This window comes from Castor canadensis, chromosome 16, assembly GCF_047511655.1.
Source record: "Castor canadensis chromosome 16, mCasCan1.hap1v2, whole genome shotgun sequence".
Taxonomy (NCBI): Eukaryota; Metazoa; Chordata; class Mammalia; order Rodentia; family Castoridae; genus Castor; species Castor canadensis.
In genome coordinates this window covers 79,892,854-80,181,211 of record NC_133401.1, presented here as the reverse complement: position 1 = coordinate 80,181,211, position 288,358 = coordinate 79,892,854, and the positions used below count along the sequence as shown (strand labels likewise).

At 35.4% G+C, this 288,358-nt stretch overlaps 1 long non-coding RNA gene across 1 annotated transcript; it reads right to left on the bottom strand.

Moving 5' to 3' along the window:
* Positions 1 to 53,874: 53,874 nt before the first annotated feature.
* On the bottom strand, positions 53,875 to 185,338 carry LOC141418232 (uncharacterized). Its single transcript, XR_012442920.1, has 3 exons — positions 185,062 to 185,338; positions 68,853 to 68,885; positions 53,875 to 53,940 (listed from the first exon to the last, which is right to left on the bottom strand). It is a non-coding gene; the product is annotated as an uncharacterized lncRNA (long non-coding RNA).
* Between the last annotated feature and the right edge of the window lie 103,020 nt (positions 185,339 to 288,358).

Below are 288,358 nucleotides of genomic sequence, written 5' to 3'. Positions count from 1 at the left end.
GGCAGAGAAGTCAGCTGTCTGTGGTTTTCTCACTCATTAAAGAATTTGGTGTATATTCTAAATTTCCTTTATATGTTTGCAATTGATTTCATGGTTTTCCAAAACAGGTAGAAAAAGAATGTTTTACTCATGAAGAACTAATCTAAGATATTATGTGTAAACCATTCATAAAACTTGGAGCTAAATGGAACTTCAAAAGATTTTGCTCTTTGTTGGTTACCACTAACTCATCCTTACAAATCTTCCTCCATCAAAAAGAATTTTACTATGATTACAGGTCATCAAATCATTTTTATGTACTATGCATTTTTATATAGATTACGATTTTTTTCCTAAGCAAATGTGAGGAATTCTCCTTAATTTCCTATTTTCTATCCTGCTAACTATTTAGATAAAATGTCAAGAATTTTTTAATACTTAAAAATATCACAATTTGATGTTTGCCCAACTACCATGTTCTCTTAAACCTATTGTGAAATATTTTAAAAAATTGTTCCTTCAAGGCTTTATATTTAAAAATGTGCAGAGAAGCAGTGCAATGACTAAACACACAGACTGAATCCAGACTGTCTGATTTTGAATCTTTTCTCTGCTCCTTAGTAGAGCACTAAGCAAGGCACTTACTATCTCTGTTCCTTTATTTTCAGTTTAATAAAAGGGAATTCATAATAACATCTATTTTATGGCATGGTTAAGAAGAATATATTGATTAATCTCAGCTGAGCTTTCAAAAAATATAGGATAAAATAGCATTATGTAAGTGATGAAAAATTAAAGGACTTTTTAATTAATTTCATAAATATTAGTACCATGTAACAGATGTGTAAAATAATCTATTGTATCTTTATCTCACTGATATTTATGTGTAGCTTAATCTCAAAATCCAGAGGAAAGACATATGTCATTACTAGTGCTATTTAGTTATGACAGTGAGACACACGATTTATGATCAAATGTCATTTTTATAACTCTCTATGTATCTTTCTAACCAACAGTAGAGACTAGTGAATGAAATGTAATACATAAAATCTGGGTAAAATAAAAGATGAGCAAACATGTCAATTATTGGCTTTTTGAAAAAGAATAACCTAAAATGCTCCATTACAAACTAATTATTTCAAATTGATTATTTACACTACTGTACATGAAGATATTAAAGATTCTGTGTTTTAAATAATGAATTCTTTGAATAAATATCAATCCTGAAAGTTATATAAAGTTATAAAAAATAAAACTTTAATTTATTAAATATAACCACAAATTTTAAACGTTATGTAGGTATACAGGAATATGTATGCTTATAAATAAAGATGTGTATGTTTATAAATAAACACGTGTGCATAAATTACCATTCAGAGAGCATTTTAAAATTCGCATGTGGCTCCCAACTCAGAACTACAGAGTGTATGAGAGCTGTTGGGCCCACCACTTGCAACTCTGATGATGAGTCCAAGTCTCAAGTTTGAGAGCAGCTGTTCAGGCTGACATTACTGTCTATTCCTGCCATTAGTTTTATTCATTCTTGCCTTTAATATATGTTAGATAAAATTCCTGTGAAATGGCTGCTCTACTTATTAAAGGTGTGTTTTACTATATAATACAGTACCCCTCTACAAGAACTTTTAGAAGATATTTTCAAGAATAATGTATTATTTAACAGGAATTTATAGAGTGTGTGCTCTATTCCTGGTTCTGTGTAGAAACGCAAAAGTAAATGGAAAAGGTACCATCTCATGAAGATAATCCTGTAATAAGCAGCTTCTCAACCTTCATTTTATGGTTTATTTCATAACACAACCATTCTCAATTTTGAGCACGCAATCTGCTTACCTAGCAGTCTTGTTAGATTAGAGGCGGTAAGACCCCCACATCCAGAATTTCTGATTTAGTAGGTCTACAATGGGGCCTAGGAATTTGCATTTCTAACAAGTTCCCAAATTATGCTAAAACTGCTGTTGGGGAACCAAATTTAATGATGAAGCCTTGCTAAATCTCACTTGTATTTTTCTAATCGGCTGGTACAATGGTGAGACCCATTCGGGGGAATTTCATAATTGACACCTTTTAGTTTCCTATCCTGATATCTAAGTCATATTTTATCTAAATTGTATATATTTGTTTACATATCTAAAATACTTTTAGAAAGCTATTCATTTAGGCATGAGCAAAAATACAGTAAGACAAAGAGAAAGAATCTGAAGTTTAAAAGTTTATTTGTGAGAAGGCAGTTAAAGTGAGTTTGATTGTACTTTGCTTCCTTTGAGAATTATATCAATTCTTCCTAATAACCAGAGTGGTTGAGATGAGATGAGTTAATATAGTAGGAATCCCTCATCTATAGCAGATACCTTCTAAGACACCTAACCCCAGTGGATGTCTGTAACTCTGACAGTACTAAATCCCATTCATACTATGTTTTCTCTACATATTCATAATATATAAATTAGGTACAGTAAGAGAATGACAACAGTAACAATAAAATAGAATAATTACAACAATATATGTAATAATCTCATTTTAAACTCAAAAATTGTTTCTGAATATTACGTTTAACAGTTCAGACCTTGGTTGACTATGGTTAACTCAATATGTAGCAAATATGGCTGAGAAAAAGGGAGGAAATCTATATTTATAGAAACTGTAAATGTAAACAGCCATAAAATGTTGCTTTAGATGAGAATTCCTCACCTCGGCTCTGAATGCTAGAAGAAAAATGTTGAATATTTCTTCCTTGGCCAACCCAAAGAAAATGGCTCCCACTACAATTAATACATTGAGGATGACCTCTATTCTTCCTAATTGGTGCACACACCTGGCCTAGGACCTGCTATACATTACTTACTAAGTGCTACTGAGGTGAGTCACCCATTTTGAATACACCTGTCAGGCTCCATGCTGTGAAGAGAAGCCAGACACAGGCCTTCCATGCATTTCAAGATTCCTGAAAACATGTGCCATGTGTTTGTCATCTTTTCAGAAAAGCACGTCTGAAGAGCCCCTTAATGAGTTTCCTAGAGAAATCTGAAGGAATCGTAATGCAACTAATCATTTCCTACCTTCCCACTGAACCTCTTATTAATTAACATGTTAATGCTGTGTTTGATTTCTTAAATTTAGTTTGAGAGACAGTAAAACAGCTATTTTCAAATTAAATTAAATTGAGTTGTGAGAAGATTTTCAACCGATATAGGGCTTTTTGTACTCTACTAATTCCAGTACTCATTAAGGTAAAAAAAAAAAAATCAATGAGCTTGAAATGAAAGTGTTGATATTATTGTAGGCTAAATCTACTTGTGAATAACTTATTCCCTCCATGACAATGTTTTACTATGTATGTGACATTAGAAAATGCAAATTCCAGTGCTTAAAGAGAAGGAAAATTTTCCTCAGTTACCATAAATGTCGCCTAAGTATCTGTTTGGGGAATTAGCACAGTCATAAACTGCAAAAATTAAGGTGTTTTTTCTAGTACAGTAGACATTCTTACTGTTAAGAGGGTGCAATAATCCTTTGGTTTTCAATGGTGTATTTCTCTCAGTTCATTGTGCAGATTTCAGGTATAATTAGCCATCTTTTATCTTCCTCTAAGGCTTTTCTTTTTAGCAAGAGAGATTTCTTTAGACTTCTTCTTTAATGGAATTTATTGGGAACTATAGCATTAAGGACCAATGAGTTATCACTTACTCTTCTTCAATAAACAGTTTTGAAAAACCTTTATTTATGTTTATTTGTTTTCTAAATCTTTGCTCTGGCCGTTTTATGTAGAAATTCAGGCTATGTTCTCCTGTTGATCCTTTCAATTAATTTCAAATTGCATGCAGTAACAGCATGGGTTGCACCTAGAACTCTATCACGTATAGGAATGAATTATGACTGTGTCAGATAATAGTCCAGTCCATATTTTGCCCTTGGATGATGCAAGAATGCTTCTCAAATTTTAAGGGTGCATGAGTTACTTGCAAGACATGTTAACCTGCAGATTCTGATTCAGCATGACTGCAGGGGTCTCTGAGATTTCACAATTCTGATGAGCTCATATGCTTGTTAGATGCTACTTTGAGTAGCAAGGGTTTAGATGACATAGATAAGCCAAAAGTTTGACATGTTGTTCTTTTCACAATTGCAAGTCTCATAGATTTTCAGGAAACTAAAGTTTTCTACTCATAAATAGTAACTTTGGCAGGACCAAAGTACTTTAATAAAAACTGAACTATTTCCACCTCTTTATAACCTCCTAAAGCACAATAGATGAGCTAACATGAAATAACTTGAGCAGTTTCACTTTTTTCTCTGTTTGTAATTGCAAATGGCAAGATATTTGTAATATTTTTTGTCCATGTTGGCCTTTTGAGCTATGCGTTTTGGAGGCTGCCTTTATGACACAGTGGTGATTCCTTTTATTTTATTTAGACAAAGGCTTTTCAAGCATGTTGATTCTTTACTTTTTTGAGAATCTTATGAAAATAAGCATAAACAAAAAGACTACAGATGAGAGGCAAAAGCAAACCTACAGATGGAAATCATGATAATTTCTTCCTAAAGACCAATAGTATTTTGTAGCATACTTGTACAAGAAGTAAATGGAGCTTAAGATACCACCATGAGATGGCCATTAGATGTCTCAGAATCAATCTCTGGATATCAAGGAGTCGGTTTATATCTTTTAATTATTTTTGTTACTGAGAAAGGAACTTATTAAGAATAGCTCCTTGATTTCCTGGAACTCCCCTTATATTCTGAAGTGTGTGTTATCATTCTGAGAGGTGGTTCTCATACAGTAGTGTGCAACAGATCTCCAGGAGACCTTGCCAGGCTCACCTGCAGAATTTCAATCCAGTATGCATGTTGCAGGTACCAAGAACTTGAATTTCAATTTTCTAGGGAAGACTGATATTGATGGTTCAGGGCCCACACTATAAGTACTAGTAATGTGAGGAAACAGGCTATGCTTCTGTTGATTACCAAAGATGTTTTAACTAATTGTGAGGTGCCATGTTGATAAATAGAAATGTGAAGTCCCCACCTTTGCCCAAAACTTTAACACAAGATATATAGGCTCTTAAACACAAGATATATGTTGGCTCTTAAAACATTTCATATATTTAAAAGTGTATTGATGTTCTTATACCCCACTTACACACACATACACATACAGAGAGAGAGAGAGAGAGAGAGAGAGAGAGAAAGATCCTTCCAGTAGCAGCTTTAAGATCACGTGGGCCCAGCACATTTTCTCAGACACTCATGTCCAGACAGGTTCTTTGGACTTACAGGCTTTCAGGCACCCTGTAATTGACCTTCACAGTTGTAATTATATACTTATTTATGAAAATGTTTGTTACCGACTGGATTCCCCATGTGATTGTAATCTATGTGCCATCGGTGTCTTTCTTAGCTACTGCTATATATATTAAACATCTAAATTAGAATTATACGTATAAGTGATCCTCAGTATCTGACAAAATAAATGTTGAGAAAAATGTTATTATTCTCATATTTATATAGCCATGATAAGCTTCAAGAGCTTTAAATCAGAGATGGTGTTCTGCATCCATGGCAGCTATTTTTTTTTAAATATAAATTGGCTATGACTTTCTGACTTAGTACACTCAGGCTGGGCCCAGGAATTATTTTCAATATCTGTAGCCTCAACCCGTTGTCATATATGATGAGATAAAATCTAATTGCCAGTCTTACAATGAACTCTATTCAGAATGGCCTTCACATTGTTCACTTGATATTCTCTGAGATTTTGCCTCTACCTTTGTTCATGCTGTTTCATTTATCTGAAATAGCTACTCTGCTCCAAACACACTGCATTTGTTGAAAACCTATTAATTCCTTAAGTCCTATCTAGAGCACCATCTTTTCTGTGAAGCCTTTTCAAATCCCCTTAATTAGATGAAATCTCTTATGACTCTAACCTTACCCCACCTTACAACAAAGTAATTCATATGTTTGCCTTTAAATTCTTACTAAAGTGGTCCTCCTTAAAAACAGAGAAAACTTACTCAACTTCTTACCAGAATTTCAGTTACTAAATGAATATATACCGATTTCCTATTATATGCCAACACCTGAGCTAAAGAAAAAAAAGACATGACATCTATTTTCAAGGCGGTCACTGTTTTCTAGGACATAAGACAATTGTCTAAAGACATAATTCTAGGATAATGAAGCAGATGCTACATCAGAGCCATTTATAAGTTATTGACAGGATGAAGAAAGACATGATCGTCACTAAATGTGCTGGCAATGGTGAGCAAAGATGCTTCAGAGTTTAGAGATGAGTAGGTAAGAGACATTAGAGGTAAACAGAAGATTTTCCAGGCATGGAGGACCAGTCCCTTGTATTTAATCAACTTATTTAAAATGATCCCAACACAGCTTATAAAACTGAAGCCAGTAAAATAAGCTCTAATTTATTTTCTTACTTCTCTTTCATTTTCTGAATGTCAGCTGCATGAAATTTGCGTGGGTCCCATACCCTCATTCTTCTAAAATTGACTGCTTTTGTACAGTATAGTACACTTTACTGCAGCCCATGCGTTTCTTGGCCTTACCAATTAACTGTCCTGTGGACCGATCTCAATTGCCTCGTACCTCCTAGTGGCCATGGGATTTCCAAAAGGAAGTACTATGAAAAGCAATATCAAACAGACATTGGGATCCTGTTAAAGTAGATCCTTTTCTACTAATGCATGTAATTGCACAGGTTGAAGAAATTTACTAAGAAAAGAACACAAATTCAGTTGCTTGCTGGAGGAAGCAGGAACTATTAAAACCAATACTCTCTATGAAGACAGAGGCATTGCAGTATCAGGAAAGCTGTCATCTGTGGTTTAGGGCCAACCCTGCCTCCCTGTTTTATAAAAATACCATCTAATCATAATTAAAACCTACTCTTACTCAAGTATTAAATGATTTAGAAAGCCAAAGTATGCAGCTGGATACAATACTACTCCTAGGGATACACCCAAAGGAATATGTCAGTAACAATAAAAGCACCTGTATATCCATGTCAATTGCAGCATTATTCACAATAGCTAAGCTATGGAAACAGCCAAGATGCCCCACTACTGATAAATGGATTAAGAAAATGTGGCATTTATATAAAATGGAATTTTATTCAGCCATAAAGAAGGATAAAATTCATTTTAAGTGAAGTCAGCCAGGTTCAGAAAGCCAAAGGCCACATGTGTTCCTCTTATATGTGAAATATAGACCTATTACAAATACAGCAATATTACGAAAAACAGGTCACAGGAAGGAGAGGTCACATATGAGAGATGGAGGGTAAAAGAAGGAAATTAAGAAGGTGAATATGGTTGATATACTTCCCATACAAGAATGAATATAGAATTTTTAAACCTGTTGATAACCCCATAAGAAGGGGAGTAAGGCAGAATGAAGAAAAATATAAGAGATGAGCCGATTCAGATTATAATATATATATTTATGTGGAAAAATCACAAGGAAACCAATGTACTGCTATGACAAACAAACAAAAATCTCATTATTTTTTTTACAAAAAAGGAGAACAGGAGGACAGAACAGGCCCTGTCTGGGGGTTAGTACCAGTAGGAGGGGAGAGGAAGAAGGAAAAGGCTGTAGGAGGGTGAATATGGTGCAAATACCTTGTACGCATGTATGGAAATGGAAAAGTGAGACCTGTTGAAAGTATTCCAGGAATAGGGGGAGGGAGGATAAAGAATGATAGAGAAGTGCTATGCATACATATATTGATATATTGTAAGAACTTTTCTAAATGCTACAATGTATCCCCCGCACAACAATTAAAAAAAATTTGGGAACTATTTAATCTGAAAAAAAAAAAAAAAGAATATAGCTGGATAACCTTGCAGAATGAGTGGCACTGTAGTGGTCAGGGAAAGGTATGTGTCAGCCGATATGAAGCATTATAGGAAGCTTCCAAGAAAACCAAGGTGATTTTCATCAACTAGAAAATATTTGGCACATTAATCAAGCTAAAAAGAGATGGTGATTTCATGTAAACATGAAGATTGCTGAGCTAAAAGCGTCTCAAACTTTAAGGTATTCTAGACTTATCCAAGTACCTAGATAAAAACACTATACTACTGTGCCCCTGTCCTAGAGACATGCTTCAGAAAGGCTAGACATGACTCCTGAACTTTGATTATGAACAAGCACCATAAAGAGCAGAGCTTCAGGCATCCCACAAACCATACTTTATCCCATGTAAATTACTCCTGGTCTTAAGGGGGTGACTTTGAAATAAAGCCAACTACATAACATTCTTCCTACCACAACTTCTATATGCAAAAATGACATAAAAAGATTAAAACTTCTACATTTTGCCAACTTGTTTGCCCCAAACTCCCTTCTTTGTTGCCCAATTTGTACTTTTTAGGAAGAATAGGGGATATCTTCCTTTCCTTCACAAAAGCAATATAGAAGGAAATTCAGAACTCCAGTTCTCTTATTGAGTCCATACGATTTACTTAGGTAGTCTCTGCCATTCTCCCAACCAACTGTTAAGTCAGATTTCAGAATCTTTCATTCATTGTCAAGTAGGCACAAAGAAGTTTCCTTACGTCAGTCTTCACAGTAGCTATGAACAAGGTATCATTGATCTTTCTTTGTCTTTTCTTTACAGATAATTACACAAGATGAATAATTAGGAAATACACAAGATCAAAATGCATGTAGAAGCCAGTCTTCAAGTCTAGATGTCTGATTCCATAAGTCACTTTTTTACACCACACCAAAACAGTTGTATTTCACTTCATTTTATCCGAGTTATATATTTTGAGTGAATGATGAGTTTGTCCATGATGCAACTTATTAATTATACAAGGCAGACTATAAGCTTTCCATGTATCCTTCAGTCTCCTTCCCATCTGAGGATGAGAATCTGTAATTGCATTCACTGACAGTAGTCCTCTAGCTTCTATGGTCTTCTTTCCCTTTGACGGCCATTTTCTCTCTTCGTTAAAGATTCTATGTCATCTATCTTTGATCGAGGCACCTTTTCTTTCTTCTCCAGAGTGTTTCTTCCCAGCAGTCCCCCGGTTTTATTATTCGAGATTTTAGACCTTCCTTTCTTTTTTTGCTTTAAGCTCTGGGCTTTTCTTTCATTCTTCATCTGCAGTGGTCATATGCCCATGCTGTTTCTTTCATTTAGTTTTCTTTTTCATTTTCAATCATATATTCCTTTCTGTTCCCTATTATTCTAGATTTCATCATTCACCTAAATCCTTATGAAACTGCTGGAAAGACTTTTCCTCTCCAGTATTTCCAATGTCATCCTTTATCCATGAGGAGAAGGGAACATTGATACCCTCATCAATAACTGTATTGATCATATAGCTATTTTTCTAGGACCTTGTATTATCTTTTATTTACTCACTTGTTTGTCCTGTTCATGGTCTAACTAAAATGAATTGGTAAGTTTTGATTTAATTACCACCAAAGCTCAAAGTTAATAAGAAAATAAATTTGCAAGAGATAGGAAAATAGACTCAAACCTGGAACCATATGGGTTTCATTAGTATCAAAAAACAAACAAACAAACAAAAAACACTAGTATTTCCTGAAAAGAGCTTTTCAGAAGACAGACTAATTTCTAGCTAGTTCTAATCAATGGATTTTTCTTCTAATTTTAAGGAATGCTCATTATTGCCACTAAACCTGATTTTAAAAATCAAATGCTTCTCTTTCAGGCTCACAATCCATCCGAAGAACAGATGATTTACCTGTCAGCAACATGCAATTTTTAAATAACATACAGAACATGCTAAGGTTTTTTATACCACGGTTCTTATTTCTTATGTTATAATGATTTTAGTATATGCATTCTTTCTTTTCTTTTTAGTAAAGGACTTTAAATCAACAAAGCTTCTGTTATAGAGAACTAGAAAATGACAAGGAGAACTAGCAATGCAATGCAATGCATCAAAGCAACACAAGATGTCACTTTTACATAGGGCTGCTTTTCCGGGGAAAGATGACATCTGCATTGTGCATAAAATAACATGTGGAGGGGAAAAGCATCAAGGAGATTTACAAATGTCTCTGAGGCCTGAACAGAAGCCAAAATCCTGGGTTTTGTTATCAAGTTATAGCTACATCTTGAAAAACATCCGCAAACTAAAATTATTTTTTTCGACCTGTATAAACTTTTCTAATACATTTCCCTCACCATGTATCTCACACCCCAGTCAACCTTCCTCATCATTTTCTGAACTTTCTGGATTGCATCAAGTCTCTAAATGACCTAACCTCATTACTAGCGTTCATTCTACCTTTCTTTCTTCATTTCTGCTTCTTTAGGTAATTTCTATCATTTCACTTGATCTGTCAAAAATAGGACACTATGTTTCTTTTACTGGTTTCTCTCAATTAACCCATTTTTCACATTGCTTCCAGATTGACCTTCTTGGAGCAATTTGATACTATTTGCATATTTGTGCTCCAAGATCAAATTTAGCATGGAGTATTAGTTTTCTATTACTGCTGTTAACAAATAGCCATAAGCAAAGAAAGTAACAAAAAATGCATTTTCTACAGATGAAAAGTCTGAAGTGGATTTCACTGTGTTAAGAGGGCTGCATTACTTTCTGAAAGCTCTAGAAACAACTTATTCTTTGCCTTTTCCAGTTCCAGTTTCTAGTGGCCACCTGCTTCCTTGGTTCAAAGCCTCTGCCTCCATCAGCACCCTCGGACTAAGTCCTCTCATGGAGTCATCCCTTTGGCTTTTCAGAGTCATATCTTTGGCTAACATTTTTAAGGACCATTATTATAAGATATATTTGACTCACCCAGATAATCCAGCATAATCCCTCTATTTTGAGGACAGGTTATTAGCAGCCTTAATTTCTTCTGCAAATTTAGTTCCCCTTTCCCTCTTAACTTAGCATACTTAGAAATTCCGGGGATTAGAGCACACACATCTTTGGGGGATGGGGTCATTATTCTCCTTACCACACATGGTATCCAAATGTAATCTAATTATATAACTGGCAAAATCGTACTACCATAGGATTGGCAATGGATTTTGGTATAAAACTGTGATTTCTGTTAGAAAAAATAAAGATCCAAGTTCTCCATGACTCTTGATTCTCTTGGTGGGAGTTACGCCTTGCTCCCACACTTAGACTACTTGAATGCTTCTTGCTCAGACAAACTATAGCATTCCACTTATTCCCTAGTTCCTTAACAAGACATCACATTACAACTCTACCCTGGGAAATGCACCACATTAAATATATACAATAATTTTAGATACACTGTCATTTCAGAAATGTGACAATGTGAGCATGCAAGAAAATGTCTTAGGATAACCATTGACTAGAACAAGACTGGAAACTATAAACAGACATCAGTGTTATGCTGATGTCAAGGTATATTCATCTAACCCTTAAATTACATATCTCTGGACAAGAGTTTTAAATGAGGTAGATAAAATTTTCTTTTTAAATTTAACTGGCTGTTACCTTACATTAACTAAACTTATAAATGGGACACCCAAGAGTAACTTTCTTTAGGACTTTCACCCGAAGTCCTAAAGACTTTACCATACATATTAGTAATGGATGGAATGATATGAAGGAACCTTTGGGCAAGTGATTTAACCATTGAATGTCAATTTCCTCATCTATGAAACTACAATTGTAGAAAGATCACCAACCCGTTGCATGGGTTATATGGGATAACTAACTCAGCATATGGTACAGGCCCCTAATGTTGAAGACAATGTGACTGTTGGTGCTCCTGATGATATTGACTCTCAGCAACAGAAAATGATTTAGCAAAGTTAAATAGCTCAGAGAAATGGGTGAACCAAATTGAACATGTTTAAAATGAATTTCATTGTAACTTGAGCAAAAACAAAACATGTTTCTATACATGGATAGAATAAAAAAGACAGATTATCAAAGGCAAATACAAGTGTTTGAGCCACTTAAATATTATGTCCAATATGAATCAATGATAAAAATGTAAGTTAACAGAAACATGGTACTAACAAATTGTCTACCACCTTTTTAGGTTACATCTATGAAAATATAGAAAGTAATACAACGCAGAGATTAGCTGTACTGTATTTTGCATTATCTAACAGGACTGAAAATCTCATAATGGATTCAGGGTTCTTTCTGAATGGAATACAGACAAATTGACACATCTTCAGAGGGAATAACCAAAGCAAGTGTGAGAGAGCATGACATCTGAACAATGGTTTGGAAATTAGCAAAGGGGGTTATGTCTATTTGGGGCTATTATGCACAAAAAAAGCTATTGAGTATTTTTCATCTAAATCTTTTTCACAGACATATGTTTTCATTTCTTAAAGTAAAAATCTAGAAGTGAAGTTGATATACGGTGGGTGTGCCTTTAACTTTCGTAGCAACTGAGAGTTTTCCAAAGTGGTTTTAGCATTTTATACTACTATGAAATTCAGTCTCATGAATTGATGGATTTATGTCAGACTTAAAAATTGAGATTTCATTCTTTCCTGGAAAAAACACCTGAAGGATCTGAACACGTTTTATCCATTTTGTCAAAAATAACTGGAATTGAATATTCACTAATCCTTTTAGATGGTGCATGAGCAATCAAGTTCTCCTTAGATTTTACTCATTGCTCCTACTTAACTCACCCAAAATGCCCTCCCTAATGTAATGGGAGGCTGCTAAGATCCCTATGACATTAACTTGCTGAGACTGGACCACTATGGCTATTTGCATTTGAATAAGAACAAGTGCTTCAAGATGCATGCAATGTGCTTTGTTTTGAGTGAGTACCATCTTAGAGATACTTCTGTTTTTCCTCTTGGCTGCTTCCACCTTCAGTTGAACCCAGAGAGAGGTGATGTAAGTAACCATAGAAGGTTTTAGTGACAATAATGGAGATACCAAATTATGATAGTACAACCTTGGGATATAACATCCTTTTAATTTTCTGTTATTTACTTAATTTAAACCTAATGATATGAAACACTATTGTAATGCCAAACTCTTCTACCTTTCAAGGTGCTTCAAGTCCCTGAGGACAGAACCAAGCAGATGGTACCTTGCAGGATTCAAGCATAGAAGAGCTGGCTGAAAGAATATTCTCTTTCCTTGAGATAAAGATTCTGTCACATTGAATTCTCCAGCTTGTTTACTTTTCTACTTCATAAGAACTGGAGCTTGTTTTTAGCAGCATTGATTAAGTTGTCATTGATTTTTTTAACATAGGAAATAGAACTTTCAAATTTCCCACATGAATTTAAAATAGTCAGATATTAACATTGAGATAAAACCTTTACCAATAACAGATCAGACAAGAATCATTCAGAACTGTTGAAGGCTTTCAAATAATATGTAAAATGCAAACATATAGGCATTAATTTTGCTATTTAACCTAAATAAATATATCAACATGCTTCTAGATTAAAGAATGGATAACTTTTGTTTTCATTCATTCAAAATTTATTTTCTACCAGTCAATAGATATTATTCTTATTTTTAACAGTTAAGATTTATTAAGCCTGGTATTCTATGAAAGATTTATAGCACTGTGTGAATTGATACTTACAAAAATCTTTAGAAGAGAGTTACTCAAACTTGACATACTCTGGGATGGATAATTCTTTGGGGGGTTGGACTTGTCTGATAGAATATAGGATACTGAGCAGCATGTTTTGCCTCTACCCCAGTAGCAAACTACCTCTACCTAAGCTAAGCTGTAAGACTCAAAAATGTCCTCAAACTGAAAAATGCCCCCTCAACTGTTATTTCAGGGAAAATGTTACTGTATTTTGTCCTATTACAGAACATACCTAAAATACACCTTGAATACACCTACAAGAAGAATATCTGGAACAGAGAGGTAGGCTTGTTTGTATTGAAAATACAGAAATTTTGAATTGACAATGTCTCCACTTGCCTTTTAAGACCTGTGTGCAAGATTGTCTAGTTAGACATGAAGTTTTTATTAATTTTTACTGTTCGTATATATGAACTGAACATCTGTGATTTGTGATAAATTTGATGTAGCCACAGTCATTGAAGAACATAAACCTTGTTCATGTTTTGGTAAATCCCAAATGTGCATTTGAGGTATGGTATGTATTCAAATGCGCAAAAGGTTAAAATACACATATCGCTTAAAAGTTAAATCTTTTACCTATTCCTAGTTCATTAAAATTTTGCCATCATTTCATAAATATATTATACAAATATGAAATTATCTGTGGTAGAATTATCCAGTGACACATAAGTGCATCCATATAGTACAAGGATTGGGAAGTCTGGCCAACTCACTCTGGTGAATAAGGTTTTATTGGGACACAGTCATGCTCATTTATTTAAGCATTGTCTAGGTTTATTTCATACTGTGATGTCAGAGATGAGTAGTTGTTGTGTAACTCACAAAGCAAAAAGATTTACTAGTTGGCCTTTGTAAACCCTTGGTATGGTATTTCAATGTGGTTAGATTTTTATAGATGTGTAATAGAAGATATTCTACTTGTCTGTATTCATGCTTTATATACATTATATTTTTAAGTGTATATTGTTTTTACATCTGAAAAATTTACCCACTTAACAAAATTTTACTCAGCCACAAGAAGGAATGATATTTTGTCATTCACAGATAAATGGATGGAACTGAAGAACATCATCTATAAGTGAAGTTAGCCAGGCTCAGAAGGCCAAAACTCACATGTTCTCTATCATATGTGGAATACAGACCTAATACAAATGCAGCAATAATATGAAACACTGGGCACACTAAGGGGAGGTCATGCACAAGAGGGGTAGGGTAAAAGAAGGAAACTAAGAACTTGAATATGGTTGATATACTCAATATACAAGGATTAATATAGAAATCTTTAACCAGCTGAAACAACCCTAAGAAAGGAACTAAGGTAGAATGAAGAAAATTAGAGGAGATAAAGCAACTGGGGTTATAATACATATATACATGGAAATATCACAAGGCAACTCCCCATGTAGCTACTTTTATCTCAAACAAACAAAAAAAATTTCTTTTTCTTTATTTCTTTTTTTCAGAGAACAGTAGGGCAGAATAGGTCCTGTGGTGTGTGTGGGAGGGGGGAGTTGGTAGCAGTTGGAGGAGGGAGATGGTGGGGAAAGGGGATAGGAGGATGAATAGAGTGCAAAAGTGTGTACACATGTATGTAAATGCAAAAATGAAATCTGTTAAAACTGCTCCATGAATCAGGGGAGGGGAGATAAAGGAGAACCATGGAGGGGGGAATTCAAGTGTGATATAGTTGGTACATTGTAAGAACCTTTGTAAATGCCACAATGTACCCCCACCCAGAACAACAATAAAGGTAAAAAAAATTTAAGAAGTGATTAAAAAAAAGAATAATTTATTCAAATGTAATAAAATCTTTTTTTGTGCTAGCAAATTTGTCCAGAGTTTAACATGCATCCTACTCCTTCAGCATTACAACAACCCCGTGAGGTAATTGTTCACAGTCTCACTCCTTATGAGGTTACTGAGACTTCAGGAAGCTATGTGACTTCTTGAATGTCACACAGAATTGGACTCAGCCATACCTAATTCAATGTTCAAATCTGTAACCAATATACTCTGTGCCTGAAATAAGTCTTAATCAAAAATTTACTTGGTTTTGTGTTTGCTTTCAAAATCTAAGCACATGAAACATTTCACAGTATATCCAGATTTTCTTAATGTTCTGAAAAACTAAGATCTGATGTCTGCACAAATGAAAGGAGGACATACTCATTGATTTATTCATTTAGTAAATACAAAATGAGCCCACACCCTCCAGAAGACATTGTGTAAGTCATTAAGAATATAGTTGGAGAAAAGAGATGATCCCTGATCCCCTATTCTCCTAACCAGGAGAGAAAAGAAGAAAAGGATGACAAGAGAAAGTGAAAAAGCCAAAATGCAGGTTACAGCAGGTATTAAGGGAGAATGGTGACTTCACAAAAGCATTTAGTGACAAGAGTTGATGAATGAGTAGCAATTGACCTGGATGGGGATGTAGACTCTTGCAATGATGTGCTTACAACTGCCTTAGGATATAGAAACGTTTTTGCACAATTCCTGAATCTGCAAGCTTGTGCTTTAGTGGGGAATATAGGACAGAACATGCAAATAGCCACTAACAATAGATGACATTATATAAATAAGTGCTAAATTGTGTGGAACCGCATGAAAGTACAAAAGACAATGCAAATAGAAGAGAATAAACAGTGAATGGGGGAGTCAGCCAGAGGGTGGGAAGAAGGTTGAAAGTTTAAGAATAACAGAATCTCACTCAGAGGGTAAGGTAGAGATATTAAGTATATTCACTGACCGCTTGAGGCAGAGACAGTGTCCACAAGCTATGGAAATCTAAAGAGACAGGCCTCAGCAAAAGCAGAGAGGTTAAGAATAGCAGAGGAGAAAGTCCTACTGGTCTCCTGGAGAAAAAATACAGTTTTTCCAAGTGTGATGGGGTAAGCCTGTAATTCCAGGACTTGGGAGAATGAGGCAAGTGAATTGCTAGTTTGAAGCCACCGTAAGCTACCAAGTGAGACCCTGTCTCTCTCTCACACACACATACTCACACAAATACATGCCCATGCTCAAACATGTTTTGAGTGCAAAAAATTAGCAATATAATGAACCAGTTAATAGGCAGTCTGTGAAGAGCACAGTCGCACATCACATAGCAATGCTGTAGTCAACAACAGGTCACATGTATAACAGTGGTGCCGTGAGATTATAGCAGAGGTGAAAATTCCTGTTGTCTAGAGCTGTTGAAACCATACCTTGTAATGCAATGTGTTGTTTACCTGTGGGTGGAGATGTTGACAAAAGCGAACCTACTATGGAAGTACAGCACCTACAGTGCAGTGATGTGCAGTGCATAACACTTGAGAGTGACAATAACTACGTTACTAGTTTACGCATTTACTATAGGACACTTTTTATCATTCCTAAGAAGAAAATTACTGTAAAAGAGCATTCAAGGGGCAGCATTCACAGACATCTAGTTTACCTGTCTCTTGATTATACCAAGAGGCCACCTCCAATGATTGACCTGGACAGTCTGGACTTGTTTAAGTACTTTCTATGCTGTTTGTTTAAGGACAAAATCACCTAATAACACATTTCTCAGAACTTGTTCCCATTGTTAGGCAATAATCTAACTTAAGTAAGTGAAGAAAAGACCAACTCTATTAATATATTGTTACTCTAAACAAATTTTAAAAACATCACTCAACACTGAATTAGATACCAAAATAATTGGGAAATTTCATGAAATGTATGCCACATTGAAAATGAAGAGGCAACCTTACTTTAAAAATGAGCTTATATCTTAAGATTAATTTATTTAATAAAGACACTGTTACCATGTATCTGACATTGTGCAAATAAAAACAACTATGACTCATCATTATCTCCTTAGTTTCCAGTCTAATGGCAGAGGCAAGATATCAATCAAATTTCCACAGAGATGACCCCGTCTTTAACAATTGAATAAAAACTCCAAATGAGACCATCCGTCTAGTAGAGCTGATCATAACAGCAGCTGGCTCAGGCTTAGAGGAAATGAAAGGGTCTGTCTGCAGCAGAGGCATTTGAAAAGCAAGCCGAAAAATAAATGTGTTTCTTTAGGTCAGAAGAAGGTAACATAAACTGAGCCAGGAAGGAGGACATTGAGCTGAATATTCGGGAGTTGAATGTGAGTTTATTGGAAGTGTAAAGATATATTTGGAGTAGTTAGTAATGGTTTCAATTTTCCAGTGCTGAAGTAAAATTTCATCATTACAAATGAAGAGCACATGGTTTTCTTTACTATTCAGATGTAAAACCTGAACATCTGGCATAGGTAGGGTATAAATAATCTGAAATGCATAGTCCATTTCTTTAAAAATGTATGTTTCTTTGCCTGAAAATAGCACTTACATAACTTTTTCCTTTCCACCTAGAGACGAAAGGAAAGATAACTTATAAATCCAGTGTCATGGGCTGAGATAGAATGGCTCTTAAAATTTAATGCACATAGGTCTTTGATCAAATAACTACTTCCATATAGATTAATATAGCTTTTAAGTCAGATATTTTCCTTCTCTTTCCTTTTTCATTTTTTACATTTTCATTTTTCTGAACTTGTTTATTTTAGGGTGTCATTTAAATACCAATTTTAATAATCATAATTTTTGAAACTGCTTTTGATTCAAAAATCAACATTTTCTTTGCCTCCCTTAAATTTATGAGGTCAATGTTTTAATCTTCTCTCTTAAACATAAAGAGCTATCTCTATCAATTTTGAAATCTAGTATTTATTGAATACAAATTTTGTACTAGGCATTATGCCAGGCAACACTGTGAAAAATATTCATACCTTTAGATCAACTGACTTATCATCTAGTAGGGAAAACTACACCTAAATTAAATATATATACATGTACACACATATATATCTTATGAAGATCAAAGCCATATATTAAATAAAAATAAGCTGAGAAAAGGTACTTAGTTTGGGAAGACAGTGGTTTATGGGGTTCAGTGTAGAGGCCTTTACAGATAAAGAAATATTGCAGTTGGACCTTGAATTTGCTTGGACAGAGAGAAAAGACCTATTAAATGAGTAATCAGGATCTGATGCCATGTCTGCTAGGTGGAAGACTCCATATTTCAGTAGATCATGGTGTATTTTTTCCCTAATACCACTTTCAGTATTTTTTTTAGGGAATTTTACTTTAAACCAAAAATGGGGGTGACAGATTGAACACTAAGGCGTTAATGAGACATCTGGTAACTGCAAGTTAATATATGCTCAATGCTCTCTTACTTTGGCTATTTTCATTCTTCCATGTCTTATCTTCGTAAGAACATCTCTTCCAAGGAACATTAAGATTTGACTCTCATAAGGAGATCATGATACAGCTTGCTTGCTTTTATATAAGGTTTGTAGAGCAAAGTGACTTAAAAAATCATAGAACACACTTGTGCTTGAAATTATGAGTGATTTAGTGTTTATCCTAGCCAAGATTATTTTACAGGAGAAAACAGTGATTTTAGAACACTGATTATTACATACTTCAGCAAAAGTGAGCAGATTACAGTTTCTCTCAAATTGTCCCCTCTTGTGAAGACAGCTACAAATATATAGTCTGGTTTTGTTTCACAGAGAGTTCAATTTAGTAATAGTGAGAGATAAATTGATTCAGATAAGTAAATTGAGGCCATAATATATGTATTTTATGGAAAAAGAAAATAGAGACAGAAAGGGAGAGCATGGGGGAAGGAAAAAGGATGGGTACATTTTAATAATGAACTGGCTATTGTTTTAGGGATTTGTGAAAGGACATTTGGAAAGTGATGTTTTATCACACAAATATAATGAAGGGCAGCAACAAAAATATGATGGAAAAAATAATTTCTTCATACAGTGACAATGGTCATCAGGAGAACAGGACATACTTGTAATCCAGTAAATTATTAGAATGGTATATTTTTTAAGAATGTTATTTTCTTCTTCATTACGTATTAAATATGGACCATTGGAAAACAACTTCCCTAAACTTTCATGAAGTATCTCTCCTCAATAAAGGTGAAGTTCTAATATGAGGTCCGGTAAGTAGGATGAGATAAGGATGGAAAGGAAAAATTACATAAAAATTAAGTCTTTACTCTAGCACTGTGGAGTTTTAAATAGAACACCAAAAATAATTTGAATCATGAACCAAATGCAGTTGTTCATAAGAACTAGTGACAGTTATAACAATCAAATTTAATCTATGCTTCATACTAGAATATTTCAATACTTAGATTTTTAATATGATCTTTTTAATCTGCTGAATGTTTTATGCGTGTACTCATCCCAAACCATGACAAAATGATTCATGACAGAATTATATGAGAAGGGAGCCTCCTAGTTTGTACCTGTTCTTTAGCTGATTCAACTAATTTTCCATCTGAAATTGACCATTTTCTTATTTACCTGATAATAACTTTTTAAAATATGTGACAATTGAGGATCGAACAAATGTTCATGAGACTTTTTATGCCTATTCACTGCCTCTTCACTTCTCACAATATCCTTATGCCATTTCTAATGTAGTTAGTGTAATCATAATTTCATAAATAAAACCATGAGTCCTAGAGAATTCAACATTTTAAATGACTCTGATTAAAAATTTACAATTAACTGCCAAGTGATAGTGCCATCCACGAATGCCCTCCCTATAACTGTAGAAGCTCCAGAACTAAATTACAGAAATTTAAAGAATCATTCATTAGCTGACCAATTCATATATTCTCTCTAACATGCATGTTATTTATCTGTAAGAGGATGCTCATATTAGGACCAGCAATCTCTTTGAGTTGGACTAATAATTCAATAATATAATACATATAGATTAGTATCTTAATTTATATTAAACCTTCAGTAATGTGAATTAAAAAATAATTTTCAGGGCTTGGGATGTGCCTCAGGGGCAGAATTCTCGCCTATCTTGTATGAGGCCCTGAGTTGGATCCCAAAACAGCAAGAGAGTAGTTTTCATTATTGTTCCTGCAGTCATATATGTAAACTTTTAAAACTGTCCATCTCAGATTTGTATAGCATGGCCTAGCTTTCAAAGTGTTTTTATAAGGATATGTTCATATTGGTTATTTAATATTTGATTTTCTATTTTTCTTTTTAATTCAATAAGCTTAGCATTCATGATTAAAGAATGACATAAATTTCAGATGCTGTAACTCAACTTTCTTTTGGGGAAAAATCACAGAATACTGTTTGATAAAAATTTATTTATTCATTTATTTATTTTTTATTTGCTAGACTAACTAGGTTTGAGATTCAGTTCTAAGCATTTTCACAGAATTTACTCATTTGCAATACTTGGCTTTCTCTATATGATTCTGTGGAATCACCAGTCTCTCTATTTTTTTTTCTAACAACTGAATGCATTGCTGACTTAATGTCATAGGCACTTTTCTTCCCACCTCCCATTAAGAGTTTCTCAAAATCAGAATAAATACTTATCTCTCATACTTTGCCTTTTCTCTTCTTTATCTCATTTGAGGTAGATCTCTATGTTATTCAAAGCAAGAAACATGACTTAGTTCTATTTTCTGAGGCTAGAATCATGCTCTATGAGTGTATTAGTCACAATTTTTGTTATAGTGACAAAATACCTAGAGAAATACTAAATAGAGAACAGATTTATTTTGACTCATGCTTTCAGTGGGTTCAGTCCATGGTTGCTTGGCTCTTGCCCTTACACAGAACATCATGGTGGCAGGAGCAAGTGGTAGAGGAAGTTCTTTACCTCATGGAACCTCACAGACAAATAGGGACCTGGGACAAACTAGAGCTCCCTTCCCCCCTCAGGGACATACCCCCAGTGACCTACTTCCTCCAGTGAGGCCTGGCCTTTTAAAATTTCTAGAACCTCCCAAAATAGAATCACCAGCTGGAAAGTAAGCCTTCAGCATGGGTCTGTGGGGGATAATCACATTAAAGGTATATAAATGTGCATTCTGTTGATGTGTGCAGTATTACCTTGACCATGTTAGGTTCTCAAAGAATTTTTGGCAGAAGTGTTGAACAGAATTTGAATATAAAAAAGCTTGAGAAGAACTTTGTAGAAAATGATAGACTTGTCATTCAACAATTAGCAATTTTGTTGTTAAAAATGATTTTTAAACAGCTTTGTTTGCCTCATCCTTTGATAAATTTAAGGAAGAGTTTGGAAAATACAAAGAAATACAAAATATGATAGCAGACACCTATGAAACAATTTCCATTGTCTTACTAGTCTTTATTTTCAAAACTCTATCACCTTGATGAAGTTGTAGACATTGTCCCAATTCAAATTATTTTATATTTCCTAAAAATACACATATTTGACTCAGTATACAATGTGGAATTGCAGATTTTATTATTTGCATAAAGAGTACATCTCACACTTACTAATTTTATTTTTTCACTCAACTTCATTTTTGAGATCAGAAATGCTAATTCACATAGATATAGTTCACTTTAATTTTTGAATAGTATTATTTAAAGAAATCACCTATTTATTTATTACCCTGGTGTTAGAAATGAAATAAAGAATAAAAAAATTTTTTTAATCATGTAGTTTTTTTCCTTGTCCTTTTCGGTAAGAATATTTCTAAGATATACAACCTCAAGTGCAATTCTTAAGTTGAAATGCAACAGTTTTTATGTCAGAGATGACTTTTTCTCACACCCCTTATTCATACATTTAGAATTTCCAAACTGTTGTTCCTATAAAAGATCTCTAGGTATGACCACTTTCTAACCTTCCACTGATGTCACCATGGTCTAGACTTCGTCTTGATATGTTACTGCACCAACTAACTGACCTCTTGCATTCATCCTTTTCCTACAAATGGTCTTCCTGCACAGCAGCTTCAGGAATCCTTTTAAAACTGAACTTAGATCCTGTGTCTTCTGCCTCAACTCTTAAAAGAGTTGAGGGGTCCCAATGTGTGCAATGTAAAAGACAAAGACCTTAAAAGACAAAGACAGAGATACTCAGGACAGTGGTTTGTTTTCTTTTCTATTATCCTGGCTCTAATTAGAGATTTCCCCTGCACCTCCTTCCTTATTCCTAAGGATGGTGCTTTGATTGTGGTATTTTGTGGTCCAGATTTGATGTGGTTTTGGTTTCCCATTGGGAACCTCTGCCCCAGAATGCAGGCATTGTCTGTCTTTCCTCCCTCTAACCAGCAGGGCAACTAAACCTCAAGGTTAGTTTGCTTAGATTAGCAGATGCCACAAGGAAAATGTCCTTATATGCTCCTGTGATTTATTTCCTCTTCTGGGTCCCTGATCCTTTACTTAGTGTTATTGTTGCTAAGCTTGTCAACACGTGCTCTCTTGATCGTGTGTTTGTGCAGGTGTGTGTATGTGTGTATATGTGTGTGTACATTTAATCCAGCAGCCTTTGTGTCCTTGGTGATTGAACTTGCTTTTAAAGATAGGAAAATTGCTATAAACATCTCCTTTATCAGGAATATGATATATTCACAATATTTTCAAACACCAGGAAATCAATGGCTCTTTGTCTCCTTTTGAGAGAGAGCGAAAGAAAGACTACTTCATTTGAACACAATTGCTGAATGTGATGTCCTGCTTATTAGATAATTATCCTTTTAATTGTGATTTTATTAATTTCTAGCCTTTCAGAAGCTTGTCAGACATGAAAATGCTATGTAGTTATCATATTATTCAGTATACGGTTTGAATAAATGGAAAACATGTAGAAGAAATTCTTACAATACATGGACTGTCTGAATAGGCTGAAACAGTCACAGCATCTGCTTGAATTTCTGAGAGCCCTAGAAACACAAGACAAAGCAACAAAAGGACAAAATGTAGAATAGTAATATAAATTAATAAAATGAGTGTTGAAAATATCTTATCTACTTTGGAAGTTTTTCTTTGAAATTTTATTTAATTTGAAAGATACTGGAACAAAAATATAAAAACCATCAGTAATTGTCTCACTACAAAACATTTAAAAAAACATAAGAAAAGTTGTATTTCCTTGCTTGCATTTCAAATCACAATACCAAGGGGATATTAACTAGTAACTTGGTGCATATTTCTGGAATCCTTTATGTGTACTTATAAAACTGTGATCATGTTACATAACTTTCCTTCATATTACCTTTTCTTCTACCCTACGTGGCTATCATAATAAATGCATAAATTTAAACAACTTTTGAAATTATGAATAGAAGAGCAATATATTTTTATTAGAGAATTAGAATAAGACATATGTCAGCTCAAAGGAAAATTAACACCCATGGGTGGAATTATAATTTAAAAGCTGTTTTATAACTTCTTTTAAGATGAAATTGTTTTTGTTTTCTTCTCAGCAACATTAACTGTGAAAAAGTGAAGATGTCACTTTTTTTTAATTAATAACACAAAGGCTATATTTATACAGTGTTTATTAAAAATGTCATTTTATAAAAGGGTATTATCTTATGTCTATATCTCCACTTAAATCTTCTATTGTCAAGGTTTGAGGTTCCTTATAATGCTTTATTAATGTACTTTCATTTAGCTAAAGATTTACATATATCTTATGGAAAAGTTCAAGTACAGAGTGAAATGATCCTGGGAAGTCTTTGCTATAATGTCATAACTGATCACAACAAAAATCATCCCAACTCTCTCGCCTTAGAAATAACTAAAAGTGAGAAATTATACCTGCTCTGCCCAATGTGATAGCCTCATGTCAGTTGTGGTATTTGAAGACTTGTGATGGGCTCCTTCAAACTACCTTCCACAAAACTGAAAAGCCTATTTGCAAGTCACATTACCTTAGTTTCGGACAGTACTAGTATAACCTCGTTTAGGTTTGCTTTATTTGTTTCTTTGCTCTGTTTTGTTGTAGTCAGTTCTTAATTCAGAATGGTAACAAGGACACATGGCATACTGTCCGGTGATGCACTCAGCAGAGGGCCTGGTAGAGTCCACTGTCCAGGCCATGTGGCCTCACCATGCTCCATGCTTTGGCCTTCTCCCTCCTTCCAGCCACACTAGTCTTGCAAGATGTCAAAAGAGCAGTCACACATTCTGTTCTCTCTCTTTGAAACCCTCTTCTCCCCACTCTCTCTCTTTTTTTTAAGATAGGGTCTCATTATGTAGCCCAGGCTGGCCTAGAACTCATGATCCTCCTGCCTCAGTCTTCCAACGGCTGGGATTTCTGGCATCCTCTACCATACCTAGCCAAAAGATTCCCTCTTAGAAAAATAACCTTTCCTTCTCACCACTCAGTCCAAAGGGATTCTTTCATTGACATTTCCCCTTGATTATAAGCTTAATGAAAGCATAAATGGTGACTGGTTTTTACCACTACTGTTGTCCTACAGAGTTTGACATATGCTAAGGCTTCAGTAGTATTTGTTGAATGAATGAATGAATGATCATTACTACAAACAGTGATTTTACTCAGGCTTTCACTGATTTCAAATTTAATGTGAGCCTTCCTTCTTTTTCTCCTTCTTCTCCTACTCCCACTGTCTCTGCTTCTGGATCCTCCCCTTCCCTTCCATCCTCTTCTTCCTTCCCTTCTTTCATCATTGTCATCATCATCACCATCATCATTGTCATGACAATACTATTCTTTATGGAACGTTTACTTGATGCTTTGCAAGGGGTTTTTCATAAGTTAGCCCAATGAATCTTCACAAACTCTCATAACACAATACCATTTCCATTTTTCTGAGGAGGAAAACTGAATTATGGGGAAGCTATTAACTTGTCCAAGGTTTGTTTCATTTCTTTGCATTAATATACCTCTTTTGTTTTAGAAGTGAACAAAGAAGGGAATGACACTGCAACCTGTAGACCTGGATGCCACATAGGCCACTTTTCCAAGTGCCCATGGAACTTACTATGGCTCACAGAATCAGGAAAGTAGAAGCATGCATGGCTGATGGAACAAACTGCAATATCCCTTTATTTTCTTCCCTATTTAATGTCTGTATGATCCCTGGGTAAACTTGCGGACACACCTTGGAGAACCCACATACAGAGGCTATGCTAGAGGGGAATTCTATAATTTACTTTTATGCAAAAAGGATGAATGACAAGTAACAAAATTTAAGTATTCATTAAAACTCAAACTGAGTCTAGGTCATACATAGATTGAATCCAAGTTTCTGTGTGGATATGAAGGTTGTCTCAGTCTATTCAAGATGATATAACAAGATACCTTAGACTAGGTTATGTATTAAAAATAGAAATGTATTGCTTACACTGTAGACTTGGACTTGTAGAAGTCCAAGATCAAGACACCAGCTTATTCAGTGTCTGCTAAAGGCCAGATTCTCATAGAGGACCTCTTAATATGTCATATGACAGAAACATAAAATGTTTCCCTTAAGCCTGTTGATAAGGGCCCTAATCCTATGAGGGCAGAGCCTCTAAGGCCCCACATTGGGGATTAGGTTTCAACATTTGCATTCAAGGGGGGACAAACATTCAGATCACAACATTCCACCTCTGCCCCCATTCAAGTATTCCTCACACAAAATAAATTCACTCGTTCTATCTCAATGTCTCAACTTGTCCCAGAATCAACTTTAAATTCAAAGAGTCTCATCTAAATATTTTATCAGATAAGAGCAAGACTCAAGATGTGATTTATATTAAGGCAAATTTCTTTCCAGCTATGAGCCTTGGAAATCAAATAAAGTATATGTTTCCAAAATACAGAGGTGGGACACGCATAAGATAAACATTCTCCTTAGTCAAAGAAGAAATAATAAGGAAGAAAAGTATAACAGGTCTCAAGTAAATCCCAAACTCAACAACGCAACCAAAATTAAATCTTAGAGCTTGAAAATATTCTTCTTGGTTCAGTGTTCATCAGGAATACAACGGGGTGGGGGCTGCACCTCAAGTCAACAGCATAGCAGCCATCATGCATTAGCGGGGTCCTATACCCATGGCTCTTCCATGTTGGAGTTATATGTTGGTGTTTTTGCCACTCTGTGATCCTGGGGTCACCCCACTTCTGCAGCTCTGTATGAAAGGAGGGCTTTGCCTTAGTGGATATCCTTCCACAGGGGACCTGCCCCTGTGACAGTTCTCTGTTGGGCCCCAACTCTCTGGAACAAGTCCCCTCCACAGCTTGTACACTTAGCATGTAAGCAGAGAAGACGTCACTTGAATGATACCAAGGTTTCTTCCCTATTTGAGTCAGAGGGACAGCATGAGCTGTTCTTTGGCCTGCTTGAGCCACAGCGGGGGTGAATAGGTAGTGCCACACTAGTATGTGGAGAAAGTGGATTTGAGGTTACAGGACTCCCAAGGCCCTGACAGTCTGGCTTCTCCCTAGGAGACCTGATGGCCTCTGAAATGCTTGAAGTCATTCTTCTATTGTTTGGATGAATGTCACATATCTTCCTTCTATCTGCTTATCCAAAGATGTTTGTGCCATGCCCTTGTTAGCTCACCAAGATATTTTTTCACTCTTTAAACCATGACCAGGTTAAGAATTTCCAAGTCTTTAAGCACAACTTCCTTTACATTTATATACTTTATCAATAATTTCCCTCTTTTTACATTTTACAGGAAGCAGTCAAACAGAGCCAGGCTGCATTCTCAACACTTTGCTCAAGTGTTTCTCCTGCCGGATATCCTAGTTTGGTATTCACGAGTTCCTCCACAAAACACCTCATGGCAAACACAGTTCATCCAGTTCTTTGCCAGTATACAACAAGGATGATCTCGTTTCCAGGTTTCGATAGCACGCTTCTCATTTCCATGTGAGGTCGCATGAGAACAGCCCTCACTGCCTGTATTTCTACTTGCATTATGATCATGACCACTTGGGTAATCTCTGAGACTGAAGCTTACTCTACAGTTCTCGTCACCGGGCTCTCTGAGAATAACCCTTAATGTTGCATTTATCATGATAACTTTTTCTGCAATGCACCTCTAAACTCCTAGAGCCTCTACTCATGACCTTCTTCCAAAGCCATTTCCACATTTTTAGGAATTTATTACAACAAATATTGTCACCTGCACCTACCAGTTTCCACCTTTGCTTGTTTGGGATATATAACAAAAAATCTTAGACTAAGTAGCTATAAACAAAATAAATGTATTGTTCACTGAAGCTTGGAAGGTCAAGGTCAAGGTGTCAGCCTACATGCTATTGGATAAGAGCCCTTTCTTCATGGACAGAATATTATAGCTAGGTGCTCATATGACAAAAGGGAAAAGGAGGTCCTTAAACCTCTTTTTATAAGTGTACTCATCTCATCTCAGTCACTAATCATCTCCTAAAAGCCCTACCTCTTATTTATTTATTTATTTATTTATTTAGCAGTTCTGGGGTTTGAACTTAGGTCTTTGTTCTTCCTAGGCAGCCACTCTACCACATAAACCACACCTCTAGTCCAAGATTTGCCTCTTAATTCTATCACATTGGAGCTAAAGTTTCAGTTTATGAATTTCAGGGGATAAACATTCAAAACACAGTGAAGGTGTTCACAAAGGTGTCAGTGGAATGTCTTCTCTATCAAAGGAAGATTACAGATCAGTTTTACTGCTTTATATATATTGAAAGTTAACTATCCAAACAATAGATGTATAAAATCTCTTCCGAAAAAAATCAGTTATTTTAATTTATCTCATTTCCAAATATATTAGTTACAGTCATATTACTTAGAATATCTTAAAACCTAGCTTTGAGCAGAAGCAGCATGGTTTAAGGAAAGCTAAGAGACCTGTTAACCCAGTTTTTGGCTCTTACTGTTTAGATGACTTTTTTAAGTTGATCACTTTCCAGGCTCCCTACTCTTCAGCTGCAAAAGTCAGGTTTGTACTAGGAGAGCAAAAATGCCGTGGCTCTACTTTAAAGTGTTCTCTAGTACAAATTCTTAAAGAAAGTCAACTAAGAATATAAATTGTAGAGACTGAAGAAGGCTTAGGTAGCAGTCAAGTATCCTCATCTAGAGATGCTCCTGGGGAATTTTCAAGGATTACAAAGGATTCCATTCTGAGATATTTTTTTTGTACTGAGCTTATCTGAGTGCAAGCTCTTAGTTTCAAATCAAAGTTAAGTACTCAAAAAAACATATGCCATTTGCCATTCCTAGCAGCAAAATATCTTTCAGTGCAGTTTATCATTGTTAAATATAACATCCCTGACTATTTCAAAATTTATCATTAAAAATATCAAGGTAAACATACACCCTTTATGTGCTCATCTCCCCTTCTTATCCACTGCTAATTTCAGATGTCTACAATTATTCCACAGTTACGGCAAGAAGGAATAATTTTTAGGCAGCAAACTCTGGCCTCTGATCCTTCATATTTAGCCAAAGTCAACTGGACCCAGAAGCGATGTGACTCAAAGTCAATCAAATAATAGGTCAATCAGTGGCTAATTTCTGACATCACTCCAAAATATGAATTGTGTGTATCAACTTTCTTCAGTTTGGAGCCTGAACTAAGAGTTAATAAAAGAGGGAAAAGATTTCAAGTGGGCAATGTACCGGAAAAACAAGTGTACCTGAAAAGGAACCCTGTTGGGATTGAGCATGGGGAATATTTGTTAAAAGGTGACTAGGGCAGATGAAAAGAGAGGGGAAGATCTAAAAAAAGAAACATTGAGCTGAGGTCAATTTTTTACTAACATTTTTCTTCTACGACATTTCAAAACAACAATGGCTGAACTAAGTTACACGTGATTGATTATATTGTTTATTAATTATTATAAGACAAACATCATTTGATTTGGCCCTGACTTTTAACAGCTATGACTTTGTCTGCATTTCTGTAAAATCCTACCTGTTGCAGGATTCCACAGGTAATTAAATGAAATAATATAAGCAGAAATATTTTGACTAGTGGGCAAAAGGTTTTCAGAATATATTAATACTCAATTCTCAACCAGCAATCTTGTTAAATATCTTTCTTTTTCACTTAACACATTTTGGTGCGGTTAAGGATGATACTGTACAAATACTCAAAGGTCTAAAACAGTTTAGATGTGGCTGTGGAAGATGACGTTCGTAATGATCACAAATTCAGCACAGAAATTATACCTCCTCCATGTGAAGTCCTATAGAGACTGTTTTAGTTGGCACTGAAAATGCTAGGTGAGATCAGAATTGGTGCAGCAGGCGATGAAGGAGAGAGATTAGATTTTCACTCTCTCCTACCTTATCCTGGACTGGGAATGGAGCTTATTCTTCCTCTTGAGACATCCATTGTCTTAAAGAAAATGAAAATGGACTAAATGTAAAGCTTTGTCAGCGAATGATACTGAAATTAGAATGATCCTTGCTCCTTTTATTAATTCCAAGGTGCTAAGTAATCTAGATAGATGGGAGAACAAAGGCAAATTATTTTTCTCTGACGTACATTATCAGAGAAACTTGCAATGAATTTGACTAAACACAAACACAGACAAACATGAGGGTGACATACATGAACACATTGAGGATCCCATTTGAACATCAACTTAAATATTAATAATAAAAAACAGGACTAGAAAATAGGTACAGTGCATATGGGTGGAACTTGTAGGAGGGGGAGGTGAATGAAGGAGATTAAGGTGAGGGTATATGGTTGATGGACTTCATATACTTATATGCAACAGAACAAAGAAACCTTTTGCAATTGCTTTAAGTGGGGTGGGTCGAGGGGGAGAGACAGTGGGGGTGATCTAATCAATGTACAATATAAGCCTACTTGGAATTGTCACAGTGAATCCCCCCATGTACAATGAATATATCATAATAAAAAAAGAAGAAAAAATCCTCCGATTCTGAAAAGATTCGCCAATGAGGAATACATCCAACTGCCTACTGGTGCATGTGCATTTTGCTTATTCTGTATGACCACACATTTCAATATATAAGGCAAACATGCCTTTTCCATACCACTGTGTGTCTAGTAAGTAGTGATCTGTCCTAGTCACTTTAAAAATCTAGTTTACCACACTGGATTCTGGTTTTCCAAATGTTCACAATCAGAGGAAAATATGCTTGGGTCCTACCTTCACAATGATGTCCTGTGCAGACAGTCTGTGAAGAAGGACAGATATTCTTCTGAGGTATTTACATGGCAAGTCATTCACAGGAGTGTTCATACATATCTACTCAATACAATTTATGTCTGGTTTACATTTCAAATGTTCTTTTAATTAGAAAACAAAAATACCAGTGAGAATTACATATCCAAATCTTTGTAAGGCATAATTAAAAACTGAAATTACCTCAGGAGAAACAGTAAAGGTAACAATAGCATGTGTGATTTACTGAACTTGTTTTTTACTTTCTGGCATCCAGCCCACATTTAAGCCTGATCTTCTGAATAGTTTTCTACAGCTGTCTAAGAGCTCAGGACCGATGGTGAAGGAGTTAAATTCATTATTCCAGCATTCTGACTATTTAAGTGAAAGTCACTTGAAAAACAGCAGGTGCAAAAAAGATCACTTTGACCTTTGTGCTGTTTATTAAAAACAGAAGATGAAATTCCCATGGGAAAGATGCCTGCCTTAAACTCAAAAGTTGTAATATCATTACACTGAAGGATGAGAAGTTGAAATCAATAGAATTCCATACAGACCTTGCTAAAATAACTCTCCCAAGTCTCCACACAAACTTAATTGCTCCTTCATAACTACTACTTGTTTTTCTAATTCAGTATATAAGTAATATACTCTGCCTGTCTGGGTGTCCACATCTTTGTGAGGGCTCCTATGCAGGCAAAACTTGTGTTATGCTTTTCTCTTATTATCTAAAGTCAATTTGGACCTACACAGGACCCTAAGAGTATAGAGGTGTACCTTTCTCTACCCTTACCAATCTTGTTAAGATGTGACACCACTAAGTATTGGAATTCATGTCTCCATAACTTTAAGAGTGGCTTCTTTCTCATTTTAAAGAATATCTCTCTGCTACTGAGTATGGTGGCTCATCCTAGCTACTCAGGAGGCAGAGATCATGACCAGTCTGGGCAAAAGTTAGTGAGTGCTCATCTCAACACAAAAGGTTGAGTGTGGTGGCACAATCTGCTATCCCAGCTGCGAAGGTGGCATAAATAGGAGTATTTCAGTCCAGACAAGCCTAGGAAAAAATGTGAGACTCTACTTGAACAACATGTAAAGCAGAAAGGGTTGGCAACATGGCTCAAGTGGTCAACCACCTGCCTCGCAAATGCAAAGCCCTGAATTCAAATCCCAATACCATCACCACAAAGAAAAAAAATCAGAATATTTTCCTGCATTTATTAGACCTTGTACACTAAAAATAAAAAAAAGAAAACAACGTCTAAGGATATGAATATTAGATTGTAATATTGAATATTATTATAGTATTTCGATTCCCTATTAACATGACGCCTTTAGGGTGAAGAAAGTAATTTTCTTTTTCTTTGTGAAAGTCCTGGAAAGAGACTTACAGAAATTGAGGCAAAACCTTAATATTGTGGTTAATGCTAACATAAAAATGCTTGGAGTTTATGTTTTTTTGAAACACTGACTCCAAATGTTAACTAGAGTCCATTCTCAGATTAGCTTCTCTGGTAAATGCGCTATCAGCAGCGAGACATCTAATTGTTAGACTGGAGTTCTAAGGTACTGATTCCTTTCTTTACAGCATGCTTTTTGTGTTCAGTTTCAATGCATTATGGAGAAAAATTAAAGCCTTGTGCAATAAAATCTTTAATCTGGGAGAATTTATATTACTTTATATCATACTTGAGTTCTCAAACAAATTACTACATCCCTTCAAAAAGAACTTTGAAAAGGCACCATAGTAGACGTGTCTTTCAGTGTTCTTTATTTTAGATTTTGGCAATAAAAAAATTACTTAATGTCATTTTAAGACCATCCCATTCCATGTACACATGTACACAGAGCTAGGCTAATTCACTTATGGAGTTCAACATCTTCCCTTTTTATAGATGGCAAACATGCAGATTTCTCCCTCAAGGAAAGAAGCTTGTCCGAAAAATAATTGCATATTCTTCTTGGTTTTTTTTTCTCTCTTCAGTGATGTTTTTGTATTGTTATTATTCTCTGTCAGATTAGTAATTAGCATGAAGCCTTCATACAACATAAACGCATTTCTTCTGATTTCCTAAAAGCTCTTTATAGCAACTCAAAGTATATAATAACTCTGGCTGGCAAAGAAAAAAAGAAACAAAAAATAGAGGGGACTAGGTACAAGAACAAGAATAGCATTCCCTTGGTGCATTTCATTTGTTCAAGAGGTCAAATTGTAACTGGTCACAGAAAGGTATGCTGAAAGCTAGAAAGGGTCATGGTGGATGACTTGTGCAACAATTTTTTCCATTTCTATTTGAATAAATAACTGAATTAACAGTCTTATAATATGAAGGAGGAAATTGGCTGAGGAAGAATGCCTTGTAATTCATCTTCTGAGTAAGAACAAAATAACCAAAGCTTAATCCACAGGTTGACCTTAATTGGGACTGAAGACACCAAAGAATCGACAAACCTAAAAGCAGGAGGCCACAGAGCCATTGCTCCGTATTCTGGTTGAGGTTATGCCCATTGTAAGTGTGACTATATGGGAAGGGGTGACTAACACATATCAGTCTTCGGGAGAAAATTTAATTCAGATTGCATATCTTTTCCAAAAGGAAAATAATTCCAAAAAGCAATGAATAAGTGAAATTTTTCTGTGCAATTCCCGTACTGAAACTGCTGAATAAGATTGTTGTTTTAATTTATAAAGCCCAGTTCAAATTGAAAATGCTGGGCTGCTTGTTCAAAATTATGAGTAATTTCAAACTAGAGAGTTAAACTAAGTGGGAGAAAGAACTGGAGGAGGACATTTTTCTAAATTTGGGGATCTATGAAACTAACAGAAGTCTGATGTCTGGGAATCTGGCCTTATTCCTGAAGGCAGCCCTGGGGTGGCCAGAGGCTGCTCTCAAATTAAACTTGGAAGTAAGAGAGGAAGAACTCTAAGGCAGAATAGAGGTACGTCTTGTTTCTAATCTTGGTTCTACTGCTGACTATGTGCTCTTGGATAAACTCTTCTCTTTCTAAGTGTCAGGCTCCTCATCCATAAAGCAGAGATCATGACGGCTAGACAGCACCGTTCACATTGGTACCATATGGTAAGCAGTGAGCAAATTCTATGCTTACCACCTAACATCACAACTCACTGAGTTGAAGGCAAGTCAGAAAATAATTTGTACCTGGACCTTTCTGTTTCTTTTATTACCTCATTTATGTTGCACTTAAATTTACTGTGATAACAGAGAAGAAAAAATACTGCTGTTTGTATGCTTTCAATTTTTTTTTTTTTTTAACATGGCTAACTGATTTTTATTTTTTTTTTTTTCATTTTTCTTTTATTATTCATATGTGCATACAAGGCTTGGTTTATTTCTCCCCCCTGCCCCCACCCCCTCCCTTACCACCCACTCCACCCCCTCCCGCTCCACCCCTCAATACCCAGCAGAAACTATTTTGCCCTTATCTCTAATTTTGTTGTAGAGAGAGTATAAGCAATAATAGGAAGGAACAAGGGGTTTTGCTGGTTGAGATAAGGATAGCTATACAGGGCATTGACTCACATTGATTTCCTGTGCGTGGGTGTTACCTTCTAGGTTAATTCTTTTTAATCTAACCTTTTCTCTAGTTCCTGGTCTCCTTTTCCTATTGGCCTCAATTGCTTTAAGGTATCTGCTTTAGTTTCTCTGCATTAAGGGCAACAAATGCTAGCTAGTTTTTTAGGTGTCTTACCTATCCTCACCCCTCCCTTGTGTGCTCTCGCTTTTATCATGTGCTCATAGTCCAATCCCCTTGTTGTGTTTGCCCTTGATCTAATGTCCACATATGAGGGAGAACATACGATTTTTGGTCTTTTGAGCCAGGCTAACCTCACTCAGAATGATGTTCTCCAATTCCATCCATTTACCAGCGAATGATAACATTTCGTTCTTCTTCATGGCTGCATAAAATTCCATTGTGTATAGATACCACATTTTCTTAATCCATTCGTCAGTGCTGGGGCATCTTGGCTGTTTCCATAACTTGGCTATTGTGAATAGTGCCGCAATAAACATGGATGTGCAGGTGCCTCTGGAGTAACAGTCTTTTGGGTATATCCCCAAGAGTGGTATTGCTGGATCAAATGGTAGATCGATGTCCAGCTTTTTAAGTAGCCTCCAAATTTTTTTCCAGAGTGGTTGTACTAGTCTACATTCCCACCAACAGTGTAAGAGGGTTCCTTTTTCCCCGCATCCTCGCCAACACCTGTTGGTGGTGGTGTTGCTGATGATGGCTATTCTAACAGGGGTGAGGTGGAATCTTAGTGTGGTTTTAATTTGCATTTCCTTTATTGCTAGAGATGGTGAGCATTTTTTCATGTGTTTTCTGGCCATTTGAATTTCTTCTTTTGAGAAAGTTCTGTTTAGTTCACCTGCCCATTTCTTTATTGGTTCATTAGTTTTGGGAGAATTTAGTTTTTTAAGTTCCCTGTATATTCTGGTTATCAGTCCTTTGTCTGATGTATAGTTGGCAAATATTTTCTCCCACTCTGTGGGTGTTCTCTTCAGTTTAGAGACCATTTCTTTTGATGAACAGAAGCTTTTTAGTTTTATGAGGTCCCATTTATCTATGCTATCTCTTAGTTGCTGTGCTGCTGGGGTTTCATTGAGAAAGTTCTTACCTATACCTACTAACTCCAGAGTATTTCCTACTCTTTCTTGTATCAACTTAAGAGTTTGGGGTCTGATATGAAGATCCTTGATCCATTTTGAGTTAATCTTGGTATAGGGTGATATACATGGATCTAGTTTCAGTTTTTTGCAGACTGCTAACCAGTTTTCCCAGCAGTTTTTGTTGAAGAGGCTGCTATTTCTCCATCGTATATTTTTAGCTCCTTTGTCAAAGATAAGTTGCTTATAGTTGTGTGGCTTCATATCTGGATCCTCTATTCTGTTCCACTGGTCTTCATGTCTGTTTTTGTGCCAGTACCATGCTGTTAATGGCAAATCGAATTCAGCAACACATCAAAAAGATTATTCACCACGACCAGGTAGGCTTCATCCCAGGGATGCAGGGGTGGTTCAACATACGAAAATCAATAAACGTAATAAACCACATTAACAGAAGCAAAGACAAAAACCACTTGATCATCTCAATAGATGCAGAAAAAGCCTTTGATAAGATCCAACATCATTTCATGATAAAAGCTCTAAGAAAACTAGGAATAGAAGGAAAGTTCCTCAACATTATAAAAGCTATATATGACAAACCTACAGCCAGCATTATACTTAACGGAGAAAAATTAAAACCATTCCCTCTAAAATCAGGAACCAGACAAGGATGCCCACTATCTCCACTCCTATTCAACATAGTACTGGAATTCCTAGCCAGAGCAATTAGGCAAGAAGAAGGAATAAAAGGAATACAAATAGGTAAAGAAACTGTCAAAATATCCCTATTTGCAGACGACATGATCCTATACCTTAAAGACCCAAAAAACTCTACTCAGAAGCTTTTAGACATCATCAATAGCTATAGCAAGGTAGCAGGATATAAAATCAACATAGAAAAATCATTTGCATTTCTATACACTAACAATGAGCAAACGGAAAAAGAATGTATGAAAACAATTCCATTTACAATAGCCTCAAAAAAAATCAAATACCTAGGTGTAAACCTAACAAAAGATGTGAAAGACCTCTACAAGGAAAACTATACACTTCTGAAGAAAGAGATTGAGGAAGACTATAGAAAGTGGAGAGATCTCCCATGCTCATGGATTGGTAGAATCAACATAGTAAAAATGTCTATACTCCCAAAAGTAATCTACATGTTTAATGCAATTCCCATCAAAATTCCAATGACATTCATCAAAGAGATTGAAAAATCTACTGTTAAATTTATATGGAAACACAAGAGGCCACGAATAGCCAAGGCAATACTCAGTCAAAAGAACAATGCAGGAGGTATCACAATACCTGACTTCAAATTTTTTAAATAAAGGTTGAGACAAAGTAAATAAATTCTCAGTTCATTTTTTGTTCTATTTACATAGTATGGTCTAAAAATAACTGCATCCCAAGTCTGTGTTACATAACAATAGTCAGCTAGCTGAACTGAGAAGAAAGTGCTTGAGAGTAAGTGCCCTCCCTTAGGTAGCAGACCTACTTCTCATTACCCATGTTAGTGATGCTGACCATCAGAACAGCAATAACCATGGTTACAGCTAGAATTAAGACCTGATACCCATCATCAATATACAGCAAATGACCACACTCTTTCAATTCTAATAAGACATCAATTGTAACACAAGGCTATAAATGGATTAACAGCCTTTTTATGGAGAGAAAAATAATTAAAACACTATTACATTATATACAGATAAATTTTAAGATGCAGCTTGACTTGCAAAATATTCAAATATTTTACATGCATGCTAGTTCTGAGGAAGTATATTGGAACACTTTTTTGACCTTATGATCTTATCACATTACTTTCTCACTTATGGAAATATATGTTTACATATACATGTTTATATCTCATATATTTCCTATATATAGTGTACAATGCTCTGATAAAATTTTTTTTTGATCATTACAATGATCCCTTCTTTTCTTCAATGTAAAAATAGTTATTGCATACCCTTTATGTAACAGGCATTGTTTCAGAAGAAACAAATGAACAAATAAAAAGAATGCTTGCCCCAAATGGAATTTGTTCTATTGGGGATAATTTTCAACACATGAAATGAATAAGATGAAAATAAAACTAATTGATGATAAGCTACATGGAGAAATATATTTGTTTAAAGGAAGGGAGCATTCAAATTCAGAAATTTGTAACTTTAAATAGGTAGTTACCGATTTTAAACAGGTAGTTAGAGAGCTTAGATTCCTTCCCCTGATGTTCTAATATAAAGGATGATTCACTTATTCTATGACCTAGATCAAACATAACCAAGACTTTTGTTTGTTTGATTAGTGTTTACTGGGAGTTCTTCATGATGCCATGGTTTCTGAATGAGTAAAAAACACAAAGAAACCCCAACTCCCCATTGCAAACTTTGGATTATCTGGTTTGAGAATAAAGAACAATGCTTCTGAAGACATTGGAGAATATGTTTCATTATGATCTAAATTAAATGGTACAGACATAAGTGTAAATCAAATTAGAGAAGAAGAAAGGCAATTTCTAGCAGGTCCTGGAAGCCTTGTCTCTTCTGAATGTCACAGAAGGAAACACGCTCTGCGAGGTGTGTGTGTGTCTAGCTCACCCCATAAACACCTAGAACCTCAAGGGATTGCTTATCCTTGATTCCCAAGACTGTTTCTGGGACACGGGGACATACAAGCTGATATATAAAGTATTATAGGATAAAGGTATGACTCATTCCTTCCATCCATTTCTCACAGGGCAGGTGGAGCTTTTATAAGGAAGTGGATCTTATTTTTAAGTAGATTATAATTATTTCTGAAAATTTTGTCATTTCTATAAGAACCTGTTCATATAGTGACAAATCTACATGTATATTCTCCCAGATTACTGGGGATATTATTAAAATTCTTCTTTAATAAAAAGAGCTTCTTCTTTCAAGTGTTGCTAGAAATTGTATGTTTTTGTTCAAATGTGCTATGATGAGTATATTATAAAGGGACAGGCCTATAATTTAAACTTGGAGGAAAATAACTGCTAGACAGAATACTGAGTTGTTCTATGTTTAGTACTAATTACATAAGCAGGACAGTGGAGCCTAATTTCTCTAATATTCACAGCTTAAGGTCACAAGTTTAGTAAAAATTTAATTTTGTTTCACTGGCTTGTTATGAAAACCTATTATAAGTTAACTTACGTTGAATTTCCACATTTGGGTACTGTAATCTAATTATTTGTACCATAGATGACAATGTCAAAATAAGATATAAATTATATTTTTATGATGTGTAAGTCCAAATTCAGATTAAAGGTCAGTCAAACTAATTAAGATAACATAGCCAAAATAGTTCACATTCTCTCGTATTTAAAAATATAAACATCAGGTAGAGTAAAAATACTGGTTAAGTTAAGAGGAATATTGACTCTTACTGAATTGTAGGTCAGACTTTTTGTTGTTTATACTTGAGTATCATAACACTGGGAAAACATAAATGAATCATGGCTACTAATATTTCACTTATCAGCTTTTAAAGTATTGCATGACAAAATACATATTTTATAATAATTGGCATATTCATTAAACAAGATTTGTATGATTGAATAGGATATTAGGATAAATAGTATAGACAGCATTTTCATGAAAATAAAAGCAAAGTTAAGTACATGACAAAAATTGTTTTCTAATTGTTTTATTATTTGAAATAATAAATATTAGATTTACTTTTTCTCTGAGTTTAAATGTCTTTAATTTTGATTTTGTGTGGGTGTGTGTGATACTAGGGTTTGAACTGAGGGCTTTGTACTTGCTAGGCAGGTGTTCTACCACTTAAGCTGCTTCTAGTCCTTTTCCCCTGGTAATTTTTGAGATAAGGTCCAGGCCAGCCAGGACAACAATCCTATTTATTCTTCCCATTACATATGGGATGACTGGCATATGCCACCATGTTCAGATTATTCTATTGAAATAGGGTTTGGGGTCTTGAGGACTTTTTGCCTGGGCTGGCTTTTAACTGAAATCTTCGTGATCTCTGACTCCCAAATAGCTAGGATTAGAGGCATGAATCACCAGCACCTGTCAATGCCTATATCTTATTAATCCATGGTAGACTCCATTTTATTTCATTCGTACCTTGACTATGTACTTTCTAGTCACTGTTTGCCATAGTTCAGATCATAACTATCCCTTAAGGTCAGCGTGGTAAAGGCTTAGTGTCCAGAATGGTGCTGTGGGGAAGTGGTGGAATCTTTAAGAAGTGGGACCGAATGGGAAGTCTTTGGGTCACTGAAGATGCACTCTTCATAGCAAATATGGACTGTGGGACCCTCATCTTTTTCTTGTCCTGTATTTTGCTCCCTGGCTATGAGGTGAGCAGTTTTGTTCTGCCATATATTTCTCCATGATATACTGCCTCGCCACAGGCCCCAAAACAGTGAGGTCAACTGATCATGGTCTGAAAATTCCAAAACTGTGAGCCAAAATAAACTTTTTTGCTGTATAATTAACTATATCAGTTATGTTATAGTAATAGAAAACTGATTAGCGTACTGTACTAGGCTCTGAGCTTTGGGGATACAGCCATAAAAAATACTGAAACTCCTTGCCTTTCTATAGCTTATGTTCCAGTGGCAAAAACAGAGCATAGATAAACATGTAAATTATTAAAAAGTAAATAATAGTGATAAGTGGCATGAGGGTAAGGAAGTTGGAATGAAAGAGTAGAGAAAGGCAATGTAACAGACAGGATTTCGGCAGAGACCTAGAGAGCCTGACTTTACAAGGTATTTGAAGAACTGAGAAAAGCTTTGTAGGAGAAGGAAAAAACACTGAATTTCTAGGTCCTAAGTTAGGTCAGGAAAGAACTTACTGGTTTAAAAAAGCATGATCATGATGACTAACATCTTAGTGTTTAGGAAAGAACAAGAAACAAGGGCAAAGAGAAAGGCAGATGTTTACTTTGTGGAAGACCAGGCAGGTAGGCTGCGAAAAGGAGCTGAGGTTTTAATCCATGTGTGATAGAGAGCTATTGATGAGTGCTCAGTAAGATAATGATATTGATTCATTTATAGTTTAAAAGGTGAACACCCTGGTCTTCAGGGCAAAGAATGAAGAAAGAAAACAAAGAAACGGGTTGTTTACAAATCACAGGCAAGTGAACTTGTGTGCACTGTGGTGGTAACGGCCAGGTGGTTTACAATGTGTTATGATTTGCATCGTGTATATTTCCCAATGTTTGTTTCAGTATGAGGGAGGGGGAAAAAGAAGGGAGAGAGAGAGAGAGAGAGAGAGAGAGCGTAAGAGCGCTCTTTGGTTATACTGCTTATTTTCAAATGAAAGGGAAGAAATAACCATATTCCAGAGTTAATCTCTATTGTACTTTTAGCTGCTGTGAAACAATGGTTTGAACGTGGTCTTGACATCAGTTCCTGGGAAGGAAAAATTGATCAAGAAGTATTTTGACTGGTGGTCATTTCTGCATTCTGATGAAATGAAATTTATCTCCTATAAAAACATGAGCACAGATTAAGCTCCTAGATATATCACTAAAAAGATAGAGAATGAGAAATGCTTGCATGTGTCACTGTGCAGACTGTGTATTTATGAGCTCCCTGAAGAGCTGCACTGTGCAATAACAATAGCACAGAAATGATGGCTACATCTTTGAGTATCAGTCACCAGTCTGTTAGAAGGTTTAAGTTACCTGCCCAACTTAACTCACAGACCAACAACTAATAAAGGTGGGACTCAAGCCTAGACATGTTTGCTCTTAATCACTGTGCACTAGTGGTTAATTTTAGTGAAGAACAGACTGGCTTAGTTTCTATTAAAGAGTTAAAAAAAAATCCATGTGATGAAGGCTGTTCCTGTTCCACTGGTTGTCCTGAAATACAGACATAACACCTGTTCAGTTGCAATATGCAGCAGTGAAGCAGCTTATAAAACAAATATGTCCTGCTACAGGATGCACACTGGCCATTTTAAAGTCAGCAAGCCAATACAACCACCGAGGACGTAAATACACTAAGTGACAGCATAATTAATCCTCTGTTACACAATCAATGAGGAGTAGTAATGTTTCTTGGGAAATGGGGTATAGTAGAATGAGCCTGAGATTTCCCTGAGCAAAGATGTTGAGTTGTCATTGGATGAATCCTCCCTGGAGGGGACTGTAACAAATACTTGAGCCTCTCAAGGACAGCCAGGGTTGTAAATTGTAGGCTATAAAAATAATAATATAAGTATTGTGCCAACATTTATAATTTATTTGTTGGACACACTATTGAGAAATAGAGGCTAGCTGGCAGGTCTAATTTGAACTAGTATTGGCAAATCCATGCTGCATACTAAATCATTGATTTCTATATTTCATTTAGCTTAGAAATATATAATAAGGCTCAAACAGAGACACAAATACGTTATGGACCCAGACTTCTGTAATGTGACATTATGAACTTATTGGAGTGTTTGTAAATTCACAGCTTTTCTCAATTTGTAATGGGGTAAATTTAGCATATTGAAAATTTGGTGAAGTTATGAAATTAAATGACAATTATTTTTAAAACATGCAAAATTGCACAGGTTGTTTGGTGTGTACTGAAAGGCACCATTGGAAAGTCAAAATAACTAAGCAAAGAAGTGCTTCTAGATTAGTTGGCTTTCTGTTACTACCACAAATACCTACAATAAATCAACTCGTTAGCACAAATGCTTGTTTTGGCTCACAGTTTTGGAGGGTTCAGCCCATTGTTGATCAGCCCCATTGCTTTGGGACCATGGTGAAGTCACACATCAAGACTGAAGCAGAAGAAGATCAAATACAAATCCCCTTATGGCTAGAAAGTGAAAGAGGAGAAAAGAAAAAGACCAGGGTCCCCCAGCCCCCTCTGAAAGCATGCCTCCTTAATGACTTAAAATCTCCAATATCACCCCACCTCTTAAAGGTACCACCAACTTCCAGAAGTCTCATGATGGGAATGAAGCCTTTGACACTTGGGCTTTGGGGAAACACTCTAGATCCAAACAATAGCAGTGTCTTGGTGAGACAATCAGGGGCTGTGAAAAGATTATACTGGTGGAGTCTCAAAAGTTGGTACCTGATCTCATCTGTGCTTTAAATCCCAGTGATCTTGGGCAGGTTCATAGTTCCCAGGCCAGGAAATGGTTCCCATAATCCTTGCTACTGCAGACTCATGAATATGAAGTAAGGTTCATATAAGAGAAGATAGAGAGGTGTGTTTAAGGGTGCCTGTCATCCTTACTGGCTAACAGTGGCAAACTTTTTAGTCTTTAATACCTCAGTTTCCCTATCTTGTGAACAGGTTTAATGACATTTTTGGGGTGTTCTTTTGAGGATTAAAGGAAAGGTTGTGATGCACGCCAAGTTCCGAGTATGTTCATTAGAGGAAAAAAGAGCTTGTTATAGTTCCTCAAAGACATAAAACCTTTGGCAAATTTTTTGAATAAAAGGAATAAGTCTGGCCAGAAACTTCACTGCATCTTTTTTGCTTTCATATTTAGAATATAGCTTGCTACGGTTTCTGGATGTATAAAGCCTGATGGTATGATGAGTTAGGTACACAGATGCCTATCTGCCTGACACTAAGCAAACATACATGGAAATATTTCTAAGCTTCCCTCCTTGCCTTGTACCCAAAGCAGAAAACATGTGGCAACAGCACTCCATAAGCAAAGGGACAAAGAAGAGAAAGCGTGATGCTTATTTGCAGGAGCACAGACTCGATGAATGGTTAAATGAAAAGAAGGGTTAGTGATCAGAGAGAGGAGTGGAAAAGCACAAGAGCTAAGAAGTAAGCATATATTTTTCTTTTCTAAGCAATAAAAGGTTTTTGGAGGGATGGGTGTGACGGCTCGTGCCTGTAATCCAAGGAACATGGGATCCGGAGATAAGGAGGATAGCAATAGTTAGAAAGCCATAGGTAGGAGGTTCACAGTCCAGGCCAGTGTAGGCAAAAATATGAGATACAATCTAAAATAAATAAATAAAGAACCAAATAAACAAATAACCTAAACCAAAAAGGTATGAAGGCATAACTCAATTGGAGGAGTGCTTCCTAGTACAATACCCTGAATTCCAATCCCAGTACTGCCAAAAAGCAAAAAAAAAAAAAGCTTTTGAATATGGTGCTAAATAAACTACATTTATCTTTCAGGGCTGGGGACATAACTCATTGATAGGACACATGTCTAGCATGCATGAAGGCCTGGATTTGACACCAACATTTCAAAAAATAATATTTTTCATTTTGGGAGGAAGAGTTCAGTAAGTTTGAATATAAAAGAAAAGATCACAAAGGAAGCATATTTCCCCATAGATCATCAATAATTAACCCTAAAGTGGCAAAGTGATGGGCTGATTTGGCTCCTTATCTCTACCTTAGAATGTATAATTATGACCCCTAAATTCTAGAGAAAGCTCATGGAAGGCAGACCAACCACCTTGTAGAGAAAAGTGACATGGAGTGATGGAGAGAAAGGGACAGGAGAGACCAATGAGGAAGGTAAGTCACCAGATTTGTGCTTGGGTTGGAAAGGTCTCAGCAAATATTAGGACCCCACTGGTAATAAAACAAAACAGATAGTGTGTGTGCATGTGTGTTGGGGGAATAGCTACATAGTATATAGTCTTAAAGAATGTGCTTCCTCATTGTCTTTTATTTTTACTGTAAATGGGAGCTTCTTTTTTCACTTTGATATTGCATTCTGTTCTTTTATTTTTTTATATATTTTTGTTATTTACTCATTTATTCATATGTGTATACATTGTTTGGGCCATCTGTCCCCACCTCCCCCCCACCTCCTTGCTTCCAGGCAGAACTTGTTCTTTCCTCTTGTTCTCTGATTTTGTTGAAGAGAAAACGTAAGAGATAATAAGAAAGACATAGCATTTTTGCTAGCTTGAGGTAAAGATAGCTATACAGAGAGATTCCTAGCATTGCTTCCATGCACTTGTGTATTACAACCAAAATTGACTCATCTCTACCAGACTTCTTCACTACTTCCCTGTCACCTTCCTATAGTGACCTCTGTCAGTTTAAGATTACATTATTCGCTCCTCTACAGTGGGCACATCAAACAAATATGAGCTCTTGAAGAGTGAAGTGTGTCACCATCTATGCTTATGATGTAATTATAGCTCATTTATTGAGTTACTAAACGGAAATCTTCAAAGTTGAACATCCAAAATTTTTCTTATGGTTTTAATATGCCAGAAGATTTTCTTTTGTTATTTATTTCTTTTTAAAAGTGTTTTTTATTAGTGTATGAGAGTTACACAGGAGTTTTTGTTGTGACATTTCCATATATACACATGATGCACCCTGGGTTGGCTCATCCCCTCCATTATTCTCTCTTCTCTCACTCCTCTTCTCCAAATGACTTCGACAGGTGTCATTGTTCCATATTCATACATGTATAGAAAGTACCTCAACCATATTCACCTACTTTACCCTCTTTGTTTTCCCTCTCCCTCCCCCAGTATTTCCCTTCTCTCCACATGACCTGTTTACACTCCTCTCCTTCTTTGGTTTAGTGTCTTTTCATTGTTCAATGGAGTTTTGCCTTGGCAGAAGACTTTCAATAACCAAATTGCAATAGGCTTGCTATTTGGGGGAAAATGCAATTATACTATTAAAATTAGTCCCAGAGATATAACAAATTTCCCTTTCATATTTGAAATCAACTTAATTCCTAAAATAGTTAACAGACTATAAAAAAAACAGAATCTTGCTTTTTTTGCATGACCAGAAATTATGTAAACTTTTAGCTTTAGGACACATGTATTAGGAATATTTGTCTCTAGATATTTTACACCCTGCTGACAAATTAACAATAGAATGTTCAAGAAGGTTATAAAAGTTTAAACATCAGTTTGTCTATGTTTATCCAAGTCTGCAATCTCTCTTGTGGGTATATTAGATTTGTTTGCATTTTTAAATCTCATTACAAGTTTTTGAAAACAGGAAATTGCTTCTACTGTGACAGATCAATGTGCTCTTGACTCCGGCATTTTCAACAATGGTTTATCTGTGCCGATGTGCGACAGAGATGGGGGAAGATGAGAATGAGCTGTGCAGAAAGAGAGTCACTCAGCAGAAAAATCACAATAATGATGAATTCTTAAAATTAATGATGCTTATCCAATTAGATTATTCAATTGCCCAAAGATGCAAAACTCTGAGGTTCATACCTACTTTTGTTATAAAATTGTTTTTTTGAAGGCCAAAAGGAGGGAAGAAAGTTTGACATATCAAGATTAATAGATTTAATTTGGAGGAAATTGTATTACACCACGCCCTATAATAAGAGACAGAGAAAGAAAAAACAAAAACAAAAACTCTTAGAGATTTGGTCCAAAATATAAACTAAACTACCTTAAACTGCAAATCTTTCGACAAACTTAATCCCAGCACTATTCATTTTATTTTATTTTAGGCAGAAACACATGAGATGAGTTGGGTAAAATTCTACCTCCCATTAAGCAAAACCATAGTTGATCTCTTCTAACAGAAATGTCTTCTGCCTGAGGGGTCACTTTTGTTCCCATTTTGTTATCTAGATTGCAATCTTTAATCTGGCCTCCCCCTCTTGGACAATTTCATTCATTTCCAAAATTCAATGCTAAGCTGCAAAGCTGTACTTTGAGCTATCTACTCCATTCTACATAAAAATTCCCAAGGTAGCTCACATGTCATGTTTAAAGCCTGACAAACCATACCCCTGCCTTCCAATAAGGATTCTCTTGCATTTTTTAAGTGTCATTTCTTGTACAATTTTTCATTAAGCATAATGTATTGGAATCTCCTCTCTAATTATTCATCTGAAAAGTAAAATGCTCAATAATAGTTCTCATTGTGCATTTGCTTCAGAACACTTTCCCAAGTTCAGACACCTGTACCTAACGATTTAGGATTTCATTGAATTTCAACTAAATTAAGTAACTTCTAAATGCTTAATTGCAGCTCCCTGCTCTAACCCCCCCACCTTCCTGCCATTTACTTCCTAAGGTCCTTCAGTGATCTTTTCATCATCAGGATAAAATACAAGCCCTTAGAACGACTACAGGCACGTTATGAACTGGGGAATTCATTTCAATCTGTCCAAGTGGTCTCCTTGTTTTGACCTCCTTCCCATCTTACAGAAGTATCTTAGCTTCAAGATACTTATCACTATCTGAGCCCTGGTGCAGGGGCTCTTGTCTGTAATCCTAGCTACTTGGGAGACAGAGATAAGGAGGATCATGGTTCAAGGCCAACCTGGACAAGAAGTTCACAGACCCCCATCTCAGTCAATGGCTGGGCACAGCGGCATGAGCCTGTCATCCCAACTTGGTAGGGAAGCACTAATAGAAGGAATGAAGACCAGGCCAATCAGAGCATAAAGCAAGACCCTATCCCCAAAATGCCAATGTGAAAAGTGCTGAAGTAGTGCCTCAAGGGAAGAGCACCTGTTAAGAAAGTTGGAGACCCTGAATTCAACTTCTAGTACTACCAAAAAAAAAGCAAAAGAAAGGGAGAGATACTTATCATTACCACAATGTAACAAAAACCTAAATTCTTAAAAATTTTCTTCTATCATGCAAGATATATTAAAGCAGTATCATAAAACCAATAAAGGAAGAAATCTGCCTAGTGGCTCAGGATTTAGCTTAGAAGTAGGGTGCAGCCTAGCATGCATGGGGTCCTGGGCTCAATCCTTAGCGATTGCCTGCCATAGACATATGCATTTGTGCACACGCACGCACGCACACACACACCTCACATACACACACATATTTCACATAAGTACCCCCACCTCATTTTTAAATCTTTTCTTTATGTATTTTTAAAAGATGGTGATAGTTAGAAAATGCTCAAATTTTGTAACTTAATAATGTACATGTATTTTACTCCAGAATTTCCTTACTGAAATTAACATTCTGTTGAATCCTTATTCACTTCTTGAAGGACCTGATTCTCATGTCTTGTGATGTAAGGGATTCCTTGCTTGGGAAAATCAGCAAGTATATGAAAGACTTAAACAACACTGTCAACCATCTAAAATAATCATTACCCCACTCCCAACAACAGAAGATAGATACTTTTCAAGTAGGAGCCAAATACTCACCACCATAAATCACATTCTGGCCTATCAGACAGATATTGATAAAAGAAAGAAAGCTGGGGTTGGGTGTGTGGCTCAAGAGGTAGAGCACTTGCTTAGCAAGTGCAAGGCCCCGAGTTCAAACTCTAGTGCCACAAAACTTAATTAATTAATTACAAAAAGAAAACTGAATGCATAGCAAATTTGTTATTTAAGCACAATGAAATTAAATTAGCATACAATGACTAAAGATGTTTGAGAAATCTTCAAAATGTTTGGAAATTCAACATTTACTAAAATAAATTATGGGTCAAAAACAAATTAAAAGAAAAATTTGAAATTTTTTAAATAAACAAAAATGAAGACATAGCTCATTAGAATTTGCAGAGTACAGCAAAAGCAGTGAATAGAAGGTAACGCATAGCATTAAATACTTGGAACAGATGAAAGGCTCAATGAATGATCTAAGATTCCCACTTAAATTTAAGACAAAAAGAAAATTGAAGTCAGGCAAAAAAGTAAGTTAAACTCAGAAATCAGAAGGATTATAGGGAGGGATAAGAAGGAAACCATAAGTATAAGCAGAAATAAATGAAATAGAAAACAGTGATGGACAACAAAGACAATAAATGCAACCCAAATCAGTAAAACCAAATGTCTCATTGAAAGGTCAATAAAATGGACAAACATGTCCAGCTGATAGAAGACTAAAGTGAGTGGTGAAATGATCAATACTAGGTGAATGTAAGTCAGTCAGAGGGACAAATTCCACAGATATTAAAAGAATAAATAAGGAGTATATAAACAATTTTATGCCAATGGTTTAATGACTTTAGATGAAGTAGACAAATTCTTTGCAAGAACATATTACAAAAATTCATGTAATAAATTAAATTTATGATTAAAAATCTCCTCACAAGACTGATAAAAATACCATTTGACCAAATTCTCTTCTTCTTAGTCTATACATATTCAAGTGGGAAATAAAAACATCTCGCTATTGTTTTGCTTCGATTTAAAATCTAGGGGCCAGAATTACATGATAATTTTAAAACCAAAGAAATTACAAGGAAGGACAATTATGAATATACTGCACAGGCAAATGTAAAAATCTTTAACAATATATCTGCAAGTCAAATTTAGGTAAATAAAAAGAATAAGAACTCAAAACTGAGGTATTTATTCCTGGAATGAATCTAATTCATCATCTCAAGATGATGAAGAAGAAAGACATAAAATCATATGAATAGATGCAGAAAAAAAATTATCAGAATGTAACACTTGTTCATGATGAAAACTCTCAGTACATGGAAATGGACTTTCTGCAGCTTAATAAAGGTCATCTAGGGACAGAGTGGCTTAAGTGACAGGAATACATGCCTAGCAAGCAAGAGTCCAAACCCCAGTGCCACCTAAACAAAAACAAACAAAAAAATGCAGGACATCTAAAACCCTGTGTCATACTTAGTTCACCATCAAAGCAGAAAGACCAACATTGCCATTGCCACATTCACTTAGCACAGATAGGAAAACATCCGGAATAACACTTAGAGCAAAACATAAAAGGAACAAACTTCTAACACATACACTGACATCATTAGTGCCATGTTACTTAAATGCAGCCAGGAACAAAAGGCTACATATGTGTAATTCTATTTATATATGATATTTCAGGAAATGAAAACTCTGGAAAGTAGGGAAAAAAATGGAAAGGTGAAGGAATGAGAGTAGTGATTGACTATTGTAAAATGAAAATTATAAGACAATACTGTTTTGGACTGAGTTCCTGCACTATCCCCCAACAGACCAGAACAAACCAAAGGAGAGTCACTGTCACTAATGCTACTAATCAAACTGCAACCTCAAAGAAGAAAATAAATCCCAATACACACCAGTTCTTTTCTGAAAACCAGTGATTCCAGTCTTCCAGAATCAGCATAATGTGGAAGTAGCTTCTGCTTTTATCCTTAAAAGATTAAAAAATAAATTTATAAAAAAGTGGCACTAACCAATCATGTTAGTATCTATTGTCTTCTTGTTCCCCCCTTATGAAACCCACTGCTCTGCCATTGACCAGTGGGAAATCTCATTTAATTTGAAGCATGGAGGTGACCCCAACTTATAAATTGTGAATCAAAGGGCTGGTGGAGTGGCTCAAGCAGTAGAGCACCTATCTAGCAAGCATGAGACCCTGAGTTCAAAACCCAGTACCACACCCCCCCAAAAAAAATCAGTGGATAAAATGGTAATTAGGTCTATAACTAAATTTGCAGTAATTTTGTCTATAATTTATAAAGACAAAGACTATGAAAGAGCATAAGAGAACTGCTTGGGGCAACAAAATTGTCCAGTGTCATAGTTTTGATGGAAGTTATAGCACTGAATTGAATTACACATTTATTAAAAGATATCAAATTGCACATTTAAAACTGATAAATTTACATGTAAAGTATATGTCAGAAATGTGATTTCAAAGATTAGAAATTTTCTGAAGGTAACAAATTGGATTTATTTATTAAATGACCAATATGCCACAGACTAATATCAATATAGTCTTGTGAGGGAGGCATCTTGCCTTTGATATTTCCCCATTCATATATTAGACAATGTGAATATAAAATATTTAGGTACATGATCATGATGTAGGTTAAAAAAGTGAAAGCATGCTTACGTTATAATGTAAATATTTATTTAATGAGTATTAGTCATGAGAATGCTGCTATGCTCCAACTTTTCTTGGCAGTCAAGCTGATAGACTTCATAAATTTATGCCATTCTACCATCTTCAAACACATGAACTTCAGCTGAGCAGATAAGAATCTGTTATTTTTCTATACAGGGTGTACACTTAGAATCAAATAGGCACCTCTGAGCAAAACTATGCTTAATAGTATTTCTGATTAGGTAGTAGGTATCCCCCAGACTGGTGAAATACTTTATTGGTTGGTTGTTAGTGCCAGTGCAATAGATCCTAACTTATCCTTCATCTGACCTTAAGTATAAATGAAAAACAATAAATATATTTCAAGGTTGCACTGAGAATAAACAAGGCCAATTGAAATAGAGGCTTTAATCTTTTCCAGTTTATATTCTGAGCCAAGCCATAGTAAGATAAGGAAGGAATTAGAGCTATCCTTTCTGTAGTTAAATGGCATTTAATATTGGAGGCCATTTGTATGTGTTTTATATTTTGCTTTTGTTAATTTTTGTTTGTGAGGCAAAAAAATATGGAATTCAGAATAAACATACCCATTATCAATTAATGTGTTAAAAAGTAGCAAACCCAAGCACATGGTAGGCTGTCTTAAAAGCACTAATTAATATTTCACATAAGGGCAAATTATTTCTTTACTGAAATATTTTCTAGACACCTTTTTTTATGGGGAGAATATGGAAAAAAATAGGTTTGTTATTTTCCCACCTATGATTTTAGGATGGTGAAATAAAAGTTAAACTATTAAGTTCTTAAAATTACAGACTAGAAATGATCAAGCTTGGAAGAAACCATACTTCTCAATAAGGTCAAGTGGATGACACTGATACAGAGGTATACAATTAGCTTGAAGAGCAAGTCATTGTGTAAAAAAGTCAGAGTGCCAGCCCAGGGGAATTAAGAGGTTGTTAGGTAATATACTGCCATGCCTGCTTATAGACAAGACTTGGAAAGAAAGCTCGTCTTGCATTTGCTCCCAGTGAAATTTGAATCCAAAAAGTCCACGCCACAAATGTTCCATTTCATTACTGTGTATTGATTACTCATGTGCAGCCTTCTAAGAAAGCCGAGAAAATGACTGTTACAAATCCTCTTACTTCAGACTGATATTCTAGTTTAAAACATGATGTGATGAAACACAATTAAAAGGACCGTTAAAAATCATCTGAATTCTAATTCTTATAATCAGTAAAGTAAATGTAAGGTAGTCAAGCAAGAAAACAGAATTATTTCTCTGCTTGTCATGGTTCTTGCCCACCCATCTCTCTCTAAAACACACACAACCTTTGAATGGTGAATAAATAGTAAGGGACTGAATGAAGACAAAATTGTTTGGGACTTATGTGAGGGCAAAGCCATGTTGAAGTGGGTCTACTTATCTATAGAAACAGAAGGCAAAGAATGGGACTGTTTGCCAAGATATTTTGCACACTGCTATTTACTTCCATGTTTTTCTCATCTAATTAGCTTAGCCTTTTTGCCCCAAGGTAACAACGAGCCTTTCAAATCTTTCTTCTGACACTAGGCAGAATATTTTAAGTCACAATTGGAACATTCCATGTGTTTTTGAAGCCTTCTTTCCTGGAAAATGCAAGCTTAGTATACCAAATACCGAATCAAGTTCTTGATACTCCACTTTCTCCCTTCTTTAACCAGCAGGTGCATTAGCTCCTGTTCAATAATGAAACTTTGCTTTAGAAAATGGGCTTATCTAACTTTCAATGAGTTTCCAGATTTAAATGGTCATTTTATTTAGTGCTTCTAGAAATATAGTATGTTATCACTTTAAACATTGGTTTGGTCTTGATATTTTACTCCTTAATCTGATGCCGTTTTACATATTTTTCAGAAAGTGTGAAATAAATAAGAAATATTATAAATTTAAAATGAATGTTTCATTACCATGGTTCAGTTGAACCAATATGTCCCTAGAATAGTGACATTACTTTCCCTTCCGGTCTATCTGCATCTGTTCTCTTCTATGCTTCTCTTTTATACCACCTCCAACTTAACCTTCAAAACTGTGTTTCGTGATTTTGCAAACAATATTTTACTCAGAAGACCACAACCAGTTGGTTTTCTAGTATACTTGAAGGCCAGGGAAATCTGAATTCAGGCTTCCAAAATTTCTCCCACCCTGCTTTGGATCTAGGAAATGTCAGTTGTGATCCCCACATTGCACTTTGACTTAAAATAAGATCTTTGCCTCAGAAACAAGTAAACTGAAGATATAGTAGCAACCTGTATAACTTTTATGTTAATTCTAAACTTTAAATTTCTGTAACAACACTGCCACTTGCTTGGCATTCACTGCAGTACTTAAAACAATTATATCTCTAAATAGCCATGTGTTATACATATACACAAACAGAGGATAAATTATCACATACAAAATGTAAATGATAAATACATTTGTTTATACATATACTCAAATAAACACAGAATGGCTGTCTATGGGACTGTTCGTCCTGTCTCCTTTCCCAGCAACTGTGGCCCATCAAAATCATCACCCTAAGACTGAGCTTTTCATACACTGACCCTCTCCACTGACCAAAGTTGACAGATGAGACCCATTCCTACATCTTACATGGCAATTTGAAAACTTTCAAGATCACTGAATCAATCTGTTTCTTATGGTTGAATCTCTCTGCTGTAAACTCAGGACTTCTCAGGCATATTTGATGACTGCCAAGTGTATTATTCATTAATTCATTGTCTTTTTTTCTTTCCGACAAGAAGGCATGCCTTCTTGTACTGCTACAAGTAATGGGCTAAATTAACTTTTTCCAGATCTTATTTCAGTTAATCTTAGGGAGGCTTTGGACTCTGCCCATCAAGTTCCACGTAGATGATAAAAGAATTCAGAACCGAATTTCTAGGGAAAGAGGTAGAAGTTTTACCAGTGGAGTGTGAGACAGAGGCTGGAGATTGTGTGACAAGCAGATTTTGTGCTGGCTTTCTGGTTTCAACAGCACTTTTCAGACAGGGCAGAGACAGTAATGCTCTTGGTGGTACACTTCGGAAATGTGACATTGGAGGTTGTTTGTGAAAGTTCAGCTTGACTTTATCATTCAGTCTCCCCAATAATTCATAAGCTATTTAGTAAGCACAATAATAATGAATATCTTTCTCATCAAACTAGCTAGAGTTTCTCTGTAATGAAAGAGGGGAGCAAAGGTAAGAGGTTGCAAAAATACCGATGCATTCTGGTTTCTTGCATTGAGTTCAGAGCAGTATACCTGCTTTTCTCTTGGGTTGGTTGTTTAACTTTTTACTGGGTTGGACCAATCTATAAATTCCACTTGCTGCTGAAGTCTCAGTGACCTTGCATCTGTATTAGTTGTTGTTTGGTTCCTATCATTGGAAACATATGGATCATACTGACACATGTTTTGCCAACCCCATATAACTCCCCAACAGAAAGGAACAGAAGTGTACCACAAGGCCTGATCTGTATGAGTATATAATTCATAATGAAAACACAGACTGAAGAAGTTTAAATTTGATACTTTATATATTTCAGCCTCTTTTTCCAGTTTGTGTGTGTGTGTGTGTGTGTTTATGTGTATGTGTGTATTAGTATATTGATCAATCATTGAGACTGGTCTTAACAAACATCTTAAATAAATTCTTTAAAAATTTCACTTTTTAAAGAACATCCCATTTTACAAACCTTGATTCCATTTAGCCACATCCAAAGCTAATCCTAATCACAACATTGATTATTTCACCAGAGGAAATGTCAATAATGAAGGTTTAAGAATTTTTACACAGGCCTGCAGAGATTCCATTTCTTTGATAAAGAAAATTAGTCACCAAAAATTGGTAAGAGCAGTCAAACAGATTCACACAGATACCTGAGAGACCTACTAAATATTTGAAGATAATTTAACTACTGGTTTATCCACTAACCTTTTTACCATGTCTCCCTCCTATTTCCTAAGGGAAAGTGCAGAAATTTCTCTAAAGGCAAGCACCTGAAAGAGAAAAAAAATTGCTTTAACATGGACAGGGACAAACTGAAATCTTGACCTCATTTAAGTAGATTGGACTTGGTGTGAAACAAAAAGCAATGTAATCAAAAAGCAAATAAGTAAATAAATAAATAATAAGCTAGTGATCCAGTGGCTTTAACTCACCATCAAGCAATGAATCACTTCTACTGGAATGGCAAGGTGGAGGTTTAGTCACACTACTTAAGTCTACTTCTAGTTTTTGGGCTAATTTTTACTTTGGTAATAAGACTTCACCTGTAAATACACATACGCGGGAAGCATGATTTCCAGTTTTAATTGCAACATGGAAAAAGTTAAAGTAAATAACAGATGGTTTATCTTCTCCAGCATGTGACAATAGCATTTATAATTTCATGCAATAGAAGTCTCTCCATTGGTGACTATCTGCCTGGAATAAATCAAATTTGTCATGTCCATTTTATATTTCATTTCTCTTGTTCTGTTACTAATGTGCCAGGTTTGAAATCTTAGTGACCTTGTATCTGAATCATAAATTCCTGGGAAAGATAGAAACATTGTTCCTCTTTTCACATTCTATGTGGTTCCTTTACTCCTTTTTCTTCTTTGCAATAATCTACAAAGACTTTACGATGTGAGTGACATCATCAAACAGGGGCAGTGATGCCTGAAGCAATTTGAGAATTGGTATAACAGATTCTTCTTCTTATAATGCATCTCTCTCCCAGGCCTCAAAAATTCCTATAATCATCATTCAATCTCTGATACTGTCTTAAGTCTTTTTTTAAAAACAAATACTGTCAGAGACAATTTTTAATAAGAAAAATGAGAAGACAAAATTCTAAGCTATTAATACATGAGCTAATTAATTAGAAATGCTATCACACATATTTTCTTGTGAGTTTTGTGGAAAAAGTAAAAAAGATAACTACATTTTTTCCCAAGCTTTGTCTTAATTGACAAATAATTGTACATATTTATGAGGTACAATGTAATGTTTTGATACATGTGCATTGTGCAATGATCAAATCAAGGTAATTAGACCATGCATGACCTCATACATATATCATTTTTTTGTAGTGAGCACATTCAAACTTCTTTTAGTTATTTTTAAATGCATGACATATTGTTAACTACAGGCACCTGTTGTACAAGAGAACGCCAAAACATATTCCTCCTACCAAATGTTAATTTTTACCATTGACCATCCCACTCCCTCCTTCTCTCCTGGTAAGCACTACCCTGTGTTCTACTGTTAGAAGATCAACTGGTAGAAGTTCATATGTAAGTAAGATTATGAGGGATTTTTCATTCTGTGTCTGACTTTTAACTTATCATAATTTCCTCCAGGTCCACCCATTGCAATGACAGGATTTCATCCTCTTTGTGGGTAAATAGTATTCTACTGTGCACATGGACCACATTTTGTTTATTTCTCCAGTAAAGAACAGTTACACTGAGTCCACCTTTCGGCAATTGGGAATAGCGCTGTAATAAACTCAAGAGTACAGATGTCATCTCAACATACTGACTTCATTTTCTTTGTCAATACTATACAGGATTGGAGTCTCAGATGATATTGTTTCTCTATCTTTCCATAATAGTTGCATGCAGTAGACATTTCTCAAAGGAATAAATACAAATGGTCAATAGGTACATGAAAAAGTGCTCAACATCAATAAACAAAACCACAATGAGATATCACTTCACACCAGTTATAATGGCTGTTATCAATGAAATGCCTAGGTTTTCAACAGGATAAAAGCTGTTTTAGATTACACTGTGAGGCACTACTGTTTGGGACCTACCAAACTTCAGGATCAATTTGGAATTGGAGGATCCCATTCAAGCAGTTCTATGTATTTATTCTACCTAAAAAAGCCTTTAGGAAAAATTTCAGTATTAACTATTAACTTACTGATTCCTACTTTGACCACTTTTGAGGCCTCTTTTTCTGAATGTACTAATATTCCAGGTGCATTTTTAATTCAAAGTTCAATATTTTTAAATGAAAATATTTAGTAGGCATAAAATAGGCTTCTTTAACTGGAGTTAATATATACAGTTATAAAATTGTTGATAAAAATGAATTATATGCATGTGTATTTAAAGAAAAGACTATTAGGTTAAAAACATCATCGTGATCCAAAATTATAAATAAAGCTCAGACTCATATTGTCCTCTCTTAATATTTCTTCTTCTTCTTTGTAGATAAACAAAGTTAGTATCACAGATTAAAAAGTATTCTTAGACTTTAAAATGTTTTGTGTTTAATAATAGAGGAAATTTATGGTGGCTCATGCCTATATTCCAACACTAGGGAAGCAGAAGCAAGAAGATCCTGAGTTTGAGTCCAGTCTGAGTTACATAGTGAGTCTGAAGCCAGCCTGAGCTATATAGCAAGACCTTGTCTCAAAAAAACCAAAACAAAACAAAAAGAAAATCTCATTTAAAATAAATTTATTTTAACAACCCTAGAAGTGAATATACCTATAAACGTTATGTAAATATGAATGAAAATATGTAAATTACACATGCAAACTGCCTCTGTATATGTAAATGTACACATAGATATGTACATTTCCACATATTTCTATATGTGTATATATATATTAAGAACAGAGTCTCTCTACATTGCCCTCTCAAACTTCTGGGTTTAAGAGACCCTTCTGTCTCTGTCTCAACCTCTCAAGGAGCCAGGACTAATGGTGCCTAGCTAAAGTAATGTTTCAAACAAACACTTACAAGTATTGTTACTGATTATTTGAAATCTCTACAAATGGGTCAGGAATGGTACCACACACTTTTAATCTCAGCTACACAGAAGGCAGAAATGGGAGGATCACAGTATGAGGTCAGGCACGGAGAAAAGCATGAGACCCTGTCTGGAAAAAGAAAGCAAAAAGGGCTGGAGACATGACTCAAGTGGGAGAGTGCTTACCCAGCAAGCAATGTGCCTTGAATTCAAAATCCCAAAACCACAAAGAAAGTACAAAGAAATACCTACAAATATTTAATAAAAATCATACGATAATTATTGAGTTATATAATATCAAAAAAGTATTGGGTAAAGCTCATTTATTTAAATATAAACATACTCTTTTTCCCATAGTTTGAAAAGGAAATAGACTTGTAAAAAATGTATCCCAAACTCAGTGCTACTTAGTTGAGATTTTGCTCCAGAGTGGATATGACTTTTCCTGGCTCTGAAGATGATGTCTGCCTGTAATATCTAGGGATGCTGAGTCCCCAGGAAGAGGTACCTGGAAGCAAAACTGTGAAATTCTCAGCCGCCCGACTTGTACTGCCTTGCAACCCAGCCTCTTCCCTTCTTGCCTCACTCAGGAGACTTCTTTCTCATGGCTGACTTGAACTGGTATATTAGAGGAATCCCAACTTGTTTTTAAGCTCTCTGAATTCCTGTCAAAGAGGAGGACCAAACACCTAGGAGTTCCTTCATGGGTAATAGTAACCTCACCATCTTCCACTTCATTTAATAAGTCATTTTTCAGGGTGTAAAGAGTTATACTTTAAAAGGATAATGGCACAAAAATGTATAGCAAAAATATGTTGTTTTAGATTTCAAATCATCCTTACCAGTTTACTAAGTGTTATTATGTATTCTCTCAATTTGGTGTTAAAACAGTTCTGCACCATATGCTATATCTGTTACAAAGTTTTTAGTTCCAAGTCATGAAAAATTCAATTAAAACTAATATAGGAGCAACAAATACAGGAACAAGAGGTGAAAAACCCACCTTCTTTCAGGTATGACTGAATCCAAATGTTCAGATGGAATTTAACACTCACTTTTCCCCATTGATTTCATTCTCAGACTCATTCTGTTCCCAGGTCCATTTTAAAATGGTCATTTTGCCCACCTTGTTGTAGCACTTTGGTGCTTGAGCCATGCATCTATCCAATGTAGTCAGGGCATTTAGGTGTATTTATTGATTCACATTTGACAGAGAATGAGTCAACACATTCTATCTCAATATTTGATTTGAATCCCACTTTAAAAAAGAAGGATTTCAAGAAAGAGTCACAGCATCTCAAATTCTAAATGTTCATTTCAAAGACAGAAGGAATAGTGGCCAAAATACTTTGGTCTGCAAAGTAGTACAGGCATATATTTGGTCCGTTGCTTGAAGACAAAAGGCATGGCATCACCGAAAACTTGGAAATAACCCTTCTTTTTTAAAATCAAAGGATAAAATTTAGTTAGTGTTTAGTTGATGTTAGAAACTGAGCTGTATGCGCTATAGAAAAATTTCATTCAATTTTTCTAACAACTAATATAAAATAGTCATTATTATTATGACCTTTTAATAGCAAAGAAACTGAGACTGTGACTATTCATCAAATTGATAAGGTTAGGAGAGCCAAGTGGTGGAGAAGTGGAGCCAAGCTTTGAAGCCAAGTAGTTAAATAAAGGGACATGGAGGTAAAACCTAACTCTATCAGCACAACATCTATTAGAGCCAAGATACACATGGGCTCCCTTTGAGAGATAGGCTTGTCTTCCAGATTGATGATACAGTCATCAATCTGAGAAATACGTTGATCAAAAGGACATTTGGAGGGCTGGAGGCATGGCTCAAGTGGTAGAGAGCTTGCCTAGTAACTGTGAACCTTTAGTTCGAACTCTAAAAAAAAGTCAGAACAAACCAAAACAAAAACAGGTTGGGAAATGTGGGATAATTACTGCAGAGAAAATATATACATGGCCATATAGCAGTAGAGAGGCCCCTTCAGCTAACGGGGCTTGAGCACCAATTCCATGGAAAGACATCCCTAATGAGAAGTGGAGGACTATGGCAGTATTTCCTCACACATACTCAGTTTTCAATTCCTTGAACTCTCTTTGGTTTGACTAAATGTATTTTTTCCAAGGAATTTTTTGATAAAGGCTTAATTTTCTGTAGGTCTACCTATACAGAGAAAGTGGATTGGCTTGAGGCTTTGAGTAGTCCATGTTCCAAGTGTTTTTTTTTTTTTTCTCCTTCCCTAAATGATAGAGTGGCTCTTTGCACATATACGTCACTCTCAGAGGAGATGTTGTCCACATGTTCACATTTCTGAACCGGAAAGGCAAGTTCTTAGACTGGACAAATTTACCATAAGGCTTCTCTCCCTCATCTAAAGCTGCCTGCTGGCCAGTTTCTCCTGAACAAACCTCTCTGTATGTGTACCTCTATAACACTATTAGTACCCTCAACATTATTTAATTTTAATGCATCTGGAAAGTGGAGCCCAGGGAGATAATGCAAAGGGTTAATAAGGTACAGAATAAGAGTCAAACACTCCAGCTTCTTGTATTTCTACTGCACCATAATGTCTAAGCTGTATCTTTCCTTCTTTATATATTTTCAATGGTTAAAAATATGTTTTAGAATTAAATATAATGCTATGCCCACTAAAATTCATGAGGTTCTGTGGAAATAATCCATCTGAATATGTAGTCTTTCTTAGAAGACTATACAACTAATTTTTTAATTAAATAAATGTTGGGAGAAATTTTAAGGTTCACAGAAAAACTGAGCAGAAAGCAGAGGGATTTCCCATGTATCCCACCTCCCTTCCACCTGCCCTGCACTTTCTTCTATCATTAGCATCTTAGATTATGACACTCAATTGCTGCACTCAACTTATCAATGGTGGTACATAGTTTTTAACTAAGGTCCCTGGTTTACATTAAGGTTCAATGTTGGTGACGCAGATTCTTCGGACTTTTCCAAATGCGTAATATCATGATTCCATAATTGCAGTATTATCCAAACTAGTCTCACTGACCTAAAAATGCTCTAGGCTGTACCTACCTACTGGACTTTCCCCCATTGCCCACTTGAATCCTGATAGCCACTGACCCTCACAGGCTCCACTGTCGTCTTCAGAACATTATGTAGTTAGGACCATACAACAGGTGACCCTTTCAGAAAGTCTTTCTCTTAGCAATACAAAAGGCTATTCCAAGTCTGTTTGTGACTTTATCAAGAAATTATGACTCATTTCTTTATTTTTTAAGTTGAAAGGAAATATATATATCTATTTTGTACAAAATGATGTTTTAAAATTTGTATATGTAGCTAAATAGAGCTAATTACCTTCAGTGTTACCTTATAGTTATCATTTTTATGGTGAAACACTTTAAATTATTTTCTCAGCAGGTTTCAAGAACATATTATTATTAAGCATAGCTACCATGTTGTACTAGAGATTTGTTGAACTTATTCAACCTAGCTAACTGGAATTGTGTATGCTTTGACCAACATCTCTTTACACACCTGTCCCCAGCACCTCCACCACCATTTCACTCTGTGCTTCTATAAGTTCGTTTGTTTTTAGAATTCACATATAAGTGAGATCATGTGGTATTTTCTATCTGTGTCTATCATTGAATAGTGTTGAAATGTATGAGTGGACTCATTTGTTAATCTGTTTGCCTAGTGAAAGGCATCTTTCTTGCTCTCAATTTGGGACAATTATGAATAAGGATATTGTAATCACTTATGCACAAGTTTTAACAATCATATAAGATTTCAGCTCTGTGGTTAAATAGCTAGGAGCATGATTATTTTGTCAGATGGTAAGACTATGTTTAGCTTTGTAAGAAACTGTAAAACTTTCTTCCAAGGTGGCTATACCCTTTTTTATTCTTATCAAAAATTCTTGTCAGTGTTTGGTGTCGCCAATGTTTCGAAATTTATCCATTGTAACAGGTATGTAGTGGCATTTCCTTGTTTTTTTTTATTGCAGTTTCCTAAAGACATGGTATCGATCAGTCTTTCCTATGCTTGTTTACCTTTTCCATATACTGTTTGGTAAGGTCTGTCATGAGATCGTTTACTCAATTTTAATTTAGTGGTTTGATTTCTTACTCATGAGATTTAAGAATCATTTTTTATTAAAGAGTTTTTTTATTATCCAACATGACTTGCAAATATTTTCTCCCCATCTATGGTTTCTTTAATAAAGCAGATTTAAATTTCAATGAAGTCCAATTCATCACTGTTTTTCTTCTTTGGTTGAGCTTTTAGTGGTATAGCTAAGCATTCTTATCAACCTAAGTTCATGTAGATTTTTCTCTTATGATACCTCAGTTGAGCTTTATATTTTTGTACTTTACATTTAGGTCTATGATCCTTTTGAGCTTTTTAAAAATAAAATTTATAATATTAAAACCTAAAATGTCTAAATTTCATTCTTTTTTGCATGTGGATGTCCAGTTATTCCAGTACTAAATGTTGACAAGGCTACCTTTTCTTTCCCAATTATTTTTTCTTTTGTCAAGTCAGTTGTCAAGGTGTGATTGCTTTTTTTTTTCTTTTGTGATAAAAAAATGGGCCAGTTGTTTTGTGTCATGCTGCTGTATGAATGATTATCAGAATGGACTATGCTGTGACACTATTGCTGAGAAAACTTATACAAATTTAATGTAAACAACCTGGAATCATTTAAATTTTAAAATGAGCTACAATTGAACTAGGGCTTCAACAAAACCAGACTGGTCAATTCTTATTAAAGTTAGCAATAGCTTTCCTATTCTGTGTAAGGAGAGCAAGCCACTGTTCCACAATTATGAAAGATATGTAATAGCAGAACACACCTTGACTGGACATTATTCACATAATGATAATTCTGAATGCTCATGAACACTCACTAATGAACACTTAGAAGTCTGGTTGGTAACATCAAAGGTATTGCGTTGGAGAATCAGGATGTCACAAAACTGGGTAAGGTATGACAGAAAAGGCCGCAGCGTGTAATCAGTGAAGGTAACTAAGACTTTGTTAGTGTTTCTTTTCCTCCTTTTCCCTCCTCAAGTCTTTTGATTTCATTTGCATAAGTAGCTCATGATGAAATGAATCTGTATTTCTCAAGAGATTACTATTGCAAAATTGATCAGGCTGTATAAATCAGAACCCAGTAATTAAAATGCATAGAGGAAGTCAGATGCAGATGCTAAAAATTGCAACTTTACCAATTCAGTATGACTTTGGAATTAATGGGTTAACACCTGAAAGGACAGGTGACAGATGAAAGTGAAGAGATGAGTTGCACCATGCTGCTGGGGTTCACATTTTGTACCATTTCTTTTCTTTTGAAGGGCAGTCCTTCTTCTCAATGAATCACTCCATAAAATTGAACTCACAACCCCCTAATAACCATTTCCTTGTTACTAACTTGCTTTCAGAGATCCTTCACAGTTTTCTGTCTTCCAGTCACATAGTGTACGAAACAAAAATGCAGGCATCCTCATTCAAGTATTGTTAAGAATTTTAAGATGACAAGACAGCATTAAACAAAGCATGGCATCTTTTAGGTGTAGTGCGCTATGCAATTATTCAACTCTATCTGTCTTAACCAAAGTTTAGATTGGTAATTCACCTTCTTTCCCACTCCTGTCAACCTTAATCTATTTTCTCCCATGCCTCCTGGCATTTTACTATATCTTGTGCTTGTACATATTCCTCTGCCTCTGTCTCCCACAGTACCCCTGGAATATTACTTCACCAAGAATCAAAATTGGGAATTACAGGAGTTTGTGATTTTCAACTTAAAACTGATGTGTTTTAACCTCTTAGATGAAGATTTTACCCCAGGATGATGCTGGTACCATTACTATCAGATTTACAAAATGAGTGACGCTTTAGTAAAGTCACAGGTCTAATTTTGAAACTATTTGTTTTTGACCTTTCACAAATAGTCATTTTAGAATGTGTAACAGTCTTGATTCTTCTCAGAAAAAATTATGTGGATTTTCCTTAGAAGGATGCTTACTAATAGCCTGTGTATAGGAAGTTTACACTTATTTCCTGACTTTTTTTATTTATAAAACAATCACTTTCCGTCATGTAACTACCAGTATCTCCCACTGGCAATTTACCCCAAAATAACATCATATTGCTATCACCAAAATATGGTTTATATGAATTTTATTTAGAAAAAAATAAGTCTTGAAAGAACTAAATGTATAAAAAAGAGTGGGCACCTTACTAGACACGTGTGGATTGCATACAAAGGGATGCACTGCTGTAACAGTATGTGAAATCTCAATATGTACTCTTTTGCTTGTTCAACAAATATTTGGTAAGTACTCTGTAGCTACAAAGGAACCTTAGAACTCAGCAACAAAGAAAACAGCCATGACTCAGGTCCTTGGGTATCTTGCATTCTAGAGCAAGAGGAAGACACTATGTTTAAGAGAGACTTGTAAGTTCTATGAAGAAAAATTTTGGGGGCAAAGAGAGCACATGATAGAGTGCATGACTGGGAGTCTAGAGAAGGTTTGTCTTTCTTAATAGATGTTAGCAGTGATGAGGTTTAGGTAGGTAAAATGGACAGCAGAGGACAAAGGCATCAAATTGAGGTTCTGGGTGTTCAGGAACTTTCAGCTTGCCAAAGGCCATCCCATTCCCAAGAGCCAGCCTGGACTGTGATCTTCCTGTTTATCCCTTCCACATAGTTGAGTTTCCAGGTACACACAACCATGTCCAGATTTTATTGGTTGAGATAAGGTCTCTTGAACTCTTTGCCAAGATCCTCTCAATCTCTTCCTCCCCAGTTGGATTACAGGTATGAATCACTGCACTCAGAGTCAGCATATTATTGATGGTCCATATTCATTTGTTTCTTTAGTGATTTCCAATGTCTCTCTCAATTTTGAAAATCAGTCCTCTCCTTGCAGAAGCAGAAAATATTTCATCTTGACACAATCTTTTTCCCTTTAAATTCCTCATAGTAATTAAAATGATTATCTTATAAAATGATTATCTTATTACAATATATTTGCCATTTAATCATGTACTTTTTTTGGTAAACGTCTCCTACTGAAGTCTTTTGCAGTTGTTAACAGAGTGAATTCTCTAGATGTGTACTTCTTAATATTTTACCAATGCCAATTAAAGTTTTCTAGAGGGAGAGGGGATTATTTGTTATTTGTATTTGAAAATGTGACTTTATAGCAAATACTGGACTTAACTAAAGGGAAGAGCAAAATAAATAAGTTAAATTTAACTACAAAACACTTTTCATAGGCTCAAATGGGATTTACTACTGGCATAAAATGTTAATAGCTTCCTGCCCCCATGTCCTCTTGGTAATATTTGTAAATTCAAGGAAAATTTGGATAGCTTTTGATAGCATCAAGTTTAGGTCAGATTTTATCTTCCTGCTCTCCACAAACACTCCTTTTTAAGATCATTAAAACTCATCACACTTTAAAAGACTATGCTAAACGACTGATGTCATCTTCCTTGACTTGTCATCAGCCGTCAGGATACCTTTCTCTCCAGCTACATCTCTGGTGCTTTACTGGAGCTTCTTCTCTCCAACCTTCAATGTCAAGTCACTTAAGATTTGATCCTTGTTTTCTGCTCTTCTGCACCCATGCCCACTGGTGACCTCATCAGTGTTCTGCATTTACCCAAGTCTCTACCACACTGATTCTCAGTTTTCCATGTAGCTGCTTCTCTCCCCTATGAGGGCTCATGCCCAAATGCCTGTTTCTCCATTTGGATGTCTAATAAATGACATTAAGTCAACATTGTCTGAAACTGAAATCTTGATCTCTTGACTAATAACCTGAATATTGCTCATCATACCCTTGCCCATCCCATTAAAAGCCATCTTTATCTTTCTAGTTGCTGAATACAAAGACCTTGGATTTGGACTTGATTTATCTGTTTCCTCGCACAGCACATCCAATGGGCTAGGAAGCCTACTTGGCTTTAATTTGAAAATACATCGTGAAAACCAATAAAAAAGGGGAGCAAAAGAAGAGACAGTTCACAGAAGCAGAAGAGCTAATGGCCCTTTGATGTATGAAAAGATGTTCAATTTCATTCATAAGAAGATAAATGAAAATTAAAACTACACTGAGATACTATTTCTCATATATCATGTTGGCAAAAGTTCAAAAGCTTGACAGAGCAGTCTGTTGGCAAGGCTATGGAAAAACTGGCATGCTCATATATTTGACATTGCGAGTGCTAAATTGAATAGCCAATGTGGAAAGGAATTTTGCAATATTGCACAGAATTGCAGACACATCTTTTCTTTGGCCCAATAACTCTACTTTTAGTAATATAGTCTGGACACAAACACACACACACACACACACACACACTCAGGTGGTTTTATACATGTCTATGTAAATAAATATCAGTAAGATTATAAACCAGGTTTATTCAGTGATTCGTAACAGCCAAAACTTGAAGACAAACCAATTGCCCATCAATAACAGATCGGCTGTATAAATGATAAACTATGGTACATCTACATAATGAGGCGCTACATAGCTGTAAAGAACTAGGAAGATATCACTCATAGAGATATTGCATTTGTGTGAATGTGCAGGGAGGATATGGTTTAAGTAAAGTGAACGAAGTGCAAGACAGTCCATTTATCATGCTATTTTTTTTTGTTTACAGAAGAAAAATAAATTCCAAAAGCACAGGAAAAACCATGCTGCCACTAATTTTTAAAGTGTTTATCTGTGCCAGGATTGAGCAAACTATGTCCCCTAGGCTCAATATGTCTGCTGCATGTTTTTACATATAGTTTTAGTGTAACACAGCCATACCTGTTTATTTATATATTGTCTATGACTGCTTTCTCATTATACTAGAGTGGAGTAGTTCCCACACAGACCATAGGTCCTGTTAAAGTCTTCTGTAGACATTTACAATTTTTTTCACCACCTCATCAGTATGAGAGAGAGATAAAGAGAGAATGAATCTATATATGGTAAAACAGATAGGGATCATTTCAAGACTTCTCTATGTATACTTATTAAAGCTTTGACTCTTGAACCATAAAATGTTGTATACATTCATAAAAACAAAAAGTAAAAACAAATTTAAAATTGTAGACAGATTGAAAACAAGATAATCTACCTATATATCAATTTTTTTTTCATTTTTCTTTTATTATTCATATGTGCATACAAGGCTTGGTTCATTTCTCCCCCCTGCCCCCACCCCCTCCCTTACCACCCACTCCGCCCCCTCCCTCTCCCCCCCCAATACCCAGCAGAAACTATTTTGCCCTTATCTCTAATTTTGTTGTAGAGAGAGTATAAGCAATAATAGGAAGGAACAAGGGTTTTTGCTGGTTGAGATAAGGATAGCTATACAGGGCATTGACTCACATTGATTTCCTGTGCGTGGGTGTTACCTTCTAGGTTAATTCTTTTTGATCTCACCTTTTCTCTAGTTCCTGGTCCCCTTTTCCTATTGGCCTCAGTTGCTTTAAGGTATCTGCTTTAGTTTCTCTGCGTTAAGGGCAACAAATGCTAGCTAGTTTTTTAGGTGTCTTACCTATCCTCACCCCTCCCTTGTGTGCTAAAGCTTTTATCATGTGCTCATAGTCCAATCCCCTTGTTGTGTTTGCCCTTGATCTAATATAACCACACAGAATAGAGGCATGAGTCAAGTGACCTCTGATGACTTATCAATCTGGCATCTTTAACAATTGAGTAACAATTAGACAGCATTATGTATCAAATGATATGTTACACTATTAAGTTGCATCAGTGATGTGTTCATACTAACAATATTTAACCTGAATCTATCAAGCCAATAGACCTATGTTTTAACTTATAGAAAATAGAGGAAAGTTAAATGATACTACAGTTAACATTCACATGAACAGGACGTGGTCAAAAGACACTTTAGAATTATTTATAAATCTTGGAAATGAGCTGGATATGAATTGATATGAAATTCATACTTCTTGGATACTGAAGTAAGGCAAGGAGAAGATATACAATGCCCAACAGTTTCAAATACTTCACAAACGCAAGTATTAAACACTGCTAGATTTAGGTGCTGGGCAATGAATGTTTATTGTACTATTGTAACTTTTCTTATACCTTAATTTCTTGTTAGGAAAAGTAGGAGACAAGATTGTTATGTGTTTTTGTCTTTGTATGGGTCTCTGGAATCTGACCTTTACTAGCAGTGTGTGACTATAATTAGACACTGTCATCTCACCCAGGGATTCCTGTAGTCACTTCCTTTCTAGTTTATACTCCTTATCAACTAACGTCTAGTTTTCTAAGAACTTATCCACTCCCCATTATACCCTCCAAAAAAAGAAAAACTGGTAATATAAGACGCAGGATCATGTTTGTTAGTTACCCTTCATTGCTATGACAAAATACCTGATGGAAACAATCCAAGGGAAGAAAGATTTCTTTCGGCTCATAGTGTTAGAAGTTTAAGTTCATCATGGTGAGAAGAGTGTGGTGGAACAGATCCATGCGGCTGGTGGTAGCCAGGAAGCAGAGCAGAGAAACTCATATCATAGTGGCCAGGAAGCAGAACAAAGCAGGAAGGGGCCAGGACAAGAGATAGACTCAAGGACATGCTCCCTGTCCCCACCGTGATCTACTTCCTTCGAGTAGGCCCCATCTCCTTCCTACTTTTCACCACCTCCCAATCCTATTATGAAACCATCAATGGATTAATCCATTCCATAGGGCATAGCCCTCATAATATTCTCTCTGGAACTGCCTCACAGATATACCCAGAGGTGACTTTGTTAATCACCAAGGTGTTTTTCAATCCAGTCAAATTCACAGTCAAGATTAACCATCACAGTCATGTTACTCTTTATCTTAACATTCTGCAAAGCACCAACAATTTCTCTTTGATTCAAAATCCAAATTGTTATAGGGTATTTCAATGCCCTACATGGTTTACCTTTCCCAACCACATCCCATTACCAATCTGAATTATCATCATCCCTCCATAAGCACAGCTTCCGTATCCTCAGGTAATTCAGCCAACTGAGGACTGAAAATATATTTTTAAAAAGTGATATGTACAGACTTTTTCCCTTGTCATTATTCTCTGAACAATGCAGTGTAGCAATTATTTATACAACATTTGCATAATATTAGACATCTTAAGTAATCAACAGAGATATACAATATTCAAGATGATATACATAGGTTACATGGAAATACTACACCGTCCTATATGAGGAATTTTAGCATCCAGAGATTGGAATCTGAGGGAGGTCCTGGAACCAATCCCCTGGGGATATTGATGAAGTATTGTATTTTCCCACCACTGACTCTTGGCTCAACTCACTGTAGGCAAACATTTATTTGGCTTCTTCCCATCAGTCATCTTTACATTTACTGTTTCCTCTGCCTGAAATACCTAACCTCTTTGCTTCAAGTGTTTTTTTCAGTGTTGAGGATAGAACCCAGGGCCTTGCATATGCTAGACAAACATTCTCACTACTGAGCTATACCTCCAGGCTTTTGCTTTGAGTTCTTACTCAAATATCACTTCACCAGGGCCTACCTCAATCATTTTAGTAATCAAAAGAAGATGATTTTTTAAAAAGCCATTGAGTTGTTTTGTATTGAACAATTTTCTGATCTTCAAAGAGTAAAAGTCAATTATTGCACATATAAAGTGTATGAACAAAATTTACATTAATGGAATGATTTTGTCATCTCCAAAAGTTAACAAGACCACGTTTGGGTTAAGAGTATACCATTTTTAAGAGATGAAAAAATATGGAATGTAAAAGCAAAATCATGTTCTGTTGAAGGGATACTTAAAGAAGTAGCTATATTTTTCTAGAATAATCTATATCCAATAAATCTTTTTAAGAATACAGAATGAAACATTTCAGCAAGTGGGTACTTAATAAGTGATGACTGAAGACCCCAAATAGGAAAGGAACTTGTGTGACGTGATTAGAACCTCATGAAAATGGAAAGAGTAGCTATGAAACTCAGGAAAACCAGTAGAAAATGGCGTTATGGAAAAGAGAAACCAACTAAATGAACATATAGTGTAACCAACTTCAAGAAACTTGGGACCTACTATAGATGCACTAGGGAAAGGGTAGAAAATTGAACTTTTGAGCTAATGAATATACCAAAGACTTACCAGAATCAGGCAGGAAGGGCGTAGAAATACAACCTAAAAAAATAAAGAATGCCATATATTTATCATTTCTGCTAAATATAATTTATAGAAGAAAAACTTCATTAGGTGTTATTTCAGTCATCTAGGGTGACCAGGTCTAGATTTTACAATATGTTGTTCTTAAGGTTGCAAAGGGTATATGACTCATGGTAGATCTTAAGTCTGTACAAATGAGTTGTTTCAACTGATTTCTAAAAAAATTTAAATAGATGACATTTAACTTCAGTCAATAAAACATAAAAGATATGTGTTTTGGCTGCAGAATATAGTTATTTATGTCCAAATCCTGGCATATAATCACACAGTATAAGTATGTTATGTAATTTTCTGTGCCCAAATACCTTCCCTAAGAAATGGGGTTGCAAATGGTACCTACCTGGTTATCAGTGTCATACATATGATAGGTATAAGACATGTTAGTTATTAATGCTTTATAATTATCTTAATTGTAATTGTGTCTTCAAAATAGCCAAATAATTTTAGAAAAGTGATGAAAAACAATTTCTGTAAATTATATTTTAAAATATTAAATCTAAGTTTGTTTCTGGGCAAAGAAACAGGGTTCTTTTTTTAATGTTGAGTCTCTTTCTTTGATTCCAAACTCAAGGTTCTGCTTTCATATACCAGTGACTATTTTTTCTAAAGAAAACCTAAACATAGACCTGCCATATGATCCAGCAGTCCCACTCCTGGGGATATATCCAAAGGAATGCAACACAGGTTACTCCAGAGGCACCTGCACACCCATGTTTATTGCAGCGCTATTCACAATAGCCAAGTTACGGAAACAACCAAGATGTCCCACTATTGATGAATGGATCAAGAAAATGCGGTGCCTATACACAATGGAATTTTACTCAGTCATGAAGAAGAATGAAATCTTATCATTTGCAGATAAATGGATGGAACTAGAGAACATCATTCTGAGCGAGGTCAGCCAAGCTCAGAAGACCAAAACTCGTTCTCCCTCATATGCGGACTTTAGATCTAGGGCAAATGCAGCAATGTGGTTGAACTTGGATCACAAGAAAAGGGGAGAGCACAGACGAGAGATATAGGAATAGGTAGAAAACCCAAAACATGAAAGTGTTTGATGTCCCCACTCCAGAGGATCTAATACAGAAACCTTAAAGCAACAGAGATTGTCATGAGAAGGGGATCAATAACCAGGGTAAAGATCAGTTAGAGATAAATCAACTTGGGTCATAACACGTGTACATGAAAGCAATGCTAGGAATATTTCTGTATAGCTGCCCTCAACTCAACTAGCAAAAACACTTTGTCTTCCTTATTAGACTTGTCTCTTTTCTTCAATAAAACTAGTGAGTGATAAAGGCAGAACAGGACCTGCCTGGAACTGAGGGGGGAAGGAGAGAGAAAGTGGGGGAGGGGAGTAAGGGGGAGAAATGACCCAAACAATGTATGCACATGTGAATAAATGAATAATAATAATAATAAAAAAGCCAGGAGAGTCTTTTGTTTCTGTCTTGTTTCTTTGTCATAGGGAATCATACAAATTGTATTGTCACTAAATCAAGTCTGATCTGGCTCTCTGAGGCTGTTACATTTGAAAAAAAAAAAGAAAACCTAAGTTTGAGTATACATATACTTCTCAATTTCAATGCTTCATTGCATCGCAATCTTCCCTGTTATAGTAAGGATGTATAGATGGGTAGAAAATTTACTGAAATTATGCAGTTTAAATCAACTTCAAAGCAAATATTTGAAAATTGAAGGCAAATACAGGCTCTCACTTTTAACTGGGTATATGAGAAACCATTGTTTTAAGTTCTTACATACATATAGTTTGGTGTCAGAATCATAATACACAGAAATTTCCGATGTATTATTTACTATACACTGGTAATAGAGTATTTTTTCTAGATCTTTGTATTGGTTAGTTAGAACTACTGTAACAAAATATCAGTCTGTGTGGACAGATGACAGAAGTTTATTTTTTCATAGTTCTCAAGGCAGATAGTTCAAGGTAAGGTGCTAATAGGTTTGGTTGCCCCTGAGCCCTCTCTCAACTTGGCTATAATTTCTGTAAATTATGTGTGATAATATGAAATATAAGTTTATTTAGTTTTTCATTTGTAGGTGGAGGAATTTTCTTTATATATTGAGTCTATGTCTTCTGTTCCTAGTCCAGGACACATAGCGATCCTATTTCTGCCTCTTCACATGATCCTTCTGGTGTCTGTATGGTCTAATTTCATATACCAGTTGGATTGGATGAGGGCCTGTTCTAACAGCCTCATTTCAACTGAATTACCTCCTTCTTTAAAACCCTATCTCCATATAAGGTCACATTATTAGGTATAAAGGATTAGGGTTCCAATTTATGAATTTTAAAGGAATACAATTCAGCCCATAATAGTCTTCTTTAAAATTATTGTAAGTCATAAAATGTCACATCTCTTAATAATTTACTGTAAATGTAAAACTGGCGATTTGCTCCCTGTACCCCTTCAAGAAATATGACTTTGCTTAGAAAAATGGACTGGCAAAATCTGTTCCATCTAGGTAATTTAAATAACCCAGAAAGAGTCTTTGGAACAAGCCTATGAATCATGTTCTCAACTTTACTTATGTCAAAATCCATTTGGGGACCCTTTCTTCCTGAAAATGGTTAATAATACATTGTACTATCTGACAATTCACAATTTCTTCAACTTCAAGGCCGCATCTGTGGCCACATTTCAGGGGTGTAACATTTTAATACTACTATGGAAACTGGATAAATTGTCATACTGTTAAAAAGTAAGGGTGGGGAAGATGTCAAAGCTATAGAAAGACTGTGTGTAATTTAATCTGAGTTTCAGATTTCTGAATTTTAGTGATTTAATTTCTTCTGTGTCTCACATATCTCTTTTTCAAACATCTTTCTTTATAATTTTCTTTCACCAACTCCCTACTTCATTTCTCAAAACTGGTCATGAATACTGTACGAGAGAATAGGGTGGGGGGAGAACACAGTGAGTGAGAATAGAGTTAGATACTTAGCTTTGATGCATCTTTCCAAAGAATCCTCTATTATTTTTCTGTGTTTTCTGTCTTCACATATGAAATTAACTTACATCTGTAGATATAAGATTAACTTATATCTTTGCCTGAGAAATACCTCATCTATATAAGATGGAAAAAATATACATTAGAGAAAACAAAAGCCTGTTGAGAATTTAATTATTTTGATTTCTGAGTAAATGGAGTAAGAGTTCAGAGAAGCAAGAAACTAAGCAGTAAGTCTCTGAAGGTTCCCTGGTGGAAGAGACTAGGTGAAGTCTTTTAAAGAGAGGTGTGATTTGGTCAGGGGTGATTCTGAAGAGTGGCCTCTCTCAGGACTTATGTCACACACTAAGATTTGGGATATGGATGTAGGGTGTATTCTAGGTGATGTAGGTGATGGTTTGGAAAAAGTTGGATGTTGGCTCTGTTTTCTGTACATGGTGGCATTGGCATGTGTCCATGACATTGGGAAAACTGGGAGGTGTGTGGCTGGGTGCTTGTTGAGCCTCATTGCGGGAGTGGTCTGCACAATGACTTTGGGGATAGGGAAAGAACTAGCGCAAATTTTGAAGAACCGTGTGTCCGTGTTCAGTCTTTCCACCATATCCATTCCAACATTCTAACTCTTCAACCATACTCTGCAGCTAGAATGCGGGGGTTCTTGTTCTATTTTCACTGCTTACGAGCTGTGGGATCTCAGCTTACTTAACGAGTCCCTTGCTTCTGTGTGCTTTAGAATCCTCATTCGTCAGATGGGGAAAACGATAGTTTGTCCTTCACAGGTTATTATGTTGGGAGAATTAAATGAGGCACCATGGGGATGGGTAAGATAATACTAGTGTTCAACGCTATTGTTATTCCTTTCCTACAGCTGTGCTTCAGAAGGGACCAGCATCCTGGGAAATGGGGAGGCAGAGGGTGGAACAATAATTATAAGCACTGTGATTGTTATAAGGGCTGAGAAATCTGAAGTTAAATGAAAACTCTGCTTCCCAATTGTATGACTATGGACGAGATTATAACCCTGCATGAGTATAACAAAAGTATTTGCAATGACAATGAAATAAAATGATGCCAAATTTATGAAGTTCTAGTAAAATGTTGAGATCATTTATTACAATCTTCCTTACTCTACAGCAATACTTTATTTTATCCCTGAGAAATAGTGTGGTAAACTTCTCTTCGATCCTCCAAACTTCTGTGTTCTTCTCTGTCAATCAGGTTAAGAATAAAAGTGAGTTTATCATGGTGCCTGACTAAGGTCAGCCTGTGATATGCAATTCTAGTGCTTCAATTCTATTTACTAAATAAGAAGCATGTTTTATTTTCTTCCTTTAAAAAAGACAATGTGTTTCCCTCAGGAATACAATGTGTTATAGCACTGTCTCTTTGTAAGATTTATATTCTTGAGGAGAAAATATAGATGGCTTTTGAGGTGAAGCGAGCTTCTCTAGGCACTGGGCCAATGAGGTTTCAAGGGGATGCATCATGGAAAGGAAACATATGGTCGGTGGTGGACCCCGCTCCCCTTGCCATGACTGATGGCCTTCCACAGCTCAATCCCCCAGCTCCGGGCTTCCCTTGCCTGAGTGCCTTGTAGAACTGCCATTAGGTTACAGCTCATCCTCCAGAAGCGCTGAAATGCTGAAAACAAACATGGAGGGTGACAGGGCCTTTCTGTCATTACCCTCAGCAAACTTCTTTATAGTCTCATGTCTTGTCCAGGTTTATGTGCCACAACTCAGGATTCAAACATAGATGATAAAGCACAGAATATTAAAAGTAAATTCATTGTTTTACTCCTATAGGCAGAATTTCTCAATCTATTCTTCATCACTGACACTCTAAGAAGTTTTTGTAGACATTTTTCCCAGTCACCATCTTCCCCCCTTACAACATAAACATCACAAATATGCCATATGTTTAAGTATATACTGTATGTATGTCAGAGCTTCATACATAAAAGAGCCAAGAGTCCAAGTGTGGTGGTTCATGATTGTAATCCTAACTATGCAGTATGCAGAGATGAAGAGGATTGTAGTTTGAGGTCAGTCTGGGCAAAATTTAGCCATGCATGGTTGTAAGCATCTCTAATTCAAGCTATGTAGGAGATGAAGGTAGTAGGATCATGGTCCAAGGACATCCCTGGGCAACAAATGTGAGATTCTATTCAAAATATAAAAAGGAAGGGCTGGCAGAGTGGCTCAAGTGGCAGAGTGGCTGTGCAGCAACAGTGAAGTCCTGAGTTCAAGCCCCAGTACCACCAAAATAAATAAATAAATAAATAGATAAAAAGCAAAAATGACTATGGTCATGGTTCAAGTGGTAAGGGAGGCCCTTATGCTCTAAAAGAAAAGAAAAAGGAGCAAGAATTAATTATTGACCCATCGTGGGTGACATTGTCCACGATGAGGATGCATTCCTTAGACATCTGATAAAATATTATTTTTGGCTATCCCACCAAAACAAAAAAAAATCTGAAGACAAATTCTCTTGATATCAACTTAACTATAAACTTCAAGGAAATTCTTCCCTAGGCTATTTTCTAAATCAGAATATGAATTGTCATATAAAAATATTTTTCTTGTTTAGGTGAGTTGAACAGCATGGTATCAAATATATAATGACTAATCAAAGCAAATTTAATGAATTTTTTTCCATAAACTAGATCATTTTCATAGGGTACTCCATGCTAAAATTAATGTTAAATTCTCATGTAATACAAGCATACATGCTTTAAAAAAATTAGAAAATTGCAAACAAAGCCAAAATATCCTTTGACCATTATTATCTATTTTGATCCCATTAAACTTCAAAATGAATGCCATTACTAGCTTATGTTTTTTTCCATACCTTTTCATTTTAACAATTTACATGTCTACATTCATACTTATAAGGCTCATTAATTTTTTTAAACATTCACTTTTATTCTGTGGAACTACCAATTTTTTACTTCGGTCTTTGAAAAGATTCAAATCTTCCAGTTTGTCAGAATCTCAATGTTTAATCTAGCTGTTGACTGATACATGAGTCAGGATGACTTCTGAGTTTCAAGGAAAGGGTGAAATCATACAAAATTTCATTTCCTAGTATAAGTAGTCTTTGTTAGGGTGAATGGAAGGATAGCCATGTTAGGGCCATACTTCCACCCCCTCACAGGCAGCTTACTGGAAACAACTCACCACTTACTGGAAAGATCACACCAGGCCCCCAGAGAATGATAGAAATATTGTAACAGGGTAGAGGAAATTAACAAGAATCATTTGAACAACAGACTGACCTAATCATCACTTACCTCTCTTACCTACCCCTAGCAATGAGCCAATCACAAATATTTTCTTGGCCTAACCGGTTTCTTAGCACTTTCCCATTATCCTCCTATATCTTCCCCCAGTCTGTAAGCAACAGTGAGCTCTAGCTCTCTTGCTGGGGACCTCTTCTGCAGGTTTCCTCTCCCCATTAAAGCCTGTGCTGATGTATTGAGCAATCTTTCACCTATCCTTCCATGCCTTTTTTCAGTCTGATGTTTGTCATTCCTGTTTTCTGAAAATCCTAGTTATGCTTGTATGATTTTTACTTAGCAACTGTTTATATGGTAATTATTATGTGCCAGGATCACTTTGCAAACATTAATCTTAATGACCATGCTGTTTTATCTCTTTTATAGAAATGAAGAAGGAAGACACTAACAGAACAAGAAATTGATTAGTCACTTTTCAGGGTGAGAAAGGGAAAATGTATTTACTAATTAAATAATTCCCTAAGAGAACAGAATGATGAAGGTAGAGCCAATAATGAAGATGTGGACAAGGCTGTTGATTACACATTCTATATAACTACTCTTATGTCATGTTACATTTGTTTTCCTGCCCTATAAATAAGTAATGTACATCTCTTTATGCTTATCTTTATTATGAAAGAAGTGAAAATCAAAGCAGCTGCCCAGAGAATTTTAGGTCCTAGTCTGTGAGGTTGGTGTATGGAGTGTGAAAGATTTCACAAAAAAATGGAATTGAGGCAGAAGCAAAGTTTTATTCACTTTACAAGGGAAGAAAGAAGCTCAAATGAAGAGATACCAGTTCAGAATGAGGTTAGGGCTGGGGTCCTTAAACATTTGAGATGTAAAAGGAATATACTGCACATGTTTTCCTTTTTGGTTTAGTTAGCTGTTCCAGGAAGTGGCTGGGTTAGTGTCTCAATATTTTGCCAAGGTGGTTGTTTGCTAGCTTGTACAATATTTTCTATGACATCGTGAAGTCTACGTATGTTGTCAAGCAGATGTAAGTGGGGATCTGCTTGAGTTCAGAAAAACAGAACCAAAGTACAACAGCCTTTCTGCCAGACAAGATGGAGTCCTTTACAAAATGGCATATGTTAGGCTAATATGAGTTGGGACTTTACAAAGAATACAATACATAATTAAACAAGCATACTACCTAATTTATGTTTCATCTTTTTTGAACTGTAGTTTCTTAGATGCTATGAAAGGCTCTAAACTGATAATACTGATTATTTTACTTCTTTCAAGCCTCATTCACATTTTACATTTCAGCTTGTGTGTAGCTTTCCTAAGCATAGCCAGTGAGTTAGAGTTTATGTAAATATTATGGATGTTGGTTTAAAAATACATCAAATAGAATTATTATCTGAAGTTTATAGTAATTAATATATCAATCTACAATGTTCAAGCAAGTAAGACATGGTGGGAAGGAAATCTTAGAGTGAATCCTAGCACAGGTAATATCTGGGCTGATCGGTATTCTTATATTTTAAAAAATCCTCTTTATTATAGAACAGGAATAGAGAATGGGAACTTGAATAGCCACCTTCACTGGGTGAAATGGAAAATGTATTTACTAATTTAACATGCAATAATTTAGCTTTGATTTCAAAAAAGCAGACAGCCTGTTTGGTTTTACCAAAGTTACGTTTGCATTTCTCTGAGCGGAGATTTATTTTATCACCTTACTAATGGCAACTATTTTTTTCTCAGAAAAGGGAAAAAACTTTCAGCTATGTTTTGGAATACTTTAACTTTATGGTAGAATATCATGAACGCTCCATATTATCATTAATTGAAACATATATATTAGTTGTAAAATTCATAAATCATAAGTACAGGAAAACAGAACATGGGATCATAAATTTGACACATTTTGCATTAAAATAGATACATCAACTATTAAAATAAATGTGTCTCTTACTGAGAAAATAGATCAAAGTCAAATCTAATAGTTCACTTACCAAATCAGACATCCACTATTGAATCATTACTTATTGAATACTGAAGAAGATACAGCATCCATCAAATCAAATGCCTTCTCTAGTAAATCAACCCCACCATCTGATTCAAAACTGCCTTGTACTAAATCAAAAGACTACCCAATAAATCAAAGCAATATTGCATCAAAAAATTTCATTTAAAGTAAATATTGTGCACCACCAGGCAGCATATATCATAGCAAAGGTATCATTTATTAAGAGAAAGATATGCCATTTGCCACCTAATTCTTTCAAATCTGTTCTTTCAATACAGTAAAAAATTATTCTAATTTTACTATGGATTTTCAAAACATACTTTCTAGAAAAATAATACATAAAGATGAAGGATGTTTTTGAGATATTTAAAACAAATCTATACTCTTAATAACATCTTAACAGTGGGTTAATTGCATTTTAATTTTTCTATTCATTTTAAATGTTTTAATTCAGACTATTTTTATTTTACTTTTGATGAATAATAATTGGACATATTTATGGGTATGACAGAATGACTGATACATGTTCATTGTGCAATGATCAAATTGAGCTAATTGGCATAACTATCATACCTCTAACATTCATCTTTTCTTTGTGGTGAGAACATCCAAAATCCTCTCTTTCAGTTATTTTGAAATATACAATATTGGTAATTATAGTCTCTTTATTGTGGACTAGAACTACAGAATTTTTTTTCTCTTATTTAACTGTAATTTTGTACCTATTGACTAGCCTGTACCCCTTCCGCCCCACTCCCTTACCCAGCCTCTGGTAAGCACCAGTCTATTTCTGTTGCTACATAAGCTCTTGTAGATTGCACATGACTGAGCTCATGCAGTATTTGTCTTTTTGTTCCTGGTTTATTTCACTTAATGTAATCCTCCGGGTCTACCTATGTCATCACATGTCAGGTCTTCCTTCTTGCTATGGCTGCAAAGTATTTCATGATGTAAATGCACCACAATTTCTATATCCATTTATGGATATTGATGGACAATTTGGTGAATTCCATATTTTAGCTATTGTGACCTGCTGAAATAAATAATGTAATGAAAATGTCTTTGGACATATGGATTTCATCTCCTTTAGGTACTGTTGGATCACGTGGTAAATCTATTTTCTTTCTTTCCTTTTTTTCTAATTTTTGAGCACTCATCATACTTTCTATAAGAACAATACTAATTTACATTTTTAACCAACCATGTGCAAGTGTTCTTTTTTCTCCATGTACTTGTAAATGCTTATTAGCTCTCGACTTTTTGATAACATTGGAGTAAGCTTTCACTACTGGTGGTATAATTATTTGGTGAAACAGCATTGAGAAGAGAAGCCACTTTCTGTCTTTATATTCTCTTCCCCCTTAATTTTTAAATAAACACAGACAGTTTTAATCTCGACTCTTGTTTTATCTCAGTCCCTTCAGCCAGTTAGGCTGGGGCAGTGTTCAAAGTCTGAAAGTAGGATAATTGAAAAATATTGCAAGAACATCTTTATAATTTCAGTTGCCTAAAGAATTTAATGGGAAACATTTTCTCTAATTTTTGTATTTTAAAATATTTGTATTTCCTCAAATGCACTTTAAGTACAAATATTTTAATTTAGAATGATCTTCTCAATAAGAAAGATATTCTATATTAAAGTTTATGGAATATTTTAACCTAAATTATCATTCTAACTAAAATTATTTTTACTTCTCATTGTAAAAATTGAAAGTACAGAGATTGATTTGTTTTCACCTAAGAAATGAAGATATTTAGTCATGGACTATCAAATATATAGTCATAAAAACTCAGCAATTTAACTTCACTAATATTATCAATATATTGGAACCAATTTCCTATAGAGCTGGGGTTCATAACTGGTATAGATGTAGACAGAGGTACTCTACAAATTATGGAATTTTCATTTATTCTTACAGTGGATTAAAATTGAAGCAATTACAATTTAAAATTATGAAGCCCTGGTAGAATTTTGACAGTGGTTTCTCTGGAAAAAGTATAATATGTGACAGCCCGTGCTTTCTTTAGCAATAGGAGAGCTAGAGTTAAACAGTGGCCAAGGTTTGGGGACAGTAATCATAACCTCATTTACTTGCAAAGCCTTTCCAACTGTGAAGTTGAGTTGCTTTCTTAAATCTTCCAGTTTTACTTGTTTATTTTAGCTACCTAGGCTTTGTAGGCCTGTGTTTCTAGCATCAGCTATAAAGCCTATTATTCAATAAGTAATTATGTAGTTAGTGTAGTTCTGAGATTATATGGACATAATCTCACATTTTTTTGTCTTGCTTAGGTTAATAAGATATTCAATAAGGTGTTTACAGAATAAGCAATCACATTATAATATACTAATTGCACAGTGTACATAGCAAATGCATTCAGCAAACAGAGACCACATATGGGTGAAATTTAATACTTCAGCCTGATTTGATGTGAGAAGAAGGGAGTACAAATCAGGTAGTATTTGCAGACTTAAAATTTTTGTAGCCTCAAAAGTAAGTCTTTGGAAGAGCAAGTAAATGTTAACCATTTAAAAATAATTATCTTTAGCATAGATGAGGACTAATTATTAGACAGAAAACTAAGGCTACCTGTGATTTTAAGATTCAATGTGATTTGCAAATCTTAGTAAAAATAACATTGTTTTACTATTGTAGAAATCTTACCTTATTCTTACATATGTCTTGTGTACCCATGTGCACCTTTACATAGTGATATACTCAATATTAATGAAAAGCTTTTTCTTTCTCACCAGAAATACAGCTTGTCAACTGTTTGTTTTGAGATGCCCTTGCCTGGTTAAGGTTTGAAAATAGATTGCAAGTCATTTATGAGTTAGTCAATAAGACCAGTCCTCCCTTATTGCCAGCTATTTATAAAATGTGGCCCAAACATATTTATTACTGATGAGCAGTTTCTCATTATTGCTCTGTCTCTGTCAATATGAACATTGATTAATTGTAATTGCAGTTTTGCCCAGCATGGACTGATTAGAAGGTAAAGTAACAAGAGTTGTACAAGCATGTCAAAAGGAAGGAACAATTCCACAAAACACTTGGAGGATGGGCTGATCCACTCAAGGTATAAGGCATATGCTACTTAAGCCAGCAGAACAGAGAAGACAATAATGCTATTATAATTCAATAAAAAAGATTATTAAAATGAATCTCTAATAAACATGTTCTTAATTTCTATTTTATGTAAGTTACCTAGAAAACCAAATACTTTGCAAAAAATTATCATTAGCTCTGATGTTAGCATTTTATTGCCTTTATTTGAATAGATTATTAAATAGCTAGGAAGAAGTATGTGTATCTGATTTCATATGTTTTTAGGATTTAAAAAAACATAGGCCTCTTGATTCTCCACAGTTATTTATAAGTTACTTGAAGAAAGAGCAGCATGCTGAAATATTTCTAGGCAATGAGTTTCTTGAAAAATATATGCTAATGTCTCAACATTCTTTTTATTATATATTAAGTCAATAAATTTGGTCTGTACTGCTGCTATGATTTGAATGTGTTTTCTGTAAAACATATGTTGGAAACTTAATCCCCAATGCAACACTGTGGGGTGATGGGGCCTAATGAGAGGTGATTAGGCTATGAGGGCTCTTCCCTCCTGAATGGATTAATGTCCTTATCATTTGTCAAACAGATTGGCTATCTTAGAAGCTGGGTCTCCCTTTTATCTCTCCCTCCCATGTGATGCTTTTCCCAGTGTTATGACATAAGAAGACCTCATCAGATGTCAGCACGTTGTTCTTGGACTTATCAGTCTCTAGAACTGTGGTCTAGTAAACTCCTTTTCTCCTTTGCTTGTGGTATTCTGTTCTAGCAGCACAAAATGGGCCAAGATAACTAGGCTCAAGATGACACCCTAAACTCACTAGGAGACTATGAACAGTAAAACTCTGACTTTGCTCTCAAAGAGCTCCTAATTCCTCTAAAAAGAAATCACACACACACACACACACACACACACACTCACACACACAATTTATAACACAAGGGAAAATGGGGATATAGCCAGTTCACAGAGTAAGGAAAATCTATAGTTCCCTGAGTAAAACCCCAGGAAGCATCTTGGAAAAGATATCACCTGAGTGAATTGACAGGATGCTAAACACCTCTTTTATGGCAGCACTGGACTGGAAAGGATTTTTAGGAGATGGTAAACAGATCTCACCAACACTGGGCAGGGAAGCAATGGCCATGGGTTTTGAAATGTTTAGCAGAAGTGGCCATTATGGCACAGCAATCTTTAAAATTTCAGTTCTGTAAAGGAAAGCTCTGATAATGGCTTAAACTGTCAGTGGGATGAATATAAAGTTCTTGAGGTGGAATCCAGGGTAAAGCCCCAGAACCCTGTTGACTACTGTTTACTTATCCCCACCTCTTTGTTTCCATATACTCCTGTGGCTGCTGAGGAGGATTTCTGGCACCATTTTAGCACTTTTTTGAGTATGTAGTGAACACACAGAATAAGTGAGAAAGAAGGCAGAAAAAGAAAAGCATGACATAATACTGGACTATAGATTGTACTAAATATCAATGCTTTTGACCATTATTGAGCAAAAAATAAACGGTGCTATCAGGAGTGATTTGTTTTCCATTTTGTTTAATCAAAGTAGCAATCTGATCAGAGATCCATCATAGGAAGATCTATTCAGCTATTCTTCCATGGGAATCATTTGAAGAAGTGTTTCTCCTGAGCAACTTTGTATTAATCCTCAGTTTGATTAGGATATGAAGAAAATGTTAGGGTAGGAAACAGACAAGAAAGAAAAAATGCCCCAACTACATTCTTTCCAGGAGGCAGAATCATAAAAGTCCCAAGGCCCACACCTAGACCAACATATGACATAATGCCCCTCTTTCCTCCTACCAGCCCTAAACAATGATTAACATCTTGGCCCCATATCCTCCCCAAAGAGCACACTTCCCATGTAAAGATAAAAACTGGGAAGGGCAAAGAAAAGCAAATGCTCAGGTACAGGATATGCCTTCTCACGCCATGTATAGCCATCACACCATTTGGAGGTAAGCTGTAAGGGGAGGGCCCTTAGTTTTTCACTTTTCAGTAATCCTATGCTATTGGATGAAAGCCAAAGCCGAGACTACTTCCGTGTATTTGACCCTATCCAACTACCAGCCTTACTCCTTGAGGTATACTGCCCTGTTTATGAGGCAGGTTAGGTTAGTCTGGGACTGTCCCCATCTTGACTCAAGAGCTCCTCCCCTTAGCCCACAGGTGAGAGGATCCAAGTGATGATGTATTCTCTCCCCGCCTCCAAGTTCAAGGTGATATAAAAATGACCTCCCAAAAGACCCTGGCCCTTTTTCTTCTCTTCCCTCACCTGGCAGACCTGGTGACTCCCCTTCCCTTAATAAAGCTATTCTACCTCATCCCATCCACATTTGGATTCTTCTACCTAGAACGCAAGGACAAAGATCTTCTGGAAACTCCATTTACCAATAACGATTAGACGGGACTCTCATTCAACTGCCCACTTCCTGCCTGGAGATGTTCATAGGCTTTGCTAATAAATCACTCTGGTGTCTTTCTCCTCTTGATGGTTCTTTTGGTTCATGGTTCTTCTGCTCCAGTAATATTATAATCTCAGATTCTGTACCCAAGAAGCAAAGAATATCTGGAATACCCTAAAGTCCAGTAATGAAATACGAAAACTATCACTGATTGGATGTGGGGATTTAGTGGAATTGTTATTGGTTGATGCTTTTGCTTTAATATGTCTAAAAGAACAGTATTGTTATTAACAGACAGTAAGGAGAGAAAGGAAGTATGAGAAGCAGAATGAGTTCAGTGTTTTCTGTGTTGAGTTTTTGGCACTAGGTAAAATATACAGAAAAAGGGATCATGTGAGAAAGCTCTGAATTCCCGAATTCGTTGTCATAAATGGAAGAATAGAAAATCATTAGTGGAAAACTTCATCAATGGGGTGTACAAAAAGTAGTAAGAAAAAACCCCAAGAACAAAAATCTTTGCAATGAAAAATTAATTTGAAGTTCAAAGGAGTTAATTTATTTTTTCTAAGTTCTGAATTAAGTTGTAAAATTTCCTGTGCAGTCTTCTAACTATAAAACAAAGCACTTCCAATAATAAAGTCTCATTTATAAAAGACATCCCTGGAAAAGTTAACTCTAATTCCTTTTTTACAAGTAACTGCTCTGGCTTTGCATTCAAATGCTTTGCCCTGTAAGACAAAGAAAGCCTTTTGCTATTCATTTTGTTCCCAGTGCATTGTCTTCTACAACCTTTGCAGGTCAGCTATGACTACAGACCTTAAATCAATTTAACACAGTCCATCAACTCAATTACAAACTCTAAAACATTACAACTCTCAAAGCCTTCTTTTGTTGTCCTTAATGAAAACAGAAAAAGACAAATTCCTGTGTCACAAATTTGAGTTGGAAAAAAAAGTTTTCTTGGATGTTAAATTCAATATAGGATACAGGCTTTTCTCCCTGAGAAACAAATCTGCAAGATTTGGAAATCATATCTGATAAGTAACCATGTTTTATATCAATGAGTTTAAAAAACATTGACTTAGATAAATGTGCATATAACAAAGTAAGAAGTATTCTGTATGTGAAATGAACTTCTATTTACTTCTGTTTCCATTCTTTAAAAATGATTCTTCAATAACCACGTCTGCAAGTACTACATATGACAGCAGCTTTGATTAAACACTTCCAAAATCTGCCCCCCTTCCAAAACTGCTCATTTTGAAGATATGATTTGACTTAAATGCATTTTCTTCTTTATTTTAGCCATCACATTTCCAGGTCACCTATTTTTTTTTTCATGTATATACTAATTGGTAATTATTTTTTGTTAAGTTGATTTACAAAAGCAAAGGAGAATCCTACCCCAGTTACTGGTGGGCAACAGTTGTGAAACATTTGTCACTTTAAAGACTTAGAAAAATAGAGAAGGCAAACATATTTCAGAGGTTAATGATGGTGATTTAAAAGAATATGGAGAGAGACAAAGCTGGTTTTGAGACCTCTTAACATTCATTAAGACATTTAACCTCTCTTGGTCTAAGAAGCTTCCTCATAGAGTAACTGCTCAGAGATTTATGGTTGATGAATAATGCAGCGTCCAGCAAAGAGAGTAAGCTCTGAAATAAATGGTGTTTATTGTTATCATTCACTTCTGACATCCATGTTGCTGGCAATCACAATTTTGCCAGAACTCTTTCATTTCTCTGCAGATAACTGCAACACACTTTCTTTTTTCTTCTGTATTAAGTGCTGTCACAGACTTTGTGTTCTCACCACAATCCTCTGTGACGGGAATTTAGCAGTGATGGTTTTCTCCATTTTAAGGATCAGTAAAATGAGACCACAAAAGATTCACTTTTTGGCTTTGGTATCCAGATAGAAAGTGGCTAAATTGAAACCTAAATCCAATTTGTAAAATGATTCTCATTTTTAATAAAGCATGTCATTTAAAGTAAGAAATAGGGAAAACTTTCTATCTCTTCCCATAAATTTTATTTTATCTCCTGACAAAACTATTACTAAGGTTGTATGTTTTATTTGCTAACAACAGAAATGCTTCAAAAAGCCTTAAGAATCAGGTAGAACTAAGACTGATCAGAAATTTATGCTCTTGTATAGTTACACAGTGCAGTTAAACCTGGTAAATTTGTCTTGTAAGTTATAACTTCATTCTTCTTTCCCATCACTAAGCAGAGAACAATTCACCACTTTAGAAAATAAGACACTGAAATAATGGGAGTTTAGCACCTTCTTCATTCTTTTGCAGAGCACCCAAGAACAGAAACAAGTCTTGATTTCCTGATCCTTCTTCCTCCCCAAACTACTGATATCATCTAAGTCCTATACACAGCCATACACAAGTTACTTAAAAAACAAAGTTCATTAAGTCATCTTTCAGGAAAAGCTTCCAGAATCCACTCAAGGACAGTTTGGAAGCTGCTTTTCAAGAATGCACACATGCAGAAGAAGCCAGCTTATCTGGACATTGACTTTTTGATGTCATAAGCTCAAAATTCCCAGGGTAAAATGTTATGACACTTCCTGAAAAGAAGGATGTGATCTGTGAAGAGGCATGGTGACCATTTGCATCTGCACAAAAGAACTCTAAAACACCCCTTCTCCCATCTCATCAACAAGCATTCTCTCCCCTTTTCCTTCCTAGAAATTCTTCCACTACCAACTTATCAGGGAGACAGATTTGAGCTTCCAGCTCCTGGCCACCTTACCAGTTAGCTGTGTAATAAATTCTCACCTTTTTGCAAAAACATGATGCCATAGTATTTGCTTACACGCATGTTGAGATGTGACTCTTGCTGAATAACATTAGGTCACTAAAAAGTAAGTTGAGGAAGAGAAGGCCTGGAGGACAAGTTGCATTAGAATTTCTTGTATAACTTTTTGAAAAGTTTGGATACTGTTGGTGGTTCTTGGAGCTACTGAATTGGTTGAAAAATGTAGGAAGATCCTGCTGTGTGAGTTGGAAGATTTGAACAAAGTGAATATGACTCATGAATACTGATTTATTGCTCCACACAATGGTGTCATAATTGACGAGCCACCTGTCTAGCAGAAGAAGGAGTTTGTTATTAGCTTTTTTCTTCGATGTAAGAACACGAAAAAATTTTTTAACATGGAAACGTTCCTCTTTAAAAAAAATAGACTTTTTTATTTTCTTCCACTTATAAAATGCATGAATATTATTTTTTTCATTTATCAAACCATAATTTTGAAGGAAAAATGTCCAGTATTCATAACTAAATCTTTAATCAAAAATCTAGAATTCCACTAGAACAGGAGAATTGGCAAATATGTATGAGTCCTAGTCCGGAACAATTTTGTTTGATTTACAAGGAGCCTCTTGTGCCTACGTATAAATGTAGTCATGTGCCCCACAGTCATCTGTCAGACTGGGAAAATTTCCAGATAATCAAAATGTCATAGAGTTAGTACTTTTAATTTTTATTTCATCTCCTGCAAGTATGAACTCTGATTATAATTATAGCTTCATCTACTCTTGAGTGATTTTGTTTTATCAGACAAAGAGTGCTCTAACCACCACACTGATAGAGTAAGAAAACTGCATAAGATAGCAAACAAAAAGAATGCTATATTTTGGGAAAGAGCAAACAACCTGAAACTATAGATTACACAACATGCATCTTGAAGTTATAATTAGCGGTTAAATATTTAACAACCACAGTTTATCTCTACACCAAAATATTGATTGGAAGGAAAGGAATCTAGAACCAAAAATTCCTCAGAGGAAAAAGCAAATTAACAGGGAGAAAAAAATTGAGTCCAATAGGACCGATGAGCTGAGGTAACCATTATTTAATAGGATGGATAAGGGAATCTTTAATATCTCCCTCTCTGGTCTCCTTCTACTATGCATACTAAATCACAGTAGATGAAACACGAAAGATCCTGGCCCTGGGAAGTCTGTGTGTGGTTGGGTGATGCTGTTATATAACATCAGCCAGAGTGCCAATTTCATTCAAAAAACATTAAGCATATTTTATTCCTTAATTAATAAGCATATATTATGCATTATTGAAAAATCATTTAAAATTAATATTCTAAATTACTTCTGTAATACAAAGTAGTGGTAACACCTGCCCTATCCTAATATGATGTAGAGTTATTTTGATGTGGAAATTAAATGATTTAATTTTAATAAATTTAAAGTATGAAAGTGAGTGTTACCAATTGCTAGCTCTTCTTTACATGGTATTTTTCTCAGAAGTTAGATTTTCTCAAGTGTACAGAGAGGACAAGCAGAAAACAAAAATTCCATAAGGAAAGGGCATGAGAAATGGACAGCAGTGAACATGGAAGAACATTTTATTTCATAATGGAATTTTAATGTCACTGAAAATTCTAAAGATTACATACTTCAGACCTCTATTGTTTAGATATGGAATCTTAGAAAAGTAAGGGAGATCCATGTCCTATGTCCCACAGTTGAGACTATATTTAAACTGTCCAGAGCTCAAGCTCAAGTTCTTTTCCTATTCCAATTAATCACATTGCCTTCCTATCTACTTGTGAAAAAGGAAAATACAAACCAAAAAATAAACTAAAAAGTAACCCTCAGGACCTGGTGTGTTAGTGCACAGCTATAATCCCAGCTCTGCAGGAGGCATAGGTAAGAAGGTTGCAGTCTGAGGCCAACCCTGGGCAAAAATGCAGTACCCTATCCAAAAAATAAAGCAGAAAATACAACTGGGGATGTGGTTCAAGTGACAGATTGCCTGGCTAGCCAGTGTGAAGCCCTGAGTTCAAACCCCAGTACCACCAAAAAAAGGCAAATCTCAGAGATGCATAGTGTGCATTTCACAGATTCATGTAATTTTAAGATGTTAGGTTAGGATACACCCACTGAGTCCATCTCACTCAGAAGTGTGTCATGCATCAACTTGGTGAGAAGTTGCATAGTCTCTGATTACCTCTAGAGAAAGAACAGCAGTTTTATTGCCATCTGCAATATCTCAAAGCAGATGATTCATCCCCAAGCACACAAATGATTATAGATATGAAACCTAGAATGATGTTAAAAACACTCAACTACTATGTATAACATTCACACTTAAATCCCAAGGCTTCACCATCGCCTTCAAGACCTACCAGGACTTTTCTTTTCTTCCCATGCAGTCACCTGACTACCCATCTTTACTCACTGTGCTCCAGCTATACTTCTCTCCCTTTGTGCTCTTCCTTCAGCACACTAAGCATTTTCCCATATAGACTACATTTTCTTGCTGTTGAGTCTGTCTACAAAGTGCCTTTCCAAACATGTATATGGCTTCCTTCTGTTTTATGCAGGTCTCTCCTAAAACATCTCTTGATTGTGGTTCAAAGTCAGCCCAGGCAAAAAGTTAAAGAGAACCAATGAAGTAACACATAACTGAACTTTCAGCTTAGGGAAGACAACAAAATAAAACATTTGACAGCCCTTCCAAAAACAAGACCCTACTCCACCTCATCACTGTGTGCCCTTATGCTACTTTGCTCAAGGCTTATTGTGTGCTGTTCATTGTGTTTTCTGTTTGCCTCCAACCTCATGTAAACTCTTCAAATGAGGACTCTGTTTTATGCAGTGTTTGTTTATTCTCAGCACCTAGAACAGAGCTTAGCACATGGAAGGGAAAGGAAAAACACCAAAATCTTAATGACCTTTGACAGAGTCCTTTAATACAACTTGAGGTGTTTATGAAACCGTCAAAAAGAAATTCAATCAGGAGAGCTCCATAAAGCTTTCATATATTTAAAAAGAAATACCTTGATTTCCCTTACATGATAATTATTTCAATCATTTCAATTACTGCATAATAATTCCCAAGTGCATTTAGAATTCTTAATTAACATGGTGTACTTCAATAACTCTGTTAAGCAGAACACCTACATAAAACGATAAGTATTTAATCAATTCAAAGTGTTTTGAAACAACCAGATGTTTACAGATATGCAAAACTCTTCATGTGTTGACTAAATTGATTTTTCAGCTGTCTTCTTATCAGGAATATAAGATAGGTCTACCTACTTATGACTTGGGGATTTGAAATACTTCCTTATTGTGCACAGTGACGGGTAGAGATTCCCGGGTTAGTTTCTGCTGATAATGGTGGTGCTGAGGAATTGGCAATTGCAACATCAGTGTTCTATGATGAGAGAGAAAACAGGAGAGGAAGGGAAAAAAAAGAGCAAATGACACCCTCAGAATGCATTTCTTAATTTTGTCTGGCTAGAGAAAACAGGGAGCTGAAAAAATGTGAAAATCCCAAACACATAAACTAAAACATATTCAAGAAGCAGAAAATAAAATAGACCAATAACCATAGAGGAAATTGAAAAAAAAAAAAAGTAGTCAAAGACTTTCTTCCCAAAATAGCCTGAAGTCTAGGCAGTTCTATACCTAAATTTCTGTGAGTTTTCAAAAACAAATAATGTCCTTTTCTATACATAATCCCTTTAGAGCATTAAAGAAAAGAAAACTTCCAATCTGTTTTAAACCCTGAGAATAATACTGATAAGAAAATCTGAGAAAGCCCAAAGTCAGAAGACTTTGGACTAATAATAATTATAAACATGAAAGAAAAAATGCTAAAAAGAAGTTTAGCATATTGAATTAAGCAATATATTAAAAGATGAATATATCATGTCCATGAAAATTTGACTTAACAATGAAAGAATTTTAATATTAAGACTTTAATAAAATTGATCACCTTTGAACATATCGGTAAAATTCTACATCACCATTTGAGTTGATTTGAAGAGTACTTGATAAATTTTTTATTTAAAAATAATTCTTAGGACGTATACACTAATCATGATATGGAGTTCCTAACCTTAGTGAAACATTAGAAGCAATTCCATTCAAGTTCAGGAACAAAGATGTTCCCTTTCATCTTTATTGTTTAAAGTATTTCAAAATTTCCAGTCCATATTAGAGGGTAGAAACAGGGAGAAAAAAATCTTTACTATTTGAAAGAAGGAAACAAAACCTCAACTTGCACTGATTGAACACCTGAACTATACAAAAGAAATACTTAGAAAAGTTTAATAAGGTATCTGGTTATCAAAAAAATGATCAACAAAATTAACCTTCTTGCATACCTATAATAGTATATTAGAAAATACAATAAAAATTATCAACACGTTAAAAACAAAATACTTCACATGTCTGTTCCACATAAAAGAGGCGATATCTAAGACCTTCAGGTAATCAGCCAGAATTTTACTGAAGGATGTTGTATTAGTTAACTTTTCTCATTGCTGTGCCTGAACACCTGACAGAAACAACTTAAGGGAGGAACAGTTACATTTGTTGTATGGTTTCAGAGGTCCGTCATGGTAGTGAGGGTGTGAATGAGCACAGAGTCACACCACTGCAGCCAGGAAGCAGAGAATGTAATACAGGAAGGAGCCATGGCAAGATGTAGCTCCTAAGGATGTCCTGAGTGACCTGTTTCCTCCAGCCAGACCTTTCCTCCTACCTTTCATGTTCTCTCAATAATGCTACCATATTCTGACTCCACCAAGGGATTAATCCATTCGTTAGTTCAAGCCCTCATCATCTAACCATTTCTTAACCTAATCAAGTGGACAAACAAAATTAACCATCACAGATATTGAAATAAAATTAAAAACCTATGCAGATCCCTGTATATTCAAATTTGATATTATTAATTATCAGTCCTGCAAAACTCATTTCTATTTTTGGTATAATGTCAATAATGTGTACTTTACTGCAGTTATATGCCTCTTTACTTCCAAATGAACTTTATAATCATTTTATTAAATTCTCTAAAATCCCTTTGGAGATATTATTGGAATTTCATCTAATACTTCTGTTGATTGTTCCAGTTAATTTTCAGGGAAAAGAAAACCTAAGTAGTAAGTTATGGACAATATAATCAACATTCTTTTATCATTATTTCTCTAACTACAACTGGGAATGATATAATTTGCATATGTAACTGGAAGAAAGGCAAAAGCATGAGTCAAATATCAGCATGGTAGCTTTATTAAGGTCTATAGAGATTTACAGACAGGCTAATTAATTCATTTATTCACTTGAATAAGATTTATATAATACCAACTTCATAAATTATTTTCTTTCTAAGATAATTTTAGGGACAAAAGATGTCATAGTGAGAGAGACACAGGGAAAGTTATGCATAGGAGCTGATGTCTAAGGATGGGTCTGTAACAAAGATTCATCCATGTAATTCTGGAGGCTACTCTCTCAGCTCCAAGGAGAATAAAGAACAGGACATTTTTCAGTTTGGAATAATGCTGTTTAGCACATGTAACTGTGCTCTTGTCACTCTGTCCCATTTCACAACTGCCAACATTTCGACCACATTCTGTGGCTATTATGAAAAGACCTAAAGTAAAAGCAAATTAATAACAAGGTGATCCAATATGTTTTGGCCAGTGAAATCCACATCTTTTTTTTTTTTTTAACATCAGCCAACTGCTGATGCCTGAATTCAGATACCACCAAGCAATAGGAACATCTTACTATAGGAAGTGTACAGCTGAGTGAGTATTGTCCCTACTTAAGCTGTCAACTTCCAGACTGAAAACTTAAGTGGTTTTTTTTCTCTTAAGGGAATCAGAGCATCCTGCATTTTAATGCATGCATGTATGAATCCAAAGGGAAAACATTTTTCATTTCCCAGTAAAGCAAGTTAATTTTGAGAGAAAGGTTTAATTAAGATTAAACAAATTTAGATTGTTTACTAGCCCAAAGGCCTAAAGCTCTAAAAGAAGATTAGTTGTAGGATAATTGCCATTGCAAACAATATTTTCTTGTACATAAGTCTACAACTGTATATATTAAATTAACTTCACGTGTCTCTACCTTTACAATGAATGACTTGGATAACAAGGAAAGTTTGTAAATTCTAAATACCTTCCAGGCCATGACTAAGGTTATTTATTTTTTAAATGGAAAAAAATGCTTTGTTTAAAAAAATGAATGAATAAGATGACAACTTCAGGTTTATGAAAATACTGATTTAAATGTGAAATTGTTTCCCTTTTATAATGGAAATGTATGTCAGTAATTAAAAGTTAAGGTATCCACATAAATATTGGTGGAATGTGGTCAGATTGAATGACGAAAGAAGACAGGTAAGAACTAGAGTCATAACTGTGTTGGTGCAGTTATTTGGGTTTTTTAATTGGAAGGAGAAGAGGTGCAACTGATCATATCAGTAAGAGGTTCTTAGGAAACAGTCTGGTGAGAACATGTTTCTAGAGTAAAGGGTTAGGAGACCTAGGTTGTGCCTTTAAAAAAGAAACCTCCACACACTAACATTCCTCCAGATTGTAACTCCATAAGTTAATATGATGCAGTAGGTAACACCAGGGGCAAAATTCCATATTTTTAATTTCATGAGATGAGGACATGTCTCTGAACATCATCTCAGGAATTCTAAGTATTTCAAATGTTTCTGCTTTGGAATTGATAATAACATAACTTAGCTTTTTAATTGAGCAGAAATTTTACGTGACAGTGTCAGTCAAGCTGGCCTGTCAGTATATTTTATTATCACATTAAAAGTGAATTTTAGATTTTTGAGATACATTCATCCTAACGATCTGTATGAATCCTGGTTTAGATAAGGCTAGATGGGGTAATCATAGGAGATACAATTATAAAACAGGTGGCTGTTAACCTCTGCACATTTGAAAACAATTAGGGAATGCTAGGATTTTTGAAAAGCAAGTACCTGAAATGATATCCACTCTCCTCTGAGGGTCATATGTTTTATGCAAGGTGTCCTTTGTTCCTTTTGACTAATCTCACATGCAATATCTAAACAAATGTCAAAGCCATACTCTGATCATAAAATTAGAAAGCACCTTGAGAAGCTCAAAATTGTTGTGTTTATGTGTATATGTTACTTTTTAAAAGAAAGTTTCCAATGTTCTGGAAGTGGGTGGGCAACCCTCTGAGCTTTTATTTTTTTCTTATCTTTAAATGAGGATAAAAATACAATTAATTAGTCCAGGCACAGTAGCTCAAACTTATAATCCTAGGTAGTGAGAGGCAAAGAAAGAGGGTCATAGGCAGAAGCCAGCTGGGGCAAAAAAGTATGTAATATCCCATCTCAACTAATAAAAGTTGAATGTGGGGACAGGTGTCTGTCATCCCAGCTACCCAGAAACCATAAATAGGAGGATCTATGCCCAGGCTTACCTGGGCATAGATCAAGATCCTATCTCAAAAATAACCAAAGCAAAAAAGGGCTGGGGAATGGCTCAGGTGATAGGGCACATCCCATGAAGCACCAAACCCTGAGTTCAACCCCCAATATTGCTGAAAAAGTAAACAAGCAAAAAACAACTTAATAGCTTTAAAAACTATTAATATATTATAAGCTCTCTATGCTAGATATACGTAGAGAGAGAGATATGATGTGCACTTGATGTATATATAGCTATGCGTGTATATATGCGTGCATAGTTTGTATGTACAATTATCTGCTTGATATGCTTGATAGACTTCTGGATACTACATGGAAAATGATGCTGGAGAATGGGGTCTCCTGAGAAACCCAAGGACAGGCTGACCTGACACTTAAAAACAGGTCATTCTATAAGCTTCCTTTGGAATATGAGGCCATCTTCAGTTAATAGACCAGTTCCCTATTTCCCTACTAGAGAGACATGACATAAAGTTTAAGATTTCAGACTCATCCGACCTGGGTTTGAATCCAGACTTTCCATCCACTACTCATATGACCTAAAGAAAGGTATTTAAACTGTAGATTGAAAATAGACACTATGTTATGTTTCTCACAGATTTATTGAGGGGTATTGGTTATTGGTATAATCTATAAAAATAATTGACCAATTGTTAGTTAATAGTATTATTGTTATCATTGCTCCCTTATTACATGCCTCATACTGGCAGGTTATCAAATATTGGACTAAGCTGTAAACAAGAAGAAAAAGGAAAAACCTGGATATGGGACCTAGCAAATTTAATTCCACAAAATATCATATAGTGTTTCCCTGTTCTGATGCTGATAGAACAAATCAGGTGTTACTAAATATGTCATTAGCAGGACTATTAATTGAACTGGATACCTCTTTCCCCAGTTTATGAAAGATTTCCTTGGATGAACAGAATAAAATCACGGCTGAAATCTAGATGTACAAGTCTAATTTATGTTCAAGTTTTCTTCCAGTTTATTAAAATACATTAGAAGTTGCTGAGGCACAGGAGCCTCAAGCCTGTAATCCTAGCTTACTGGGGAGGCAGTGATCATGAGATGCATACCTCAAGGCCAATCCCAGGCAATAAGTGAGACCTTGTCTCAAAAATATCCAATGAAAAAAAGGACTAAAAAGCTCAGGTGGTAGAGGACCTGCTTAGCAAGCATGAGGCCCTGACTTCAAACCCCAGTAATGGTAATAAGTAAATAGATTTAAAAAAAAAAAAGGTGTATTAGAAGTTAACATTTCATAAATTTTAAACCTATCTCCAGTTTCAACACTATCCTTCATTTGCTAGATTGACCAGGTTTACTTTGACAGCTTAAGTAACAGAAAGCACAGCCAGGAGGGAGAAAGCAGAAACAGAAATAGCAATCTGTAGGTCCTTGGGTTGGTAGGTTTTTTTTTTTTTTTCCTTTTTTCCCTTAGGGCAAATGCACTTATGCCTGAAATTATATAAATGCAACAGAGCTCTATGCTCTTTTCCAAAGTAATACTTCATAAGACCACAGGATGGACATGTCACTCCTTGATAATGGAAATATGTGTGAGTGAGTGTGTACATGTGCAAGTGTGTGTACACTTAGCTATCATCTATATTTATTAACACAAAAGTCTTCATCTCTACCACAGACCCAATAATTATGCCTATGAGACTTACAATTTTCAACTCAGTTTTGCTTTTTAAAATTAACGTACTCCGTACTTTGAAAAAAATATTTACTTTTAATTTCTTCTCAACTCACCACACATTTTATTTTTCTTAGTTATTAGTTCACCCACATGCTGAAAAAATTTTATAGAAATTCAAATGTTTGCAAGATATCCTATGTTTTTAATCCCAGTGATTTTTTAAATTATATTGCTAAAGCACTAGGAGTTTTCTAAATCCTTCTGGGGGTATAAATTATAAGATATGAAGGTAATCCAACCTTCAGATAGATTTCAACACGCACCAGGCTCTCCGTTATCACACATACACACTGTAATTTTTTATTTCCTTAATTTTTTTGCCTTAGAAAAGTATTATATACATACATATGTATAACCTAAGTTTTTATAAAGTGTAACTCTGTTTGGATGAAATTTTTTTTTTTTGCAAGATAAAGCACTAAGTCCCAAAATGGCAAAGAGTTTACATACCACTTCTATAAATTTAAGATAATAGAAAATGAGACCTGGCTATACCATGTCTTGAACTATGAAAGAAATTTTGTCTAAGTTATTCTTACAAATAAGTTGCAGAAAACATATTTTGAACTTATTTTAGGTAATTTATAGTAACTATTTGAATGCATGTGATGTTTATTAAGCAAACTAACCCATTTTATTATTAATTGCTATTTTGATCTACTGGGTAAGTTTGAAAGAAACTTGTATCTTCTTTCTTGTCCTAAAACTCAGGGACATTTCTCTTCAGTCATTTAATTTAGTAAAATTTCCTTATAACTGAACCATCCCTGGTCATTTATGGAAATCTGAAATTTATATTCTACATAGATATATTTAAAGTACCTTCCAATAATATTACTTTTGAAGAAATTATAAGAAATTCTGCTGTAGCATTAACTCTCCAAGAAAAAAGCAAGAATTAAGAATTTTCTCAACTATGTTTCTTTTAAGAAAGTAGTATATTACTTAAAAATTGAAAAGGCTATTTCATTCTTCTTGAATTGAATAGGTGACTAAGAGGCTTAACAGGTTTTATTTCAAAAAGTAACTCACCATTGAAATGAAGAGCATACCAACACCACTGAAAATTATTTGGATAAGCTAGAAACCTGCCTTGAGAACCAAATTCTAAGGAGGGAAAAAGTGTAATCAATTCAGAAGTGAAATCTACAGATTTCTTAATTTGTGAGTTACCAATCCTGCATGGACTATGCAAAAGAGCCCCAAACTTAAATCTTTCTCCAAAGTGTCAACATAGCTACCAAATATAAATCCTTATCCATATTTCCAGTAGTGTATTTGGGTTCCTTTGCTCAGACTGAAGTTAGTCTTGTACTGGGACTGTGTTCATACACTGCTTACTTGGGCAGCCAAAGCTTGTTGAAGAGGCTTTATTGAGATCTATTACCCTTCAATGGGGTCAGGTAAAAGTAATTTCATCTTTTAGGAAAATGAAATTAAGGAGTGTAACTTAGATCCAACTCTAAAGTCACAGTCATAACGTGAAGAGTTATTGGTAGGGGATAAGGCTTCATTTGGGGCACCATTTCATTAAAGCCTCTCAGAATCTATGAGATTTGGGTGTTATTACTACCTCACATTTTATAAATGAGAAACACAATGCCCATAATAGGAAAACTGCCAACCTACCAAGACACTTGATTATTTGATAAACAGCCACTAATATTTAAAAATTTAAAACTTTTATTAGCAATAACTCAATATAAGTCTCCAGCAAGAGGGAATTAAATTATGTCTTCCCTCAAAGAGCTTTTAATCTGTCAAGACAAATGAAATAATGCAGATGAAGAAATTTGAGAAAATATAAAATTATTGTGCTCAAATTAAGCATGTAAGTATAGAAGCAATGCAGACTGAGGATTATTCAAACAACATCCTAATTGTGTAAAAGGCTTTCAAAATGAAAATTCTTCATAGTTTTCAAATATTTTCTTACAAATCTATCTGTAAAAACTGCTTGGTTGATAACCTTCTTCTCTTTTCTTAATCCAATTTTTGATGCTATGTGAACAATTTTAGTTAATGAACCTATCTTCTTAGAAGAAATCCAAGACATTATTTTTTTCAATACCATATTTGTGGCAAAAGAAACAAGTTTTGTCTTAAAGCAAGAACAATTTAAGTTTGCATTATATTGATCCAGCTTTACTTAGTATAGTTTAAACATTAAAAAAATCTGTACAATTTTTCTAACACACATAATATAATATTATCAAACACAGACAAGAAGTCTTGGCATAATGAGAGTGTTTTGCAAATGAGAAATTATAGATAATTGCTGTTTGTTCTTGTTTTCATAGAATGAAGTGTAATTATTATTAACAAGAGGCTTGCTTCAATAATTATTTCTGGTTATCCCAGGGCACAAATGCATTGAAGAAGAAAACAATGCATTTTCATTCTGAATTCATTTCTTATCACCACCAGAGGTTATGTATGAATAGTTGTTCTGAGTTTGTGCAAGTCAGAGTATGTATTTGCTGAGCTAAATATCACATTATTCTCAATATTATTTTCAATATTTGAAAAAAATTACCTAACCTCACACAGTATGTAGAATTGCTGTCTTCCTGGAAGAAAAACTATATTCAAAGTTCATATAGCGAAATGGGATTGGGATTTTAGATTACAAATTATTAAGGATTAATAGACTATTGAGTGTCACCCACTTGTGTTTCTGATTTTCATTCTGCATCAAGATATCCAGAGTTTATTTTGAAGTAGTGATGTACTCAACTGATATAACTTCAGAAATCATTTGGTCAAGGCAGCATGGATATTCTAGGTATGCCATGCTGGTTAGTAAACAGAAAACACTCTGAGTCTCACCTGGTCCTTGGATCTCTCTCCACACAGTAATTAACAATGCAGGGAGGAGCCTCTGGGTGCCAGCAGTACAGCCTGGGTCCATTTTGACTGGTAGGTACCTGTGCCACACAGTCCCCTTAATCTCTTGTCTTTGGTTTTCACCACTTTGCTCCTTTCCTACAAGGCTTATGTAGCCTCTATGGTCCACTAAGGTCCACACCAACCTGGTTGGCACTGCTATGGAGCCCTAGGACCTACCCTCTTACTATAATCTAGCATTTTGATCTGCATTCTAAGTTTCTCCCTTAATGAGTGGGAATTCAAAGGAGGAGATGGTGCCCTTGGCAGTGATCATGGCAAACTATCAAGCAAAAGTCTATCCATACCATTGGCAAAGATCTTGAATATCACTCCAGGAAAGAATAATAGCATTAAAAGTTATTTTGCTCTTATGAGTAGGTACTATGTAAAGTACATTTAGCTCTGTCCAGTGAGAATTACAACTATTTTATTATTATTATTATTATTATTGCTGTTGCTGCTTCTGGGGATTGAACTCAGGGCCTTGCACATGATAGTGACAAGCACAGGTTCTACCACTGAGCTACACTACCAGTGCCCAGGTAAGTATTATTATTGCTATTACCCATCTCTTTATTATAAAACTGAAATATAAAACATTTACATAGTGTTCCAAAAGCCACACAGCTAGGAGTGTTGATGCTAAGACTTCAACATAGCAGTCTGGCAATTTACCCCATTCTCAATAGCTCTCTATCATGTCTTTTCTTATGGAGGGGTTGTCTATACTGGGGTTGGGACTCAGGGCCTCACACTTGCTTGCTAGGCACTCTACCAGTTGAGGCACACCCCAACTCTATTTTGCTTTAGTTATTTTTTACATAAAGTCTTGCATTTTTGCCCAGGACCAGTCTTAGACCTCAATTCTCATACCTAAGCCTCCCAAGAAGGTGGAATTACAAGTGTGTACCATAATTCCTGGCATACTGGTTGAGATGGGATCTCATCAATTTTTTACCTGGGCAGGCCTTGAATTGCAAGTCTCCTGATCTCCACCTCCTAAGTAGTTGGAATGACAAGCAGGAGCCCCCGAACCCATACTCTTTCATTTTTCTTGTAGTGAAATTTTACTTTTTACTTTCAATTGCATCTAAATTGTTCATAAGCACCAATTTATGACAATAATTTTCAAAACCATGGGGTCAACTAAAGGTGAAACAGAAAGAACAAGGAGAAACAGGCACCTACCAATCAAAACGGACCCAGGCTGTACTGCTGGCAGCCAAAGGATCCTCCCTGTCTAGATGATCTAATATGCAGTTAGAAATGAGGATAGACAGGGTCTATACAGGGATCTGGAATGTCCTACTCCTGGCAACTGGGAAGAGACTTGCCATAGTGAATAATGGGAAAAATTTTAGCAAGTGTAGTCAGAGTTCTTACAAAGTAAGCAGAGAATGGTTGTGCTCATAGGGTGTTCATGTCCACTAATGGGTTGAAGTATATAAGGTCATTATTCTAGCCTATCCAATATGCAACCTCAAGCAAGTCAACTTTCTAACATTGTTTTCAGTAAAGCAATGTTTTTCTCCCAGAAGAAGAGGTGCATAAGTTGGGGGACCTTAACAAAGACACAGAAAGATTCAATGTCCAACTTTCCCATGTGAAAACTGAATATCAATCTTTGGATAATGAGTTTTTTTGTCTCATAGGAAAGACACTGTAACACAGGTGAGAAAAGTGGAGCCTTTGACTCCTTCCACAGTCTTTTAAGCACTGGATAAATACACAAATCTCTCACTGGCCTAAGTGTCCTGCCTTATTAGAGTTTGAGAGACTCTAGTACCTCTCTGATTGCTTATTGTCTGACTACTTTTCTTAGTTTTTTTTTTACTTATAGAATAGAATGTATTTTAAATTTAATATGTTAAGTGGTCCAATGTATTTGTGATTTGTGTAAGAAAAAGGTACATGAAAAATAAGCATATATCATATTAGTCCTGTTAACCATTATGAAGCCATCCCCCAAGGGTGAAATTCTTGTGTGTACACACAGACCTACCACACTGTGAATAGATGAACAAGTTAAAGAATGGAAACAGAAGTGCATTTTTAGCTTATCAAAAAGAGAGACCTATATACTAGCAAACTTGTGTATACATCTTTTTGAAAACACAAAATGTAATGCGAACCTGATAGAGAACATTAAAATGGAATTCTTGGGAAAATTACCAACTGCTTTGGAATCTGGTGATATTCTCAGAAGATCATTATACCTTTTTTAGAAACTTGTTAAAATTATAATGCATTTACAAAGGTGCTAATTTTTTATACTTACAAAATCAGAAAGAGAAAACTCTTCATTAGCAACATCTTAGGTCTGGTTTTCGGCAGTGACAAGAGGATTCCCGACTCTGTTACTAAACCTGAGTGCTTACTGTGCCAAGTGGTTGTATGTGCTTATACACAAATATGTATTCTGTGTGCTCATTTTTTTATTGTAATCACATCAATTAATTATGAATTATGCTTCTGTATCTTAATGACTTATTTATACTCATTACATAAGCATAATTATATTACGAAAAATATATGACATAGCTGGAGAGAAAAGAAAATCTAGGGAAAACAGCTTTTCTAAATAGATACTGATAAAATTAGCAATGCAGAGAAAACATCAGTGAAGATGAGGCTGTTGGTTGGGGTTTTGCCAAATGTTTCCAGCAGGGCTGCTTGACTGCTCCTCTAACACTATGAAAAGTTGTTTTTAAATGCTCATCAGATCTAAAAATATATAGAAGTAAATACTCTTGCCAAAAATAATCTGATTAGAACTTTCCTTTCCCCATCCCATCCTTTTAGAATATCTCAAAAGAAGCAATCAATTTGCATTTGTATTGCCACACACGATCCTTTCCATCACACACACACACACACACCACACACACTCACACTGAACCCTCACGCACTGCACACTCATAAGCCCTACCAGTGAGTAGGGGATTTCCCTAGGGAAGCATGAAAAGAATGCCATCTCAATGTGGCCTTTACAACTCATGTATCTCAGCCACAGGACAAAAGATGTGTGCTGTTCCGCATTGCTCCAGTAGGCATTCACTGGAAAGCCATCAGGCACCCAGCACTGCTTACTGCTGCGTGTGTAATATCTGTTTAACCCTCCCCATTAATACATGAGAAAGATGCTATTAGGTATTCACAGATGAAGAGAAGACATGGAGAGTTGCTGATGCTGCTTAACTGGAAAATGTCAGGTCAGTTGTCCTTATGCTGAAGTCAGCTCTCTTGACCATTAAGTCATAGAAATAAAGGTGAAGAAGGCTCAAGTCACTTATGCTGTTTCAGTTTTTTTTTTTTGTAATGAAATAAAGATCAGGCTCTTCTAGGAGCCATAGATCATCTGAAGGCCCTTGAGGAGGGCCAGGTTAAGGCACTGAGAAGAATACAGAAAAGTCACTCAGGTGTTTAAGCTTATTTAGACTCATTAATTACTATAGAACCAAAATGATTCTATTTATCATATATCTGGACTCACACAAACACTGTAGAGCTGGAACATTTCAGATATATACATGGAAAGTTTAATTCTGCACAAATTGAACAGCCCATTTGTGTTTGTTTCAAAGAAAAACTGAGAAAGCTTCTTTCAAAATGATGTCATGAAGATGATTCATTTTCAGCTTTAGAGTCTCCCAGCTTGAACCTAAAGAGGATTTAACAGCTGAATTATCTCATGATAAACCTATTAAAGATTCATAATTCCTGGAGTTTTAATTGGGTGTGATTGATCCCCATTAGAGTGTGTGTGGGAAGTAAAGTAACCTAAGTGGTTCTCCGTCCTTCTGATTAAAAATTGCCCAAGTTTATTGAACTCAATTACACAAGACAACATGAAATATTGTTTTCTGAAAATCATCTTGGTAATGAAAACTGTCAGACTTTTAGAGAAAGAATTTTGAGAGGCCTCCTTCCTGCAAAAAAATGAGCAATTTAAATTATTTTCTTAAATAACCCTTACTTATTATACTTTACTTAACATAGTACACAAAGTCAGATTTCTTTGATTTCTTCATGTGTCCCTATACTGTAGACAGAAATTATAATGAAGCTGCCTACACCCAAAACCTAGCCTCAGTAATTTTGAGCTTGTTTCATTATATTTCTACAACTCCTCTCACTATACATTATTTTGAGACATATTCAAAATATTTTATCTATAAATGTCAGTTTATATATGCAAACTATAGGGAGTCATGAAACCTATGCAATTTCATCCCAATGCTATGCCTAAAATAATTTGACAAAGATTATTAATGCCATCAAATAACTGCTCAACATTCACTTTACCCTAATTCTCTTACGAAGTAGTTAAATATCTTTCATCTGTTTGAATTAGGATCTGAATAAGGTCCATTTACCCATGAGTTTCTCATTTATTTCCTACTATATAAAGTACTACCTCTTTTCCTTGCATACATCAGTTGGAAAAAACAGAATATTTCTTGCAAACAGTTTCCCAAAGTTTAGACATTGCTGATAGATCCTGTGGAGGATTCTAAGCAGGTTAAGTCCTGTATTTTCTTTGTGTTGGTGGTTAAGTTCATATAGGTTGATGAGACATAGGTTTTATTTTGGAGGAGAAAAGAGTGGTATTGTCTTCCATGAAAAAAAATTCATCTATGTGTTTTTCCATCAGAAGTATGCAATGTGCATTTGTCTCTCTTTATCTTTTTAATGTTAACTATTAATGATTAAATAGTGATACTCTGATTCCATCATTTCTTCCTTATTTCCTACCTGAAATTAAAGAGCAGGAGGAATTTTCATCCCTCAACAACTGTGTTACTCTGAGGCTCAGCACCAACTGCAACAAAAGTACTTAATTATTTTTCACTGGTTTTCAAAATAATGAGACATTCTCCTTGGCTTGCAAGAAGGAACAAGATTTTTGTTTTTATTAATGTATAGATTTAGACATATTACAGTTCTTATTCCTACTGAGGTTTAAATTGCTGAATGTTTAGCAGTGCAACTTTTTAGCTGGCTTTCTGGCAGGACAGCATGCTCCAGGCTGATTTGGATGTTTCCTACACTAGACTTGAGGTGGCCATTTCTCCAAACACTTGTGATTTCTTTAAATAGGAAATGACATTTAAATTCTACAGTCCAGTGTAAAACATTCAACTGCTTTAAGAGCACATTAGAGGAGAGGGAAGAGATGTTTTCTCTGACTTTAACCAATTAAATGTAGTTTCAGATCAATCAGACTTTTGTTACCTTTATTTGAATTTGTTGTAGCATTTAACTGCTATAATTCCTCTTTAGTTAAACTAATTATTACTTCTTATATAATATAAATAACTGACTTGCTAAACTTATTTTTGTGATTTTTTTTTTTTTTTTTTTGAGATAGGGTTTCATGAACTGTTTGCCTGGGCTGGCTTTGAAACTTGATCCTCCTGATCTCTGCCTCCTGAGTAGCTAGGATTACAGGCACAAGCCACTGGTGCCCAACTTGTTAAATTTATTTTTAAAAGTAATAAATCTTTCGGCAAAATTATGTCAAACTCAAAAGAACAATTGATTTTTCTTTATAGTTTCAAAATGTAGGACCAATCATCTTATTTCAGCATTTAAAATGGTTTTGAAGGCCTAAAAATTGAAACTAGAAATTATCTCCTGATTTGAAACTTTCTTCTTTTCATCTCTTCCACAGAGATCAGGCTAAGTTAATAAAGGTGATAATAATCATCCTAGGACTGACAACAGTTAATATGGACAAAGTTTTTGTATTGTAAACATAATTCTGATGTTTATTTTCTCTTTCCCATTTTTTCCACTTTTTTAGCCTTCCTTCTATGGCATGACATGAAAATAGTTTTCATGAACCTACATCCTATTGAGCCATTGGAGAGATTTCTTTTCTGGATACTATGGATGTAGCTTGATTTGGGCCAGTACCTATCTATCAAGAATAAATATGAACTCTCAATTTTAATTTTCCTGTTCAGATTCATCAGATAGCAGCCAAGAGAGAAAACCTGAGGGCCATGATTTTAGAACGGCAGGAAGTTTCCTACAGGGAACCGTTCTTGCCTCCTTCAATTTGTGTGTTCTGCTGTGGGTAGTAGAGCTGAGTGTTGTTGATGTGCCTTGAAAACAAGCAGAAATGGTAGCTTGGAGCTTTTGAACATTTCCCAGAATTAATAGAGACAAAGCAGTGGTATTCTTATTGCTTTTATCTTGAATTACTTGCTGATTCCTAAGAGTTATGGAGTAAAGCCAAAGAAAAAGTGTTACTAAGAGAAGAGAAAACTGAAGAGCACCTGAAACAAAAGTAGAACTCAAAACCTTCCAAGAAGAAGGAGCTATGGGAAGAGCACTGGTATTTAATAAAGACCACTGATGGCTTATACTCTAGCAAAGAGGGCAAAATAGAAATAAACTAGACCTCACACAAAATGACCTCAACTTTGAGTACTCTGCAGCCATAATTGGGTGAAATATGTGTCTGCTTTAACCGCCTGTCAAAAACCTTTCTCTGGAAAAAACACAATCCTTAACTTCCATAATTTTATTATACATTCAATGAAAAATGATGAATAGGAACAAATAACTAAAAAAAAACCCACACAAGTGAAAGAATCAATAGAATCAGATGCCTCAAGATGTCAAGATATTAGCACAATCACAGATTTTAAAATGACAGTGATCAGTAACAAAATAAATGATAAGATCTTTACCACCAAACTAGGTATCTACAAAAAAGAGCCAAACCAAAATTCTAGGTAGGAAAAAGTATAACTGAAGCTATGAATCTGATAGATAGTTTGAACTGCAAAATTATAAAAAGCAGAAGAGATGGTTGATGAGCTGGAATATAGGGCAAGTTATGATGTCGGGATTGAAGAGAATAAAGATAGCAATTTGAACACTCAGAAAGGACATGAGACATTTGGGCATGCTGAAAGCCTGAAAGGCACTATGATGACAACTTTGTAAAAACTACAAGACCAAAGCAACATTTGCAGAATATTGGCCATAAAGAAAGTCCTCAACCCCATGATACTGAAAATCTATATAGTAAAGTGGAATAAATATAAAGAAACCCATGTTATTCCATCATAAAAGTTTATGAAATCTAAGGAATATCTAATGGATTCTTAAAAGTGAGCAAAGGAAATGTGACACAATATCCTTAAAAAGACAAGCAACAGGAGGGACAGACGCCTTTGCAGAAGAAATGAATATACTGCAGAAGACAAATGAGTGACATACGTAAAGTACTGGAAGAAAGGAATTGTTGTCATGTGACATTTCCTTTAAATTATTAAGGTAGAATGAAGACATTTCTACAAGAAGAAATGAAATGGGGAGAACATGAAAACAAAGAGAAAGCTGAGCACGGTGGCTCACACATGTTAACTCAGCTACTCAGGAGGGAGAGATGGGGAAGAGTGTGGTTCAAGGACAGATGGGGAGATTCGAAGATGGCTGCTAGAGGGAGGAAGCAGAAAGCATGTCTCCTAAATAAAATCTTGGAGAGATATTGGAGATACACCTTACAGGAAAAACCACCGAGAAGAGGCAAAATTTTGACTCCTCCACACCTCCACCCTGTGCATAGCATCTCCACCTCACGTTAAACGGAGAAACCAGGAGGGCTCCCACGCTGCCACCAGACGCCAGCTCCCAGATGGCTTGGGAAGACGCAGACCACAAGGTGAGCTAAGCGGTACCGCGGCACTTCCACAGACAAGCCTGGGCCAGATCAGCATAGCCCCCTGGACAGACCGACCCCCACCCAGGGAAAAAAGAAAAAAAAACGTAATAATAATCAATAACAACAAAAAAGACACATAGCAAAGAGGGCAGGGTGCCCTGAGCACTGAAGAGGTAGGGAGAGGAAATCCCTCACAACAAGCCAGCTGGAGAAGGCAGGAGTGGTGGCACACGCCCAGCAACCAGGAGCGGGAAAGCTTGTAAAAGTGAGGGTGGGAGGAAAACTCTACAGGAGAGGGGAAAGACCCATTTCCCATGTGAACTGTACATAAACACGCAGGCCTAAGAAAGCAGGTGCAGTGTCACCTCCCCCAGTGCTTGGAAAGTGGAAAGCCTGTAGCAGAGGCTTGCGCACAGGAGAACTCTGAGCAAACAAAGCCTGAGGGGCCAGGTGAGTGCTAAGCTCACCCCAGAGATCTGCATAAATAACGCCGCCAGCAACAGCAGGCTGACAGCAGCGGGCAGGCAAGCCACAGCCTCAGATAGACATTCACAGAACTGTCTGCAGGCTTTTTTTTTTTCTATTTTCCTTTGATGAGACAACAACCAAACTACACATGCATGATGAAAAATTTACTGAAACTGTATTGCATTTGAACTTTGGACACTTTGTGGTGTTTTTTTTGTTTTGTTTTGGTTGGTTTGATTTGGTTTTTTTCCCCTTTGAAGAGACAATGACAGAACTACTTCTGAAACACTATCTCCAGGATTGGAGGCTGAGGGATGAACAGCAAAATTATTAAGACTGAACTTTATTGCATTTGAACTTGGAGATTTTTTTTTCATTTAATTTTTTTTTATTTTTTATTTTTTTTCAATCCTCTCTCTGTCTCTCTAATGTCTGTTCAGTTTACTATTGATTAGTACACTATTTCTCCCTGTTTATATCTTTGAAACTTTTTTGTTTGTTTCTGTTTTGTTTTTTTCTACTTGTTTATTTGTTTTTCCTTTTTTCTTTAACTTCTTTGCTTTCCATCTCCTCTTACCCTTCAATTCTGACTATCACCATTGTTATTATTACAACCTAGAAAATACTTAATTGCACACAGTGCAGGGACAATAACAACACCAAGGGCAATGATGGGAAGACAGAAAAAACAGGGAAACCAGTTTCCCCACAGCAAAACATTTGTACAGGAACAAGAGGGAAATGAAGAAAACAGATACTCAGATCCAGACTCCAACAAAATGAAGATAAACTATGCCAAAGAACCCAATGAAGCCCACAAGAATAATTTAAAAGCAGACATACTACAAGTACTCAATGAGAATTTTATAGAGATGATACTGTATATGGTAAACCAAAATGTACAGGAGACACTCAAGAAACTCCAAGACAACAAAATTGAGAATTTGAAAAAGCACAAGAAGAAATAAAAGAAACCATAGAAGCACTGTATAAACAACAAAGTGAAACAAAGAACACGATTAATAAAGAGATAAATGAACTCAGGACAAAAATAGACAATATTAAAGAGGAAACAACTCAGGATATGGAAAACCTCAGAAAAAAGAACGAAAAAGAATTACAAAACAAAACAGAAGGCCAATCCAGCAATATAGAACAAACAGAAGACAGAATCTCAGAACTTGAAGATGAAATGCTAATTAAAGGAAAAACCAAAGAACTATTAGTTAAACAGCTCAAGACTTGTGAAAAGAAAGTGCAAGAACTGACTGACTCCATCATAAGACCAAACCTGAGAACCATGGGCAATGAAGAAGGAGAAGAGGAGCAAGCAAAGGGAATGTGTAATATATTCAACAAAATAAGAACAGAAAATTTCCCAAATCTAGAGAAATCAATTCCTATACAGATGCAAGAGGCCTCCAGAACACCAAATAGCCCAGACCAAAATAGACCTACCCCATGGCATATTATCATTAAAACAACAAATACAGAGACCTGAGAAAGAATACTAAAGGCTGTAAGAGAGAAAAATCAAATAACATACAAAGGTAAACCCATCAAAATCACAGCAGACTTCTCAACAGAAACATTAAAAGCGAGAAGAACATGGGGAGAGATCTTCCGGGCACTGAATGAAAATAACTTCAACCCCACGATACTCTACTCAGCAAAACTACCATTCAAAATAGATGGAGCAACAAAAGTCTTCCATGATAAGCAGAAAGTAAAACAATATGTGACCACAAAGCCACCACTACAAAAGATTCTTCAAGGGATTCTGCACACAGAAAGTGAAACCCAATTTAACCATGAAAGGACAGGCAGCACCAAACCACAGGAAAAGAAAAAGCAAGACAGTAGAGAGTAACCTCAACTTAGGTACACACAATCAATCAAACCTTCAAACAACTAAGAAAACTAAATGACAGGAATCACCACATATCTATCAATACTAACACTTAGTGTTAATGGACTTAATTCCCCATCAAAAGACACCATTTGACAAACTGGATTAAAAAGGAAGATCCAATAATATGTTGCTTACAGGAGACCCATCTCACTGACAGAAATATGCATAGGCTTAGGATGAATGGCTGGAAGAAGATTTACCAAGCCAATGGCCCCTGAAAACAGGCAGGGGTAGCAATACCTACCTCTGACAAAGTAGACTTCATACCTACATTGATCAAACGAGATAAAGAAGGACATTCCACACTAATAAAAGGGGAAATAGACCAAAAGGAAATAATAATCATCAATCTGTATGCACCCAATGTGAACACACCCAATTTCATCAAACATACTCTGAAGGACCTAAAAGCATATATTAACTCCAACACCCCATTATCATGAATAGATAGGTCATCAAAACAAAAAAATCAATAAAGAAATCCAAGATCTAAAATATACACTAGATCAAATGGACCGACTTGATGTCTACAGAACATTTCATCCAACTTCCACACAATATGAATTCTTCTCAGCAGCCCATGGAACCTTCTCCAAAATAGATCATATCCTAGGGCACAAAGCAAGCCTCAGCAAATATAAGAAAATAGAAATTATACCATCCATTCTATCTGATCACAATGCAATAAAACTAGAACTCAACAACAAAAGTAAAGACAAAAAACATGCAAACAGCTGGAAACTGAATAACTCATTGCTTAATGAACAATGGGTCATTGATGAAATAAAAGAGGAAATTAAGAAGTTCCTGGAAGTCAATGAAAATGAAAACACAACCTACTGGAACCTATAGGACACATCAAAGGCAGTCCTGAGAGGAAAGTTTATAGCCATGAGTGCATATATTAAAAAGACTGAAAGATCCCAAATCAATGACCTAATGATACATCTCAAACTCCTAGAAAAACAAGAACAAGCAAATCCAAAAACAAATAGAAGGAGAGAAATAATAAAAATAAGAGCTGAAATCAATGAAATAGAAACAAAAAAAAATGATACAAAGAACTAATGAAACAAAAAGTTGGTTCTTTGAAAAAATAAACAAGATAGACAGACCCCTGGCATACCTGACTAAAATGAGGAGAGAAAAAACCGAAATGAGTAGAATCAAGAATGCAAAAGGGGAGATAACAACAAACACTATGGAAACTTAGGAAATCATCAGAGACTACTTTGAGAACCTATATTCAAATAAATTCAAAAATCTTAAAGAAATGGCTAGATTTCTAGATACATATGATCATCCAAAACTGAACCAAGAGGAAATTAATCACCTGAATAGATCTATAACACAAAATGAAATTGAAGCAGCAATCAAGAGTCTCCCCAAAAAGAAAAATCCAGGACCTGATGGATTCTCTGCTGAATTTATCAGACCTTTAAAAAAGAACTGACACCAACACTTCTTAAACTGTTCCACAAAACAGAAAGGGAAGGAAAACTGCCTAACACATTTTATGAAGCCAGTATTACACTTATCCCAAAACCAGGCAAAGACACCTCCAAAAAAGAGAACTATGGGCCAATCTCCTTAATAAATATTCATGCAAAAATCCTCAATAAAATAATAGCAAACTGAATCCAACAACACATCAAAAAGATTATTCACCACAACCAAGTAGGCTTCATTCCAGGGATGGTTCAACATACGAAAATCAATAAATGTAATAAACCACATTAACAGAAGCAAAGACAAAAACCACTTGATCATCTCAATAGATGCAGAAAGAGCCTTTGATAAGATCCAACACCATTTCATATAAAAGCTCTAAGAAAACTAGGAATAGAAGGAAAGTTCCTCAACATTATAAAAGCTATATATGACAAACCTACAGCCAGCATTATACTTAACAGAGAAAAACTGAAACCATTCCTCTAAAATCAGGAACCAGACAAGGATGCCCACTATCTCCACTCCTATTCAACATAGTACTGGAATTCCTAGCCAGAGCAATTAGGCAAGAAGAAGGAATAAAAGGAATACAAATAGGTAAAGAAACTGTCAAAATATCCCTATTTGCAGACGACATGATCCTATACCTTAAAGACCCAAAAAACTCTACTCAGAAGCTTCTAGACATCATCAATAGCTACAGCAAGGTAGCAGGATATAAAATCAACTTAGAAAAATCATTAGCATTTCTATACACTAACAATGAGCAAACGGAAAAAGAATGTATGAAAACAATTCCATTTACAATAGCCTCAAAAATAATCAAATACCTAGGTATAAACCTAACAAAAGATATGAAAGACCCCTACAAGGAAAACTATACACTTCTGAATAAAGAGATTGAGGAAGAATATAGAAAGTGGAGAGATCTCCCATGCTCATGGATTGGTAGAATCAACATAGTAAAAATGTCTATACCCCCAAAAGTAATCTACATGTTTAATGCAATTCCCATCAAAATTCCAATGACATTCATTAAAGAGCTTGAAAAATCTACTGTGAAATTTATTTGGAAACACAAGAGGCCACGAATAGCCAAGGCAATACTCAGTCAAAAGAACAATGCAGGAGGTATCACAATACCTGACTTCAAACTATATTACAAAGCAATAATGATAAAAACAGCATGGTATTGGCACAAAAACAGACATGAAGACCAGTGGAACAGAATAGAGGACCCAGATATGAAGACACACAACTATAACTAACTTGTCTTTGACAAAGGCGCTAAAAATATACGATGGAGAAAAAGCAGCCTTTTCAACAAAAACTGCTGGGAAAACTGGTTAGCAGTCTGCAAAAAACTGAAACTAGGTCCTTTATATCACCCTATACCAATATTAACTCAAAATGGATCAATGATCTTAATATCAGACCACAAACTCTAATGTTGGTATAGGAAAGAATAGAAAGTACTCAGATTAGTAGGTATAGGCAAGAACTTTCTCTATGGAACCCCAGCAGCACAGCAACTAAGAGATAGCATAGGTAAACGGAACTTCATAAAACTAAGAAGCTTAGTTCAAAAAAAGAAATGGTCTCTAAACTGAAGAGAACACCCACAGAGTGGGAGAAAATATTTGCCAGCTACACATCAGACAAAGGACTGATAACCAGAATATATAGGGAACTTAAAAAACTAAATTCTCCCAAAACTAATGAACCAATAAAGAAATGGGCAAGTGAACTAAACAGAACTTTCTCAAAAGAAGAAATTCAAATGGCCAGAAAACACATGAAAAAATGCTCACCATCTCTAGCAATAAAGGAAATGCAAATTAAAACCACACTAAGATTCTACCTCACCCCTGTTAGAATAGCCATCATCAAAAACACCACCAACAACAGGTGTTGGCGAGGATGTGGGGAAAAAGGAACCCTCTTACACTGTTGGTGGGAATGTACACTAGTATAACCACTCTGGAAAAAAATTTGGAGGCTACTTAAAAAGCTGGACATCGATCTACCGTTTGATCCAGCAATACCACTCTTGGGGATATACCCAAAAGACCGTGACACAGGTTACTCCAGAGGCACCTGCACACCCATGTTTATTGCAGCACTATTCACAATAGCCAAGTTATGGAAACAGCCAAGATGCCCCACCACTGACGAATGGATCAAGAAAATGTGGTATTTATACACAATGGAATTTTATGCAGCCATGAAGAAGAACGAAATGTTACCATTTGTTGGTAAATGGATGGAATTATCATCATTCTGAGTGAGGTTAGCCTGGCCCAAAAGACCAAAAATCATATGTTCTCCCTCATATGTGGACATTAGATCAAGGGCAAACACAACAAGGTGATTGGACTTTGATCACAAGATAAAAGCGAGAGCACACAAGGGAGGGGTGAGGATAGGTAAGACACCTAAAAAATTAGCTAGCATTTGTTGCCCTTAACGCAGAGAAACTAAAGCAGATACCTTAAAAGCAACTGAGGCCAATAGGAAAAGGGGACCAGGAACTAGAGAAAAGGTTAGATCAAAAAGAATTAACCTAGAAGGTAACACCCACTCACAGGAAATTAATATATCTATCTTTATCTCAACTAGCAAAAACCCTTGCTCCTTCCTATTGTTTATACTCTCTCTTCAACAAAATTAGAGATAAGGGCAAAATAGTTTCTGCCGGGTAGCAAGGGGGTGGGGAGGATAGGGAGGGGGTGTGGGGTAAGGGAGCGGGTGTGGGAAGGGGGGAGAAATGACCCAAACATTGTATGCACATATGAATAAAAAAAAATAAAAGGACAGATGGGGGAAAACAAGTTAGTGAGATCCCATCTCAACACAAAAAGCTGAGTAAACTACAGTCCAAGCAATGCAGGAAGCATAGACAGGAGGATCACAGTTATGTCTAGCCTATGCCAAAAGTACAAGAGCACAAGAGCCTGTCTGAAAGATAACTAAAGCACAAAGGGCTGATGGTTTAGCTAAAGTTGTAGAGACCAGCAAGTGCAAGGCACTGAGTTCAGTCCCCAGTGCCATCAAAAAGGAGAGAGAGAGAATTTGTCAACTACAAACAAACATTAAAAGGGTATACAAAATTCTTTAGGCAGAAGAAAACAATGTCAGATTTAAGAAGAGAAACAATAGGAGTAACTTATATAAAAGGATAGCATAAACATACATAAATAAATACTGATTGCATAAAACAATAATACTGTGTTGTTGCCTTATAATACATACTAACATGAACAAAAAAGCCGGAGGTATGGAGGACAAAACACACAGTAAATGACATTAACACAACACACATCTGTTCTCGCAGAAAAGGATAACCGCAACAAAAGGTGCTAACATGTAGAAAACCTGAACAACATAACTAACAAAGTGAATCTAACTGACAAATACAGAACCCTGAAATTCATATTTGCCTGGTGCACTTTTTCTTTAAAATAGCATATGAAATATTTACCAAAAGTGTCCACATTTTGTGTAATCAAGAAACTCTTGGTCGGGCACCAGTGGCTCACACTTGTAATCCTAATTACTCAGAAGGCAGAGATCACAGTTCAAAGCCAGCCTTGGGCAAATAGATCATGAGACTCTACCTCAAAAAAACTATCACAGAAAAGGTCTGGTGGAGTGGCTCAAGGTGTAGGCCCTGAGTTCAAACCCCACTACTGCAATAAAAAAATTTTTTAAAAGCTCATCTAATTTCATAAGACAAAAGTCGTATTTGGCATTGCATCAATGAATAGCAAAACTGAGCTAGATATCAATAACAAGATAACGAAAGCCTTTTAAATGTCTATAATGAAGTAAGACAGAAAATGACATTTGAATCAAGTGAGAAATGACAACGAAAGTAGTTCTTAAACATTTTCGGGCCAGGCATGGTGGCTCATGCCTATAATTCTGTCTATAAGGGAAGTAGAGATCAGTAGGATTACAGTTTGAGGCTAGCTAGGACAAAAAGTTAGCAAGACTTCTTTTCAACAAAGTAGATATGCGGAGGAATGGCTAGGTAAGAGGATCATGGTTTCAGGCCAGCTCAGGCAAAAAGTGAGACCCTAATCTGAAAAATAACTGAAGCAAAAAGGACTAGGAGTATGGCTCAAGTGGTAGAGCACCTGCCTATCAGGTACAAAGCACTGAGGTCAAACCTTAGTACCACAAAAAAAAAAAAAGTAAATATATAGCTCTCAGATCAAAATTTAAAGTACTTAAAGGAATGACACAAGTATATCTTGAAAATGGTGTTTGTCTACATGACACACAAAGAAACAATAAATAATTTTCACCCTAATTAGTCACATTGGTGTCATGTTGGCAGAAGAGTCAATTGCCAGAGAATTCTGCATTTCATCTACTTCATTTAGTGTGGTATAAATTCAGTCTGTGTTGGGTTTAATAGAGGCAAGTACTACAGATGGAAGGTGATCTCAAAGTCCTAGAGCTATAAACTTTGAATCCTACTGAAAAGAAAGCCATTGCCACCATCAAATGCCTTCATGTACACCTCTTGAAAGACAAATTGCTCATCGAATGCTTCACACGAACTGGAAATGAAAACAATTAGCATGCTGATGCTTCTTTCAGGGAAGAATGTTTTCTTCACACAGCAGATGCAGGAACATAAGGCCAGCCGTGGGTATCAATGCTGAGCTGTTGGTGAATTACACAAAAACACCAGGCTCTAACCAAATAACTAATGTTTCCAAACTTGATAGATTAGCAAGGGGTCCTCTGCCAGTCTCCTTTAGAACAACATGAGGTTGTCTACACTAATTTACTTTGACATAGGTTGTCATTAGATGATAAATTTCAGGATCAAGTGGAGAGGCTAAGACTCGTATTAAGACTGTAATGTCAGTTGTTTTCCTTTTCTTTTTTAATTTTAAAGGCAGAGGCGATGCATTGCTTTTAAATTCTAGCATGCTTGGTGACATTGACCAGCTCTACAAAGGTGTCTGACCTGAAGGTTCTACTCTACGTTGGTATCACTGCAATCACATAAGGAAAGGTGAGTCTTTTTAAAAAATCAGTTAGCATTCATAGAATAGTGGAATTATTGTCTTAGAATCTCAAATACAAAATAGTCCATAACCTAAAAATCATCCTATAAGGTAAACATAAGATTCTTAGATATTATTTCTGAGCTCTTTTCAAAATCACATGAGAGAGGAAGCTCATTCCAGGTTGTTGTGTCAAGAAAGAGTGATGAAAACTCCTTACAGTCAAAATTATCCTTGAAAATTCCCTCAGTCTTTTATAAAATGTACAGAGCTTATGCATGCAATTTTCTATAGTAATTCTATGTGCTATAATATGTAAAAACCAATAAATTAGGCTAAGGGGAAAAAGCAAAGGAATGCCTAGGTGAAGAATTTCACTGTACCATAAAAACAAAAATAATCAAATAAACAAGAATAAAACAAACTCAAACTAAAAATCAGAATCTAAGCCAAAACAAGATTTTCAAATTCCTAGAAATAGAGATAGGGGGATGCTAAAGAAATTGTATTTTGAAATAAAGTTGATGTCTATGGTGTGATTCTTCCGTGTCTTGTCTTAAATTACTTTGCATAGTGTAAATGGATAAAACATAGCCATCTAAAAATTTTAACTAAAAGAGATATGAACCAAATCTACATTGTTAAAAAATTTAAATCTCAGTACGTTTAATTTCTAAGTGATTTTTTATAAACCAAAAAGTATTGATTTTTCAGTGATTATTACAAATGTTTGTATTTTTCCTTTGTTTATCTGGTGTGATTTAAATGTTTTTTCAAAGGCATCACAGTTGTGAACTTGGGCCTCAATATCATCTATTATTATAAATGCCCTTGCCTGCTTTCAGATTCTTATAGAATTCCTTCTTTTGTATTGTGACCTAAAATAATTTTTCCTGCTGTATCATCTTGATTTCTCCTATCTCCAGATCTTTTTTGGCATCCTTATATTTTGCTTCCCTCATTATATCCAAACCCTGTCCTTTATCTCTTACTTTCTCTGTAGCTTTCAGTCCCTACAGATTATTTGCCATTCTCCTATGTCTTAAAATTAACATTTCTGATTCAGGTGGATGAATTTTATCCTTTTGCTGATTTGCAATATTTTTCCTTCAATCTTTGTCTCTTACAATCATCAAGATTTCAGGTAAAGTGCCTTCTTCATGATAACTTACTCCCAAACAGTTCTGTACCTTTAAATCTCTGTAGTACACTGGGAAAATTGAGGAGGAAGAAGAAAAAGAAGAAAAAGAGGAAGTGGGGAGCAAAAGTGGAGGAGAAGGAGAAGGATGAAAAAGAAAAGCATCATATTGTTCCTGGGCATATTGATAGCTGAGGTTTATAGATAGAACTTCTTTTCCAAGTTCTCTCTTCTTCCTCCACTTCTTCATTTCTTCATTCCATACCTCATTTTTGGGTCTCTACTATTTGCCATGTAATTTATTAAACACCTCTTCCACATTCTTTCCAATGTTTTCAATAATTTTATAAAATATTATTAGCCCCACTTGAGTCATATATAGATAGATAGATAGATGGATAGATAGATATAGATGAATGTATGTATACCAAGGCTCAAAGTGACAGAGATGAGAATCAAATGAAAGTGATTTTATCATAATGTTAACTACTGTGTATGATACATTAATGTGATCTTCCAGAAAAAAGTTTTCTGTCCCCTGAGAGTCAACAGATGATTTATGCATAGCCCACTGCTACTGAAAAATCATTCTTTTTTTTATTATTCATTTATTCACATGTGCATACATTGTTTGGGTCATTTCTCCCTCTTGCCCCTGCCCCCACCCTCTACTCCCCCCACTTCCAGGCAGAACCTGTTCTGCACTTTTCCCCAGTTCCATTGAAGAGTAGAAATAAGCAATAATAAGAAAGACATAGAATTTTTGCTAGTTGAGATAAGGACAGCTATACAGAGAGATACCTAGCATTGCTTTCATGTACAAATGTGTTACAACCCAGGTTGATTCATCTCTAACTGATCTTCACACTGTTTCCTGATGCCCTTCTCATGTTGACCTCTGTCACTTTAAGGTTTCTGTATTGATTCCTCTGGAGTGGGGACATCAAATGCTTTCATGTTTTGGGTTTTCTACCTATCCCCATACCTCTCATATATGTTCTCCCCTTGTCATGTAACTCAAGTCCTACAACATTGCTGTATTTGCCCTAGATCTAAAGACCGCATATGAGGGAGAACATACGATTTTTGATCTGAGTCTGGCTAACCTTGCTCAGAATTATGTTCTCCAGTTCCATCCATTTACTTGCAAATGATATAAGATTTCATTTTTCTTCATGGCTGAGTAAAATTCCATTGTGTATAAATACCACTTTCTTGATCCATTCATCAGTAGTGGGGCATCTTGGTTGTTTCCATAACTTGGCTATTGTGAATAGCGCTGCAATAAACATGGGTGTGCAGGTGCCTCTGGAGTAACCTGTGTCGCAGTCCTTTGGTTAATATCCCCAGGAGTGGGATTGCTAGAACATATGGCAGGTCTATGTTTAGATTTTTAAAACGCCTCTAAATTTTTTTTCCAGAGTGGTTGGACTAGCTTGTATTCCCACCAACAGTGTAAGAGGTTTCTTTTTCCCCACATCCTCACCAACACATGTTGTTCATGGTTTTTTGATGATGGCTATTCTCACAGGGGTGAGGTGGAATCTTAGTGTGGTTTTGATTTGCATTTCCTTTATGGTCAGAGATGGTGAGCATTTTTTCATGTGTTTTTTGGCCATTTGAATTTCTTCTTTTGAGAAAGTTCTGTTTAGTTCAGTTGCCCATTTCTTTTTTTTTTTTTTTTTTCATTTTTCTTTTATTATTCATATGTGCATACAAGGCTTGGTTTATTTCTCCCCACTGCCCCCACCCCCTCCCTTACCACCCACTCCACCCCCTCCCGCTCCCCCCCTCAATACCCAGCAGAAACTATTTTGCCCTTATCTCTAATTTTGTTGTAGAGAGAGTATAAGCAATAATAGGAAGGATCAAGGGGTTTTGCTGGTTGAGATAAGGATAGCTATACAGGGCATTGACTCACATTGATTTCCTGTGCATGGGTGTTACCTTCTAGGTTAATTCTTTTTAATCTAACCTTTTCTCTAGTCCCTGGGCCCCTTTTCCTATTGGCCTCAGTTGCTTTAAGGTATCTGCAGTTGCCCATTTCTTAATTGGTTCATTGATTTTGGGAGAGTTTAATTTCTTAAGTTCTCTGTATATTCTGGTTATCAGTCTTTTGTCTGATGTACAGCTAGCAAATATTTTCTCCCACTCTGTGGGTGTTCTCTTCAGTTTAGAGACCATTTCTTTTGTTGTGCAGAAGCTTTTTAATTTTATGAAGTCCCATTTGTCCATTCTTTCTCTTAGTTGCTGGGCTGCTGGGGTTCTATTGAAGAAGTCCTTGCCTATATCTGTTAGTTCCAGAGTGTTTCCTGCTCCTTCCTGTACTAACTTCAGAGTTTCAGGTCTGATATTAAGGTCCTTGATCCATTTTGAGTTGGTACAGAGTGATAGACATGGATCTAGTTTTAGTTTCTTGCAGATGGATAACCACTTTTCCCAGCAACGTTTGTTGAAGAGGCCATCTTTTCTCCATTGTATATTTTTGGCACCTTTGTCAAAATAAGGTGGGTATAGTTGGGTGGATTCATATCCGGGTCCTCTGTTCTGTTCCACTGGTCTTCATGTCTGTTTTTGTGCCAGTACCATGCTGTTTTTATTGCTATTGGTTTGTAATATAGTTTGAAGTTGGGTATTGTGATACCTCCAGCATTGTTCTTTTGACTGAGTATTGCCTTGGCTATTCATGGTCTCTTGTGTTTCCAAATGAACTTTAGGGTAGATTTTTCAATCTCTATGATGAAAGTCATTGGGATTTTGATGGGAATTGCATTAAACATGTAGTTTGTTTTTGGTAGTATTGCCATTTTTACTATGTTGATTCTTCCAATCCATGAGCATGGGAGATCTTTCCATCTTCTCTAGTCTTCCTTGATCTCTTTCTTCACAGGTTTGTAATTGTCCTTGTAGAGGTCATTCACATCTTTTGTTAAGTTTACTCCTAGGTATTTGATTTTTTTTTGAGGCTATTGTAAGTGGAATTGTTTCCATGTATTCCTTCTCAGTTTGTTCATTGTTGGTGTATAGAAAAGCTAATGATTTTTGTAAGTTGAAAAAAATCATTCATTTTAAAGACTAACGTTTCTCTTTCTTATGCCAGTTGGGAATTCCACATGACAAAAAGTAATGAACATCACAAAGGGTGGCACAAACCAGTTTAAGAATTTTCAGTTTTTCCTTTCTATTTGTCATTCCCTCAACCCTTTCCCCAAGCACCAATCCATAGAAGATGAGGTTGTGAGTGACCATGCTGTAACTGGTAGTACCATTTCCAGAATTGCTCCACTGTGGTACAGCACTGGTCTCTGCTCAGCTGTTCTTCCCTGGTATCTGTAGTCTACAAAGTGCCAGTAGACATGACTCAGGACAGTAAGGGAGCTGCCTTTGCAACCTCACTTGCACCTGTGGTATACTCAATTCTCATCATTTAACTGCAGGGCTCAGAGTACAACCTGTATGAGGACTCAGCAAAAGCTAATTGTTAATGTAATCACAGCTTTGGACATATTCATAATATCATTTTCATCAAAATGTTTTCCAACTTTGATTTATCTCCTTGGTCAACATACTATACCCCTAATACAGCTGAAGTCAAGAAGTCAATTTAATGTACCGTTTTACAGTTCAAGTAACAATGTTAAATGTGGTAGTTTTGTTATAGATTACAAAGAGGTAAGTTCACTATTTATGACTTGGAAGCCTGCTCCACTTTTTTTTGTTTGATCAAGCAAAGGTCTCATTTAATAAGAGACAGGACTAGACTCAGTGCTTTTATAAAAGACAAGCTTCAGTAGTTATCTAGTCATTGGAGTTGGTTGCAGTCTCAACCCTACAGCTGTGTTTGATGTCAATTACAAAGAGTGTGTTAGGAAAACCCACGGCTTCTGGAAACTCTTCCACCTGCCATTACCATCCTCATCATTTCTGTTATTAGTTTCAGCCATTGTTTGCCATGATGAGTTACTTTCACCCTATATTCTTTCTGACAGAAAGGCAAGGACATTATATTAATCAGACTTTCTTCATTGTGATAAAATTCCTGACATAAACAGCCTAAAAAGAGGAAAGATTCATTTTGGCTCATGGTTTCAGATACTTCCAGCCATAGTGGGCTGGTTCTGTTGAATCTGTGCCATAATGAGTCAGAGCATTATAGCAGAGAGTATGTGGAGGAACAAAGGCATTCACCTCATGGTAACCAGGAAAGAGAGAAAGGGAGAAAGGTAGGGAGGGGGGCAGAGAATAACTCTAAACAAAACACAGTCCCCCAAGGACATGTCCTTAGTTACCAACTTTCTCCAGTTAGGCCCCACCTCTTAAAGTTTCCAGAACCTACAAAATAGTGCCACCAGCTGGAGATCTAGCCTTTAATACATAAGATATTTATGGGAACAGTTCATATCCACGTCATTGCATTCTGTTCTTGACCCCATAAAAGTCTCAAATTGCAAAATTCATTCAGTTGATCTCTAAGATCCCCAAAGTCTTAATAGTTCCAGTCTTGATCAAAAGTTCAAGTTCAACACCTATTCTGAAACTCAAGGCAAAGTCTTACCCATGATGCCCTGTAAAATGAAAATACAAGTCACTTACTCCCAAGATGCAATGGCACAGAGTGAACATTCCCATTTCAAAAGGGAGGGGTGGGGACATAGAATGGGGGCATGCAGGAATGAAACACAACAGGGAAGTCACTAAAGCCTGAAGCATCATATCTAGCATTTTGGGCATGCAGCAGTATAATGTGAACTCCAGAGGGCTTAGGCAGCTATGCCCCTATGGGCACCTGTAGTCTATATGACCTCTCTCTTGAGCTGGCTCTGCTCACTGATTGAAGCTCTCTCCCCTCAGCAGACATTCCATGTTCCTGGCTTCTCTAATTTTCTTTGCTCTCCACTTCATCTTATGCTTCACCCTTACAACCTCATTCATCATAGGAGTGCCTGCAGAAATCCTGACCTCGTCTCATTGTCTGGCCTCCCAGATTTCGTTTGAAATCTGGGTGGAAGCCTCCATGAATTTGTAACTCTTTCATTCTGTATACCTGCAATATCAGAATTGTGTGAATGAAAGCCAAGGTATGCCACCACCTCAAGAAATAGCTGAGTCCCCTTGGACCACAGCTGCAGCAGATTCTGAGTGCCTGTGTCTAAACATGGGGAAATACTTTCTTAGATATCCCTTTGCAAGCAGGGTATCCCAAAACTTTTCTCAAAATAAAGTTTGCATTCCTCTTTGTATTGTAATCTTTTGAACTACCACCAGATTCACCCTGTAATTTCTGTTTATAGTATTCCACACTTTTTCTAACCTGCTTCTCCAGATTTTTCAATTTTTTTCCTTCAAACCAGTTCCAAATATTTAATAAGCACATTGTCAAGTTTAGTTACAGCAATGACCTTACTTCTCTGATATCAATTATCATTGTTAGTCAGACTTTTCACTTCTGTGACAAAATACCTAACAGAAGAACTTAAAAGAAGGAAAAACTTTTTTTGGTTTATGATTTGGAGGATTTGGTCCATGGTTAACTGGCTCTGTTGTTTCTGGGTCAAGTTGAGGCAGACCCTCCTGGTGGCAAGGGCATGAAGAAGCAAAATTGCTCAACTTATGGTGGTCAGAAAATCGACAAAGAAGGGCCTGAGGCAAGATTCATCCCCCAAGACCATGATATAGTACTTAAGTACTTATCCTCAGTAACCTACCAGTGAGGCCCTGTATGTCCTCCAGCCATGCCCTACCTCCTAAAGTTTCCAGAACCTCCCAAAATAGCATCATCAGCTATTGAAGGAGACCAACCATTCAATACAATGAGCCTTTTGTGGGGGCATTTCATAACCAAATCTCAGCAGTCATTATTTGTGTTTGACCTATATTTAAAGAGTCTGTATTATACATATAAAGATCTATGCATTATTTGAAGGGGGAGAAAAGAAGTAACTTTCTAAATCCTGGAATGTAGATTCATGAGACCAGTACCATCCTACATCGCCAGCTCTAACTTGCAGATGTCCACATGATAGTCCTGTAAACTCTAAAACTGAGCTCTTTGAAACTTGAGCTTGTCTCAGAACCACAAGCCCATTTCTCTTCTATTCATTGTTGTATCAACATCTCTTCTCTCCATTTGTAAACCAAGATAGCTTTGACTGTTTTCCGTCTCTTTCTGTATCTGATCAGCCAGCAATCCAGTGGCTATCTTGAACCTATTTCCACTGCCACTATTTTAACCCAGGTACCCATTATCTCTCCTTATCCTAAACAGTCTATGATCAACCTTTCTCTACATCTTCCCAGTGTTTTGCAACTACTATGGGGAATAGGGACAATCCATTGCATTTTAGCAAGCTTCCAGATAGTGCTGGTGCAGGTTGAAGTTTTAACACCACTGATACAGAGTTATTTAAAAATCATTTGATCAAAATATTCAGTGGCATGCATGGACTCCTGATTACACCAGGAAGTAGCATTTCACCATTAATCTTTCTTTACTTCTACCACAGTCACAGCATTTAAACCACATAAATTTCCCTTCATTGTACAAAGCTAAAGTAACTTGTCCAAGAATAAACAAGAAGAAAATGACAGAGACATCCAATTCTCTTTTCACTGTCACAACAGATAACTATTTGTTGGTTGGTTGCTGATTTCTTTGCTTCTTTTCATTTGCTTTGTACATGGAGTAGATGAGTGAGATGGGGAATTAATGTAAGAATTACTAATCCAATCATAAAAACTCAGAAGAAACAATGATTGAATATTCTTCTACAGTTTTGAAAATTATATATTAAAAAGAATAAAAGAAAATGTGTATAGGATCACAATAACTTGCCGAAATACATTTGAATATGCATCCAAAAGTCTTTATTAATGCCAATATGTGGGAAATTCTCCATTGGTGTGCCTCTGATCCCTTTTCCTGACTTCTATCGCACATCTTAATGGAGAATTTGGATAAGGACAATGGCAGTAAACTGAACATATATTCTAAGACTACAAAGAATATCCAATATAAAGGATGTAAAAATTTATATCAAATATTCCATAAAAAACTTGAAAAGCAAATCTCAGTGATTCTAATATTAGGGAATTTAACAGAAATATATTCTCTTTCACAAAAGCATGAGTATTGCTACTTTATATTTTAAAGAAAGAGTCAGACTTTGGAATTAAGAGGATTTAGATTTACAGTCTGTATTCTACTTCTTATGTAAGTCATCTTCATAATTTAACTTAATTTCCCTGAATTCAACTTCCTCTTTTGTCCAAGAGACATTTCTGTAACTATTTCTTAGAATTAGTGTTGACTTACAGTGAATGTTGAATTCTTAACACAGAGGATAGATCATAGTAAGTATGAAACTGGTGATATCTATTAACTATTTTTATGTGTCATACCTGGAAAGAACAAATATTATCTGAGCATAATAACCATGTATTAATGTGAGTACCAAATGATAGGAGAAACATTAACAAACTGAGTCTTATTCATAGATAAGATCCATAAAAATTCAAGTAGGATGATGGGAAAGAAACAGGAAGAGTCCCTATGGGAATTATTCTTCTGAAGACTGACTTATAGAAAGAGATGAGAATACAGGATTTGTGTAATACATAGAAGTCACCAGGAAATAGATTTCTACCTAGTACAAGAAACAGTACATCAATAGTTAGATCTGCCTAGCTGAAATTCAGAAATGATATTTCATATGGGTACTGATATTTAGATAGAGGTTGGAAGTCATTTGCTGCAATTATGAGAGAAATCATGTACACATCTAATTAGAAGCCATTAGAGTAGAAAGTTTAAATTTAAGCATTTAACTTCAGTGATTAATTTAACTGTCATCTGCATTACTCATTACTTACTATCTTAGTGGTGCCTGAGGAATGAAAACATTATATCTTACCCTCTTCATTTTCAAGTGAATTGTTAAAATATTATTCTAAATTCCCTTTCCTTATGTGAAATTTATTTTTATGATCCTATGTCAATAGTACACGTATTCATTTAATCAGAGGCATTCAGTTGAATTTGGTTCTGTGTGGGTCTCTCCCTCTTATTTCTCTCATTTATGCTCCAAACCAAAAAGAGAATAATTTAGTTTGCAAAGTGAGGGAGATTTTTATATATTATTGTATATCATACATTCCAGAATAATTTTGAGAATGAAATGGAGCAATACCTAGATATATAGGACAACAGGCATAGAGCAGACCATTCTTGGAAGACCAGAATGTATGATCACTTTGAGTACAACTTACTAAAATCATCCCCGTTCAGGTTTATTAAAAAACTAATTACTGAGAAAACTCAGTGGGAAAACTGTTGAGACAACCATGGATGCGACAAACCTCCCTAAGTGCTCACTGTACTGAACTCTGATTTTTCAGATGAGAGTCATTCTTCTCTAAATACATCAATGTCAATATTTTGGTATTTTCTACTGTTCAGTGATGATGAGTCATTATACCAAGAAAGCAACAAAAGACAACCCTTTAAGTACCTATGTTTCAGTATAAATAGAAACATGCCAAAATGTCATGTAAAAATAAATTTTTATGTTTTTCATATTTCCATTTTTAATGATCTTTTCTTTAAAGTAACTTAATTGACAAAATTTCACTTCTTCCTCAAGTTCTTAACATTTTTTTCAAGAGGAAGACCATTCCTGCTTCCAATACGACTTTGTGAACTATGCACCTTTTTAAACACAGTTTTGAGATGAATGAAGTGTTGGAGAACATTTTCAGAACACATTTGGACTGATGGCAGGCTTGATTTATACTTTTCTTAGATGATGGAATAATGCAGAAAATTTCAATACCACAAATCATTTGAATGTGCAAAACTGGGCAGAGAGCCAGGAAGGTACAATGGATTAATAGGCTAAGCTGTCACTGCTAAAGATATGAGTTCAAATCTTGATGCCCAGAGTGGGGAAACTGAGGTAACAATGAGTCTTTCAGACACTGAAGGGCAGATCTCTAAAGAATGCAAAGAAGGTTGGATTTTAATCAAAGAGTAAGCTTCTAAGAAACTTAAGTTTGGAAAGAAAAAAAATGAGAAAATATGTAGCAAATTTGTGATTCCCCTTTATCCAACCAACATATTAATTATCAATTATAGTCCAAATAAAAACACAATAATAACAGAAGTTAATCATATACTGATTATTTATAGAGCATATTATACTAGGAGTAAATTTTGAGAACTAAAAGGCAAATAGAAAAAAGGCAAATGTCCAATTCTCCCAATTACAGTTTTTATTTTATTTTTTGGGTATTAAGTTCATAAGCAATCTGTATTTCAAACCAGAAATAGCATAAGACACATTTTCAGTGCATCTGAGGATCTTTTATGACAAGTGAATAAAATATTTTTCAATGATTTGTCCATAAAAAATGCATGAGTTTGAACCACCTGCAGTTGTCTATCTTCAAAGATAGTTAAACCTAGTAGATTTGTTTGTGAAAATTTGAAAGGACTGAGGGAATAGCTCTGTGGCAGAACTTATACTTTGCATAAACAAGGCCCTGGCACCAAAATATCTAAAAAAAAGTTAAGAGGAGACCTACATTGAGCATTGTTCTTAACTATAATCTTGTATGAAAATTTAGTTAGAGAATTATTGAAATAACTTTCCCAAGTCACATCACCGAAGAGTGGTATAGCTGATATCAAACCAAAACCTTTTTGACCCCATAAGTGAAGTGGCCATGTGTGATTATGAAGGTTTCTTATCCCATAATGGTGGCAGCCAATAAGCACAATGACAACTTAACTTTACCCTATATTCGATCCAAAATGGTAGGTAGGAGCCCTGGGGTGACAGACTGTATCTTCCAAAGATGGCTGACTTGGTATATATATCTTTACACATGCATTTCTTACAGTGTGATGCCAGCATTCCTCCACTGAAAGGTAAGATCAATTTTTTCTTCTCTTGAAGCTGAACAGAACTCCACAGATGACTTCAACTATAATATGAAGCATGACTTCTTAGGCTGAGTCATCAAAGAGCTTGTGGTTTAACCCTGGTACATTCTCTCTCAGAACAAGTACCTTGAAGGTCCTGAGCCAGTAAGTCTTTTATTAAGTTTAGGTTTGTTTACCAAAGCAGAATGCAATTTACACGGTATGTTGTATCTTTTGATTGTAGGGGGAAATACAGGGATGTTGATGGTGTGAACCAATTGGCAATATTGTAAGAAGTGATCTTTTTGAAAGATGTTTACAAGTATGAGGGGAAAGAGTTCAAACTGGATGGAATCCTTAGCACAACTCAGTTAAATAAAATCAAAATGAAGTTCAAATTCAGTAACTGAAGTTCTTTTTGTCCTGAGAAACGTACTATGTTGGTATAAAGTATTGATATAATAGTCAGACTACTTTCTTAAGTGATACCATTGACAAAATGTATGATAAACTCAGAAAATGTGTTTTTGGCAAACACAGTCGATATTTCCCAAAGGGCCTACATAAATTAAACATGTAGGAAAGCAGAGTACAAGGTAAAATGTGTAGGGATTTCATCTGTCATCTACCTCCTTGATTTATTTTAAGCTCTAGGTACAGTGACCAATGCATATTTTCATGGCTGTTATACATCCAAGAGAGTGTTTAAGATCCAGAACTTCAGATTCTAGCATGGAAATAATAGAATGTTAACCCCTATTACTTTATCAAGTTAGGCTATATACTTTTATAATGGATTATATCATTGTTGTAGAACAATAGTTACTTTATATTTAAAGAAACATTCATTTTTTTCTCTTGTAAAATTGTTTAAGCATACATTCTCTTCTCTTTTATTGGCCTACATTAACCCTCATTGCTAATCTAATTTTTACTTGAAACAATCCAGAGCTTTCTAAACCTGCTCTCTGTTCTAAATAACATGCAAATCAGATTAATTTGCTTGTGTTACAGACTTTGAGATAAGATTGTTGCTTCTGGGCATTTAGCAATAATAAAAAACAAATCCCTGCCTGTAAAGTTTACTGTTTTTTGTTCTTGGTTTAGCAGTGTATCTCCACAGGAATGCTGCTTTTCAGATGAGTTTTCTAAGGCAAAGATCTACTAAGAAGGCAGGAATTCAGTAAAGCCATTTTAGGAAATTAGAGAAAACATTTAAGGGCTAGACTCGATTACAACATAAGGGACCTAGATTAGCTATTCCAGAATACTGGAAAGAGGTTCATAAAGAAATTTGAAATCTTTTTTTTTAATTTTTTTTAAATCTTCAATAGATGTTCCTGACTGTAACAATTGAAACATGATCTTGATTTAAAGCAGGACGTACATAGTCTTCCAAATTTGAGTGTAATGGCTAGGTGCTTCTAATCTTATTTTTGCCAGAAAAGACACCCAAGATATGCATTTTGTCATAATTGTATGCCAGTTTCCAACACATATGTTTAGACAGGAAAAACAGAATAACATCGCCATGCAAGTGACTTTCCAGGTCAATACCCTAATTAAACAACTCCAGTGTGTCAATAAGTGGGAGGGGGAAGCAAATATCCCTTTATTTAGCCATTCTCAGTCCCTGAGTGCAGCAACCTAGGTAGGATGCTTCTTTAATCCCTGATTTCATGTATCTGCATATAAATTATGTAAACCAGCTGCTTTAGTAAGGATGTCCAGCTTTCAACCACCCAAGAGAGATAGTCACCCACCCAAGATCTGAAGAGATAATCAGCTTTGCACTTGCGAGCAGGCAGTGTGTCTGTCTTCAGTGATGTACCGTCCTAAGACATTTTTCCAAATGTGGCTTTGAATGGCACTCCATGTAGTTCACACACTCAGATTGAGTTGAGATGAAAATGTAAAAAATAACTAAACAATGCTGAAGGTGTGGCTCTATGTCCTGCCTAGCAAGCACAAAGCCCTCTCCCACAAAGGTGGGACAGGGAAGGTGGGGAGGGAAGGAAGGAAGGAGGGACACAGAGAACAGAGAGAAAGGGAAGGAAGGAAGGGAGGAAGGAAGGGAAGAAGGAAGGAAGGAAGGAAGGAAAGAAGGAAGGAAGGAAAGAAGGAAGGAAGGAAAGACTAAATAAAGTAGAAGTAATAATATAGCAATCCATAGCAAATCTTATAAAGTAATGTACTATATACTTTGTATTCATCTCCTCTAATTATCTCACTATTCTTGTATGTTAAAGATTATATTTCCAGAGAGAATTCCAAGATGGCGGCTAGAGGTAGGAAGCAGAAAGCGACCCTCCTATAGTGAAATCTTGGAGAGACGCTGGAGACACACTTTACAGGCATAATCACCGAGAAAAGGCATAACTTTGACTCCTCCACATCTCCAGCCGGCGCAGAGAATCTCCATTTCACGTTAAACGGAGAACCGAGGAGGCCCCCGGGCCGCCAGTGGCCGGCGCCCATACGGCTTGGGAAGACGCGGACCAGAGAGAACAACCGAATTACACCTGCAAGCCGAAAAACTTACTGAAACTGTATTGCATTTGAACTGGGGACACTTGGTGGGGCTTTTTTTTTTTTTTCTTCTGTGTGTGTGTGTGTGAGTGTAGTTTTGTTCTACTTTATGCATCCCCTTTGATGAGACAACTACAGAACAACATCTGAGGCACCAACTCCAGGACTGGAGATTGAGACAGACATCCAAATTATTAAGACTGAAATTGCATTGCATATAAACTTGGAAGTTTTTTGGTTTTTTGGGTTTTTTTGGTTTTTTTAATTTTCTATTTTCCATTTTATTTTAATTCATTTTTATAAATAGATATTACTTTCATATACTTATTTTTTATTTTTTTTATCTTTGATTTTCAATCCTCTCTCTGTCACTCTATTGTCTGTTCAGCTTACTGTCGATTAGTACACTAACACTCCCTGTTTATACCTTTGAAACTCTCTTGTCTGATACCTTGTTCTACTTTCTCCCTCTTGTCTGTATATTTGTTTTCCCCTTTTCTTTAACTTCTTGCTTTCCATCTCAGCTCACTCTTCCATTCTCAATATTACCATTGTTATTATTACAAGCTAGAAAATACTTAATTACACACAGTACAGGGACAGTAACAACACCAAGGACAATGACAGGAAGACAGAAAAAACAAGGAAACCAGTTTCCCCACAGCAAAAAATTAGTACAGGAACCAGAGGGGAATGAAGAGAACAGAAACTCAGAGCCAGACTCCAACAAAATGAAGATAAACTATGCCAAAGGACCCAATGAAGCCTACAAGAATAATTTAAAAGAAGACATACTACAAGTACTCAATGAGAATTTTATAGAGATGATACTGGATAGGGTCAACCAAAATGTACAGGAGACACTCAAGAAATTCCAAGACAATAAAAATAGAGAATTTGAAAAAGCAAAAGAAGAAATAAAGGAAACCATAGAAGCACTGTATAAACACCAAAATGAAAGAGAGAACACAATGAATAAATGGATAAATGAACTCAGGACAAAAATAGACAACAATAAAGAAGAAAACAGCCAGGATATGGAAAACCTCAGAAAAAAGAACGAAACAGAACTGCAAAACAAAACGGAAGGCCAATCCAGCAGAATAGAACAAACAGAAGACAGAATCTCAGAACTTGAAGATGAAATGGTAATTAAAGGAAAAACTGAAGAACTACTAATTAAACAACTCAAGACCTGTGAAAAGAAAATGCAAGAACTCACTGACTCCATCAAAAGACCAAACATGAGAATCATGGGCATCGAAGAAGGAGAAGAGGTGCAAGCGAAGGGAATGCGTAATATATTCAACAAAATAATAACGGAAAATTTCCCAAATCTAGAGAAAGATATTCCCATACAAATGCAAGAGGCCTCCAGGACACCAAACAGACCAGATCAAAATAGAACTACTCCACGACATATCATCATTAAAACAACAAGTTCAGAAACTAAGGAAAGAATATTGAAGGCTGTAAGAGAGAAAAAACAAGTAACATACAAAGGTAAACCCATCAAAATCACAGCAGACTTCTCAACAGAAACATTAAAAGCAAGAAGAGCATGGGGTGAGATCTTCCGGGCACTGAATGAAAATAACTTCAACCCCAGGATACTCTACCCAGCAAAGCTATCATTCAAAATAGATGGAGCAATAAAAGTCTTCCATGATAAGCAGAAACTAAAACAATATGTGACCACAAAGCCACCATTACAAAAGATTCTGCAAGGGATCCTGCACACAGAAAGTGACACCCAACTTAACCATGAAAAGGCAGGCAGCACCAAACCACAGGATAAGAAAAAGCAAGACAGTAGAGAGTAACATCAAGTTAGGTACACACAATCAAACCTTCAAACAACTAAGATAACTAAATGGCAGGAATCACCACATACCTATCAGTACTAACACTTAATGTTAATGGACTTAATTCACCCATCAAAAGACACCGTTTGACAAAATGGATTAAAAAAGAAGATCCAACAATTTGTTGCTTACAGGAGACTCATCTCACCGACAGAAATAAGCATATGCTTAGGATGAAAGGCTGGAAGAAGATTTACCAAGCCAATGGCCCCCAAAAACAAGCAGGAGTAGCAATACTTATCTCTGACAAAGTAGACTTCAAACCTACATTGATCAAACGAGATAAAGAAGGACATTCCATACTAATAAAAGGGGAAATAGACCAAAAGGAAATAATAATCATCAATCTGTACGCACCCAATGTCAACGCACCCAATTTCATCAAACATACCCTGAAAGACCTAAAAGCATATATAAACGCCAACACAGTGGTTGTGGGAGACTTTAACACTCCATTATCATCAATAGATAGGTCATCCAACAAAAACTCAATAAAGAAATCCAAGATCTAAAATATGCAATAGATCAAGTGGACCTAGTAGATGTCTACAGAACATTTCATCCAACCTCTACACAATATACATTCTTCTCAGCAGCCCATGGAACCTTCTCCAAAATAGATCATATCCTAGGGCACAAAGCAAGCCTCAGCAAATATAAGAAAATAGAAATAATACCATGCATACTATCTGACCACAATGCAGTAAAAGTAGAACTCAACAACAAAAGTAAAGACAAAAAACATGCAAACAGCTGGAAACTAAATAACTCATTACTTAATGAAGAATGGATCATCAATGCAATAAAAGAGGAAATTAAAAAGTTCCTAGAAGTCAATGAAAATGAAAACACAACCTACCAGAACCTATGGGACACAGCTAAGGCAGTCTTGAGAGGAAAGTTTATAGCCATGAGTGCATATATTAAAAAGATTGAAAGATCCCAAATCAATGACCTAATGATACATCTCAAACTCCTAGAAAAACAAGAACAAGCAAATCCCAAAACAAATAGAAGGAGAGAAATAATAAAAATAAGAGCTGAAATCAACGAAATAGAAACCAAAAAAACCATACAAAGAATTAATGAAACAAAAAGTTGGTTCTTTGAAAAAATAAACAAGATCGATAGACCCCTGGCAAACCTGACTAAAGTGAGGAGAGAAAAAACCCAAATTAGTAGAATCAGGAATGCAAAAGGGGAGATAACAACAAACACCATGGAAGTCCAGGAAATCATCAGAGACTACTTTGAGAACCTATATTCAAATAAATTTGAAAATCTAAAAGAAATGGACAGATTTCTAGATACATATGATCATCCAAAACTGAACCAAGAGAAAATTAATCACCTGAATAGACCTATAACACAAAATGAAATTGAAGCAGCAATCAAGAGTCTCCCAAAAAAAGAAAAGTCCAGGACCTGATGGATTCTCTGCTGAATTCTATCAGACCTTTAAAGAAGAACTGATACCAACCCTCCTTAAACTGTTCCATGAAATAGAAAGGGAAGAAAAACTGCCAAACACATTTTATGAAGCCACTATTACACTTATCCCAAAACCAGGCAAAGACACCTCCAAAAAGGAGAACTATAGGCCAATCTCCTTAATGAACATTGATGCAAAAATCCTCAACAAAATAATGGCAAATCGAATTCAGCAACACATCAAAAAGATTATTCACCACGACCAGGTAGGCTTCATCCCAGGGATGCAGGGGTGGTTCAACATACGAAAATCAATAAACGTAATAAACCACATTAACAGAAGCAAAGACAAAAACCACTTGATCATCTCAATAGATGCAGAAAAAGCCTTTGATAAGATCCAACATCATTTCATGATAAAAGCTCTAAGAAAACTAGGAATAGAAGGAAAGTTCCTCAACATTATAAAAGCTATATATGACAAACCTACAGCCAGCATTATACTTAACGGAGAAAAATTAAAACCGTTCCCTCTAAAATCAGGAAGCAGACAAGGATGCCCACTATCTCCACTCCTATTCAACATAGTACTGGAATTCCTAGCCAGAGCAATTAGGCAAGAAGAAGGAATAAAAGGAATACAAATAGGTAAAGAAACTGTCAAAATATCCCTATTTGCAGACGACATGATCCTATACCTTAAAGACCCAAAAAACTCTACTCAGAAGCTTCTAGACATCATCAATAGCTATAGCAAGGTAGCAGGATATAAAATCAACATAGAAAAATCATTAGCATTTCTATACACTAACAATGAGCAAACGGAAAAAGAATGTATGAAAACAATTCCATTTACAATAGCCTCAAAAAAAATCAAATACCTAGGTGTAAACCTAACAAAAGATGTGAAAGACCTCTACAAGGAAAACTATACACTTCTGAAGAAAGAGATTGAGGAAGAATATAGAAAGTGGAGAGATCTCCCATGCTCATGGATTGGTAGAATCAACATAGTAAAAATGTCGATACTCCCAAAAGTAATCTACATGTTTAATGCAATTCCCATCAAAATTCCAATGACATTCATCAAAGAGATTGAAAAATCTACTGTTAAATTTATATGGAAACACAAGAGGCCACGAATAGCCAAGGCAATACTCAGTCAAAAGAACAATGCAGGAGGTATCACAATACCTGACTTCAAACTATATTACAAAGCAATAATAATAAAAACAGCATGGTACTGGCACAAAAACAGACATGAAGACCAGTGGAACAGAATAGAGGATCCAGATATGAAGCCACACAACTATAAGCAACTTATCTTTGACAAAGGAGCTAAAAATATACGATGGAGAAATAGCAGCCTCTTCAACAAAAACTGCTGGGAAAACTGGTTAGCAGTCTGCAAAAAACTGAAACTAGATCCATGTATATCACCCTATACCAAGATTAACTCAAAATGGATCAAGGATCTTAATATCAGACCCCAAACTCTTAAGTTGATACAAGAAAGAGTAGGAAATACTCTGGAGTTAGTAGGTATAGGTAAGAACTTTCTCAATGAAACCCCAGCAGCACAGCAACTAAGAGATAGCATAGATAATGGGACCTCATAAAACTAAAATGCTTCTGTTCATCAAAAGAAATGGTCTCTAAACTGAAGAGAACACCCACAGAGTGGGAGAAAATATTTGCCAACTATACATCAGACAAAGGACTGATAACCAGAATATACAGGGAACTTAAAAAACTAAATTCTCCCAAAACTAATGAACCAATAAAGAAATGGGCATGTGAACTAAACAGAACTTTCTCAAAAGAAGAAATTCAAATGGCCAGAAAACACATGAAAAAATGCTCACCATCTCTAGCAATAAAGGAAATGCAAATTAAAACCACACTAAGATTCCACCTCACCCCTGTTAGAATAGCCATCATCAGCAACACCACCACCAACAGGTGTTGGCGAGGATGCGGGGAAAAAGGAACCCTCTTACACTGTTGGTGGGAATGTAGACTAGTACAACCACTCTGGAAAAAAATTTGGAGGCTACTTAAAAAGCTGGACATCGATCTACCATTTGATCCAGCAATACCACTCTTGGGGATATACCCAAAAGACTGTTACTCCAGAGGCACCTGCACACCCATGTTTATTGCGGCACTATTCACAATAGCCAAGTTATGGAAACAGCCAAGATGCCCCAGCACTGACGAATGGATTAAGAAAATGTGGTATCTATACACAATGGAATTTTATGCAGCCATGAAGAAGAACGAAATGTTATCATTCGCTGGTAAATGGATGGAATTGGAGAACATCATTCTGAGTGAGGTTAGCCTGGCTCAAAAGACCAAAAATCGTATGTTCTCCCTCATATGTGGACATTAGATCAAGGGCAAACACAACAAGGGGATTGGACTATTAGCACATGATAAAAGCGAGAGCACACAAGGGAGGGGTGAGGATAGGTAAGACACCTAAAAAACTAGCTAGCATTTGTTGCCCTTAATGCAGAGAAACTAAAGCAGATACCTTAAAGCAACTGAGGCCAATAGGAAAAGGAGACCAGGAACTAGAGAAAAGGTTAGATTAAAAAGAATTAACCTAGAAGGTAACACCCACGCACAGGAAATCAATGTGAGTCAATGCCCTGTATAGCTATCCTTATCTCAACCAGCAAAACCCCTTGTTCCTTCCTATTATTGCTTATACTCTCTCTACAACAAAATTAGAGATAAGGGCAAAATAGTTTCTGCTGGGTATTGAGGGGGGGAGCGGGAGGGGGTGGAGTGGGTGGTAAGGGAGGGGGTGGGGGCAGGGGGGAGAAATAAACCAAGCCTTGTATGCACATATGAATAATAAAAGAAAAATGAAAAAAAAAAAAAAAAAAAAAAAAGATTATATTTCCATCTCAACATGGAAAAACTGAGACTCAAAGAAAGAAAATTCCCCAGGGATGAACTAGAATTGTATCTATGATCTGATTCCAACAATCTCACATTTTTAGTTATATAAGACTATTTTAACTCTCCCAATATAACTACTGTAATTATGACTCTCTGGATATTGTTTGTGTTTGGTAGGTTTTCCTTGCTTCACTGAGCAGCTTATACAGTTTAATACAATTGTTATGATAGATTTGTTTTGACTCATCACAACAGCCTGAAAGAATGGACATATGCTTTCTAATGTATTTTATAATTGCTTTTAAAACAGGACTTTGACATGAAAGACAATGATAATCCAGGCCTCTCAAACTCTTTATAAAGACAAGAAAATGTTTCTGAAGAGTAAATGTGAGACTTATTATTCTAGGTCTGTACTGAAGCAGAAAAAAAAAAATTACTTCCCTATTGCCTAAATATGTCTACATTGGCATAAATAGCCATATTTGATACTTATCATACTTAGATCTTTCCTAGCAAAATCCTCAATGAGCACAGCAATGAAAGTTGCATTCCCTGTAGCAGAACATATGGGTCTGTACTTAAGACCATTTGTTGAAATGACAGCTAAACACAACTTAAGGTTCTACTACTTAATTCATTAATGCCACAGCTTGCTACAACCTTTAGCTGGGGCCATATAATTCTTTGTGTTCCTTTAGCTTTACATACAGTAGGAAGCTACTTTGTCTAGTTAGAAAATGCCCTTGATCCGGTGGTATATAAATCTGATGGTGCATTGCTCCCTTACAAGTGGGCCTCCTTTCCCTTTCACTCAAAGCTGTCATGGCATTAACCTACAGGCATCCTCAGACTCCCAAGCCTTGTGTGCTGTGTCACCCTGTCAGTCAAATGCTTTCTGGTTTCTAGCATAATTCCTTCCTTAAAAGAAAGAAAGCCTACTTGATCATTTTACCATCTTACTTTATTATTTTATTTTCACTCTCCAATATCTCAAGTGGATGAACTTCCTCAGCTCTATTGATTTCTGCTTCTATTGATTTCTCTATGGCAAGTATTTATTGCCTATTCACCTCCTTAATCTGCTGCCCTTTGCTTTCCTGCCTTTCTAGTTGGCGGAAGCTGCCCTTTTGAAAGTCACTTGGGACTTGCTAATGACTGAATCCAACAATTTTTCTTAGGTCCCTCCCCACATACTTTTTTAACTTCTCTCAGCCACCTTAATAGTTGTGGCTAGCATTTACATTTATTGAGCTTATACTATAAGGTACTTATGAAGTCTTATTGCACCTCGTAGAACACTACAAAGTGAGTACTCAGCTTACTGTTAACTGGCCAATGAAATAACTTATGACCTGAACTGAAATATAAGAACTTTTCTCCTTGGGTTACATTATCTATTGGTAGTCACTTATATTGCATGACATTTATATCTCAGCATATATAATTGTCATTTTCTGCAAAGGATTGCAAAGTTTTCCTTCAAATATCTCAACTTACTAACTATATATGATAATTTCCTAAATGGCTATGACTGCTTCCAAGTATGGTATTCTACAGTTCACCTACACAGCCTTGTGTTTATTGTAGTCATTGAACTGAAAGAAGGTGAGAGGTTCATTGTTTTTGACATGTAATAGTATGAGATAATCTATGCATTGAAAAGCAATTGAATTGACCCATTCCTCTTGAATGAAAGGTAGATTATACAATGATACCAATACAAGGAGATTGCAAAAATATCTTTCTTTAGAATTGGGAGGAGTGGCATTTTTAATATTCATATATATTAAGAGGTATTGAGTTTTCAGTGGGATATGGATGGAAAATATTATCATTTCAATTAAGAAATAAGTTTATCTTTTCCATTTCATGTTTACCACCAGTGGACCTAGGTGTGTTGGAGAGGGTAAAAGCAGCACCAAGGAAACACAGACAAGAAACTGATCATGAGAACAACAGTACAGTCTATCTATAAAATACAAGTATTAGACTCTAAGAATACATAGGACATATCTTGTTTTCAAATTCTATAACTCTAGAAAAGAGAGATAACTAAGAGGAAGAAAAAGGAAGGGAGATTGGATAATTTCACCCAGGGAATTTTGTTCTTCAAGCATGGAGGGGAGATTTGATAATGGTAACTTTTGTCTGTTGTCTGGTTACTAGACTTTAACTCTGAACTCCAGGTCCTTATTTCTCCTTTTATCCTATTTGAAAGGCTGGGAGAGGCACTGTCAGTTGAAAGTTTGGAGTCACTATACCTTCAAATGTACCTGCTTCCTCTCCTCTATTAAGCTCTTCTTTCCCAAAACTTGTGAACAATGTTTCAGACAGAAGATATGCAAATACCCCTTCACTGGTTAAACAGTTGCCCAAGGTCATTCCTAATAGGGAAAGCTATAGCCAATTAAACTTTCACTGAAGTAGCACTTCTGACCCATCAGATCTTCACATTTCTATTCCTTTGACAATATATGTCACTGGTAAAACTGCAGCTGGGAAAACACTTGTTCATACTTTGATGGTAGAAATGCAAAAGGAATCTGGAGACACCTAGCAAAATTGTATATAGACATACCATTTGACTCCACCACCCTCTTTCTGTAAATCCTACCTAAAATTACACTAGGAAAATAAAACCCTTCAAAATGATTTATGTACAACATTATTCATTGTAGCATTATTTGCTACAGTAAAAAAAAAAAAGAGTAATACCAAATGTTCATGGAGAGGGGATTGACAAATGGATTACAGCTTACTTCCATAGAAAAGAATACTAGCAAACTGCAGCAAGAAGTGCAGAAAAGCTCTATATATGGATAGGCAGTAATACCAGAGATTGGTTTTTAAGTGAAACAAAATGGGTTAGTGTACTGAATATAACAAGCTAATTTTATGTAAGACAGAAAATAACAACACATATGAATTTTTTTTATTTTTCAAGAAACTGCTAAATCAAAAGCTAATAACCTTTTTTCAAGTTTGCTTATAGACAACATCCAACACTTGAAAACAATAAAATCTCACTGTGCCTAGAAGGAGGTCTCAAAATATCTTTCTTCAATAAATAGAACCAGGGCTTCTTACCAAAAAAAAAAATGGCGGAACCCAGACTGGGGCAGGGAGTATAGAAATGAGCCTGGAATATCTTGAGAGACATAAAAGCAAAAACATTTCAAAGACTAAGAAGGTCGTGTTCACAGTGTGCAGGAACCAGCTGGAAAATGGCTTTCGATGGGACAATTTAAGCATTAAAATACTGACTGCAATTGAATGAAACATACTGAATACATAAAAATCTATGAGTTCATGATGCACTTAAAAACAGAAAGGGAGAGAGCAAAGGAGTAATTATAGGCTACAAACAACCCTATCAAATCACAAATTCATTGGTCTACCTTTGGACATAGCTAAAACATGTAATACTTTTCTAAAAAAAGAGCTGGTAATTAAAGAGAACAGTACATTTTTCTTAGCTGCTCTGTATGAATTTTTCAAAGTAATGACATAACTCTAGATGATGAAGAAAACCTTCCTATAAGAATTTTAGCTAGCAATTATAGAAGAAATAAGAAAAAAAGAAAAATTACTGTCTTAGTAAATGTAATATTAGTGCTGTGAGACTGATGGGAATTTGTCAATAGGACGGAGCGACAGCCATTTGAACCAAGGGTCAGTCTTTGCATCACTCTAAGAGACCATCAGATATTTACGCTTCCTGAGGAGAAAGTAGCACTACAAAGCAAACTGAGGAAAACAGTGATAAATGAAGAAAGGATAGCAAAATGTGGTCAGTTACTGAATCTAGAGAAAGATATACAGTTTCATTACATGAATCTCTCTCTCCTTGGTGTCCTAAGAAACCTTTAAAAATTAAGAATTTCAAATGCCAAAGCTCCAGTTCGGAATCTCATTTCTCTTAGACCTAAGTGGTGTACTTGGATTTCCTAGAGATGACTTCCTCCAAAAATTATTTGTTCTACCTTTATTTCATTGTAAATCTTCCCCTTGGAGTAGTTCCATATCTTTCTGTAGTAACAGCAGTAACTTTGTTTTATCTAGGTTTCTCACAGGTCATCTGCTACAGCACCTTTGTCTTTTGGTCTCCTGAAACCAGTTAGCTGGCAGAATGAACCACGTCTTCACGCAAGCATTGGAGTGGGACTGGCTGGAACTGCAGGAGTACCATGAAGAATGAAGTACAACATGGTCTTCACTTCTTGGAAGATAACCATAAATAGTGTGCTCCTCCCACACCGTCTCTCAGTGTGCTATCCCCAAGCTGAGCTGTGGATACCTTCAATTTATCGTTCTCACCCACTAGGGTAGAGTGTCTGTACCTTATTTTTTCTCTAATCTCAGAGTATAGCATATTTGCTCAAAATGATGGGAAGGGAAGACAGGAAGAGAATATTGATAATGGTATGAAAAGAGCTACAATGTTCAAAAGCCACAGTCCTTATAACCAGAAATATCTGCAAAAGAAATAGTGTATTTAAAAATTCAGAAGAAGGTACAAAGAAGGGATATGTGATTATTTCCAGAAAAGAGGCATATTTAATGAGAGGTGAAGACAGGGAGTAAGAGGGCAGTGTATTTCTGGGGAGAAAGGATGCAAGGGCACGGTCCTTCTTGTGGAGGGGGTAAAGATTAGCAAAATAGAAGACTATGGCTTATGAATGGAAGCATGGCGCAATCTCCAATTTTACCAAATTCTTATGCTAGGTAGAACCAGAGTCACTAGCGATAGCAGGGCAAAAAGAATGTTTTGCTGTTGGGGAGGAGAGGAGAGAAACAAACTACATAAGCCCCTCTCTTTCCAATTCCTTGTTATGAAATAGGGACCAAGTCCTTTTAAGTTTAACTTTATTTCCCAACCTTTTGTTAAAAGCTCAGCAAATGCAATTCCAAGAAAAGTCCTAAACCCCACTCCAGTCAGGTCGCTGCTCCTAAGCACAGCCTTAGAAGCCTAAAGACACCAGTCACAGACAAGCTGTGTCAACTTCCTACAAATGGAGTTTGTTTTCTGTGTATTTAATCATGATTTGCATTCTATGTCTACACAAATTCCTCAACTTAAACAAAGTACTTCATGTCAACTCATTTTTAAGTAGATATTTTGCATTTTGTATGGAGCAATTAAAGTAACATCCCTAATGTTGATCTTTTCCTTCCATTCCCAGGTCTGTGTCCCACTGGGTCCCTATTATCTTTGAAGAAAATTGCAAAATTGTGCATTGTCAGGGGGTGACTATTCCATCCATTTTTCTGCTCCCACTAATGTGGCATTTGTCATTTTCTCCCTCATGGCTGCCAACAAGCTTTTAGTTTCCTGAGTTGCATCAAAACACTCCAGGTGCTTTGGGCTTTTGCTTTCTCTTCTACAGATTGGGTTTATTTGCATTGATTCCAAATGTGACAGAAAGCAAACAAACAATTATCCACATGGTCCGCATAGTCACTTCTCTTGTAACTCAAATGAAAGCAGCCTGACAATGTCTCCCAGCCCCTGCACTCTGGCTCACTCCATAGGCTCAATGGAGTGCACTTGCCTGTCCTGGGATGCTGCCAGCTCAGATGATGACCCTTAATTGCAGGAATGCAGCTCACTGCCAGCAATTATGCAGGCATAGTTAAGTTAGATGCATTCCCTCTATCTTGGTCATCCTGCTACTTTTTCTACTGCTGCATACAGTTCAAGAAAAGCCCTGAGAAATAATATTTTTTGGTTGAGGGAGGTATAAATAATTTTCGTAATTTAACTATAACTCTTCTTTCTGGAGTTAGGTTGTAACAAAATTATAAGGAGACGTGATTCAGCTTTTTGTTTTTTCCAACCATTCTAATTCTTCTTTGGCTTTTTTTTGAGGAACATTGAATTGGATATTCTATATCCCTGTTCAGGAATGCCAGGCAGAGTTTTGACTTGTTATCCCAACTTTTTTGGGGGGTAATTTTCTGGAAGGTTGATTGAAAAGTATTTGGAGATTGCCAGGTGGCTCTCAGAGGGATTGGCATCTCTATCTTACTGTTTCTTCCAATCCCACTTTACAGAAGGTATTCTACAAAAGTAGCTCTTTTAAATAGTTTATTGAATAGTTACATTGACATAACTGCTCAGATAGGTAGACTGGCTTGCTTAACACCCCTTCCAGCTTCTCCTTCATGACTGTGGCTGTACCACAGCCACATCTTTCAGACACCCTTACATCAAGGGTTCTAGGTATGAAACTTGATTTCAGGACCTAATTAAATGCATAGAAAGGCAATGCTCAAGAAAGACTTTCTGGCTTGAGTAGGTTGTGGCTGGCAAGAACTGACTGCAGCCAACAAATCTGGGGGCAGTTTCCTGATTCCCAGATCACAGATAAGGGGGACAGCAGTTTCAAGTTTCCCCAAAGTCTTTGCTACAGCTGGGAAGGTGCTCCCTGGGCAGGTCTGACAGTTGCTTGTGCTGGAGTTTTGAGTTAATACTGAAGACCCACTCTGACTTGTGTTTGCAGCCTTTCAATTAAATTATAAACCCGTGATTGTTAAACTAATAAGAAAGGCTTCTGTTATCTGCTAATGTCTCTGATTCAGACTGAGAAACATTAAATCATTATTGAAACAAGTATACGAGATATAGAGAAGGAATGAAGCCACAGGCATTATTCCAGCCTTACCACTGGTTTAACCTCGTTCCTAAAGACTACCTGCTTATGGTAATATTTCCTCACATCACACAAAAATCTGTCTTTCAGGTCTCAATTCAAATTTCCCCTTCTCTAGGAAGCCTACCTGCCTCACCTCCATGCGCATCAACTCTCATCTCCAAGCCAACATGAGACTCCTCCTATTCAAATGGCAGCACAGGTTTCTTGTTTTGAGCACTTTTCCTCTTCGTTCATGTATACTGCTAACCTACATCCTTGTGAGGCTATGGAATCCTCAAAGACTGGGACTGTAAAGACATAATTTCATCCCTATGAGTGTTGTCTGGGACATCCAAGCTCCCATGCACACACAGATCTTAGCACAACATATTCTCAATGACAATGGTTCAACTGAGTTAAAATTAATCAAAATCAGTTTATCCTACATTGAAATGCACAATGTGTTGTTCCTATCACAGCTTAATATCCAGAATTAATCTCTAATGATAAAAGTTCAGTTTCAGTTCAAATGGAGTTTTTTAAAAATTACTATTATTGTGGATCTTTTTGAACTGGCAGAGAAACTGATGGTCAGAAGAGGGAAAGGGTACAGCGACTATCCTTTACCTTCTCAAATTCATTTCAATCTGCAGCCAGGATCTTATTAACTCCATATGCTGCTTCCTTCACTTCTATAGAGTTGGTCTCTTCATTTCATGTCATATTTACAGAGCCAACGTAAGGCAGTGATTGCTAATCTAGGCAGGGTAGCTTATTGCCTTGGTTTGAGATCACGTCACAACCATTTGCCACCCTTGTGTGATCTTTGTTACTTAACCATTTCTCTGTCTCAGGTTACTCATCTAGAAGACAGCAATGACAACTATAGTTCATAAACACATGCCAATTGAAAAACAAAACAATGGAACAAATATGTTACCTGATGTCAGTATTATTCTTAACCTAATGATGTTTTTCTTACCTTGAAGATGAATTCATCAAACCCTATTCATTCAGTTTTAAGACACTCGAAGGCACATAATTGTTTTCCACCAAACAACAGATAAAGAACTACCCTAATGTTTACTGGTCCTTTTGACATGGAACCTGGAAGTTAAAACTTTATTAGCTCCATTTTATTACAAGCAGAGATTTGTGTACAAATCTATCCATCCAAATTATCCCTGAAATCCTCTTTCCACAGGTGACTTTCTGACTCAAATATCATTGGAGTATGTAGGCTGCTACTCTTCAGCTTGAAGGGAAATATGACCACTGCTTGCCATATAAAAAATATCTGTTGATTGAACAAAAGAATAAACATCCCAATAGACAAATAAATGAATACATTAATTTTTAAAGTTATGTTCCTGAGAGTCTTGGGGTTCCTAGAATCCTGAAAGGGTTACTTTAGGGAATTGTAGGAGAATGGCAGAGAACTGTGAGTGAATGGATGTAAGCTGTTTTTAAAGTTCATATTTAGAGCATTTTGCAAAAGAAGGAAGTGTTATAAATTTATAAGTTTGCCAAGCATTGCTATAGAATCTGAAGCATTTCCTTGCCTCACTCCAATTCTTTAGTTTAGCCGACGGACACTCTCTTTTAATGTTTTAGAATTAATGTTAACTACTTTAATAGAAACATTCACATCCATTAATTGATTGGTAAACTGAGACTAATGGCCGCTTATAATGTCAGATTTGCCAGCCTGGGATCAGTAGCAGACAAGTTCCATGGCACCCAAAAGAAAGACAGATACTGGAGTCTAGTTTAGATTTGACAGCAGGATGGGATGCACCTCTAAGCCTAACCACTGAGTGGAAAGTCACCAGTTATACAGAATACAGATCAGGTTCCTTTTCAAACTCTATGCTCTAGGGATGACCACAGGTTGTCTAGCGCTCACGTTGAGCAGCTTCTCAGCTGAAGCCCATTTGTGTGTGTTTTTCCAATTGGCAATTCAAAAGGTCAGAAAAAAAGATTGGATCAACTTAAACTTTACAGCAGCAAGATTGCAATGGGCTCTTTGTGTCTGCCTTTATTATTATCTCAGTGGTTGAAAATGCTCCTCTGTGTTCACCTGCCCTTGGAAGGATGAGAGGAATAATAGTCTTTAATTTCAGATCTTGCTTTAAGTCCAACCCAGCTGTGATTCTTTTTCTCATGGAAAAAAATGTTAAGATGATTTTTGGCATTGCCCAACCAATACAGGGCTGCTACTTTTGATGTTAAGATAGATGTTCATCTTCTGGTACACCTACTCCAGGTAGATAAAACTGGGCTCTATCATCAGCTTGTTCTAAATAATTTCATAACCCACAAACTTTAAAAGGCTGCTCATTTGCCATTCACTTTTAAAAAGTAACAGGATTTTGACTAAATCAAAATAAACATTTGTCATAATATTGGTAGGTTTTTGTTTATTTTTAGTGAAACTTTTATGGACTCTTTTCTGAATAACTGGACCAGGCATTTCTTGAGGCCTGTTTCCTGCAAAATATATCTTATTGTCTCCTGGATCAGAAATGTAAGATGGAGAAGGCGCATGTTTGAGCAAGGACTTTAGGGTTTGGAAAGGGGCAACCTGAGTTGACAGCTCATGCTCAGGTTCAGATTTAGGGAAGTCTGCCATCTCTAACAGAACTTAGCTAAAAACTGTGAACAGGCCACATTAGGTTGTGTTTATCTGCAAGCTTGTTTATCATTCTGTATGCACAAGAATTTATTTGTTTTACTAAAAATCACAGGGAGAACTAACATCCTTTGCTTCATCTGTAATATAAAGTTATGGGGGGAAAGTTTATTTTTTTCCATTTAATTACTTCTTTACATGCATTTATAGTAATTAGACATCAGAAGCAGGAGCTAAAGCAATTACTGTATGTCATTTCAGAGAATTACAGTATAAACATACAGTAAATACTCAATAATCCATGACAGGCTACTTAAAAAGTAATAAGGAAATTTAATTTAAAATGTGGGAGCTCAGATGCATGATGTGCTTCCCAATGAAATGCCCACAATTACAAAAGAGAGATTTTTCAGCTTTGAAAATCTACTACCATTGAATTACTACCGTTCATGGGACGGGCCATTGGCTAGTACCCTTCCAAAATAACACTAACAATGAATGAAGTGCAATCCTCTTCCTCCTCTTTCTGTCCACTCCCTTCAGCTCCCCTGTCCTCCCTTTTCTCTCACACACTGCACATCTTCCCTGTGTATATATGGTATGTCTCAGAGCCCATACTGAAGACTGAAAGCCATACATACAAGAGCACAGAAGTTCAATTTATAATAACATTGCTGGGGTACTTCTTGGCTTTCATTTCTACTCCACCCATATTACAACGTATTATAGAAAAATGCACATGAGATTTATAACTTTATTGGAACTTAATTCAAACCTCCGCTTATTCATTGAGGAACCTTGGGCCCATTGCTCAATTTCTCTGCATCTCAGTTAACTTATCCATAAAGCAGATGCATAATTATTTATTAGGAAGATGTTCAGAACGCACTGACAGAGTGAGGTTAAAGTATCTGGTGTGGAGTCTATACTGGGAAAATGGTGGATACTGTCAAGTTATCCATTTATTCATCTAAATGCAACCATTGACTTCAGAATACTTACACTTTTTCTTTATTTAGACTTATCCAGCCTATTTCATTTCTTAGAATTGTAACATTTATCAACTAATGTGTGACAAAAATTTGTCCTCCACTCAGGCACCATTGGCTTACCCCTATAATCCTAGCTACTCAGGAGGCAGCGATCAGGAGGAAGTTAGTCCAGGCAAATACTTTGAGACCCTATCTCAAAAAAAAACAACAACAAAAAAAAAAAACTGTCTTCCATTCAGTAAAAAAAATTAAGGTGCCATATTCTCCTAAACAAGAAACTTCCAAATAACTACACATTCACCATTTTCAATCCATTATGACTTTGTAAAATCTTGTCCTAATAGTCTTAGAGAGTCACCCAGGACTGCAGAATCTATTTCTGTCTGTGTCTCCCACTGTCCTGATCTGACTTTCTTCTCCAGATAGCATAATGAGACACATACAAATGAGACAGAGGAAGCAGGCTTGTCTAATTTTGGAATGATGACTAAATCTCTGGAAACTTCCATTTTTAAAAATAGGACAATAATATATACTTCATAAGAGTGTTATGAAGATCAAATGGGACAATATGACTAATTCATTAATTTATTGTATCCTTATTAAATGTCATTGTTCTGTCTCTGTATATCTACGTGGGGGTCTAGCCTATAGAAACTATGTGAGTTTCTCTGTCTTATACACAAATTCTGTCTGCTCATTAAACCAAGTTTTCCCAGTATAAGTTCAATCAAGCAGTTATTACAGGAAATGTCTTGATAAAAGAAGTCTCCACGGTCAAATAGGTTTGGGAATGCCCAACCCAATCCCTTCTTGCTTCCTTCCATTGTAGTCAGGCACACTGAAGGATCCAAGGGGACCACTACTGGAGAAGTGGAACTGCTGCGTGAAGGATATTATGCAAGTCTCATTGTTACAATGGACAAATTATCTTCCAAGTCTCTTATATTCATTTAAATTGCCAGCAAGAGTATATGTGCAGGAATGTTATCCTTGCTGATATTACAAGTTCTTTTTTTCCTAACCCCTCATTTCTCAAATGAATAAAACTGGGGACTAGAGAGGGAACCACACTCAGGACAGTTTACAAAATGCATTTAAACAAATGGTCCTGTGAGGAACAAGTTTCTAAAGTGGGAAATATCAGCTGGTAAGATCCCACTAATGGCTAATTGTGATGCCAAATACTTATTTAAAGTATTTTCAGAAATATTTTTAGATGGTCAGAAATGCCATTTCAAATTTGGCAAAGCTGCCTCAGAGAAACTAAGATGTCACCTGGCCACCAGTGGTGATCTTACCTCTCGTGTCTCCTTTCCTTCATGGGAATTTGACTAGACACTTTTGTGCATGCTCTGTTGAACTTTGCAGCCATAGTAGGTAAGTCAGAATGGGGTCTTGGCTAGCCATTATTTATATAAATAGTCAAAAAAGCATTTTTACAAAGAGAAATAAAAGAACAAAAGGAGACCATAAACACTTAACTGTGCTGTAATATGGTTAACCATTAAGAGAGAGATTAGGCCTATTAGTCTATGAGGAACACAGGTAACAAGGAAATTGATGATTGTTTTTTATTTCTCATTATTTCCTCTTTATCAGAGAAACCTCAGCTAACTGAAAAAAACCATTAAATACCTGTTTCAGAGGTGACTCCCTTCCACCAGAGGCAGACAACCTCACTAGTCTTCTGGGGACAATCCTGAAGTCCCAGGGCCTTAACTAGTTCACTAGGACACAGATCATGACTGTTCTTCACCTCCTCTACTGGTAATGGTCTCTGAGCATAAGCCCACCCCATCTCTCTAGTGCATTGTCAGAAATGGCTCTAGATTTCACATTTTGCTGGCACATTCGCTAAAAAATAGTGAAGTTATTTGGAACTGGTAAAAAAAAATACAATGACAGGAATAAGACTGCTTGGAAAGCCTCTCTCTATCCACTCCCCGGGGGCTGATAGAGAATCAGGATCCACAGCACAGTTTCCAGGACTGGATCCTGTCCTGTGACACATGTACTGTGTAATGGATTTTCCACCATTTCCCTCAGTACAGTCCTTCAGAATCCAATTCTCTTTGTCAGAATGTGTTTTCACCCACATTCTATCAGGATTCTTCTCCTCCACATATTTTTAGCATTCTGTTCCATTATTTGAGGGTCTGTCCTCTCTGCCAGGGTAAATAATCAAAGTCTTCTCTGGCTCCTCTCTCTGTCGCCTGCCACTGCTTCCCTTTGTTGTTCATTTTATCTTGTGTTTTCATGGCTGGTGACTTTATTTTACTTTTGTAGAAATGCAGGCCTAGCCATCCCTTCATTTGCATATATCCCAAACATATAAAAGATGCTTAAATTTGAGAATCCAGTCATTTGGATTTGTTCAGAGAGCAGCTTCAGAAAAGAGGCAATTGCATTTTTTTTTTAATATGGAAAGAAAGAAGGGCATTATGATTTGGAAAAAGAAGAAGAAGGAGAGAGAAAAATAGGCTTGTCTTTACCACTTACGAAGGCAAAACTGACTATTACAAGTGCAGGTTTGCTCCTCCTCACAATGAATACAAAGCCTATTCCTCCAGGAAAAATATGGAAGTATTTTTCAAACCTGCCGAGGTCTTGTGGTGAATTGTGATTACAACAAACCTGGGAAATGATTGCTTCAGAATACCTGTGAAAAGGTCTGTGTTATGCCAAAGAGCTTAGCTGATTTGAATTAAATCAAAAGGAGCCTTTGAGTCTTTGAGGTTGAGCAACTCCTTGTTTCCTTTTGGCAAAGCGTGACAGGAGTTTAGTTGATGTGGTCTGCAGCTCAGACACTCCTTATCCTAGTGGGCATTATGACAGGTTACATTGTGAAAACAGACATGTTGGCAATTTGGCTAGATTTGAGGATTGAAAGTATGTTGTGAATACCATGGGACACCCAGGGCACATTTTGGGAGTCACTTTTCAATTGTAAGTAAATCTGCTTTCCTTTAAAAAATTATTATCCTAGTTATCAACACTTCCTCAAGTTTACCGAGGACCTACTTGTTTTCTTTCTTCCTGTTTAAATTCTCTAATGGACTTTGACATCTGATACAACACAAAATATTTCAGATCTCTCATAAAACAGTATTATTACATTCTGATGAGTCCTCAGTTGGAGATTTTGGGGACTCTAATTTTCAAAATTAACCCAAATGCTGGAAATATATAACCTAATGTGACATAATAGGAAACTGTATCTCAGTAAGTGGTGTAGACAATATATGAGTATTCTGCACAATCCAAAGTATTTGGATTATTCAAGAAGCATTCTGCAACCAATATTGTGATGCTGTGATTTCTCCTCTTATTTTTGCTCTTTTCTCACACTCCCCTACCTCCTTCTCCTTTTCACCAGATCAGATGATAATTTAATATCATATTTTTAAAATTATATGCAGTGTATCAGATATGCCACTACTTCCATTGTCCAAAGTCATCATTATTGTGACAGAAGTAGCATATGATATCCAACAGCATTTAACTTTCTAAAATAGGATCAAACATCTACCTGATTAAACTGTAGCCACTGACTGTGCCTGAAATACAGTGTAATAAAGATCACAGACACTTTATTTTAGCCAAATTCGTGACTGAACAGTCCTTGATTACCTTGTATCTCATTTTTATTATCAACCAAAGAGTTGGTTTATTCTTGCTGACTACTGAGGGGGTTGTCAAAAATTCAATACAGTGAAGAAATAGGAAACACTCAAAAAATTTAAACTTCTAAAAAATATTATTAAATTGACATATAATAACTGTACATATTTATAGGAGATCAGTAATGACTTGATACATGTATACACTGTGCAACATTCAAATAGAGGTAAACATATCGATTTCCTCAAACATTAATCATGTCTTTGTGGTAGGTAAAAACATTCAAAATCATTTCTTGTAAGTTTCTTTTTAAGTTCACAGTACATTATCATTACCTGTAGTCACTCTTCTTAATAGAACACTAGAACTTCTTTCTCTTTTTTATATAAAACTTACTCCGCACTGACCAATATTGCCCCACCCCTTCACCCCCCCTATGTTACTTAAACCTTAGAAAACACTTTTAAATTATTGCATGCCTAGTGGTAGAAATTGGGCCAGTTTAATATTCATATATATTTCACAGTACTTTCCACATTGTCCTAGCTTTATTCTGGGAGAAAAATTCTTACACTATAACTATAAAGTGCTGTACAGTTGCATTATTAATTAGGCTATCATTATTTGGTATAGGTGTCAATTCTTGGAAGCACTTAAAAGTAATTAAAGTTTATATAATGATAACATAAATATAGAGGATATTCTTGCATTCATAAGGTGAAGGAGTTTAACCATAAAGATTTGAAGAAGTTCTTAGTTCTTGAAGTAGAAAATTTAACTCTAAAATTGACTTTTCTTATTTCAGAACAATGGGTTTCTAGATAAGACGATCACACATTCCTATTTCATTACTTTGGTCTTATAAGATATATAATGCAGCTCCTGATTCACTTTGTCCTTGGGGGCTTAGTTTGGTAAACAAAGAGATCCAAGAGGATGACCTGCTTTAACAGTGCCTTTTTATTTTCTCAGAAAATACTAGGTTTTAGCCACTAGCCATAAGTGCCCATTTGCTTTGAAGAAAATTGTAATTGTTATAATTTAGATATTTTACTTGGATTTGCTTATTTTCTTCCCCCAAAGGAAAAATATGTAAAGTGCTTGAAAGAGAGGAAATATTAAAACAGGTCCAAATGTTCTACTGGAAGAACATTAATTGCTTTTGTGACTCACACATGTATGCCAATATTAGCATGAGTTCTAACACACCACTGTATAAAGCAGTGAGAATCAACCAATGTTCTTTCCTGGTTTAGATTACAGAAACAAAAAATTTCCAGGAATTTACATGAAATATTGCACTATAAAGAAGTTTAACTGTACTAATCCTAGACTTAGTAGTTGCACATGCAGATATGAAACTCAAATTTATTCACATTTAATTCAAATGAAGTTATGGTAGTCACATGCTTATAGCTGGTATGGTATCTTAACATATTTTGGACTTTCTTTTAAAAAAGTGTTTGTGTATGTGTGTGTCTGTGTGAATTTAATTTTTTCAAAAAAGAGACTGGACATACATTCTAGCAATTATGAGGCATGCATTCAGATTATTAACCCATCACTGTTCTTTTTTTGAGTAAATCAGATCCCTCATTAAAGGCAGAAAAAAATGCCCTCAACACTGTGCAGTATTTATGTGAAATACTACTCTTAGCACTTATTACCTAAATAAACTCTGACTTGCAGAGCTCATGCAGCAAGTTTAGAAGCATATTTTCTTCTTTGGCCCGTTCTTTTCTTGTTCAATATGTTTAATGCTTGATGAGAGCATAATTTCAGTTTCAAAAACTGTAAGTCTTTACTGACAATTAGTATGATACTAACATCTGCATTCCTTAACAGAAAACAAAGGCCCTTGCAAGACTTCCATGAGCAATTGCTTTTCTCTGAAAAATCTTTGGCTTTTCTGGATGAGATGTGTACACATCTACTTAATCACAAACTTTATTGTGCTCTTGAGAGTTCAGAACATTTGAAGTTTTCTCCCAAGAGATGGTTCACACAATTAATTTCTTTTATCAGACATTTTTAAAACAGAGAAAGTCAAGTAGCAAGACTCATTTCTAATTATTTCACTGGAACATTTCTTATATCTCTTCAAAGTCTGAAAAATTGTATAGCTGTGCACATAAGCTCCATTATTAAAATAAGACATCTTAATTGTGTAAAGACTTTCAGAGTACCTAACAGTATTACTGGATAGATGCTATATGTTAACATGAAAAATTTAAAAGAATAATTTCTGACTTCTAGAATGTTCTTTGATAAATCAGTACTCATTCTCTCTTTCTATCTATGCACATTAATTTGCACACATTCACACACCCCAGCCCTGGGAAGCCCAAACATTTTATACTGTGTTTATATATGCTAAATATAAATTTTAGCAATAGGAAAGATCCTGCTACCTGTCTACCAGGGCAGGGTTTTTGGATTGTTAATCATTTTAAGGGTTTATCAAAATACTAATTACGACCACATCATGTATCAAATCAATCGGATCTGTGAAAGTACAATCAGACATCTTCATTTTTTCACAAATGTCTAAATTTTTATGTATGTGAAGAACCATATTAAGTGGACTTGTTGTTGGATCAGAACCCAATGCAAAAACAAACAATTCTTACAGAATTATCAGCATTAGGTCCCACTTTTTCTTCTACTTCATCCTTTGCTGAAGGTCAGATTTATAACTTCAAATTCCCCTTATACCTTCCTCATCAAATACATGGATTTAAAAAAACATTATTGCCCAACTAAATTTTAGCAATTACTTGTGAAAACAAATTAAACACAGGCCGCATTTTCTCATTGAAATAAATTCATTTTATGTAAATGTTGAGAAAAGACCCAAGTCAGATTATATCTCATCAAATAAAAAGGCATTTAAGTGCAAGAGGTGAAGTTATAATTGCTCTGAGAGCAGTGAGGTTGAGTTTTCTGGCTTTTGTGGATTTACATTCTAAATCATAATGCTGAGTTGACAATTTTGCTTTGCGATGAATATATAAACACCTGTAAGATGAGGATTTCAACCTTTCTAAGGATCATATTAGAATGAATTGAAGCTTAGAGTGCAATTACAATATTAAGTCCCAAACCACTGGATAGTTGGACGTGTTAGAGAAGATTGTCAATTTGCTCAGTGGGTTCTGGACCAAATTTCTATAGAAGACACAGAAAGTCTGTCTCGCCCATCCTCTGTGAAGGTAAAATTGCTGATAGGGTTATTTTGCAGAACAAATTTGTCAACATCAGAGACAGTGGATTGCTTGCATTGATTAGTATGATACTGAGTGATGCTGTTTGGGTTCTGTGCTTCTGTGAGTATCCGGGGGCACAGAAAAGACACACAACAGTAGAAATCTTTTATATGTGTGTGTATGTGGCCCTAATGCACCAAAAGTATTTAATGTTAATAGCCAAGTAATTGTGCAATATCTTCCAAGGGACTCTCAGAATTCATTTGTCACACACGTGGGGACTTTTTCAACTGAACAGGTTTTCAAGGGGGCTTGTAAAAAAGTCCTCTGACTTGACAGTTTGTTTGCTAGTAGAAATTCATTATTTTTCCCAAACAGTTACTGATATTTAAGTCTCCTTCAGTCTCCTTTTTTCTGAATCTCTCACATACATCTTCCTCCTAAACATATTGCCAAGATAAAAATTATAACAATTTTGAAAACACCCAAACAAGAAAGGAATTCTCAATTCTGCTACTTACTCAGCATAATATGGAATATAAAAATATCTATGACCAATTTCTTGTCTTCAAGTAGATTTAAATTAAAGAGGAAGCCAGAAAAGGGATCCTACTTAGATTTTGTAGACTTTTTCAGCCTGGTGGGAAGTTAGGAATTTATTTCCCCCAAAATAATTTCCACCTATTTTTAAAAAAGTAAAGTGTGTCATTCAGTTCATACAAATGGTACAGGCAGAACAGTGAAGTTCTTAAAAAAAAAAAAAAAACTCATAAAGATGGAAAATAAGGCACAGAACTTAAAATTTTACTTACATTACTTATTGTTTTTGTGCTTTAGCTTTTCCTCTATAATATGGGTCTTCTAACAGTTTCCACTTCTTAGAGCTGTTATTGGAATTAAATGAGAAGTATAATAGATATAATGATCTATAGATAATATGAATATATCTACTGAGAACACTTAGAAGCATGTCTAGCAATAAAGTTATTACACATATACACACACATATATATATATATATGTGGTTTTAGTATACAAATAAGCTTTGAAAGAGTTTATGAGATGGTATAAAATGGGTCCCCTTCGCTTGTGTTCATATGCAAATCTTCACTTTTAATCAGTGTTATGTGAAATCTTGGCTCCTTCAAAGTTCTTCCTGGTGTATCAATCCAAATTAATTAGAAGAGCTTGTCATTCATTTTACCCATTATTCTAAGGTTTCGTGATTAGCAGAAGACTTTGACCCTAGTGTGTCAGTATAAAGAAGCTTTAAAATATATGCATTAGAAAAAAGATGCTGTAAATATAGTTGGATTAGAAGAAGCAAAACAAATACTTCAGGCATTGTTTCCTTTATCCAAGGTCTTTTCAGGAATTCCTTAGTCTTTCTAGTGTTTGTCACATAATAATGGCTAATTAATTTTGTTTTACAAAACCTTTTCACTTGTAAGTTTCTTTTTTTGAGAGAAAGCATCTACTCTTGCGTCTTTAATGACTCAATGATATATAAAGGATGGAAATGGTAAGGTTCTTAAATTTATTTCAGTAAAAATTATGGACAGCCTTCAAGTACCATAGTTTGGATTTTGAGTGTTCCCTAAGGGCCCCAGCTTGGCACTGTTGGGATGTGGCAGAATGTTTAAGATGAGGGGCATAGTGGGTAGATTTAGGTCATTGGGTACATACCCTTCATAGACCTTATGGGAACATAGTCCCTTCTTTTTCCCTCATTTGCTTTCTGACCATGAGGTGAACACTTTACTTTCCTTCACACATGCTACCACCATGATGTCTGGCCTCACCACAGTCCCAAAAGCAGTGAGGCCAGCCAATCATGGACTGAAACCTGTAAAATTGTGAGCCAAAATAAACCTTTCCTCTTTTTAAGTTAGTTATCTTGGGTGTTTTGTTACACTAACAGAAAGCTGACTAACACAGAAAGTGATGCATATCTTTATAAGTACTTTCTACCCTTAAAAATATCGTAATACACAATAGGAAATGGATAAGGAGGATAAATAAACATATAAATAGGTTCATTGCCTTTTTAAATGGCATCAGGCAGTGCTTTATTCAGGAGTTTCTGACAATGTCACCAGGTCTTAGTTTTTCTTATGAAGCCCTGCTCAGCTCCATGTGTTTCTTAAATCCCTGAAAGTATCTCCCCTCGGGACATAAGAAGCTCTATTTGCATCTCCTAGAGCAACATCCTTTGTGATTCAACAACACAACAGAAGATACAAGCAAGCCAACATTTTTTAAAAATTCAAATTCCTAGCCTAAGCAATTCCAACAGGAGCACTAATGTATATACACATTCCCCAGCCCTTGCCTGAGCCAATCCCTATGGAGAAGGAAATCAAACACGCTGGTAGCTGAGACCCTGGTTTATGTTATCCACCCATGCCAGGTGTAGCAATACCTCACCTTAATCTTGTAGATCAGCAGGGGGTGCTGCAGTTCCTCAAGTGAACAATGAAGCTCTTTTAACAAGGAAGTTGTTACCACTTGGGTTGGGAAGAAGAGAGGAGTCGCTGCTTCTAATACAGAACCAAATAAAGAGTTCTCCCAGGGCACAAACTTTCTCTTCTGTTTGCAACTGCTTTGGAATTTCATCCAATTTAGTAAATAAGAATGCAGCCCCAAGGACGTTCAACACTGAAAAAATTGTTGAGAAAAGCCAAATAAATTAAACACAATTCTATCCTTAAGAAATTCAGAGCCTTGGGAGGGAAACATGTATCTATATTTAATATGTGTATACATCTGTAAAGATAACTGGGGTTCAGAAATTCAGCACAGTGATTTTCAAACCGAGTTGAACTCGTTATTTTCTCCCGTTCTATGGCAGAATAGTGCTTTTGTAAGAGGCAGTAAAAGTTACTAAAGAAAAAATGATCACATACTTGGAGACAAACTAATATCTAATTGTTATCAAATTGTCCAAATGTTTTCTCTTAACTCTATGCTTATTCTACTCAACAAAGAATTCACAGGCTGGCAATTGCTGTGGGTTACACTTTGCACAACACAGATTTATACATATGCATTGAATACACGTGTGCTTATTAACAATATTAAGCATTATGATTATTGTAGGAAATGGGTGACAAGTACGGGATACTCAAATAATAGAGAGTGTGATCCTTGCTTTAAAAGAAACCCATATGGGATCTTTTTAAAGTCTATTTGCAAAGTGCTGGGGATATACCTCGATGGTTGCATGCTTGCCTCATGGGTGTAAGACTGTTTTGGTCACCATACCACAAAAGAAGTCTATTTGGGAAAAGAAGAAAGTGTGGTTAATAACTCTATGAAGTAGTCATCAATAATCAATATGTGTTTGCTAAAAATGACTAGGGAAGACATATTTTAGGTTTGGGAGGCTATAATATCTTTAGCAACTATTTAATTTGATTCACTTTTGTCTAGGACTTTAGAAAACTCAAAATGAATGGATCTAAACAACTAAGGAATTTCTTGATCCAGGGGCTCAAATCAGAATAAGTTTTCTCATACATTTCAGTTATTCCCACTTCTACATTATTTTCAATTTTCAGCAGAAGAGCTGGTTGTTTCAAACTCGTATCATTCTGTTTGCCAAGTCCTAGTAGAAGAGAAAGAATTTCTCTTTGCAAACAGAAATCTTATTGTATTTTATTAGGCTTTAATTATTCAACTTGTGGATCCCTAAACCACTCATCATATTCAGGAAAAGTTTATGCTTTCATTTAACAGATCTGAGACTCATCTTTATATATGGACCAAAAGCATAAAGTCTACTGCATGTTAACACACCAACTTAAGAGTCATACATGCAGGCATATGGCTCATGCTTGCAGTCCTAGTTACTCAGGAAATGGAGTTAGGAAGATAGTGGTTCCTAGCCACACCAGGCTAAAAGTTAGTGAGACCCCAGCTCAACAAAGGAGCAGAGCATGGTGGTGCACCCCTGTGATCTTGGCTACCCAGGAGGCATAGGAGGTGTAGGTAGGAGGATCCAAGTCTGAGGCCAGCCACACGCAAAAAACATAAGACCCTATCCAAAAAAATAAAGGCTGGGGCATGGCTCAAGGGTTAAAGCGCCTGCCTGACAAGTGCAAGGACTACTGTTCAGGCCCTCGTACTGCCAACAAGTAAAAAAATTGAGTCGTCCAGGCTCTTGTTCTCCAGAAAAAAAAAACAAGTGAGGCATTTTCTGCAAAAACAAGGAAGGACAGATAGTGAGAAGCCAAAAAGGAGAAATGTTCACAAAAGAAAACAAAGACCACAAAACCCAACCCTTCACTTATTGGATTCAGCATCCTAAGTGTGGCATTGGCAAATATTAAGGAAGAGGCCACTGGAGGTTGGGAGGTTTAGCTGTGGCTAACTGCAGAAGGCTTTAACTAGAACCAAAATGAAGGGGAAGACTTAGGTGGGCAAAGGAGATGAAGGAAAACAGCATTTCACATGAACAAAGGTGAAGAGACACAAGCTTTGCTTGGCATTATATCTGAATTTAATTCTTGATTCAACCAATGAAGTGCTACGTAAACTTGGACAAATTGCTCCTTTTTCTGTGAGCTTTGGTTGCTTTGCCTTAAAATAGAGATATTTCATGGGGTTATTTGGGAACTAAGTGTACATAAGCACTCCAAAACTAGTGGCCAATCACACATGTCAGGATAAATTCAGTGCTTCATTTCTCAGGAGTCCATTTTTCAGGAGATGCTCTGGGTAAGGAAGCAAGAGTTGACATAACAGTGGACTTTGAAGGCAAAGTAAAATTTGACTTTATTCAACATAGATATGAGTAGCATGGAGAGACTGTTGAGGTAGAAAGTGGCATAATGAAACCGATAGCTTAGGGAAGTTTTCTGGCAATGAGAAATCTATGAGGAAGTGAACAAGAAAGACTAGACAAAGACACCTCTATTCAGGAAGTTCTATAATCAACATTTTTAAATGGCTATCATAACAATAGAAATTTATTTAAAGAATCTATGCCATTTATTGTATTTGACATTTGTCAAAATTCTACATAATTTAAAGAGATTAATGCTGGATCCTTACATAGTGAATGTAGGAGAAAAATGCCCTTTCTGGAGATGAGTAAGAAGCTGAATGAACTTCACCTTGTATGACCTTCATCTTGAATGACTTTCTAACAACTTAAAAACTCTAAGAGACTCTGGCAAAAGAAATGAGGAGAATGGAAAATGTCCTCAAGAAAGTTTATCTACCATAAGAAAGGGACTAAGGTAGAATGAAGAAAATTAGAGGAGATAAACCAAGTGGGGTTATAATACAAACATACAAGGAAACTCCCTTTATCTCAAGCTAAAATGTCATATTTTTCATTTTATCCTTTCTTTTTTTTCTCCTACAAAATTGGAGAACAAGAGGGCAGAACAAACTCTGCTCGGAGGGGAGGACTGGCACCAATGAGAGGGGAGAGGTATTGGGGAAAGGGGGTAAAAGGGTGAGTATGGTACAATAAATGTGTAAAAACTCAATACATATATGATTAAAAAAGAAAGTTTATGAGAAATTTCCTATAAATGTTTGAAAGTAATTATGATATGCCAGGTTTTATGTCAGAAAATATTTTGAAATTTTATGATAATGCAAGTATACATATCATAGGAAAATACCTCCCATGATAACAACAGTGTCCTTTAATTCAGTATCCATGAAGGTTTTGACTAAAGTCACAGTTCCTTTTTGTGCTAAGCAGGTATGCACTCCGTGTTCACTCTATTTCTACCATAGATTCACACATGCTTTAATCATCAGCTTAATAACTTCTCTTCCATTAGCTGGTCTGTACTCTGCCTCAGTTCCTTCATCTATTTTTCTGTCCATTGGATGTTATTTGAAATATTACAGTTTACAGGTCACCACAATTATATTTCTATCAAAACCCAGATATACAGACAAATATTCAACTTAGTTTATATGTTTTTAACCAAATCCTAAATCCTTTAATGCAAATTTGCCTGAAGATTTTGTGTTCATCAATAAAAATATATGCATTATGGTTTGATAACCAGATGTGCTGGCAGAAATCATAAATCTTATTTTACAGATTAAGTGTCTAAGAGAGAGTAAGTGGATTGCCTAAGGTCAAAAGCTAGATCTGTCTTTTAGTAAGGTGTCTTAATTCTGCATTTTGTTCCTATAATCATTCAATCCATTTTGATGTTGGAAACTGTGGAGTCAGATTCTTTATCTACTGCATTACATCTTAAGGCAGAATGAGATTCTGACAAGTAAAGTGTGAACTGATAGCTCTCTTTCTTGGAAAGTGTAGGGAAGTGGAAAAAATCCATTAGATTTCATGGTCTAATGTCCAGGAAATACAGTGACAAAAAATTTATTTGACTTTGGGAATTTTTATGTAATTGTATAAAAATTAGGTCCACTCAAATAATTCAAATGAGTGAGCATCCTTAAAATTATATGCTTTATTTCCAGTGGATGGTATTTAAGAGCTAATATTAAAATCTCAGCACCTTCATATTTAGAGAAAATTTTATATGTTATTTTTCTTTGTGCCTGTATTCCACTGTGCCTTGTAGGATGAATTGTAGTTGATAGATGTTTTAATTTAATTTCAGAACAATCAATCTAGCTTCCTTGTTTGAGTACACTATACCGTCTATCCAAAGAGCAAGCCCTCTGTAGCCAAGGACTAATAATGACTGTATCTCTATACATTTGTAACCCTTTGCATTTTACAAAGCACTTTTACATAACTTATCTTATTTGGCCTCCATAACTGCATGAATTGCTTTTATGTTATTCCCATTTTAAAAACAGAGAATCTAAGACTCTTGGAGTCTTGGAGTTTTTTTACCTCCTCCAAGGCATCCCAACTAGTTATTACTCATTACTATAGAGGAAACAATTATTTAATCAAATCTAAAAGACCATCAGCACGAGACCATCATCATTTTATTTATAGCTAATGTAAGGTATTGTCACTCTTAGTGTATGTCCCAATTTCAGTGCTGTGAAAAATCCTTAAAAATGTATGGGAAATACATAGCATTTTGAGTTATTACACACATCCCATCCAGTTCTGTTCTTCAGTATCAGACACTACTAAAAGGAATCTCCATGGACCACTTCCCCTTGCAATTTATTCACAGCAATTCCCCTGAAATCTGGCACCTGCCATTCTCAGACCTCTTCTTAATCCTTCCCCCAGCAGGAAAGCTGTTTTCTGATTTCAATTTGAGTCTGTGTGTGTGTGTGTGTGTGTGTGTGTGTGTGTGTGTGTGACTCTCAGAAATAAACCTCATTGTCTCATTCTGTTTGACTTACGCTGTTTTACTTCTTCAACATTCATGAACTATTTCATTCTAAACTCAGTGTGTCTAAAACTTAATTCTTCCCCCTCTCTTTTAATTAGCAACAAAGACCAAACAAAATAACAAAGTTCTTTTATGACTTGCATATTTTACAAATGAAATAGCCTTTTCCCACTTGATCTTTTATTAAAAATAGTTATGAAAGAAAAACTCCTTGAAAGTGGTCTCCCAAAATTAAATTTTAATGGGGTCATTCTAGAAAAAAATATAAGAATTGTTCATATAAAGACATCTGCAGTGAATCTATGTCTTCCCATGAGTTCTATTTTTTTTTTACAGTATATTAGCATTATATCAAGGTGAATCAATCCTATATCTAGAAAAACATGAAAACTCCTTCAAAGTGGTCCCGATAAGTCTCAATTAACTAAGATTAAGCAAATCTATTATAATCAAGAGGTTTGAGTTGTCATTTTATGAGGCTGTATTTATAGACTCATAGGTCACAGAAAAGTCATCCTGCAGCATTCATAACCTGTATTTCATTACACTATTCTAATTTTTTTCTTTTGTCACTTATCACTTTAATTGTTCTTTATCTGTCACCTCTTAAAAAATACATGTTTCATAATGGCTGAATACATGGCTGTCTCAGTCACCTTTGTGTCCCCATCACCTAGAACAATGCCTGACATTTAAAAGGCATTCAAAATTCTATTGCACATTTCATTAAAACTTCTAATATAAGAAAGAATTATTGTGATGAATGGATAGCAGAAAGGAAAACAACACAGTTATCACTCTTGTGTCTGTAATAGATTGTGAAACTGTTCATTTCATTGTTGGTACTCCGTACCAGTATACAGCATGTCCCTAGGTGGCTTTCAAATGCAATATCTAAAATCTCAAATTTCGAGAGATGAATGAGTTATCTTTTCTTCAAGGACTCATCCTTGCCGATTATAGGCGGTAAAGCAAAACTAGTCATTGAACATCGGTAGTGTGTTTTCCTAAAGCTCAGATAACTGTAGTAACGTGACACCTGTTCAAAATTAACGAGTTTCTTTCACTTCCAACTTTTAATAGAGTCATAACTTTATTAAATTTTAAAGTTTAATATTTATACATTTGTATTTTGCTGGATACACTTTTTCCTACTTATTAATTTTACTGGTAGCATCAGCATTCAGCAAATTAGGGTTTGCTAAATAGAGTTACACTGTATTAATAAGCCCGAATCTTTTGCTCCTGATGTTTAATTCATTGCTTTTATTAGTATGTTTCCAAGAGGAAGATTTAATTTATACATATTAAACTCTACCACACAGTGTCTTGCTCAGAAAAATCTTTCATTAACTCTGTTCCCTAGTAATGGATTTTTCATCAATTTATCACTTGGAACATCCCTGGCCATTTTCACTTAGATAACCATTTGAGAAATACTGTCAAATATACCAAGCCCCCACCTCTCAAAAAAATTATAAAAACTAAAACCCCCCAAAAAACAAACAAATAAAACCTAATGACCTTACCCATTTATCAGAGAATTTGATTCTTCTGCCTTTAGAAACTCCATTTCATTCACTTAGATCTGTTTCCTAGTAAGTATTTAGGAATTTAGGGGGCTGTAACATATCTATTCCTTCCAACTCAATTATTTGCTAGAAGTAGTTTTTTTAGTGAATAAAGGAAGAGTTATTTTGTATGGAAGGCTATGAGCGATAAAGAGGAAGCTTGCACTTCCACAGGATGTCCTTTTTCTCATTGCTTGGCTATCTACATACTCCTGTTTTACTTCCTTTCTAGTAATAAGCTATGGAAGGAAAGAAGATGACTAACACTGATTGCAGAAATTCCTCAAATATCTGATACTACCCAAACCCATGCGACATGTCTTTCAAAAGGAGGCCTGAAGAGGTGAAAAAACTTTTATCTCACACAATGTACTAAGTCTGAGCAAGTTACAGAAATTATTAAAACCTAGATGATAGTGAGCAAATAATATCAAAACACATTGCACCTGTGTATAAAGAGAGCATGATGAGATGTACCAAAAGCTGCTGAATGATAGGGGAGCAGGGCAACAGGAAAAACAAAAGCAATGGAGTGGCTATAGAGAGGGCTAATCTAATTGAGCTCAATATATACATGTGTGACATATCTTGGCAAAATCCCATTTAACGTTCAATATACACATAAAAATAAAGGACAGGAAGGTAAAATGGGTCCTGTTTATGGGTGGACACCAATGGAAAGGGTGACATTAAATGGAAAAGAAGAGTGAATATAGTTGATGTACTTCATATATGTGTATGAAAATAGAAAAATAAAACCTGACAAAATTGTTCTAAGAAGGGGGAAAGGGGATGAGGGAGAATAGTGGAGGGGTAAATGTAATTAAGATATATTGTAAGCACATATGGAAATGTCATATGAACTCCCCCTGTTCATATAATATATACTAATAAGAATGTAAAAATGTAAAATAAAAACCCAAACATAGGCACTTGGATACCAAGCCTAGCAAAGTCAGACAAATTGATATTGTGAATGAGTACTCTGATATTTTATTAATTAATTGACCATTGATTAAAATTCCACATTAGAAGTCTCCTTGGTTCATTTTGTAAAGTTATGTTTAGCATTTACATTGGTGGTGGGGAATACTTAATGAGCCTATAGCCATGTTCCAGAAGGGGAAAACTCAGCCCCCATTCTGAAGGGACCACTAGCACAGCTTTGGTGGAACTTGTTAGGAGATAATATGAGTATCCATTGGTTAATTATTCTGTCTGTTCATAATGATAAGATCTAATTAGTGAAAAACAATAGGAAATTGAGGTAGTACATATTTTTGGTATGTGTGTGTGTGTGTGTGTGTGTTATGTATTTCTCTCATCGTGGTCAGGCTTACTCACTCCCTCTTTTACTGTCCTCTCTCCCTCTCTCACTATTCACATGCATGCTCTATTTTGAAGACTCCTAAGGGAAATCCTTGACAAAGTTAAGAACTGTCAAAGTGTAATCAATACAATTAGAACAGCTATCATAAAATGATATGATGAAAAGCAGGTATGTCCCAAAATATTATTATCCAGTAGAAGAGTTCTAACATTTACAGACTAGCAGATGCTGAAAGTAAGTTCACTCAATGATGGCAAGGTCCATAGAATAATGTCTTTCTGTGTCTCCCATCCAAGTTGCCTCACTGTGGATAGTCAGTAAATATTCACTGAGCAAATCAATGAAAAGACTGCACAATATAAGATGAAAGATGACTTATTTGGGTAGATTTGATGGGCCTTACCTAAAGTGTGATTGTTATTTCAGTTTAGAATTATATTTATTAAGTTCATACTATATACTGGGACCCACACCAAAATCTTCTTTTACAAATGAAAAAGCATGCTCTCTTCCTGGACTTTGCACTCTACCAGGGAAACAATTTACCTTCAATTTACTTTTGTCTGAGCTATGTTACAGATATGTCATTTCCATAAAAGTAAATAATGCATTAAGCTTAACTTCACTCAGGTGGGTTGGGTGGATGTGGAAAGGAAGACAACATGCAGGGGCTTGTAACTAAGGAAAAACATTGTAAACATTTTAGAAGAGAGTATAATGTGTCAGCTATGTTGATTGCTAATTTAACCTTATCCCTATTGAAAGAATGATAAAGTTCATACATTCTCCTCAGAGTGGTGGCTAGAACCACTGAGAAAAAATGGGTAGCAGTTTATGTTGAGATGACATGGAACAACTGCTATGTGAAAACCAAAAGAAAAAAGACTTTTCCTACCACAGAAAGAAACTTCTAGTAACCTGAGCTTCAACAATGAGCTTCTGCAGATGGAGACTTGTCACTTTAGTTATTGGCGCTTTGGCTGGCAGAGCGGGGAGGGTATAATATGGCCTGTATTAACAGGTAGTAACTGGTCTCTACCATTTCCCAAGACTGTGTTATGGAAAAAAACTTTTTATACAAAAATTAATCATACATAGAGTAAATGATTAAATGATACACAAAAGTAATGTGTTATTTACTTCAGATATCAACAACTGGAAGCTTAGCAACTTTTAGAGTAAAAATTTTGGGAAGATAAATACAGGTAAAATTGTATTTTGAATAATCAAAAATAAAAATTGTTGTGGTCTATGTTGCAGTTAATAAGAATACTTAAAGAGCAGCCCCTTCTAGATTAGCAGAAATTTAGTTATTAGAATGAGATCACTAATATTCATATTTTGTTATGTGTTCCAAAGCTGATTATATTGTGATCTAAATCTGATTTTATGCCATCTGTTTTCACAAATATCAACTCACATTAGTCAGTTATGATGTTTTTTTCTTTAATAACAACATTTTAGCTTTTATCTTTGACCAAGAAATATTTTAATTAAGAAAAATAATTTATAAACATTCCTAAATGATTTCCTCATTTAAAGAATAATGAAAATCTTCATATTTTTCTTATGTAATAAAATCACTTGCTAAAAATAGTCTAAGCTTCAATCTCCATGATAATAAAATTAAAGGGAAAGGGAGTGGAAGAATCAAACCACTTAAAGAACTTGCAGTATAATAATTACCTTAAGATTAAGTGGAACAATGCAAAGCTAGAATTACTAGAATTCCATGCATTGTTACTTGCCTAGGAATGCTACAGGGGATAGCCATTGGTTATTGATATATGTTGATGCAGCAAACAATTATGCAGATATTTTCTAAAATGAAAATTGTAGAATTTTTCCACTAGTTAAAAAAAGGTTAAGAAAAGGACACTGAGGGATGAAGAGAATGGAAGTACACTACCTATGTACATATGAAGACAGCATAATGAAAACGAAAGCCATCAAACACTGTGTGAAAAAAAGAGGTGAAAGACAGGAGGAAGTGGAAATATCACGGAGAGGGTGAACTTATTCAAGATACATTGTGCACATGTATGGAATTATCACAGTAAAATCCCCTTATATTAATGTATGATAACTAAAAAATAAAATTAACTTTTTAAAAAAAAGTTCAAGTGTTTTAATTTTCAGTGACAACTGTGAACTAATTACTATAAAATTAAATACTGCAGTCTAAAGATACAATCTAGATCATATTCCCTTAGATGAACAGCTGAAGAAAAGCACTTCAAAATACTGATATGTATATTCAAATAATATTTCTTTATGGAAATGCAGTATTTTACTTTTATGGAATTGATAAGACAAATTGAAGGGTATTTTTAAGTTAAAGAGGATTTAAAAGAGGGGCTGACAGTATAGTTGTGCAAAAATAAACTTAGTGTGCCTTCTTTGGGAAAATTAATTTCATTAAGAGTAGAAGTTTGTTCCATTAATTCTCATTGGGTTTTAAAGGGCATTGGATTTTTGCTATCCAGAACACATGAAGAATAAAATGTTTCCCTTGAACTTGTAAGTGAAATAATAACTAGGTAGTTCCCTGTTATAATAGACTTTAATAAGAATAAAATACTAAGGATTTTACTAATCAGAGGAACAAACCAAGCTCTCTTAAGAGAAAACAATAGCTAATTCTCTACTGCTGATAAAATTAAATATCAAAAAGGTTTTACATCTTTTTGTGACTAATGAAAGATGGCCAATCAAATCATCCACTGTCAAAAACCTAATCACATTGCAAGTTGGAATTTTTTGTTTGAATCAAAACTTTTATTGGTTTCTTGGTTCACATTTAGAAACATAAATTTAGCTGGTGTTCTTATAACTTTAGAATGAACCACTTCATTTTAAATGGCACATGCCTGTGCCAAAATATAACATATGCCATGCCACAACTGACCCGTATTAAAGAGATGAAATGAATTGAATTCTTTTAAACTCAGATATCTCCATAAAAAAAACTTTCCTTTCTAATGAAGACAAAAGGTTAGATCAGATATACAACGTCACATAAGCATTATCTTGTCAAGTTGCTGGAATACATTAATACAGGAAAGAACTCTTTAGTTAAAATTTTAAGGATGGCTGAAAGAAAATCTTTATACCTGCTATTTATACTATCACTACACTGAGAAAAAAAAAGACTAATAAATCTTGGTGACTATTCTGAGGCATACTGGAAGAAATCCAATTTAATTAGGAAAAAACACTGCTAAGTTGGGAGTGGGAAAAATAGGACTTTGAAACTAGTATAAACCATTATAAAACCCAGTTTGTGATTAATAAGCAATGAATTCTCCTCTGACAGATATGCACTGTTGGTTATTTATTGAAGTTTCTTAGTTTACGCTCTACATAACATTCTCTTCACATTTAAAGAGTAATTGTAAAACTCTTTCCTTGTTTACACCCATGTTCATTTTCCCGCTAACAAGAGAAATTACAATGAAATGAGGATTGCTTATGCTTGAACTGTCTTAGGCTGCAAAGTATTGGACAATTGCCTTCGTCTTTCCTTTCTATCAGTGTTTATTCTAGCCAGAAAGAGCTGGAATAATTAATATGGTTGACCCAGTAAATTCTTTCATAAGAGATGGAAGTTTAACATGGAAGACTCTGGCAGGGTTGAGGAAATAACAGTGCATCTAGCAGACCTGATGTATAGGAGACCATATGCAACTCAGGACAGGGCATAAAACTAAACACTAATTTTTCAGCTGGAGCAAAAGTCTGCTGTGTTCTGGCTGCCTCAAGGATTGGATCAGGCAGTAGATGAATATAGTAATAGGACAGAAGTGGAGATTTGATCTTTAATATTTTCAAACTTCTGAATACTCAGAAGCATTGAGCACTGGCATACACAGAGATGCAACTTTGGCCCTCGAAAGTCTCTGACATCAGAGACAGTAACTCATTTCTACATCAATTCACTTACTCATTTCTTCAAAAATATTTGTTAAGCACAGCTATGTACTTGCAAATCAACAAGCAATTAAAAATTTAAAAAACAGTAAGCCAGGCAGCAGTGGCTCGTTACTGTAATCCTAGCTATGCTGGAGACATAGGTCAGGAGAATCATGCTTCCAGGCCAGTCAGGGCCAAAAGTCTTCATCTCAACCAATGTCTGGGTACAGTGGTGTACACATGTCATCCCAAGCTAAGTGAAAGGCTGAGATGTGGAGGATGGCAATTTCAGGCCAATCCTGACAAAAAAGTTTGCATGACACCATCTCAGTGGAAAAAAGCTGGGCAAGATGGTACACACCTGTCCTCCCAGCAACCACAGGTACTATAAAACAGAAGGATCACCATGCTGATGTGGGCAAAAATACAAGATCCCATCACCAAAATAACAGAACAAAGAGCTGGAGGTATGACTCAGGTGGTAAAGCATTTGCCTCGCAAACACAAATCCCTGAGTTCAAACCCCAGTACCAACAAAAAAACAAAAATAAATTAAAAATAAGTGTTTTTATAGGGAAATATATGAAATATAGCTGCACTCTGGTTTGGGAAGGGTGGTAAGGGAAGCCTTGCCAACCAATATACACTAGCAGAGACTGCAAGGTGTATGAAACGACAGAGAAGAGCCATTTTTAAAAAGGGAAATAATTCTAGAATTTATCTTGTGCTTTATTTTACACAAAATAAATAATGCTATTCATATACTAACCTGCTTGTATAGAGTCAAGCTTTCTGCTTTTTGTTGTTCTAAAGGTTAGAGCTCTCAAGATGGCTTTGTTGCTTAAGTTATATCCCTAAAGTAATGGATAAAAATTCAAGGTTGATGTTCTTGAAGGTCAAATGAGAATGATTCTTGGGATGAACTCTCAGCACAGAATTCTTGTACATTAATAAATGTCTTTATGAAAAATCAAAATAACCTCATAATTACAAATTAACAAACACAGCACCTGGATTCAATAAATATCAAGAATTTTGCCATATTTGAATCACCCTAAAATTCATGAACGGAAAGCCAACCCCATAAGGTAAAGACATTAACAGTTGAGGTCATTGTAAAGTGATTAGGTCACCAGACCCCACTCATGTGTGGAATGCAAAGAGAACCAGCTATCTCCTTTCACCACCTAAGAATAAAGGAAGGAGGTACCATCTATGCAACAAGAAATCAGCCCTTGGCAGTCACCAAATCTGTTGATGCTTTGATCTTAGACTAATTACCCTCCAGAACAATGAGAAACAATTTTCTGGTTTTTACAAGCTACCCCGTCTATGGTACTTTTTACAATAACCCACAAGGTCTGAGACATTTATTTTTCTGGATTTTTTGGGTGTGTGGTTTAGTTGAAATATAAAAGCAAATTCTAGTCATTGAATCATTGCCCTTCGTCCATAAAATGTTGGCAGGCATCTCTAAAACTATGAATGTTTTCATAGATATCACACTGACATAAAATTGACATTAAAATCATGATGTCATTAACAATCAATCTATGTTCAAATTCTGGAGTTGGGGGAAAAGATATTCCTACTATTTAAAATAAATAAACAAACAACAAAAAAACCCTGCAAAAATTCCCAAACTTATTAAACAATATTTTGGATAAGCTTTAAAATTAAAAAGTCAATGTATATGTTTATGTAAAAAATAGAGAACTCTTCAGTGCAGGATATCATACTATTATGTAGCAATTGCAAAATCTGAAACTACTGAGATCTGGATATAAATAAACAAATGAAAAGTTCTAAATACCCTTCAATGAGAAATTTACCTGTCAATCTACTGCTTTTCTTTTTACAAGAAAACTTTCTTATCAAATGATATAACTTTGTTTCCTTTAGCTAAAAAACAAAGGAGTAATTTAGAGTGTTAGCATGATATTAAAATGGCAGAATATATAAGCCATGTTTTAATTGCTGATTTTGACCTTTTAATAAGGAAGTGATTAGAAAGGAATCAAAGGTTACATTAGAAGCAAGACATTAAAAAGAAATGAAAGACAGAACAATCTAGACAAAGATTCTCAGCAGAAATCCAACTTGATTTGTATCTCATCTCCTTTTCAATGTATTTCTCATGATTAATAAGAATAATGATGATAACAGAAATATTGAACTCTCACTAAATAATTGCTATGTGTCAAATAACAGAAAAATACATTACCTGAATTCTCTCATTAAAAGTGCTCAACAATCATATGGAAATAACACTGTTATCCCTAACTTTTAGAAGAAAATCCTAGGGCAGATATTATATAAACTGAGTTTTCACAACCAGTAAGAGGTAGAACAGAATTATAGAGCACAAACTGATAACACTTCATGCTATTTTATTTTTACATTTCATAGCTATTATTTTAACAGTTTGTTTACTTATATATTAATAATCAAACTGTGGTTCAAACTGCAAAAATCATAAAAAGTCATTTCCTGAAAAACCTTTGACTTTCGGTTTTCTTCTAACATTTTGCCATTTGTTTTTCCTTTCTCTGAATATCTCTAGAGATTTAAGTACACCCAAGTTTTTAGCCTATGAATATGTGTGTACATACCTATATTCTTTATCTCTTCCTTTTATGAGGGGGGGCAGTCCTGGGGTTTGAGCTCAGGGCTTCATGCTATTCCTTCCTTTCTTGTGTCAGCAAACAGATTTGCTACTTTATTCTTCTTACTAAACTATACACACAACATATATTTGCATGTCAACATGTCATTTCTTAATTACTTTTTATGGCTACATAGTGTTCAATAAAATACACATCCTACAATTCATTTAGCCATCCCTGACATGACAGGAATTTAAATTGTTGTCAATGGTTTTCTTTTTTTAAAAAGAAATATTATCTTGAATTGAGATAGAATCTCCGTTCAGTTTTACCCATTAGCAAATATGCAAACAGGAAGATAAATACTCATTGTGTGTTTCCAGTCTGAGATTTAGAATCATCTGTTATAACAATAACCTGTAATTCTATAACTGAATTGCTTTATTCATGTAGTGACTTCTAGTCACTTTTGTGTCCTTTGGTACAGCCCTACCATAATGAGTCTCAGTTGACCATGTGAATTGCTATAGTGAATTGGGGAAAAAAAGTAACTGATGCCATAACAAAACTCACTGAAAACTGTTGAGTAACAGGGATTGGGTAGGAAGGGTAAGGGAGAGTACTAAAGGGATTAATCAATTAAAATACAGTATATTCACAGGTGAAATAATATGACGAAACCCCTTTGAACAATGAATGTACACATACAGAATATGAAACAGGTCCTGTTAGAGGGTGGTGAATAGTGCGAGGGAGACAGTGAATGAAGGTGAAGGAAGATGAATATGACCCCTGTATTTTATATGCTTACATAATGATAGAACAATGAGACCTGTTGAAATCATTTTAAGTAGGGATAAGGGGGATGGGGGAGGGAGATGGTGGGGGTGAACCAAATGAAGGAACACTGTAAGCGTCTATGGAAATGTTATAATGAAAACTCCTCTACAGCTAATTCATGTGTACAGCTATTTCCTAACAAGCATGTGAGTAACACCATGATAAGTTATTTAGGAGTTTTCCTGTTAATAAGAAAGAAGAATCCATGTCTGGATGAGAAAGAAATTTTTTTTGAATCATAGAGTATAATCCAGTTGGTAATATTTAGCCATTAGAGATGTCTGAGAGAAATGGGGCTAAGAAAAATATGTGAGAATTCTTTACAGTGAAATGATCCTAGAATTCTGAATTAGAAAGGGATTGCAAAAGGGTATTATATATAGAAAGAAAGGAAGGCAAAGGAGAAAGCATTTGGATATAACTGTGAAAATGTCCTTTCTTGTTTTTAGCAGAATTGGGGATTGAACTCAGGGCCTCATGCTTGCCATGCAACTGATTTCCACTTAAGCCATGTCTATAGTTCTTTTGCTTTTAGTTTCTTTTTCAGATAGAGTCTATTGTCTTGCCCAGGCAGCCTTGGACCACAATCTTCCTTCTTTTGCCTCTTGAGTAGCTATTGAGACACAGGTGTGTGCCAGTATGTCTAGCTTGTTTTTGAGATATGATCTTACTGACTTTTGAACTGCCTGACCTCAAATCATGATCCTCCTACCTCTACTTCCTATGAAAATGTCCTTTAAAACAATTGTTCTTAACCATTAAAGTCATATTCTCCGAGAACTGGTGAAAGCCAAAACCTACAAAATTGACATGCATACATACCTATAAAGTATTTAATAAAACTTAAAAGAGTACACAGACCCTTGGCCCATCTATCAGAAGAATCCAGGTTAACAGATTTGGTCCTGGTAAAGATGCTTTGCTAGAGACCAGTGCTTCTAACTTACATTCTTTTATGAAATCCAGATTTTGAATAGCACATGTCAGTATGAAAACACTTTCTGAAGCTATAAAAACCCATAGCATATGCAAAGTACTTTAAATGGAAAGGGGATGTCTAGTGCTTTTCATATTTGTTCATTAGTTACTCAGAGCTCTGACTATTTTGGGACCCTGAGGTTTTGAGTAGATGTGCTATGTTCACATACCCATAATTTTTCACTCAATGCTTTACTATAGTCAGAAGCAAATGACGGATGTTGTTCCATTCCCAAGAATCATATTAAATAACAATGACAAAACACCCTCTAAAAATACTCTAAAAGACAGAAATATAAAAGGTTTGCTTTCACTAATGAAAAAGGTGATTTCAATTTCTCTAAGGATTGTCAAAGACTAAGGTCTCATTTGAATATTGGTTCATTTAATATCTTTAAATATTCACATTCAAAATAAAATGCATGTGTGCACACATATGTACCTGCATATGATTCTAAGATGTTGAAGGACCAGTTCACCTTTTTTTAATTGTTTTATTATTCATATGTGCATACAAGGCTTGGGTCATTTCTCCCCCCTGCCCCCACCCCCCTCCCTTACCACCCACTCCGCCCCCTCCCTCTCCCCCACACCCCCTCAATACCCGGCAGAAAATATTTTGCCCTTATTTCTAATTTTGTTGAAGAGAGAGTAAAAGCAATAATAGGAAAGAACAAGGGTTTTTGCTGGTTGAGATAAGGATAGCTATACAGGGAGTTGACTCACATTAATTTCCTGTGTGTGTGTGTTACCTTCTAGGTTAATTCTTTTTGATCTAACCTTTTCTCTAGTTCCTGGTCCCCTTTTCCTATTGGCTTCAGTTGCTTTTAAGGTATCTGCTTTAGTTTCTCTGTGTTGAGGGCAACAAATGCTAGCTAATTTTTTAGGTGTCTTACCTATACTCACCCCTCCTTTGTGTGCTCTCGCTTTTATCATGTGCTCAAAGTCCAATCCCATTGTTGTGTTTGCCCTTGATCTGATGTCCACATATGAGGGAGAATATATGATTTTTGGTCTTTTGGGCCAGGCTAACCTCACTCAGAATGATGTTCTACAATTTCATCCATTTACCAGCAAATGATAACATTTCGTTCTTCTTCATGGCTGCATAAAATTCCATTGTGTATAGATACCACATTTTCTTAATCCATTCGTCAGTGGTGGGGCATCTTGGCTGTTTCCATAACTTGGCTATTGTGAATAGTGCTACAATAAACATGGGTGTGCAGGTGCCTCTGGAGTAACCTGTGTCACAGTCTTTTGGGTATATCCCCAAGAGTGGTATTGCTGGATCAAACGGTAGATCAATGTTTAGCTTTTTAAGTAGCCTCCAAATTTTTTTCCAGAGTGGTTGTACTAGTTTACATTCCCATCAACAGTGTAAGAGGGTTCCTTTTTCCCTGCATCCTCGCCAACACCTGTTGTTGGTGGTGTTGCTGATGATGGCTATTCTAACAGGGGTGAGGTAGACCTCTTAATTCATCATGTATAATTGACCTAATCGGCTAATCACTCTATTAAATTAAGCACTGAAAACCAGCCACACTACGCAAAGAGAACCTATTCATTCTTACTACATTTATGTGTGAAGCACTAAGGACAACAAGGACTTCACATACATTCAGTTCTCACAGCAAATTACCAGGAAATAGTAATTGTTGTCCCCATCTTAAAAAGATACTATGACAATACTTCTCAATGTAAAATACATCTGGTAAGAAAGAGATTGGGTCAAACCTAGAACTCCAAGCTCAACATTCCAAGTGAGTTTTGAGAGGAAGCTTTCATAAGTCACAGCTTTTAGGTCTGATAAGAACTTCTGTAAGAGCACCAGGCATGAGCTAGAGATGATGGTTCCTTCATCTCTGTCATCTCCTGTGTAATAGCTACAATGTGGCAACAGCTCATACATCCCCAAAGTTTAGGGAGGAAAGGATCTGTAAAGCCCCTGCCATTTGGTTTGTTGTACCACACATCAATGTATTGACACAATCTATTTGGGAATTTTTAATCATTCACTCAATACAGGGTGATGCATGACTGTATGCTGACTGTGGACTAATTAAGTCATTTCCTAAGTGACTGTGCACCTCTGTATTACCAGCACCTCGCATTTGAGACTGAACATAGAAGGTGCTCAAGTGTTTATTAAACCCTAGAACTTGGAATGAAAGTTATACAACATAATATTTGGAACATGTTGCATTAAAATTGAAAAGATGACTAAGAGGAGCTCAAGAATATGCTCCCTGAAAACTTCTTGGAAAGAAATACAAGGATATTAATTCACACAACAAATAGTTTCCTGAAAAGCAGCTTGAAAAATCACACTTTCACAGGAAAATCATTTTTTATATTGATTTACATTATCTACTCAGAACACTTACTCTTCGTTTTGGATTGATCTTTACTTGGCTCAATCTTCCTTTAATTGAACTTCTCTGCTACTTCCCTTTCTAATTTGCCTGCACTGTCTCAAGAAGCTACTGATCTAAAGCAACCATTGGCACAAAAAAGAATTCCACTACTGCTATGACTAATGTATGTATATACATATATATTTAGTGTCTAATAGGAAAAAATAATTATAATCACTTCTTTTTCCAAACAGATAATATTCCAATCATCCATCTCAATGTTTTAAAAGGAGAGATGTACTTCATTTTCCACAGTAGTAGCATTTGGGGACAAATGCCTTATTCTAGAATAATCACAGTATTGGGTTGTCTTACATCATAGAAATTACAAATTACCATTGCTCTTTGGTGATGAATTTAATTTCGTTCATGATAATTTCCACACCCTTTTCATTAGCTTCCCTTCTGTATTTATTAACAGTATTTTTGTTGATTGAGTGAGAAAATGCTAGTGTATTTGCTGGTATTTGTGTTTCAAGTTTTATTGTCTTGATAAGATTGCTAGCTTTTAGCAAAAATGTAAATAATCCACATTAAGTCATTTAATGACTAGATTTAACATATAATGTTTATAAATAATGGAACTTGGTTCAATAATAGCAAAACAAAATCTAGCAATGGAATATTGGTTATTCAAAACAATTGAGCAGGTTGTTGCCTTGCCCTGTCAACTCAATCTTTGCATCTGATATGACTACCATTAGAATTTATGATGTTTATGGGAACAAGACTCACAGATGGAAGTCTATGTGTGGAAAAGTCTCTCAAATATGAACTTGCAATAAATCATGAGAAGTTTACATGATAAAAGAAAACAGTAATGTCTCAGAGAGTAATTACATCACCGAGTTCATGAATCATCTAAGAGGCGGCAAATAGTTCTGCTTTTCAAAGCAAAGATTATAGAACTGAAAATGTGTGTCTCTTCCATATACCACACAATATCACAAGTAATAGTTATGCATATATTATAGATTCCTGAAACCCTTATAAAATAGAAACCCTAAACAAACAATATTGCTCTGTGCAGCAAACCCTATTTCTGTTAATTAGTTTACCAACCTAGTTAGTACCTACATTTAACCTGTTTCATAGTTTGTGTTCCCAAGGTAAACTCACAAATAGTTGATTCCAGCAGTACTTCTTCACTATAATTAACATGGTGGTTTTACAGAAGGATGATTTTCAAAGGCCAGGGTGGCAGGTGTCCAGTACAATAATTTCTATACTATGAGGTTGGGTGAATACAGAGGCAGAAGAGAAAAACTCAACTGTTAATAGAAATTCACTGTCCCAGTTGCTCACCAATCAGATTGTCAATCACATCTCATTAATTTCCTAATTAAACTATAAGTGTAATACATACGTACAGATCATGTTTTTGAGCTACTGAAATATTATATTCATTTTCCAAAAGGCTAAGCACATTAAATTATTGAACCTGAGCAAAATAAAATTCTATAGCTGCAATAATTCTAACTTGCCAGCTTGAGCCATTTTTCAAAGAATAAGGAAAAGAACTCTTATCAAATAATAGCATTATTATTCTTGGGAGATTTTTTTCCTGTACCAATCACATTTTAATTATGAAGCAAGTATCAAATATAACAAATAGTAGGATGAATAACTATCTTTTGCCAAGTCAGCTTTCTTCTTGTTCTCTCTTTCTGATTATCCTTAAGAAAGCAAAATAACTTTCTTTCTAAATTCAAAGCAAAACAGAATTAAATACAAATGCCCACTGAAGGGTACGATAAAATTTTCAAATCTATAGTACAAAAGCTATTTCTATGGTATCTTCGCAAGGTGATTTCTTAAGTGGGAGATAACTCTAATTTGACAACGGTTCATAGAAGTATTTTCATCAATGAGAACACTGCAATGAGACAATGCTTCCTATGACTTTGAAAAAGTCAGCATTCACTTCTTTGTGTATGTAGGGAAGACTACCAGGGCAGAAAGAAAAAAAACCATCTTTTTTTGAGTAAAGTATTAAAAATATAGTTATACTGCAGCTACCGGAATTTTGTATAGGGAACCAGTGGGATACTTATTAGATGGATTACATCAGTGTTGTATGTACTACAAGAATATAAAATAATTTTCTGAATTAGAAGAATGACAGATGAGTTGATTGATATGGTGGATTTTGAAGTCTTAATGTTGAGCCAGCAAGGGACACTGCCATAATAGCCCCTGGAAACCGTGGTCATCAAGGGGAACCTGAGAAATGCATTGGTAAAGTGATTCCATTTGGCCATATGGAGGACAGTTTGAGACGAGGGAAAAAGGGATCTGTAAGTTAATGCATGTGAGTTAACACTCTAGTCTCTGTGCTCTGACCGGCATTTTACATGAAGTAAATAAACATTACTTCAATAGAATTTGATATTAATTTCATAGAATTCGACATGCAGATATACTTTGACTTAATGATTCCCTCATGAGGCCATTAAACTGTGTCTCATAATTAGACAAGGCTGATCATTCAAGGCTGATATGAACTTTTTCATGATGATTTGTCCCATTTTGTTGCTTTAAATAGACTCTCATTGAGATTTCCCATTGTTTTTAATACTATCACTGAATTTAAGTAAACTTTTTATTTTCAAAGAGATTTAGATTTACAGAAATGTTGTGAACCTAGTACAGAGAACCCCCACTTATGCCACACTTGATTTCACCTATTACATCTTACACTACTATGGTCCTTTGTCACAATTAATGAACCGATATCCATAAATACTATTAAATAAATTCCATACTTTATTCAGAATTCTCTAGTTCATAATCAAATGCCTCCTTTCTACACTAGGATCTCATTTAGGGTGCCACATTTTATTTAGAAACCACATTTCTTAGATTTCTGTTGAACTTGACAGTTTCTCAGTATTTTGTTTATGATGATTTTAACAGTATTGAGGAACACTAGTCAGGGTTTTATAGAATATCATCAACTTGGACTTGTCAATTTTTTTTCTTGGTTAGGGATTTAGGGAGGAAAATCACAAAGATAAAGCAACATGCTCATATCTTCACAGCAAAAGCTTATACTATCAACATGATTAATTGTTTGACCAAATGTTCTCAATCACTCACCTCTTATCCTTCCTTTATCTTGACTAAGTAAAGATTCCTCCCTGTCCTAAACTTCCCCAGTCCTCAGGAAACCCCACATTGCAGAACATGCCTCCCTTATTAGCTTATTTGGAGAATAACCTGACCATGGTGAGACACATTTCCTATCAAACAACACCATTCCTCATTGTTTGCCCAAAGCATTAGTTTCCTAAGGTCCCCATGACTAAACACCACGGACTGGGTGGCTTAAACAAAAGAAATTATATTCTCAGTACTGGAAGCTGGAAGTTTAAGGTCAAGTGTTGGCAGGTGTGATTTCTGCTAAGGCCTTGCAGATGGCTACCATCTCGTTGTGTCCTCACATGTTCTTTCCTTTGTGTATACACATTCCTGATGTCTATCTCTGTCCAAACTTCCTCTTCTTATGAGGACAACAACCAGATTAGATGAGGGACTGATTTCACCTTAATTACCTCTTAACCTACTTCTAAACAGTCAAATTCTGATACAGTGAGGGGCTAAGACTTCAACATATGAATTTGGGAAAATACAATTCAGCCTATAGCACATAACATCCCTTTCCTCCTGACTTACTGATTATCCCTTCTAGACCTATAGAAGGAAAAGCTCTTTAATGTTTGCCTGAGATTAGAACATTTTATAGTAGACACAGTTTTCTTTAACTCTGGATTTGTTTTTATTTGAAACACAGGCTACTGATTGACTTAGTTTGTTAGGTTTCCCCACAAAAAAATTCCTCTCCCTTTTTCTTTTCAATCACACTATATGAAAAAACTTGAGTAAGAATATCCAATGCTTAAGGAGTGGAAGTTACACTCTTTTATCTTGAGAATAGAGCATTGAGATAATAGATATGGAATTCCTCTTCACAGATTTTCTATTTCCCTATTAATTATTCGGGTATTTATTTATATTACTATTAAACATGGATATTTATTTACACCTTTCATTACAATATAAAACACTTTCACTTATTTTATTGCTTTATTCCTGATTTTTACATTATTTTTGATTGACACAAGTCTATTGTGCAAATGTGATATTTTGATACATTTATACACTGTATAAACCAACATTTTAAGTCAGTGCTCAAGGTGATTCATGTGCATAGGTGAATCGTAGTCAAGCACTGCTGCTATATTATTGGTCTACACATTGATGAATGTGTGTGGGACTTGAAATTGCAGCTGTTTGACTTCATGCTTGCAAACCAAAATAATCATTTGGGACTGTAAATAGACAATCAACTTGTTCTTGTTACTTAACATGTTGACAGCTAAGAACTGTGACTGTCACCTTGTCTAGAACAGCATCAAGGGCTAGGAGTTAGTAATGTTTCATCTAGTTTTGTCAAGGGAGGTATAAATGTTAAGTACTCACTCACTCAGACATCCTATCTACCCTTCATGTAGTCTTACAGTAATAATGCTTATGACAGACAAAACCATGGGAAACTTTCCCATCAAAAGACAAAACAATCTAAATACAGCCAGTAAACTAATCCAATCTTGAAAATCCTGAAAACATACAAGTAATTGTTGTATGATATAATACAAAACCATTTAGTGCAGGTGTTATCAGAATACTCTTGGTTTCTGACTCTCTGTAAATATATTTTCAGCAAATTTAAGAAAGTTGGGATTTTTTTTTAAATTATTATTATTGTACTGGAGATACATTGTGACATATACCAAAGTTCTTACAATATATCATAGTTGAATTCGTCCCCTCCATCATTATCCTTTATTTCTCCTCCCCTCATGCCTGGAACAGTATCAACATGTCTCATTTTGGAATTACTTTTAAATCATAGCTCTCCATTGTGGACCATTTTTGTGACTTTTACATCACTGATCAATAACTAACATAAAAACTGAAATGGAGGGAAGATTTATTTCGGCTCACAGTTTCATAGAGTTCAGTTTATGGTTGCTTGGTTCCATGTTTGTCTCTTCACCTCATGTAGGACAGGAAGCAGAAAACAAGATAGGAACCAAAGAATGGGAGCCAGGAATAGCCTTTAACGGCCTGACCTTAGTGACCTATTACCTCAAACTAGGTCCACCTCCTACGGATCTGCAACCTCCCAAAAACAGTGCCACCAGCTGGAGGTGATGCATTTGACACGAGTTGTGTGGTATTATTTCATATTCAAACAATAACATGGCCTCTTATAAATCCTCTTCTCAAAATATTGAATTTTGTTAGATGTAGATTTTTAAATTTCTCCTAATGCAGATATTTATTATAACCTTCAAATTTCTTTCTAAGTCAATTAGTAAGTCTTAAAATTTCCATGTGGAGACATTTGTTTATCTTTGTTTTGTTTTGTTTTGGTTTGTTTCGGTACTGGGGTTTGAACTGTGAGTTTGGGCTTCATGCTTCTTAGGTAGGTGCAAACACAAATGCATCCAGTAAGGATGACAGGAATAATGGCTTGTAAAGTTGTTCCATTATTTTAAATAGCGTGGATTACAGATTGTCAGATTTAAATTGGAGGACCAATTAGGCACAATGGGCAAATATTTAGAAACTCTCCCATACAATCTACTTTTAGCATAATTTCAATGCAGATAGACATTGTAGTTTAAATGTTTGATATGTCTGTGAATTCCATATCTGTGCTTTTTAAGTGGCTTTATAAGATGAAGTGATTCAACAAATAATGTAATAACCAGCATCCTTGATTTCCAAAGGAATTCAAGTAAGAATATCTGGTGAAGATTGACATTGAATCAGTTACTTTGACCTTAACTGAAGAGATGCAGCAAATATAACGACGTAATATACATTTCGCAGATGGCACTCGTTGTAAAACCTTGTTACTGTTCAAGGGAATAGTAGTGCTGCCCAATGAACCAGCCCGACTTAAATATAGTAGATACATTGTTTTTGGCTAGAGGCACTAAGCAACAATAAGAACTTATTCTCATTTTTATGACAACACACACTGATGCTTTGACATTTCCGTGATTTAGACAATTTGATTGAAAATAACTACTTCATAAATTCTGGGAATGAAAAGGAGAATCACACTTAGTTCAGTTTCAACATTTTTAAGAGATTATAGATATTGTGGACTTGTAAAATACATAGGGAAGAGAGAAGGAGGGAGAGGGGGAGAGAAAGGAAGGGGGGAGAGAGGAAGAGAGAGAGAATATTAGCCTGTTAGCCAGCAAGGATTAGTTTCCTGAGTTGATTACCGTGCTGTAAATTTTTTAAATCCCTTGGGTCTTATACTGTTATGGTTGATTCCTTTTTGTTTTTCAATTAGGTGTTATGTACATTGTTAAGCCTCGCTAAATAGCATGCAAATTCTTAGAATAATACAGTTAGCATTAATTCTTACTGTTTACAGAGTTTGAAGGATGTGCAGAGCTACCTTTCAATTCTGACTTTGATTTTCCCAAGTTAGGAGAATCCTTGAGCAAGACATTTAACTAAAGCAACTATATTTTCCCATTTTTAAACATGGATACTAATTTTGACTTCATATAATTTTTTAACTGGATAATGCATGTAAAGTATGCATTACTTTACATACTTTTAGCCTGGCATAACCTAAAACTTTCCTCATTAGTGATGATGCCAGATGCAACAGTAGTAATTATTAGTTAATATGAAAGCTCCCTTTGATCAGGCAGTATTTCCCTACATTATACCTCAATTGTACTTTGACCAAGGACCTGTAGATGCTGATGTATAAAAAGTGAGAGCAGTTAATCAAATATATTCAACTTCTTTATCCCCTTCTCAGTCATTCTATGGGAAGACTATTTTTATATCTTATATGGAATTCTGCAGTACATGTATGTATCCCCTTGTCTTTGTAAGATCTACTCTTCATTGATTTAAGGAGATTGACTTAAATTTAACTCAGAGGATTGACTCTGACCCTTGAACAACAAGGGTTTTAGGGTTACCAACCCCCACATGTGGAAATCCAAGGATAACTTTCAACTCCCCATGACTGTAATAGGAAGAGACTGTAAAATTATTACAGCTATACAGTATGTTCTACCCTGAGTGCTCTGAAGTTGATTTAATCCTATGTTCGTTTATATGTCTCTTTGTGAATGGAATCGCATTCAGTCTGTATTTGTGTGCCTATGTTTTTGATTAGTGTTACCTTTTTAATACTTGATGATAGTAAGTGATACAGCAGACTATTACCTACTTATTTTTATACTTTTATGATTGCCTAATTTTTATTTTTTTCTAGCATTTCTAGTCTGTATTGTTCATCTGCAAGCTATTCCCAATTGTCAGAGATCTCAATAGATATAGATATAGATATAGATATAGATATAGATATAGATATAGATATAGATATAGATATAGATATAGATATCTGCGAATAAGTAAGGTCAGATGGTTCAAATGCTTTGTGTTCCAGGGTCATTTGTAATTAAGTGGTATGACTAGTGCTTTTAACATGACCCTCAACCAGTGAAAGTATTCTTTTTCCTTTTCCATCCAGGTAGAAATAAACAGCACACACCAATCACTAACAGCAAAGTTTCTGTTGATTATTTCAACCTACAGTCTTGGCTTTGTGACAGTGCTTTGACTAGAAGGAAAGTTATTGAGTGGTTTAGGAGATCTGAGTACAACATGCATAATAAATTTTGAACTAAGAAAATGCTGAAGATGTGTTTTGTTACCCTTGTTCAGACTATTGAAAATGTGACTAAATAAGGAAGATAGAAAAAGGGAAATATGAAGCAATGAAATGCGTAATTTTTAAGAACTCAATTATGGAGAGTCCCAGGAGAGTCGCCCTGTGGATCATAAATCTGTCTGCTGTTTTCACTGTTCTATCATGAACCACTGGCTTTTGTTTTATCTGTCTAGATAAATTAGCTAGCAAAGCATCATAAAAATCCTTAGGTAGCAAGTCTAGCTTTCCATAGGGAAAGTTCTCCTGATTTTCTTCTTGTTAGTTTGAGGTTTTCATAAACTGTCAGAAAATCAAACAATTAAGTTATTATTTTTCTAATCAACTTTTTTCCTTTGTTCTTTAATTACTGCAGATAACTAGACAAATGTATCATTTTAAACACTTTGAGCTCTGGAACTTCCTAACTGGACCAATGATATCACTCAAAATTTATTTGAAATGGGGTTCTACGCAAACCATAGTCCTCACTCAGATACTACTGCTGTCTCTACTATCATTTCATGTATACAGTAAAACTTTTATAAAAATTTATTGACTATATCAGATGTGATACCATAAGAGGGTAGAGAATGCGTTTTTGTTTGAACGAGGAAGTTACACAGCTAACTGTGGCCTTGTACCATTTTTATGCACTTTGCAGCCTGTGTTCTCATTTTAAATTAGGATTCTGATGTGTATATTTATACATAGCCATTCTTGAATCAACCTGTAACTGTAAGCCTGTGGGGACTGATCGTGTTTGAACATCTGGACTCACCACATGTTTTCAGTTAGAAATGAAACATCATTTAGAAGACCTGGGTTTTTAAAAAGGAAGATATGGCGATGACATTCTTTAGGTGTTACAGAGGATGAGAAATGTATTCTCAACATATGATTTGGGAATTTATTGTAGGAAATAGAGCTATGAATAAAAAGGATATTTTAAGCCAAAGTAGTTTTACTAAAAGGCTTGTCATATATACTTCCCATTATTAAATGTTCCAATTAGTTTGAACAATAATAGAAATATGTGAAAATCTAATTTTTATGATAGTCTGTGAAAAATAAATGATTATTTACATTCCATAGAAGTATCAATTTTCAAGCATCTCAAGTCATACTGTGTGTTCATTAAACACATATTAAGAGTTACATACTTCCTGTTGAGGCATTAATCTCTCTTAATCACAATTAAAAATAAAATGTGCTTTCATTATATAATTGCTTAATATTTACTATGCTTTCTTATAATACTTAAAAGAGAGTATTGATCCCTGAATTAACCTCTTTATTGGAACCCTATGGTTTGTATTTACAATGTATGTATCAGTCAGCAGACACTAATTAATTGGAATCTGTTACCTTCTAAGAGGAACCTTAAAGCATTTAGTATTTGCCTGTGCAGATTAAAGAAAAACACAGAGAGCTAATTTAAACAGAACTTTTCTGAAATGTCAGGAGCCCTTTTATCTAATGAAGATCATGTTAAGGAAGACTCTTTAATCTCTGCCTTTCATACACTACAAACCCAACAATCTAACCTTCCTATGTGTGTGCATCTGTATTTACCACTTGTGTATATTGTTATAACATCCAAGCCAATGTATAAATTAAGATGGCTTTGCCATTTTGTATATACACCGTTTTAGAAATATAAATGAATGGGCACTCTGCTTTCAAATTAAGATTCTTTCTATTTGTGACTTCATACATACACTCATGAAATTGTGGTTCAAATCAACCTTACATTGTCTAGTGAGTGGGGTAGGTTTCTAAAGATTGGTGAATTTATTTTATTTTTTTTTTTAGTAAGATGTTCTTTAGTGTTAGTGGGCTTTAATGTATCTAAATATAGTTGTTCTTTAAAAGTATTGTTACTAACTGTTGGATAAAATATTTTGAAAGCTAATAATAAATAATAATTATAAAATTTTGCCTTTTATTGTGTTAAATAAGTTCCTATATCAGAACTCCTTGAAACAAGGTGTATCTGTTACTATTTTTAATGGTGGTTGTGCATTATGTACATAGAAATATTATTAATTACTTGGTGAAAATAATGCAGAGATCAGATTTTCTTTTTGTTATTCAATGTGTATAGCTATTTCAGTCTCATGTGATAATCACTTTTAAGATGTAGATTTCAATGGAGTTCAAAATAGGCAGTCAGCCTCTTAGAATCATGAAAATTCTTGACTTATTTGGACAGGCTGTTGTATTCTATGTTTAGATTACTTGAAACACAGTATTACAGTCCAAAAAAATGCTTCCTAAGGGCCAACCTCCACTTGTACCTGTGGCCAATATAAGGAAGCTGCTACTTGCCAGTTCTCTGTCAGTAAAACCAGCAAGGAGATTGATTTCTAGGATCTACACCATAGTCTAGAGATATTTTTAAATGAAGTGACTGAGCCAGAAAACTAGCTGGAGGTCCCTCATTACTTATTCTTCCTTGTTATTTCAGAATGTTTTAGTTGTAACTATTTCTACCCTTGCTTCAACATTAATGACTTCATGGAAAAGGTCTGTAATTTTTTTTTATTTGGTAATACAAAATAATAGTCCATTAGTCCAGTGAAAGACTCACGTGATTTTATAGACCTACCAAAGTAAAATTCCTGTAGAAAATCAAGGAATAACTCAGTAGACCAATGTCACATCAATGAAAACAGAACATACTTCAACAAACTTCAGCAAATTATAAATAATTGATAGAGTATACATGCTTAGGATAGAGTTGAAATCCCTCTCAAATAACAAAGAAATAAAAAATTTTCTGTTTTCACTACTGTTATGGCAGACAAAGCCTCAAAAGTAACTTAACCAAGTTTCTTCTCAGCCAATATGATTTTTACCACATTAAAACACAGCAATGTCAAAAAAGTACAATAATGACTGTATCATCTAACCTGATACAATCAAAAGATTCAAATAAATTTCTAACTTGTGATCTAGCTCAATTTAAAATGACACTAAAAGGAAACTTTTTCAAGTTTTCTCCAGTAGACAACTGGAAAAAAACAGGAATATATTACTGAACATATATTTGTATATGTCATAATAATGACATGCACAGTCATTATTTATAAGTATAATTAATTAGGAAGAATATTTCCTATTATTAAAAAATGCTTCTGACTATAATAGTTTCCAACTCTGGGCCTTGGAAATGCCATTAATTATGAACTTACTCTTCTAAATTGTTGAAAAAGTTCTTTCATGGTTAGAAAAATTGTAAAGTTCAGAGACATGAAAACAAAATAAACATGACAATGAATGCTTCTAAATCAATAAATCAGGCATAATACTTTGATGTATGAAAATACAAAGTTGGTGCTTTTGTAATATATCAAAGAAAAATATATAGAATCCCTTTCCCTAGGGAAAGAGATGACTAGATTGAATAGTTTTTAGTTATTTTCAAACTAATATTGAAAAGTTTCAAAACAGAAGCACATGTACCATTTTAGTGGGCACATACATTTCACAAATGAAAACTCTTGAGAGTCATGTGAATCAAATAAGTGTGTATATTAATAAACTTTTAAAAATCTAAACATAAGCAACTTTTTAACTATTGAACTCCAAGAACTCTTTAGGCAAGATACAATTATGATAATTGCATATTCAAATATGTTAACTGAGTAACTAGACATTTTTAACCTATATTTGACCTTGGTTATTTCATTCATGCCTGAGAAATACTACTCTAGATACCATTGTCTCCTGCCAGTCATCAAAGAAGGAGTATAGTTTCCTCTGTTTACTGAAAATATTCTGGCTCTTACAGACTGCAAAACTTCTCTTTACTCTATTACTCACTTTCTATGTCCAAATAATTGTGCATATTAGATACATTTCACATCAACGTTTCCTTGATTTTTTTAGGGCACTCTAGGAGACTCTAAAATGAATTCTTTACATTCATGGCAACAGTCCTACAAAAGTCACTACAGTAACAATTCTTTCTTCCTTTAATTTTTACATCCTTAGTCAATTGACTATTTTACATACACTCCCCATGGAATTAAACCTTTTGTAAGTGAAATTGGAAAATGAAGTAAGTCATGTACAGGAACAAGAATCACAAGTCTTCCAATGAATTATGCATTTTTGCATGCAAATGCTTCTATTTTCACAATATTCACTGTCAAACATGTGTTCTGCTAGGATTTGCTTTAATCTTATGCTACATATTTTATTTTATGTCAGAGTTAAAGTCATTAATTACTCTAAGTGTCTCTATAATGATTCCAGATTACAAGTGTGTAAATACTTTAAATAGGGAATTTGATTAGGAGCATCTTTTATATAAAATACGGTTAACAGAAAGAACCTCCCAGACACACAAGGGTAGTATATAGATATAAACACATGCACACATGTATAAATGTATTTAAGTTAAAGAGCTGAGTAAAATGGTTTTATGATTTAATCTATCCATTGCTTTTAGCCGTGATCATACACAGAAATGAAATTATGCTTCCAGGTTACTAAAACCCTGAATGGGCCAGCAGAACTCAAATCAAGTTACAAGTGACTACAGATTGCTCTTATCAAAACTAAGCAGAGAAAAAAATTTTACAAACCTGTTGACAATACTTCTATTCTCTATAGACTCATATATATAACACAAACACACAACTGTGACTAGTCTTCCTAGCAATATCAGCAATACCAATTTACCTCCCCTAAAAGACTATCTTATTTTAAAAAAAATGACAGGTGAAAATGTGAGTTAGACAGAGATAAAAAAAACTATAAGCCTCAATGGTATTATGCATTATATGAATTACCAACATCTTTGCATTTTCTCTTAATCTCATAAACATTTCACATTTATACTACCTGTTAATTGTAAACATATGAATTCTTGATAACATCTGCTTGGCAAAGATTATCTCAGAACATGTTTCTAAATGAGCAGATTACCTCCACATTACGATCATTTCATCAAACTCCCTAAGTTATGAGCCTTGTCACTGGTTCCAACGTTCCCACAAACTATAAAAGTTAGAGGGTAAAGGACTACTTAAGAAATTAAGCACATTTGAACACAACGCTATAGCGAGGAAAAGATTAGGTCTTATGCAAATAATAGTGAGTCATTCAGTACATCTTGAAATACAGTGTATTATGAATTGCATCCCAGATCACAGTGTGAGTTCAAGTTCCCCACTGTGAATATGGAACTCCTAGATATGCAAACCATCATGTAGATTCCTCTTAGGACCAATTTAGTTGTTCTTTTACTTAACAACAGTTTTTCTTGAGAAATGTGAAAGAAGATTAACAAAAAGGAGGATGGGGTATCAGTTCAACACCAACTAGGCATCCTACTAAAAAAAGTATGCATAGTTTCAAGTGTGTTAAGGTGTAATGATGTCACAAATAGAGAAATCTTAACTGCATCTTACCTGTAGTAGCAGTGTCTTGATAGTGTTGAGAGCCAAAAAGATGCAAGAGTCTTAATTAGAGAAAAAGGGGTGTTTGTGCTCTCAGTTTTAGCAGAGCTAGAGTGTTCTATGCATAAGTGATAAATTGCCTCTTCACAGTCATCCTGACCACGGTGTTCATGGCCACAAGTTACAATCACTGCCCGAAAGCTTGCTGCTGGTGTGGCTGCCTCTGCAGCTTTCTGCTTTCGCAGAGACCTAATATAGGAGAGTGCCGGAGAGCATCCTCCCCCCTTCCCCTCCCTCCTTTTCTCTCTCTCCTCTCTCTCTCTCTCTGCCTAATGGTGGAGAGTTATCATCGGCAGACTGTCAAGAAGGACAGTCTGGCTGGCAGGCAACGGTGCAGTCCCCCTGCTGAGGCACATGAATGTGTGGGTGAATAAAGACTAAAGACAAAGCCTGAACCAGTGCAGCATGTTACTCCCTGAAAACGCGCCGCAGTGACACTGAGCAGTGCAACCCGCAGGCAGGCAGAGAGGCAGAGAGGCAGCTGGCTTCCCCTTCTCTTCCTCCCAGTGGTGCCCATCCTAAAGTTTACCTCAGAACCCTGCCTGTCCTCTAGGGGACCATGTTCTCTGTGGGTAGAAGTTCCTTTATGAACTGTCTGGACACCTTGAACTAAAGTATTTTGGATAGTTTTCTGTTGTGTTAAACTTGGTGAACCTACCGAATTTCTAGCTGTTGTCAGAGTAACTGGATTGTTTTTAACTGTAGCAAATAAAGATCAGCTATCTGAGGCCCCAAATAAATGTGTTTGTGGTGGTGGAAGATGGATTTTTCCAGTCTGAGTATTCTCAAGGGACTGCTTGGAAAGAAGAGGGGGTGAGGGATGAGGGGGGTTGGTGAGCAGCAAACAAACAAAAAGCATTGGTATCTCAGAGGTGCCAAAAATAGAAACTGAGATAAACTCAGGTGAAATTGATGAATGAGTCTGAAAGAACATCAGTGCACTGGAATGAACAGAGCAAATAAATGGGACTCCCTGATTTTCTATAGTTCTCATTCAGTTTTCATAACTGAACATGACCTTGCTTGTGGAGTTCATATTTTGTTGTGGCTTTTGCAAGTAATAAGAAAGAAATAAACAAAAGCTAGTGTATATCCTGTATTTAGGAAAGATTAAGTAGATAATGGCCCAAAGGCATGTGTATAAGGAAAGATAGTTTTTTTGGTTTTTTTTTTTAAGGAAGCTACAGAAAGTTATCAAATTGGCTGGGCCTGGTGGTTCATATCTGTAATCCAGTTACTTGGGAGGTGGAGATGGGGACGATCTTGGTTTGGGGCCAGCATAGGCAAAATTTAGTGGGACCTGATTTCAATAAACAAGCCGGATATGGTGGTTCACAATGTAATCTAAGCTATGCAGGAGGCTTAGGTAGAAGGATCAATGCCCAAGGCTGATCCTGGGAAAATAGCAACAGACCTCATTGGAAAAATAAGTAAAGCAAAACAGGTTGGGAATGTGATTCAAGTACTAAAGCACCTGCCTAACAAGCACGAGGCATTGAATTCAAACCCCAGCACCATCAAAAAGAAAAAAGTTAACAAATTATGGATATAGAACTTCAGCGTATACCCCTCCCAAAATGTAGGTCAAAATCAACTTATACTACCAGGAAGATACATTTTAAAAGTCCAATAATATAATTATTATATTTAATTATAATTAAATTTAATTTAATAGGCTTTTGGAAAGTAAGTTAAGTACAAACTAGGATTGGACCTGTCTCTGAATTGTAAAATAAATAGTGGCTGGAATAAAATATAAATTTGTTCCAATCCCTAATGAATATGATGTCTACAGCTAAATAATCCAGGTCTGGGGTGATCGGCAGGGATCCAGGATCCTTGTTATTCCCACCATTTCCTACAAGGTCCAAGATGGTGACTCAAACTGTAGCCATCAAACTGGTATCTCAAATTCAAGGAGGAAGAAAGAGGGAGACATGCCGTCTCTGTAGAGACCACCCTCGCAACTGAATGCAACATTTCTCTCACAAGAATTAACTGTGTGGTCAGAGCCTGCTGCAAGTTAGACTTGAAAACTAAGATCTGTGGGAAGGGGCGGTGTGCGTGGCTAATATCTGAAGACTCTTACTAAGGAAGATGGAAACGAGAATGTGGTGAAAATAACAGGCACAGCAAACATAGTAGATATTGGAAATGACACACCATCCACTCCACATTGACTCTATCTGCTAGCTGTGAAATCATGTAGAGATTAATCCCATCTTTATTAGGAGATGCTCTTGAAGTCATTCATGGCAATAGTAACATGCTTGTAAATAATTTATTAAAAAAACAAGGTCTGAGACAATCATTTAATGCCAGTTATTGGCTCAAGACTGGCTCAGTTGAACTGAAGGGAAAGAGAATTATTCAACATGGAAGAAGGGACTTAGAGATCCAATTTTAAGATGACTATAAAGATTTAGAGAAAAAGAAAAAAACTGGGTCCTTGAAATCAGCAAACTTTGAACTAAAAACTAGAAAGTCAACACTAATTCTGTACTTCCAGTTTTGTGCTTAGATGTTGTGGCATTGTTTGATATGTTTTTCCTTTAAGTGAACAAAGAATTCTTCATTTGAAGAATTTAGGATATGATTCCTTATCTCCAGTATTGACAAGATATATAAAACTCCATGGGTTGGTGATAATGACTGTTTATAAATTAAGAATAGGCTATTTAAGGGACATATTAACTTTCTACTTACACCAGACTTTAAAACTTAAAATTCATTTATTTGAAGTTGTTTCTATTTATTAATTTATTTGTAGTAGCATATTACTGTTGCACAGGGGTACATTGTGACATTTACAAACGAGTTTACAATATAAACTCTTATATCTTAGTTATATTCACCACTTCCATTATCCTATTTATCACCCCACCCCCTTCTTAGAATAGAATCAACAGGTCTCACTTTTTCTTTCTTTTTTTTTTTTTTTTTTTTGTGGTTCTGGGGCTTGAACTCAGGGCCTACACCTTGAGCCACTCCACCAGCCCTTTTTTGTGAAATGTTTATTTGGGATAGAGTCTCAGTCTGGCTTCGAACCATGATCCTCCTGGTCCCTGCCTCCTGAGTAGTTAGGATTACAGGCTTGAGCCACCAGTGCCCTTCATTGTTATTTTTAACAATTTAATTTTAATTGATATTCTGTTGGGATTATTAGAAACTCTATTTGTTGGTGAGTAGATTAAATAACTACTTGTTTTTACAGTGATTACTGCTCAGTATTCACCTAGAATAATAAACTAACTTTGGGTTTGTTACCACTTCAGTTTATAATAGTAATTACTGTATTTTAATAGATATCATTTGCCTATGGATGTGCTTACCACAAGGCCAGATCCTGCTTTAAGCACTTACAATGTATGAACTCATATAATCTTCACAAAAGATTTATGAGGAATATATTTTTTGAATCTCGTTCATAACATGAATCAAGAAATAGAGGTACAAAACCAAAATGAGTCAAATATCTATTAAGGAAATTGACCTTCCAATCCAAAATCCTTCCACAAATAAAACAAAAACAGTCCAGGCCTAGCTGATTCTGTCAAGTCAATATTCAGGATAAAATGGCATCAATTGAGACCAAAACTTCCAAGTCACTTTTAGCAAATAAAGAAAGAAGGAATGTTGCCCATCTAATTTTATGACATCAGAGTTACTTTGACAATACATTCACAAGTGATTGCACAAAAAGGAAATATAAGTATGTTCCATGAAATAAGACACAAAAGTCTTTAACAAAATATTACAAAGACAATCCAGCAGTATATGAAAAGCATAATATATTATGACGCAGAAAGCTTTATCCTGGGATTTCAAGTTTGAAATAATATGAAAAAAACACGATTTACCATATTAACAATTTTAAAAGTTATAAAAGCATCTTAATAAATACATATAAACATTTGAAAAACTCAACATCTATTCATCAAAATTAACATTGTCCACTCTCAACTTTTCATTCAACATGTTACTGGTAGGCTAGTCGTGTAATAAGGTAAGAAAAAAGAAATAAAAGTCAACCACATTGGAGAATAAAGAGATAAGCTATCTTCATTATCACTGAATATTGTCATGTACTGGAATATACTAACACACTTCCAATATAAAAAAGTACCATAATTAATAAGGGAATTTAAGAATATCTAAATATGCACGTAAATATACTAAAGTCAATTGACTTTAAAGTACTGCCAATAAACTATTGTAGAACAAAAATATGTATATATACACACATAATTTATTTACTTGAAAATTGCATCAAAAACATGAAATAGATCAAATTAACTTAACAGAATATGTGCAGTATTTGTACATTTAAAACTAAAAACTGCTAAGACATATCGCAAGCACTTATAAATATCACAGTGTACCTCCAGTGGAACAATAATAAAAAATACAAAATAAATAAAATAAAACTGAAAACTAATTGCCTAGACAAATCAAGTAAGTTTAAATCCATTTTCATTCTTTGTATGAGTAAATATTGTTAAGATAACAGCTCTCCACAAATTGACCAGAAAAATGAACTCAACACTTTATTATAGTTGTGGTTGGATTTGGTGGGAAATGGGAAAGCTTATTTTTAAATATATACACAATATATTGACATAAAATAACCAAAGAAAAATGAGAGTTAAGGGATTTATACACCTATTTTGAAGATTTATAATAAAACTATACCAGTTAAGATACTATGTATTAAACATAGATAACAAAGACAATTATATCTGAATAAAGTTACAAAACAGTCCTTAATGGTTCTCTTCTCTTATCTAGCCATACAATCTAGAAAAACAATAGCTCAATAAAGTTGACAGAAAGACATGAGGGAGAAATTAAACCACTGACCATCATGTAATTTGCTTAGATCACACAGTTAACAAATAATAGAACTACAACTTAAGCCCTAATTTATGTTTTTTTTCCTGTAATCACTTTCTTACATTATCTCTTGATAAGAAATATTTTTAGTTGCAAGTATGAAATGATAGGAAAAGGGCACAGGAGAGGAGAGAATGGTGGGCAAGGACCTGACCTGGAACTGGAATTATCCTAGAACTTGAGACAGTTCCAGGGATGAGCTTCCCATTTGTTTTCCCTCATAGAGCCTTTCCAACATTGGTTACTTTCACTATGCATGAATGATTCTCACCTGTTTTCTGAAAACTTCTGTTACTTCAAACCTGAGTTTATGCTGATTTATCTTAGTTATCTTCTTTGCCATATAATAACTTCAGCTTGTCGTAATCTCTCAAGAAGTTCCTCTTCACGACACTCTCTTTGCTTAATGTTTCCCTATTTCTTTACTGCTAATGCTGCCTCCCAAAAGGAAATCCAATAAATTTGGATAAATTTAAATAGCTTTATCATATGTCATGTGTAAACTATAGAGGGACATTCCATCAGTGTGGTACCCAATCGTAGCTACATTAAGGTGTGCCACCTGAGGTTGATATGCTAAAATATGGCTACTTGATTGAAACTATGAAAGTAGCAAGTGCCATTATTGGCATATCTAGTAGGATATATCCATCTCAGTGTTCTTAGAAATAGTTGCCATTATTTGTGAAGTGTAAGTGTATGTTAATATATTTACATGTACAAACATGCACACATATAAACATAAACATATCATGAGATGTATTTCTCCTAGATAGCACAGATCCTTATGACCTTGTAGTTATAGTCCAGGTAAAGCTTCCATATTCTTTCCATCCCCTGTTGTCCCATCCTATCCATTTTTATTAGTGAATTATTTCTTGCAACTTTCAACAATACTCATGCATGTACATACTCAGACATAAAGAGAAATAAATTAGTCTTCTTAGATGTCACAGCAAAATAATATAAATTACACTGCCTATAGACTTTAAAATTTTGAGGTAGGATTCTTTTTTTTGTTTTTTTGATTTTCAAAATTTTGTTGTAGTACATTAGGAAAATCGCAGTCATTCGATCCAACAGATAAGCTTCTGGAAATGCCTCCAAGAACTTATTTTTCTATTCGTTATTTTTCTTATTTTATCTTATTTTATTTTATCATTTTTGCATTTACTCACATGTGTATATATTATTTGAGCCATCTCTCCCATGCCCTGGCCTCCAGACAGAATCTGTTCTGCCATCTTGTTCTCTGCTTTTGTAAAGAAAAAATATAAAAGATAATAAGGAAAACATGCTGTTTTTGCTAGTTTGAGATAAAGATAGCTATACAGAAAGATTTCTTGAATTGTTTCCATACACTTGTGTATTGCAACCCAAATTGGTTCATCTCTACCAGACCTCTTCACTACTTCCTAGTCCCCTTCCCATAGTGGCCTCTGCCAGTTTAAGATTACAATACTTGTTCCTATACAGTGAGCACATCAACCACATTCAAGTTTCTGCTTTCCTTCCCTTTCCATACCCTTACCATGTATGGTTTCCCCTTGGTGTGTGACCCTTGTCCAATAATATTACTACATTTGTTTTAGGGCTATAATCCACATATGAGGGCCAACACGCAATTTTTGGCCTTCTGTGCCTAACTAACTTTGCTTAAAATTATGTTCTTCAGTTCCATTCATTTACCTGTGAGTTACAAAATTTTATCCTTCTTTGGGGCCGAATAAAATTCCATTGTGCATAAATACTACATTTTCTTAATCCATTCATCAGTAGTGGGGCATCTTGGTTGTTTCCTTAGTTTGACTATTGTAAATAGTGCTGCAATAAACATGGGTGTGCAGGTGCTTTTGGACTAACCTGAGTTACATTCCTTCAGGTATACCCATCTCTAGGAGTGCTATTGCTGTATCATATGGCAGATTTATGTTTAGGTTTTTTTTTTTATTTTATTCATACATGCATACAATGTTTGGGTCATTTCTCCCCCCTTCCCCCTGCCCCCTTATGTTTAGTTTTTTAAGAAGCCTCCATATTGTTTTCCAAAATGGTCGTAATAGCTTACATTCCCACCAGCAGTGTATGAGAGTTCCTTTTTCCCGCATCCTTGCCAACATTTGTTGTTGGTGGTGTTTTGATGATAGCCATTCTAACAGGAGTGAGGCGGAATCTCAGTGTGGTTTTGATTTGCATTTCCTTAACCACCAAGGATGGTGAGCATTTTTTCCTGTGGTTTTTAGCCATTTGGATTTCTTCCTTTGAAAAAGTTGTGTTCAGTTCAGTTGCCCATTTCTTTATTGGTTCAGTGATTTTTGGAGAGTTTAGTTTTCTGAGCTCCCTGTATATTCTGGTTATCAGTCCTTTGTCTGATGTATAGCTAGCAAAGATTTTCTCCATTCTGTGGGTGGTCTCTTCAATTTAGAGACCATTTCTTTTGTTGTGCAGAACCTTTTTAATTTCATGTAGTCCCATTTGTCCATCCTTTCTCTTAGTTGCTGGGCCACTTGAGTTCTGTTGAGGGAATCATTACCTATGCCTATTGCTTCCAGAATATTCCCCGCTCTTTCCTGTACTAGCTTCAAGGTTTCAGGTCTGATATTAAGGTCCATAATCCACTTTGAGTTGATACCAGTACAGAGTGACAGGGGATCTAGTTTCAGTTTTCTCCAGGCAGATATCCAGTTTTCCTAGCAACATTTGTTGAAGAGGCTGTCTTGTCTCTATCATATGTTTCTGGCACCTTTGTCAAAAATAAGGTGTATATAATTGCATGGATTCATATCGGGCCCTCTATTCTGTTCCACTGGTCTTCATGTCTGTTTTTGTGCCAGTACCATGCTGTTTTTATTGCTATGACTCTGCAGCATAGTTTGAAGTCAGGTATTATGATACCTCCAGCATTGCTCTTCTTGCTCGGTATGGCCTTGGCTATTCTCAGTCTTTTGTGTTTCCAAATGAAATTTAGGGTACATTTTTTAATCTCTGTGATAAATTTCACTGGGATTTTGATGGGAATTGCGTTGAACATGTAGATTGCTTTTGATAGTATAGCCATTTTTACTATGCTGATTCTGCAAATCCATGAGCATGGGAGATCTCTCCACCTTCTGTAGTCTTCTCAGATCTCTTTTTTCAGTGGTTTGTAATTCTTGTAGAGGTCCTTTACAACCTTTGTTAAGTGTATTACTAAGTATTTGATTGTTTTTTCAAGGCAATGTATATGGAATTGTTTTCCTATATTCTTTCTCAATCTGCTTATTATTGGTATATAGAGTGGCTACTAATTTTTGTAAGTTGATTTTGTATTGTGCTACTTTTCTGAAGCTGTTTATGGTGTCTAGGAGTTTTTGAGTGAATATTTTCTGGTCTTTATGGTATAAAATGATGTCATTGTGAATAGGGAAAGTTTGACTACTTCTTTACCTATTTGTATTCCTTTTATTTCTTCTTTTTACCTTATTTCTCTGGCTAGGAATTCCAGGACAATATTGAATAGGAATGGGGAGAGTAGGCATCCTTGTCTCATTCCTGACTTTAGGGGAAATGGTTTCAGATTTTCTCCATGAAGTATGATGTTGGCTATAGGTTTGTCATATATAGCCTTTATAATGTTGAGGTACATTCCTTCAGTTCCTAGTTTTCTTAGAACTATTATCATGAAATGGTGTTGAATCTTACCAAAGGCTATTTCTGCATCTGTTGATGATCGGGTGGTTTATGTCTTTGCTTCTATAAATGTGGTGTATTACATTTATTGATTTGCCTATGCTGGGAAGAAGCCATCTTGGTCATGGTGGATGATCTTTCTGATGTGTTGTTGGATTCAGTTTGCCATTATTTTATTGAGGATTTTTGCATTGATGTTCACTAAGGGAATTGGCCTGTAGTTCTTCTTTTTGAATGTGTCCTTGTCTTGTTTTGTAATGAGTGTACTACTGGCTTCATAGAATGAGTTTGGCAATTTTCCTTCCCTTTTTATTCCATGGAAACGTTTAAGGAGAGTTAGTATTAGATCTTTGAAGGTCTGGTAGAATTCAGCAGAGAATCTGTCAGGTCCTTTTCTTTTTTCTTTTTTGGGGAGACTCTTTATTGCTGCTTCAATTTCGTTATGTGTTATAAGTCTGTTTAGGTGGTTAATACCCTCCCTTGGTTCCATTTTAGATGGTCATAAGCATCTTGAAATTTGTCCATTTCTTCAAAGATTTTCCAATGCATTTGAACATAGGCTCTTAAAGTAGTTCCTGGATCCGGGGATCCAGAACCCTGGATTTCCTTGGTATTTGTTGTTATTTCCACTTTTTCATTTCTAATTTTACTAATTTGGGTCTTTTCTCTCCTCATTTTAAGCAGATTTGCCAGGGTCTTGTCAATCTTGTTTATTTTTTTCAAAGAACGAGCTTTTTGTTTCATTGAGTCTTTGTATTTTTTTTGCCTCTATTTCATTAATTTTGACCTTCTTAAAAAATGATTTCTCTCCTTCTGCTTGTTTTTAGTTTTGCTTATTCTTGTTTTCTAGGAGTTTAAGATATACCATTTTGTTGTTTATTTGAGATTTCTCTGTATTTTTAATATATGCACTCATAGCTATAAACTTTCCTCTTAGGACTGCCTTTGTTGTGTCCCACAGGTTCTGATAAGTGGTGTTTTCATTTTCATTAAATTCCAGGAACTTTTATATTTCTTCTATTACCCACTCATCATTGAGCAATGTTTTGTTCAAGTTCCAATTGTTTGTGTATTTTCTGCTGCTTCTTTTGCTGTTGAGTTTGAGTTTTGTTGTATTGTGATCAGAAAGTATGCAGGAAGTTATTTCAATTTTCCTATATTTGTTGAGACTTGCTTTGTGACCTAAGATATGATATATTTTGGATAAAGTTGCATGGGCTGCAGGGAAGAATGTATATCATGCTGTTGTTAGATGAAATATTCTGAAGACATCAGTTAAGTCCATTTGATCTATGGTATCATTTAGGTCTAGGATTATTTTTTTTGTCTGAATGACCTACCTATTGGTGATAGAGAGGTATTAAAGTCTCCACTACCACTGTGTTAGAGTCAATATGTGCTTTTACATCCTTTAGTGTATGTTTGATGAAACTGGGTGCATTGACATATAGATTGATAATTGGTATTTCCTTTTGATGTATTGTCCCTTTTATTAGTATAAAGTGGCATTCTTTGTCTTGTATGACTAATGTAAGTTTGAAGTCTACTTTGTCTGATGTAAGTATTGCTACTCCTGCCTGTTTTGGTAGCCAATAGCTTGGTAAATCTTCTTCCAGCCTTCTACCCTGGCCCAGTGTTTATTTCTGTCAATAAGATCTGTCTCTTGTAAGCAACAGATTGTCAGATCTTCCTTTTTAATCCAGTTTGCTAAACAGTGTCTTGAATGGTGAGTTGAGTTCATTGACATTCAGTGTTAATATTGATAGTTAGGTGGTGACTCCTGCCATTTACTTGTTTTTGTTGTTTAAAGATTTGATTGTGCAGCTGAATCAATGCTTACTTTGATTTACTCTGATTCCTTGTTTTTCTTCTCCTGAGGTTTCATACTTCCCATCCTCCCATGGTTTTGTTTGCTTTCATCTTCTGTGTGCAGAATTCCTTGTAGAATCTTCTGTAGTATGGCTTGGTGGTCATGTATTGTTTTGGTTTCTGTTTATCATGGAAGACTTTTATTCCTCTGTCAATTTTGAATAATATTATTATTTTGTTGAATACATTATGTATACCTTTGTCTTGTACCTCTTCTCCTTCTTCAATGCCCATGATTCTCAGGTTTGATCTTTTGATGGAGTTGCTGAGTTCTTGTGTAATCCTTACAGAACTCTTGAGTTGTTTGACTAAGACTTCTTCTGTTTTTTTCTTTAGTATCTATTTTATCTTTGAGCTCTGAGATTCTGTCTTCCACTTATTCTAGTCTGCTGAAGTGGCCTTCCACTATGTTTTTATTTGACTAAAGGGGCATTTTATTTCCAGGATTTCTGTTTGATTCTTTTTCTGAGGTTTTCCATATCTTTGTTCAACTACTCTTTCATATTTTGTGTTATCTTCTTTATTTTATATCTCTCCTTTTTTATAGTCTTCTTTGTTTCACTTTGGTGTTTGTTGAAGTCCTCTCTGAGTTCATTTAGTTGTTTCTGTGTCTTTTCAATTTCTTTATTTCTGGTGTCTTGAAATTTCTCATGTGCATCTTGTACTTTCTGGTTTACCATGTCTTGTAACTTCTCCATGAGTTTTTCAGTGATCTCTTCCATGATTTCCTCTTTGAGAGTTTTTTTGTGGCTGTCACTGAGCTCATTAGTGACATTTATCATTTTTTTGGGGGGGGTTAGGAACTGGATTTTTTTTGTTTGAGGACTGTAGTTTCCTTCCCTTTTTCTTCCCCCCATCATTCTAATTGGTGCTGTGCTCCTACGTTGTTGATTGGCTGTTGGTGGTTTTAATTGCCTATTTTCTTTCCCTTGATTTAATTTTTGTGTTGTGACTGTCTTAGTTGTTAGCTAGGTTGATGTGCTATTTCTGACCCTGGCCTGGAGTTGTAAATGAACAATAAGAAATTCATAGGTTCAATGCCAGACAAGTTATTTGCATATTATATAGAAAACATCTTGGTGATAATATCTATAAACAGTGAGAGTTATTGGGGTAATAGTTGTTGGCTAGAGATAGAAACTTAGGTAATTGGTAAAGGTGTAGCTAAAAGGGGGAGCAGAAATGAGGTGGGTGGAGCAGGTGGGGCTGCTATCTTTTGTGGCCTTTGTGTGTGTTCTGGTATATTTCCACTCTTGTAGTAGAAGGCACTTGTGTCAGGTATTTCAGAGGGCTAGGGGTGTGTACAGTTAGTACAGTAGGGTAGTCAGTGGGTGGTGAGTGTGTAGGAGAGAGGGTTTGTGTGGTGATGGGTTACTAAAGGGAAGGATAGAATGATGAGGCAAAGATGGGGGAGAGAGTGGATGAGAAGGGGCAAAAAGAGTAGTTGGGGGAGATAATAACAATGGATTGTAGCACAAGAAAAAGATTGGAAGTGAAGGGATAAGAATAGGGAAAAGAAAATAGTAATGGTAAATTTAATAATACAAAAAAAAAACAGGTACAACAACAAGAAAAATTTCAGTCTGCTTGGCAAAAATTCTGGACTTACTCCTTTGGCATCCAACTGGGTATTCTGTGTTGTGGGGGAAGGTACTGCCCTTCTTGTTGGACAGTTTGGGGAGGAGACAACTGGAGAGTTTGTTTGTTTGTTTGTTTGTTTTTTCGGCTTCCCTTGGTCTTATGGGCCATCCATTCCAAGCAGGAGCACTGATGTGGTCTTGCCAGATGACTGGCTTGTGAGCAGTATTTGGTTTCTTCTGCCTACAGAGCAGGTTGCAATTAGGACCTGAGGTAACACTACCAGTTTGTGCAAGGTGGTCAAATCTGTTTTTGTTTTTGCCAAGTGGCAGTTGCTTTGTCATACCACTGCAACTCTGTCTGGTCCGTTCCTCCCCCAGCAAGGTGGGGCCATTCAGTTTTGAATATTGGTTTCAGTTCCATGAAACTAGGTCAATGATCCACCATGCCCCTGCTTTGGGAGTTTGGTTTGTTGTCCAGCCCTGCTCTCAGCCTTTGTTCCTTGTCCTGCCTTCATTTGCTGAGATTCTCTGAGGCTGGTTCAGTGTTACAACCACCCCCACTGTGGGTGGTAGATTAAAATTCACTATTTATGCTTTTCAGTTCTGTTAAGGGAGGGTTCAATCTGCCCAGGGGCTGCACTGTATTGTGTTCCTGGGGCGTGAGTAAGGGATTTCCATGTGGTGCATGTTGTCACCTGTGGGTCTGAAGATTTACTCAGGCAGCTTTGAAACTGACCAGTGAGGTGAAATGGCTTGCCACTTTTCTTAAGGCAGACTCTTATTGGGACTAGGTTCAGCATGGACGGGCATAAGTAGGTTCTCCATGTGTTAGGTGTCCACTATGTCCAGCATCTTCTGGTTTTTGAAAAAAAGAAAGAAAAGGGAGAAATGGTCAGGGAACCTTTTCCCCAGGGCAGACATGCCCTATTGGCTATGCCATGCTGGGATTTTACTGGCTGTTAGGTGCAATTAAAAGCTGTATTAATGGTCAATCCTTGAATTTTATGTGCACCTAATGTGTTGGTGGCTATTATTTTGGCTAGAAACAATAAGCTACTCAGGTGTAGCTCCCACATCTCAAAGTGGTTTCTGGAGTCACAGTGCTTAGGAATTCTGATTACTTACCCTGTCCACCATCTTGGATCTCCAAGGATCCTTGACATACAAATAAATAAGGTTGCTTTTAATTTTTGAGTTTTAAAGAATACCATGTTTGGTTTTCAGCCCCATGCCAGGATTTCTACACTTAAAACTCCTCTACAAGGCAAATTAGTGAATGATGACCCATAAATAGATAATTAGAACAACAAAAGGGACTAATCATTGAACATTAGTCATGCCTTCTGAACAAGGTGAACATGGTTCATCCCTTTAAAAATTCTGCTTAGCAAATTAATTTCTACTATCATGAGGAAAATTCATTGTTTCATTTGCCTTCCTGAAATTTTGTTTGCATTTTCAATATATGAGGGGAAAAAAATCTACTATACTGTTATTAAACAAAGAAAGGAAGACTTCAAAAAATTTAAGTTTGAATTTGTTATTTTCTTGCTATAGGGCAGAAAGTGTTAAAAGATTTAAAAAGGCATGAAATTTTGGTGAAAAAAAAAACTTTTGTGAGAAAGTACATACTCATATTTCAGTGTATCATTATTGTCTTTATGTATAGCAAAGAGAAACAAATGTTGGCAGGCAGTGTTATGGTTTATTCCTCCAAATTTTTCCCTGGCTTGTGGCACAATTTTGAACTATTGGAAACATTAGGAGGTGAGGTCCCAGAGGACATAAGCCATGGAGACATGCTCTTGAAGGGTAGTTTTGTTCCCTGCCCCTTCCTCTGTCTGCTTCCTGGCCACCATGACATGTGTAGGTTCTCCACCATGGGTTCCCTCCCATGCTGCTTGACCTGACCTCAGGCCCTAAGTACTAAGGCCAAGGGACCATGGATTACAATCTCTGAAACCAGGAGCAAAATAATCCTTTCCTTCTTTAAGTTGATTTTCTCAGTTATTTTGTCACAGCAATGGAAATCTGATTAACATAAAGTAAGATGGTCCAGTTCTTTCTCATGCTCTGTCATTTTGCGTAATAAATACAAGTTTATTACTATAAACTTGGCTTCATAATTCTTGAACGAAATACATAAAACATTACATTGAATACTACTAATGTCAAAGGATATATTGCCTATGAGACCATAGATCTTATTTTTAATTGGTTAATTGCCAAATATTTTATTAAATCAATTAATATGAAAATTAATTTCCTGCAAATTTTAATTCTAGTTTAAATTTTGCTTTCTAGAGACAAGAACAGATCAAGGTCTACTTTACATGCTGGCTCATGCAATGTTAAAAAATAACTCTCATTACTTTAATACCCTTAACCCCATCCTTATTGTGTTCAAGAAAATTGTGACTAATATTAGCTAATTTTGTCTATGACATGCTTTTCAAATCTTTTATATTTCTAGTCATAATTTGTTAACTCAGTAAAATTTGTCAAAATTCTTTTAAAATTTATTTTCATACACAGTACACAGCTTCATTTCTGTCTGCCTAATGAATGTTCTTTCCCATTTTAGGTAACAAAATTTAAAATTCCTCTTGGATACTATCCATCCTTGTTCTGTTTTTCAGTCATCCTTGAGCTCACACAATTGAGGTGCTGTTTAATCCAATCACTTACTAGAGTAAGTGGTTCAGAAATAGGCACGTACATTCAAGTTGGGTCTTTTTGAGCTAACCTCAGATTAAAATTGGAGATTTAAAGGAAAGAAATCTCCCCTTTTCTCCGTGTTGCTATACCAAAGATGCAACTGGAAATACTGGTGACTGTCTTGCTATTAATTTTGCCTGAGCAACAATGTACTACAGAGCAAAGAAGAGCTCAGTCATGGAAGAAGACAGATATTTATCAACACCTAGATCCAGTTGAGAATGGACAAGTGTGTCCTTGGAATTTTTCACAATGACAGACATAAATTCCCTTTCTTACTTCAGCCATTTAAGGAACATTTCTTAGGTCAGCAACTTGAGGAGTCTAACACATGAGCTAACCCTAAAGTGTACTGTCAAGTGTAGACACTATGTCTAATTGAGCTTCCCAGGATTCAACCACTTTGACTTGATGCCACCAAACAGGAACCCTCTTCTATCATTCCTGGAGGTGTGGGTAATTGTACCTAAATGCATGATGATGCATGCACTAAATCTGACCCATAGATCAGAAAACTTTTAACAGTAAAAGCTATGGATAAGCAAACTTTCCTATCTTTAACCATAGCATTTATTTAGAATAATGAAAAGATAAGTACCCATGGCTGGCTCTCAAAGACTAACTCTAGATAGAAAGAGACTTGTTAATTATTGCTCTTTCTATGATGGTATAGTTACACAACTGCATACAGTATAGGAATGTTAAATTGGAGGTTTCAATTGGGGCACAAAAACAAAGCAGATGTAAAGTTGCACAGACTGAAATTTTGAAAGGCTGTGACTCTTAAAAAAAATCTTTCACCCCCAATGAGGTTATATAAAGAGGTCAAGGTGAATATAGGACACACTTTCTGCATGGAGGACTTCTTTGGGAAAATGGTGCTGCTTGTTCCATTCCCCCCAGGGATATGGGGTGGTGTACAAATGTGAAACCAATCAAAATAGAAAAGACTGAGCAGGACAGAACCTGACAGAAGCTGTTGTCCAAAAAATTTATAGAATGAGAAATGGGTTGGTTAGATGGCAGTAAAAAAAATAAAGAATGTGTTCCCACTGCTTTGGAATTTGCCCATCATCTTCCATTCCCATGGTTTGTCAGAGCAAAGACTGTGTATATTTTTTCCACAGCAAGATATACACATAAAGAGGGGAAAAAATGGAAGAGGGGAAGGAGAGAGAAAGAGCCAGAGGGAGAGGGAGAGGGAGAGGAAGCAAAGACACAGGAGGCCCCAAACCACTTAAAAACATTTCCAAGAAGACCATCTTCATGGGCAACAATCCTCAGTTTCCTGGTAGAGAGAGTCTCTGTTTCATGGTCTAATAAGAAAGCAGGAAACCAGAGCCAGAGGGAGATTGACCTGGTCAGGGTAGCGCCCTGTCTGGCCCTGAATGTTTATAGTACAGACTTCTAGAGAATCTGCAAAAGAGTGAATGAAAGATTCAGCTTTCAGAATGTGCCAGATCTAGCGTATAAACATTCATCTTAAGATACCAGGCATTTAAGACTTTTCTGCCTTTTGATTTATTATTCTTCTTCCTTCTTTGACCCTAACAATGTCAGAAATGCCATAAACAAGATAAAGTAGAAGACAGATCTCTTTCCTCAGTAGTCCACTTAGAATGTCCTAGAGGGGTGAATAAAAAGTATGTTAACTACTTTTAATGCAATATGGGAGTTTTATTATCTTATAAACTTATATTTAACTTTTATTTTTGGCTGCACTAGGGTTTGAACTCAGGATCTCACACTTGCTAGGCAGGTGTTCTTATACCTTGAGCCATTCTGCCAGCTATATTTAACTTTTGAATTATGTGTATTTGCAGCTTAAAGTGGCTGAAAATATTTGACTATCTAAGAGGGTTCAGAAAAATCCAAGAATCTGCCCAAGATTCATTCTGGTTGAATATCATAGAACCTGTTATTCTGCATACTTTGACCTTATTTCAATAAAACCTCTGTTTTTATATATATATGGATGGTTTGGAGGCATTGACAAAAATCTTACTAAAATATAAACATTCTCTTTGCCTTTTTGTTCTTATAAATTACTCTTTGACAATTTAGGAAAGGAAATGAAGGTAGTGTTGATGATTTTAGTGGTAGTAAACATCTTGCCAAGTAAGTATCACTTTCTTTTTGGAATGTTTACAAATATTCTGATTAAAAATTAATTCTAAAGCTATTTCAATGACTAATGTCAACATTCTCAGCTTCAGCTGCTAAAAGCCATCTTACTTTCAATACTACCATAACTTGAACATGTTTCTTAAGTGGTATCAGAATATAAAGGCTTCTGAATGGCTTTCTCAGGGACCAAAGAAGATGGAGATCAATGATGAGCTGATAACAACTTTCTGAAACCGTAGTGCAATTTGGACAGCTTTCTGTTATGATGCTGTTGTTCCATTTCACTAGTGAGGTTGGACAGTAAGTTTTCAAATATGATATGCCCTTCTGATAGTATTTAAAATGTTAATGATGTGTTTAATGACCCTAAACCTCAAGTCAACTAACTCTATTAAATGCATTTGCTAAGTCAGAGAACAAATTGCCTTGTTCTGATTCTTTTCTCTTAACTTGCCTGTGGAGCTTCACAAATACTGTTTTAGGTGGTTTAACTGTCATAGAGTAGGACCTTTCACAGTTATTCTCTACCATGTTACGGAAGGTCACACTGAAAGTTTTGACAAAGGAGAACAAATAATCTTTATAAGGACCCAATTTTCATCATTCTATTCACCTTGCTTCTTTGATTGGCTATTTTACAAGTAACTAAAATGCTAAGTTATTTGGAATGATGTTTGTGCACTCAGCTTTTAAAAAGAGCCTTACATTAAGAAAATAGAAAATGAAAAACAAGGCAACAAAAAGTAGGTTTTGCATCACAATTTCTGCTATATCAGAGGTAAAGCATTACTTTAAATAAATATCCTAAATATAGATCCTGTCCTATTCCTTCAATCTATAGCTCTGAATGAATAGAATGAAGTGTTTGTACACTTGTCAATAGTCAATGTTTCAAATATTTTAACAACTTTATGATTGACATACAATCAACATACCTACTTAAAATGAATGTATAACTGGATCAATTCCCAACCATGACTCTTTGGGGAGAGTATATTCATGCTCTCCCCAAATTTCCTAGGTCTTTTGCAGTCACTCCCTTGGACCAAACCTCCCTGTATCCCCATGCAATTAATTGGCTTTCTGTCACTACAGATGACTTTGCATTTTTCAGAGTTGTAGAGTTTTATACCAACAGAGTTCCATATTATGTAGTTTACACTGGTGTTACGGCTTCTTTCACTCAGCATAATTGTTCTTAATACTCTGACATTTTTGGGTGGACTGATAGCTTGTTTCTTCTAGTCCTTGAGTGGCATTCCATTGTAAAAATATACCACAAATTGATCAATCATTTACTTATTCATGGACACTTGGGTTGTTTCCAGGTTTGGCTGTTATAAATAAAGCTAATATGAATACCTCCGTGAATATATCTAATATGGATGTCCAGTCCTTTTATGGACTATACTTCTTTTTCTCATGATAAATCTCTAGAATCAGAATGCCTGGATCATAGAATAGGTGTATATTTAACTTTTAAAGAAGCTGCCAAATTGTTTCCAAATTAGTTATATTACTTTACTTTCACACCTAAAGTGTATTAAAGTTCCACATCCACATCCTTGCCAACACTTGGCAGCTCACCATTTACATTTTAGCTGCTCCCAAAATAACAGTCTGTCCTTGCACTTTTAATTTATATTTCCCCAAGGGCTAATGATGTACTTCATTAGCTTATTTCCTCTGCTCATTTGTCACTTATATATAAGTTTTTGTTTAGTAGCTGCTCAATGCTTTTGCTCATTTTTTATATTTGTATTACTTTCTTACTATTGAATTTTTTAAATTTATAATTTCTTCATTTAATATATTCTTCATTGCTGATATATGCTTTGCAAATTTTTTTTGATTCAACTAAGAATATTTGTCAAATGCTAAGAAATCATATATATATATTATATATATATTTATATAAAATATCCAATTGTTCCAACACCATGCATTGAAAATACTGAATTGCCTTTGAACTTTATGGGAAACAGCTGTCCTTATATTTTTGTCTCTTTCTGGATTCTATTACTATTCGTTCATTCATTGCTTCTCTTATGGATAATGCTACATGATCTCATGTGTTACAACTTCACAGTAAACCTTGTGATCAACTAGGGTTGGCTGAATCCTCTAACTTTATTTTTCTTTTCAGTGTTATTCTGGTTATTCTAGATACTTTGCATTTCCACCATAAATTTTAGAACCAATTTGTCAATTTCTATAAAAAGATTATTCCTATTTTCATTGGGATTTCAAAAAATCCATAGATTAGTTTAGGGAAAATTATGATATTTTAACTATATTGCCTTCTAACTCATAAGCAAGTTGTCTCTTTCTTCACTTGTCACCTTTATTTTCTCCAGACTTACAGTTTTCATTAAATAAGTCTTTCACATCTTTTCACCATACTCTTGAACATCTCACACTTATGATGTTAGCTGAAATTATTGTTTATACTTCATTTTCCAGTACATAAAAATACAATTGCTGTTTGTAAATTGATTTCTATACTGAAAACTTACCGAGTTCACCCAATAGTTCTGCTTTTTAATTGATTCCCTACGATAGTGATTTTAGAGGATATTGTCAACAAAATATAAAGGCAATATTATTATTTTCTTTCCAAGATGAAGGATTTTTTTTGAACATCTTTTTCTTGCCTTATTACTCTATCTTAGACTCTCCAACAGATTCTACAAATCCATGTCTTATTACCAGCATTAGGAAAAAAATGTAGTCTTTTGCCTGTATTTTTATTGGCATGTATTAAATTGTACATAATAAGAGACTTTATCATAGCACTCCATGCATCCACGTAAGGCACTTTGAAAATAATAAGTGTAATGTTAGTTATAGGTTTTGCATAGATACTTTGTATCATGTAGAGGAAGTTCCTTTGTATTTTTAGTTTACTATGAATTTTTATAAGAGATGTATACTGGTTTTTTTTTTTTTAACTTCTCCTTTGGCATGATGAGATTAATCTTAGGGCTTTTATTTTTAATTTGTTAATTGGGTGAAACACATAGAATTTGAATGGTGAAGCAAGCTGATAATGGTCACTTGACCATGATGTATTACATATGAGTATGGTTGGTTTGATTTGCTCAAATTTTAACAATCTTTGCATCTTTATATAGGGGGACTATCAGTCTACAGTTTTGTTTTGTGTAAAGTAATTCAGATCTTGGGAAAATACTTAGTATTTCCTCTTTAATTTTTTCAGAAAATTTATCTAAAACTGGTATTGCTTTTTTTCTTAATATTTTGGTTGAATTTACTGGATGATCAATGGCCCTGGAGTTTTATTTGTTGAAAGATTTGCAAGTACAAATTCAATTCCACTAATAGATTTTATTCTACTTTCTTGACTGAGATTTTATAGTTTGTATTTTTCAAAGAATGTGTCTATTTCATTTACATTGTACATAAAATGGGTATACAGTTATGCACAATGTTTTATATATATACACATATATATATATATATATATATATTTGGTTTTTTGGGTTTTTTTTTGCAGTACTGGAGTTCGAACTTTAGGCCTCATGCTTGCTAGGCAGGTGCTTTACCACTTAAGCCTCTCCACCAGCCTTATTCACAATGTTTTATTATACATTTAATAGTTGTAGAACCTAACATTATACCATCTTTCTCATTCCTTATATAGGTGAATTGTGTCTTTCTGTTTTTTTCCTAATCTGTTCTGCTATAGGTTTTTGTTGATTTTTCTCAAAGCATGAGCTCTTGGTTTCATTGATTTTTCTCTATTGCTTTTATTGTTTTCTGGTCTGATTTTTTTTTTGTTTTTGTCTTTAACTTTTTTCTTCTTTTCCTACTTTCTTAATTTTGAAAAGATCATTTACTTGAGAGTTTTTTCATATAAATTCCCTTTAAGAATTGCTTTAGTAGCATACCACAGATATGAATTCATTGTACTTTCACTCAATTTAAATTATATCTTAATTTCCCTTTTGATTCAGTCTTTGATTCATGGGTTATGTAGTAGCTTGATATTTCATTTCCAAATATTTTGATATTATTCCAGACATCTTTTTCTTATACCAATTTGTAACATTTTCCATTGTGTTCAGAGAACATAATATGTATGAATTGAATTATTTTAAATATATTGAGACTTGTTTTATGACTCATAAGTTTTGCTCACAAAGAAAATCACAAAAGTGGTGTAAACCTCTAATCCCAGCATTCCAGGAGACTGTAGCATGAGGATAGAGAGTTTGGGGCCAACCTGGCTGCACAGTGAGATCCTGTCTCATGAAAGAGAAAGAAGGAAGGAAGGAAGGAAGGAAAAAAAGACAAAGAAGGGAGAGGATGAAAGAAAAAGAAAGGGAGAGAAAGAGAAAGGGGAAAAGGAGAAAGGGAAGAGAGGGAGGAAGGAAGGGAGGGAGGGAGCAAGGGAAAGAAAGAAGGAAGGAAGGAAAGAGGGAAGGGAGGGAGGGAAAAGAAAAGAAAAGAAGAAATTTTGAATTTTGCTTTGATATTATTTAATATTCCTGTACATATCCATGAGTCCTTATAAGTCTAGAATCTTCTTTAGAGTGACCCAACGCACCTTGCGTTATATCGATTCTCAGTGTAGCTGGTAGAAAAACCACTGTTTCCAGTCCTGGATAATAGTCTGGCACCACTCTTATTAAACCTCCTAATGGTTCTTCTCCAGCCTTGGGTAGAAAAATCCCACACCACTCAGGTGAATGTGTGGGGAAAACACTCTAGCAATGTCCCAAGTGCACTCTTTGTAGGACTCTTTCTTTTGGCCCACTGTCCTACAAACTTTAACTACCTCATTTCTCTCGACAGTCATCTCCATTTCCTCAACTTAGGAAGTCCACAAAGCTTATGGCTTTCTTCTTCTGCCTGTGACCTGGAAGCTCACTCTAAGAGTGAGATAGGGTAAGTGTAGGGCTTCCTTATTTTCGAGCTGTCTAAATCACAGTCTTGGGTTGTCTAAGACTACCTTGAAAACCATTATTTTAATTATTTTTGCATTTTTAAAATTGACTTAGTCAGTAGTGTAAATTTGGTAACTGTTAACCATCTTTACCAGAGCAGAAGTCCTCTGTTCCACATTTAAAACCTACCCATTACACAATTTAATTTTTTTAACCCAGGATATTTCATATATCTAAAATAAAAATTACTCAATTAATAAATTCTCATTATCAATATGATCATCCCATATTAATAATTTCATTATCGATATTAATAATCTCATATTATTAATGATTCTAGAAATATTCTGATAATCACAAACTTGCATTATATATTGTAAATATTGATTCCTTTGCCCTAAATTCCTTGATATGCCATAAGCATTTTTTAAAAACTGCCAGTATACATTTTATGTTAAAATTACAAGTTAAGAGTATAACTTAGAAAGAAAACCTTTGCCTTAGGTTCAAGCTATGTTGATAGTTACCAAAATATGTTGCTGATAGCCATCAAGCAACAGATGACTTGTGTACAGAGTTGATGGCCTCAACAGAATGTTTTTATCCAAGAATGAGCGGTGCTACTATTTCTCCTAACATCAATAGACTAAGCTAAGATTGCCAACTAACCTTATGTAATATGAATCTCGTCAGCACATCTGCAATTTTAAGTGAAACTTGTCAAATTTCAAAGGCAATAATCTAAATCCCATGAATACTATATCACTTACTCAGATTATAGCAAAGCTCTTCTGCTTTCTATACCAAAGACCCAAACATAGGCTTACCTGCTCTGTTTCTATTTGTAAATGTTCACTTAAACTCAAAATATTTAAACTGCATATACCATCTCTATGTTCTTTAAATGAAGCTCCACTTACATCTTCTTTGGAACATTACTAGTTTTTTTAAATTTCATAGTGAATAACCATTTTTCTGTTCACATACTTTCTAGAACATTATTTACCAGCTTTCAATTATAAAACAGAATAAGGAAGGAAGAAAGGAGGGAAGGACAGGAGCAGGGAGGAGGTTAGGTGGGTAGGGATACAGAAAGAAAGGGAGGGAGTAAAAAGAGAGAGAAAAGAGAGACAGAGAGAGGGAGGGAGAGAAACTGATTAGGGATTGTGGGATGCTACAGTTTTATAAACTGATGCGATGTCAAGAATGACCAAGGTCTATTGTCTATTATCTTCTGTAAGGTTTGTCTAACAGTTCTTCATCCTCTGTAACTCTCACATTTTAACTCTTAAAATAATTAAAGACTTCATATGTTTCAAATATCTATTTAGTTACTGATTGTAGAATCTTTACAGATGTTTGCATCTTCATGATAGACAAAATCCTTTTGAAAAATTATATCAAATGAGATCTATCATTACTTCAGATAGAAGCAGTTTTGCTTTCTCACCAGTCAGTGTTAATATCAGGCACATGATCCAGTGTAGCTATGAATTTTACCAGACTGTCACTTTTTAGTCCACTTTACAGATTTGTTCTTTTAAAAAAAGTCAGTGGCCTATGAATATGAAATTTAGCACAAAAATGTGTATTATCCCTGCTTTCCAATATATGATCTCTTTTCTCCTAGCTACCTGGATTTTATTTTGTACATTTCCTCTTTCACTTAGCATAAATAATGTATTATTTGTTTGAATTAAAATCTCTTTAATGTTCCAAATTTATCCCTTTGGAGTTCTGATTTTCTTTCCATTAGATGGAGATACTAGTGCTTGGCTCTTGATGTTTTGAGAAACATATAAAGCATCTGATAAACAGTAATGTTCAATAAATGCCAAAGATAAAGTCCTGCTACCTCTCACACTCCTTAATATTAGCCAAATTATTATTTCTAGAACATTGTTCCTACCCCTATTGGAACTGGACTTCATCTAGAAAAGACCTCCACAAATCCTAATTCTTCATCACATTTTACACAATCTTGTTCAAATCCTTAAATGTTTAATTTTTTTTTTATTTTTTCAGTGCTGAGGATCAAATTCAGGGCCTCATACATACTAGGCAAGTGCTCTGCCTCTAATCTACAACCACAGCCCACTTGAACCTTTTCTTCTAATCTACATTTATTACCCCCCCTTTCAAATTTCTTTTTGGGGATCACTTTCTAGCACTTGGTCTAGCACCTGTCTCCTGCTGGCTTCCTACATGGCTTCATGACCTCTACTACTCACTCGCTTCATACTTTTTTATACTTAATAGATATGAATGAACACTTTAATAAGAATGCATGAAGATTCCCACTATATAATTATTTATAGTTATATAATTATTAGGGAATAATTAATGATAAACTAGAGAGAAAGACTGATGTTAGATATGACTCAATGTGTCTCTACAGCTATCTGAGACTTGAGGCCCATTCTTTTGTACCTGTTTTCAAGTTTTCTTTCTAATGGAAGACACTATTAATCTGTTGCTTTTTCTCTAGCTAATATTATTTATGCTATACTATAAATTTAATTATGCACACACATATATATTTTTTCCTTACAATACTTCATCCTTTACCCCTTCTCAAATAAAACCCACAATCAGGGTCATCTGAAAAAGACTGAGAGTCATAGTTAATGTTGACAGGAACTACAAAACATAGTGAGAAAAACAAGGAAGAAACTTTGTCTAAACTAGAACTGAGTAAGACATGTTACTCCCTAAGTCGTGCCTATGTGTGTTTATGAGTGTGTGTTTAATGTGCCTCTCCAGCAAGTTATTTTTACATTACACTAATAAAGAGCATCTATGCTTTTTAGTATTCCTCAGGGGTTTTTCCATTGGGAAGACAGTTAATGACATTTATAAAATCTAACTTTTGTCTTCTTCCCCTCGTCACCAAGTTTCACCAAAGAAAAGACACAGATGTTCAATTGAGTTTCTAAGTCTGTTGCCCGAAATTGGAGTATTTACATTTGCATATGTTTTGAACCCACAGCGCAAAGATAATGTGGAAATTTCAAGGTTTTTAATGTATTATAATATCTATCACAAGCCAGATGATACTAAGCTAATCTTCTAACATGGTGATTTTACAATCAATCCAATCATAAAGATGACTTCAATTCCACTATGTAACCATCTTTATTATGCTTTTAAGTTGAATGAAAAATAACATTAGGCAATTATTTAAAATAAATGGCTTATTAAAGAGATGGGGAAAGGAAACAAGTATAAATACCTCTGAATAGCTTCATAAAACAAACAAAATACAGTACAAATAAATATAGATATCATACTTTAACACTTACTGGTATGTTTATTTTCCAGTTAAGCAAGTGCAAGTTGATTAGGTTTGAATTCATAGTGCTGAGTACAGTATCATTGCTATTGTTTTGATGTGAAAGCAATTGATAATCTAATACATTCTGGGTCTTGAGAGGTAGTCTTATCTCTCCCTCTCAAAAAAGATTATTTCTGATGTGTGAGAACAACTATTTATATATTGTTCAAATTCCCAAACCACTGGATACCGACATACTGATGAATAAAATCTGCTTATTGTTTCCTCCCACTCTGAATATTTTATCTCCTTTCTTTTGTTCCTTAATTTCTTTCTGTTTAGTTCTTCATGACACTGTTCCAGATTCATTAGTATTACTACCATTTTGATCCATCACAGGAACTATTCAATATATCCTCAAAACCAAAATGGACCCCATATTTGCAAATAGCTATAATGCCTCAACCATTTCATCTACATAACAATAAGGCCTTAAATCATTCCACTACGAAAAATTGAAAATTTCTGACACCATTTCTTACTTGCACTTGTTCTTTGCATAGCAAATTTTTATTGCGTATTCCTTTTGTGTATAAAATATAGTGTAAAGTTAAAAATAAACATAATAATGACCCACATGACACACAGCATTCTTTTCCCATTATTGGCATTAATTTTTATTTATTATAGCTATATTTCTAAATAGTTCTAACGTATGAAGTTGTCATGAATAACAAAATCCTATCCATGCTGTACATGCAAAATTGGGTCAGATTTTTTTTGGCAGTATAGGGTATGAACTTGAGCCATGCCCCCAGCATAGGGCAAGACTTAGGTACAATCAGGAAACAGACCATATTATCATCTACTTGAAAAGTGTGTTAGACTATGATGGCGATGACAGTATGAGGCACCCCAAGAATAAGAGACAACATTAAGCTAGTAACTCCCAGTTCCCTTTCTCTGTCTGTTGGTACACAGAATAAAAGTGACAGCTTTTGTAATAAACATGGTCTGAAGTTTTGGTAGTGATATTTGGGGGCCACACACATATAAACAGGCCAGATGCAATTTCAAATTGTTAAAATACATATAAGAGGTAGAAATATATTTGTGTTGACATTATAGAAAAAGCCCTATTGGATATTGTTCTGTGGATATATATACAAGAATATATGTATAGTTATATGATTGGACAACAAAACCTCCTCTTAAGATCATAGGAAAGATTCTAGTTTTCATTTCGTCAAGATTGTCCCCTGAGGCAGGGTGTGTATCCTCCCAGATACACAGGAGGCCAACGCAGAAGAATTATAGTGTTGGACTGGCCAGGACAAAACAGCAAAACTTTATTTCAAAAACAAACTAAAAAACAAAAGGACGAAGGACACAGCTCAAGTGGTAGAACACTTGCTTAGAAAAGTATAAGGTCCTGAGTTCAATTCCTAGTACTGTCAAAAAAAGAAAAAAAAGATTATTCCTTCCACTCAATGAAGACATCCTCCATCTAAACTGAACCATACTGCTCAGTCACTCACTCTTATGTTACTGTGTAGTGTCATGTTTCAATTCCCAGTTTGATTGCAAATTTAAAGTCAATGTAGATACATATGCCTACTTTCCAACTCCATAGCAGCAGAGTGCCCCCTTTATAGGACTGGGAGACAGAGCAAAACTTTTACAGAGCAATGAGGAAATATAATATGGTGACCATGTGGTGAAAAAAAAAAAAGCTGAAAGCAAGTGGTACTCCCTTCTCTGACTTGAACAAACTAATCTGTCATTTAATATTTAACCTGAAAAAGAGAAATAACTATATTTTCTCATGGGAATATTAAAATAATTAAATATGAAGTCATTAACTATTTGGCAAATAGGACTCAATGAAATTAAACATGTAAGGATGCTTCTTAATAGGATTGACTCATAAAAATGCAGGATTGTTGAGTCAGTCTTATAAATCAGACAATGACTCAGTAAGGACTTCGAAAAGGAGGGTCTGTCTAGATAATTCCTCCTCCATAGTATCTCCTACTTCTCTGCTTTTGTCATCATAGCCACACCATAATCTAAGCTCCATTGCCTCTCGTCTTGACCATTGCTACTGCTTCAGACTTATCACTACTCCCCTTCCTGCTTCCCTCACAGCCAATGCTAGACATATTCTGTCTTCACCTTCAGATCTGTTCTCTACCTTTCTTCATCCTGCTCTGAACCTCAGAGGATAACATGTAGACAGCATTCATAGGCTCTGACTACCACTGGCTTTGACCAATGTGAATTCACCATTAGGTGATGGGAACTTGGGATATTTCGTCAACTCTTTCTTCCTTTATGGGCAGTGGTTTGACAATGATGGATTCTTGGGTAATTTTTAGGAGCATTCTTCTATAATTATAGTTTTCCTTATGTTCCTGTAAGCTCTTTCCTTGTCCTTTCAGGCTTTTGCTAGGTCAATGATGTGTTAACAACCCATGCAGGTTTTCTTTAACCTTGACTGTGTCCTTGTAAAAAAGTCCCTTCATTAATCACTCTGCAATCTTTCCTCTTTGAGTGTGTCATCTATTCCCTGCTAAACCCTAGCTAATGTGCCTCCACTCCCCCACACATTCATACTTATTACAATATATCTATTTTCTTAAAACAGGGTCTCCTTATGTAGCCCAGTCTGACTTGAACTCATGATCTTCCTGCCTCAGGCTCCCTAGTGCTGGGATTATAGGAGTGTGTTACCACATCTGCCTATCAAAATATATCATTAAAAACTGGAATTATAACCTAAAACTTCTTCTATAGAATGTGGCTTACAGCCATAGCTCACTGAGCCTTCCTTTCTTATCTGTGCTCCATCATACTGGCCTTCTTTTAGTGTCCAACAGGTTGAAGATTGCTGCTTTATGGAATGTGTAGACACTGCCCTCTGTCTGAAACACGTACATTCTCTACCCATTGTAGGGACTCAAAAAGCATTTTAAAAATACTGAATGAACATTTTGTCATTGATGTGCTCGTGTTTTATTATGCACAGCTAGACTACAAGATAGCTGTTAATGAACTTGTCTCTAAAATATGTTTTCAGCATTCTTATCTATTCCTAGCTAATAATATTTTCCTTCTAAAAATGAAACGAGACCATTATTTTCACTAAAATAGTTAAAATTATTTGTAAATAGATGTTTGGGCAGCACATATAAAAACAGTTTTATTGTAATTGAGATATTGTTCCTTTGGCTCATAAGGCATATGTAGACATGTTTTCCAGTGGATTTTTGTGATGCTGTAGCTTGATTCAAAAAGATGTTAACCCAGCAAGGCCTGGGAAAATGCTGTAGTGTGATTATCACTGTCTCCTCCAAAACGCATGAGGAAATTGAATCTGAAGGTAATGGTATTGGGAGGTGGGGCTTTGCAGAGGTGATTAGGTCAGTAAAGGGACTGAGTTAATTCTCCTGGGACCCTGTTAAGTATCACAAAACAGATACTAGGAAAGCTGACTAGGCATGCATAGCTCTCTGCTTTCTCCTCGGCAGCTGCCCCTGGCTCTTGTTGTTCTTCTGTCCCTCTACCATGTTATGGTAGAGCACGAGGCCCTTCCCAGACGTAGCTGCCTGATCTTGCTCTTCCAACCTCCAGAACTGTCAACTAATTAAACTTACTTCTTTTACAAATTATCTGTCTCTGGTAATCTGTAATAACCACAGAATATGGACTAAAAGAAGCAATGATTGTTTCAGTAACTCTCTCTTCAGACTACATGATAAAATGGTTATCTCTTAATTCCTTTCTCTTTTTTTGTCATTTCCTTTCCTAAATATTTATTGAAACTTTCCTTAGGACAGCTAAAATTCTAGTATTCTTTGGTCAATGATAAAGCTTGGTTGGTCGACATCCTCATCATTCTTTGATTGTTTGGGTGCGGTTATAAAAAGTAAAATCATAACACCAAATATCGTTTGAAAAGGGGAGAAGGAGGAAAGGAAGTCACAGGAATAAAGAGGGTGAACTTGCTCGATGTACACCATCCACATATGTGGAGTTACCACAATGAAACCCCCTCGTACTATTAATGCATACTAATTAAATATATTTAAAAGGGGAAAATCATAAATATAGTTTGGTTTTTCCAGCATGCTTAACTTTAGATCCTACTGTAACCATTGCAATAGGTTGTTTTAAAATAAGCAACCATTTTTCATTCAAATATATATCATTTAAAATTTTTAAAGCATAGACAGGCAGAATTATTCTTTTTAAAAATCATTTATCTCACAAACAATACTTTAGTGCAATGTCCTGCCCTTTTCCATACATATATTTTATTTAATTAGAACAATATGACAGATGCAAACCTATATTCCAGTTTGCAAAATAATATCATTTTTAGGCTTGTAAAAGTAATACCTGACTTAGACTTTATCAGTGGTATCTAATTTCCACATGAAATAATTTTGATTTTAAATTTAAAGGATTAATTTTGGCAGCCAAATACGAAATTCATAATGTTTTTATTCACTTATTTGGAACAGTGGAGATTTTATCATGAAGAAGCTAATATTTATCTTTATGCAATATTTAAATAATGCATATTATAAACATGAGGATGAAAGATTATATTCAATTGAAAAAAATCCATAATTTCAGAGAAGATTAAAAAATCATGCCATAAATTTCCAGTAAACTTTATTTGTGTTATAAAATACTCTATTATTCAAATTTCATTAAACGGTTTAAAGTTGGCAAACGTTACTCTACAATTTTTACTTGAAGAACACATGAAGTTCCTGCCCTCAGCATATCTGCAGTACAGTAGCTCAGTCTAACAAACTATCTAATTTTAACACAAAGAAGCATCTCATACAGAATAAGTGAGGAAGAAACAGAATGTTTTAAAGGAAGACACTCAAAAATCAAAAGGATTTGCATTATACTCACAGTTTTGATGTGTTTAGACATGATGTAAAAATCACACAACTTCAGTTTCCACCTCTGCAATGTGGAAGGAAAATAAAATGTCAGAGTTGTAGTCAGACATAATGACAATATATCTATGCCTATCACATTAGAAATCCTCAGTAAATCGTAACTATTACTTATCCACATTATAGATCTAATGTCATGGGGAAATTCATAGAGAACAATTAGGAGGCTATTATTATGGTAACTCTAGCAAACTTTGAGACTGAATTAGCACAGTGGCTAGACATAGAGAAGGGAAAAGTAGATATTGAAATGAATTCCACAGAGGCATGTACATCAGCAAGTTACATAGAAAATGGACGGTCAAGGAGAATGCAAGATAACTTGAGGCTTTGACCTTTGTGGGAGAAAAAACAAAGCATTGGGTCAACCCCAAGAAGCTGAGTCATAATCTATAGAATTAGAGGTCCAGAATCAGAACTGTTTGAAGGATTAATTTACCTGTAACTCATTTTTAACATTATAAAGAATCTTACATATATACACACACAAGCACACATTGCCAAAATACATGCTATAAGATTGGAGGTCAGGCTCACACCGTCTTAAGTCTTAGCTGAGAGTAGATGTCTTGTTGGCAGAGCCTCAACAGCATCTTTGTTGACAAAGACAAGGCTCCCTGGACACCGCACTAAAGAGAAAGCTTCAGACATGAAACTGAAACAAGTTGGAATCATGGTGTGACAGCTCTTTTGAGGAGCCTGAAGACAAGAGGAAAGAATAAGAGGATGCCAAGCAAGGAACAAAGCATTTTAAAACTCTGAAAGAAAATAACTGTGATGGACAAATTCTATATCCTATGAAAATACTGTCTAAGAATGTAGGGGAAATGAAGACATTCTCAGGTAAAGGAAATAGATAATTTATTGCCAGCAAAACTACTTTTAAAAGTGGCTAAAACCTTTCTTGAGTACTTGAATCTAATTTGATGGTTGAAGTAAAAACTATAATGCCATGTAATGTGGTACTCACTGGATGTAAGGAAATAATAATACAATTATAGTTAAAGAATCGGGTGCGTAAAAGAACCTAAATGATTCAAGGTTTCTACCCTCACACAAAGTTGTAGGTTAATCCTAATAAGTTTTGTAAAGTTATGTATGTATATTATAATAACTAGATTATCTCCTATGAAAATGATGTAAGCTACTCTAAAAAAAGATGGAATCAGATGGAATTCCAAATAATGAGAAAATAACCCACAATTTGGTTATATAAGAAAAACACGGGAACAGAAGAGAAAACTAACAATAAAATGACGCTGAGGATTAGCATATCAATAAGGAATGTTGGAAAAAACCAAATGTAAAGCATATCCTATGGAAATATTAATCCAATAAAAGGAGGTATACATTAAAATCATAAAGTCACTTGTGAGCAAAGAAAATCAGTAGAGAAAAAGTGGGAGATTATGTAACAATAAAAAGTCTATCAAGAAGATTTGTTTATCCTAAACATGTATACATGGAACATCAGAGTCTCAAGGTACTTGAGACAAATACTGATAGAGTTGAGAGGAGATAGAGACAAATCCACAAATCCACAATTAGAGTTAAGAATTTCAGCATCACAGGAAAAGCGATTGATAACAACTAGGATAACATCAAGGTTCAGAAGACTTGAACACAACTCATCAACAGTATAGAATTGACATATACAGAATACTTCATCCAACAACAGTGGAATATAATGTATTTATGTTAGGAGGAGGACAATAGTCTATATTTTTCTTTACTTGTGTGTACATAGGGAAAACAGATGAATACCAAAAAAACAATTATCAGTTTAGGATTTTGTTGTCTGGGAAGTTTCCTGAGTATAACAAAGAAGAGAAGGGAAGCATTTCTTTATATATCCTTATAGTTTTTAATGTTTAAGGGCATGCATATATTAATAACTCAGAAATTAAGTTAATAAAAAATTTAAAGCTATAGTTTAAATTAATTTAGTAGCAAAGACAAGAACCACTCCCTTTTCTCAAAAAACTTAAGTAGAGAGAGATGGCACTTAATAAGACAAATGGTGGAGTTCTGATTTTCCAGCACACCAGGAGAACACCAGAACCATTGCAATTGGTTTTTAGAAAAATATACCACAGAAAAGTATAAAACACTGAGTGATTGGTATTACAAATTTGTTATAAGCATCTTTACAAATCAATAGACACACAGTACACATACATTTCTATTTATCTGTATTTCCAACATATTTACATGTACGTATTTCAAAAACATTTTTATTGATAAGGTAGTATTGGTATCATAGACTACAAATTTTAATCAGTTCCTGATTGTCAAAAATGTATTATGTCCACTTTTATATAGATTATAATTTTACTCTAAGGAACATCTTACTCTTCTCTTTCTTGTTTTTTAGATTAAATTCTAGAAATGTTAATCTAAGTCAGAGATCAGACAGATGTTTATATTTTGATAGATATTGCTAAATAGTACTCACGAAAGGTGCTAATAGTATAGCTTTCTTTTGAGGATTTGTTTTATCTTATAACTCAAGTATCATACTGAAAAAGGGCTTCTACATTTTAAGAAAGCTGCAGTATTCTGGCATCACTGCTATAAATGTCAAATTATTAAAGCTTATAAACTACAGTTTCTGTTCTGTTCTACATTTGAGGTGCTAGCAGGCCTGCCATTCATGAAATGCTAAATAGCTAATGCATTCTTAATTCTCTTTGCAACCCAAGTACTGGTATATTTGTTACAGACATTCGTGCCCAAGGGAATGATGCAGTTTCTTGAGTGAGCCTTTGATTTTTAAATAGAAAGATGTGTCAGACAGCATTTGGTAAAGAAAAAAAAAATACAATGTGATATTTGCTGGTTCCTGAAAAATGCATAACTAGACTTTAGTATCAGGTAAGAAAGTCTCTCTTGGACATTACAAGTATTGACAGATTGAAACTGATTTATGGTCAGAGATAAGAAAATAACACGATACATAGTTCTTCATCAATATCACAGTGGTTTCCTTTAAAATATTGCTTTGAACTTGTTACTACATTCATCTGCAAAAGACAGGATGGGCAGAGCACATTACCTTTGTTTATTGAATACGTACAAGTGTACGGTCATTTTTGGTCCACCTAAGGCTTTGGGACAACCACCACAAGAGAGCACTTGACCATAAGGTGGTTCATCCCAGTTGTATACTTTCTTAAGGCCTGAAAAGCTGGTGAATATGACACTTTGTCCATGTGTTATAATGATTGAAATTAAGGATGAAATAGTGAAATTATATCAGCTTTTATTAATAAATAAATACTAACATACATCTTATTCAAAGATGTTTAGGTTTCAGATAAGAGAAACCAACATAAGTTACTCTATGACAGAAATGTGATTTCAAAATATTGTAGAAAACAGGGCAATGAGGTCTCTTAAATTTCCAATGGCCAGAAACACTAAAAAACTGTAGGGAAGAGACATTATTCATCATTTACGTTTTATAAGGCAATCTTTCATCCTGCAATGCTGACCTTTCTTCTCTTCTCTATTTACATAGTGAGAACTGTCCCTACAGCATCCTTACTACTACATTCTCTGAAAAACTTCCTTTTAGTGTAAATTCTACATCACTAGGAGATATAACCTGGTCCAGCTTGGATCAGAAACTTACCCTAGACAAGCCTCTCCATTAATCACCCCCACCTCCATAAAAATTTCTTCAATCAGCTATGAAATATCTACCACAAAGATGAAAGAAAAATGCCTGCCTGCATCATGTCAAAAACTTGAAATTATTCAGTTCTCAGAGAAAGAGAATTGTGATGTTTTGGTATTATAAATATTCTTTAAAAAAAAGTAACTACAATATTGCAATGATAATAACTGAATTGTTGAATGCTTTTAGCATCTTATGACATTTATAGCCACTGATTTATTAATCTGCACATCTCAAATTATTTCATGTTAGTATTATTTTTTCCAGTTTGCATAAGAGGAAATCTTTAAAAGGATTCTTTAAACTCACTTCAACCAGAAGAGAAGATGTCATTGCAACCTTACTGTTATCAGTGACCAGCTCTAAAACACTGTTTAATTTGGTGCTACATTTCAAGTCTTTTAATCCATGTTTGCAGCTGGACCAACGCCATTACCTCCTTATTTCTGAATGTGCTTCAGAACTATCTCATGGGTTCCCAAGACCATTTACTACCTACTTCCCAAAACCTTGAGAAGCCTCCCTCTTCTATATTTCTTGGGATTGTTCTCAAAAGCTATCATGATACCCATGCACAAATCCCTTTCATGGAGCTGCCTTTCTATTGAAGGTCTCTCACTTAAAATATGCTTTAGTGAAGGATCTTTATCATTTCATTCATGAAAAGAGAATAGCTTTAAAATAAGCTTGAAGTCCAGTCAAAGGGAAGACGGTCACACAGAATGTGGATATTTACCTGTGTCATCATCAATGAATGATTCTGAACTAAAGCACAGGCATCCTTGTTCTAAATCCATCATACTTGTGATTCCAAAAATACATATTATAAGCTACTTCAGTAAAATTTCATTAAGTATCAACTCTACCAAGCAGAAGAGATGTGATTCTTGATTGTATATAATTATATTAGCATCAGCAAATAAAAAGATAAATTGTTATAAACTGAAATTCAAAGAAGGTATCTTTTCTGATAAGTAATTCTCTCCAGTTAAAAACTGGACATAAGGGCTAGAGTGTAGCCTGAGTGGTAGAGCACCTGCTTAGCAAGCCTGAGACCCTAAGTTCAAGTACCACTACCACCAAAATAAAGAGTACTAGAATATCAATGTATATGAGTGAAGTAATTTGGTATATTTACCTATGAACTATGCTAAAAATTTGGAAATACAATTACATCAATTAGTTGTCCTGAGGAATAAATCCTTCAAATAGGATTTGGAGCTCATCACAATTGTTATTTTTTAAGAGATACTTTTCAGATACTAATGAATATTTGGATGTAATTGAAAGGTTAAAACCCTTCAAACTTACTGGCATATTTTTTTTCCCCTTTTGTTAATTTTAAATTTATATATAGTTTCATTTATATAGCTAATGGATGACATTTTTCATAAATCTTATATCAGGCTGGATTTTCAGTGTTATTTTATGTGTGTTTGACAAATTTTTTTTGTTACATTTAAAGAACTGTGATGCACTTTTCTGTGTAATTAGAAGGAACAAGTTGAATATTTGCTGCTGTTTTGAAGGGTAGAAATACTGGGAACAAATTGTTGGTATAATCACATATTCATGTTTGACCCCCTATAAAACAGTGTATTTCTGATAAAAAATGATCATGCTTAACAGAATGCTTTTCCCTCTTGGATTTCTAAGTTAAATCCTGGGTTTGTGTTTCCTGTAAAAAATGATGTCAGTGATCTTGCTTACTACTGAAAGAGAATATCCTAAACAAAGGGATAAAAAAAACAGTGAGGTTTTTATAGGTTTTTGCTTTTCATATTCTTTTCTTGCCAAACATTGGTACATCAAGCATGAATTTATCATAACTCACCTATAAGAAAGAAAGTGGTGTGGTAACACCATTCTGAGAGAGCTACAGCACTGCTTTTGCAGCCCAAGCACACTTTACTTATGCCCTCTGACCCATAAATCATACTTCTGAGCATGTCCCAAAGAAGAACTCCCACAGGACTGAAAAGAGACACAAATGAGGCTATTATCACAGTAATGTGTAGTTCTAAAGTAGGAAAGTTAGGTGTCTACTTTAGGAAAGTAGATAAATATGAGCTTTTATAGAAATACTACACAGGAGTAAAAATAAAAAACACCAAAAGATCTTCACACTGCTACATAGCTGTATTTTAGAAATAGTGCTAAGTGAAAAACTAAGCAATAGAAGCTGTATAACGTGCCACTTATGCAAAAAGTCATCTTATAGGATAATATAAACAAAAAAGGATACTTCTCCAAAACATTACCTTGGATTGGATAATGTTGACCAACAAGGAAGGAGGAGGGTAAAGGGGCAGAGGGAAGAATGGAGAAGAAGGGAGGGAGGAAAGAGAAGGGTAGGGAACAGAGGAAAGTTAAAAACGAAGTAGAAAGAAAATACTGATGCTCATTTATACATTTTATCATTTGATTTTATGGCTATGCTGTAAATTTCTCCTGAACTATAACATGGAAAGCAAGAACCTATGAAAACCTCATGTTTCCTCAAATCATTAAAACAACAGCTAATTTTTCATCTCTTTTATAAAGTAGTAGATAGTACCATTTCCCCTAGAGTAAAGAAGACATGTGAGATACAGTTCTTTTTCCCAAGGGGAGACCCCTGAGAGGAATAAACAAAAGAATAAACACATAAGCCAAAGTGACAGAATAGATTAAACTGACATATTCGATATTCTTAAATGTTACCAATATTCTATGAAGCTATGTGATTTCAGAAAAAAGATAATTCCAGTTATATTGGGACATGTTGAGAAGGAAAATGGGGGTGAAAATTGCTAACTTTAAATTCTGGCTCTATTAATATGGACAATGAACCTTCAAGGAAAACACAGTCTTTGTGAACCTCAATATTCTGATATGTTTTATTTTGCTTTTAATCTGAATTTGTACAGATGTTATCTTATAAGACTGTCATGATTCAATGAGACAACACAGTGAATATAAGACAACACAGCTTAGAATATAAGAAATGTAAAATATCTACTAAGTACTATTAAAAACTAAGAGGTGAGACTAAGAAGGCATATGGGAAGGTTTGGATAAAATTAGGTAGGGCATTCCAGATCAACAGCATCTTAAAAACAAAGTTGTTGATTTTTTTTCTGAAAAACTAAAAATATTTTCTTAATATCTTGCTGGAAATTTTCAAGATGTTTTCAGCCCTGTTTTCCTCAGTAATTACAATAGCATTAGTGGATTTTGTATAATTTTCTATCTGTCTCTTCAATTAGTGTGATATTCCTATGTTATTCACAGAACATATGTTTTCAATTGTATACATTACAATTTTCAACAACATGAAATGTTGCTTTTATTAGTTAATATTCTTTGGCCTTAATTCTGATCGATCATGATTCCTGCTTTTTTGTTGGTTGTATTTGTCTTGAACACTTGCTCCACCATTTTGTTCTCACCTCATCTGAATTACATTGTTTTGATGTATGTGTTATATAAAAATTACTGTTGAGTTTACTTTCTGATCCAATCTGAACGTCATTTTTCCTTGTAATGCTGGATAAAGCCCATTCCAAATCATGATGTGAAAGATATGTTTACTTGGCATGTGTTGTCTTACATTTTTATATATTTCTACACACACATACATATATATGTTTATTTATGCATACGTACATTGCTGATACTGGGGTTTGAATGCAGGACCTCATGCTTGCTAGGAAAGTACTCTATTATTTGTAAAAGAAAAAATATTGCAAAGGGATTTAACAAATTCTATAGTTTGTCTTTGTGGAAAACTTTTAGGAGGTTAAAAAGTCATGCAAAAGACAGGCAAAAGTACTGAGAATCTATAAGTATGCAAAAGCACTGTGATCAGTATATATAGAGAACTCTTTCAACTTCATTTTAAGAAGTAACATACAATGAAGAAATTTAGAGCAGATAATAAACCAATTAGGGTATTAATACATACATGTTTATGGAAATATCATAAGGAAGCTCCCTGTCTTTATCTCGAACAGGCTAAAATGTCATGTTTTTCATTTTCTCTTTTTTCTTCAACAAAATTGGACAAGAGAGCAGAACAAGTCCTACCTAGGGAAGAGGGCTGGCACCAGTGGGAGGGGAGAGGTAATGGGGAAGGGAGGTAAGAGGGTGAATATGATGCAAAAAATGTGTACACTTGTATGTAATGCAAAAATGATACCTGTTGAAACAACTCCAGGAATCTGGGGAGTGGGGATAAAGGAGAATGGTGGAGGAAGTGAATTCAAGTATGATATATTTCATGCATGCTAAGAACCTGTGTAAATACCACAATGTACCACCACCAATAAAGGAAAAAGAAATAGGGAAAGTATTTGAACATTTTTTACAAAGAATATAGAAATGATCAATAAGTACGTGAAAAAATATGCCCTAAAGTTTTGCCATCTCTGGAATGTATATTAATGAATATCACTGCATACTCAACAGAAGAGTCAGAATTCAGATATGCCAGGTGTCGGCACTGCTACAAAGTTCCTCAAACTTCTCTCTCTCTCTCTCTCTTTCTATATATATATATAGTAAATTATGCAGTTATTTTGGAGAGTGACTTTGCAGTTTTTCTTAAAAATAAAAATTTAAAAAACACTGTGTAACTCAGCAATTCGGAAAGAGGGGAGTAAATTAAATGTAAGATGAAAACATTTATCTGCTCAAAGGTTTGTACAGCAATGTTCTTAGAAGCTTTACTTAAGATATCCAGAACTGAAATTGGTCATACATAATGTTCACCAACAGAAGAAAAGATATTCTGTGTCCTAGTAACAACATAGAAAACTTTTGCATAACACCAAGCAGCAACATGACAAGTTTCAGAAACATGCTGAGTTAAAGGGGTTACACTCAAATGGCCTGTACTGTGCTGCTCTGTTCATATTCATATGGAATTCCATTGCAATTAAAGCTCCTTTATGTTGGCAGAAACCAGACTATGGACTGGGAGTGAGAATGTTCGTAAAATGGACTGCAAAGACAGAGATGTTTTGTGATAATGGAAATTTTTTATATCTTTACTTTGGGGTTTACTTGAATGTACATATTTGCAAAATGCATTACACTACAAACTTAAAATAGGCATATTTGGGTCAGGCTGAGTAGTGGTATATGCGTGCAATCCCAGCTATTAGGAAGGCAGAGATTGGGAGGATCACAGTTTCAGGCCAACTTGGCATAAAGTTGAGATCCCATCTCAACAAACACATCAATCATGGTGACATACACCTGTAAAGCCTAGGTAGGAAGACCAGGGTCTGGGATTCAGTGTAGACAGAAATACGAGACATTATTCAAAGATAACTAAAGTAAAAATGGTCTTGCGTGTGGCTCAAGCAATAGAGCACTTGCAAGTGTGAGGCTCTAAGTTCAAAACTCAGTACCAACAAAAATAAAAATGGGTACATTTTACTGCATTTAAATTATATCTTAATAAATTCTATTCATTTTCATAAAAAGAACAAACATATGCCTAGCAAAAGAGATTAGCAAAAAATAAAAAAACATAATTTCTTTTTTTGGGCTCTATTTAATTTTCATCTTTATTTTATGCTTTTTTATTAATGAGCAGGATTCTTTTTAATTCTTTGTAAAGTGTAAACATCCTGCTTACTGAGCAATGAGTACAGCAAAATTCATGTAAGCTCTTGTAAGAAAATCCTTTCTTTTACATTTAGGCACTTCCTCACAGATGAATATTAAGCTTCAGTTAAATCTCACTTTCCTCTTGAAAAATACTTGATTCTTCTTTCCCTGACCTTCCATCTTATCTAACTCTGCCATCTAAATATTTTGGCAAGTGTCAACTGCTTATCTGGCCAATATTCTGTAACTGTGAAAGCCTCCCAATTCTTTCCTGAGTCTCCAGCCTCTTCAGATCCCCACCCCTTCTTTCAAACTGGAGTCACAATGACTGCTCTAAGTCATAGGTCTGAGGAGCTGGTTTAAACTTTTCCATGGCTCACCATTCAATAGGTTACATCTAAGTTTCATTTTTTTCTAAGATCCTTCATGAGCTTGGTCAACCTTGCTTCTTACCTAGCTATTCAACCTGATATCTCTCCATTCTTTGTCTAACTTCTTGTACCTTCTACCACCATCTTCTATACCCCATGTACTTGAATTCCTTACACTTTATAGGTCAGCAAGATTCAGTTTCTTTTAGTGCCTAGAGTATTATATCTTTTTCTGCCTTGGGTCAGAGGTAAATGCTGCTAATTGTTATTTGTCACAAGCTATTTCTTCTTCTATATATCATCTTTTCTGTTGTTTTCTTCTCCTGCATAATTCCTGGTTGACATCCAAGATTCATCTTGGCAGTGAAATTCTCTTGGAAAACTTCATTTGAGGTCCCTTTAAGGGGTTCACGTATATTGTCAATCATAGCATTCACTTTGCTGGATTTTGGTTTTCTTTTCCTATCTTCTATTTTAGACCGGTTGCTAAAGTCAGAGGTGACTCCCTCCTTGGGTTAGGCCTAATTTTAGTTCTTGTAATGAGCAATGAGATGAAATTCTAGGTCATGAAGAGATGGAAACTTGTCAGAGGGCTTTTGACAGTTGCTTCCTTTATTATCTCTGCGGATAATAATATGTATTTAAACCAAGTCTCATTAGTTTTCATCTTTTGCCAGTGAGGTATTTTGGATTTTCTACATTTTCTGCAGGTCAAGGTAGCACAAGAGAGTAACCAGTGAATAATTCCAAAGAGAAAGAGAAATTTACTCTTTTCATTACCTTCCCTGGAGCAAAATGACTAACAGTACTAAAATCTACTCAAAATTCCATTACCTCATTGAACACAGGTTGAACAAATAAAAGCCATTATTTTGTGGTAACACTGAAACAGAGCACAGAAAGAGTTTTCAAGTAAAAGATATTATAATGGAACTTTGCTGTACTGCAGTTTGTGTCTCTTGTAGTACTTATGCCTTGTGATTTCGCAATGTTTGTGCATACAGAGATTGCTATGACTAACTTCACAATAATTAATTATCGTACTTTGCAGTTTTATTTTTATGTGGGGAGGGGAAAATCACTTTTTTGTCTCACAGTTGTTGACCGGCATTTGCTATCCCACAGCATTTTGAGAACAGGAATTGTGTACACACTTCCTTGCAAAGGTAATAATGTAAGTATGCATGGTCTAATTACTTGATATTTCTTGAATAAAACAAATGAAGAATATACATTTTCTCTATGAAAATTTAGATCACAGATGGCAGAGCATCCATTCAGCACTTTTCACTTTGTGTTCTTGTCTAAGCTAAGATCAAATACCCATGGGACAGTATCTTTGGAAAGCTCAGGAATCTATTCTTGACCTTGAACATTCTCTTAGCAGCCTTGACAGGCTATTTTATACAAAAGACAATAATACACTGGTTCTTAAGGAATTGTATTCACTTGGTTGCATCCTCTCTCCCCAAGGGTATAATAGGAGCCCCTTGTAATAAAAGAACATATAAAGTACATTTAAATGAGACAGCACAGATGGAAAAGGGATGTGAGCAAGACCTGTGTTTTCAGGAACTTGCAATGCTTACTACTAATTAAATAAGTCCCCACTTGGATGTTCTGAAACCAAATTTTGAAACTTAAGTTTTCAAGTAGGAAATTTAACTTACAGGAAGCTGGTATGGAACTGGAAGTGCCCAAGGTGTTTTCTGTCTCTTAGCTACTTTGGATCATCTGAGTCCTGAATAAAATCTGGAAGACGGTCTAGCATTCTCAATATTTTTATACATTCACTTGTCTTAAACCATTTTGTGTTTCAATAAAATATTAAATATTACAGATTGGGTAATTTATAGATAAAAGTAACATTTCTCAGAATTCTGGAATTTGGGAAGTACAAGATTCAGGTGCCAGCCTCTGGTTAGGACCATCATGAGGCTTCACCCATGGCAGAAGGTGGAAAGGCAAGAAAGCAAGAACAAGGTAACAACAGGGGATAGAATTTACTTTTATAAAAAGTTCACTCTTTCATATAATAAATTTTCAATGGGAGATATTCATTATATGGGGGATTAGTAGGAACAATTCCAATTAGACTTGTATCGTACATCATTTACATTGACCCATCGTCTTTCCCCTTCCCACTCCACTAAAACAATTGCAAGGGGTTTCTTAGCTCTGTTTCATATAAGTATGTGAAGTCCATCCTCCATATCACCTTCCCCCCTCCCTATACTACCCCCCCCACACACTGTACCTATTTTACAGTCGTTTTTGTTATTAATATTTAAGTTGATGCTCAAAGGGGTGTCTTAATGTATCCCCACTGTGGGTGTGCTTTACATGGTCTGTTCAACCCTTCCATTATTCTCCCTTACTCCTTTACCTCCCAGCCCCCCTTACTCAACAGCTTTCAATATATATCCTTATATCCTCTACCTTCACATATTATGTTATACAATGTTACTGATGCTCTATCATATTCTTTTCCTTATCCTCTTTCCCCAAGTTCCAAAGACCAGTTCCACTGTTACAAACATGTTCTACATAGAAGTTTGTATATGATTATGCTTGTTTTTGTGTATATGTTTATTTTTGGATCTATTTTCCACGTATGGGAGAAAACGTGTCTTTTGTGTTTCTGATCCTGTGTTACTTCACTTAACATCATTTCCTCCAATTGCATCTATTTACCTTCAAACCACATGTCATTATTCTTTATAGCTGAGTAATACTCCATTGTGTATATATACCACAAAATTTTTTTTTCTTTTATTATTCATATGTGCATACAAGGCTTGGGTCATTTCTCCCCCCTGCCCCCACCCCCTCCCTTACCACCCACTCCGCCCCCTCCCTATCCTCCCCACCCCCTCAATACCCAGCAGAAACTATTTTGCCCTTATCTCTAATTTTGCTGTAGAGAGAGTATAAGCAATAATAGGAAGGACCAAGGGTTTTTGCTGGTTGAGATAAGGATAGCTATACAGGGAGTTGACTCGCATTGATTTCCTGTGCGTGTGTGTTACCTTCTAGGTTAATTCTTTTTGATCTCACCTTTTCTCTAGCTCCTGGTCCCCTTTTCCTATTGGCCTCAGTTGCTTTAAGGTATCTGCTTTAGTTTCTCTGAGTTAAGGAAAACAAATGCTAGCTAGTTTTTTAGGTGTCTTACCTATCCTCACCCCTCCCTTGTGTGCTCTCGCTTTTATCATGTGCTCAAAGTCCAATCCCATTGTTGTGTTTGCCCTTGATCTTTGATTCATTCATCTGGTGTAGGGCACCTGGGTTGTTTCCAGAGCTTGGTTATTGTGAATGGTCCTGCGATGAACAACAGTTTACAAGAGTCTCTACTGTATCCTGTTTTACGTTCTTTTGGGTAGATGTCCAGGAGCGGTATCACTGGATCTATGGCAGTTCTATCTCTTGTTTTTTGAGGAATCTCTATACTGTTTTCCACAGTGGTTGTACTAATTTGCATTCCCACCAGCAGTGTATAAGGGTCCTGTTTCACCACATCCTGTCCAGCATTTATTTTTGTTATTACCCTTGATTATGGCCATTCTAACTGGAGTGAGATGAACGCTAAGTGTTGTTTTGATTTACAGCTCTTTTATAACCAGGGACGTTAAACACTTCTTTACGTATTTACGGGCCATTTGTATCTCTTCCTTTAAGAATTCCCTGTTCTTCAAAATAGTTTCTGCCAGTATCGCAGGAGTGGGAGGAAGAGGGAGGGGGCAGAGTGGGTGGTAAGGGAGGGGGTGGGGGCAGGGGGGATCAAAAAAAAAGAATTCCCTGTTCTTAATTCATGTGCCCATTTCTTCATTGGAGTGTTGATTTTTGGGAGGCTGAGTTTTTGAGTTCCTTATAGATTCTGGATGTTAGTCCCTTATCGGATGAGTAGCTGGCAAAGATTTCTCCCATTCTGTGGGCTGTCTCTTGAGTCTGCTGTCTATTTCCTTTGCTGTGCAGAAGCTCTTCAGTTTGATGTAGTCACATTTGTTCATTGTTTCTCTTAGATGCTGAGCCTTTGGAGTTCTGTCTAGGGAGTCTTTCCCTATACTTACCAGTTCCAGTGTATTTCCTACTTCTTTTTGGTGCTGTTTCAAAGTTTCAGGCCTTATATTAAGGTCATTGATCCACCTCAAGTTGATTTTGGTGCAGGGTAAAAGACAGGGAACTAGTTTCAGTCTTCTACATGTGGATATCCAGTTTTCCCAACAGCATTTGTTGAAGAGGCTGTCTTTTCTCCATTGTGTGTTTTGGGCTCCTTTGTTGAAGATCAGTTGGCTATAGATGCATGGGTTTATATCTTGGTCTTTGTTCTGACCCATTGGTCTTCCTGTGTGTTTTTGTGCCAATACCATGCTCTTTTTATTGTTATGGCTCTGTAGTATAGTTTGAAGTCAGGTATTGTAATGTCTCCAGCACTGGACTTTTTGCTCAAAACTGTTTTGGCTATTGAAGCTCTTTTGGGTGTCCATAATTATTTCATGATTGACTTTCCTATTTCTGTGCAAAATGTCATTGGAATTTTGATGAGGATTGCATTGAACATGTAGATTGCTTTTGGTAGTATGGTCATTTTTATAATGTTGATTCTACCAATCTACGAGCATGGAAGGTCTTTCCATCCTCCAATGTCTTTGATTTCTCTCTTCGGTGGTTTATAGTTCTCATTAAAAAGATCTTTGGTTTCTTTTATTAAATTTATTCCAAGGTACATTCTTGTTTTTGAGGCTATTTGTAAATGGGATTGTTTCCCTGATGTCTTTCTCAGTCTGTGCGTTGTTGGTATATAGAAAAGCTACTGATTTCTGCATGTTAATTTTGTATCCTGCTACTTTGCCAAAAGAGTTTATGATTTCTAATAGTTTTTTGGTAGAGTTTTTGAGGTCTCTTAGGTATAGGATCATGTCATCTGCAAATAGGGACAGTTTGACCTCTTCCTTCCCTATTTGGATCCCTTTTATTTCTTGCTCTTGTCTGCTCTGGCTAGGAATTCTAAAACTATATTGAATAGGAATGGAAAAAGCAAACAGTCCTGCCTTGTTCCTGACTTTAAAGGGAACACTTTCAGTTCTCCATTTAGTATGATGTTGGCTCTAGGTTTGTCATATACATCCTTTATTATATTGAGGAACATTCCTTCTATTCCTAGTTTCTTCAGAGTTTTTACCATGAAAGGGTGTTGGATTTTGTCAAAGGCTTTTTCTGCATCTATTGAGAGGATCATGAGGTTTTTTGTCCTTGCTTCCATTTTTATGATGCATTATGTTTACGGATTTATGTATGTTGAACCATCTTTGCATCCATGGAATGAAACTGACTTGGTCATGGTGTATGTTCTTTTTGCTGTGTTGTTGAATTCTTTTTGCCAGTATTTTGTTAAGAATCTTTGCATCTATATTCATTAAAGATATTGCTCTATAATTCTCTTTTCTGATTATGTCTTTATTGGGTTTTGGAATGAGTATAATGCTGGCTTCATAGAATGAATTTAGTAGTGTGCCTTCTCTTTCTATTTCCTAGAAAAATTTGAGGAGTATTTGGGTTAGCTCTTCTTTAAAGGTTTGGTAAAATTTGGCAGTGAATCCATCAGGTCCTGGGCTCTTCTTTGTAGGGAGACTCTTTATTACTGCTTCAATTTCATTGCATGTAATAGAACTACTTAGGTGTTTAATATTTTCTTGATTTAATTTTGGTTTGTTGTATGCATCTAGGAGTTTATTCATTTTTTCTAGATTTTCCAGTTTATTTGAATGTAAGTTTTCAAAGTACTCTGCAATGATTCTCTGGATTTCATTGGTATTTGTGGTTATACCCTCTTTTTTTCACCTCTGATTTTGTTAATTTGGGTCTTTTCCCTCCTCCTTTCTGTCATGTTGGCTAAGAGTTTGTTGCTGTTATTAATTTTTTGAAAAAGCCAACTATTTCTGTCATGATTCTTTGTATAGTTTGTTGGGTTTCGATCTCACTGATCTTGGCCCTGATCTTTCTTATTTCTCTCCATCAGCTGATTTGGCGTTTGGTTTGTTCTTGTTTTTCTAGGAGATTAAGGTGCATTTTTGGTTGTTTATTTGAAAGATCTCTTTTTATTTTTTAATGTAGGCACTTACAGCTATAAACTTTCCCCCTAGCAATGGCCTTTGCTGTGTCCCACAGAGTCTATAGGTTGTATTTTCACTTTCATTGGATTCTAGGAACTTATTTCTTGCCTTATTTCTTCAGTCACCCATTAGTGTTTTAGCAGTGTGTTGTTCAGTCTACATGTGTTCCAATATTTTCTGTGGTTTGTTTTGTTGTTGAGGTCTAATTTTACTCTTCTGTGTTCTGATATGATGCAGAAAGTTACTTCGATTTTCTTCAATTTGTTGAGACTTTCTCTGTGTCCTAAAATATGATCTATTTTGGAGAAAGTCCTATGAACTGTGGAAAAAAATGTGTATTGCCCGGTTGTTTGTGAAATACTCTGTACATATCAATCATGTCTATTTGGTCTAATGAGTGGAGTAGCTCTAAATGTTCTTTGTTGATCTTTTACCTGAATGACCTATCTATTGGTGACAGTAGGGTATTAAGTTCTCCCACTATCACTGTGCTAGGGTCTATCTGTCCTCTTAAGGCCATTAGAGATTTTTTTTTTTTAATGAAGATGGATGTCCCTGTGTTTGGTGCATATATGTTTAGGATTGATATTTCCTCTTGATGAATTGTTCCTTTCATTAACATGAAGTGACCTTCATTGTCTCTTCTGATTGATTTTAGTGTGAAATCTACTTTGTCAGATATTATTATAGCTATGCTGCCTGCTTATGGGGTCCATTTGCTTGGAAAACTTTTTTCCACTGTTTGACTCTAAGCCAGTGTGTATTTTTTTGAGATGAGTATGTTGTAAGCAACATATGGTTGGGTCTTGTTTTTTAATCCAGTTTGCTGTTCCATGTCTTTTGATTGGGGCATTGAGGCCATTTACATTCAGTGTTAATATTCAGAGGTGCTTGTTTCCAGTCATTTTTAGTCCCCTGTTGTTTAGTTTTACCTATTTCTTGTTTACTGATGTGCTTGCTCAGAAGAGTTTATTCTTTCTTAAGTCTTCCTGTCTAACTCTAGTTTCTTCTTCTATCTGTAAAAGTTCTTTATCTTCTATAGTACTGGCTTGCTGCTTGGAAATTCCTTTAGTTTTCCTTGTTTTGGAAGATTTTAATTTCTCCTCCAATTAGGAAGGACAGTTTTGATGGGTAGACTAATCTAGGTTGACAATTTCTTTCTTTCATGGCCTGAATTATGTCTTTCCATGACCTTCTTGCATTTAGAGTTTGAGTTAAGAAATCTGCTGTTATTCTAATCAGTTTGCCTTTATATGTGTCCTGTTTTTGTTTTTCTTTTTTTCTTTTGCAGCTTTCAGAATTCTTTCTTTGTTTTGTGTGCTAAGTATTTTTATTATGATGTGTCTGGGGGGGGTGTTTCTTTTCTGGTCTGATGGTTTTTTTGTTCCATAAACTTTCTGCACCTGGTGACTCTCTATTTCTCAAGGTTAGGGAAGTTTTCTGCTATTATTCTATTGAGTAGGTTGTCAATGCCTTTGTTTGTATCTCCTCTCCTTCTTCTACACCCATGATGCATAGATTTGGTCTCTTCATGTTGTCCCAGATATCTTGCATGTTCCACTTGTGTTTTATTAGCATTCTTTCATGATCTTTTACTCTTTTATCTACTTCCTCTACTTTGTCTTCTGTTCCTGATACTCTATTTTCAATTTGTTCCACTCTATTCACCAGGCTTTCGATTGAGATTTTTATCTGGAATAATGAGTTGTTTATTTTGGATTATTTTTCAGGATTTTGTTTTCACATCTTTATTGATTTCCTCTTTCATATCCTGGAGAGTCTTCTGAATTTCATTCATCTGTTTGTTTGAATTCTCTTTGAGCTCAATTAATTGGTTATTCACGTTCTCTTTGAGGTCAGATACTAACTTTTGTGTTTCTTCTTTGAGGTCATTAATCATTATTATTTGATATCTCTTCCTCTTCTCAGGTGTTTAGATCCTTAGTAGTAGAATTGGCTTTTGAGGGAAAGCTGTTGTCATGCTGTTTCATTTTGCATTAAGATTTACACATCTGGAGTTAATTTTGGTTAGGATTTTAATCCCGTGTGCCTCTGTAATTGGGGTTTTGACTTTTTTTCTCCTGGAGCTCCAGCAGTTTTCCTCAGAGAGGGGTATCCTGGAAATGTTACCCCTTGCAGCATTCTCATTGTGGTGCAGATTACCTCTTTTCTCCCCTCAGTGAGTGGACTAGAGTTCCTGCTCTTTGAAGGTGGTACTGAGACTCTCCTTCAGTCACAGAGGGGAGTACTGGGTCTCTGTGCACTGTGGGATTACCTCTCAGTGGAAAACCTGGGTCCCTGCTCTTTGGCAGGGCAGTGGGGGCTCTCCCATGGAAGGGCTTGGTGGTTAGCACTGGGCCTCTGTGTTCTGTGGGGATGGACGCCTCCTGGCACCAACAGAATAGCAAAATGTGGAGACTGGGGTTCACTTGCATGTGTAGTAGCAGCATACTGGCACTGAGTAGCAAGTTAAGGTTGCCCTTGGGGCGGCAAAGCTGGCAGACTTGAATTGTCTGGTGCCCACACTGCAGCGGAGGCCCTGGGGTCTAATTATTTTGGGGCATGAGCCACCAGGAGCCATGGCAACTGCTGCAGGCATGGATGATCCAATTCTGTGGGCAGTGGGAGTTCTGGGACCTGATTGCCAGGTGCCAGCTTCTAGGAGCCATGGAAGTTGCTGCAGTCAAAGGAGAACAAAGCCTGTGGGCAGTGGGAGCCCTGGGGCCTGCTTTCTAATTCAGGCTTCTGGGAGTGTGGTACAGCAGCAGCTACCAGCATGAGGGAACCAAGCCTCCTGGTTTATACCTCTGTTACCCATGGAGCAGTGTGAACCAAGCCTTGTGCTTGCACAGGGATGCTGGTTTCCCTGGTTTTTCAGGGTGAAAGTAGGTCAGGTAGTAGGAGGGAGCGTGGAACCCTGAGTTCCTGTGTGTGCCAGGAAGCAGGATTTACCACCCAGCAAGCACTGAGTAATGGAGCCTGGAGCCAAGCAGAGCCTTTAGGGGCTGGGTATTGGGAGTGTTGAGGTGGAAGTTGTTCTTCCCATTCTTCCTGTGGTTAGTTGTTTCTCTATTTGTGGATTTGGAGAGGGTGTTGTTTCTTACTGGTTATGGGACCCTATGGGTGTCTTTTGGGATCCCCTGATCTTCCTTCCTCAGGGCAGTCACTGCTGGAGTACAGGGATGTCAACAATCTGCTTCCTACACCAAGATGTTCACTCTCTCAATAGTTGATTGAGTCCCATGATAACATTAATCCACTGATGAGGGCAGAGCCCTCATAACCTCATCACCTTTTAATAGGCCCCACCTCCTAATTCTGTTGGAATCCCTGGGAGGGATTAACTTTCTAACATGCAGGCTTTGGGGAACACTTTCAAACCCTGATATCAAGTAATCAAAAGCCAGCTACATAATAGGAAGTGTTCTGAGTGCTGACAGAGAGAGCAGTGACCATGTGGAGCTTAAAGTTCAGAGCACAGCTGACTCAGATTTTCTCTTTCAAGACTCCTATCTATGGCTAATTAATTAGAATTGAATTGCTAATAATGTGATCTATTTATTTTTCTATGCAGATTTTAGGGTCCTTCTAAAGTCCATATTTTTAGTAAACTGCCTTCTAGGATGCTGCATATTGATTGGTGATGTTTGCATATTTACTCTGATTTTTCCCTCTGGGTGAGAAGGTAGCCCATTTATACTGAATATAAACACCCTGAAGCATACATTGTGCAAATCATCCAGATAATGGAAGAACACCACATGCACTGTCAATCACCACAAAATCAAGCTCCAGTCCCAGTTTCGTGTGGAAAAACTCACCTGTGCAAGGCAAAGCCGGGTGCCCTGAGATCTGCATCTACTTCTGCTGTTGTGGGCATCTCTGTCACACCCACATTTTCATCCCTGGCACCTGCAGTGTGCATGAGTGTGTGGCCTCTTTCTGAACATCTATGTGATTCACCTAAAACATTGCAAATAAGAAACTTACTTTGCTATTTGTTTTTGTTTATTTCAACTCCTATTTAATCCTCATTTATAATGTGTGTAGGGTGAAGTGTTGGGCAGACTACATTTTCTGGGAAAGTTCTGGGCAATGAGAATACAGAGTAGGGAGAGAGTTTTGCATTTTCAGTTTTCATCCTTTATTTTCTGTTGAGTGATTTAAAAGAAAGGAAAAACATATTTAGTGAACTGTGGTTTTATTTTGGTTGAGCTACTCTGTTGTGCCATCTGACTTTGACAATGACACTTAAAGGTATCTTTCTTCCCATGAAGTTTTATCATCTATTCTTCCTCATCAAGTAAGGGAAAAAATTCCCAAGCAGATGTCTGTCAATCTAGTTTTCAAGTTTACCTCTCTTGTAACAGTGAGCAGACCTCTTCTTGCCAATTGCCTTTTGTAACCTGAAGAAAAGGGAAACTTAGTGACTGACACCAAGTAGAATTTCTTTACATTCTGTACTCAGTGTCCAAGGGGCTCTGGAATTTCAGACTATCAAATTAGTGTCAATTTGAGGCATTTCTATGAGAAGGAGGAAAAAAAAAAAAAAGAAACCTGCATGATTACCTGAATTCATCTTCCATGTGGTCCACTGCTAGCATCCAATCATTGCAGCTGTCAATCAGAGAAGGGCATCATATTCCAATGACTGGGCAGCTCTTAAAATATAGAAATGAATAATCCAGCTTCCCAGCCTTCTTTTTAACAGCTGCAGTCCGTGAAATGGAAAGTTTGAACTTATGGATCGACACAAACAGAATCTTCAGCAATTTCTACTCCTAGTTTCCTTCCTTATTGTCTGAACGCAATATTTCCTTACTGACAGAGGAAAGGAACAAGGTCTAGAAGCATCTTTTATAAGCTTCACTGGCATTTTATGCCTTCCCTTCACCTTCTCAGACTTTGTGGTTGTGAACAGCATCAGAAATTGATGATCTTTTTCTTTAAAGATATAAATCACTTTAAAATCTTTCCAAACTACAAAAAAAGTAGAGAATATTTAGAGTTTGAACTACCATAGGTGAAGCAAATATGTTAAAATACTCACTTGAACCAATTTGGGGTATAATACAAATATACATAGAAATGTCATAATGAAACTCCCTGTACTGCTATCTTAAACAAAAACTGTGCTTTTTTCACAAACAAAGGACAGGAAAGTAAAACAGGCCTGGAGGTTGATATTGGTGGCAGGGGAAGAATATAAGGAAAGGATGGTGGGCGAATATGGTGGAAATACAATGTACTCATGTATGAAAATGGAAAAATGAGACCTGTTGAAACTATTCCAGGGATGGGGGGAGGGGTATCAAGAGAATGATGGAGGGGTGACTCTAACTAAGATATATAGTAAGCACATTTGTAAATGTCAAAAGATACCCTGAGTGCAACAATAATATGCTAATAAAAATACTCACTTGAATAACAGTGATATTATTTATCTTTCTTTTGATCATTTCTAAAACTATGTGGTGGTAATTCAGAGAAACATATATCCAGAATACTTAGATTCAAGGAAATCAGTTGTTGTTTGTTTTTTTTTTTAATTTCTGTAGTACTGGGGATTAAACTCAGAACCTCACACTTGAGCCATGCCAGCAACATTTTTTTTTTCTTGGACTTCGATATTTTTCAAATAGGGTCTTACACTTTTTGCCCTGGCTTCCTTGGACCACAATCCACAATCCTCCTCCTACCTCCCACGTAAATGTCACATCATGCCCAGCTTGTTTGTTGAGATGGTGTCTTGCCAACTTTTTGCACAGACAGGCCACAAACCACAATCCTATTTCTGCTTCCCTAGAAGCTGGAATTACAAACATCTACCACCAGGTTGTCCCCAGAAACTGATACTTACATTTTGTGAAATTTAGTTTTTCTTGGGTTCACCTAAAGTGCTTAACCCACTGTTTTGTACTTAAAATTACTGTGTTAATATAGTAATCATTAGTGTTATCATTATGATGGCTTTTCTGCTATCAAACACTTGCTGTAGCCAGTGATTTATTGAGCACCTTTTATGCACAATTTTGATGAATATGAAGGTCAGCCATGTTCAGATACTAACTTTGCTTAAGGAAATTAATGGCTAACAATGAAACAAGTGCAACAAAAATAAAACAGCAAGAAACACACAGAGAGGAAGAAGTGAAGTCCTCATGGAGGTGCAAACATGAGAAACAAAGGTTTCCAGAAAAAATCTGGGAAAACTTCATGGGCAAAGTGGCATTCATGCTGCCCCTTTGGAAGGTAAGTATGATTTACATAAGCGAAAAGCCAATGAAGGTCATTTTGAGAGCTGTAGAATAAGAGAAGGTTCTAATGTGAGCCCAGACTAGTATGTCCTATAAGGACACAGTGCAAAGTGGTTGCCAACAGAGACCGAATGTCTGCTGTGCAGACCACTGAATGTCAGGGCAAGGAGCTGGCAGGACTTGTTCACTTAGGTAAATGGCATAATGGATCATTTGGAGACAGGGAAGGGTTAGAATTAGGAGTATTTGAATGATGCTAATTTGACTGTTAGTTTTAAAAGAGTATTATTTGCTCTCAGCATTTAGGAATGAGGATTTTTATATGACATTTTTAATTCCACAAATATATTTTACTATATTAATGTACTATATTATTATATTATTGTATTATACCATATAGTAAAATAAAATATATATATTTCCTGTCTGAAAGGATGAAGCAGATCTAAGAAATGTTCAAATATATTCCCCCACTGGAGATATGCCCTGCAGTATAGCATTTGTCTGTATACTCAAAACCTCCAGCACAGAAAATAAATGATAAATAAAAGTTCCACTGATAGTACAAAGATGGCTTATAAATATGTTATATTTGTGTATATAAATTTTTCTGCTCCACATTTTGTTCTTTCAAATATATATTTAATGTATATTTAGGGCACTATCTATGAAGGCTCAGGAAACACTTAAATCATATATATCACAGAGAAACATCTGTAATATACAGCAACAAAAACATTTCTATTGAGCTACCTTAGTCTAAAAATCTCACCTTTTTCTCTAAACTTTTGAAAAATCTAAGAGAAAATTATAGAAAAGCATTGTGAGGATTTGTCAGTCATAGTAAAGTCTAGAATGATAGAAGCCCTCCTTTGCACACCTTATTACATTATCTAAAGCATAGCCTACAAAGCTAAGGCCCTCTGCTTTGGATGTAGGCAAATGCAGCCCTAAAGTGAAAATGATATTGATTTTATAGACAAGACCACCTTATTCAGCACCCTTTGCTAACACTAAAGTCCACGTGTTCTAAGTCTAATCAATATAACGATTACATAATAATGACTGATCTTTTTGGTTAGCAGAGATTTTTCATACTAAAAATCCTGAGCTTTCTTGATGAATAAGCACTTTTTTGGTTTGAAATGTTGCATTAATAATCTATACATAATTTTAGATTGGTTTGTTGCTACAAATAGTGTCAGATGAATTTTTAAAAGTCACTCTTCTCAATAGATTGACCAACGACGGTAAGGAATATTTATTCAACTCCTAAGCACTTCATTTTCTTACAGGTAATACCTTTTTCCTCAGCCAAATAAATGACTGCAAGTAAGGTAAATATTTCTTACGCAAATGTTCCTCCATATAGACACTGTAGGTAACTGAGAGAAACTTGGATGAAATATATGTTAAAGAGCATTTTATGGCATTTAACATTTCTCAACTAATTTGGGTAAAATCCTGGACACGAATGCAGATCCATAAAAGCAGGTCCTTTTTAATCATAGGCATTTGGAATTTATGTCTGCATTATATATAGTTGTATTCTGTTAAATGCTAGGAAGATAATGTGTAAAGCTCCTAGAATTTGGAAGGATTAGATAGAGACTGTCAATTCAAGCAGGGAATTTGGTCTAAATTCTAAAAGATTAAAAACTTGAAAACTGACAGGAAGGCTAATTTTTTCATTACAATATGGTTATTCTCAGATATGGAATATTTATTTATTTTAAATATTTATTTATTTATTTATTATAAAAGCATTTACAAAGAAATTTTATTTATTATAAAAGCATTACAAAGAAATTTCATTAGAGTAGTTAGAACAAAATAATCCTACCTCCATTTGTAGGAAAGAAAACAAGCAAAAATCATATCATATATTGATCTGTATTTTCTACACTTTCTCTGATATTAATTTTGGAATTTAGAAACATAAAATAAAAATTCCCAAGAAAAATTTAGAACCTTGCTAAACCAGTTTAAATATTCATCACTAAATTATAGCACATAAATTGCTACTCATACAAATCCACTTTTTATTAATTAATTTTGCTTTGAGACAGTCTAGTTAAGCAGCCCAGGTTGGTGTTGAACTTCTGATCCTCCTGCTTCATCCTCCCCCTATTCCACCATGCCCTGATTTATTGACAGCTGATCAAAGTCCCTTAAAAAGGCAAAATTAAAGCAGTAATTCTTCCATTTAAAATATAATAAAATTCATGCCATCCAATACAATTCTTGCTTCTGCTTTAGGTGAAGAAAAGAATGTTAATGATTCAATTAATACAAAAAGTAATCCCAGTGATGGGATCGTGGATATTATTAGGCCGTTGAAACATAGAGAAATGGATATCAAGACATTAGAATTGAGAAACTCTCTAAAAGCTCCAAACCCCCAAAACACCTTATATTAATCTGATAATCTGAAACTCTGCCCTGTGAGACTGGTTTTCTCTGCCTTTCAACTCACTTTCTTTGTTATTAAAAATTATAATTTACCTTACAAAAGAATTACATTAAATGAATATATGTTATGAACATATTCACACTTCAAAGTGAATGAGATAGCTGTTCTGAAAATGACAACGGGCCCTACCAATGAAATAAGGACTGTGTTTGATGCTAAACTGACAATAATGAGGGAAAACCAAGGAGACACTGTGAGCACAAATGCTGTTGATTGCATCTATGTGTCAGAAGATGTAATAAACTCAAATGTCTTCAGAGGCTATGGAAAAATAATATGTAGTGCCCAGGGCTATATGGTGATAAGGAATGGTTGTACAGGAATGGACTGTACCTGGCCAGTCTCAAAGCATCAATAACCTTTCTTTAAACAATGTGCAAATCTAATAAATAATCTAGGCAGGACTTGGCCAAAATGCCAAGTCCTTTACCAGGATATTATCACCAAACAATAGTTTTGAAGTAGCAGGAATTTGAAGAAGATAAAAATTTAAACTTTTGTTCAGTTCTGAGATTTCATCCAAGTCACCTGGAAATATCAAAAGGAATGCAGAATGATGTGATATTAAAGACTTCACACCCGTTATTTACTCTCTCTGTGAACTGTCTCCTCATCTTTAAAGTAATGATAAAAGTAGTGCCAAAAGGAGAATTTGATGAGATCAGGTATATAGAGCCTGGTACAGAAAGATGACTCAAAAAGTTAGGGCTACTTTATTGTTCTTGAAAAAAAGAATACTTTTTTTTTTTTCAGAAGACCTGCTAATTCTGGCCGATGAGAACTTGACACAGACTTTTAAAAACTCATTATATTCTGAAGGTTATACATTGTTTTAAAAAAGCCAGTTTGCAGGGATATTTCAGGAAAACAGGACATGACTAGTACTTTCCCACCTCCATCTGCGAGGCATTCGTACTAAGTACTAGCAATCTAATCAGGGCTTCAAGGTACCTGGAGTACAGATTCAGGATTCTCAAAGTTTCATCCCAGAAGGCCAGTAGCGAGTTTACGGAGTTAAATGAGATAAGGTGCCATCTGTTTCTGCAATATTTCCTTTTAAATAAGAGGAAAATCCTGTTTTGTTTTAAAGATTAAGATCCAGTAGCTATATGGCATATGAAAATTATAACTTGGTAGGAAAAAAATTACACACCGAATTCTGAATTAGTAATTGTGTGCATTTTGTATGTACTTAATAATGGGTTTTATGAAATTTTACTATGCACCTCTACTTACTATAATTCAGTGATATAAACAAAAGTAATTCCTTAGATCTGACCTATTTTTTTTCAGAGACAAACCTCCCAGACAATTTTTTTTTTTTTTTGGTGGTGGTGGTGGCACTAGGGTTTGAACACAGACATGTGCTCTCCCACTTCAGCACACTCCCAGTACTTTTTCAATTTTTTTTTTTTTTGGCAGTACCCTTGTCAGGCAGGCACTCTACCACTTGAGCCACACCTCTAGCCCAAAACTCTTTAATTTTTAGTTGCACAATAATTAGTTACATCATCCTCTACAAGGCCCAGGATTCACAAAATCAGTTTTCCTTTGTATACCAATGTGGAGTGAAGTGAACTACTTGGCTTCAAAAACATCATCTGTTAGAGGGTTTACAAGAGTATGTAATGATTTGTTTTCAAAACATAAAATGTGACAATTTGCCTTCAGTTCTATTTGGCTCACACTTTTATATAAAATGGAGCACCTCTGTGAATGTTGATCTTATTGGCATAATCTTTCTTATAAAATAGGAGCTACAAAACTGATCGAGATTTTTTTCACTCATTCATTTATTCACATTACAGTACAGTAATATAGCTGCTCCATGCCAGACATTACAGAACTTAGAAAGTAGGAATATGTAAACAAAACAACTGTCCTTTTGGAGCCCAGCTGATTGAGGATGCCCAAATACAAAACAAAAAACCCACAATTGCAATTATTTGATACTTGTTCTCAGATAGATATACAAACAAATGGACAAAAAGACTTCCCACTGATGTGATGCCAAAAGGATGACTACAATGTGAAAGTGAATTTTCTTAGTGCTGTTTTACAAAATGTAAAGTCCAGCTCCATGACTTTCAAATTCAAAGGTTTGTACTTCTCTGCCTGCTTTGAATTTTGGTGTGGCCTGGGCTTGCTTTGGTCAATTAAATGTGAGAATGACTCTGTGTATGGCTTCGCAATGGTTTTAGAAACCAGTGAGTGACTAACAGTATCTCTTACGCTACTGACGGGACTGCAGGTGCACAGATTCCTACGTGTCTCTGTGTGCCTGGATACCTGAGAAGCCATCATGAGTAGAGACTCACTGGCTGAGTCAAAAGTTTCCTTTCATTGTATTAAACTACCAAGATTGATCAAAAGACAAGGGAGGAGGTGTGAGGGTGAGATATTGGTATTTGTGGAAGAGGGTGAAAGATATGCAATGGGGAACATATCGCAGAACAGTAGCAGATGTTGCAGAGGAAGATGAGGCAAGATCTTAAAGGACATTGCATTTCTTGCTTAGGAGTCTTAGGCTGTTGACATATTTCAAGCACAGAGTAGCATAATTTGATTTAACATTTTTTAGCAAAGTGATACTTCCAGCAGACCTGGAGACAAATGGAAAGGGCTGTGACTCAAGTCTACTGCCTTGAAGTAACGCTCTTCAGTTTGTTCTGAATTTAAGCTATTTTTGGTTAATCTATGAAAAAGTTGAGTTTTTGCTTCTTTTTCTTTTTTTAATGTTTTTATTAGTACATTATAGTTGTACAAGAGTTTTGGCTGTGACATTTCAATGTGTGCATACAATATACTCTCCAAGACTTTGACAATTTTTTCCAGAAGCTGTCATTGCTTTTAGAATGAGCTGATAATATCTGAAGGACCTCTAGCCAGATGTCCTTCATTCTCAATGACTACTACTGGTAAGAAATAAGGAGCTGATATCCTCTCATTTGAAAATGAGAAAAATACTGACCTTTGTTATTCTGTACAGACCTTTTAGGTTGTATGGAAAACTCTTTGACTTGTTTTCCTTGTGATCTTACCTGGGTTTTAAAATATGTAGGAAAAAGGACAATTTTTACCATAAACTTGTTTTTTATCTTAACAGATTTCTAGCAGTGATTTATTTATAAAGGTCACCTTTAAAAGTTACTAGAAACTTTAAGCATCCATAAAAGTAAAACAAATATTTACTCATAGAGAAATAGAGCCACTCCATCGCTCCAGGGAAATTTTCTCACTCTCACTTATAGTAACATAACACTTTAAACTATAGACAAATATTATTGTTCATTATTACAATCAATAAGACTAAGAAACAAGAATAAATTTCATAATTGAGTAGATGGTTGCAATAAATAAAACATTCCCTGAAATTGTGATAAATTCCCTCTGCAGTGAGTATATCATTTATGATCATTTGCACATAATTAAGTATATATAGTTCATTGCTTAGGAACCTATTTTCAGCTCATTTTGCTCACCTAATATGACAAGATAACTGAAAAATTCAAAAACACATGGAAGAACACTAGACATATCTAGTGGATTCATTTTTCCCTGTTTATTTGACTAGACTTATTGGTGTCATGGCATACCTTTTATCAACATAGAAAGAAATTTCAAGTGGATTTATGTCTTTCATCAGATTTGTCTGATGTTATTTCTCTTTGACAATAAACCCAGGCAGAATACAGTATAAAATCAGCCCAAGTAGTTATATAGACATAAGCTTGAGTCTGAGCTTCATGGAGGTATGTTTCTAGTAAGTAAGTTAATCCAGCCACCTAGTTATTTCATACCTTTTGAATTCTGTGCTTCTATTTCTATAATAGCTCCATATTTGAGATGATTAAAAATTTATATAAAGCAAGTGTAGGTTTTTAACATAATATTTTTCTTCCCTTAACTAGAAAATATGAATGCTAGAGAAAGTAAATATAAAAGAAAAAAAAACTTCATTTGTTGTAAAATAAATTATATGAAGAATATAATAGGATATGGTTGGATGGATCATATTGAAAAACAATAGAAGTCTGATTTCCATTCACACAGTCAATTACTTGCTCATGTAATTAATTCAACAATAAGTATCAACAGAGTCTCCCCTCAGTGTCAGGAATTGAAGAATACTAGAGTATTTGCAATCACAAGAAGACCATAGACTGGTGCCTTAAAAAGCAAACATTAATTTATCACATCTCTCCAGGCTGGAAAGTCCAAGACCAAAGCTCCACAAGACTGGTGAGTAACTACTTTCCAGTTAAGAAACACCCATCTCCTTGCTGTGTCCTTTCATGGCAGAGAAAGGGTGAGAGAGCTCTTGGGGGTCCCTTTTCTAAGGCCACTAATCCAATTCATGAGGATATCTCCCCAAAACACACCCTCTTAACAGCATCACTTTGGGGAATTAGGTTGTAAACATATGCAGCTTGAGCAGACACAAATATTCAGTCCCTTCAATTAGGCTCTAGCAGAAAATGATATGGTTGCTTTCCTGCAGAAGATTCATTTCATTGGAAGTCCCATTGTTTGAAGGTAAAACAATTGTGGAATATTAGAAGCACATAAGGAAATTCACAGAATGATGTAAAATCCTGCTGGAGGACACTTCATGGGGTGTGGTCACAGAAGGCCATATGAGAAGATGACATTTGAGTCAAGGCTTGAAGATTGGGAAGTAGGAGTAACACCAGGTACTAAAGAAGCAAATTCCAGGTATAAGAAAGTAAAAAGGATTACAAAGGCTCTAAGGTGGAAAAATCTTGGCTTGTTCCAGGAACAGAAAGGAGGTCAGAAGCAATGGAGTATAACAAACAATTGGGCAAGTAGGGTGAAAAAATTAATATTGGACAGGAGCCAGGTTAGGCAGTCTCACAACCAAAGGATTTGGATTTCATCCTAAGTGCAGTAGGAAAGCAGAGGTGACTAGATCTGATTTATGTTTTATAAAGTGATTCTGGCTGCTTGGTTGAGGATGAATCAAAAAAGGCCAACTATGCATACCTAGGGACAAGGAACATACCCCACATACTGCCTCCAGAGCTCATGAGCAATGCAAAAAGAGTGTGTGGCCAAGCTCCTGTCATGTGGTGGCACAGAAGCTTGTGACCTAATATGAGCCCCCCAAGGGTCTTTGAACACCAGATGGTAGAGAGACCACCTTCTCTCTCTATGCCGCCTCATTGGTCTCTGCACAGCGTCTGCACTGAGCCTGTAACAGCATGTGAAGCTACACAAAGATGGGACCTCCATAGCAATACCAGTTTGCCACACACCAAGGGTAGCTACCTAAATGTGATCACTTTCACAAACAAGATATAGCTTCATATTGAGTACGTGAAATGGTCCAAGTGGAAGAATGCTCGTGGCATGCAGTAACTGATCTGTAAGAAAAACTAATTTTTAACTACCATGAATATATGTTTTTATTATAATTATAATGATATGTTACTATTATCCAACTGCTAGGTTAGACGTCATTTTATAATTTATCACATTTAGTAAGTGCTGGGTATTTTTGTACATGGATGTTGAGTGTAAAGGATTGTAACTCCCTGATGTGTATTGATTACCAAAAACTGAATCAATAGATCATTTTCAATAATCTTTACCTCTCTGCAGCATTATTTAATTAACACACTAAGGGATTCCAGAGCGAGAATGTGTCACCACACTATACTTTCATAGAACTGTAACAAATTAGAAAGCAAAGACTGGAATAAATTTAGCCTTAAGAAGCAAGATATTGATGTGTTGAGTTAATGTGAGTGAATGACAGTTATGGCACAGTAATTAGTGCAGGACATCTGCTTTGTGTTTATCATCTTGAAGGACCATAGAAAATAGCATGGATGACACTAAGAAACACAAATTTTAAAAAAATGACAATTCAATTATAAAACAGCTTGCTTTTGATTACATGGATTCAGACTTGTATAAAGAAACTACTGGACTTTTGTCTTTATGTTTGTTGTAAAGAAAGAGCATAAAATTGCCAATTCTGAAAAACTTTTCCATGTATTTAAGGGTTGCCAAGTACAGCCCTTGGTTTTTTGCTAGAAATTTGACAGTTACAGTTTTGCCAAGATTGTTTGGGAACACTTTTTGTCTTTCCCATATGTTGTTAGAAGGCAACTCAGAACATTTAAGAGCCAAGCTGGAAGTAGAACTTTGGGTAATCTGTTTTTTGTTTTGTTTATAAGTTTTCATATCCTCGCCATTCATTTCTGCCCCTTTGATGGTCTGAGAGTGATGGCGGAAATGTGTATATTTAAAACACCACAGTAATATTACATTCGCAGTCAAACTTAGAATCTACATTTGTTTCTACACAAACATCATTAAACATAGCATTTTGAGAAGTCCAGTGTTAAAGGGTTTCAGTTTAGATCTTGTGGGTTTTTAGACCTTATTGTTGATAAATCATACCAGCTGTTATAATGCAGTCTAGCTAACTCCAGAGGACGTAGGTCTGAATGATGAAACATTCTGTGATCTTCTCTTGTGGGTATCTTTTCCGACCGGGGGAAGCTGATGGTGATGGAGTGAGTGATTGCTCATATCTCCCTGCACTTTGTCTGGCTTGGCTCATGGAAGCTTTTATTGTTATTAATATTTAACACTGACTGAAGGTCAACAGTGCTCTGGGTGATGAATACAACATTGAGCTGGTTCTGGGCTTTGTCCAACTGGATGATTTCCAATTATATAACAAGGAAATAGAGCTTGCTGTATATAAATACAGGGATAAACAGGACAATGGAGGGGAGGCAAGTAATCATTAAGGTTCATTTCCCTCTGACAAAAATTCCAGATGAAATCTCACTGTATTTTTTTACAAATTGGCTAATAGTCTAAGCAATTAGAAGATGTATTTTAAATTTTGGAATGACTTCTTAGCTGTTCATACTCACTTAACATTTATTTAGAATTACGAAGTATATATATTTAGAAGGTGATAGAGCAAAGTTGTTTTAAGCTAGATAACTCAAGTTTACTCTATGTGAATAATTATTAGTTTCATATTTGATAAGCATTCAGAAATTACCATTACATGGTCAACTTTTTATTATTAAAATTTTACTAATCAAATTCATCAGGATATCTTTCTAACAGCAAAAAACTAAAGTAAATAGAAGTTAATGCTAAAATGATGTTATGCTGTTTTGGGGGAGATTGCTACTTTTTTCAAAAATTTTTCCTAGAGGCAGAAATTATTTGTCTGTTAGGTCATCAGGGAAGGCATACATGGTTCATCTATTTGCCCTTCCTCTTTGAAAAAGGATTGATTTACATCCTGTTTTTTTCCAGTTTGCTCCTCTGATTGATATAGCTTTGGAAGAAAATAATCCATTAATAGCCATGAGTGTGGTTTTAAGGGAAGTAGAGCTGCAGAAAGCATTAAACTAACAAACAAAATGGAGTACATTTTATTTATTTATAATTATCCTGAAAGAAATAGGTTGAAGGTATCATTATAATGTCATGCTTTATATAATAGGCTCCTGATGCATTGTGAGTTTCTTTGATGTGTTATGCATTTTAGGATTTCTTGGCAAATATTAATAAATTCCTCAATCAAATCTTTCCAAAGACTGTTTTCTTGTGTACTTTTAAGGCACTTGTGTTTCTCCTTGTCAATGTGAGTCATTAAGGAAAGAGGTTGTGACATGCTCATGTACATGTCTTTGGGTCTATAGCATAATGACACAAACTAAAACATTTTGTTGAACTTAATGGATTTTCACAGTGTTTGCAATAACTTTTCTTAAGAAAATTTAATATCTTCCAATTTTATTTGGTTCAGAGGTGAATAAGCACAGAATAATCAAGACAGAAAGTAATTCTGTCCACAGGCAAACTGTACAGAACACCTTAGTGTGAATTATGTAATCACATGGAATCAGCTTTTTTCATTATACCAGTGATGGTCTGTATAATTTGAGAACTAATACTTAAAAATGTAGCAAGTTAATTATGGTATTATTATACAAAACACTAAAGAGCAAAAGGTTCAAAACAGAAATAATATGCAATTTCTTTTTTGTATTATTTTGTTATTCTGCTCGGGGTACATTTTGGCATTTACAAATGTTCTTACAATACATCAAATATATTTGAATTCACTCCCTCCATCATTCTCCTTTATCCCCTCTTCCCCTATTCTTAGAATAGTTTCAACAGGTCTCTTTTCCATTTACATATGTGTGTACACAGTATTTGCGCCATATGCAATTTCTTTACCAAGAGAAATCTTCCATTTACCTATGAGTTTGTGTTCTTCTACCCCATTTGACATAAATTCTCATTTGCCTTTATAAATATGGCATCATGGTATACATACAACCTTGGTGCAGCCTTCTTATCCAGCATAAAATTCATTTTCCATGACATCAAATATTCTTTATGTCAGTAATTTTACATGTTCATATTTAATAGTATTTTATCAAATCAATTTTCCAATTTGATAAATTTTGGATTGTCCTTTATCAGAAATAATTTATTGATAAAAATATTTATAGCTAGATATCTGTACATATGCCTCAATAAATCATTTTAATAAGAATATCAAAATATATGTTTTCACTGTCACTAATGAGTCACAAAACAATGAAAAATATGAATTTAAAATAATTGCTGCATTTCTGTTTTTGGAACAGCAGCTCAGAGTTACAAATCAGAAGATCCTTTACTTAAAAAGCACATTGGACTGACAAATAGATTTAATTTTGAAAATTAATTTCTCCACCACCACATTTTATTTGCCAACCTCTCTATAAAGTTTCTAGCATATGAATGTGACAATTAAGCAAGCATTAACCCATTACCTGCCATGGCCAAGCACTAGGAGTAAGTATATGAAAATTACAGTGTCTGTGCTTAAACTGCTTATGTATTCATGGGAATAGATTTATTTGTTTAGAAATGAAGTAACTTCAGAAGTAGAGTAGTAGTCCCAGGGATTATGCAACACAATGAAATGACTGTGCAAACATAATCATACATAAGTAATAATAAGATAATTTGTGAAGGAATAAACTCATTGTATGTGCTAGAACTATACAATGTAATGATATTCTATGTTACCTTTGATTTGATTATCCTATCATAAGGCACTAATATCCCATCACACTTAACTATTTAACATCCTAATTTAAATATCAGTAAATGCATAGTGGTAAGTATTGCAATTTTTACAAAAAAGATGATGAATGAATGTTTCAAATGCCAAAAACTATGTAACAAAATAAAAAAGAACATAACTTACTACTGTTAAACTATCAAATAACGATTAAAGAATACTCTAGAACACAACCCAACTCATACATATGTTAAGCTTTATCATTTTGTTTGGAATTTCAGTCTATGTTTTGGTATTTGATATATCCAAAAGACCATAATGATACATTCTGATATAAATATGAGTGTCACATTTTGAATCATGCTCATGTTCTTATTTGTCATATTTTGAACTTGATATAAGACATAATGACACTTAATGACATATAGACTTTCATTGATGATTTATCTGTTATTTCATAAGTATGTTTAGCATCATCAATTTAAAATTCTTTCAAAATGTTCCCAGTAATTTACTTTGAAAAAAATTTCAAGTTCAGTCCTCATAATCATTTGAAGTTTAGAAACATCTTTACATTCCACAGCCCTAGAATCAGCAATATATTCACTATTATATTGAGTTCTTGCAATCAATGTAGGAGAAAGGAATGTCAGTTTTCATTTATTTGAGCTAAAGTGAAAAATTTCATGGGTAAAATAGTCCAACAAATAACATTCATGTGTTGTTGGCTGCCACAGAGAAGAGTTAGGGGAAAAGAGAAAGCCAGTCATCAGCTTCTCTCCCTGGATCACACTATATCAACAGTTCAGTTGTTTTGTGTTCTGCCCTCTTGTTCTGCAGCTATTATTTGTAACTATGTCATTTAAACTCAGTCTGTATCTCAGGATGCAGAATATACCTCTATATGCTTAGTGAGGAAGAGACAGTCTCATGATTTGTGTTTGGGCATTTCTCAGGGCAAGTTTTTAATCCATAGTTTCATATCAGTGATGTCAAGTTTCTAATTCTGAATATTATAAGCTTTACAAAAAATGGATAGAAGTTTGTTGGCTAGGTAATGCATTAGTAGATGTGCCTAAGTCAAGCATGTCTCAATGCTACTAAGCTTTGGAATTTGAAGAAGGAAAAAGTATGGAAAAAGTGAAACAAGTATCTGTTCTTTAAAAAAAAAAAAAACTATTTTATAGGGTTGTTTTCTGTGAGCAGAAGAAATAAACCTGTAGTTACATTCAAAACTAGTTTATCCTGAAGTCTATAACCCTGAAAAATGAAGAAAGCCTAAGAGACAGGGACTGTGCCCAACTGAGATTGTCCTGAAAACTATTGAGTAAAGATTGACTACAGTTGATACAATGAAACACTCACTAATTTAGAACTAAAACTATTTCTGCACATTAAAATTTCTCTCTCTTCTCTCAGATGGCAATATTTTTCCTTTTTATAACAAATAAGTGTCACTAAAATAATAATCACATATATGCTTTATGCTCACCAGCCATCAGTTACTAGGTAGATACAAAATAGAAACTGCTTCTTAAAAAGAAGTTAAATCAGCTTAAGGCCTAGACCCCATCATAGGATTTTACAACCTAATTTCAGAGAAATGAGCTGAGAAGAACAAAGATGACTAATGGTATAAGGTAGTTTAATGAAGTTTCAAGTACTGTAAATGATGCATGTAATATATGTTGAGAAAGGAGTGATCTTAAAGGAACTGAAATATTCAAAAAAGACTTCTAAGTGTTTTCAAGAAGGAATATTACATGGAAATTCAAAGAGGAATGACTTCAAGATTTCAAAGAGAATAGTTGTATGAGAGCACAGGTAGAAAATATATAAAAATTGAACGTATTATGATAGCAAAGAAAATTCACTGAAGAATTTTTGAAGATGTTATTGAATTTGACATAGTGTTTGGGGAACACAGGGCTACTTTTTCAATGATATGAGAAATAAATTATGATGTGGGAGATTTTGATAAATTCATGGGTAGGAGTCTCCATGTAGGAGAATGACAAATGGTCAGGTGCAAAATCATGAGACCAATGGAGAGATGGCAATAGGAACAGGGATTATAGGTTTGACATGAGAGCTTTGTGACAAATATGAGATGAACTGATGGAGACAACTCTATCTGAAGAGCAAAGAGAAAGCTTTCTTTTGTAAGTACTGATTTTCAGACCTTGATAAAAAAGAGGAGTTTAGAAAATTCAAACATCCTGAAGGTGAAGGTGATAAAGATTGGGGATGTAGAATTTTATTATGTTCTTCTAAGAATACCTGAAAAGGATCAGGTTGGATTGCTTCAATATTCAAGGCTGTTTGAATAACAGTAGACTGGAATATTAAATATTTAGATATTTAAGCATTTAGATGGTTGGATATTTAAACAGAATCTGTCACTGCAAGCTTCCAATACCACAAGAAGGAGAATAATATGAGCCATGGAAATGGGTGATTTCCCTGTAGGAATTCAAGAGTAAAACTGTTGACAACAGAGCTTTGTACATTAAATAATATCAGACAAGGAGAGAAGAAAGGAAAGGAGGAAATGGATTAGAAAGTAAAGAAAGAGAAGACACTGGTATAATAAAAAGATGAGCTAAGGGAATTACATCCTGGTCAAAGTTTATCCCTAGTTAAAAAAAAATGGCAGCTAAATATGACTTGAACTTTGTATAAAATAGTTATAGTAGTCATGGCAATGATGAAAAATATACTTTGTGATCTTAAGAAATGACTAAATGAGAAAATATAAGGGATAATTCAAAAGAATAATAATTTATTCACATTAAAATTAAGTTCTCTACTTTTATATATCATCTCTTGTCTGGTCTTCTACATGAGGAAAGGATGACAAAAAGACAAAGCCCTAAAAATTCTAGGCTACATTAATGCAGAAATATTAAATATATATGATTTATGCACTTTAACAGTATGGACTCTAAATTCTATGAATGAGAAGAGTTGGTATAGCAAAGGAGAGACTATATTCCGAAAAGAGAAAGACAGGAAACACTAAAAAGGTAAAAGGACAGCTGAAAAGCCCAGAGAAACAGGAAGGCAATATAAAGAAAGGTACAAAGGTCCAAACCAAGCTCCTCAGTGTAGGGGGAGGACAAGCTGAAGCCATAATAGGGATAAGCCAGGCAAACCTGGTGACAAGAGACTGGCAGACCTAGCCACAAGAAAAGCCCACACTCCCTTTAAGGCTTAAACCCACCAATTTGTTATGACAGTTACTCCTCCTTCATGTCAAGCTATGTTGGAGAAGCAAGACATTTTGTCACCGCCCCCCATATCTCAGAGTGCTACAGCCAAGGCACCATCTTAAGAAGGAGATTATTTGAGATTAGGCTTCTCTGGGGAACTGAAAACAGGGAGCCTGGGGACACCTTGCCATAGTGTCTAGATGGGAGATTTCTTCAAAAAGTGATTGTGGAGAAGGGAAGGTTCTGAGTGGGCCCATTGAAAAGTAGAAGCAGTGGGCAGCTCAGGCAGTGAATGGTATGGTGGTCTGTAGTCCCACCCTATGGAATGAGGCATGACTCTCACTGCTAGTGGATGAATGTAGAAACACCTTTGGCTCCGTGGCTGGTGAATTTCTCACCCTCCATGAGTTGCATCTTGGATACATGGGGTTAGCAGCCAGGTGGGACCAAGAGCTCTGAGCCTAAGTTCTGTAGGTCACTTTACTTCTCCAGCCTCCTTCTTTTCACACGGAGGTCAGAGTCTGAAAGCACTGAGACTGGGGGAAAGAGTACCTAATTTTTTACTGATATTTTTCCCCATCCAGTGTAGAACTCAGTGCCCATGATGCTTCTCCCAGTCTCTGATACATTCAGGAATGTTCCTAGGCTGGCACACTGCTGCTCAAAAGGCACAAACTGGGAGGCCAGTGAACAAGTGAGAGCCAGCCTGGGTCACAGGAGCTTGCAGCTAGCATTAGCTCCTACACAAAGCAAAGAAACTTCTAAAGTGAATGCAGCTGTATCTATTGAGGCAGTTTTCTTCCTCCTTTCTGATTGGTGCTGAATATTATCCCTCAAGTGAATCTGCTCACCAAGAAGCCAAGTAAATAAAATTAGAAGACAGCCATCCCAACAGGTATGCACGTCACAACCTAGAAACAGATGAAATTTAGAAAAAGCAAGATAGTATCACTTCTTGAAAAGGTCATAACTACTCAATAACTGAATCCAAAGATTCTTAAATAGCTAAAATGCCAGACAAAGAATTCAAGTCTTACTGTAGAACTAATCATTGACCTCAAAGAGGACTTTTCTAAATTTCAAATGGCAATAAAGAAAAAAGAAAGAAAAAGGCACAACTTTCAAGAATATTGGGACATGATCAGAACAAACCTAAGAATCCATGGGGTAGAAGAAGCAGTTGAGATATAAGGAATGAGAGGAAAGAGAAAATGTATTCAAGTAAATTTTAACAGAAAATTTCCCAAGTCTAGGAAAGATATGGATATTCAAATGTAGGAGACACATAGAACAATAAATACATCATATGACCAGAAAAGAATCTCTCCACATCACATTATATTCAAAATGGTAAGTCTACATCAAAGAAAGAATATTGAAAGCTGCAAAAGAAAAACACCAGCTTAAAAAGGTAAATCTATCAGATTTACCTCTCAACAGAAACCCCAAAAGCAAGAAAAGTTAGAGAAATTATATACGTCAAGCTCTGAAAGTAAATAACTGTCAACTAAGGTTATTGTTTCCAACAAAATTAATCTCTGAAATCAATGGAAAAATAAAGATCTTCCAAGATTAAACAGAAACTAAAGCAATCTGTGACACCTAATACAACATTTTAGAAGTAGAAATAGAAGATACTTTAAGGAACCCTACACATAGATGAGGCAATAAATAATAAATAAATAAATTGTACTCATGAATAGATAAATAAGTGATAAATTAGAAATAATCAACCAAGCACAACTCAGTAAACCAGCAAAGGAGAAAGAAAAAGCAAATGAGAAAGAAAAGAATAAACAGTACTCATATAAACCAGGAAATGAACAAACAAAATTACAGAAATCAGCAAATATCTCTCATTAATAACCTTGAATGTAAATGATCTTAACTTTCCAACTGAAAAAGGTGGAATGACTGATTGGACTTAAAAAATAAAAAGAATTATTTGTTGTTTGCATTTGTTCAGTGACAAAGACACAGATACTAAAAGGATAAAAAAATGATATACCAAGCAACTGGACACTAAAAGTAGGTAGGAGTGTATTTATTCATATCTGACAAAGTAGACTTCAAGCTTAGAGAAGGGATAAAGAAGGTCACAAGATATTGATAAAGGAACAATCCATAAAGAAGCTATAATGATTATAAATTTTTATGCACCAAATGTTTGTGCACTCAACTTTATGAAACAAAAATGACTGGACATAAAGAGAAGGACAGGTCCAGAAAAAAATGACAGTGGAGAACTTCAATCCCACACTCTTATCTATGCATAGGTCATGGAGGATCCAAGAAGGCAGATAGGGTAGGAAATCAGAAATCCTAAGCTCCATGACTCCAGAAACCATCTTGAAACAATGGAGCTACATGTAGGTAATTTTGATGGCTTCTAACCAAAATAATAACTGCCATCACATTAGGTGCACATAAAATTCAAAGACTGACCCTTAAGTCAGCCTTTAATTGCACCTAACAGCAGTGAAAATCCCACACAGCACAGCCAGCAAGGTGTGTCCCACCCTGGGAAAAAAGCCCCATGGCCGCTTCTCGCTTTTGTTTTCTCCCAACAAGCAGAAGACAGAGCATCAATCAGAATCAAACTCTGCAACATCCTGGACCCCTAACCCATGGAAAGCCTCCCTATGCTGCACCATTTCTCCCAGCCAGCCTGTTTTAAAACTGCTTGCATGAATCTGCAGAATGAATAGGTGAGCATCATGTACCAAGAGTCACTCCCCTACCCACCACCTGGGAACATAATCCAGCACAGTCCTTGAGCAGACTAACCGCCCCCCCAAACAAAACTGAAAAGCATAAACAGCAAACTGTAATCTAACACCAACAGCAGAGGTGGAGGTGGAACATTGAACCTGTCCCAGAGAATGGGGTGGGGTAAGGAGCTGAACTCTCAGTGCCAAACTCTGAGAAAATGAACACAGGTATAGCAACAAAGGCTGAGAACTGGGTGGTGGCAACAAGCCAACATCCCAAAGCAGGGCAAGTGGTGGATCCTGGAGCTGATCTCATGGGATAGAGAACAGCATTAAAGACTGAACTGCCCCATCTTGCTATGGGAGGAGCTAATCAAACACAGTAGCAGCTGAAGGTCAATGCAGCTTGAGCCTGGTGAAAACAATAACAGCTCTGACCACCATGCACAAACAGGCAGATTTTCCTCACCTCCCAATTGCAACTATCACTGTGGACAGAAGGAACCAAATCCTACTCACAAGTCAGTCACCTGATGAAACCACACCAGAGCTCCTTCTTGTATGCCAATACAAAGAATAAATACCTAAGGAACAATTCCAGAACCTTTGCCAAAAGACTGAACTTTTGTTGTTCCTATACCTGGTGGTTTTTTTTGTGGGTTTTTTTTTTTTTTTGGTGATTTTGTGGGGTTTTTTATATATATATTATTAATTTCACCACCACTATTTCCTTATCCCTATTCTTATCCCCTTCACTTTCCCTCCTTTTCCTGTGCTACAGTCCTTTGTTCTCCTCCCCTTCTCACCACTCTACCTGTCTTCACTTCCCCTTCCTTCCCTCCCCCTACCCATCACCACATTATCCCTGTCCTACACACTTAGCACCTGCTGACTAGCCTACTGTACCAACTGTATACAACTCCAGCACCCAGCAATACTTAATGCAAGCACCCTCCACTACAACAACAGAAATATACCCAAACAAAAGTCTCAAGGGCCACAAAACCCAGCAACCCTCATACGTCTTCTCCCACTCACACACCCCTTTTCCCACCCCCCCACTTTTTAGTGCCACCTTTACCAATTACCCAAATTTCTTTATCTAGCCTAATAATCATTATCCCCCCCAACACCCACTTTTTATCACCAAGGGGTTTTCTATACAACTGATCTTATTGACAGAAATAAACACTGGTTAAGGGTAAAAGGCTGGAAGAGTTATCAAGCCAATGGCCCCCGAAAACAGGCAGGAGTAGGAATACTTATATCAGACAAAGTAGGCTTCAAGCTTACATTTGAAGTGAATGAGACAAACAAGGATACATCATACTAATAAAAGGGGCACTACATCAAAAGGAAATGACAATTATCAACCTATATGCATGAAACATCAGTACACACAATTTCACCAAACATACACTAAAGGATTTAAAAGCAAATAAAGACTCTAACACAGTGGTAGTGGGGGACTTGACTACCACTCAATCACCAATAGATAGGTCATCCAAACAAAAAATCAACAAAGAAATCCTAGAACTAAATGACACCATAGATCAAATGGACTTAACTGATGTCTATAGAATATTTCATCCAACAACAGCACAATATACACTCTTCTCAGCAGCCCATGGAACTTTCTACAAAATAGATCATAACTTATGGCACAAAGCAGGCCTCAGCAAATATAAGAAAATTGAAATAACCTCCTTCATTCTATCTGATCACAATGCAATAAAACAAGAACTCAACAATGAAAGCAACAGCAGAAAATATGCAAATAATTGGAGGCTGAATAACACATTGCTCAACTATCAGTGAATCATAGAACAAATCAAGTTTCCTGGAAGTTAATGAAAATGAAAACACCACCTACCAGAACCTATAGGACAACAATGGCAGTATTAAAATGAAAGTTTATAGCCATGAGTATATATATTAAAAACACAGAAAGATCTCAAGTAAGAAACTCAATATTTGAGATCTCAAATAAGATCTCAAACTCCTAGAAAAACAAGAACAAGCAAAACCCAAAATAAGCAGAAGGAGAGAAATAATAAAAGTAAGGGCTGAAATTAATGAAATAAAGACCAAAAAAAAACATAGAGAATCAATAAAACAAAAAGCTGGTTCTTTAAAAAAATAAAGAAGACTGACAAGCCCCTGGCAAATCAGACTAAAATGAGGACAGAAAAGACCCAAATTACTAAAACCAGAAATGATAAAGGGGAGATAACAGCAAACATCAAGGAAATCCGGGGAATCACCAGAGACTACTTTGAGAATTTATATTCCAATAAATTTCAAAATCTTGAAGAAATGGACAAATTTCTAGATATTTATGACCACTCAAATTGAACCAAGAGGATATTATTCATGTAAACAGATCTATAACATGTAATGAAATTGAAGCAGCAATAAAGAATCCCAAAAAAGAAAAGTCCAGGACCTGATGGTTTCTCTGCTGAATTCTACCAAACCTTTAAAGAAGAACTAATACCAACTCTCCTTAAACTTTCAATGAAATAGAAAGGGAAGGAACACTGCCTAACTCATTTTATGAAGCCAGTATTACACTCATCCTAAAACGAGACAAGAACACATCCAAAAAGGAGAACTATAGGCCAATCTCCTTAATGAACATCGATGCAAAAATCCTCAATAAAATGTCAAACCAAATCCAACAACACATCGGAAAGATCATTCACCACAACCAACTTGGCTTCATCCCAGGGATGCAAGGGTGGTTCAACATATGCAAATCTATAAATGTAATACAGCACATCAATAGAAGCAAAGACAAAAACCACTTGATCATCTCAACAGACACAGGAAAACTCCTTGATAAGATTCAACACCACTTCAAAATAAAAGTTCTAAGAAAACTAGAAACTGAAGAAATGTACCTCAACATTATAAAGGCTGTATATAACAAACTTATAGCCAACATCATACTTAATGGGGAAAAACTGAAACCATTTCCCCTAAAGTCAGGAATGAGACAAGGATGCCCACTCTCCCCACTCCTATTCCACATAGTCCTGGAATTCTTAGCCAAGCAATAAGGCAACAAGAAGATATAAAAGGAATACAAATAGGTAAAGAATAGTCAAAGTATCCCTATTTGCAGATGACGTGATCCTATACTTCAATGACCCAAAAACTCCTAGACACTATCAACAGCTTCAGCAAAATAGAAGTATTCAAAAATCTACTTACAAAAATCAGTGGCTTTTCTATATACCAACAATGAACAAATTGAGAAAGAATATAAGAAAACAATTCCATATACAACAGCCTCAAAAAAAATCATATACCTAGGAATAAATTTAACAAAGGATGTGAATGACCTCTACAAAGAGAACTACAAACCACTAAAGAAAGAGTTTGAAGAAGACTATAGAATGTGGAAAGATCTCCTGTGCTCATGGATTGGTAGAATCAACATAGTAAAAATGGCTATACTACCAAAAGCAATCTACATGTTCAACACAATTCCCATCAAAATCCCAATGATTGTCATCACAGAGATTGAAAAATTTATCCCAACATTCATTTGGAAACACAAAAGACTGAGAATAGCCAAGGCAATACTGAGCAAAATGAGCAATGCTGGTGGTATCACAATACCCAGCTTCAAACTATACTGCAGAGTCATAGCAATAAAAACAGTATGGGACTGGCACAAAACAGACATGAAGACCAGTGGAACAGAATAGAGGACCTGGATATGAATCCACACAACTATGACCACCTTATTTTTGACAAAGGTGCCAAAAACATACAATGGAGAAAAGACACCTCTTCAACAAATGTTGCAGGGAAAACTGGCTATCTGCCTGCAGAAACCTGAAACTAGATCCATGCCTGTCACCCTATACTAGTATCAACTCAAAGTGGATTAAAGACCTTAATATTGCACCTTAAACCTTGCAGTTAGTACAGGAAAGAGCAGAGAATATTCTGGAAGCAATAGGTATAGACAAGGACTTCCTCAGTAGAATTCAAGTGGCCCAGCAACTAAGAGAAAGGACGGACAAATGGGACTACATGAAGTTAAAGAGCTTCTGTACAACAAAAGAAATGGTCTATAAATTTAAGAGACCACCCACAGAGTTGGAGAAAATCTTTGCTAGCTACACATCAGACAAATGATTGAAAACCAGAACATACAGGGAGCTCAGAAAACTAAACTCCTCAAAAATCAATGAACCAATAAAAAAGTGGGCAACTGAACTGAGCAGAATTTTTTCAAAGGAAGAAGTCCAAATGGCCAAAAAAACACAAGAAAAAAATGCTCACTATCCCTGGCCATGAAGGAAATGCAAATCAAAACTACAGTAAGATTCCCCCTCACCCCTGTTAGAATAGCTAGCATCAAGAACACCACCAACAACAAATGATGGCAAGGATGCAGGAAAAAGGAACCCTCATACTCTGCTGGTGGGAATGTAAGCTAGTACAACCAATATGGAAAATATGGAGGCTTCTTAAAAACTAAACATAGATCTGCCATATGATCCAGCAATTCTACTCCTAGGGATATACCCGAAGGAATGCAATTTAATTTATTACAAAGACACCTGCACACCCATGTTTATTGCAGTACTAATAGCCAGGCTATGGAAACAGCCAAGATGCCCCACTACTGATGAGTGGATTAATAAAATTTATTTATACACAATGAAATTTCATTCAGCCACAAAGAAGAATGAATTTTTGTCATTCAGAAGTGAATGGATGGAACTGGAGAACATCATCTTAAGCGAAGTTAACCGGTTCAGAAGGCCAAAAATCGCATGTTCTCCCTTATATGTGGATTACGGACCTAAAACAAATGCAGTAATATTATTGGACATGGGTCACACACTAGGGAGAATGTGCATGGGAGGAATAGGAAAAAGAAAGGAAACCTCAAACCTCAAACTGAATATGGTTGATGTGTTCACTGTAGAGGAGCAAATATAGTAATCTTAAACTGGCAGAGGCCACTATGGGAAGTGGAATGAAGTTGTGAAGAGGTCAGGTAGAGATGAACCAATGTGAGTTGTAGTACACACATACATGGAAACATTAGGAATTTCTCTGTATAGCTATCTTTGTCTCAAACTAGCAAAAATGCTTTGTCTTTCTTATTATCTCTTATGTTTTCTCTTCAACAAAATCAGAGAACAAGAGGGTAAAACAGGTTCTGCCCAGAAGTGGGGGGAGGAGGTGGTCCAATCAATGTATATACATGTGAGTAAATGTAAAAAAACTATAAAATAAAAAAAATACATAGGTCATCCAGACAAAAAAAATATCAATAAAGAAACTTTAGAGTTGAACTGACCATAGAGCAAATGGATTTAAAAGACACCGACTTAATATTCTATCCAACAGCTGTAAAATACACATTCTTTTCAGCAGCCCATGGAACTTCCTTCAAAATAGATTACACTTTAGGTCATAAAGCAAGTTTTAACTAATATAAAAATTGAATCTGAAATTGTGTATTGTATCATATATCATGATTGAATCAATTTAGATATCTATAACAAGAGAAACTAGAAAAACTGTACAAATACAGGGTGATTTAAAACATACTTTTGATTGATCAGTGAGTCATTGAAGGTGGAAATTTTTAAATTTTAGAGTAAAATGAAATTGAAAATAAAACACGAAGAAGTTGGGGGATGAATTAAATGCAGTTCCAACTGGAAAGTTTGTGGTTAGGACTGCCTATATTAAAAGAAATCAGACATATTACAAATAACAAAATGATGCACCTCATGGTCTTTGAGAAAGAGGAGCTAACCAAACATAAAACAAGTAGATGGAAAGAAAGAATAAAGATCAGAAGAGAAATCATGCAATACAAACAGTGATACAAAGAATCAATGACACAAACATTAATTTTTGAAAAGATGAAGAGAATTGGCAAACAGCAAAACTGAGAGAAAGAGAGAGAGAGCACAAATTAATAAAATTAGAACTGAAAAGTAAGATAAAACAACTGATACTAATGAAACCCATAGAATCTTCAGGGAATATTTTTAAACTTTTATTACAATAGACTGGAAAATTTATAAGAAATCAATCTGTATCTAGACACATCTGACCACCATATTTGAACCAAGGGGATATAAACAAGTCCTGAGCAAAAAGAGAAATGTTGGAGGTGTCACAACACCCAACTTCATATTATACTACACACCCATAGTAACAGAAGCAGCATGACTGTGGTACAAAACCAGACACATAGACCAATGGACTAGAGGACAGACAAACCCACACAGCTACAGTCATCTGATTCTCAGCAAAAGAGACAACAACATATGTTGGAGAGAAGTTAGCATCTTCAAGAATGATGTTGGGAATACTGAATATCCACATGAAGCTAGATCCCTTGCTTATCTTGTGCAACAATAAATTCAAAATGAATCAAGGACCTTAATGTGTTCCTAAAAGTTTAAAACTACTAGAGGGAAAACAGTCCAAGATATAGGTATAGTCAGGATTTTCTGAATAGGATTCCAATAGCTGAAAATAAGAGAAAATGGGATTTCAATGGATTAAAAAGCTTCTTCACATCAAAGGCAACAATGATTGGAGTAAAGAGACAGTCTACAGAATGGGAGGGAATCTTTGCCAGTTATTGATTTGACAAAATATTAATATTATGAATATATAAAGAGCTCAAAAACTAAACACCAAAAGGACAAGTATCCAATCAATTAAATGGGTAAATGAACAGTTTCCAAAACAAGAAGTACAAATGGGGAATAAATACATCCTTAGCCATAAAGGAAATGCAGATCAAAATGACACTGAGATTCCATCTCACCCCAGTCAGAGTAAATCATCAAGAAGATAAATAAGAACAGATGCTGATGAAGATGCAGGAAAAAGGAAACCTTTACTCTTGGTGGTAAAGTAAATTAGTGTAGCCACTATGAATATCAGTAGGGAGCTTCCTCAAAAAAACTAAAAGGAGAACTACCATATGATACATCCTACTATACCACTCATGGGTATATCCCTAAAGAAATTTAAGATAGACTACAATGGGAACACCTGCACACCATGTTTATTGCAGCACTATTCACAATAGCCAAATTATGGAATCAGCCTAGATGCCCCACTACCGACAAATGGATTAAGAAAATGTGGTATACATAGACAATGGATTATTATTTAGCCATAAAGAAGAATGAAATTTCATCATTTGTAGGAAAATAAATGGAACTGGAAATCATCATGTTAGCAAAATGCAGCCAGATGCAGAAAGACAAATGCTTTATGCTTTCTATCATATGTGGAATCTATAGCTAAAGAAAAAAAATTACATGAGCATTAAAAGGGTGACTGTTTGGAGGGGGAAAAAAGAAGGTCTAAAGGGAGAATTGATTGAAGAACATTGCATGCATATATGAAAAGGATATAATGAAACCCATTTACAGAAATTTTTATTAAAGTTAAGAGACAGCATTTGGGGGTAAGACGAGAAAGTGATGGAGAGGGAAAACACGATCAAAGCCATGTATGGAACTATCATAATGTAACTCCTTTGTAACATATACACTAATAATATAATTTTTAAAAATACATCCTTTAGCATAATTATGTTGACAAGTTCTCTATAGTGTACAAAATAAAGCAGCTTATATCTGAGTAGTCTTTTTAATGTTTTTCCCATTGCTACATGTTAAATTTATGCTATGGAATTATGGACTATGGCAAAAATTGAGACAAGCCTTTAGACAATGCATTTTTATTGCCCTGATCAAATAAAATATTTCAAAAATTAGTTGAATATACATATATATATGATTAAAAGCATAATCATGAATCCATAAAGTGAAAAAAATGTTACTAAGAATTCTAGTACTTTGAGTGTTATTAGTCATTTCTTTAGAAAAACATGTAAATGCTTTTCCTGAGTAGATCAAATCCTTCTGTTATTCATGCTGTCAGAAGGTGATACACGTTCTCTTCAAAACAATAGCCATCTTAAAACACAATTTAAGTTGAGTATACTAATGCGTACCTGTTACCCCAGGTGCCCAGGAAGCAAAGATTGCAGTTCAATGCTTCCTAGACAAAAATGTGAGACTCTATCTCAAAAAACTCTAAAAGCAAAAGAACTGGGGACATGGCTCAAGTGATAGAGCACTTGCTAGGCAAGTGCTGAATTCAAGCCCTGGTACCACAAAAAAGGATAATAAACTATTTGAATAATAATTTTCCCCAGAATGTACCAAAAGTGCAATGAAAGCAAGATACTTTTATGTCTATTTTTTGCTCATCCTTGTAACCTCACATCTGGCACTGCAGCTTTCCTGGTTCATCTCATCCATAGCACTATGGACTTTTCAGTGTTGACAATTCTTTGTTGTGGAGGAAAAGAATTGTACTAAGCATTGAAGGCCTACAGCACCCCTGGCCTCTACCTACTAGAGTTGTGAGTAGAGTTTGGGAACAACAAAAAATGTCTCTATACTTTACCAAATATCCCCTGGAGGGATGCAAAATTGTCTGTGATGAGTCACCGGGCTAGCACTAATAGCAGTTAGTAACTATTGGAATAAGAAATGGTTAGCAAATCCCTATCTCATGAGTATTAAGCAAAACCAACAGTGACATACAGGGATGTCCCTTATCACAAGGATAGGTTCTCAGACCCCCATTGGATGTCTGAAATCTTGGGTAGTACCAGGCCCTATTTTCAAGCACTAACATTCTACAACAGAGGATCTGATATCCAAGATTATAGCTACTAAATGACCAATGAGCAGGCAATGTATACAGTTTGAATGCACTGGACCAAGAGATAATCTACACTCTGGGTGGGAGATACAAGATTTCGTGATGCTACACAGAAAATAATGGTGCACAATTTAAAACCTATGATCCATTTGTTTCTGGAATTTTTCATTCAGTATTTTCTGATGGCAGCTTAAAATGTGTCATACTAGACATGTGAAGAAAAAGTGGATCAGTGGAGGACTACTGTAAATGAAATGATACCATAGTCTCTACTTCTAGCAGCTATATAGCAGTACCCTAATCTCCTTTACCATGATACTGAGAGCCTTGAATCTCTTGTAAAATAAAAATTCTGGTTCTTCATTTTAGCTTTCATCTTTGCTGGTGTTGCCTATACATTGGGGTCAGAAGAATTTGACAATATAGTGAAGAAGGTAGTATGTAAATGGAGTGTGGATGGATTCCTATGTAACCTGAGTTGCAATTTTACTGATGGAATCAATCCAACCCTGGAAATACTCTCATTCATTATTTGTAGGAATGAAACTCCCTTTGGAGCAAGAGAAAATTAAGATAAGTCATGAATTGTTTGGTTACACTTTTAAGAGCTTATTTCTTTAAATTTTCACTGTAGTTGGCTACAGGCTTTTAGATGAGTGGAGTAACACCAATTTGTTTAGTTGGTGCATAGATGACAGTCATACACAATGACCATTTGCAGCACCTGGAGACATTTGAAGTCTTACTTTCTTCTGGCAAATTCTGTCAGTGATTTTATTATAGTACATCTTATAGGTCATGTTAGGGCAACATAACAACATTTTTTATTAAACTACTTATTTTCTGTTTGTTGTTATTGTTGCTGTTGTTGTTGTGCTGGGAGAGGGTACACTGTGGCATTTTCAAAAGTTTCTACAATATATATCACATATATCATACTTGAATTCATCCCCTCCATCAGTCTACTTTATCTTCCTCTACCCCCATTCCTGGAGTAGTTCTAACAGGTCTCATTTTTCCATTTAAATACATGTGTACACAGTATTTGCACCATATTCACCCTCCTACACCCTTTCCCCACATCCTCCCCCCTCCCACTGGTATCAACACCCCACCAGACAGGACCTGTTCTTCCCTCCTGTTCTGCAAAAGAAAAATAAAATGACCTTTTTGTTTGTTTAATATAACTATACAGGGAGTTTTCTTGTGACATTTCTGTGTATATATGTATTGTAACTCCTGTTGGTTCATCTCCTCTATTTTTCTTCTTTGTATTTAGTCTCCATCTTATGGTGATTTCAACAAGTTTAAAAACTGTATATTCATTTTTGTTTAGAAAGCACATCCATCTTAACTTACTTACTTTACCCTCCCTCTCTCCTATGTGACCTTCCCTTAGCATGACCTGTTTTTCATAATATTGCTGTATTTGTTTTAGGTCTATATTCCACATATGAGAGACCACATGTGGCTTTTGGCCTTCTGCACCTGGCTAACTGCACTTAAGATGATGCTCTCAGGTCCATCCATTTACCTACAAATGACAAAATTTCATTTTTCTTTGTGACTGAATTAAATTCCATTGTATATAAATACATTTTCTTAATCCATTCATCATTAGTGGAACATCTTGGCTATTTCCATAGCTTAGCTATTGTGAATAATGCTACAGTAAACATGGATGTGCAGGTGCCCTTGTTGTAACCTGACTCACATTCCTTCAGGTATATCCCTAGGAATGGAATTGCTGGATCATGTGGAAGTTCTATTTTTAGTTTTTTGAGGAGCCTCCATACTGCTTTCCATAGTGGCTGCAATAATTTACATTTCCACCAGCAGTGTATGAGGGTTCATTTTTCTTCACATCCTCACCAATATTTGTTGTTGGTGATCTTAACGGTAGCTATTCTAACAGGTGTGAGGTGGAATCTTAGTGTGGTTTTGATTTGCATTTCCTTTATGGACAGGGATATTGAGCATTTCTTCATGCGTATTTTGACCATTTGGACTTCTTCCTTTGAAAAGCTCTGTTCAGTTCTTCTTGTAAGTGGCTGTGCTATAGAAAATGTCAAGTATTAAATACCTCTCAATTGACAAGAAATTAGCATAGACAATATTAAGCCAAAGTTGTGCCTAGTTACACACTTATAAAATATTTTCCAAACTCTCTTTTATCCCTACAATAATCTTCTGAGGTAGCTAGGGAAAATATGTTAACTGTATATTATAAGCAGATAGGAGATCTTTAAAAACTCAGACCACATTAATCCATGAAAAATATCATGATTAAACTTTTTTTTTCATATGGTATTCTTTGCCCTGTTAGTTAAATTTTGCACTTTTGGTAGAAGTCAAATCCAACCACTTTAGAGATGTTTAGATAATTTATCCATTTGTAATCAATCAGTGAAATACTAGAGGAAAGAACAGACTTACTAGCAGTAAACTAGATTTGGTATGTCTCTGCCAAGAATATAACTACACAGAATCTGACATTAAGTCAGGGGCTTTGGAAAATCTTATGGAAAACCACTATGTCGCCAAATGTTCTTTTTATCTCTCGAACTTACTTTCATCTATATTGGGTCCTCTTATATATTGCCATTTAGACCACATTAAATTATTGGTGACATTTTTTAGGAAATTGGAAAATGTACATATTTTAAGATGAGTCCAAAAGATGAACTTTACCACTATAGTTTGCTAGAATAGCCTGTGTGTGATTAAGCAAATAGCTCAAATCTTCTGCATATGTTTACTGCACTTGGTCTTTTGAATGTACAGTAATGATATAGTTCATTACTCGTTCTTGAACTATAATCTACAAAACTGGAGTGCGCTTGCATGTTTGCCCTCAACCAGCCCTTGCCCTTTTTCTGTGTTCCTGCTTATAGCAAGAGGCCAATCCTACAGCCTACATTCCCCAGCCTCCTTTCTCAGCTGCCTTTATCTGGGTTTGACAGGTGAGAGGCACTGATAGCAGATAAGAGAAATTCAGATCCATAAACCTGGATGTCTCTCCTCTCTCACTGCTTTAAGTGACTTCAGCAGCCACCAGTCAGGGCACTTCAGGGTTCCAGTAACCATTATTATTATTATTATTATTATTATTATCATTATTATTATTTCTTATTAAAAAAAGAAAAATCCCTCTAGCCTTATTGTTCCTGGTATTAATGAACTCTCGTTATTCAATCATTTCCTGTTTAAATTCCTAGACATTCCATATATGGATAATAACCTCCTTCCATTAAATTCCATCACTTCTACAAATGGATAGTGGTTTCTGATTTCTTGTTTAGACTCTGACAGATATGTGGGGTTTAGTGCTTTGGTTTCCTTTGGGAGGAGAGAAGATGGCTTTCAGAAGCTTTTTAGCCTGCAACTTTTCAGGGTTGATAGAATTAGCAATTTCTCAATCTGGCCAGGTCAACCTTAGCTAGAGGGTCATTTTTAAAGGTGGAGGGATTATTTGGAACTAGCATGAAGATATTGCAAGGTTGGAGAAAGCTCTGAGACACTATGGAAGATCATGAAAACACCCTAAATACTGGCTTTAGCTATGTCTTTCTTAAATCTGTTTTATTTCTCATTTAATGTTGAAAAATGTTGACAGAGAAGAAACAACAAATAGAATCAACATTAAAAAGGTAAATACAATTTTGGCAAAGCTAGTAGGAAAGAAAAAAATTCCACAAAGGATCAAGTAGAAATTTATTTGAATATAAATTTCTTAATAGCTGTTGTTATGTGTTAAGGGAGTAAACTGAGAATTTCCCTTCCAATTAGTGGCCTGCAAGGAACAGAAGAAAGCAAGCTGAGATTACAGGTGGAAGAGCCCTGAGGTCTGGTATTGGGAAGAAAATTGGCTGTTATATGCCTAGAAGTATGGTTAACTCCAAGGAGATGATGTTTGTTATATTTCCAAGGTGGCAGAACTATAAGAAATAGGATGATCTTTGTCCTAAGTGTGCAGTTCTACACCTACTATATATAATTAATTCTCAGACTTCAAAACTGGCCAACTATGCCTGCAGTAATCACTCATCTGTCCCATTTCTCTTACCTCTGTCATCTAAACTTGACTGAAAGAGTCAAAGCATATAATCACATTATATGTGGGAATAGCACAGTTCCCTATGGTGGGACATTCTGTTTTGAATTTGCACATTTTCATTCAATCCCTTCATTCTACATGTAATCCTATATGACTCCCAAATCTGGTTGTCTGCTTTTACCCTTTGTTGAGACTTGACACTGTTATTTCTGTTTAACATTTCATGTTTTAAAAATGCACTTAGAATAAAGGCACAGCCTCTCAGCTACTTGCAAAGCCCTCTAGGATATGACTTCATTTTGCTTCTGACTCCTCCCTCTCTTACCCACTGCAGTCTATCCACACTCGCGTCTTCATTTCCACACCATAGCCTGGGCACCAGTCATTCCTTCTGCCCTCAGAATGTTCTCAGAATTATCTTTACAGAGCTGGCATGTTCTGCCTGAGATGAAACCGTCCAGAAGCCACCTTGTCTAAAAGACATTCCCTAACCAACCAACCTAAATTACCTACCTTCTCTATTTTATTTCAAGGAAGGTTACTTGCAAATCTTTGAAAGCATATTTGGTCATTTATCTCCCATCCCTCATCTCCCATCCCTCATCCCTCACGGTGTTTTCAGATCTTACAACTGCAGTTAAAAAGTAATACATAATCTTAGTTTGCAGGAATGAATGAATGGGGTACCTAGTGGAGGAGAATCTAAAATCAAGTCCATGTGATATACTGGAAGTTTGTAAGCAGTATGACCTCTTCCCCTTATGATCACTTTCAAGCATCAGCAGTCTCTGGCCCTGAAATCTTAATTTTAGAATAATATACTGTGAAACTATTTTTGGTATCATAGAACAGATTTCTAACTAGGCTGATCTGTTCGTTAGGCTGAATTTTCTCTAGGTTAAAAATGTAGAACTTTTATTCCTTGGAGTTTTAAACAACTTATAATTCGGATACACTTTTGCCCTACTGGTCACATTAACTAATTAACAGAAACCTTGCCATACACTTGCCCTCTCTATGGTCTTGAGAATGTCACTTGTTATTATCGGCATTTCAGACAGCGCAGAGTAATGGTCTCATGGGCACAAAATATTTCCAACAAGAATATACACAATCAAAAAGCTGTACTGTTCAATGAATAAGAATGTGATGAACCCTACCATTCTGAAAGCATGTATAGAGAAAACAATTCAGTCTGTAAAAATTTTTTGCATCCTACCATTTTCCCTTTACAAATGTTTACAGTACTTTTCAGATAGTGTGTATTTAATAAGTATTTTAATTGATTAACTGTAAGATGTGTTAGTTTGTATATTAAGAATAAATTTAATTGCTAAAAATTTAATCATTGATATTATGTACTCATATATGAAAATGGAAAAATGAAATCTGTTGAAAGTGTACTGAGAATTGTGGGCAGGGGGCTGACAAAAGAGAATGAAGGAGGGGGTGAATTTAACTATGATATGTTTGAAGAACTTTGGTAAATGTCACAATATACCCCCACTGCAAATTTTTTTAAAAATTGCTCACTGATTTTGTCCTATTTGTGATATGATTTAGAAAAGTAGCTCATGTTTGATTTTTTTGTATTGTCATATAATGAGAAGTACATTCATTTTTCCCCCTTATTGTTGTGCTGATTAGAGGTACATTGCGGCATTTACATTTACACAGGTTCTTATAATGTATCAAATATATCATATTTGAATTCATCCCCTCCACTGATTCCTGGAACAGTTTCAACAGGTATCATTTTTGCATTTACATACACGTGCACACATAATTTGCGCTGTATTCACCCTCCTACCCCCTCTCTCCACCACCTCCCCCACCCCATTTTGTAGAAGATAAAAGATGAAAAGAAAGCATGACATTTTGCTAGTCATTTATTATATTAATTCAATAATAAATACCTCTTCTTGCACCCTTTTTATATTTTACAATGTCAGCCATTTGTTTCCTGAAGTTCATGTACAGTTTTTCTTAATATCAATATTGAACATTTTTCTTTATTTAATGGCATTTATATTCTAAGAGGAAATATTAGCTGCTCACCTATCAATTTGGAGCCTCAGTATAAATTCAAACTGGTAGATTTCCTTTTAGAAATTATCTTCCAGAGGAAAGGAATTTGAAGAACATGTGTCTTGACATATGCTATAGGGAAATTTTGTTTAAGATAAGTTTGGTTTCATTATTAAATTTTTGGCAAAATTATTTGGTTTTGGAATTTTCTTTCTAGGAGAAAAATTTACCACTAATTCAATCTCTTTAATTGTCAAGGGATTCTTGTACTTACTCCTAAGAGCACTTTGATAGTTTGTGTGCTTTAAAGAATTTTAAATTTTTCATAAAAATTGCTACTTATTGACATAAAGTTGACCACAATATTCTATCTTAATATCAGGAGAATTTATAGGAAAATCTTTTTTTAATTCTTGATATTGCTGATTTTAAAAAACTGTATCTTTATGTTCTCAGAGGTTGTAAGACAAACAGGATTGAGTGATAGTATAATTCATAATTCCTGTGTGAAATTCACATTTTTCTTAGCTTACACACGTTTTCAGTTGTTAAATTTGTTAAAAAATTTTTTATAACATGTCAAATTTTAGTGTGTTAGTCCCAGTTTAGAGATGAGGATTGAGACACAGAAAAGAGTCAAAGTCTTAGCCAAGATAGTGTAGCTGTTTGATGGGATATCTATATTTGAAATGATTTGATTCTAGGTCCTAATAAGTTATCATATTTAGGCATTTTCACCCAGTTATTATTGTAAAATGAGAAACAATATCTTCTTGGTGGATTATTAATACTTCCTTTCAAAATATTTTCCAATTATATAAAAACTTTTAAGTTATAAATTATCAAGTAAAATACAGAAACATTTATTTCTAATACTGCACACACAAATACATATGTGAATTACTTTTTCTGCTTTGTGATTGCTGTAATTCTTTTGCTCTTTGCAGCCACCTGCCCATCTCTGGGTGCCCACAATGTGGCAATTAACCAGCAGCTTTTTAATGACCTAATTAAGCCATAATGATTGAAGTACAAGACATTTCCTGGGGATTAATGGCCAACTGAGAAGAGTTGATGGCCCATGGCACGGCTGAGAGCCATTAACCCCAACCAACCATTAATTCTGTGAAAACACTATATACAGAGGTTATTATTATAGCTAGAAATGAGAACAATGAAGTATGGTCTGTTTACATGCAAAAATTACACTTGCTAAATATAGCACCTTACAAAAGAATAAATATTTGAATTGCTCTAAAACAATCATTCAACCTTTAAAGCCTACCACAACACTGAAGAGATAGTTCAATAAATTAAATAAATATTTCTTATTACCTTTGATTGCAAATTATAGTAGACAATTGGCATACATTATGCCAACAAGAAGACAGTTTTGTCTTGAAGCCCTGTGGTCCTAAAATAGTTGGGTCTCAGGAATGATGGGAAATAGAATTTAGAAAGATAGGCTGAATCCAAACTGTGTTCTGTATTTCCCTCCTACCTTTCCCTCTCTTAAAATACTTACTTTCTTCTCTCTCTCTCTCTCTTTCAAGTACCTTCACTTCCAACACTTAAGAAGAAACTAGGCTTCCAACAATGTCTCTGGTGACATTTTACACATTTAGACATTTAGACACTCAAAGATATGAAACATCTTTCTCAATACCAAGTACATGTTCCTAAATTAGGGACTCAGACTTTATCAGGCAACTAATTAGGCTTTAATCCACAGAAGGTCTCTGTCTGTGTGTGTATATACGTGTATAAACTGCATTAAAATGAGCAAGTGGGAAATAATCACATGTCCGCATACACACAAATACCGAATGTCATTTGTCACTAGGAAGATGTAAGTTAAAACTATAATGAGAAACTGTTGTGCACCTGTAAGGATAGTTAAAATTAAAAAGATTAACCATAGAAAGTGTTAACAAGGATAAAGAGAAAGAGAAACTCAAACTGCTATTTAGTATTTAAAAGGGTAAAGTCATTCTGGAACACAGTTTTACAGCTGCTTCTTTATTTATGTATTTATTTTTCGTAAGACTGGGGTTAAACTCGGGGCTTTGTGCTCACAAAGTATGCCTCACCTCTGTTAGGGTGAACAAGAGGGAAGCCATATTAGGATCAGACTCTTCCTCGCTACAAACACACTTGCAGGTAGCTTACTGGAAATATCCCACCACTTACAGGAAGGACCACACCTAACCTCAAGGGAATGACAAACTCTCACCTTACCCAGAGGAGTGAAGCAACAAATCTTCCTAATTACCAGTTATCTCCTCGAGCTTCCCCTAGCAATTGTTAACCCAGGAAAAATCTTCCCACATAGCAAAACATCCCCTCTGGCTCCTGTCCTATATCTACTCCAAGTTTGTAAGCAGCGGTGGAGTTCTGGCTATGGCTGGATTCTCTGCTCTGCAGGTTTTCTTCCTGAATAAACCCTGTGCTGGCACCATGTGGTGGCGTTTGAGCTGGCTCTTGCCTATTTATTCTGTGCCTCTTTCAGTCTAACAACCTCCAATCCAGTTTGCTCTGGTTATTGTGGAGATGGAGTCTCATGAACTATTTGCTTGGGCTGACCTTGAACTATGATCTTCCTAGCATCAGCCTCCCAAGAGTCTAGGATGGCAGGCATGAGCCACCAGTGCCTGACTAACAGCTTCTTTAATAGTAAACACTGGCTATATGATCCAACCAACATAATTCCAGATATTCACCCAAGAAGAATTAAAACATGTTCATATAAAGGTTTATACATAAATATTCATGGCTTTACTTGTAATGGTCATACCATGAGAGCAATACAAATGTTTACCCCAATATACAACACATATAAATATCAAAATAATCATGCTAAGTGAAACGAGTCAAGCAGAAAGTAGATATACTATATGATTTAGTTGATATAAAATTCAGGAAAATACAGATGAATCTAAAGCAAGAGACTATAAATGAGTGCTTTGGGAGGTTCATGGTGAACAGAAGAGATTACACAGGTGAATAAGGAAACTGTGGAGTAGTAAATCTATTTGTTATCCTGATTATGGTTTTTGTTTCATGGGCAAACAAAAATGACACATCGAATATGTACAGCTTATGGTAGGTCAATCACACTTGCACAAAGTTGCTCTGTGTTGGGCCCAGACACAGAGGAAGCCTTGGCATCAGGGAGACATGTCAAGTGATGAGTTGTTCCATCTCAAGCTTTCATGTGCAAAATATCTAAGGACCTATATAACAAGTTAAACTCACTCCTTTTGTAGGTATTTGCCTACATCTTACGTGTGAGACATTTATAACCTATTGAGGGAAATAAGATGATTAAAATTTTTTAGGAAAGAAGGTAAGACAAAGTATGATGTATTATCAGGGGGGTAAAATACCTTCCACAAAGTATTTTAAAGCATGGAGAGACTGTCTCCAATTGAGGCATTAAGAGGACACTGCATAAACAGATGCTGTTTGAAGTAAAACTTGAAGAATATGCAGCTTATCAGCAGGCACAGGCTGAAGAGAGAAGCATGAGCAGGGACTCAGAGGCAGGAAGAAATGATGTGTTGTAAAAAAAAAACACTAAAAAATCCAATTTTTTTCTGCAGCATAGTATGTGAGCTGGGGAGCAGTAACAGAGGGAGGTAGAAAGGCAAGTTGGAGCTTAACACGTTCAGGCCCTTAAATGAATCAGTTAGGATCATATTTAATTTGGGATTTTTACTTCCAAGTAAGATGGAATAGGTTGAAGCAATCATTTCGACTGAAAAAAATGAGTGAAACATAAAACCACACTTTTAAAAGCAGTGTAGAGCTTTGCAACCAGCCTCATTCCTTGGCTAGTAGGTGGTTGTCTTTTCCCTGTTTCTTCTCGTGGTTTCCCTGTCAATGGGGAATGTGTCTGTGTGCTAACCTTTTCTTTTCAGAACAACAGCTATATTGGATTAGGGCCCAATCCAGTGACCTGATTTGAATTTAGTTACCTGTTTTAAAATACTATATCCAAATATGGTCACATTCTGAGGTACCAAGAGGGAGTTCAGACTTTAAGTATGGGTTTGGGGAAATATAATTCTGCCCATAACACAAGTTCACATGAAAAATAATTTAATGGTTTTAATACACTAACTTTTGAGTTTGTTATGAAAATGTACATATCTGAAACACATGTATATTGTTGGGATGAGCACAAGAAGAAAGATATCAAAAAAAAACTAATTGAAGACATAATGGAGTAACACAATAATATATTTATTACAATATGTTTATTGTTGCAAAAATAGAAAGAAATAAGATATAAAGAAACAAAGAAAAGCTATGGTAAATAGACATTAAAAATTAAGTGGTAGACTCAAATGCTACTATGTCAATGACTACATTAAACATGAAGACATTGAGCATTCAAATAAAAAGCAAAGCTTGACAGACTTGTCTGCTACATAGATAGGCTGAAGCCCAAAACTAAATAACTTCTCTGCTAAATTATATCAGACCTGTAAAGAAGAAATACTATTTTTGTCTCAAATTATTCTAAAAGAATGAACAAGAGGGAATGCTTTCAAACTCATGATACAAAGCCAGACTTAACCTGATACCAAAACCAGACAAGGACACAACAAAAAGTAAAAAATATAGAGCAATTTCCACAGTGGACTCAGATGTAAAAATTCTCAAAAAAAAGTGCTGATAAACTCAATTTAATTTGGAAAAGTACATGAGAAAGTCTATTTATCATGATAAATTTTGATTGTGCTTATTATCCCAGGTATATAAAAATGGCTTATCATATATAAACTAATAAAATGCCACATCAGCACAGTAAAGGACAAAAATCATATGGTTATCATAATATGCAATAATGGCATTTGATAAAAATTAACATCCCTTTAATATAAAAACATTCAACAAAATATAGAAGTTACATAGTTTAATATAGTAAAGCTCATATACAACTAGTCTACAGCTAGCACAATACTGACGGAGAGAAGCTTAAATTATTCTCTCTATGATTTGGAGTCAGACAAGAAGTCTCAATTCCACCACTGATATTCAACATAGTATTGAAGGTAATAGCCAGAGCATTCAGGCAAGATAAAGAAATGAAGGGCATCCAAATTGGACAACAAAATATAGTATGGATATATATATATATATCCACAGTACATTTATATTATACATATATATGTATAATACATATATAAAAAACTCCCAAGATTCCACCATGATTATTAGAATAAAAAAATTAAGCAAAATTACAGGACACAAAATGTACCTAAAAAATTAACAGTACATCTACATGTCAATAGAAAATTATCTGAAAATAAATCAAGAAAACAATCCTATTTACAAAAACAAATAAAATGAAAATGAAGTAACTAGGAAAAATTTTAATCAAAGAAGTGGAATATCTCTACAATAAAAACTAGAAAACACTAATGAAAGAAATTAACATGGCCACTGAAAATTAGAAATATATTGTTCATGGATTGGAAACATCAGCATTTTTTAATGTCCATATTACCCAAAGCAATTTGCATATTCAGTGCATTCCTATCAAAATACTGAATACATTCTTTACAGGACAAGGTAAAAGCAATCCTAAAATTTTTATGGAATCTCAAAATATCATGAATACAGCCACAGCATTCTTGGGCCAAGAGAACAAAAGCAGTTAACATCACATTTCCTGATGCCAAAGTATGATACAAAGCTATAGTAATCAAACTAGCAGGATACTGACATAAAAACAGACACACAGACCAATAAGGGACAGAATGGAGTGGCTAGAAATAAGCTGATATTCATCAGTGGTGCTAAGAATACTCATTGGAAAAAGTAAATGGTGCTGGGAATATTGGATATCCACAAGTGTAAGAAGAGATACAAGACTCCATGCTATCAACACAAAAATTAACTCAAAATGGACTGAAAGCTTAACTGTGAGACTCAAAATGATGAAAATACTAGAAGATAACTTAGGAGAAATATTTCAGGACTTTGAAATGGACAAGGATTTTAGGCGTAAGGCACCCAAAGCATAGCAAACAAAAGCAAAAACAGAAAAATAGCATTACATTGAATTCAAAAGACTGCACAGAAAAGGAAATAATTTATAAACAGTGAGAGAAAATATTTGCAAATTAAAAATCTGATAAAGGGTAATTTTCATATTACATATAAGGAACTCAAGCAATAATTTAAAAATGAGCAACTCCTAAATAGACATTCCCCCAAAGAAGACTTACAAATAATCAACATGTGTGTAAAAGATGTTCAATAGCACTAGTCATCAGGAAAGTGAAAATCAATTACACCACTGCAATTAGAATGGCTATTACCCCAAAGGCAAAGCATACTAAGTGTTATAGGGGATATAAAGAAAGTCCTTGTGTGCTGTTCCTGTGGAGTGCAAATTAATATGTCCATTATGAAAAACCATGTGTAGGTTCCTCAAAAACTGAAAAACAGAACTATTATAGGATTCAGCAATCCTAACCTGGGTATATATCCAAAGGAAACAAAAGAGCACGTTGGGGAGACATCTTGCTTACTTATAACAGCACTCATATAATGCTGGGATGTAGAATCAACCTAGGTGCCCAGTGATAGATGGTTTTAGAAAATGTGGTGTATATAGGCAATAGAATGCTACTTGGTAATAAGACAGAATGGAACCCTGTCATTTCCATGACCACGGATGGGAATGAAAGACACATTAAGCAAAGTAAGCCAGGCACAGAGCAACGAACGGTGGAACATATCATTCAATATGTGGCATCTGAAAAAGTCAGTCTTGTAGGAGCTAAATGCAGAATAGTGGAAGTCTAGTGATGAGGGAAGTGGCAGGCAAGAGGGGCATGGGGAAATGTTGTAGTGAGATATGAGAAAAGTTCTGGTGTCCTATTGCACAGTAAGATGACTTTAGAGGAGATGAAATTTTGTCATTCCCAGGCAAATGGATGGAACTGGAGAACATCATCTTAAGTGAAGTTAGCCAGGCTCAGAAGGCCAAAACCCACAAGGTCTCTCTCATATGTGGAATACAGACCTAATACAAATGCAGCAATAATATGAAACAGGTCACGCTCAAGGGAGGTCACATATGGCCGGGGGGATGGGGGGAAGAGAAGGTGAATATGGTTGGTGTACTCTCTATATAAGAATGAATATAGAATTTTTTAAACTGGTTGAAACCACCATAAGAAGGGGAGTAATAAGGTAGAAAGAAGAAAAAATAAAGGAGATGAACCAATTCGGGTTATACTACACATACACATGGAAATGTCACAAGGAACCATCATTTTGTTTTCTTTTACAAAATCACAGAACAGGAGGGCTGAACAGGTTATGTCTGGGAGGGTTAGTACCAGTGGGAGGGAGGAGGTTGGGAAAGGGTGTGGTAGGGTGAACACAGTGCAAATATTGTGTACACATGTTTGTAAATGGAAATAATACCTATTGAAACTATTCCAAGAAAGGGGGAGATGGGGATAAAGGAGAATGGTGGAGGGGGCGAATTCAAGTATAACATATTTGGTATATTATAAGAACTTTAACAAATGCTACAATATACCCACATCCAGCAAAACAATAGAAATAAATTTTTAAAAAAACCAAGGACAACTATAAGGCTTTTATTATGTGCTAGCAATGATGCATACAGCGGTCAAACCCATAGCCTCTGCTTTCTCATGCAGTCATAATCAAAACACAGAAATTAATCATAATGAGAAAAATAGCACTAAAAGGAATATAAAACCTATCATCTAACTATGTCTGAGGTCCAGGAAAAAGGGAAAGAACATGTTATGGAAGTTTTCCTAGGGACAGTGTTGTGAAATAATTATGAGAAAAAGAAGGAATAGGGAGTGTAGAAAATATGTTTTCAACATATTTTGATACAGTTCTTTAAACTGCCGTGGTTTTCTTTAAATTTAAATATGTTTATAAGCAACTCTGCAATTTAATATGCCATAAAATGTAGGAGGAAATAATTCTAGCTGTTTATTTGAATAAGCTAATTTTGTTTTCTCAGAGCTATTTCCTTATGAAACAGTGTTTCTCACCAAAATCATTTGTAAGGAAGATAAAATTTATTTAATAAAGGCATTGAAGAGTTTTCATTTCTTTTTGAAGGGAACATGCCTCAACTTTGAATCCCATTCACCTACTATAATAGTGATAGGTCATCAAAAACAGATTTCACAGAAATTCCAAATTGGATCATCATTGAATTAATGTAGAGAGCCTGGATTTTGTTCACATCCTTTTCATACACATAGATAATGTGAGTTCTTCTGTTTCCAGATATTGAGTTCCAGGATGATATTTTGTTATACAGCTTTGGTAGTATTGTAGTAATTGAGATCTAAGGAGTCTGTTAGCAGTAGTTTAATAAATACTTTTTGAATAAATGAATAAGCTATATTTTGATATTCATTCCAAATGTAAGGGAGATATTGCTGTTACTTTGTCAAAGTAAGAATTGGGTATGTGTTTAGGGACAATAAGTCATCACACAAGCAATAGTTAAGAGCAGGGGAGTAAACTTTGTAATGGTTTAATGTATAGGAAAATACTGAGAAACAGAGACCACAGTGCTTTCTGTCGACGACAAATAATGATAGAGTGATGTGGAAAAAATAAAGGTACAAGTAAAGATTAATCTCTAAAGTAGAGGTAGATTTTTGTAATAAGAAAGAAGAAAGATGAATTTACTCTTGTGCTTTGATTTATTAGACCAAGAAAATTGGTTGGACAAAAATGACCTGTTGATGTAAGCTTTATCAGTACTTGCAAAATTATTTTAAGAGATGAAATTTTGGAAAGAAACTAAAATAATTTTAAAATTGATTTTGATAGTTATCCTTGATATAAAACCAAGTGATACTAAAGTTCCGGAATAACAAATTCTCCAAACTATTCAGAACCATTTGATGGTGATCAAATTGCATTAAAATGAATGCATTCCTAAAGAAACAAGGGAGGGAGGAGGGAATGTCAGCAAATAGAACAGAGGGATAAACTTGGTAAAAACATACTTTATACATATAAAAAATTTCACATGAAACCCCATTGTACTATTAATGAATCCTAAATGCAAAAATAAAAGTAAATTCATGGTGAGAAAAAAGAACGTATTACTAGAATTCATGCTTGCATTCTCCTTGACCTAAAGGGTAGACAAGTTTTTTGCTTATTCTCTTTCCTTGGTGACTGATCAAGTAGAAAAATAGGGTGCAATAAATCCCAGGCTCATGCTGTCTTCCTTTAAGCATTTATATTGTCTAAACTGCTTATCGATTGAGGATAAATTTACTTTCTTTTTCCTACTAACCATTTTGTCCATGATTAGCCCTAATTAGCAGGTTATTCTCTCTCTCTTCAAGGCCACTTTCAAGTTTCCTCAATACTCATAAATCCTGAAATTCACCTTCTCTAAAACAGAAGGGACATACATGCTACAAAATGAAAAAAAAAAAAAGTATTCAGTCATTTTACTACCAATAAGTTCCCTGAATTTCTTGTTTTATGCCCAGAACCACCAAACCATTTTCCTCCTCTTAGCTATTTTTAATTCAGGAGTCCTTGGACGATTCCTGCAGTAGAACTTAGTGGTAGTCAGATAATTCTCATTTAGAGATGTTTCTGTGTTTGAGTTTCATCTTGGTTCTTTGAAAATGTCACTGGGTTTGTGCAAATTGAGTGGTTCCTCCCAGGGCACAGTCCCTCAGTCATTAAGAGAAACTTCAACATAAGGGGTCATGCCACAACTTGCAAGTACTACAAGGACTTACTTCCTCATAATATATTCATTTTAGGATTCAGAACTCACTTTTCTTTAATGACGATGTGGATTAATGTTCTCTCATAGTGATCTGTGGAACACTTGCTTCAGAGCACCTGGGTAATTTATTTAGAAAGCAGATCCCTGGGTCTCACCTCAGATATGTGGTGGCCCTATCATGTCTTCACTTCCAAGTCACTCCTTAGTGATGCTTAGGTATAAAATTTGAGAAGCACTTAACCAAACAATGGCTCAGAACTCTTTACATGCAATTCTAATCATCCATGTTCTTAAGAGATAGACATAATAGATAGTAAGTTTACTCTTGTCTTTAGTAAACAATTGTTTATTGAACAATGGAAAAAAAAACATTCTGTGGTGATGATGGTATGGGGGGGAGTTCACCACAATTCCTCTGCTTATGCACAGAACCAATGACTAAAGATTTGATTGAAGTGGTTTAAATTTGTCAGCCTGTTTTCTGCTATTATTCACCAAAAGTCCAGCCATACTGTTCCATTAATCTAAATAACATTGAGAGATGCAAATACTTCTATTTGGAAAAAACAGTTGACTATATAGCCTTCAAAAGTAAACCTGAGGGCTGGGGATATAGCTCAGTGGTAGAGTGTCTGCCTTGCATGGACAAGGCCCTGGGTTCAATCCACAGCACTGCAAGAAAACAAAAGTAGACCTGAGAAAGCACAGTAATTTTGATTTAGAAAGCAATTCACTATAAAAATATGATTCATAAGTAGTATCATAATGTCATTATTTTATAGATTAAATTGCTCATATAATTTAAGGGAGGATAGCAGTCAGATGTAATTTTTTCAGCCCACTTGAGCCAAAAAAGGGAAGAGAGTTGTCCCATTTCACAAGTGGAAAATCGAACATGTGATTGTAGAGAAGCTCAGATGACATCATTACTCTCGCCCACATAAATACAAGTGTTTGCCACTACTGTGCCACGAGATGAAAATGTTTGTCTGGATTCAATGCAAAGATCAATAGGAAGAGAAAGATGTTTTACTGGCTCTGTATTTTCTTTCTACACTGTCAACTCCTGTGATAAGAAGGAAGGTCAAACAATTCCACAGAGATTTCTCTCTCAACTTTCAGAACATTAATACACACTTTGTGAGCATGATTCTTTCACACATTTGTCAGACAACTAATCCTGTACCTGTAATTTCAGAGATTATGTGAATCCTGCAAACTGAATAGAGATCAACTCACTGAACCTTTATCTTCAATTGAAATTTAATATGAATCAAACAGTATTGAAAAATGTGTCATGTTCTATTGTGATGAGAGGGAGCATATTAATAACACTGTGCTGTTTGAGAGTGTTCCTTTAATTTCATACCTGCATGGTTAAAGTCCTTTAAAACAGAATGATCTGTAATGAATTTACAAAGTGTATAATTTCCTTTAACTAGAGAAGACTTTGAGGATGACTGTATTAGAAATTTCACTTTTCATATTCTCCATATCAACCCAGCTGCATAGGCTTCCCTTGGGTAAAACTTTGAGCTATGTTGCTTTGTTTTGTGGACAGAGTTGGTAGATACTGAAAAGAAACCTGGTGCCAAACATAGATGGTGCGTGTACAATGGCATGGAGCCCAGGTGAATGTCCCACTCTGGGAATTTCAGCCCTTCCACAGTGCCAACTGTGCTACAGTGTCCTTGTCTCATTAAAGGTTAATTAGGTTCCTTTCAGCCTGTAGCTCCATGATGTATTGCAGGGGTCATAAAAACAATATGAACATGTATTTGGCATGCAGTTGTGGACTAACCCATGTTCATTCTGGAGGCATAAATTCAACTGCTCTGAGGCCACTTGTACTTTGGCAATGGAAAAATGGTCTCTGAGAAAATCAGACTAAAGATTGGGACATTGCTCACATCCACACTGAACTTGATCTATTACCAGCTGGGGAACAAATTTCTCAGGGCTAGTAACAAAGTTACTCCCACTTTCACAAGGGTATAGAAGACACACAATTGTATTATAGTCTGTAGAAAATTTGATTTAAGGAGCTACGACTTTAGAAAAACACAGAATGAATTTGTCAGTGTGTCAGTGTCTGTGTTCAATTTACTACTACAGTAGAATTGGGATTGGCAGTAGAATTGGGATTGGCAGGGTGGGAGGTGACCACAAAAATGATAAAATAGGAAAACAAGTTCTCCAAAACTTGCTGGAGATAGTGAAATCTGAAAATAAGTATTAAATCATAATCATTGCCAGAGTAGCATACAGGGATTCTACAGACACCTTTATTATCATAAAAGATGACTGGAGCTGGGCATGACAGGCTCATGACTGTAATCCTATTTGGGAAGCTGAGACTGGGAGGATCATAGTTCAAGACCAGCCCAGACACAGAATTTGCAAGACCCAGTCTCTAACAGTAGTTAGGCTCGGTGGTGTACACCTGTCATCCTAGCTACGCAGGAGACTAAGATAGGGAGATCACTGTTCCAGGCCAAACCAGACCAAAAAATTTGTGAGAGTCCATCTCAATGGAAAAATCATTAAGTGTGATGGCCCACACCTGTCATTCCAGGCATGCTGAAAACATAAAATAAGGGAGCAAAGTCCAGGTTAGCCCAAATACTAAGGGACACTATTTCCAAAATAACCAGATAGAAAGAGTTGAAAGTGTGGCTTAAGTGGTAAACCAACCACCTGCCTAGCAAGCAGGCAGCCCTGAGTTCAAACTCAGTACCACCAAAAAAAAAAAAAAACAACTGATTGCAGTAGTTTCTCAAAATGATGCTTCACTGAGTATTTGTCACACCACTTTTTAAAAATATAGCTGTTAACTTTTAGTAAAACATACATAAAAGCACCATTTTTATCATGCTTAAGCATACAGTAGAATGTCACACATCTTCAAACATAAATTATAAAATTTATATGCCTCGTGTTCCATTCAGCAGTGACTGAAATCAATGTCTTGAGAGAGAGGTATTCAAAGAACCATCTTTTCTTTTTCTTTTTTTGCAGTACTGGAGCTTGAACACAGGACCTACACCTTGAGCCACTCCACCAGCCTTTTTTGGGGGAAGGGTTTGAGAAGATAGGATCTCATGAACTATTTGTCCAGGCTGGCTTCCAACCACAATCCTCCTGATCTCTGCCTCCTGAGTAGCTAGGATTACAGGCATGAGCCACCAGCACCCAGCCTAACGGAAATCAGATTGAAGGCAGTAAACTTTGTTTCAGGATAGTTAACTGAATACAGTACTTCCTTTTACAATTAAAGCCTTAAGAGCCTTGAAGTAGTGTTTGAGTGCTCCTGAAATAGATTTTTTCCAAAGTTATTAGTTTTTACTTCAAGAATTATAATTTCACCTGTAAATGTTTTAAAATTTCTTATAGCAAATGTTATTCTGATAGTAACAAGTACTTGGGTTAAAAGCAAAAAAGCACACAAAAAGTATATTGATACCAGGCAGTACTTAGTAATCAAAAATAAGCTCATTTAATAATCAAGAATAAGTTGATTAAGTTAAAATAGTAGATTTAATAATCAAGAAATAAGGTGATCATTGGAGTACAATCAGTAGAATACAGATTCTAGATGATTAAACCCAATTATCCAAACTTCTACCAATTATTATACTCAGTCAGCTTCTATCATTATCTCAAAGATCCATCATGAGTCTGGGGCATTTATTTATTTTAATGGAACTTTTCAGTTCTCTAAGCAGACTTAGAAAGAGCAATGTCCGTAATTACTAGGATATTTCTGATCAGTTAGAAGGGGAAAAAGTCCTTTTTCCTTTTCAAACTTTCCCTTTCAAATAAAAAGTTATTAACTTAGATTTATGTTTCAAACATTCACATAGATTAGTTCCATGGTACTCCAGTTAGCAGTCAGATCTGCCAAAATGTCTCCTTTGGAATTATTTACAATTAGAAGAAGAGTGATGAATTATTCTTACAAGTCTTTTGAGGCTCTATGTTACCTCTTCCATATACTGTAATTATTCCTTTCTTTCTGTCTCTCTCTCTCTCTCTCTCTCTCTCTCTCTCTCTCTCTCTCTCTGACAGAATATCTGTCTAGCTATACCTTTGCCTGTCTGATTAAATCAATCTCTCTTTCATCATACCACTACTTCATTTTCACTCATTTCAAGGTCAGCATTCAAGTGCTGCTCTGCCAAGACAGCACCAAGACACAGCTAAAAATTTATAAACCATAGCTAGCCTTGAAGTAGGTCCTGCTATAAAGCAAATAGAAGCTACTTGCTTTACCAGTCAACAATGGCTCCTTTTGCCTAAGCTAAAGAAGAAGATTAGAAATGAGATGTACCTAATTAATTCCCAAGATCACTCCAGATGAAATCATGAAGAAGGAAAAAAAACAAATGCTCTTGGTATAAGAGACATTCTAAATAAAATTAACAATGCAATTTTAGAGTGATACTTTATAATGTCATACATAACTTTGAAAAGGAAATGTCCCTTCATGATTATTGACATTCTTTATATTTACATTTCTATTATATATGAGGAAATATCCACTCTCGGATTCTAGGAATTACATTCCATATGAACATTGGGTCCAAATAGGATATTTATATTTCTTTGCCATAAATAGATGCCTGCAAAACATGTCTTCCTTCCAACTAAAAAAGACAGAAATAATTTGGGAACTAATTACCAATTATAATTTGGATCATTTAAATGTCTGCCATTTCCTTGTACCTGTTATCAACCTACTGTGTTTGATGAGAATCTTAGCAACATTTAGATTTTAGGGAAAAAACAGCTGTGTGAGTGTTTCCACTTGTTTCTTGGAACTATAAAATAGAAAATTAGCTCAACCGCGAAAAGAAAAAAACATCAATTGGGGTATTTCTTGTTGACTAATATGTATATTTTATTAGTAGTCATAAGAGTTACTCTTTGTAGTTTGAACTTGTTCACAATTTCTTTTCCTGTGTTTATGAACAAAACACAGCTGCAGGTTGTAAACTGTGTTAAATTTACTAGTTATTGCCAAATATTATAGTAGCACATGATGCTCTAATGGAAGAAGGGAAGGCTTTCCAAAGAGGCAATGAATGGTTATTGTGAGCCCCTTCAGGCCTATGAGAAAGATTAACAGGGTCAGATGTTCTCCAAACATATCATAATAAAAGGATGGAACCTTGTAGTAAAAGCGACTTTAAGGCAAAAAAATAAAACTTGTGCAACAAAAGAAAAAAGGACTTGATATAGGTAGAGTTATTTTCCTAAAGCAGTCTGTACATTAGTGATTCTTAATGGGGTGGTTGTGAGAATTGGATATGACTGAATTTCATGGATGACAGAAGAAACTATTGTAAAATTGGAAAAGACATACTCAGTGCTATGATTTTATATAGAAAATTGGGGAAATATATTGTTTCCCTAACTGAAGAAAACAGAGTTTGACAAAACCCCTCAGCTGATGGCTCAAGGCTTATGGAAATAGAGGGATGTTAGGTGTGGTTGCAAGAACTGTAGCCTGCAAAACACAAGAAGGGAAGTAGCAGTAAAACCCCTCCTGTGCTCTACTCACCAAGCCACAAATCCTGACTCTCTTTAGACCAGCACCACCCCATGTCTATGTTAATGGAGGCAAGTAGGGGGGATCCACAAATATTTTCAGTCTCTAGACTATGAAACCCTATGAAAAACAACATGATAAGGAGTGACTTCTGTCTAAAGATCCTCAAATACAAGATCAAATAACACAGCCCAGGATAAACATAAGACACATGCAGTCCAAGGGCCACTATAAATTCTAATCTTAAAATTATTTTACTATAAAATGCAGCTTCCTGAATTAAGGTATTACCATAGTCCTCCAATGACAAGGGGTTCTCTGAAGCACAATAATTTTCTAACTGTTCTAAGCATATACTCCTTTGCCTCTTAGAAATGCATAGTATGTTATGACTATTTCTGTACTATCCTGATCCCCCAAAACATGGATAAAGGTAAAGGCATGACATCAACAGTTTAATCTGAATCAACACAGGGGTATGTTCCTCAATTCTAATCTTTTCCATCATGGAATTTTTCTTTGGCATAACCCTCCACCCATTCCTGAAATAAATGAGAAAATTTTATAGGCAAGTTAGAAACAGATTCACTCTAGTGATTACTAGGCAAGCAGAAGTCTTTTATGAAATTATATCAAATATATCTTCTTCAGTGGTGCCTGGGTCAACAAGGTTATCTTTAAAAGCACCAGCTTAAATTAAATGATATGATAATGAGAACCTTATTACATAAGTTACAGGCTATACCATAAATCACACCTCTAGGAATCCCTTTTGATTGTCCTTTGGAAGTTCATAACTCTTATCTCTAATTTCTGTTGTGTGTGCATGCCTGTGTACTAGTGTACAGGCATGACACACATTCTCTTTCTCTAACCTTATTCTAGATTCTAAGTCTTTATCTACTATGTTCAATGTTCTATCTTCTCTTTGGAACTCCAGCTAAAAAAAAAAAAATCACTATGTTCTACAAGTTGTAAGTCAGTATGATCACATCTTTATGCCAAAATGAGTAATCTGGAAATCTAACATGGATCTAGCTTTCTAGAACTGCTTTTCTAAAAAAAAAATAATAATAAAGTTCAGAAATTTGCTGAGTTTCAAGAAAACCAAAACCAGTTGTGTCTTTTTAATAACAAAATTTACATGGAGATTTGAAAGTTAGGAAAATGTTATGTCCTGCATGGTAACCTTATAAGTACTTTATTTTCACTCTTGTATATAGAAGCAACACAAGCTTGTGCGTGTGTATGTGTGCACACATGTGTTTTACATGTTAGCTGTTTGGTGACGTCACCAAATGGAAAAGGGAAAAAAACAAGGTATTGAAAATATTATTCTGTGCAGTGAACTATATGCATAAATCCTCCTGGATATTTATCCTTGGAAAGAAAGAAACAAGTCTTTCTCTGCTAAGAAAAATGTGACTCACCAGGGATCACTTGTATATTGTATATTAAGTGACTTTGGAGAATTAGTCCAAAAACTCAGCAAATGGAGAAATAGAAGTAAACATTAGAATACTGTGATTGTTTAACTGCATTACAGAAATAAATGAATCTATAGTTTATCAATCATTTTGGTGCAAGATAAAATGTTTCACCATGAAATGAGGTTGCCATAGAATCAGAATCTTTAGTTTTTAAGAAGACTTACATTTATTTCCAACATTCTTTTCCATAAAATAATGACTGTAAAATAAATAACTGTTTTATCTTGGCATTTAGCAACAAGGGATAATCGTTCTGTGACATTTTGTTCTATTGTCATTATCTTTGAGAAAATAATAGCCAGTTTTTTTTTTTCTTCCTTCGTTGCCTGGCACAGAGTTCTGGCAAATTAGAAATGTCTTCCTGGCTGAAATTTCATAGCCATTCCTTCTGCATCTTACTGGGAGCTGGCTATTTGTTGAATGAGAAGCATGCATATGTACATAAGAAAATATCAAGGTGTGATGCTGGAGTGGACCTGGTACTTATCTACTGGATGACTATGGCCTTCAAACATCCTATGCCACACCCTCCTTCTTTGTTTTCAGTCTCCCTCATTCAAATGAGGTTGAAAATTCCAGCTGCTCCCTTAGCTTCAAGCTAAGACATTCCAATAACCAAATTATAGGCAAAAAAATCTGAGGGAAGTCTGCAGAAATGCTTTTCTTTTATGAGTGCTTCACATTTTAGCATCTGACCAAGAGACAGAATGGCCAGCAAGTTTGGTGATGTCAGCCTGTGGTGTCAGGTATTGTGGTTATCATTCACCATGAGTAGAATACTGCTAATGTACAGAGAATCTCACAGTAGACGAAAATTATCAGAGTCTTTGTTTTCATCACTGAGCTGATGAACCAACCTGAAAATTCTCTGTCCCTGACATTCTTGATATCTACAGTCTACATGCTCTGATCATTTAATTGCTAACTCTATTAGGTGTTCTCTAACTATACCCTGAAGCAACCTGAATTACATAAATGCTAACCTAATATGCTTACAGCAGCTTTGGAAATACTGAAGTTTTCACTGGGTGAGTGTCCGCTGAATCAAAAGGGTTGTGGTAATATTAAAATGAACATTTTAGACATTAAGCATGGCCTTTGTACTCTTGAGGAAGTTACTGAACTTCTCTGGACTACACATCTAGAACGTAAACTGTTCCACAGAATTAACTGAAAGATGTCTAAATTGGTGATGAAATGCATAATATATTTGCTAATTATTTAATCTGAACTACTACGTTCTGGTTCCTCTTCAGATTGTATAAATTGTATACCTTTTATTAAATGTGAAAGGCATCTGGGATATGAATGTTACACAAAGGAAAAGTTATATAAAGCCATTAGAATATGGACTTCAGGCTCATGCAATTCTTGTCCTGATTGTGTGACCAAAGACTCACCTCCAATTGCTATCTCCTATACTTCACCAGCAAAATGTGTGCAGCAACATCTACCTTACAAGTGGATGGCATAATAGAGTACCTAGTTTAGTGATGTCACATAATAAATGCAAAAATATAACAAATATACTATTGACAAAATAATGTAATGGACAGCACAAATTTATGCTCCAGACATGCCTCTGTATGATGTTTCAAGTTTATCTCATCTGTATGTCTAAAAAATATTATTATCTGTTCTATATAAAGATCATCTTTCTCTTTATTTGAGCATGTTAGTAGCAATAACACTAGTGCAAAATAACATTCACCCACTGATTAAAAGCATAGCTAAGTCTGAATATCCTTTTTAATTACTCTTCTGTAGGTAAGATCTGCCTAGATAGGATTTTTCTCACACACGGATGGAAAAACAAACAATACACATTTATCACTAGAAAATGTCTTTCATTTCACCTTCTCATCTTTAGGCTAACATCTATAGCAAGTACAGACCAGATATGTAATTTCTCTGAATATTATCATCGATTGTTTATTGAATCCTTATTAAAAGATCTGTTTAAGGCACCCAAAGATTTATCTGTTTAGCCAACACCCTATTAAGAATTTGCATAATAATTGAGCTGCACAAATGTTTCTGAAGGGAAATATGTGTAGTCTGACCATAGTATTATGCAAATTTTGT